The 212,676-nt window shown below is 40.9% G+C and overlaps 4 protein-coding genes, 1 long non-coding RNA gene and 1 other non-coding gene across 11 annotated transcripts; 5 read left to right on the top strand and 1 right to left on the bottom strand.

Moving 5' to 3' along the window:
- Window positions 1-10,212: 10,212 nt before the first annotated feature.
- On the top strand, window positions 10,213-10,318 carry LOC124510543 (U6 spliceosomal RNA). Its single transcript, XR_006961741.1, has one exon. It is a non-coding gene; the product is annotated as a U6 spliceosomal RNA (small nuclear RNA).
- Window positions 10,319-13,824: 3,506 nt separating this feature from the next.
- APOBEC4 (apolipoprotein B mRNA editing enzyme catalytic polypeptide like 4) lies at window positions 13,825-14,931 on the top strand. The gene has a single exon (XM_047076697.1). It carries the CDS (start codon window positions 13,825-13,827, stop codon window positions 14,929-14,931), a length of 1,107 nt encoding a protein of 368 aa, XP_046932653.1.
- A 12,017-nt stretch (window positions 14,932-26,948) lies between these two features.
- Window positions 26,949-36,063, top strand: ARPC5 (actin related protein 2/3 complex subunit 5). The gene is made up of 4 exons (XM_047076889.1): window positions 26,949-27,274; window positions 29,581-29,653; window positions 31,884-32,060; window positions 34,683-36,063. Exons 1-4 carry the CDS (start codon window positions 27,132-27,134, stop codon window positions 34,743-34,745), a joined length of 456 nt encoding a protein of 151 aa, XP_046932845.1. The 5' UTR covers window positions 26,949-27,131; the 3' UTR covers window positions 34,746-36,063.
- A 31,492-nt stretch (window positions 36,064-67,555) lies between these two features.
- NCF2 (neutrophil cytosolic factor 2) lies at window positions 67,556-100,099 on the top strand. Its single transcript, XM_047076887.1, has 15 exons — window positions 67,556-67,885; window positions 69,851-69,933; window positions 77,783-77,891; window positions 82,475-82,609; window positions 83,495-83,602; window positions 85,145-85,204; window positions 86,629-86,672; window positions 88,412-88,553; window positions 88,776-88,844; window positions 89,852-89,927; window positions 91,841-91,866; window positions 92,260-92,411; window positions 92,522-92,633; window positions 97,139-97,316; window positions 99,593-100,099. The coding sequence occupies exons 1-15, from the start codon at window positions 67,712-67,714 to the stop codon at window positions 99,703-99,705; spliced, it is 1,581 nt and encodes a 526-aa protein (XP_046932843.1). The 5' UTR covers window positions 67,556-67,711; the 3' UTR covers window positions 99,706-100,099.
- On the top strand, window positions 74,413-76,456 carry LOC124510151 (uncharacterized). The gene is made up of 2 exons (XR_006961630.1): window positions 74,413-75,088; window positions 75,354-76,456. It is a non-coding gene; the product is annotated as an uncharacterized LOC124510151 (long non-coding RNA).
- An 848-nt stretch (window positions 100,100-100,947) lies between the features above and the next one.
- Window positions 100,948-192,596, bottom strand: SMG7 (SMG7 nonsense mediated mRNA decay factor). Of its 6 annotated transcripts, XM_047076886.1 has the most exons (24): window positions 192,076-192,596; window positions 155,222-155,358; window positions 140,073-140,104; window positions 137,423-137,540; window positions 135,558-135,690; window positions 127,663-127,834; window positions 126,386-126,457; window positions 125,407-125,557; window positions 124,890-125,025; window positions 120,509-120,671; window positions 119,396-119,552; window positions 118,244-118,314; window positions 117,111-117,171; window positions 114,071-114,190; window positions 112,801-113,227; window positions 110,853-110,997; window positions 109,984-110,363; window positions 108,931-109,302; window positions 108,015-108,164; window positions 105,984-106,064; window positions 105,098-105,257; window positions 104,252-104,422; window positions 103,990-104,135; window positions 100,948-103,359 (listed from the first exon to the last, which is right to left on the bottom strand). In XM_047076886.1, exons 2-24 carry the CDS (start codon window positions 155,323-155,325, stop codon window positions 103,246-103,248), a joined length of 3,636 nt encoding a protein of 1,211 aa, XP_046932842.1. In that variant the 5' UTR covers window positions 155,326-155,358; window positions 192,076-192,596; the 3' UTR covers window positions 100,948-103,245. The 6 variants fall into 6 exon arrangements, with proteins under 6 accessions (XP_046932842.1, XP_046932837.1, XP_046932839.1 ...); XM_047076881.1 differs by lacking the exon at window positions 108,015-108,164 and having other exon boundaries at window positions 192,076-192,595; XM_047076883.1 differs by lacking the exon at window positions 108,015-108,164 and having other exon boundaries at window positions 112,939-113,227; window positions 192,076-192,594.
- Between the last annotated feature and the right edge of the window lie 20,080 nt (window positions 192,597-212,676).

Here is a 212,676-nt window from a genome sequence, read left to right as displayed (position 1 = left end):
GAATTCATACTTTATGATTTCATGTATGTGAAACTTGGGAAAAAAACATATCCAATCTGGGGCACCTTGGTGGCTCAGTCAGTTAAGCGTCCACCTTCAACTCAGGTCATGATCTCATGGCTTGTGGGTTCAAGACCTGTGTCAGGCTCTGTGTTGACAGCTCAGAGCCTGGAGCTGCTTCAGATTCTGTGTCTCCCTCTCTGCCTCTCCCCCACTCACACTCTGTCTCTGTCTCTCAAAAATAAATAAACATTAAAAAATTTATAAAAAATAAATTAAAAATATATTAAGTTAAAAATAATAAATCTATATTAACAGCAAAATGATAATACTTCCTTTGAGCCATTAGGAAGGGTGATTGATGGGGAAGAAAGGGACCCAAGGAAAATTGGGGCTTGATGGAACTGTTTTTTATTTTTATTGTAATGCTGGTAACATGAATATATACATATGTCAAAACTCATAGAACTGCACACTTAGAATGGGTGTAAATTATGCCTCAATGAACTTGGTTTAAAAAAGAATGTTCTTGGGGCGCCTGGGTGGCTTGGTCGGTTAAGCCTCCGACTTCAGCTCAGGTCATGATCTCGAGCCCCGCTCGAGTTCGAGCCCCGTGTCGGGCTCTGTGCTGACAGCTCAGAGCCTGGAGCCTGTTTCAGATTCTGTGTCTCCCTCTCTCTCTCTGCCCCTCCCCCCATTCATGCTCTGTCTCAAAAATAAATAAAAACGTTAAAAAAAATTTATAAAAAAAATAAAAAATAAAAAAAATGTTCTTTTCTCCTGACAGAAACATTTTTCAGTTGTTTTTATCATCTCATCATGACACACTTTTACTATGTTTGCTTCTCTTTCTTGACTTTATCATTGTCTCACTTTTGAAATTTGATTTTTCCCATTTATCTTAAAGCTAGAACATAAATTCAACTTTTTTTTTTTTTTTTGGCTCAAAAAGTAGGACATGATCGAGGGGTTATGGAAAAAAGAAGAGTTTTAGAGTGCTCTGGGTTCAAATCCCAGCTCTACCAATTATTAGCTATGTCATATTGAGCAACACTTTGAACCTCAGTTTCCTTACCTGTAAAATGGAAATTGTAATAATATGCACCTCTCAGGGATGTAAGGCATGTAAAATTTTTGGCACAAAGTAGGCATTCAGTAAATGTTAATCTCTACTTAACAAATAATATTTTCATTTAAATTATTTATCATTTATTTATTTTCAATGTCTACTTATTCATTTTGAGAGAGAGAGAGAGAGAGAGAGAGAGAGAGAGATCCCAAGCAGGCTCGGTGCTGCCAGCCCAGAGCCCAACGCAGGGATCTATCCCCGGAACCATGAGACCATGGCCTGAGCTGAAATCAAGAGCGAAACGCTTAACCAACTGAGCCAACCAATCACCCCTTAAATTCTTTATCATTTATATTATAAGATAGCCAGAGGAATTAACTTAAATAAAATTTAGCAAACTTAGTTAAGTAGAGTCACTACTTAATAGTGACAAATCAAATGGAAGAAGTACATGAGAGCAATGTCACTCAAAGCTGAGTCTGTGACCTGTGTGCATTTATAAACTGTTACCAGGGTGAACGATGTAAGTACAGAAATTGAGAGTAAATATTTAGAAACTTTTAGAGATGACCCTGGATGATTTATATCAGAAAAGTGATTTAGAGTTTAAATCATGGGAGAAAGTTCTAGAATAATTGCTCAGATTAAGAAACTTGAGCCAGAATACAAAGCAACACATTATTTCCTTCATCAAGAAAATCGTACTATGAAAAAAAAAAAGTCAAAAAAGTTGAAATAATCAATGTGTTTTTACACAGTAAAAACTATGAATTACATAAAGGTTAATGTATTACATTTGAAATCATTCTGTTTATGTGATAATATGGAAGCCGATCACCAACAACTGCTTCCCATGCTAGGGACAATGGTTATCCAGGGGGGAAGTTGTGTAGAGAATGTTTGAATTATTGAATAAACTCTCAGAGCTACTTCGGGCAAGAAACCAGTTTGGGCCCAACTTTTTAAAGATAAAGTATATTAGACAGTCAGTTGCCTATTTGTCTGAAATCACATGTTAACAATCTCAATATTTTCAAACAAGGAAGAAATCCAACATGTTTTTCAATAGCAGATGACTGAAAGTCAAAATAAGTATTACAAGTGTGGAATGACAGAGTTTCCAGAGATTGTTATATCATGTCTCATAATTTTCACGACTATCATCAATGCAACACATAATAATTTTGATAGAGTATCTATGCATAGGAAATTCATGGGACCATCAACTAGTCCTTTCATTGAAAGATAACTGAAATTTAATATAACCTTATAGGATAAATTGTTGGAACTGGCTACTGATGAATTTTGAAAATACAGTACCACTCGCTTTGTTTTTTAAAACTGCTAAAAATGAATACCCTGAGCTTGTGAAATTGTTTTAAAATCTCTTCCTCTACTCCTACCAACATACCTCTTGAAACTGGCTGTCCCTATTATAATGCTACCAAAACAAACACAGAATCAGTTTGGATATATGTTGTATCCTGCAAATAGTGTTATCATCGACTGGGCCTAGATTCAATAAAGTAACAAGCAAAAAGCCAGTTGGTTGGTCACAATAAAAATTTTATAAGTGGATCTATACGATTCTCATAAAATGTGTATATATAGGACACTGAAAACGTATATGTATTATATCCCTCAAAATTTTTTTGTTTAATATAACTAGAGTATAATAACAGCAATAGTGATTCTCTATATTAGTCATCTGTACATATACTTTCAAGAAACAACATGTACAGTTTTGGTATTTTTTTCTTTTTTCCTATGTTATATTTGTTCTGTTTATATTTACATAAAGATAAACATATGGACAAATGGGACGAAATAAAGAGCCCAGAAATAAACCCACACCCATACAGTCAAATGATCTTTGATGTGGGTGCCAAGACTACACAATGGGAAAAGGATGGTCTCTTCAACGAAAGGTGTTAGGAAAACTGAACACCCGTATGCACAAGAATGAGATTGGACCCTTATCCTATACCATGCACACACACACACACACACAACCCAAAATGTATTAAAGATTTAAACATAAGATCTGAAACCATAAAACTCCTAGAGGAAAATAGACAGGAAAAGCTTCAGAACATTGGTCTTAGCAATGATTTCTTGGATACGACATCAAAAGCACAAGCAACACAAGCAAAATTAGACAAGCGTTCCATTTCCATTTACTGAAATGTGATTTAAAACTTTTAGATCTTTTGATCTATTTATTAACGACTTCTTTTTAAAATGAGCTTATGATTTCTACATCTTTCTTGTTCATTTTTCTATATAATCACTTTCATTGAATTTCACAAAATGATTAGTATATGATGGTGTGTCAACTTAAATTGGGCCTTCCCCACAGATAGTTTGAAAGCTTTTCTAGAGCATCTGTTCAGATTCTGGGAGTAAAGATGGTGCCTTTACCCTGCACTTTTCCTCAGCCTGAGATTTTAAGGATTACCTTTGATTCTAAACATTTGTTGGTGTTAGCTAGGATAAAGGGGGAAACCAAGATGGAAGAATTCTGCAAGTATGTGGTTTTAGCAAATTAAGGGTTGTCCAAGAGACAGTTTCCCACTGTTAAGACTGTGCTGCCACCTTGTGGCCTTTCTGCTTCTAATCACAAGCTAGGACATTCATCCTTTGCTTTTTTTGTCTTTTCCTCTCAACTCTGACACTTGTCTTATCCCATTTTTCCTACCTAATTCCTTAGTGGGCCCCATGAAATCTACTGAATTCTCTGTTCTTCTTTATTTCATGCTTGCTTTCTTCCTTCAGTTTAGAGAATTTCTTACTGCTACATAAATGTGGGAATTATTATTCAGTGTCAACCAAACCGCTATGAAAGCAGTGAATTATAGAATTAATTGGGCACAGTACACTCAAATTAAAGAAAACAGGCAATAAAACAAATTATTAAAATCACTTTACAGACAGCAACTAACAACATATAAGCCATCTTAGTTAGATGTATCCCAAGTTGGGATGCCAGAACATAGATTAGAAACAACTTTGGGATGTTAAACTGAGTAAAGCTCTTTTAAAAAATATATGTCCATGTAAGAGAGTTTTACCTTTGTAAAGCTTTTTCATTATAATGGCATATTACTTTGATATAGATAATATACATCATAACTCATCTGAATGAAGATGAAAAATGGCAAAGTAACAAAGGAAGACAGAAGAAAGGAGTCTGTTTGGGGGAATAGATGTTTCTTCAAAGTTTTCCTTTCTTGTGCATGTCAACTTAGCAATAAGAATTGTGAGAAAGAACCCCGTGTTCAAGGTCCTTCATTTCCTTGTGGTTAAATTCCGTTTTCAAAATCATTCTGTGCAATCCAACTGGAGTTTTGCAAACTCCAACTGGATCTTCCTTTGGAATTTTCCTATACCCAACAGATGTAGTAAAAATGGTGGCTCATGCATAAGAGTAAAACTGGACTCTTATATCACACCATATACAAAAACCAACACAAAATGGATTAAAGACAAACAAAAGCTGAAACTGTAAAACTACTAAAAAAGAAAACATAGGAAAAAGGTTCTCGACATTGGTCTTGGTGATAAATTTTTGAATATGACACCAAAAGTGAAAGCATCAAAAGCAAAAATAGACAAGTGGGACAACATGATGCTTAAAAGCTTCGGCAAGGCTAAAGAAACTTAATCAGCAAAGTGAAAAGGCAACCTACAGAATGGCAGAAAGCATTTGCAAACAAGGTATGACCTACAGAATGGCAGAAAGCATTTGCAAACAACAAATGACCTACAGAATGGCAGAAAGCACTTGCAAACAACGTATGACCAACAGAATGGCAGAAAACATTTGCAAACAACATATGTGATAAGGGGCTAATAGCCAAAATATATAAGGAACATATATAATAGCAAAAAGAAACCAAATAATCTAATCAGTAAGGAAATGTAAATCCAATCCACAACGAAATATCACCTCACACCTGTTCAGATGGCTATTATCAAAAACACAAAAGAGAGGCGCCTGGGTGGTTCAGTTGGTTGAGCGTCTGACTTCAGCTCAGGTCATGATCTCACGGTCTGTGGGTTCGAGCCCCACGTCGGGCTCTGTGCTGACAGCTCAGAGCCTGGAACCTGGAGCCTGCTTCGGATTCTGTGTCTCCCTCTCTCTCTGCCCCTCCCCCACTCATGCTCTGTCTCTCTCTCTCTGTCAAAAATAAATAAACATTAAAAACGTTAAAAAAAAAAGACAAAAGATAACAAAGTGTTGGTGATGACATGGAAAAGGGAACCCTTCTATACTGTGAGAATGTAAGTTGGTAGAGCCATTATGGAAAACAATATGGCAGTTTTTCAAGAAATTAAAAATAAACTACCATGTGATCTGGCAACCCCACTTCTGGGTATTTATCCAAAAGAACGAATCAGTATCCCAAGGAAATATCTGCACTCCCATATTCATTGCAGTGTTATTCACAACAGTCAAAATATGGAAACAACCTAAATGTCCATAGACAGATGAATGAAAAAAGAAGATGTGGTATATACATACAATGGAATATTCAGCCTTTAAAAAAAAATCCTGGCATTTGCCACAACGTGGATGAACCTAATGGATGTTATGTTTCATGAAATAAGCCAGAAACAGAAAGACGCACACTGTATAATGTCATTTATATGTGGAATCTAAAATACACTCATAGGAGCGCCTGGGTGGCCGATCGGTTGAGCGGCCAACTTCAGCTCATGTCATGATCTCGCAGTCTGTGAGTTCAAGCCCATGTCAGTCTCTGTGCTGACAGCTCAGAGACTGGAGCCTACTTTGGATTCTGTGTCTCCCTCTCTCTCTGCCCCTCCCCCACTCACACTCTGTCTCTCTCTTTCTCTCTCAGCAAATGAATAAACATTAAAAAAAATTTTTTTTCACAATCCCAGACTTCAAGCTATACTACAAAACTGTAGTCATCAAGACAGTATGGTACTGGCACAAGAACAGACACTCAGATCAACGGAACAGAATAGAGAACCCAGAAATGGACCCACAAATGTACGGCCAACTAATCTTTGACAAAGCAGGAAAGAATATCCAGTGGAATAAAGACAGTCTCTTCAGCAAGTGGTTCTGGGAAAACTGGACAGCAACATGCAGAAGAATGAACCTGGACCACTTTCTTACACCAGACACAAAAATAAACTCAAAATGGATGAAAGACCTAAATGTAAGACAGGAAGCCATCAAAATCCTTGAGGAGAAAGCAGGCAAAAACCTCTTTGATCTTGGCCACAGCAACTTCTTACTCAACACGTCTCCGGAGGAAAGGGAAACAAAAGCAAAAATGAACTACTGGGACCTCATGAAAATAATAAGCTTCTGCACAGTGAAGGAAACAATCAGCAAAACTAAAAGGCAACCGACAGAATGGGAGAAGATATTTGCAAGTGACATATCAGATAAAGGGTTAGTATCCAAAATCTATAAAGAACTTATCAAACTCAACACCCAAAAAACAAATAATCCAGTGAAGAAATGGGCAAAAGACATGAATAGACACTCCTCCAAAGAAGAATCCAGATGGCCAACCAACACATGAAAAAATGCTCACCATCACTCATCATCAGGGAACTACAAATCAAAACCACAATAAGATACCACCTCACACCTGTCAGAATGGCTACCATTAACAACTCAGGCAACAACAGATGTTGGTGAGGATGTGGAGAAAGAGGATCTCTTTGGCATTGTTGGTGGGAATGCAAGCTGGTGCAGTCACTCTGGAAAACAGTATGGAGGTTCCCCAAAAAACTAAAAATAGAACTACCCTACGACCCAGCAATTACACTACTAGGCATTTATCCATGGGATACAGGTGTGCTGTTTCAAAGGGACACATGCACCCCCATGTTTATAGCAGCACTATCAACAATAGCCAAAGTATGGAAAGAGCCCAAATGTCCATTGTTGGATGAATGGATAAAGAAGATGTGGTATACATATACAATGGAGTATTACTCGGCAATTAAAAAGAATGAAGTCTTGCCATTTGCAACTACGTGGATGGAACTGAAGGGTATTATGCTAAGTGAAATTAGTCAGTCAGAGAAAGACAAAAATCATATGACTTCACTCAGATGAGGACTTTAAGAGACAAAACAGATGAATATAAGGGAAGGGAAACAAAAATAATATAAAAACAGGGAGGGGGACAAAACAGAAGAGACTCACAAATATGGAGAACAAACTGAGGGTTATGGGAGGGGTTGTGGGAGGGGGGATGGGCTAAATGGGTAAGGGGCACTAAGGAATCTACTCCTGAAATCATTGTTGCACTATATGCCAACTAATTTGGATGTAAATTTTTAAAAATAAAAAATAAAATTAAAAAAAAATTTTTTAATAAAATAAAATAAAATACACTCAGAAGCTTAGAGTAAAGTGTTAATTGCCAGGGGCTGGGGGAAAGAGGATATGGAGTAATGTTGGTCAAAGGGTACAAAGTTTCAGTTATGCAAGATGACTCAGTTCTAGAGATCTAATGAACAGCATGGTGACTACAGTTAATAATACAATATTGCATACTTGAATTTGCTAAGAGGGTAGCTCTTAAATGCTATCATACAGCACCCCCCACCAAAAGATAACTATATGATATGTTATTAGCTAGATTGTTATAATCATTTCACAATGTAGAAATACATCAAAAGATCAAGATGGGGCACCTGGGTGGCTCAGTCTGTTAAACGCAGTCAGTGGGTTCGAGCCCTGCATTGGGCTCTGTGCTGACAGCTCAGAGCCTGGAGCCTGTTTCAGATTCTGTGTCTCCCTCTTTCTCTGACCCTCCCCTGTTCATACTCTCTCTCTGTCTCAAAAATAAATAAATGTTAAAAAAAAATTTTTTTTTAAAAGATCAAGTTGTACACCCTAAATTTAATACATAATTTTTATTTTTCAATTATCCCTCAATAGAGCTGTTTTTAAAAATGGTGGCTACGTAGGGATTACCCATCCCTAAAATTACCTAAAATGCAATTGGTAAATATACTAGTGGATAGAGGTTCATTTTTAAGGTACTATATTTAAATGGGATGTCATTTATTAATGTTAAATAAAAGATGAAATTTTGGTTTTATATTTACAAGTTTGCTGAGTTGTAAACTCAGGAGATACTATGAAAATGGAGGCAGGAGGTGAGAATGACAAAGGCATGATCAGCGGCCAGTCATGGGGAAGGAATGGGATACAACAGTGAGCACACACCAAAGAAAAAGCATGGAAGACAATGTAACTGACAAATAACTAGCTGAGGAGTTAAGTGAATACACGTGAGACCCTTAAAAGGCAGAGATCAACATGAAACATCTAAACTAGAAGGAACCCCCTAGAGGAGAAAGGACACTTGCTGTTGTGGAGACTGGGAGTTTGATGGAGGAACCAATTAAGAGTGGTGACACTGCTGCAGGAAGCCTTCTAGGTGCTTCCATTATCCCTGATGGGCTATCTTCAGCATAGTATATATTTAAGAACTTTTTGGTGGTAGGTAATGGAAATACACAATAGTGATCACCACTGGTTGCTTCAAGTGGCCTGAGGAAGAGGAAAGAGGGAGTAATTGGGAGAGGCCATAGACAATGAATCATGACTACCAACAAGTTCAATGTCCTAGGAGATGGTGTGGAGTTGAAGGGAGGCAAGGGAACAGAGGGGAAAAGGCTGAGTGGCTCTTCCATTAACTATGGAGAAAGGGCCACAACTGATCCGGAGGCAAAGTTTGCCTTAAGCTGGAAGGACCCACCTACATACCAATAGGAAGGATCTCCCAGAGAATGTGTAAGAGGAGAGAGACTACTAGCACATAATGACGCAGGTTTGGACAAACTGAAGAGCTTTCTCTTCAGGGATTGTGGACCTAGTAGTAAAAAGCGCCTCTTTTGGGGGAGATCAAGTCTCTGCTCCCTTTCATAGGTGCCTCCTCCCAGAAGGGCAAGCCTCCTAAGAAAAGGCCCTTGTGCCTCCACAGGCAACACAACCAACAAACCGTATCCACACATGAGGCCTGGCACTTATTCTGGATCAGGACAAAGACTGAGAGGCATGACTTCAGAGCTTGATTCTTACAGCCAGAGGGAGGAAAAAAAAAAAAAAAAAAACAAGACGTTCACTTAAATAGTCAGATAGTATGCTTTTATCCAGACTGGAATATGCATTCATGTATATTTTCATCTTTGGAACAGGTGGTTTGAAATGCAAATAAAGTAATAAGTGTCAGAGCCGTATCCTAGCAGTAGCTGCTTTGCAAACGTTACCATGGCACCAATTCAACAGTGTTCTTAGAGGCAGCCATACCTCAGAAAGGTCTTTCTAACTTGGGACAGCAAAGTTCAAAGGAACTACTAGGCACAAACTACGAAAGAGTCCTGAACCAATACAGGAGGTGAAGATTTACAGCACAATTGCCCTCTGAAGCCGCTTCAAACAGGGCATGGTACTTAAAAGAGAAAAGAAAGGAAACGGACTATCTTCTAGAACACCTGGAATGTGATCCAAGCCTGGAGACAAAATGATGGTAATTATAACTGCTAACATTTGTTTTTAGCTGCTAACAGATTGTGCACAGATTGGGAAGGGCAAACTCCATTCTCCAATTACTCCAGTGCAAACTGTGCTTTACCAGCACTCACTAAACCCTAGCTGGATGAAGAGAGAGCAGATTGTCCTCATGTATGTCTCATTTATGTTAAGTTAAGGAAGGCTGTCGTCCCAGGGCCGCAGTCCAGGGGCTACGCAAAACCGGAAGCGAGGATCTGGGTTCTGTAGATCTCTGCTTCTTACTGCCCGTAGATCTGCTCTAAGAGGGTAGCACGCCTTTCCCAAGCACAGCCAACGTGGGGGGAAATGGACCAGCTAGTGGGGACACAGGATGCTGGGGAGACAAGTCTTAGCCAACCTGGCCTGTGAACCAACTAAGATTCCTAAGGAAGGCCCTGGGCTGAACAGGGCCCCTGCCTGGGTAGGGGGAGAATGAAAGGGCAGATACCAAAAGATAATAATACAAGACAGTCTGTGATCAGTGGCAAACTGATGATATACACCACAAAGTCTCTTAAGAGTTCAAAGGGGGCAGGTGTTCTTTCCCATTTCCCTTCAGATGAAGGTGATCAAAGAACAGTCTCTGGTGCTCACTTTGGCAGCACATATACTAAAATGGGAATGACACAGAGAAGATTAGCATGGCCCCTGTGCAAGGATGACACCAAATTCGTGAAGCATTCCGTTAAAAGAAAGAAAGAAAGAAAGAAAGAAAGAAAGAAAGAAAGAAAGAAAGAAAGACCCTCTGAAAAATTGAAGACTTCACCAATAGAGAACCACAGTTGGTCAACACTAAAAAGCCATTTAGCAAGAATGAAACTCCAGAGCTCCCTCCATTACATATAAAGGCCACTAGTCCTCAAGATCTCCTTACAGTAATAATGCACCATTCCTGGCTAAAATGGGAGAGGGAGCAAAAAGAAAGGAGTACTTAGAAAAGCAATCAGGACTTTCCATACTGCCTTTACTTTGAAACATGTACAGACTTATGCTTCCCATAAGGGTAATTCTGGGACCATTACATATAGTTAACTCCACCCATCCCACCCACCCCCAAAACACAAAGGCAGAAAAGGACCTCTTGATACTGCTTCTATAACATCTTACCCAAATCATGCATGACTTGAAATTGTCATTTGAGTAGTAACTTGAATATCAGGTGTGCCACTGAACAGCAGACCACATCCAGGGCACCAGGAGCAAGTGAGACTTTGGGTTGGGTTTCAGCAAGGTTTAATATTCAGAGAGATATAGTCTGATGAGTAAGGCTGAAAGAGGAGGAGATCCAGGGAGAAAACAATGCTCAGGATCAAGCAGGAGATGATGTCAGGCTCCAGGTAATGGATTCATTGCCAAGGACAAAACAGGAAGAATGCAGGGCCCTGGGGAAAAGTTATGAGGTCTAGGAAGCCTCAGGGCAGGGATTCAGTTGCATCAGGAAAATATAGCACTGAGGAGGAAACTGAGGCAGATACCTGCTCTTATGGATTAAATTGACATGACAGATTAGGAGAAACCTGGAATTTGATGGGTGTGTGGTGTCCAGAATTACTGCCGATACACGCCGTTAGGATAATGGTGACATGAGTGAAGTCACATTCCATCCACAGCAGGCCTGGGGCTCCTAAAATATTTTCTGCCCGGAACAGGGTTAGCAAAGGAACTCTGTAGGCTTCAGCTGTACTAAAAGAACAGGAACGGAGGTGATATGGGTTGAAAAAGAAAGAAGTTGATCAAAGTGCTTCCATACGAAAGGCTATAATAAGTACTTCTAAAATGACAAAATGTGTCATTTTGTTTGTTTTATAATGGTCAGTTTATCTCATTTAAATTTTCTACTTTTTCCATTTTGTTGCCTGGACAGAGAGTTAAATGTAAAAGATATATATTCTAGAAAAATACATGGGGATTTAACTCCTCTTTGATAGGGAAGACTTTTCTAAGTACAATAGTAAAAACTAAATCTTAAGGCTAAAGATTAGACCTTATAAAAATGTAAAATTTGATATAATTAAAAATGCCACCAGCATAATTAAATGGCTCTATAAGCCAAGTGAAATACTTGCAAAAGTTATAACAGCTAATATTCTTAATACATAAAGAGTTCTTACAAATCAGTCAGGAACACCTCAAAAAAGGGGGGTTAGGAATCAAATGTATTTCACAGAAGAATAAATACTACAGAGACCAATAAGTGTGTGAAAAAGTGTTCAGCCTCACAACGAACTGAAAAGGTACAAATTATAACCACAAAGGGATACCGATGCTCACTTCTCAAATCGGCAAAGGAAGCGATAAATGATAAACATCACAGGGAGGGAATGAAATAAAATTGGAACACCTTCCCAAGAATCAATCTGACAAAGCTTGAGCCAATACAACTTTTAGTAATCTACACTAGAGAAAAGAAAAATACAATTTATCTACAGAAATGTTCATCAAATCATTATTTATAATCATAAAAGAGGCAAACACCTGAATATTTGATTACATATTAGCTGTGTAATAAAATACTAACTAGCCATGAATACCGTTTTTCGAAGAATTTTTAATAACACAGGGAAATGCTAATGACGTAATACTAAGTGAAAAAGCAAAGTATAAACATGATTTCATTTATGTTGTGCATAACGAACACATGTAGCAAAAAGATCAGAGGGAAGAGACACGTAAACAGTTATGGGAATGTAAACTGAGACACAACAGCATGAGTTTTTATTTTTCCCTTCAAGTATCAGTATTTTAAAAAATATTCTACAAGAAATATGTAATACTTGTATAACAAAAAGGTGGGTTTTTTTAATGTTCTTAAAACTTGGTGTGCCTGGGTGGCTCAGTCGGTTCAGCATCCAACTTCAGCCCAGGTCATGATCTCATGGCTCGTGAGTTCAAGCCTCGCGTCAGGCTGTGTGCTGACAACTCAGAGTCTGAAGCCTGCTTCAGATTCTGTGTCTCCTTCTCTCTCTGCCCCTCTCCTGCTCACACTCTGTCTCTTTTCTCTCAAAAATAAGTAAATGTTAAAAAAAATTTTTTTAATGTTCTTAAAACTATACTATAATGCCCTAGGTTGCTCTTTGGGAATAAAGGTAACAGAAATTTTTGTTTAAAGGAAAAACAAAACAAAACTTAAAAGAGCTTAAGTTTTGTGGTTTAACATCCCAGAAACTATTTATTTGAAATATCCTAAAGGACCATATGTGCTTTCCAGAATGGTAAAGTTTCCAAAATGTTCTAAAAAGACCCACCCACTGGAAATACAACTCTCAGATGGCAATGAGTAAGTGTCCACGACCCAAAGAATAATCATTCCTACAAGAAGTCTCTACCATTAAGCAAAATAGACCCCATGATCCCATTCCCAAAATGATAATTATCTCCCATTTACTGCCAATGATCTGAAGAAATAGCTGATTTTAAATGCAGGCACACTCAAAACCCATGCAGATAATTAGATAATATCATTCAGAAAAGAGATAAGAACATTATGAACAAATTGCAAAACCCTTGCTTGTTTCTTTAGACTTTCATAAATAAGAATCATCTAGATAATCCTGGGATTTGTACTACCACTACTCACAGCTCATATTTATTGAGTCCTTCATATAATAATATGATACATATGCACATAATAAAGCATTTTATATTGATTACATCATTCGGTCCTCGAGAAAACCTTAGGAGGTAGATACTACCCTTGCCCTCATTTTACAGACAAGGAAGCTGTGACTCCCAACTGTAAACAACTTGCAGAAAGTCACTAAGCTGGTAGGCGACAGAGCCCAGATTTGAAATAAGGCAGTCTGTCTCCAGAACTTGCGCTGTTAACCCATTTGCTCTATTGCCTCAGTCAGGTCTATGAAACAGATAAAGGTATAATTTTGCCTTTCTTTTTTGTTTCCTCCCCACTCCTCAAGATTCTCAATGAAGAGAGACGTATCCCGAGCTTTCTAATCTATGGATATACATCAGTACGTTCTAGAATCAAAGATTCTGTAGCTATTGCACTCTACCTCCTTTAGAGAAAAATAAGTTAATGGCTCAAAATAATAAATGGCTCAATAAGTTAATGCATTTAATGCATTAAAAATAATAATGGATCAATAAGTTAATGCATTTTCTTTTGTTTTTCCTGCACTGCTTTTATATATAATTTCTCTTCCTTGTTTAGGGTTGCAGCTAGAAGACGACAAAACTAGCAATGGAGCCCTTATATGAAGAATACCTAGCAAATCATGGAACAATTGTAAAACCTTATTACTGGCTAAGCTTCTCTCTAGATTGCTCTAACTGTCCCTACCATATTCGGACAGGAGAAGAAGCAAGGGTTCCCTATTCAGAATTTTATCAGATTTTTGGATTCCCTTATGGGCCAGCATATCCTCAAACAAAGCACCTCACGTTTTATGAACTAAAAACTTCCTCTGGAAGCCTGGTGCAAAAGGGCCACGCTAGCAGTTGCACCGGGAATAACACCCATCCAGAATCAATGTTATTTGAGATGAATGGTTATCTCGACTCAGCCATACGCAATAATAACGCCATCAGGCATATCATTCTGTACTCCAGCAACTCCCCTTGTAATGAAGCTGACCACTGCTGCATCAGCAAAATGTACAATTTCTTAATAATGTATCCAGATGTTACTCTTAGCATTTACTTTTCTCAGCTCTATCACACTGAGCCTGAATTTCCTGCCTCGGCCTGGAACCGCGAAGCTCTCCGGAGCCTGGCCAGTTTATGGCCACAGGTCATTCTGAGCCCAATAAGTGGTAGCATTTGGCATTCTCTCCTCAACAACTTTGTCAGTGGTGTCTCAGGATCAACTGTTTTCCAGCCCATTTTAACTGGGAGAGCACAGGCTGACAGGCACAACGCATATGAAATCAATGCCATAACAGGAGTGAGGCCGTATTTCACTGATGTTCTTCCCCAGACAAAAGAGAATCAGATCATAAAAGCTCAGGCAGCTTTAGACAGCTATCTCTTAAACAGTGTCTTTCCTGGACAGTCTTTTCAAGTGGCTAATGGACAACCTCAACCCAATCTGACCCCAGACCTCAGGGTTCCTGTCGTTTTTGTGCTGGTGCCTTTCAGAGACCTACCACCGATCCACGTGGGTCAAAACCCACATAAACCCAGGAATGTCGTAAGGCACTTGAATATGCCTCAAATGTCATTCCAGGAAACCAAGGACCTCAGAAGCCCTCCCCTTGGAATGCCAGTAGAGAGAGTGGAAATCATGGAGAAGTTAGCAAGTACCAAAGAGGCAGATGAAAAGAAGAAGAAGAAGAAAGGAAAAAAATAAAATCTGTATTTCTACCACATGAGACCAACTACCAGAGGCCTTATTAGATAGCAAACAAAAATCTGGAGACTTTCTCTCTTAGGTCTGATCCAAGATCGGAGATAAACTGATACTCTAAAAGCAAAACCTGCATTATTTACCAGCTCAACTATTATAAAGCTACACTACTTTTAACATAATCCAAAATGTTTCCATAAGCAACTTGATCTATTTTGAAAGTGACGGTATCAAAATGGAGCCATTAGTACCTTGCTGATATTCTGGTGTGGAAAAGGAAATGTCATCATTCTAGTCTACCCACATCATCTTTCCCCCAAAAAGAAAAGCCCATGGACTAAATAGCTTCCTAAACTGGTTTCGGTATAAAAATTTACTGTAAAATTGGAAAACAGCCTGAAGCTACTGACATTAAGTACTGTCTGCATAAGTAAACCAGTGATTTTCCATTAACTGTTAATCATGGATAGAAGACTTTAGGCAGCCCTTTTTTGTTTTTTTTCCTAAAATGGTTCTAAAGAGTTTTGCGTCGGGGGGGAAAGTTCTTTTGCTAATTGATTATATATGGCGACAAAAATTGATTTTTGAAACCTAGTCACCTGCTCAATGTGATATTTCCCAGCTCAGACCTCTTCCTCCAGAGCAGATGACAGAGGCAGGATGATACATGAGAATCAGCAAAGGCTCCTTCCATCATACACCATATAAAATCCATGCTGCCCTTCCCGGCTATCAAGGCTCCTTCTCTGCCTTCAGTTGCCTTGTCTCATCAGCAAGAATGTAAGTTCTGACAGGTTAAGCACTGTCTCTCTCGGCTCTTTGGTTTTCCCTTAGAATCTAGCCAAGTATTCATGCAAAATGTGGGTAGCAAGATTGTGAATCTACATCTCAGTAACATTACCAATCATTCCTTCCCAACATTCCTTATCCATTCCAGTTAAGAGCTTGCTTAACCATCCTGCAATGGACATCTTGTTTTTATTAGTATCCATTCTCCCTTCTTCTGATATAGCTCCCCAATGCATAATTTGTTTCTTTTACTTCCCTTCTTTCTGAACCTTTCTTTTTCACCGGCGTATATCTATATATAAGATTCTCTTAAAATCTTGTTCAAAACACACTTCTAGGAAGTGCTCCTTGACTAACCATCTGAGCATGTACATTAAAGCATTTTGTGTTTAATTAATTCACATTTTCTGCCTCACTTTCCTCTTAGAAATACGTAAAGATGCATTATGAGAAAAAATGTATATCCATTTGTAAATTGCTACTCAATTTTTTCTTAATGTATGTAAAAAGTAATGTTAAGCTATAAGATAGTTTTGCCATTAACAGGGAGGGGGACAAAAGATAAGAGACTCTTAAATATGGAGAACAAACAGAGGGTTACTGGGGGGGTTGTGGGAGGGGGGATGGGCTAAATGGGTAAGGGGCTCCTGAAATCATTGTTGCACTATATGCTAACTAATTTGGATGTAAATTAAAAAAATAAAATTTTAAAAAATGTGAAAAAACAGAGATAGTTTTGCCATTAGAAAAAGCTTAAAGGACACGTAGGAGGAGGAGGAGAAGGAGGCAAAGAAAGAAAAATATTTAGAATAGAGATTTCTATTGTGATTAAAATAAACATGACTAAATTTTTTAAAAAGAATATCCTAATGTTAATGTGAAAATTTTTATATTATAATTGGAATATAATAGTGTAATTATTATTTTAAAAGGTACTATTGAAGTTTATTATTAGATCATGAAATCACGTGTCTACAATTTGGGATGTAGAGTTAAAAAAAAAAAAAAGACCCAACATGACAAATTCAGCATCTCTATCCACACGGGCAACTGAGGGGTGTGGGCACCAGCTCTGAAGCCTCTTGCCAGGCTGGCTGATGAGGCCCTACAGCAGTTGGGAAGGACCTGCCCACCCTATAGGCTTCTTAAACACATACATACATACATACATACATACATACATACATACATACATCCAAGTAGTTGCCATGAAATCTACCTACAAAGTGGTCAAAAAGACACAATCAGGCTACAAAGGATTCACTTAAAGGCATAGCCTAAAATCTGTGATGAATTTGTATTACAAATGCAAACCTGGATTTCAATGGTATATAACAAGGGGAGAAATGTTGCCTGAACTATAGGAAATAAAAGTGCCTTTTGGCAGTTAAATTTTTGTACTAGTTAGAGAAGTCTGGTGCTAGGAAGAATGTTACTGACAGGTCACAAGTCTCGGCCAATATAGTCAAGCCTTTGACACGAGACTGTTAAGAGAGCACAAAGACACATGGCCCTTGGCAAGTAGTCTCTATTTCCCCAGTAATAAAACAAGAGATATAGACTAGCTCATATTTAAGGCTCCTTTCAGCCCTATCTGCCCTTAGATGGCTTGTCCTAAAACAATAGTTCCATGGAGTACACTTCTTGCTCACCACACAATGGGTTCTTGATCATGCCAGACTGGCCCAGGGATTTAGGGAAGAGTAAAAATTGGAATGTTCCACCTCTCTTCAGCGAACTGGCAATAAGGATAGTGAAGAATTGCCACTTCTGCCACATATATGGAAATTCCAATAAAGAAAATGCAAGCCAGGGGTGCCTGGGTGGCTCAGTCAGTTGAGCGGTTAAGCATCCAATTTCGGCTCAGGTCATGATCTCACAGCTTGTGAGTATGAGCCCCACATCGGGCTCTGTGCTGACAGCTCAGAGCCTAGAGCATGCTTCAGATTCTCTCTCTCCCTCTCTCTCTCTCTCTCTCTCTCTCTGCACCTCCCCTGGCTGTGCTCTCTCTCTCTCTCTCTCTCAAAAATAAATTGTAAAAAAATTTTTTTAATTAAAAAAAAATTTCAAGTCAACAAATTAAAGCAGCTAGTGATGTGATGATCTAAAAGAGGCAGGGGGTATATCCCAAGAAACTGATGAGGGGAACATTATCTTTATGAATCTATCATGATGCAGGATTTGACTCTCAGTTTTGTAGGCTCAGCTACCCACTTAGTCAAGACAGAGAATGGATCTATTAACCAGGGCAGACCTGGATTAATAAAGCTCCCAAGATTGACACGTAAAAACAGAAAGCTAATTTCCAGTGAGACTTACAACTGGATATGCAACCAGATAATTCAAGTTGTCTAGCCTATACAGCCTCTCCATTCAGAGAAGCTCCTGGGAAGCCAAATTATAATCGGAAGGTTGCTTTGTGGATTAGAGGACATCAGTATTCAAATCAAATGTTTAATGCTATCATACTCTGCTTACCAGGGAGACCATCCCTGAAATGGTGGGATCTGCACAATAGCCCCTGACCCCTGGACAGTGTTTAAGGGGGCCAAGACTGTAAGAGACAACATAAACTTCTATAACCAACTCCTGTCATGACTAGTATCGATTCTCTATAGATGTTCATGTTTTATCAAGCTACAACCTAATCCTGCTGACCTGGGAGCAAATCCCTTCTCTTTGAACTGCTGTTACATATCTTTTTTGATTCATAGTGCAGGAAATCCAAAAAGTTTAGCTCAAAGAATATCATGCTATTCATCTTATTTCCAAAGGTTTTAAGGAAAGCTACATGGTAACTTATACTAATTAAAAATAATATTAGTAGTACCTAACATTTAGTGAGAACTATATGTCAAGCACTTTTCTAAACAGTTACACATATTAACTCATTTAATCCTCCCAATAATCCTATGAGGTAGGAATTATTACAACATCTATTCTCAAATAAGGAAATTGTGGCACAGAGAGCTCACATAGTAAAGGCTGAGCTGATATGAAACCCAGGAGCTCTAGCTCTAGAATCCCCTGTTCTTAATCACTATGCTCTAATGGCTCTCAAAATAGTAACAATATGGACTCACTACAACGCCTGGGAAAATCAATATCCATTTTTACCAGCACTGCAGTCTTTCTATAGTTCTGCTCAGACTATTGTTATCAATAGGCATCCTTTAGACTATGGGCGCTAGGGAGGCTGGGTGGGCTAGGCTGAAGAACTTAAGTAACCCTGGATCCCAGAGGTTTGGCTTTAAACTCTCCCCAACCCCCACTCCTTGTTACCCATGACCTGATACCAAACAGAAGGCCTGGATCACCTTACCTTGATGTCCTTGACTCTAAGGGATGTGCCAAATCATAGACCTGAGGCAATGGAACACTGCTTCCTTAGTCTATCTAGTTAATTAAGTGGAATTGGTGCCTTAAAACATTAAAAGAGAATTAGATGATCCAGCAACTCCACTTCTGAGAATATAACCAAAAGAATTAAAAATGGGGTCTCAAGGGGCACCTGGGTGGCTCGGTCGGTTAAGTGTCCGACTTCGGCTGAGGTCGTCATCTCACAGTTCATGAGTTCAAGCCCTGCATAGGGCTCTGTGCTGACAGCTCGGAGCCTGGAGCCTGCTTCACATTCTGTGTCTCCTCTCTCTGCTCCTCCCCCATTCACACACTCTCTCTCTCTCTCTTGAAAATAAATAAGATGTTAAAAAAAACTTTTTTTAAACGGGGTCTCAAATAGATGTTTGTATACCCACATTCATAGCACATTATTCATAAGAGCTATAAGTAATTCAAGTGTCTGTCAATAGATGAATGGGTAAAGAAAATGTGGAATATACATATAATGGAATGCTATTCCACGACATTCTGACATGTTACAATTGCAAACTGAGGAAATCAAACTAAGTGAAATAAGCCAGTCACAAAAAAACAAATACTGCATGATTCCACTAATATGAGGTACCTAGAGCTGTCAAATTTAGACAGAGAGAATATAAAATGGACCTCATCAGGGGCTGGGGGTGGTGGAGAATAGGGAGTTATTGTTTAATGGGTACAGAGTCTTAGCTCTTTTCTGTAAGATAAAAAAAAAGAAAAAAGAAAAAAGGTCTGGATATGGATAGTAGTGATGGTTGTACAATAATAGGAATGTAATTAACAGTGCTTAAAGGTACACTTAAAATAGTTAAGATAGTAAATATTATGTTATGTATATTTTGCTACAATTTTTTAAAAATTAAGTGGAATTATTAATCGACACCTACTGATCTCTTCATTTACTAAAAAAAAGAAGTGACATCTTTTGTGATAGACTAAATATTAGGTAACAGGCTCTATGTCTAGCCTCAAAATACTGACATTAGGTGGGGGTAGCTCACAGAAATATGTGAAAAACAAATATCTTTTTTAAAAAATCATTACAATAACAAGATTTTTTAAGTTCACGGTTTACACTTCATTTCAGGCTATTGAAAAGTTATGTGTGGGTTTATTTGGACCCTCATAGTTATATCCTTATTTTTAGCACAAAGGTAAGCAGTATAGTTGGGAATAATGAGAAAGACTTACTGAAAGCAGAGAGTGGTGCTTAAAAGCACAAGCTTTGGAATGTGACACACCTAATTACCATTACCAGTCTGCTACTTGCTAGTTGAGTATCATTGGCTGAGTTATATAACCTCTCTTAGCCTTAGTTTCCTCATCCATAAAATGGAAACACTAATTCCTAGGCCCTAAAGCTACTCTGAGGATTAAATGATGTAAATAAAGAGACTGTTTACCAAGTCTAACACAAAATAAACACTCATCAAGCAGTTGTTATTATTAATAAAATTTTAATAGAATAAAAGTAGACAGTAGAAAAAATAGGAATTGTGGGATCTTTCAAATACTATCAAAACTATAAATTTTATGGGGTGCCTGGGTGGCTCAGTTGGTTAAGCATCCAACCTTGGCTTGGGTCATGATCTCACTGTTTGTGGGTTCCAGCCCCACGTTGGGCTCTCTGCTGTCAGCACAAAGCCCACTTCCGATCCTCAGTACCCCCTCTCTCTGCCCCTCCCGCACTCACACGCTCTCTCAAAAATAAACATTTAAAAAAGAAAAACTATAGTTTCTATTTTCTATAAGAAATAAAGATATGGGGCACCTGGGTGGCTCAGTCAGTTAAGCCTCCAACTTCGGCTCAGGTCATTATCAGGTCATTATTATCGTGGGTTCAAGCCCCGCACTGGGATCGGTGCTGACAGTTCAGAGCCTGGAGTCTGCTTAGGAGTCTGCTTAAGATTCCGTGTCTCCTTCTCTCTCTGTCTTTCCCCTGCTTGTGTTCTCTCTCTCTCAAAAATAAATAAACATTAAAAAAAAAAAAAGAAGTAAAGATATACTACTAGCATTTGTAACGATCAGGTTGGGGAAAGGAAAAAATTCTGATTTTAATATTTTGCTTAAAGCAACAAGAGAAGAAATAAGTCCATGGTCATGGAAGATATGAAAATAATTGTAAGAAAATATTTTATGCAACTTTTTGCCAATAAATTGGTAATCTAGATGAAATGCATGATTATGAAAATATAAATTCTAAAATTGAGTCAAAAAGAAAAAGAAAACCAGTCAATAACCACAGAAGATAGATGATGAAAGATCTAACTCTAAAAATATAACCAAGTCCAGACAATTTTGCAAGCACATATTGTTAACTTTCAATGAAAAAACAGCACAGTAATTTCCTACAGTTGCACTTCTCCAACTTCTCCAGAGCATAAAAAAGAAGGTGAAAATCTTCTCAATTCATCTACAAAGCTAGACTAATCCTAATATCAAAATTGAGGGGGCCCTAAGTGGCTCAGTTGGTTAAGCATCTGACTCTTGATTTCGGCTCAGGTCATGATCTCATGGTCCTGGGATCAAGGCCCCAGGTTGAACTCTGCACTTAAGTACTTAAGGTTCTCTACCTCTCCCACTGTCCCTTCCCTGTTTGCACATGCACGTGCACTTACTCTCTCTCAAAAAAAAAAAAAAAAAAAAAAAATTAAATAGACATAGCACAAAGAAATACTATGGGCCCATATCACTTATACATACTGATTCTGAAATCATGTAAACAAAATATAAACTAATCAAATCTAGCAAGTAATTAAAATAGTAATCAGAATTTATTCTGGAAATGTGGAAATGGTTCAGTGCGAAAAAATATATAAATATAATTAATTACATTTATAAATTAAAAGATATAAAATAATATGCTTTTCTCATTAAACCTCTCAAAAAAAGCATTTGATCATTTCAACAGTCATTCCTAAATATCATAAAACAATAGGAAATAAAACTGGTAAAATACCAACGCCATTTCCAATAAAATTGAAACAAAGAGGAGATGCCTATTATCACCCAATTTTTCAACACTGTTTTTGAGAGTCCAGCTAATGCAAAAGATAAGAAAAATAAATAAGATATAAATATTAGAAAAGAAAATATAAATTATCATTATCTTAAATATTATGATTGTATAGTATGACAAGAAATGTAACCTTAATTAAAACAACTGTTAGCATCAATAAGAGAGCCCATTAGTGGGAAAGAATATAGGATAAATAACTTTTAAAAATCTGCAGTCCACAGCTTCTCTTTATATTACCATAAGCAGATTAAAAAAATGAAATAGATAAAGAGTCCCATTTAAAACAATGTTTAACAAACAAGGTTTATTGTTTCATTTAGCACTAAACATTTTTCCTGAGACAAGAACACAGATTTAAAACTTTTTAAATTTTAGGGGTGCCTGTGTGGCTCGGTCAGTGAAGTGTCCAACTTCAGCTCAGGTCATGAACTCACAGCACATGTGTATGAGCCCCATGTCGTGTCAGGCTGTGTGCTGACAGCTCAGAGCCTGGAGCCTGCTTCCCATTCTGTGTCTCCCTCTCTCTCTGCCCCTCCCCCACTTGCACTCATTCTGTCTCTTAAAAATAAATAAAACATAAAAAAAAGAAATTAAAAAAAATTTTTTTTAATCTTAGGAGTACTAATATATATTAATTAGTACTGGGGCATTGGGTGGCTCAATCAGTTAAGCATGTGACTCTTGATTTCAGCTCAGGTCATTATCTCATGGGTTTGTTGGATCGAGCCCCACATCAGGCTCTGCGCTGACAGTGTGGGGTCTGCTTGGGATTCTCTCTCTCTCCCCCTCTCTCTTTGCCCCTCCCCCACTCATACTCACATGCTCTCTCGCTCTCTCTCTCAAAAATAAATAAATAAACTTTTTAAAAAAGTACTAATATATAAACAAATAAAGGTCCCATTATTAAATAGTTCACCCTATCTACTCTACCTGAGTATGTAATCATAGTTATGTAAAGCTAAAATAAATCACAAAGCAAACATTCCAAGTTTGGGAGGTTGGTGGTTTCAAAACAGCACCACTTCACTTGATTATTATGTACAAGCATTAGACCATACTATAGTGTAGACAACATGCCAAAAAGTCTTTTTATATTGTATTATTTATGTTGCTAGAGAACAGTATTACATCATTACCAAAATTGAAATTTACTTATTTTATATATATATTATATAAATATAAATATATATTTTATATATATATTATATATATATATAATACATGTTTGATATATCTGATTAACACTGACCTCACTTCCATTTCATTGCTATAAGATACAATGTCTTGGTTTGTTAAGTATTTAGTCCCAAGGCTGGGGAAAAGAAGCACATGGTAGGTAGAGTACTCAGCTGAAAATATTCGGGGGAAAAAAAAAGATGTGTTATAAGATAGTTTTATCAAAATCCTTTCTAATTAAAAAGATCCTTCATTCTTTGCATTATCACAGAAAATAAGAAGGAGCTACATAGTATCATGCAGCATTAACCTTGAGAAAATTCAGATTTAATCTTACTTTAGTATTGAACCAAACCAGGTTATTGGCACAATAAATAAGATGTCTTCAAATCTTTATTTCAGGGATCAACACTTATTTGTAAAATTAAAATAGGGAGAATAATATTACCTAAAATGAATTAAATACTATAATTAACTTTAAAAATTATAATTTGCAAGAAAGTTGAATAATATGTATTACATAATTAAAAGATAATTAAGGACAGGTTCCTTCACACATACCCACACACACATTTCCCTAAAGCTTTATAGATTTAATGGTTAGCTAATTGGGGTAGGGAGGAAATGAAAGTGTCCATTAAGAAATACTCAATCTCTTGGGGCACCTGGGTGGCTTAGTCCAACTGCTGATTTCGGCTCAGGTCATGAGCTCTCCTCCTTGGGATTCTCTCTCTCTCTTTCTCTCTCTCTCTGCCCCTCCCCCACTCACATGTACTCCATCTCTCTCTCTCAAAATAAATAAACTTTAGGGGAAAAAAAGGAAATACTCGATCTCTAAATATGATTGCAAAATTGTCAGATTATTCATTCATTAGATAAAAATGTGTTGCATGCCTACTATTTTCTAGGTACTTATCATTGTGAGACAGTAAAAAATACTGCACTGGGAAAGGACTTTTTAGATATTATTACATCTCAAATGTATTATGCAATATGCGGCTGAGAATTAATTATATTTAACACATTCAACGTATAGAACAAGATTCTGAGTAATCAAATCAATTATACCCTTGAGCAACTCAATTCTTTAAATTCCTCTCACTATTCCCTTGAGTTAATTTCTACACCAGGATTCTTTTCCAGTTCTAAAATAAGAGAATAAAGACATTTCCTACAGAAGACCTAATATAAAAGAAGAGAAATGTAAGAGAGGGGATACATTAGCTCTTAAATTCTTGTTTCCATTTGCTCTCAATAGCACTTCTAATGTTTCATTTTCTCTTCAAAGAAAATCTTGATTTAGAAGAACAAAAAGTACAATCATCTTCAACATCAAAACAAGTATATTGTTTAGTTCTTACTAAAGTTAGCAATAGATTGAAACTGAGGAAGAAATATTAAAACAAATCTTTATTCTAAGTTATATAATGCCACTCACCATAGTAATGGTCTGATACTTTGGTATATGACTTTGTAAAATAAATAGTACCAACAGGTAGAAAATTTTCCTTTGCTCTCTTAAGACAGTCCTTAGGGGAGTTTTTATCAGTGTTTGCTCATAACTTGAATGTTAATTTAAAGAAGTGTCACTTCTATCACCTAAATGATATATTTTCTAGAAAGGTGATTTAATTGGGAAGAGAAAAATGCCATATTGCTTCTTCCTCCCAAGAGGAAAGGATGCATTCCATTCCTGTGAACTCTCTTTGTCTCTCTCTGCCTCTGTCTCTGTCTCTTGGGTTCTGTGTCTCCATCTCTCTCTGCCCTTCCCCTGCTCACATCCTCTCTCTCTCCTCTCTCTCTCTCTCTCTCTCTATATATATATATATATACACATATATATATACATATACACACACATATACATACGCATACATGTCGATGGAGATATACATATCCGTATATGCATATGTATGCATATCTGTCCAACAAATGTTTGATTTTGAGATCTCTCTTCCTCTTCTTACTGATTCATTATGCTCAGTGTGATGACTTTAAAACTACTGCCTTTCACATTTCATTCATTCATCAATAAATAATTGAGTACCTGAATGTATTGAGTACCTTCTGCATGCTTAGCATTATATCAAATGTAAAGGAAGATACAAAATAAATATAAGCCAAGACCTTGCCCTCCAGAATCTTTTGATCTCTTCCAGGAGCAAGATAAAACGTGATATATCATTAAGTAATTCTTATGACTAGTGCCAAAATCAAAGGTACAGGTAACATGCATTTTACATTTATGTAGAATTTTAGAGCTTCAAAACACTTTCCTGTATTTAATCCTCAGAACAGTCTTGTGAAGTACACATTATCAGCTCCACTTTAACAACAAGGAACCTGAAATTCATAATTTTAAGTGGCAGCCTTAATCAAATAGATTATGAGTGGAAGTCAAGACTTGAGCCAGGGTTTTCTTATTCTAAGTCCAGTGCTCTTTTCAATACAGCACAGGAAACCAAAGGCTGGGGTATTAACAGGAAAACAGCCAGCTTTCTGCTACAGATGGAATTGAACTAGATCTGATAGGATGTCAGGAAAACATAAAGCTATCTGAGCAGTGTCCAGCTAAATGTCCAGAAGAATTTTATTCTGCAAATATTTGTACTTCAGTATTATACACACACCACAACTACCATTTCCTTAGTTTTAGTGCCTTTACCTCCTCAGTAAGAGATTTGCTCTCAGAAATGAGGATGTCAAATGTAATTAAAAAGCTGGCCTAGCAGGATCATATAAATCTTAAATCACAAATACATATCTTAAAGGTCTGGCTTCTACTAATCCTTACACATTTTGTTTCCCCTCAGCACCGGAGAGTATATCTCGCCCCTATCCTTTTCTAGCATTCTTGCTCCCAACAACCACTTATTTTAAGATGTCAGTAGCTGACCCTACCCCAAATTCCACAGGTTCACCCCAGTTTTGTCACCCCAGCCCCTGCCCACAACATCCCCCTCCCTCGCAATGGATATAATACCTAGTTCCGGCTCTGCAGGTGTGGTCGGGATGCTGTACACAGCACTGACAGATAAGATATGACCTTTCGACTCCGTCCTTGGGGACCTCCCGCTGGCCGCGCAGCGTAATTCCAACCCCGGCAAAGGGGCTCCCGGCTCGGGACCGCAGCCACCGGCAGCGCACGGTCCGAAGTGATGCCTCTGACAACTAGAACGACACTGGGCGCCGGGGCGTGCATCACTCCGCCCCATACTCCTGCCAACTGCAGGGGACTTGGTCCGGTAACCAGTCCATCCCACCCCACAGGCGAGTCCGGGCCAGCCGGACCTCACGCAGGACCCCGACGACGGGTCGCTGGCAGCGGCGGCGGCAGCAAAAGCCACCCGCCCCCAGTGCCCATAGCCGCCAACCTAAGACCCCCTAGGCTGGACCGCAGAGAAGCGTTGCTATGGAAACCCCCTGAGGATCACGTGACATCCTCGGACGACCAATCGCCTCTTAGCTCTGCCCGCGGCACCGCTTTCGGCCGTCCCTTCTGCCCCGCCCCCTCCCGCCCCCGCCTTCTTCGCCCAGCCCCGCCCCTTTCCTGCGGAGAGCCCGCGCCTGCGCACCGCATCGAGCGCGCTCCCTCCCTCGCGCGCGCTCCCCGGGGAAGAGTGGGGGCGGCGTAGGAGGCTAGAGAAGAGCATGAAGCTGAGGAGGAAGGAGCGCCGCCAGCGCGCAGGCCCAGAAGCGCCCGAGCCCCGGCTGCCGGCGACGCCCCAGAGCGGAAGAGGGAAGTGAAGGCGCCAGGCTGCGGGTTCCCGGTGGGTGGGCTACGCTTACCGAGGTAGAGGCAGCACCAACAAGAGGCTTTTGCCACCGGTCCGGATCGGGGATGTCGAAGAACACGGTGTCGTCGGCCCGGTTCCGGAAGGTGGACGTGGATGAGTACGACGAGAACAAGTTCGTGGACGAGGAAGACGGGGGCGACGGGCAGGCCGGGCCCGACGAAGGCGAGGTGGACTCCTGCCTGCGGCAATATCCTTGCGTTTGCCGGCCTCCGTACCCCACCGCGCCCGCCGGCAGGGTCTGCGAAGCTGGGGCCGCTCCCGGGGCACGGGCGCGGAGCTCACCTGTCTCTTTGGGCTCCCCCACTCTGAGAGGGCAGGGGACGCTCCCATTTCTAACCGAGTCGCCCCGGGACCCCAGGGTCCCGCCTGGGAAACTTGCCCTTCCCGGCGCGCCTTTCCCGCCCCCGATTCCTCAGGTTGCGGCCGGAGTTGCTGCCTGCAGGGAACTGGCAGGGCGGCCGCGCCCTCGCGGCGCGGGGGGAGGCATCTGGTGCTGCTCTATGGCCCTCGGAGGGCGCCTAAGTTGTCCGCCGCAGGACGGTGCCTGCCGGGGCCACGGTGGCTCCAGAAATTTCTGATTGGGAGGAGCGGGCTGCTTGTGTTCTGGTGGTTTGGTTTTGGCAGCGTTGGGAGAGTTTATTCCTTGCCGGCAGCAGGGAAGGGGCGATTTGCAGAATTGAGGCCCTCTGTCCTTTTAGCCCATGGGCTTTTTTGCTTTTCTTTCTTTTTTTTTTTTTTTTTTAAGAGAAAGGAATTTGGCAATATATAGGTTGCAAGATAAACAATTTGCTAACCCGGGGAGGGGGTGGGGTGAGTCCAAAGCAACCAACTCGGGCGAAGGAAGCTTGGAGCCTTTTACCTGCTAATAAGCAAGGGACAATAGAAAGACAGAGCTTGCATGTGGAGAATCCCTGAAAATATTTAAAATAATCCCCAGCGAATAAAATAGATGAAGAATGAAATGGACGATGAGTCATTTGTACGAAGCAGAATGGTTTTTGTAATCCTGAAATCGTTTCCATTTCAGTTAAAATGTGGCTGTCAGTTCCTGGTTTTTGTTTTTGCATATTTGAATATTCATAATTTGAACATTTGCATCAGATATTTTTTAGAAAAATGTAAATGTTGCAACAACTAAAGCTGTAGTTTTAGAGATTCTCAATTACTGAACTCATTCATTTCTGATTATTCTCTAATGTATTCATAAGATAAGACTTTTTAAAACCCTTTCCTCATCTATATCCTATTAAAGTATAATGGGGAAATAGGAGTGAAAATATTTGGTTCTAACTATATCTAGTCTTAAAGGCACCTAAAATAACAGCATTAAACATTTATCAACATACAGATGTTTCTTTGATTTCCACAACCTTCATAGTCAGCTGTTGCTATTTTTCATTATTTAAATACTTAAATGTTTTGGGTCTTAAAAATGAGCCAATTTTGCAAAAGGCATGCTTTTTCTAGAAGTTCGTTAAGCCTTGAAAATAACCGCTTACCACCAACCCTAAGGCTTGTGTTTTTGGTTTTGGTTTTTTGTTTTTTTTGTCAGACGATCCCGCCTCCCCCCCCAGAAGCAATGAACATTATTCTGTCTGAAAACATTCTTTGTGATGGATAAATGATGTTTTGTGAAACTAACTGTTGGTTGATGGGTGATAACTCTTAACTGGTACTGCTGTATTCATATAATGGGTCTGCTTTGTATAAAATAAAAAGATATTGTCTCTTCTCTTGTTACAACCGAGAGACAAGCTTTGGTCAGGCACTACAGATGGAGGAACAAGTGAACTCTGGTTTTCCTTTTAGGGGAATGATTGTAGATTCTGACAGTCTGATTGGCCTTCCGTGCCTCGTACTTGCTAACTCACTAGTGCTTCCAAAGACTAAATTTAATAGGTATGACATAAGACAGTTTTAATAACCTTTATGAAATATAAGAGAAAATATCCAAAACAGAAAAATTAAGCTGCTGTCTAAAAAGTCACTGAATTATTAGCTCTTTTGTGATGCCTCTTTTCATCAATATTGAGAGATTGCTAATGTGTATCATTTCGATTGCTAGAATAATGACCAGTATTTTCTACCAGCATTTCAGTTAATGTAGAATATAAGTCTAGCAAAAGTTTGGTCATTTTTCCAGTTAGAATCACATAAAAGACATTTTGGTTGAGGATAGGTGTTTCATGTTGGGACCTATTAATTCTTTTAATATAGCTTTGGATAATGTTTGCATGTGTCTTACTGGAAAATGAAAGGCTATCAAAGTGTTCATTTAGTAATTGGAGCCACGCAAGAGCTGGTGGTTGCTTTATTACCTTCTCTAGTGTTTTCAGTATCATACCTTTGACTGACATCCTTGAAACCAACATGTTGAGTTTTACAATATTGAACGTAGTGACCATGGTAATTTTTCAATGTAAAAGTCAAGGCTTAAGAGCCAGTGCTTTCCTGAGGCCTGCCCTCTCCTGCTATGCCCTTAACCTCCATCACAGGAAACATGACCGCTGCCCTACAGGCAGCTCTGAAAAATCCCCCCATCAACACCAAGAGTCAGGCGGTGAAGGTGAGTCACAGACAACTCAGTGATCTCTGCTGATATCTTAGCATTCTTACCAAAATCCTGGAAGTGTCCTGAAATCAACAAATCTTTTAACTGTTTACTGTCTTTTACATACAAGAGCTCACAATGCAGCTAGAGAGGTAAAAATTTACATACGAAAAGTTAGCACTCTGATATTGAGCTATGATAAGAGAGCATTTTGTATGTTCCATGGAGGCCACTCAGGTTGAAGTTGAGCAAAGGCTTGAAGAATAAACAAAACTTTTACGAAGTAAAGCGATTCTACTTGGTTGCTTTTTAAAAATTTTTCTAAATTATATAAGAATTAAGTGTTTATAGAAAACTAGTAATCATCATCATCCTACTGTCCAGAGATAATTGGTTATTACTTTTTGGTGTTAATATATATTTATAGAGCTTTTCTATTGGTATTTTTTTTTAATAAAAATGGAGTTTTATAACTGACTTTTTTCTTTTTGCAATGTACATGAATATCTTATCTTGGCAATAAGTTTATTTCTATCACATCTTTTTTAATGCCTGTATATAGATACGCTGCGGTTTACATATAACTAATCTCCCTTTGTCATATATTTAAAATATTGACCTTTTTTTTTGAAATGAACAATTTTGCATAAATTCTTATTTGTTTCCTTTGAATAAATTCCTAGAAGTGCATTGCTGAGTTTGAGAATGCACGTTTTTTTTTTTTTTTAATTTTTTTTTTTTTTTAACGTTTATTTATTTTTGGGACAGAGAGAGACAGAGCATGAACGGGGGAGGGGCAGAGAGAGAAGGAGACACAGAATCGGAAACAGGCTCCAGGCTCTGAGCCATCAGCCCAGAGCCTGACGCGGGGCTCGAACTCACAGACCGCGAGATCGTGACCTGGCTGAAGTCGGACGCTTAACCGACTGCGCCACCCAGGCGCCCCGAGAATGCACGTTTTTTAAGACTTTTGGTACAAGTGTTATTGCCAAACTGCCCTTCAGCAAAACCTGACTTACATTCCTGGGCAGCAGTCTTTCAGTGATTCTTAAGAACATTTACTTAGTGTTTAAAATGTGGCCCAGGGCTCTGAACCCATTGTCCATAGGAGCCCTAAGGATCTCTTTATTGAGTATTAGTAACAGTTTGGGCAAATGCATAATAATTATCTAGGCCACAATAAGAGGAAACATTTCTTTGGTTTTTGAAAATGGTGGGGAACATCATTGAAATTTCAATTTTACCACCTTCTACTTTTATGTGGCTGAGTTTTTATCACAGTTTGTGGGTGGAGAATTGTAAGAATATTTTTCTAAATTGGGTAATTGCATAGTCTTTAAACTGAAAACAGCAATAGGAGGTAGAAACATTCTGTAAAACCCTGATCAGTAGGAATGCCGAAGAGATCACTCTTTCTTGAATAGGAGAAGTGAACCGTTGGAAGGGTAAATTAAATGTTCTCTTTGCTTGGCTTCATGGGTGAAAAAATAACTTTGCTGTTGGAGCAGCCTTTTATCAAAGAAAAAAATTATAAATGAAGATCACTGTATCTTATATCTTGACTATAGATATGAAACTTAAAATTTAAGTTTTCCAAGCGTATTGTTTTTGAAGGATGGTTCAAGGTAGAACTGCAGCTCATTTTGTCTTCAGATCTTTTTCTGAGTACAAGAAGTAAAACTGAAATGTGGGTTCAATAACATTGGCAAATTAGCACCTCTATCTGTAAGCAAATCCTCTCAGCGCTCCTTCAGATACATCAAGAATCTGACCCCCTCCACTGCTACCATGCTAGCCAAAACCAGCCTGTGTTATTGCCATAACTTCCAAACTGGTCTCCCTCCTTCTGCCTTGTCCCCTGCCCCCCACCAGTCCCACCTCCGCTTATTCTCAGCATGGTGGCCAAAGTGATCCTGTTGAAATACAAGTCAGGTTATATCGCTGTTGTCCCCATGGTGGCCTGCAGGGCTTACACAGTCTGCCCTCCCACCACCCCTCTGACCCGTCCTACGTCCTACTCTTCCACCGTTATCATTCTGGCCACCGGGGATCTTCTTGCTGTTCCTTGAACACCCGGAATACACACTAACAGCAGTTCTTTCCTCTGACCAACATACTGTTCTCTGATACCCCCAAGGATTCTTCTTTCATGTCCTTCAGGTTTTAAATGTCACCATCTCAGTGTGGCCTTTCTAGAGCAACCACTTGGCACGCATATGTCTAAATGTTCTGTTCTTATCCTCAGGATCGAGCAGGCAGCATCGTCTTGAAGGTGCTCATCTCTTTTAAAGCTAATGATATTGAAAAGGCAGTTCAGTCCCTGGACAAGAACGGTGTGGATCTTCTAATGAAGTATATTTATAAAGGCTTCGAGAGTCCCTCTGACAATAGCAGTGCTGTGTTATTGCAATGGCATGAAAAGGTGAGTTATGAATTATAAATCTCTGTGGCCAGCTCCTTTATAATAGTGACAATGACAACTCCTCATCTGGATAATTACTTTGACTTGTTGGTTATACATCTTTGTCTTTACAAATAAATGTGTGAAAGTGAAAGTTAGATTTTATGCTTACTGCCTTGGTCCTAAGAGATTCTGATTTGCAGCACATTTATTCAGTAATGATTATTGTTCATTTAACATAATCTTGAACTTTGAACTAAATGAAAACCTTGAAAAGAAACAGTAAAAATCAAGAATTCTTGGACTGTGGCCAAAAGGTAGAAACAACCCAAGTGCCCATGGACAGATGAACAGATAATCCATTTTATGCATACACCACATTTTGTTTATTGGACGACCAAATAAAGGAAATTATGACACATGACACAGCACTGATGAACCCCGAAAACATTACTCAAGGTGAAATAAGCCAGGTACGAAAAGACAAATACTGTGAGATTCCACTTCTATCAAATATCTAGACTAGGCAAATTCAGAGAAACAGAAAATAGATTAGAGGTTACCAGGGACTGGGGAGGAGGGAGAATAGAGTTACTGCTTAATGGGAACAGCATTTCTTTTTAGGGTGATGAAAAAGTATTGGAAATAGACAGTGGTGGTGACTGTAGAATCCTGGGAATGTAATGAATGCTACTGAATTTTACACTTACGGATGGTTAACGTAGCAAAGTGTATGTTATATATGTTACACAATTTAAAAAACTCACAGGTGGGATGAAGAATTCCTGTATTTTTTTATGCATTTCATTCTGCAGATAGTACACTGTCCATTAAAAAAATAGTTAAGGGGAATTTTTAGCTTTAGCTTAAAAGTTGGTAAGGTAATTTTTAACACCCAACACTTAGGTAATATTAATATTAATGTAAGCAGTGTAACATTTAAATAGAACCAACCACAGAGAAGGGGTATGTTCTCTAATATCTTACAATTCCCGGAACTCAGGTTTTCAGAAGCTATTGTGTGTGTCTGAGTGAAAGCACATTCGGAAATAAGAATAGGTAGTAAAACTTGTCGATTAGTCTTGGTCAAGTCACTTGGTCTCTCATGCACCGTCAAATAAAGAGAACTAACATTTATGGACACGGTAACCATACCTCCCGTTTGCCCCAGTTTATGCCTGTTTTCCCAACATAATTATGAATAGTTCCCTTTCACTCCCCAGTGTCCCACTTGGAGAATAACGTATATGGTCATCCTCTTCAGGAACACGTTCCATTTGCCAGCCACTGTACCGTTAATGTTTCATTCACTCCTTAAAACAGCACCATAAGGTATAAAACATCTTTATCATCCTCAATTTAGAGGTGAAGAGCCAGCTTAAAAACCTAAGCAACCTAGCTCCTGTCTAGTCTCAGGATCATAGTAGACCTTGATGGAGCACTTACTGTATTCCAAGCACCTTGTAAAGATTAACTCCTTTAACCCTCGTAAAAATACTAGGAGGGAGAGCTTGCTATTATTTGCCTTTTGGTGGGTGGGGAAGCAAACTGAGGCTAATATTAAGTTTTCATTGCTTCCTAACATCACTCACTGGTTTTTGCCAATCTGTCTCCTAAACGCTTCTCCAGCCATCTACTCAGATGCACCTCTAATGCAACTCTTCACAGCGTCTCTCCCAGTCTGTTGCCGTAGCTTCCTAAACAGGCCTCCGGCTACCAATTTCACCTCCCTCAAATCTCTTCTCCACCCAGTTGCCAGAGTGTCCTCTCGAAAACCCAGATCTACCCTGTCAGTCACCTGCAGAATAAAGCCCGAGTTCCCAGGTCCAGCCACTCCTCTTCATGTTCTTCTCCCTGTGCTCCAGCAGTGAGCACAGTAGTATTGCTTCCCAGAACACCCCATGCCGTTTCACACCTGTGTACTTCTGCTCGTGATTTTCTCTACCTCAGTGGCTCCTTACACCCCAGTGCACACTTGTGTGAACAGAATATTATACTATATTATAGTATAGTAATGATCTCTACATGTCTGTCCCTTCCCAATAGACCAGAAGATGCTATATCCCTAGCATCTAGCATAGTACCCAGTACATAAAAGTATTCAGTAAGTAAACCAGAGCTTCAAATTCCTGATGCTTAGTCATGACTTCCAGTTTTTTAAGGTAAAGTCAAAATTAAAGTCCCTAAGTTCTTAGCTATTAAATAATATATTCTTAGCTTGGGAGAATAAAAAGAATCTGACATACTGGCTAATCTAAAGGAACTTAGGACAGTTGCTCTCGGTTTCGATTTCTTCCTGCCCGTGCTAAGAAGAGAATAAAGTGAATATCCTAAATCTATACTTGAGCACCTGTTTTAGGCAAGAACATGCTGTAAACCTTTAAGAACATACTGTTATTTGAAAACAACATACTAGAATGTAAACTAGTATCTCACTAGCGTGTAGGTACGTAAGGGTAGGGACTGTATCCCCAGTGCCAAGAACAGTCCCTGGGACATGACAGGAGTTCAAGAAGTATTTATGAAAATTAAAGAATTCAAAATCGGTAGCTGCACACATTCCTTCTTAAAGAAAAATGTTCTATTTGGTAAGAGGACTGACCCTATGATTCTGTCAACATTTCCGTTTTGGTCTGTTTTTAGGCACTTGCTGCTGGAGGAGTGGGGTCCATTGTTCGAGTGCTGACTGCAAGGAAAACTGTGTAGCCCAGCAGGGTCTGGGTCTCTCCTCTGGGTGTGGGAGTTGCTGGTACAAAGACCAAAACAACCAAATGCCACCGCTGCCCTTGGGGGTAGCATCTGTTTCTCTCAGCTTTGCCTTCTTGCTTCCTTTTTCATATCTGTAAAGAAGGAGATTACATATCAATTTTCCTTTCATGAAAATTGGGATAATATAGAGGAAACGTTTCAACAGGAGTGTTTCACGCTCTCAAAACTATTACAGTGATGTGTATACCTGTCTGTATATAATATAATTTGCCTTCAAGTTTAAGTGTGCAATTTTAACCCCTATTGGCTGGTGGGGGTTTTTTTGTTTTGTTTGCATTTTTGTTTTTTTGAGGTGTTCTGTTTTGTTTTTGACTAATAGTGAAAAATTTGATCTGAATTTGAGGCCAGTTTCCTAACTCATTGCTAGCCAGGAAATGATCTTTACAAAAAATACCTTTGAGAAACTGGCAGCTATTAACATTGCAAAACTGGACCATAATTCCCGTATTTAAGCAAAATGTGTTTCTGGAACAGGTGGTGGGTGAACAGCACGAGCAAGTTCTACCTTTGTTTCTGCTTACCTCCAGATCATGTGAGCTTAAGTATGCCTCTTCCTCTCCGCACCCAGTAATCATGGCCTCTCGATTTCTCTGTGGTCTCCAGGGTCCAGAGCAAGAAGTCTTGCTCTACAAAAATGTATCTATGAAATGCCAGAGCCTGTTTGGCCTGAGCATAAAACTTTGTTCTAATAATATGACCCTATTTGGGGAAACTACTCCAAATCAGAAAAGACATGAAAACTTTGATGAAGTTCAAACTCTGGGCAGCCTGCGAATGAAATGCTGATTTATTTAGAACTCTAATAGCTGCCTTAGACATGATGAGGTATATAACTAGTATTTGATATACCCTATAAATGTCTTCAGTGTTCTTCAGGGTAAATAGGATCTTAAAAGCTTTGGTTCAGATCCAGACATCTACACATTCTGTATTTTAGCTTAGTGGTTCTTCAAAAAGGAAAATGCCGCATAGCAAAAAGTGTTTACTTGTTGGACAAACCAAATGGGTTCTCAAAAAATGACCGGTGCTTATAAAAAGTTATTATTCAGTGGCTCCAAAACAAACCACCCAAATGCACATGACCAAGAGGGAAATCAGCCTGTGTTTCGTATTTACATTGGGCGCCAGTTTCATAATCACTGTCTTATGTGAAAACTGGTGGGGAAATTCTATAACCTCTTTGCTGTTTTTGATACCTGCTTTTTGTTTTGTAAAAATGATAAAGTTCAGAAAATAAAATGTCAGTGTTGAATAATTTATTTTTCTAACTCCTATTTTAACACTTATGTGTGATTAATTACGAGGGAAGATTTCCTGTTTTACCAGAAGGTTGTGCTCTTGACAAGAAGTAATTTGGTACAGGTTTCTAAAACTACTTTATTCAAATACAAAGTAGTGGAGAAAAGGAGACAGTCGTCGATGATCTCAGAGCACCACCAGAGCCTTTGGAATGATTCCTCGCCCTTGGATGCTCGCTGAGCACCTGGAGTATCTGCCCAAAGGCCCAAACCAGAGTGTGCCGCGCTCATTTCTTACCAGCTTCTGAGCCCTTTCTCGTACCGCTGCCCATGACTAGACGCCTGCTTTAAAGGTTGAGAAACTCAACAGGAGGCGCGCCTGCGTGGCTCAGTGGGTTGAGCATCCCACTTCGGCTCAGGTCATGGTCTCACAGCTCCTGTGTTCGAGCCTCCCATCAGGCTCTGTGCTGACGGCTCAGAGCCTGGAGCTGCTTCAGATCCTGGGTCTCCCTCTCTGCCCCTGCCCCACTCACGCTCTGTCTCTCTCTCTTTCAAAAAGAAACATTTTTTTTTAAGGCAATTCATAGGGCTGTGAGTTAAGAGAAGTTAAATAGATAAAGTAGGCACAGCATAACTCTGTACAAACTTCAGATGAAAACAAGTGATACTGCAATACTTTTTTGTAAAATCCTTAACATCATTTTCATGACTATAGTGTTAGAGAAAATTCTGGAGCTCCATATTTTATAGTCACAAAGGTGGGTGTGTTCAAAGACTGCCAGCCTATCAGCTTTGCTCAGAAAGACAGTAAATATATTTAACAATACAGCATAGGGACTAAATCAGAATGGACTCTAGCTGGAAACAACTGTCTCCATGGAGTCCTCTCAGCTGAATGTCAGCCTAGGGCACAGCATGACGCAGGGCCGCCGTGGTGGAAAGGGGATAGTCAGGATGAATTGTAAAAGATACAAATGCTAAGGGGCACTTTGGGCACAAGAGTAGTTCTTTACCTTCCATTCTCTTCTACTTGAATCTCAGTGGTTTTATGGTCTCATTTGAGCCATTTTTCTTTGTTTTGCTTTTGCCATTTTTTAAAGGGGGAAAAATGGCACACACACACCCTTTTTGGGTCATTTGGTAACAGACCATTTAGGTAACAAGTCTTAAGGAAACTCAGTAACATGCAATCAGTCTGTAGATGATACAAATTCACACGTTTATAAGCATTTACTGTGTTCCCAAGGATCATGAAAGACATAATAGAAGAATAATACATAGTAACTAACTTATAAAAAATAGGTATGAATAATTTTACCCTCCCAAGTATTTTTGAACATTTCTTCAAATGCCAGTTGTGTTTAGAGCATTTAAAAGTAGTCTATTAACATGGAAACATAAATAATCCTGCCTAGGTCCATGTGGCCCACTTACATGGGCTTATAAAATACATGAATTCCAACATCAATAGATATAACACAAATAGCAGGAAGCCAATGACACAGCACCCCCAGCATGTGGTAGTACCACGGCTTTTAGTTTCCAACGCAAGATTTGGTTGGAGTGAGAGTAAGTGGACTAAGACACAAAAGCCACCCTTGACTGAGTACTTACTATGTGTCAGTCCCCTTCTATGTTTTATCTTCAGAACCAAAGCTTAGAAATACATATAAGATCACATGGTTTATAAGTGCCAGAACTAGAATTCCAACTCCTATCTGCCTGAGTCCGAGGTTATACCACACTATTTTCTCAAGTCCGACATTTGGCGAATACAGATGTCTCCAGGACAAATGAGGATTGGGGTTTTCTCTAGAAATCTTAAACCTTCGTGTGTGGGGGCTACTGTCGAGAGGTAAAATCCACTCAAGAGCCCTTCAGAGAGGTGAAAGTCAACAGGTGCCCAAGCCGGAAGCGGATTTGGAGAGATGCTACAACAACAAAGGACCTGCTTGGAAGCACACAGAACATAGTTATTTTTTCGCTGTGAATTTTGCTTGCCTTTTGATGATTTTTAAAGTTGTGAGGTTAGAGGTCAACACCCATAACACATAACTCCACTAGAAAAAAGTGGCTGAGGGCTTCTCAAAGCATGTGGGTGCTCTTGTGCCTTGCTCTTTGTGCAATATTTTTAATATGTTCTTGGTTTCCCACGTTTCCACAGATGATGTATTTTAACTAACAAACTTCTAATTCGTTTTGTCATAATTCCATTTAGCAAGAACCAGAACCTCAATCCCTCATTTCATTAGCCAAGCTCACTAGATTATTGGTCATAACTGAACATTATTTGCTTAATTGAATTCGTAAGAATCACTTTGGTCACCTCCACTGTAATTAGCCGGTGCCCCATTTTGGAGGTACCCCAAATTGTCAGCTTATCTCAGACCACGATCCTGGAGTGTGTCATTCTGGGTTCAAAGCCAATTGAGGATTAGAGTTTTTGCAGGAGAAATCCTAGGATGTGGGACATCTCTAAGATAACTCTGGGCTTGAGGAAATCAGAATCAAAAACAAACAAACAAACAAAAACAGGCACGCGGATCAGGAAACGAGGCACCACTCACCAGGCATGACCCTAACAATGGCTGTGTTCTTTGTGCATAGCGCCACCACACATTGGCCAACCTCCAGCAGGATAGGTATGGGCCTGGATACATTCTAACCCGCTGTTGTCTATGCCTGCCTTCCCCCTGTTTACATTTGCCTTGTCTGCTTTCCTTTCCCTAATTATTTCCTTCTGTCTTCAGTCCCTGCGGCCACTGCCTTCCTTCCCTGTCCTCTCTCTACTCCTCCTGCCACATTTCCTCATGCCCAGGCACTCAGAGTCATTTCTACTGATTAAATATGTGGTGCTCAGGCAGATCAGTTCAAGTAACGCCCTCCTACAATTCACCACCTACCCCAAATGTTTAGATCGCTTCTTCCTAAACTGCAGAAATGCCGGGTTTTATTTCCGTAGGTTGCTTTGGACAGCAATTGAGCAAATAACCCACAATCTCACAATTTCAGACCAAGTTTTAAATACACTTTTTCTTTTAGATTTACAAATAACTTCACCTTAGAGCAAAAAAAAAATACAAAGGAGCACCAAAGTGACTGGGAATGGGAAGATGAGCCCAATGAAGAAATCGAATTGGCCCTGAACATTTTAGAAAGGGGTGCTCTACAACATGGCTTCTTCTATCCATAGTCCTTCCATGGGCCTTCCCCCCACCCCATCTCCACCTCGGCCCAGTATCACCGATCGAATATGTGAAAACCTCAGTTTCAAAACGTTCTGTGCACTACCATGCACGTGCCTCTTGGACCCGTCTGGGACACCCAGAGGTACAGCATAGCATCTGCCTCAAGGTGGCGCTGCTTCCCCACGGTGATGAACCAACCACAGGCAACAGGGGACGCCGCTTCCACTCACATTTGTTTTATTTCATCATTTATATTACTTGGATGTTAAAATAATAAGCGTAAATTATCTGTGTTTACATCTTCTTAGGAAGCAATTCCCTAAAGGCTGTACATATGAAAGACAAATTGAAGAGTAGACGACTCACCTGAATCCCACCGCCCAACGTTCTAAGACCCACAGTTTTCAGCCCAACATTTAGCTCAGGCTCTCGAGGACACACCCTCTTGAACTTTCTGCCAGACTGTGCAACCTCTCTGAAGTCATAGCTGAGCCTTAGTCTTCTCAATCCCGCGACATAGTCAATGCTCACCAATTATATCTATTGGTTGTATCATATTGACTGAGTGGAATCGTCTAAGATATCCTGAGGTATATGCACAGGTCCTAGGGTGCCTGGATAGGAGAACATATTAGAAGCACAAACTGAGAACCATGCAAAGAGTTCAGTAATCCTCCTTGGATTCAAGTAGCCTTTGAATTGAATCACAAATTCAATGTGGACATTTAGGCAGAAAATGTATCAGCCTTAAGCAGAAATTAGGCCATGATGCGTAGCTTTTGTGTGGCCTTTTTTGTCTGCGGTTTTGCAAAAGTCACCAGAGACAGTAGCTGAGGGTCAGAATTCCAGCTCAGCATCTGGCTGGCAGTGGCATCTAGGGAATTTACATGCAACAGCTTTCATTATTCTGTGGTATCACCCCTAAGGTCAGAGCTGCGCCCCAATCCTTTTTCTTTTCTTCCTTCAATGTAAAAATCATTAAATAGTATTCATTAACTTACACCACCTCTCTTGACTCTATTTATACTTAGAATTTTCTAATGTCAAGTCTTAGGGTAACGAATGCCATAAATGGACAATATCACTGAATAAAATCGTGCTTCCTTTTGTTTATCCAAAAGTTGAACCAAGATTGCAGAAGTGCCTCTAAGTTAAGATTCTCTTCAATTTTGATGATTGAGTATTCATTGACCTAGGATTTTGTAATTTTATTCATTTTCATTTTTATCCATTTATTTTCAAATAAGTAATTTGTTCATATGGTTCAATATTCGAAAGGCAAAAAAGATGCACTATAGTTATTTTTCCTCCTACCCCAGATCCCCTTTCATAAATCAACCAATATTATGAAATTCTTGGACATCCTTCCAGATATAGCGTATGCAGCTACAAGCAAATACCTGTATACTATTTCCCCCTTTGTTCACATAAATACCAGCATGGTATACATAACGTTCTGTGCCTTGCTTTTTCATTACAATATATTTTGTCAATAATTTCCTATCAGTACATAAAGAACTTCCTCATTTTTTTGTGATTGCATAATAGTCTACTGTATAAATACATGTATCACGAGTTACCTAACCATTTCGCTATTGATTTCGGTGGTTTCTGGTCTTTTGCAGTTACAAATGCTACAGTGAATATCATTGTACACACCAAAAGCCATTTCACATACGGTCAGGCCTATTTACAGATAATCCCTAAAAGTGGCATTTGTAGGTCGAAAGATGTGCATTTATAATTTTGATAGATATTGGAGGCTAGACTGCCTTCCTTACAAGTCCTATCCCTTACACTTTCTCTGGCGATGTAGAAGAATGCCTGTTTTTCTACCTCTTTACCTTGCCTATGTGTTTGTTATCAAACATTTTTGTTTTTGCAAATCTGTAGAATAAAAAAAATGGCATCACATATTTGTATTTCTCTTCATGTAAGTGGGGTTGAGCATCTTTTCATATATTTAAGAGCCAATATTGTTTTCTTTCCTTAAGTTTTATATTTATTTCGTTGCCCATTTGATCATCCTTTTCTAATTGATGTGAAGGAGCTCTTTCTCACAAGGATATCAGCCTTTTATTTGTAATAGGAATGTTTAATATTTTCTCAGTTTGTGTCTTTATGATGCTTTTTGCTGTGAAGAAAAAAGTTATTTCTTTTTATATAACTGAGTTCGTTAATCTTTTCTTTTACAGCTTTTAGAGTTCAAGTCATACTTAAAGGTTTCTCAACTCCAAAATCAAAAGACAAAAATGTTCTAAACTTTCCTTTTTTGTTTCTATGATCTTAAATTTTAGATGTTTTTAGTTGCAAAACATTGATTTTTTTTTTCCATTTTCAACAACTACTGTTCAAAATCGAAGTATCCTAATGATTAGGATCATTTGTCCTCATGCAGAAATCTCACATAGCTCCTAAGTGACTACTTCGGTTGCCTTTCTCAGGACTTGAACCCTCAAGTCCTTTTTCTTAAGATATATAGCTAGGGGTGCCTGAGTAGCTCAATGGGTTAAGCATCCTCTGACTTTGACTCCAGTCACGATCTCAGGATCTGTGAGTTCAAGCCCCGCTCCCACATCAGGGTGTCTGCTCTCAGCACAGAGCCTGCTTTGAATTCTCTGTCCCTCTCTCCCCACCCTCTCAAAAATAAATAAACTTTAAAAAAAAAAAAAAGATATACAGCTAAAACTACCCAGAGTATTTCACTGTCATTCAGTCAAATATCTACAGGCCAGGGGCTACTGAGAGTATATAAGATACAATCCTTATCTTTCAGAAGATAGATTCTAGGGAACAGACACACTAAAGCAACAACTGCAATTCTATAGGAAACAAGCTAGAATAGAGAAAGGCATGAAGTCAGGCAGAATATCCAATGGGGAGCAATTACCTCTCCAAGACTGAACGTTAGGGAAAAGCTGCAAGAATGTAACCATTTCACCGGACTTGCAGGCTATGTAAATGTAAGACTTTGCCAGCTAGACAGGAACAGAAAGGGAACACCAGGCAGAGGGAACAGCATGATGTCAGAAGTCACACAATTAGCATTCTGGAATCTTGTTCATTCTTGGTATTAAATCAAGTTAATTAACTGATACCATTGTACCACTAAGTGTTTGAGTAACGGTTCCAAATTTTCTTGGTCCTTAGATAAGAAGCAAAAGATTTCCTTAACATCTATGTAATCCCAGTGTTGATTCTAGCCAGAGGGAAAACATCTGCCGCTGAGACAAAGCCACTTATGAATGACATGGTACAGCTGTTGGGCCAGGAGGTATATACACAAGGCACATGCTGCTTGATGGTGACCCTGGAGTGCTGTGCTGAGTAGGACATGTCGGGGCCAGCAGGAAGGCAGACCATGATAATTAGTGATGTCTGCAGGGGGTTTGAGAGGGGTCCAATGACAGCACACATGCTATTCAATTATGTTCAATACCTGCCTTATTTGGCCTTGACCTTTATGTACAACCTCATCCCCAACTAGAAGTAGGACTGTATTGGGGCACCTGGGTGGCTCAGTCAGTTGAGCACCTGGCATTGATTTTGGCTCAGGTCATGATCCCAGGGTGGTGGGATCGAGCCCACATTGGGCTCCACCATGGGCATGGAACCCGCTTGAGGCTCTCTCTCCCTCTGTGCCTCTCCCCTACTTGCTCTCTCTTTCTCTCTCTCAAATAAATTAAAAAAAAAAATAAAGATTAAAAGTAGGACTGTCTCATAGCACAACTCCAGGGATTCCCATTCATGCCACACAGTCATGTTCTAAGGGGTGCTGCTCATAGGAAATCTGTGTAAATGGTGTCCCTCGATGCTGTACAATATAATACTGACTAAAGTTCCGCTTAACTTTACATACCAACCACCTAAACTCATATCTACTTTTCTCTGCAGGTCTGCTCCATTCTTCGTTTTATTACCAACCAGATTCCTCTCCTTTACCAGTGACACAATAAAACATGTCCATCAGAAAACCCCTAGGTTTTCCATCTTAAAGTTCAGACATCCAGACAAAAACTGACTTCTCTTTTTCAGTTCCCCTTCCAAAGTCCCAGAGAAGGACTCTGATTGGCCCAGCTTGAGTCAAGAACCAATCAACTGTAAGGAGTGGTGTGGATCACACTTTCCTAATATGGAAACTTTTACTGTAACTCCGTGGACGGACATAAAGGAAGATAAGTTCTTAGAAACAGGAGATTCTTATTTCACAAACTAATAAATGTCAATTTCATATGTAGGTTCTTCTAGGGCAAGGTCCATGGATTATTTCTCTTTGGTCAGTTTATAAAACTTGTACGTAATTGGGTCCCTCATATATTTCATTGAAGGACTGGGCACCTTTTGTTGAATGATGAATGAATGAGTGAATGAATGAATGAATGAATGAATATTGGTATTATTGTCTCCACTTTAATGAGGTTAGCTCAGAGAATTACATTGCCTGGAGAAGTATAAACATTTTAGTGATCAACTAGAATTTAGGTGTCTGGTTATAAACAAGACTTTCTCACTGAGTGAACAACTACAAATGGAGTCTTATAAGAAATGTAGGTGATATATCATAATAAAACAAGCTTTTGCTTTGGAACAAACAGACCCAGCAAGCTTTGTCAAGTCGCTTTACCTTTCTGAGCCTGTACATTCATCTGTAAAGTGAATACAGTGCCATCTACAGCATAAAGTTGTTGTGGGACATAAATCCATAAAGAATGTCCAATGTCTGGCATATTGGATTTTCAAGAAATATTAGTTACATTGCCTTTTTGTACTAACTGACCGATTGAGCTGGGTCTTCGTTGGAGCTGTTTCTCGATTTTCCAGCCAACTTATATGTCTGCATGCCACCCTATTTGACCCTGCTATTGCTGATTTTTCAGCAGGTAGACTCTGAGAGACCAAGAATTGTGTCTATATAACTTACTCTTTTTGAAGTATCCTAAGAAGGCTGACCGTGCTTGGGAACTGCAAACACGCCAGTTGATGGTAACAGTACCGAGATTACTCAAACAGCCCCCAACTGGTGCCACACAGACACCTTCCATTTCATCTCTACACAGCCAGAGTTTTTCAAATCAAAGACTTTACCATCAAAATCCCATTCTATTTCTCTACTTCTTAAAAGGCTTCAAATGCTTCCCCTTGCTGTTAGTATAGAATCCAAACTCCTTAGCATGGCCACAAAACTCTATGCGGATTGGCCTCTGTCTCCTCAGTCTCTGGGCCTTAGCCACGGAGGCCTCCCCTCAGTTCCTCCGCCATGCTCCCTCGGCACAGAGCCTTTGCACACACTGTGTCCTATGCCTGGATGCCCTTCCCCTCTCCCTCCCATTCACCTAACTCCTCATTCAATTTACTTCCTCAGGAAAATCTTTCCAAATCCTATCTGATCTAAATTAGGTCCGCCTCACAGCCATGAGTAGCTATAGTCTTTTTCCTGCGTAAGAGCGCTTGGCACTCTTGTAATTAACATTTATTTGTATGACTATTTGATTATCTGTATCACCACTAAATGACCCACTCCATGAAAACAGGCACCGTGTCGGTTTCTGCTCGCCATATTTCTTTCATAGTTAGCACAGTTACCGGATAACATAGCAGATGTACAGAAACTCTTGGCTGAATCCACGAATGTTGAACGATAAAAATGACCAAAAATGTATTGCTTATTGCTGTATAACAAATTACTCTAAAACATGGTAGCTTCAAACGACAAGAAGCATTTGTTACTCTCATAGTTTCTGTGGGTCAGGAATTTGATGGTGGCTTACTGAGTATCTTTTGCTTTGAGGCTTTCATGAGGTTTGTCGTCAGAGGTCAGCAGGGGCTACCGTCACCTGAAGGCTTGTCAGAGGCCACAGATCTGCTTCCAAAGTGGTTCCCCCACAAGGCTGGAAGTTTCTGCTGGCTCTTGGGAAGGAGCCTCAATTCTTCTCCACGTGGGCCTCCCCATAGGGTTTCTTGAGTGTCCTTATGACACGGCAGCTGGCTTCCACCAGAGAAAACTATTCACGTCTGCAATATATGGCCTAATATTGGAAGTCACAAACGCTCACGTATGCTGTATTCTGTAGGTCACACAGGTCAGCTCTGATTCATTGTAGGACCACAGGAAGGCACGAACAGCAGGAGGCAGGGCACCTGGGTGGCTCAGTCGGTTAAGCAACTGACTCTTGACGTTAGCTGAGCTCATGATCTCACAGTTTGTGAGTTCAAGCCCCATATCAGGCTCCACACTGAGGGTGTGGGATTCTCTCTCTCTCTCTCCATCTGCCCCTCCCCTGTTCTCTCTCTCTCTCTCAAAATAAATAAATAAACTTAAAACAAATGACTAGCAGGAGGCATGGATGACTACAAGCCCTCTCAGAGGCTGGCTACCACAAACACCTCTGTTTAACTCCTGCGTTTTCAGACCCTTGATATATGAAACATTTATACAAAGAAGGCAGGGCATCATTCCCTGAGGTTTCTCTCCCTCTCCTAGAAATACACTTTGTTTCCAAATTCAGAAATTCAAGTGAAAGTCTCAAAAAGTGACCTTCTCTTCAGACAGACTTGATTAACAACTTACTGCTCCCCAAAGCCTCTGCCCCTTTCAGGTCACTAGGAGGTCACATTTGTTTTCCTACCTATCATCACTTATCTACTGCTTCATAACAAATTACCATAAACCTTAAAGGCCTAAAACAACACGCATTTGTCACCTCACAGCTGCTACGGGTCAAGAATCGGGCGCAACTCAGCTGTGCCCTCTGGCCCAGGGTCTCTCTCAGGGCTGTGATCAAGGTATGGGGCTTGGAGCCACCCTCCTCTCAAGGTTCAGGTAAGGCTGGATCACTTCTGCACTGGTGGTTACACTAAGGACCTCATGGTCTCACTGGCTTTTGCCCAGAGGCTGCCCTCTTGGCCACTTGGGCCTCTCCATGGTGTATCTCACAACATGACCGCTGACTCATCGAAGTGAGCAAGGGAGAGAAAGTGAGAGATTGTTAGTAAGACGGAGGTCAGCCTTTTGTTGCCTAATCTTGGAAGTAACATCCCATCACTTTTGAAGTAACATCCCCACTCCCTTTTTCTTTCCTCTTTTTAAGTGTTTTTAGTTTATTTATTCATTTTATTTTTTAATTTTTTATCTTTTTTCTTTTATTTTAGTTTTTTTCTTATTTTATTTGCTGGACTTTCTTCATTAGAAGTGAAGCAGTAGGTCCAGTCACATTCAAGGAGAAGAGATTACAAGGGTATGAATACTAGGAAGCTGGGATCACCCAAGGCCATGGCCAGACTCCTACACCCACTAATCTTCCTGAGGTAGGGAATGTCTCTCTGCTCAGCCAAAAACTTCCACTTTGCCTTCTATCCCAGTTTTACTCTTTCCCTCCCCTTTGGGACCAACTCTATGGATAACTTAACCTAGAGTTTCTAGAAGTGTTCATGGGAAAAATTCTCTGTATTCTCACCAGTCTCAAGAATTTGCCCCTCTTTTTTTTTTTCCAAAGAATAAACAAAAACTCTATAGTTCTTCTGATTTCAAAAGTAATATGGGGGCACCTGGGTGGCTCAGCCGGTTAAGCATCCCACTTCAGCTCAGGTCATAATCTCACAGTTCATGGGTTCAAGTCCCACGTGGGGGCTCTGTGCTGACAGCTCAGAGCCTGGAGCTTTGGATTCTGTGTCTCCTTCTCTCTCTCTCTGTTCCTCCTCTGCTCATGTTGTCTCTCTCTTAAAAATACAATAAACATTAAAAATTTTAAAGAAAAAAGTAATATGTGCTTGGGGTGCCTGGCTGGCTCAGTCTGTAGAGCATGCAACTCTTGATCTTGGGGTTGTGAGTTCAAGCCCCATATGTGTGTGGAGTCTACTTAGAATTAAAAATTAAAAACAATTTTTTTTAGTAATATAAGCTCATTGTAAGATTCCAACAATATCAACATACAAAAACTATAAATAAAATTCCCTAGCATTCCTCCCACATCCCAGAGAAAAACTAATGTTAATACTGTGGTATACACTTCTTTCCCTTTTTCCGATACATGTGCTAATATCATATTTTTAAAGAATTTTTAAAGTTTATTTATTTTGAGAGAGAGAGAGAGAGCATGTGCATGAGCAGGGGAGGGGCAGAGAGAGAGAGAGGGAGAAGAAGAGAGAATACCAAGCTGGTCCCATGCTGTCAGCATGAAGCCAGGTGCAGGGCTTGAACTCACAAACCATGAGATCATGACCTGAGCCGAAATCAAGAGCAGAATGCTCAACCAACTGAGCCACCAACACGCCCTGCTAATATCATATTCTTACTAATTTTCCAAAGAGGTATCAAACTCTTCTTTAGGTTTTTGTTTTGCTTTGTGTTGTTTTACTTAACGAGGTAGCTTGGCCATCTTTTAGTGTCAGCACATATAGATCGACTTCATTCTATTCCTATACACATATAATCTATTTCATCATTTCCTTATTGGCTGTTACTTAGATTTTTTTAAAAAATTCTTGGCTGTTATAAACTACTACATTGTGCATATGTGTGTGTATGGTAAGGAGTGTATTTGCATGTTTGCATATTTCAGCAGAACAGGTCTCTAGAAGCAGAATGCTGAATCAAAGGGTATTACAAGTGTGTTACAAATTGTTCTTCAGAAGGGTTGTGCCAATTCCAACTTTCCCAAAATTGATAGTACTTTTCCGAGTAAAGTCCCTGGAAGAAGTGGTCAATGCCTTTTGAGAGGATCCAAGACCCTGTTAATTGTGAGAAGTGCTGAAAAGCAGTAGAGGGAAAAATTCTTCTGTGAAAGGCCATGGCTGCAATCAAAAGACCTCAGATTCGTCATTCTCAGCTGATTCTGGTTCTGATTCTGCATCATATCTCTGCGCTAGCACTTGACCAAGAAATGAAACTGTGTGGGCCTCACCCACATAGCTGAGCCTACATCACAAGCAAGGTGATCCTGAGATGCCCTCACAAGAGCCAGCTCCTCATCTGGAGCAGACACTCATGTGACGATACATCCACCCACACTCCCATCTGAGACTTTGCACAGGAGAACTGGAAATGGAGGGCAGGCCGCTGGGCCTCTGAGTCTGGAAGATTCCTTGACAGAGCCTTTCTGAGCCAGCAATCCGAGCTGGGGTAGAAGGGGCAGAAGAATTCAAAAGCCAGAAACCCCTATACACAGCCAGCACCTAAAGTCAGACCATTTTGTGTGCAAATTCAGGCTCTATTTGTCCTAGTTATGAGGCTGCACTCCCGATCTCCCATAAAAGGAAGCCCCCTACTGGCGCTGACATGTGTGTATGACACAGGTAACAATTCACTGAGCTCTACACTTGATATGTGTGCATTTTACTGCATGTAAATTATACTTCAAGAGAGAGAAAGGAGGGAAGGGGACATCATAAAAGAGAAAGAAAAAAAGGGAAGAGAAGGGAGCAACAGGGGACAGGGTCCCACAGTGTGTCCTGTCTGCCCGCCCAAGCACACCTCTCAGGATGCTGAGAGAACAAAGGACTTGTGGACCTCTGCCCTGCGTCCCAGCCTGTACCAAGTAAGCTGCCAGTGTTGGCCTCGAGCCCTTTGCCCAACAATGGTGCATCCATTGTTAATAGTCAATAGTATAAGAGATAGAGTAACAGAGAAAAGCGTCTGCACAATAACAACATGTGCTGATGTAATATTGTGAAGCATTAATGGATGATTCCTCTCCTCACCCTCCCTTTTATTTGGTGACCTTTCCCTCATTCCTATGGAGAAACGAGAGGCTGCCATCTGTCTCATAGTGGGCTTATCATGGCAGAGCCAGAGAAGAGAGCACAGATTGTCGGCTTTTAAATCCAAAAGGAATCACCCTTATGGATCGCTGAAAGGTGCATGGAGGGATGGGGGAATGTTGGCCAAGCCAGTCTCCTGGGCTCTCCACCCACTTGTTCCAACAGCCATCTTCCTTGTTGCCCCCTCCCCGCCCCTGAGAAGATATTCAAGGTAGACCGACAGGCTGGATGGGGACTCATGGCAGAGGCTCTAAAGGCCATGGTCTCTCAGAAGCAGTTAACTTCAAAGGGAGAAAATAAATAAGTAACAGGCCCCCCAGAAAAGTTTGGGAATTTCAGAGGAGGAGGCTTGAGTGGGTTTAAATCTCAAGTGTCTGAGTATGCCTGGAACTCAGTAAGTCTGTTTTCTGATACCAGAATAAAAAGAGAACTAAAAATAAAGAGTTTGAAAAAAAAAAATGGAGGCTTTTTTTTTTTTTTTTTTTTTTTTGTGCATCTGTATTAGTGGGAAAATGCACATTTGCCACAAAAGCACAATTGTCTGGAATGGATGTTTTTGCCTGTGTTCTGCACCTCTCTTATCACAAAGATGCATTTTCCAAGCCTAGAAATCACATATGTGTCCTAACTGGGACAGTTGAGAAAAGAAAAAAAGAGAGAGAGAGAGAGAAAGTTATGGGTCAGCTCTTGTCGTCTGGAGATTTTCATCCAGAGTGTCAGCTCAGACAGGGAATGGGAAAATAGAAGGCACTAGATTTCCCCTCTACCCTTGCCAAGAAAGAAAACTGTTTCCCAGGCCCATGTGCCCAGACCTGCCCTAATTTGTTTCCCAAATTAGGAAAAGAAAACCACATGATGAGGCTCATTTCACAGCCCTTTGTACTTCCTCACCCCTGAATGTGACTCAGCAGACACCCAGGGACTGGATGAGGGAGAGAAGGTCCAGTTGGTTTAACCAGTACCACCTGATGGCCTGCCATGGACGGGGCAAGAAAGAGATTCTATGAATAAAGTCTTCCTCAAGATAGGACCCACTACCTGGACCCCTGGACCCCATCTTTCCCTCCCCTCCCCACTCCCAGCCTAACTATGGCCTCCCCCAGAAGGGGAAAAAAAGTTCCCCTTGTTCCCCCTAGACATACACGGTTCAGTTCTAACAGCTGAACTCTGGGATCAGTTGGCCAAAGGCAGTGAGTGGGTTGTTTGGTTGTTGTTGTTGTTGTTGTTTTTCAAGTTCACAGACAGCAAATGAATCTAAGATTCTATGGTTTTAGCTTCCCACATGGGTGCTTGGGGAACGGAAGCATGGAGTAATCAGCTAAAGTGCAGAAACCCCAACTTGGGTGCTTAAATGGTTGGGAAATAGTTTCTAAAGCAAGAGCAATGATAACCAATCAAATTCTGGCTCCAGATTTAGCAAAGTGGGCCCAGAAGAGTGGTTTGAGGTCTAGACAGGTGTTGGAATTTCACTCACTACAAGAGGCACTGAAAATCTTATTGAAAACCAGGTGGCTGAAAGACAGCCAAAAAAGAAAAAGGAATCCCTTTGCTTCACTGAAGGTGGCAGATCGGAAGAGCCAATCTGCTGGAACACTTTAATTTGGAAAGAAGGTAGAATTAATTTGAATACATGTGTTCAAAGTCCTAAGAATTTATGCAGAAGCCTTTTTCATCTTCTGGAAATGTTGTCTGGCCCACACAATGTAGAGCTTACATTCCTATGGCCCGGGATTGGCCCTGATTGTCTTATCCTCGCTCTTCTTATTATCTCCAACCACATGTAATTTTCTTCACAGCAAAGATCTTGACCTGGCCTTTGTTTACGAGGCCACCAGAGTATGCAGACCGGAGCTTTGCAATTATGCGAGGACTTAACTAAGTTTGACACCAACCCTTCCTTTTCTCAGTTAAAACACCAGGCATGAAGACTGATAAGAAAATGATGATAATGTAGTTTAGAACACAAGGAGCTCTAAGATACAGCATTGTGACCTTTTGCCCTAACAAAATGAAAGGGAATTGCTGGACCCTGAATTGCCAGATTGAAAATACGAACATTTCACAATATCAAATGACAATAACAAGGAGCCAATTTATTCCAATCATTTTCCTAGAATTGAGCAGAAAGCCTCTGATTTTTAAAGCTACTTCATGGTCAACTAAACACATTTTTTTATTCCTCAGAACTCTGTTTTGGGCGAGGGGGAACCCCTCGACAAAATGACACTTCCTGTTTGTGGACTGTTTGTTGGGTGCTGTGCCTCAGGCCTGAGAAGCGGGGCCCTGCTGAGTTTCTGGATCTTCTGACTGGCACCCAGGTTGCTATAGAGATCTTAGAGCAGAATCCAGAGTGAGCAGGTGTCTGACAAGTCTCTGCTTCACACTGGAAAACAGCTCACTGGAGCATCAGAAGATAACATGGATTTTTCCAGAATTAAAATGAAAGCCCCCGGGAGCAAGAATTCACCTGCTTCTTCCCTGGGCATAGACGCTCCTTTGTTCTCCAAGTGACATTGGCTAATGACTTCAGTTGTCCTGTATTTGCAGTTTTGCAAATCGCCTCAGGAAAGCTAGGAAAGCTCACCAAATCCTGATCCCACCGGCAGGGGCTGTCTGCTTCCCTGCCCACCTTCTGCCAAGGTGCCCCAGCCTGAGCCAGAGAGGAATTCTGGGACTTCTTGGGGTGGCCCTGTGGCATTTGAGAAGTTACCTGGGCCCAGGGCAATGATGAAGGGGATGAATGGAGCTGCAGCCAACATATGCTCCAGGCTGAGCTCGTGGGGAGACACCAGCTCCACAGCTGACAAAAAAAACAACACAGGACTATGCCAGGGGTTCCAAATTCCAAATACCTCAGACATTTTTTTTAAGTTTATTTATTTATTTTGAGAGAGAGTGAGAAGGGGAGGCAGAGAGAGAGAGGAAGAGAGAGAATCCCAAGGAGGCTCCATGCTGTCAGCACAGAGCCCGACTTGGGGTTCAAACTCATGAACTGTGAGATCAGGACCTGAGCCAAAATCAAGACTGGACGCTTAACCAACTGAGCCACCCAGGCACCCCTCAGACATTTTTTTTAAGGTTCTGCCTATTTTTACATTTATTTACATGTTTATTTACTTTTATAGGAACTTGTTTGAGGTCACAGGATGAGGAAACATTTCCAGTTTATTTAAGCTTTTACAAAGTTAGAAGGGCAAGGCTGTGAGGCAGAAGGCCCTGGCCTACCCATGTGCTGATGGGAGCCCCCATCTCTCCAGCCCAGCCTCCTCTTCCCCCGCTGCTGGGGTCAGGCCTTACTCCCCTCTGCCCTCAGTCCCTTCCGGACGAGCTGTCTCTTACAGAGCTTGCTTCTCCCATAATGATGAGTTTCATACCAGGGAGACTCCATTTTGGATGGCCTAACAGGTGATTTTAAAGCAGGAAGTGACAGCTTTTATACCTATGTCAGTGAAGGGCTTGAGTCTATCAGATCATGGGCCAGGATTTTAGGAGACCTCTAAAGGTCAAATCATTCCCTGTCTCAAAGGAGGATAGCACTGCTCCTAAAATCAAAGGGCCCTGCTTTTGTTTGTTTCCTAAAAAAAAAAAAAAGTTTACAGCTGAAATACCTTTGATGCCTTTTGGATTCTGGGAAAGAAAAAAAAAAAAATATTTGCCAAAGTGTCACCAGAATAGGTGAAATGCTTCCAAGCTGGCAATTTCCCCTTCCCTCTTCTTTATGAAGCATACATCGGCTTTGGAGTCAGCAGACACTGGGTTTAATCCTGATCATCTATGTGCTCTGTAACCTTGAACATGTCACCTAAGCTAAAACCCAGCTTCTTTTACTATCAGTGGGTATTTGTAAGGAGTAAATGAAATGATGTGCACCAAGTGCTTAAAGCTTTCTTGGTGCACAGAAAGAGCTCCGCAGAGAGGAGCTGATGTTACAGTTAGCGGCCAGCGCTCCTCCTATTCCCTCAAGGATCCCCAGTCTCTGCAACTACAGCAGTGAGACACATAATTGTCCTCAGGATGAAGCTTGCAAAATGCGGACTTGAGCTCATCTTGGGAGAGCCACGGTGGCAAATAGACAGCAACACTGGGAAGGAGAGTTGGTAGGAGAAGGGGCTGGGTGGGTCCTGCTACTTTTTGATGAAGGTCTGAGAACTCAGTACTCCCAGTTGGTCATGGGTTTCAGCCCTCTGTTCCTGGACCTTCTCTAAGATACAGTGGGAACCCAGGTGGATCCCTTGTACTTCTCACTTAGGTACACTTACTAGGGGAGGACTTTCGCTGGTTTGTTGCAGTCATTACTTCTCTTCCACATCCTTTGGGACCTGTCCACCATCCAAACTTTGTGTTCAGAGGAGAGGAATTGCATGTGGAAAATGTCTGGAAACCATTTGCCTCAGCCCTCAACCCCTGGCAACCCCTAGAGAAGATCTGAGTCCCTGCTCCCTGACACTGACCCCTTCTCTGGGACCCCAGCCATTTTGTGGCTTATTTGGTGAACATTGTGGAAATGAGTTGGGGGTTAGCCTAATTTAGCTGCCAGTTTTGTTCAGGAAGAAGGCAGCTAGAGCTTACACAGGAAGGAGAAGAAAAAGCATTTCATCAGTGGAAAGGTGTTACTACAGACTGGCCAAGGTTTCGGAAAGACTACTGAACCTGCATGGGGTTCCAGACCAGTGCAAGGAAGACACAGAGGGGAAGGGAGGAGAGCTGCAGTCCAGGGACTCTCTCCCCTCTCCCTGTAACACCCCTACCTCTTCAGAACACTATGCCCACTACATGTGGCGCTCCGCTTCTTCCTTTTCTCTTCTTTTTTTTTTTTTTTCAATTTGAGAAAGAGAGAGAACAGGGGCAGAAAGAAAGAATCCTAAGCAGACTATGCACTCAGCACAGAGCCCCATGTGGAGCTCGATCCCACAAACAATGAGATCATGACCTGAGCTAAAATCAAGAGTCACCCAGTCACTGAGCCACCCAGGCACCCTCCCTTCTTCCTTTTCAAAGTGCCTGCCCTTTACTTCCTCATCTCTCACTGTGTCCTCAGCTCCTCACGACCTGATTTCTGCCTCCCCCGTGCCCTGCCCGGCTCTGCTGATACCCTAAGCTTGGCCTTCAGCCTCCATTGCCCCTCGGCAGCATCCACCCCGCTCACCTCCCCCCTTGAGGAGTTCCATCCCCTGACATGTGTGTGGACATCACCCTGCTCTTCTCTCTGAACGCTTTCTTACTGGCCTTCCTCAGTTCCACCTGCCTTAACTAGGAATTCCCTAGAGTTCAGTCCTTGTTTTCTTACAGCCATAATAGCCCATCTCAGATTTACGCTCTGGAGAGACAATATGGTCAGAAGCATGATTTGACTTATTTGTACAAAGCAGTGGGGGTGCGTGAGATTGCCACTCCGTTTCCTCCATTTCCTGTGGTGGCCACGGGCGTTGCAGCCACCCAGCTTCTCCGGCTGGAGACACCAGGGACTTGTTTATCTGTGATCCCTCCTCAACTTGATCTCCATGTGCACGGCCACATCATCTTTGGCATTTCTTCACACCCTTCCTCTCTTCCTGCAGCTGCCTTAACGTGATTATTTCTGCCTGAAACATGGCAGTAACTTCTTAATACGTTTCCCTGCGCTGCTAGGAACCACGTCTCCAACCTACAAAACACCTTATTTCCCCATCTTCCTTCCAGAATTCTGTGCCCTAATGGATAGGGATGGAAGGATAGGGCAAGCCAGTCCGGAAGACCCATGGCTGTAAGGAACAGATGTCTCACCTACAGCTTGTAAACAGACAATCCAAAGAGGGAGATAAGGAAGTATGAAAAACTCCGTTTCGTGGAAAATCGCAATAGATTCTAGAGCAGGAAGTTCTTTTACACAAAAGTGTAAAAGGGAACTGCCATAGCAATAACCCTGGACAGAGGGTCATGAATGCTATGGCTTTAATTGCATCTCAGCGTAATAAACCATTCTGCAGAGGTTTTACGCGCTAGCAGTTCTAAGAGGGAGGTGGCTACAGAGCCGAGAGCAGGCAGATCAGAAGCTGAGAGAAAACGGCTCAGAGCTTGGGCAGAGGTGGAATTGAGTATCCAAGGGTCCGGCGGGGGAGGTGGTGCCCAGCACGCTAGGAGACTTTTGCTCAGATCAGCCTGGAGTAGGAGGGTGGGAATGCCAGCACAGAGAGGAGCAGCACCCCACAAAGCAAACAAAGACTGTTCAGTCTTCTGTCATAAATTTGGAAATCCGAAAGCACCCACTGCATGCTGGCAGCTGCTTGGCACTTTCATAGGGCATTCCATTTCAGTCTTGGGACAAATACGCAAGTTAGACACTGTTCTTATAACCATTGTGCAGAGGAGGAAGCAGAGACTTTTGAGAACTGGAGTGATCGGTGAAAGTTTGCTTAGGTGGTACCCGACAGACCCAGGATTTGAATCCAGGACTTCTGACTCCATAACGTCTTCTTGGTTAAAACATAGGGTGAGAGAGGGCCTCAGGTGGTTAAGTGCTTCCACGGAACTCAGGGGCACTTAAGCCCCTCCAAAGTCACTGAGCCACCTCCAAACCCTGACACTGACCAATCAAGGCTTCTTGGAAAACCGGGGAGAACTTGGAACGAGGCTCCCAAAGTCTCTCCCCCAGACTGATGCTAGGAATGTCCTCAGTCCAAGGAAGTCCGTGATAGATATAGGACTGGGGCCTCAGAGGGGCCCCAGGCCATAACAGGTGGCCCAGTTAGCCTCCTAGATGGTACCAATGGAGTGGGTCTTCAGGAGCAATAGAAGACAGTCTGTCAGGGTAACGGTAGGAGTGAGCAGACCATGCATGCCTGGCATTATATACAGGACTGGTTGTAGAATTTGCAGAGCCCTGTGCAAAATGAAAATGAGGGCTCTTTTTCAGTATTATTAAGAATTTCAAAATGGTAAGGGCACCTGGGTGGCTCAGTTGGTTGAGCGTCAGACTTTGGCTCAGATCATGGTCTCATGACTTGTAGGTTTGAGCCCCACATCGACCTCTCTGCTGTCAGCACGGAGCCTGCTTCAGATCCTCTGTCCCCCTCTCTCCCTGCCCCTCCCCAGATTGTACTCTCTCTCCCAAAAATAAATAAACATTAAAAAAAGAAGAAGAAGAAAAAAGAATTTCAAAATGGTGACAGAGGGGAATGAAAATAAAAAACGCTCCATCCCGCCTATTCCACCACGGCTATCAATTTATCTTATGAATATGTTCACAGAAGTGTGAAAGGACATATATATAAGAACATTCATTGTGACACGATTATGATAGCATATAATTGCAAACAAGCTTCAACAGAAAATTGGTTATATGGAGAAAAAGTACACAGCCATAAACAAAGAAGGAGGAAGCTCTCCATGCCCTGATAAGGAACTGCTGTTAAGAGAAAGACCAAAGTGCAGGATTGCATATCACAGGGCATGTGCATAAAAGGGGAGGCGATCTACATCTGCATATGCCTAAAATCTCTTCTGAGTAAAAGAATGCCAGTAAACTAATACAAGTGGCTCCTGTTGGGTAGGAAGAATTTGGCCATGATGGGAAGAAAATTTTCCGCATTTATTCATTCTGAACATGCGAATGTCTTATTTATCCTAAAAGTAAAATGAATTAAAATAATACAACAATTACTATGATAGAAATGTCCATCGACACACTGCCTAAAATCATCGTGTGAGCCATCGGTAGTATGTGTCCTTACTTGGCGAAACACCGTTCTGATGGGCTCCACTCTGCACCCGAGTGCTCACAGGCCTGGGTGTGCACTGTCAGACAGGTGAAAGTCCTGGACAAGGTAGGCCAACCCGAGTGCTAAGAAGGAAGTCGAAGAACCTTATCATTAAGAAAGGCTCTTTACGGGGCGCCTGGGTGGCGCAGTCGGTTAAGCGTCCGACCTCAGCCAGGTCACGATCTCGCGGTCCGGGAGTTCGAGCCCCGCATCAGGCTCTGGGCTGATGGCTCAGAGCCTGGAGCCTGTTTCCGATTCTGTGTCTCCCTCTCTCTCTGTCCCTCCCCCGTTCATGCTCTGTCTCTCTCTGTCCCAAAAATAAATAAACGTTGAAAAAAAAAATTAAAAAAAAAAAAAAAAAAAAAAAGAAAGGCTCTTTAGACTTATGATCTGTTAGTGAAGTCCGTGTTGCTACTGCCCTGAAGCCCAGAAGAGATTCTGAGGCCCAGAGAAAAGGGACTGTGTCCCTTTGTGAAGAATGAGCTATGTCTGCTTTGGTAGTTGAGTTGTGACCAGATGAGAAAAGGGACCGAAGTAAGGACCTTTCAGACAATCTTTCATTTCAGCCAAGGGTTCTGGGGAAAGAGATGCGAACACTAGCCAGATCAGGATGGGAGACCTGGATGACAGACAATGGGAACTGTGGACAGAAGAAGATGTACGCAAGTATGTTCTAAGTTAGAAGGTGGGTGCGAGTATCCTGTGATGGTCAACAGAGAGATTACTCAGTGTGAGTGGGTAAGAGCCATCGGACTGCACATGTGCATCTAGTTGCACTTCTGTTAATGCAGCCTACAATTGCACGTGATTCTGTTGACTGCTATCAAACTTAAAGTCAACCCAAATAGTTAGGCTTCTTCTAAGATATTGGTTTTTTTTTAATTTTTTAAATGTTTATTTATTTTTGAGAGAAAGAGAGAAACAGAGCATGAGCAGGGGAGGGGCAAAGAGAGAGGGAGACACGGAACTCAAAATGGGCTTCAGCACAGAGCCTGATGCAGGGCTCGAACTCACAAACTGTGAGATCAGGACCTGAGCCGAAGTCAGATGCTTAGCCAACTGAGCCACCCAGGCACCCCTCCAAGATATTGTGCTGAAGTGTTGTCTTCTTCCTATCTTAGGATGGTTAAGCTCTTAAAGTCAGGAGTAAATCTTTACATTGATCTCTATCAAATTTCAACTTGGAGTTTTTGTGAACCAGTGTGAGTCAGGCAATATTTTAGTTCTGATTCTGTTATTGTACATGTTGACTCTCTCTCTCCAAGGTTTGAGTCGTTTGCAAATCTGATCCAAGTTTATTAAAATCTTAAAGGCAAAAGTTGACACTGATGCTTCAAGAAGGGTCTATGGACATAACATTTAGCCAATTAAATCATGTAAATTGTTTGATCTTGGGAATATCTAGGCCAAATGTGTTTCTGATATTTATATATGGCCCTTTCCCACCAATCAGGAAAGTCTTCTCAAAAAAGGAAGAGTTTGCTTTCACCTGACTTGTTCTTAGTAAACTCAAGCTAGCTCCTAAAGGTCTCAGCTCCCTTTTTGTTTTTAAGTGCCTCTGTTTAATAATCTATATTTTAGAATTCTTCCTAGAAATCCACTGATAAATCTCTGATGTTATTTTTAGAATTAATGTCTTTTGGAAATCTAGAATCACACTTACCCATTCATCCTGACTTTGTAGCGTCTATCCCAGTCTTCACCGTGCTTCAGTTAGTGACAAGACTTTAGGGATCATACTTGCAAAATCTTTCCGTTCCTGGGATTCAGTGAATCTGGGCTTGATTACAGGAGTTTCTTTAAAGCAGTTATCAGCTTTCTCACTATCCTCTGTCCGGGTCTTCATTCTCTGTGTAACTCAGGAACGAAGTAGGAGCTGAGGAGTTCTGCTTTCTCTTTGACATCTGTTAACGTGACGCCATCTGCACCAAGCAGTGATCCTGCCTGCTCTTCCTCAGACACGAAGGAGCCGTTTGTGTTGTCCCTAGTATTTTTTTGCAGCCTCAGCTCACCCTGGGTTTCGACTTCCCCTGTACTCTGCCTTTGATTTGTCTGCCCAGCATCAGGTTCTTCCTTGGCCGAGAGCCATGTCCTCCATCACCTGTGCATGTCTGGCCTCTGAGAGTTCCCAGGGGAGTCCCAGTGCCTCTCCATTTCTCTCCTCACGGGGATCCCTGATTACTATGTGGTTATGTTTGTTGCTGAGAATCTTCCATCTCTCATTAGCAATTGATTGTTTTAGAGTCTTGGGCCAGTGGCGCACGTCTATTTTTCATTTTTTATTCACCAAATCTCCCCCCCGCCCCAGCTTTTTTTCCAGCATACCACAAAACTAGAGCAAACTTAAGCAAACACTGAAGTTTATTATAAGGGTGTATAAATGTCTTCTAGAGGCTAAGTGCAGGAATCTGCGTGGGGCTCAGGAAATCCTGGAATCAGGGGCTAGAAAGTCACTGGGTTTCACTATCTCTGCCTTTTGTCTCTGACACTCACTGGGCATCTGCTTCATTCTGTTTCTGTGTAGACTGGCTTTCTTTGCTTTCCTGGACCTCATGCCAGAACATCATAGAACCACAGCTCCTAAGTTTACAAGTCATGTTTCCAGCTCCCCAAAGAGATGAGCCTGTTGTCTCTCGGTCATGAATACCAATTCACAGGAGACAAAACCTAAGGGGTCTAGCCTGTCAGATGCCCACCACAATCCAACCAGCCAGTAATCATGCTATTCAGGGGTGCCTGGGTGGCTCAGTTTGTTGAGCGTCTGACTCTTGATTTCAGCTCAGGTCATGATCTCCGGGTCGTGAGATCAAGCCCTGCATTGGGCTCCAAGCTGGGGGCTCTGTGCTGGGGCCTCTGCACTGAGTGCTCTGAGCTGGGCTTGGAACCTGCTTGGGATTCTGTCTTTCCTTCCTTCCCTCTGCCCCACCCCCACCCACACTCTCTCAAAAGGAAGAAAGAAAGAAAGAAAGAAAGAAAGAAAGAAAGAAAGAAAGAAAGAAAGAAAGAAAGAAAGAAATCATGCTGTTCAAACGTGGCCACAGGACCTACTCTCTGCTATGGATTAGGTGGGCAATTCTTAGAGAAGTAGAGGGAGGAACACAACCTAATAAGTATCTACTCTTTACTCATGCACTCATTCATTCAGCAAACATTTATCATATGTCTAGATACTGTTTTAGCTGTTAGGGACACTACAGGGAAAGCAAAAGAGAATCTTTAGAAATTCTATCCCACTAAATGTGAGGTCCATTTCTAACTCTCTGCACACCCCCCTTTTTTGTATTATGAATGGTCCATTTCTACTCCTTCTATATCAGTAACTGTCTTGTTTGGAGCAGCATTTTCCCTTAGGTACCCGCTGACTTAGAATCTGCATACTTGAAGGAAATATGCTAAAGAAACACATGAATGAATTATGCGGATACCTGACCCTTCTAAAGAGAAAGACCCATGGAGTTGAGCCTGTCCAAGGAGGATGCAAACTAGATCCCTGACTTTGTGGTTAGACCACACTTAGTGGATGGGTGCTATAGGGAGAAGACACAGGATTGAAAAGGCCAATTGCATTCAAAAAGAGAAAGTTACAAGATGTACAGAACCAGAATCAAACCAGATCAGCCATAATTAAAAAAAATATTTAGATCAACACTTACTAAGCTTTTAATGTAAGACATTAGGTTCTAGGTTCTGTAGGAAATGTAATGAAATAGAAAGCAAACTTCATGACTCAAAGAACTTAGAGTTGGTTGAATAGGTAAGGTAGAAAATAGATAATGTAGGGGCACCTGGGTGGCTCAGTCGGTTGAGTGTCTGACTTAGGCTCAGGTCATGATCTCACGATTCGTGAGTTGGAACTCTATGTCAGGCTCTGTGCTGACAGCTCAGAGCCTGGATCCTGCTTCTGATTCTATGTCTCCCTCTCGCTCTGCCCCTCCTTTGTTCATGCTCTTTCTCTATCAAAAAATAAACATTAAAAACATTTTTTAAAAAAGAAAATAGATAATGTAATAAGGAATGCTTATATTTTGGAATTTGATTATATATACTATAGGAATTCAGAAAAAAAAAAAAAAATGAAAACTGCCAGGACTAACTTAGGTCAGGGAAAGCTTCATGTAGGACAAGAATCTAAGCTGGGCCTTTAAGAATGGCAGGATTCATATGTGCAGAAAAAAGTCAAAGAACAATTTTATAGTGAGGATCCAATGTATTTACTTGTTCAACTCAGGGTTCAGAGTTTCAATTAGTATGTGTTCATTCACTAATTCATTCATCAAACTTTTACTCATTGCCTACTTAAGGAGGTGCTGAATATTATGTGTAAAAGGGTACAAAGATGAAAATCATTCTTATCTCTAGTGTGCTTAATGTGAAGTTTCTTTAAAAGAGTAGGCAGGGGCGCCTGAGTGGCTCAGTCAGTTAAGTGTCTGACTTCGGCTCAGGTCATGATCTCACGGTTTGTGGGTTCAAGCCCTGCATCGGGCTCTGTGCTGACAGTTCAGAGACTGGAGCCTGCTTCGGATTCGTGTCTCCCTCTCTCTCTGACCCTCCCCTGCTCGCACTCTGTCTCTCTCTCTCTCTCTCAGAAATAAATAAACATTAAAAAAATTAAAATAAATAAATAAAGAGTAGGCATTATACATGCCCTTATTTTGATGATAGGATGGATATATGTAACCAACCAAACTAAATTATTACAGTGACTTTAAAAGCACCTTCCACAGCATGGTATTTAGCATATATTTTAAGAATCTACCATGTGATAGTTACAAAAGATAGAGTGAAAAAAATCAGACGTAGGTCCTGTGCTCCTAGAGCTTACAATCTGGTTGGAAGGCAGCCATTTAAACAAGAAATTACAATCATGCATGGTTTAATAAAGACAGAAGAGGTAGAGAATAACTAACCTAGCTGGTGAGTCAGGTAAGAAGACTGGCACTCTAAGATGATCCTCAGTGACCCCTTCTCTTGTGTAACTCCCTCCCCTTGAGTGGGCAGGATCTGTGACTTGCTTCTAACTCAAAGAATATGTCAGAGGTGAAGGGATTTTGAAGAGCTAATTAATATTCCCAAATAGCTGACTTTAAATTGATCAAAAGAGATAGCAAGAAAGAAAAAGACCCACGGACTACTGAGCCTGTCCAAGGAAGATGGAAACTGCATCCCTGGCTTTGTGGCTAGATTATACTTAGTGGATAAGTGCTATGGGGAGAAGACACAGGATGGAAAAGGCCAATTACATTCAGTTGGGCCTGTCCTAATCAGACAGGGAGGTCTAGTGGTCAGAGACTCAACGAAGTAGAGATTCTCTTTCCATTTCTACCTTGAAGAAGTAAGTGTCATGTGTTCCATAGCTGCAATCCTGCTAATAACATGAGGGAGTTTAGAAGAAGACCCTTCTCCAGTCAAGTCTTCAGATGATAATGCAGCCCAGCCCACACCCCAATCTCAGCTTTGTAAGGCCCTATACAGAGGACCCAGCTAAGTCATGGTCACATTCCACATCCATGAAAACTCCACACCCCCATGGGGAAAACACACAGGGTAAATGTGTGTTATTTTAAGCTGCTAAATTTGTGATACTTTATTATGCAACAATAGAAAACTCATATGATGGTAGATTAGATAGGACAACTTATGATGTGTTCCTGGAGAAAGAAAACTTTTCACACTGAGGCTTTCAACTAGCATTTCTAAACAATGGGACCCATGCTGGGTTTTCTGTATGCTCCCTGTGAAATCCAGGCCAAGTTTATATATAATAGATGAGGTCTCCCTGCCCACTACCTGAGGGTTTCCTTTGTGGAACTCAATGTAAATATTCACTTGCTGTTAGAGTTGAGGTCATAGAAAGAATATGTTTTTCCCTACTGTTATGATTGTACCTCACTTTATACAAGTAAGATGACACTGACAAACTCTATAAAATTATATTTTTCAAATAGGATTCAATTTTTTTAGTTTTTGATTCATTTGCCCAATTAGCCAAAGTCTATATAGCACCTGCCACTGGCCTAGATCTATACTAAATGTGAACAGAGATGAAGGAAAATCGAGACATGGTTCTACCCTTTGAAGAGCTTGAGAGAGTCTGATGTAGTTTTTAAAAAGTTAAAGAACAATTAAACACTAAATGCTAAAAGTGGGGATCAGGAGGTAACTGCTGAGTGACAAGGAATAATGGAAATAATAAGTTCGATTTCCCAGGATTCTCCCTCAGAGAGAAAGGAAAACACTGGGAATGTTCTTACCTTCCAGCTGAATGCAAGCATGCAACATGAGTTTTGTGACCTGTTAGCCACTGAGACGTAAACGCTGCTTATTCAGAATGTTGGAGTAATTTCAAAGGTACTGAGCTGCAACTTTGTTACCCAAACTATGTCTCAGCAAAATTTATTCAAGAAATAATGTTTGCTGAACACTTACTATATCGAGTAGGTATATCCTATATGCTAGGAATGCGAATACAGTGCTATATCTGTCAGAATGTGTTGTTGTTGTTGTTGTTGTTTTTAAAGTTTTTACTTAAGTAATCTATACACCCAACGTAGGGCTTAAACTCACAACCCTGAGATCACAAGCCACTCGCTCCTCTGACTAAGCCAGCCAGGCTCCCCTCTGTCAAAATATTTTAAACTAACAGAAAACCCCATTAAAATGGCTCACACAACAAATATATTTATTATCTCGCCAAACAAGAAGTCCTGAGGTGGGTCAGCTCTAGGATGGATTAATTTAGGAACTCACTAACATCATTAAAAATCCAGTTTTTTATTTTAGTTTTCCATCCTCCTTTCCTTAAGACTTTGGCTTGAACCATCTTAGCTGGCTCTCCTCATGGTGACAAGAAAGCTGCCACTGTTCTAGGGACATCTTCACAACACTGTCTAGGGAAGAAACAGCTACTGTTTCTTCCCATGCGTCTTTCACTAATGGGGAAAAAAATCTCTCTCCCAGAAATCCTTAGCCGACTTCCCCTGATGTCTTATTAACCAGAATTAAATCTCAGGCCTGTGTCTAAACCAGTCAGAACCCACTCCCTGGGGCAGCACCGGGGGTTTATCTTCCCTGGAGCACATGGCCTCAGGAGAGTGGAGACTTGAACAAAAGTGGGGTTCTACCAAATAGAGGAAGGGGAATGAAGAGTGGCTGAGAAGGCCATCTCCTAACAGTATCAATAACTTGTAATTAAGGACAGTAGTAATGACAGTCTCTGCAAGGGCCACAGAATCAGTCTCACAGACAATATGCAGTTACAAACTGGGACAAACACTGACGAGGGGCACCTGGCTGGCTCAGTTGGTAGAGCGGGCGACTCTTGATCTCAGGGTCGTGAGTTCAGGCCCCGTGTTGGGTGTAGAGCTTCCTTAAGAAACAAATAAACAGGGGCACCTGGGTGGTTCAGTTGGTTAAGCGTCTGACGGCTCAGGTCATGATCTCATGGTTTGCGGGGTTGAGCCTCACATCGGGCTCTGTGCTGACAGCTCAGAGCCTGGAGCCTGCTTTGGATTCTGTGCCTCCCTCTCTCTCTGCCCCTCCCCAGATCATGCTTGCTCTCTCTCTCTCTTCCTCTCTCTCAAAAATAAATACAAATATTTAAAAAATGTAACAAAAAACAAAAACAAAAACAAAAAAGTACCATGATCAGAGAGAACCGATGGCTGGGAGACACAGTAGGGTGACCACAGAGAGGTCACAGTCAAGAAGGGCCATTCAGAGGACATGAAAGATGAGTAGAAACGAGCAGGTAGAGAGCTGGGGGAAGAACATTGCAGGCAGACGGAACAGGTCTGTCTCTTTCGAGAACACGGGAAGGAGATGGGACTGGGAGAGGGGACTGGCAGGGGAAAATGGCACAGAAAGAGCATGGGGCAGCAGGCAGGGGGTCCTCTCTGCAGCAGGAAGAGTATGGATTGTGTTCTAAGAGCGATGTAAAGGCACTTGAAGGTTTCAACACAGGGGCACGATGTGATCTGACTTGTCTTTTATAACACCAATCTGGCTGCAGTGTGGAGAATGGATGGAGGGGATGAGGAGAGGTGAGGAGTGACAGAGGCTCTGCAACAGGAGGGATGGCGAGAATGTGGACAGAGTTGAGTATGAACAGTATTTCTGGTGCTCTGGGTATACAAGGATGGGGCTGTCCCGGGACTGCCCCCTGGAGGTGTACGGTCTGTGTGAGGGGCCAAGATGCAGGTGCACACACATAACTCTTCTCTGGGGGGAGAGTGATTAAGTGTCACATGGGAGAAGGTGAGATCACAGTTTGCGGGCTTCGGGGGAGCCTGATTATTTCCAGGTGGCTTCTGAAGGCAAGTGATCTTTGAGCAGGCGCTATGCAAGGTGGGTCTGAAGGTGCAGACATGAGATGAAGCGGCTTGGGCCAAAGCAAAGAGGCAGGAAATGCAGACCTAGAGGGACAGAAACAAGTGGGAGAGTTTGTAGGGCTTTGTGAAGGCACAGTCCGGAAAATAAGGCTAGAAAAGTCATGGGGGTCAGCTTAAGGGGAATTCTGTGTGGCAGGTGAGGATAATAAAATAAAAAAATAAGGAACAACAAAAAAAAGTTTAAATAAAATCTAGCTTAGCTACAAAACCACTTGGTTTTCAGGGCTCCTGAGTGACTCGGTCGGTTGAGTGTCCAGTTTTGGCTCAGGTCACGATCTCACACTTCATGAGTTTGAGCCCCAGGTTGGGTTCTGTGCTGACAGCTCAGAGTCTGGAGCCTGCTTCCGATTCTGTCTTCCCCTCTCTGCCTCTCTCTCTCTCTCTCTCTCTCTCTCTGTCTCAACCCCTCCCTCAACCCCTCTCTCAAAAATAAATAAACATTAAAAAAATTTTTTTAACGACTTGGTTTTCCTAGTAATAATCAACATACATGCTAATCAAGTTTTGATTATTCACTGGTTGGAGTCACAGTATCTCCTTCCAGTATCACTGCCACCTGCCAGTCATTTGCCAATGATTTCTAACTTCCTTTTAAGATATCCCTTCATCATTTAATTGAGCATTGGTTCTGGGGGTCCTGGCATGAGAAGCCATGGCCCAGCTCGCAGGCGTTGAGCAGATGCAGAAATAAATTGCAACAAATACAGCCTAAGTGTTAGGGACGAGGTGGTACAAAGGAGGGGAGGGGCGCCTGGGCGGTTCAGTCGGCAAAGCGTCCAACTTTGGCTCAGGTCATGATCTGCAGCCCCGAGTAGGCTCTGTGCTGACAGTTCGGAGCCTGGAGCCTGCTTTGGATTCTGTGTCTCTCTGGCTCTCTGGCTCTCCCTGCTCACACTCTATCTCTGTCTCTCTTAAAAATAAATAAACATTAAAAGAAATTCAAAGTAAGGGAAAATTCTCTCTACTACCTGAATTGTGCGGCGAGATCTCAGAGAAGTGGGACGTTTAACTGGGCTTTTCCAGGCAAAGGAGTGAGGTGGGAAGGGCTTCCAAACACAGGGGATGCTCCATACAGACACACGCACACCTTCTAGATTCTCAGTCGGTCCTGCAAGCCCTATGGAAGGTACATTTTTAAAGTTTGTTTTCGGGCTGTTTGGGGAAGGTTACTGATAACCTGTGAGTTCTTTTGGTTACTACAGAACAATAGTTGATCCTCGTAAACATGCATTTGAACCAATGTTAACAAGAAGTCAGGATTGAGCAAGTAAAATTAGTTATACTCTCTGCTCCCAATTACTCTCCAGGGAGGTTTCATTGATCCTTCCTTTTCCAGGACAGCAAGGAAAGGAATCTTAAACCCGTTTTTGTGGAGACTAGGAACGCATTAGTTATCAACGAGACTCCTCCTGTCTTCAGTTTTTCACAGAGGGATGAAAGAATTCATAATTCACTGTCATATCTGGCTCCTAATTTTGGGGGAGGGACAGAGAGAGAGAGAGAGAGAGAGAGACAGAGAGACAGAGGATCCTGATCAGGCTCCTCACTTGTCAACACACAGCCCAATGTGGGGCTTGAACTCACAAACCAGGAGATCATGACCTTCATGACCGGAGCCGAAGTCGGACACTTAACTGACTGATCCGGCTCCTTGTTGTTTCTTGTTTTTTTATTTTATTATCCTCACCTGCCACACAGAATTCCTCCTTTGTGGGAGATTGATCCCCTCTGAGCTTCCTACGAGTTCATAACAGTTATCTCGGATCCGGGTGGACACCCAAGACCGTGCTGTCTCGGTAATTTGTTAATTGCTTGTTTTCGCTCAAGATCAAAAACAAATCTATCCAGACAGTCTATGAGGTTATGAGAAAGTGAGCAAGGAATTCATTTAGGACTGAAGAGAACTATCCTATCATCCAACACCCTCAATTTTTTAAGTTTTTAAAAATATATTATTGATTTTGAGAGAGAGAGAGAGAGAGAACCAGTTGGGGAGGGGCAGAGAGAGGCAGGGACAAAGAATCTGAAGCGGGCTCTGTGCTGACAGCAGAGAGCCCGACAAGGGGCTTTAACCCGTGAACTGTGAGATTATGACCTGAGCTGAAATCAAAGACTTAAAAGACTGAGCCATCCAGGCACCCCCAACACCCTCATTTAACAACAATATGGAAATGGAGGCCCAAGCAGGTGCATCCACCTGTCGAGGTTGCCCTGAGCCTGGGGACAGAGACCTGACCAGAAGCTGCCCCGAAGCAAGGGGTGGAAGAGAGAAGCCAGCTGGGAGACAGAGCAGAAGCATTTTGGGGAAGTGACCCATGGCAGGCAGTATCTGATGTACTTCCTCTCCTCCACACTCCGCCCCCACTTGCCCTCCCTCTCTCTTTCCTTTTCTCTCACGTTAGGATTGTGCGTCAGTTGCCAAAAGGTGGGGACATTTCCTGAACCTTTGCAACACTGAGAGGTTGTCTTCAGGGAGCACATTCTGAGCACCGCAACAGGGAAGCGAGGGTCTGGGAGCGGACCCGCTGAGGGAAACACCAGCTTGCCCTCTCCCTGTCCCCTGGCAGCCCCCCCAAGCCCCCTGGCCTGCGCCTGACCATGTCCCTGGCTGAGGCCATCAGCCTCTGGAATGAAGGGGTGCTGGCAGCTGACAAGAAGGATTGGAAGGGAGCCCTGGACGCCTTCACTGCAGTCCAGGACCCCCACTCCAGGATTTGCTTCAACATCGGCTGCATACACACAATCCTGGAAAACATGCCCGAGGCAGAGAAGGTGAGTGGAGGCCCCTCTCCCCTCTCGCCGGGGCCTCCTCTGTGCCCTGTAATTAGTGGTTCTCAATCCCGGCTGCGCTTTAGAGCTTTAGAAACCTCTCGGGAGCTTTGAAAGAGCAAGAGCTGCACAGGCCCCACCCCCGGGGATCTTGATTGAATTGGCCTGGGGAGGGGCCTGCGCAGCGTTAGTTTTTAAAAGCTCCCCAGGTGGTTCTATTGGGCTCTGGGCTGGGGACCACTCGCTGTGGGTTTTGCTCTCCTTTCTTGTCCGTCTATTAAATTCAAATCGCTCTGGAGTCATTCTTTAACACCTTTATGAAGGCTCCCCTGGTTTTGTTTCCTTCTCTGAACTCCTGCTGGCCACAAGATCTCCACCTCACTGCTTCACACCCGGTTAGAAAGCCCCTTCGTGCGCCTGAGCTTTGCCAGCCTTGCGGTCAAGAGGAGGGACTTAAGAAACATAGATTTCCTCTCAAGTGACAATTTTCATTAACTTTCCACTTTTTGGGGGGCTTCTGAGGCTGCCAGAAGGAAATCATACTGTGATTGATGAATGATGTCTGCCGAGGGCATGCTTGTGGGTGTCCTGGCATCTTTTTCAAATGTTTTTTTCTCTTTCATATTCCCTAGTGTAGGGTTGAGCATTCTCAGTGATCACTCTTTGGGTTCGTCAGGGTAAGCTGGAGAGGGTCTGGAATTTGGAAGCAGAAGATCCAGGTTCGATCGCCGGCTCTGCCTCTCTCTAGACCTTGGTCTCTGGCAAGTCACGTAGACTCCTGACTCTCAGTTTCCTGAGAGGGACAAAGATGAGGATTAGGTGAGGCAGCAACTATTCAATTCTGTGTCACTTCACGCCACCGTGTAAATGCCGTTTTCCCCGTTTATGGCCAGTCTTGGCAAGGGCGTATGGACAGACTCCCCAGCACCCTTAGAGCCAGAGCTCCTCCCACAGCCATCCTGGCCGTGACTGTGACCAGCCAGTGGGCAAAGGGAGAGGCGTGAAGACACTTGGAATACCCACACAGCCTGACAAGTTCATGTCAGGCCTAAGGGGGGCAGATGGGAGCAGAGGCGAGGACCTCACATCTGGCCAGGGGAGGACCTCAGTCCCCACCTCCTCTCAGAGGCTGAGTGAACAGCACCCCAGATTCCGGGGGCTGCTGGAGACAAAAGAGCACATTGTCGGGGGAGAGGCTGGCTGAGCACAGCAGCCAGTCTGGGCACAGCTATGCCAGTGGGGGCTGTTTGCTCCCGCCTCGGCGGAGGGGCTCCTTGGTGAGGCTGTGCAGGGGTCGCCGGTCACCTCCCTACTGGCTCACTGCCAGGCCTTCCTCTCGCTGCATAGATGCGTCCTCCAGTTCTTCAGCTTCTGGGCCCCTCATTCTCCGTGCCTTTACTTGGTTTCCTGCTTCCGTCCTTAATACTGGCATTTTACATGCATTCTTGTTATTCTTTTGATTTCATAATTTTTATTTACTAAATAAGTATAATACTTTATATAAAAGCATTTTAATTGTTTTCGTATCTAATTGTCAGTAATCTTGAAATTCAGTCAGTAATCTTGAAATTCAGATACTAACATCTCCTTTAAAAAAATTTTTTTGACGTTTTTTAATTTTATTTTTGAGAGACAGAGATTGATAGAGCATGAGCCGGGGAGGGGCAGAGGGAGAGAGGGAGACACAGAATCCGAAGCAGGCTCCAGGCTCTGAGCTGTCAGCACAGAGCCTGACACGGGGCTCAAACTCACGACCGCAAGATCACGACCTGACCCGAAGTGGGAGGCTTAACCGACTGAGCCACCCAGGCGCCCCTAACATCTCCATTTTACAGAGGTATCTGACCTCTTGTCACCTTCAAGCTCCGGACCATTCTCATGACCCTTCTTGCCTCTCCCTTTGGGCTCATCTCACATTCCTCACCGCCTGAGTCCTTGGCCACCTACAGATCCTTTCTCTCTCCACAGGCCTTCACCAGAAGCATTAACCGAGACAAGCACTTGGCAGTGGCCTACTTCCAAAGAGGGATGCTCTATTACCAGATAGAGAAGTAAGTGGTTTGTGTTGCACAAGCTGGGGAAGTTTGCAGAGAAGCCCAGGCAGGGTCTTGGTGCTGCTGGGCTTGGTGTTTGTGAAGTATCTTTCCAGCTTCCGTTGGGAAGTGTGACTGGAACTTCTCTGGCAGTTATGCAAAAGTCAGCATGAGGCAGAAGCCCTCCCCAGGGAAAGAGGGAGGGAACAGAAGCCTGCCTCCCAGTTATAAATCTGCTGTGTCTTAGCGCACAACGAGCCTACGTAACGTAGGCCTTCCATTCAGCGGGTGTGATGCCGCACCAGCATCCCTGATGGGTCATAGCTTGGGCAGTGCTGGTGGCAAATATTTTGGCCATCAAGGGAACACCCGTGATGGTCTACTACTAGGAGGAGGTATTGAGTTATCACACAATGAGGATTATCATGAGACCACATCAAGGCCCTCCTGCATTTCCACAGAATGTGTTTACAAAAGCCTGGTTTAATCCATTCAATGAAATACAGTTTGGCCCCCAAAATGACAATGCAAACTATTAACATATGTATAAGGATATACTAATACAGATAAATAAGTAGCTTATATATTAATATGGGGAAAAGTTCACAGTAGACGTTAAATTTTAAAACACAGAGTTCAATATGTATAACACAATTCCATTTCTGTTTCACAGAATGGTCTGGAAGGCCATAGTCCAAAACATTGGCAGTAGTTCTTTCTGGGTTGGTGACATTTTAGGGATTTCTATTGTCTTCTATCAGCCTATCTGTATTTCTCCTGTTTACAGTCAACACAAAATCATTAGTAAAACACTACATAAATGCAAAATGAAAGCTAATCTCAATTCCCACTCCTCACCTCCCAATACCCCCCAAACAGACATACAAATAGCAAAGGAAAAATATCCTAAGCATCAATTTAAAATGTCTTAGGGGATGGCAAACCTCCCTTTGTAGACATTGTTCTATTAATGGGCACAAGTTCTAGGGAAGGAGAGTTTGGCTCAGCCTAAGGAAGAACTTTCAAACAGTGAAAATGGTGAGGTCATGGTGTGGGTGGTGTGGTGTGGGTGTGTGTGTGTGTGTGTGTGTGTGTGTGTGTGTGTGAGAGAGAGAGAGAGAGAGAGAGAGAGGATCCTCAGCAGGTGAGGCAGGGCAAAGGGGAAATAGCAGAGAACATCCAGGTATTGGGGAAGGGCTGGGCTCTCATCCTGGGCAATCTTGAAAGGCTTGGATCGTAGGATCTATCAGAAACAGAGCCTAGAAAGCTGCTGTGCTCAGCTGTTGCTAGGGGCAACCATTAGAGGCTCAGAGGACTTCCAAGATGTAGATACAATTACCTGAATGAGGAAGGGCTGGAGTGAAGTCTTCCCAGAAGAAAAACCACAGACACAGAGGCTATCTAGGGAGAGAAAGCCTGGGATTGAAGGAAGATATATACAAGAATTTACCTTTTGGTGGCGTCCTGCCTGTCTCCCTTCTTATTTTCTCTCCTTATTCTCCTTGTCCCCCCCCACTCCCTCATCCCTATGTTCCCCAGATGGATGGAATGAGCAGGGAGGCTTGAGCACAAATCCTCCAGTTAGTCTGAAATCTCAAAAGACGAACTCTAAGGCCATCCTTTAATTAGCTCTAACAGCCTATAATGAGGGGAGACAACTGGCAATGAGGGAAGGCTCCCAGAAGAAATTTCTACGCAAAAATGCCCAGAAGTCCCAGAAAGGCTTGGATTTTGAGTGAAGCAGAGATCTTAGAAAGATATAGGAATGAGACCTAGGATTCAATTAGTCTATGATTGATAATAGTTAAGTCTGAGAGAAAAAAAAAATCTACCAAACTTTATCATCAATTCAGCGACTAACTACTGAGGAAATAATATAAATAAGCCACTATTCTGGACTTCTGAGCTATCTCTTCTGCTCGATCCATAGGCATTAGTGTCCCCACCTCCCAAGGCTCTGCCCTTGACACTTTCCCTTCTTATCACAATAGCAATGGTTGCTAAATGGCAAAATTTATGGGCTATCTTTCCAGAAAAGCACGTACAAGCACATACATACTTCTACATAAAATTTCAGGGGGTTCTGTGTCCCCTAAAAATCCGTACATGAACCGTTAGGAATCTCACCCTTTCCCACAGCATTGACCTCCACCTGTAGCCAGCCAGCTGCTAAATCTCTACCTGGGATCAACCCAGCATGTCTCTTTTCCCAAACCTTGTCAAGTTGACCTCTCAAATGTCTCTTAAACCCACCCATTTTTCTCCATCAGGTTTAGACCCTCATTTTCACCAGGACTGTTGCAATCACTTCCAAACTGGTTTCTCATCCCTTAGTTTTGTCTTACTTATTCCAGAGTGATCTTTAAAAAATAAATGTGATCTGCTTAAGAACTTCCAGCGGGGGGCAACTAGGTGGCTCAGTTAGTTGAGTGTCTACGACTCTTGGTTTGGGCTCACGTCATGATCCCAGGGTCAGGGTCATGAGATCAAGTGCTGTGTCAGGTTCCACGCAGAGCATGGTCTGCTTAAGATTCTTTCTCTCTCCCTCTGCCCCTCGCCTGTGTGCACACGTGCTCGCTTTCTATCAATAATTTAAAAAAGAACTTCCAGTGGATTCTAGTACTAAAGGATAAAGTTCCTTGGCCTGCTTCCGTGTGGTCCCGCAGCTGCCCACCCACTCACTCACCCTGCAAGCATTCTTCCGAGTCTGCTCGACCACTACGGCAGTAACCACTCTCTTCTGTGCCTTTTTCTTTTTTTTCTTTCTTTCTTTTCTTTTGTTTTTTTTTTTTTTACCTTTTTTAAAGTTTATTTATTTTTTGAGAGAGAGAGAGAGAGAGCACATGGGGGAGGGACAGAGAGAGAGAGAGTAGGGTGGGAGAGAGAATCCCAGGCAGGCTCCCCACTGTCAACATAGAGCCTGATGCAGAGCTCAGACCCACAAACTGTAAGATCATGACCTGAGCTGAAACCAAGAGCTGGATGCTTAAACTACTGAGCCACCCAGGTGCCCCTCTTCTGTGTCTTTTAAAATAACATCTGTGGGGGTACTGACTCTTGGTTTTGGCTCATGTCACGATCCTGAGGTTTGTGGGTTCGAGCCCCACGTTGGCCTCTGTGCTGAGAGTGCAGAGCCTGCTTGGGATTCTCTCTCTCTCCCTCTGTCTGCCCCTCCCCTGCTCACTCTCCCTCTCTCTCTCTGAAAATAAATAATTTTTTTTAAAAAAGAAGAAGAAAATAACATCGGTGACAGATATTGGCTTATATATTTATCTCCTTCACTACTCTTTGAGTTTCTCAAGAGAAATCTTTAGTTATTCACACTTGTATTCCTGTGTCTAATATAGTAGTTAATAAATGTTTATGGAATTAATTAAAAGCAAGCAAAATATACCCTCTGCTTTAAGGAACTTAAAAATTAAAAGGGAGAAAGAGGTCACAAACACTAATACCTATAACACAAGGCAGAAAGGGGAAAGTGCTAGAAGAGATTATTTTGAAATGAGTGCCATGGCAGATGGAAAAGATGCTCAACGTCGCTCCTCATCAGGGAAATACAAATCAAAACCACACTCACATATCACCTCACGCCAGTCAGAGTGGCCAAAATGAACAAATCAGGAGACTATAGATGCTGGAGAGGATGTGGAGAAACGGGAACCCTCTTGCACTGTTGGCGGGAATGCAAACTGGTGCAGCTGCTCTGGAAAACAGTGTGGAGGTTTCTCAAAAAATTAAAAATAGACCTACCCTATGACCCAGCAGTAGCACTGCTAGGAATTTACCCAAGGGATACAGGAGTACTGATGCATAGGGGCACTTGTACCCCAATGTTTATAGCAGCACTCTCAACAATAGCCAAATTGTGGAAAGAGCCTAAATGTCCATCAACTGATGAATGGATAAAGAAATTGTGGTTTATTTTTTTTTATTTTTAAAAAATTTTTTTTAATTTTTTTTAACGTTTATTTTTGAGACAGAGAGAGACAGAGTATGAATGGGGGAGGGTCAGAGAGAGGGATACACAGAATCTGAAATAGGCTCCAGGCTCTGAGCTGTCAGCACAGAGCCCGATGCGGGGCTCGAACTCACAGACCGTGAGATCATGACCTGGGCTGAAGTCGGCGGCTTAACCGACTGAGCCACCCAGGCACCCCAAGCAATTGTGGTTTATATACACAATGGAGTACTACTATGTGGCAATGAGAAAGAATGAAATACGGCCCTTTGTAGCAACATGGATGGAACTGGAGAGTGTTATGCTAAGTGAAATAAGCCATACAGAGAAAGATACCATATGTTTTCACTCCTATGTGGATCCTGAGAAACTTAACAGAAACCCATGGGGGAGGGGAAGGAAAAACAAAAGAAGAGGTTAGAGGGGGAGAGAGCCAAAACATAAGAGACTCTTAAAAACTGAGAACAAACTGAGGGTTGATGGGGGGTGGGAGGAAGGGGAGGGTGGGTGATGGGTATTGAGGAGGGCACCTGTTGGGGTGAGCACTGGGTGTTGTACGGAAACCAATTTGACAATAAATTTCATATATTAAAAAAAAAATGAAATGAGTGCCATGGGGTCCAGGAAAATGACTTCTTAATGAGTAGGTTAGGAATTCTTCTAGATTACAATGGGACTTGTGTAGGGTGACAGTGTTATGCGTGCTTCTTTCTCTCCGTTTCCCCCACTTTTACCTGTTGTTGCATGGCTCTCCCATCATTATGAAATTGCAGAGAACGAAGTTTGAGTGTGTGTCCGAGAAGGCAGGCGGTGCCTCAGTGCTGACCAGGACCTTGTCCGACCCAGCCTTCTCCTTTGGAAGGGGAAGGAGCTCTAAGTTGCAGTTCGGACCCTGAGCCTTATGAATCTTAGGGCTGTGATAGGAACCGGCGAACACTTTAGACGGAGCTGGCCCACAGACGCAGCACAACAGAGCCTCCCCCTGCATCGAGGTGTCTCACATTTTGACTTCAGCTTGCTAGAATTCTCCAGCATTCTGGATACAAGTGCCGGAGCTGCAGGATCCTGGGCTGCCTGGGCACTGGTGGTGTGGGAACAATCAGGAACGTCAGTGGTCCCTGAGAAACCTGTACAGGGAGTACTGCAAAAATGAGGATTGTAAACCCTCTCGGGCTCAGAGCTGGTGAAAAGCCACTCGAGGTTGCTGCTGTGCTGGTGAGCCCTCCCTGGGGGGGGGGGGGGGGTGGGGGCTCTGGGTCAAGGGCAGCCCTCTCTGGGTGGGTGTGGAGAAAGCCTTCCCGCCTGGCCCAGCAGAACCCGCAGGAAGCTGCCAGCACCTTGGCCTCCTAGGGGACACTGTGGGTGCAGCAGGCAGTTAGGGCGATGCTTTGAAACCAGACATTTTTAGCACAAAGTGAGCACTTTGAGTAATCTGTCAGCTCTTTCTCTCTTTCCCTCCCACCGGGACCCGGATCTTTAGAATCTGTCGGACTGGACGGGAGAATTCTGAGGGTCGTGTGGAGCTCGTTCACTACCAGGTAGACACAGGCAGTGTTACGTCACAGCTGAAACCCACCTGCGTGGCCAGCTGGCCAGGGAGGAAGGCACAGGTGCAGGTGAACGCTGGCAGCGCTCCAAGCATGCCTTCTGGGGCCCTTCCGCTACCTCACACACAGGCGCCTGGCACGGTGGAAAGTGCCTGTGCCCAAGGACCAGGACACCTGCGTTTCCGCCTGCCCTTCTTCTGGGCTCCGTGAATCCGAGCCAGTCACCCAGTCTCCCAGCTTAGAAAGAAGAAACAGGGATGCCCGTTCCCTCCCCCTTCTCCGCAACGTCTCCAAGAACATAGAAACGACCTGACCTGGCGTGCTTCCTGCTTCTGAAGGAGTGGCTGTGCGCTTTTAACGGGTTTTACCATCATCTGTGTGAACACAGCAAGGACGTGAGAGAGAAAGCCATTCTCCTGGCTCAGATGCAGCCTTTCTTCCATTACTCCTATAGACACTGCCGCTGTGGGAGTTACTTCAAAGCAAGGGTGACAGAATGTCTAGCTTCTGCCCCAGCCACCTGGGGCTCACGCAGCTTAGGCCTGTCAGGCCAGCCCGTCCTCCCGGTCAGCCCTGAAGCCCGCTGAGGTCACGGTTCCAGCTGCTACAGCCGTGGGGTTTTACCTCCGGATAATACCTCATTCGCCGTACCGTGTTCAGCACATAATAATGGATGGGTGTATGAATTTAATTGCCAGAATTTTAGAGCTAAAATAATTAATAATAATAGCAGTAAACCTGCTGTGTGTGCCAAGCATGATCCTGAGCACATCTCACTTCGTTCCCACAACAACCCTGGGAGGCACATGCTACAATTATTCTCTGTGAAGAGGAGCAAACAGACTCAGACAAATTCAACAACTTTCTCTCCATCACCAGATCATAAGCGGCAGAGCTAGGACTCAGGTCCAAGTGGTTTTGACTCCAGAAATTAGATCTTGGACCACATCCTGGGAACTTCCTCCTATTATATGCTCCTCGAATACAATATGCTCCTATACATAATACACTCATGTTATTTTTAAGTATTTAAAAATTTTTTAAGTTCATTCATTCATTTTGAGAGAGAGAGAAAGCACAAGAGGGGGAGGGGCAGAGAGAGAGGGGGAGACAGAAAATGCCAAGCAGGTTCTGAGTATGGAGCCTGATGTGGGGCTCAAACCCATAAACCGTGAGATCTTGACCTGAGCTGAAGTCAGAGGCTTAACAGACTGAGCCACCCAGGTGCCCCTGTGCTCGTATTATTGGTGCAGAACCTGAGACCAGGGAAGTACTTTGCCAAGGTCTCCCGGTTAATAGCAGAACTGATGGGCCTGGTCCTGCGCTCGTGGCCCCTGTCCTGGGGTGCCTGCCCTACACCACACGACCAGACTGTGACCTGATTCCAGGCTTGCCTCCAAGGGCAGCTGCTTACGGCAGCTCCAGGTCAGACAGTGGCCTCAGCACTGTTGTTTCTGTTGCCCACAACCAGCCAGGGAAATTTGTTCCTGCCGGGCCAGGGCGCTAGGGAGGTGGGGACGGCTTGATTTTCGTGCCTCCCACCCCCTGCCGCCCAGCAAGGGCTGCCTCTCACTGGGGCCTCTGCGGAGGTCAGGGGCAGGCCAAGGAGACCTGGTCTGGGTCCTGCTCACATTGAGGAAGGCACTGTTGATGTGGTCAGCCCCGTTCTCTGTCGCAAATCCAGCGACAGCAGCCCGTACACCTTGAGCCAGTGAGCACGGAGCCAATGCAACAAAGCCAAAGGGCAGTGCCAGGAGCAGCATTAGAAAAACCATCTGGCTTAATTGGTGGTTTCTTTCTTCTGTTTTCCAAAGTGTGTGGGGAGGGCAGCGGCCGGGGGAGACTAAGAAGGCCGCAAAACCAAGAGCTAAGTTGGACTCCAAAGAAGCTGAAGGAGAAAGTTCCGGGAAGGAGGATGATGTCCTGGGCCGTGGAAGGGGGTCCCCGGGAGATGTGCCTGGCCTGACGGTGGGGAGCGGGAGGGAGCAGTGCTCCAAATCAGCTCCGGAGACTCAGGGGCTGCGAGGGTGAGGGCTCAGCTGGGAAGTGACAAGCTGCTTGTCAGAAAGGTGGGAGTTGAATGCAGTTAACAGAGAAGAAAATCCCTGTGGCTTCCTGAGACTGTGGATTGGGGGAGGGGACAGGGGTGCTGGCATGCACACGCCACGGGGCGCCACTCACACTGAGCACTAGGAGATACTGGGGCTTGGGCTTGGCAAAGAACTAGAGCAAGCCAAAAGGGACCAGCAAGCCTTTTTGTCCCAGTGAGATGGGTCAGGAAAGGGAGGAGGCAGACACCCATCCTGTCCCACATTTGCTCCTCTGTGCCCTGGACTGTGTTTCCTCTCTCTCTGTCCTGCAGATATGATTCAGCTATCAAAGACCTTAAAGAGGCCTTGACTCAGCTTCGAGGGAATCAGCTGATAGACTACAAGATTCTGGGGCTGCAGTTCAAGCTGTTTGCCTGTGAGGTAAGGAGGAAGGGCCCAGCCTGGGCAGCAGTGCACGGTGGCTGAGGGACAGCAGACAGTTCTGATCCACAGCGATCTGCTGAAACCCCTGGGGGCTTGGAAAAGCCTCCTGTGCCTCGGGACTCCGATTTCCCCTTAAGAAAAGACCCGGATTGGGGCATCTAGGGTGCTCAGTGGGTTAAGTGTCTGACTTCAGCTCAGGTCATGATCTCATGGTTTGCAGGTTTGAGCCCCTGAGTCGGGCTCTGTGCTGACAGCTCAGAGCCCGGAGCCTGCTTCGGATTGTGTGTCTCCCTCTCTCTCTGCCCCTCCCCACTCACACTCTGGTCTCTCTCTCAAAGACAAAATAAACATTAAAAAAAAAAAACAAGTAGAAGAAGAAAGAAAGAAAAGCCTCGGATTGATACCTTCAGGCTCATCCTGGAGTCTCTGGTTATTGAAGCATGCATTTTCTTAACGAGGCTCAAAGGACCGTGCAGAAATGAGCCTGCTGGGCTCTCTGAAGGGAGGCTGGACCCGAGTGTGCTGGCCTGTGAAAGCATTCATAATAATTTTCATAATTCAGGTTGACAAGCTATTTGCTTAGCATTATACTAACAAATCCAAAATCATGGGTTTGCTATCCACGCAGGACCTGCCGTAACCTCGCTCTGTTCCCAAGTTACAGACCACGCTCTTTGCTATTAATGGTTCAGGCCTCATGTACTTGGTCGATACCCAGAGAAAGAGTGAGGATAATTTGGCACAGATCTGTCCTCCCTAGTTCAAAGAACAGCTCAAAGCACAAATTGAGGGAAGGTTTCCATAGAAGGAGAACTTATTTTCTGTGTTACCAGAAGGGAGAAACATCACTGGCTCTGACTTCACAGCCTCATGTGCTTTCTCCAACCAACCCTCCCCACCCCCCTCCTAAACTCCAAATACACAGCACCAGCTTTAAAACCTAAAATCCCTGCACTTATCAGATCTTTATTTAGAAGAATTGCTGATAAAAAAAAATCCCCTTGCTTTAGTCTCTTAGGAGAAGCCAAGCGTTCTCAGGGTTGCTCGGGGCTAATAATAGAGGCCACAGCTGCCCAGGCCCCTGGGGACATGTGCCCCCATCCTGCCCTGCAGCAGGCTAACAGCTTCTCATAGTCTCGGAAAACGAGGCTTTGGAAATTTCAGAGAACTGGTTCGCATTCAGCCAGCTTCTAGAGTCAGGTTTCTGAACCAGGCCACTACTGATGCCTTGGGGCAGGTACTGCTTTGTTGTAGGGGACTGTCCTGGGCACTGGGGTTGGTTTAGCAGTACACTAGCCTCTAGCCATCAGATCCCAGTAGCCCCACCCCTCCCGGCCACAGGACAACCTAAAATATCTCTAGACATTTCTAATCACCACCCCCCCCAAACCCCTGCCCAGGGAGAACCACTTGTACAGATTAAACGGTTGGAAGACCAAGTGGCTCTAGAAAAAGGGATCATAAAACATTGGCATCAAAGCAGAATTCTATGGGAGGAATGTTCCCCTGTAATTGGAGCTGAAATGACCAAGGGGCAGGAAATACTGGCTGTGGGGGCTTCTTTGCAGGTGAAGCTGGAGTTTTCAGGGTCTAAGGCCCTTATTTATGCCACAGGGGACCGTCCTGTCATTTTCTTACCTATAAGGCCACCCCTTCTCTTCCCACCAGGGTAGAATCCTGGCTTCTGCAAAATCACACCATTCTTTTTGAAGAGTCTCAGGTTTTTCCAGTCATGGAGTGACAAAAACCTGTTGTGGGAAAAGGTCTTAAGAAGAAGGTCGCAGAGAGCCAAATAGGAATTTTTAAGCAGACTTGAGTTCTCCTTTCTTCCTGAGCACATGGCCAGCACTGGGCTGGGCCAATCGAGCGTGCATGAAGGCAACAGTTCATGGAGGCTGAGAAATAGCCTGGGAAGGGAATCTAAATCTTTGCTTCTGGGCTTACTCCTGGTCCCATCACCCCGCACCAGCCACTAACTCCATGGAAACACAATCCTGCCACCCGTCTGTACTTGCCTTGATAAACCGTTCTTTTTATCTGGATGAGGCCCTGCACCAAATTGGGGATGTGGGTGGCAGACTGTTACAGAGAGGAAGTACATTGGTTATCCATTGATGAATACCAAATTGCTCTGAAATGCAGTGGCTTGAAACAATACCATTTATTATCTCTCAATTTCTGGGGTTAGGAATCCAAGAGTGGTGTAGCTGGATGGTTCTGGCTCAGAGGCTCTCAAGAGGTTGCAGTCAAGATGTTGGCCAACACTGCCATCATCTGAAAGCTTGACTGGGGCCCAAGGGTCTACCTTCTAAGCTGATTTATGTGTCTAGCAAGTTAGTGTTACTTGTCGGTAGGAGGCCTCAGGTCTTTGCTCATGAAACTCTCCATCACACTGTCTGAGTCTTGTCAGAACATGGCAGTTAGCTTCCCCCAGAGAAAGAAGTGATCCGAGAGAAATTAATATGGAGGGTCAATGTCTTTTATAACATAGCTTCAAATGCCACACCCCCTCGTTCCATAATATCCTATTGGCTATACACGTCAGCTACATTGGTTGTGGGAGGAAACAAGAGGGTGAGGGCCAAGAAGTGAGAATCACTGGGGGCCATCTTGGAAGCTGGCTACCATTAAAAGCAAAGACTTTGGAATCAGGTAGATAGGGATCAAATCCCAGCCCAACACTTACTCATTGTACAATTTTAGGTTAAGTTATATGTCATTTCTGAGCCTCAGGCTCCTTATCATCTGTAAAGAAGGACTGAGTACTTACCTCATCCACATTCATTAATAAACCCATGTATTTTTGTACACATTTCTAGTGCCTGCTAGTGTTGGGCATAGAGGTCCAGTGGTCCACAAGACAAGGTGTTAGCACCGGGGAGCTCATGGTCATGTGTAATCTGAGGTGGTGAGGTGGGGACAAGAGAATTACAGTGGAAAAACTATAGACGCACAGAAGTGAGGCCACAGCTCATATGGTGGTTTGTGTGGCTTAGAGATAATGTAGACAAAAAGGCCCACAATGGGTGGTCAGTAGGTGGCATCAGTGATGATGATGATGATGATGGCAAGGAGAATGACAGTGACACTGCCTCCAACAGGCAGCACCGATTTCCAGGAGCACAAAGTCCTTCCTAGTTTTAGCCTCTGATTATAAACACAAAGAATCCCCGGATGGCATCAGTCTGCAAAACTCAGCCCTGTGGTCTTCCCCTAAAGCATGCAGGCATTGTTACTTTCCCTGAGAAGGCAGGCAGGACTTGGGGGGATGAAAGCCCTCCTTTGCTCAGCCTTCCATCAAGCCCCAACATAGCACAGCAAACAGTAGTCATAGTAGGAGTAAATGTTTGTCGAATACCCACCATGCGCCAAGCAATTGCAGCAGCGCTTTCTATGAATTATTCATTTATTTCTTACAACAGTCTGGAAGCAGCCACAGTCACTGTCACCAATTTACAGTGAAGCTGAGGCCACATACCAGAAACAGCCCTGGGGTACCTGTGCCCTTAACCCCTGCACCTCACTGCCTCTACATGTTAGAGAAGGCCAGCCAACGCCTCTCTACTGGGCCTCAGTTGACCAACCGTACCTCTGCTCTGAGGCTCTGGCAAACCACCTCCACCCCACCCGGGGCATCAGGCTGTGACTCTTATAACTGACATCCTAACAAAGCTCCTGCCTGCTCAGCTCATTCTCCACACCTGGTGTCGGGTACCGTAAGACCTTGCTGCACCTCCCTGAAAATGAAGGAAAGTTAACCCGCTTTATTAGTTGCCATCTTGATCTTCTTCCGCTCCCTGTTGCTTTTCCAACTTTGCTTGAGGGTCTTTTCCCTTCATTCGTCAAGTGGTTGTGTTATCTTGCTGATGCATCCAAAAAAGATTTGATCGTGTGCGTAAGTTGAAGGCATAATAATAAAACAAACACTCTTGAACTTACCACCCAACTCAAGACCTGGGAAATCATGATTATTGGTGAATGTGTTGTTCCCGCTTGTCCCCAGTAAAGCGCTGCCTGGGGTTTGTGCTGAGTCTCTTTCCAGCTCTACTGCACTTTTGTCCATGGAGTTTCCTCCTGCCCCGATGACTATACCACAGTCTTGTTCTGTTTCAGGCAGGGTTCTGCTGGTGCCGGTGCAGGATGATGCACCTGGAACCTTCTCTCTCCCCACCCTGCACCTGTTCAGCCTTTTAGCCGAGGCTCAGAGGCAGGAGGAGCTGGACTGGGAGGCCACAGGCATGGATTTTATTCCCCACTCTTCAAAGGGCCTTGAGCACATCGCTCTTCTCGCTACTAAAGCAACACCATAGTTTTTGTTCCCTCCTGACCTATTTGATTGTTGAAAGAACAATGCACATGATGTTGGATTTATGCATTAAGTGATGTTTTCTTAATACCGTCCTTGGACCGGGCATGACTTGGTAACAAGATTGATCGCGTTATACTTTAGATATTCCCAGGAAAGCTGAGAAAGGGAGGCATGCCTCCAGGCAACATTCCAGAAGCTACAGGCAAGCTCTTCCCTGGTGCCTAGATTTGGAGCAGCCTCAAGTTTTGTGTTATGGTCTGTGCTTTTCTAGGTGTTATATAATGTTGCTTTCATGTATGCCAAGAAGGAGGAGTGGAAAAAGGCTGAGGAACATTTAGCTTTGGCCATGAGCATGAAGTCTGAGCCGAGACATTCTAAAATTGACAAAGCCATGGAATGTGTTTGGGTAAGTATATGGATGATGCGGGATGGCAAGAGGATTTTCACTGGACTTGTATTTGTTTCAGTGGACACGTGGATTGAGGAACCATAGAAGTGGCGCTTTTACCTTCTCTGAGCTCTGGGTTACACTGATCTTGGGGTACAATTCCATGTAGGATCTTGAACCTGGCAGTGAGCGCTGAGAAGCTGAGGCTTGAAGCTGGGGATGGCAGAGCCCTGCCTCCAGCCACCCTCTGGGGGCGTGGGGGCTCTGGGGTGGCACCAGGGGGACTGGGGACTGGAGGCTGGACCCGAGCACAGGAGGCCAGAGGCTGTGCTCACCTCTGAGTCCTCACAGCCAGGCACATGATGGCCCTCAAAAAAACACATTGATTCTGTGAACAAATAGTGAAAATGATCCATGGTTTGTCAGAGCACATTGGGATAAAACAAGTCTTAAATCAGATTTTTAAAAAACATCAAGGAGAAGGGGGCTCGAGTCAGTCTTTCTATGCCTGTCCAGGTCAGCAGCCACCAGTCCCAAGGGAGGCCTGTCATGGGCCTTTCTTGGGCCCTGGGCCACCTTGTGGTTGTGGCGTCCCCTGTGCTCAGTGACAGCCCCACCCGAGCCACAGAGAGTGGGAGAGGGGCAGCCCCCTAGGGAAAAAGCGTGCTGAGCAGATAACACAGCCAGATGTCCACACAGCCTCTCGGGGTAAGGCAATATAGAAACCAACTGTTCCTACCTTAGATACTCTGAAATAATAACAAGTTCAGTCTTAACACATTAAAAAAAAAAATACTTTTGTGAGGTTATCTCAGTGAATCTTTGCGTCTGTTCAGTGAGGGAGGCAGGACAAGCATCATTATCCCCGTTTCCCAGATAAGGAAATACCATGCTGTGTTCTAGAAACAGAAGCTGTATGAGCCTGTGGTGATCCCTGTGGGCAGGCTGTTTCGACCAAACGAGAGGCAAGTGGCTCAGCTGGTCAAGAAGGATTACCTCGGCAAGGCGACAGTAAGTAGGCTCACTCAGCTTCCCCTGGGTCTTCTATGGGATGGGCCATGCACGGACCAGGGTGGGACAGACTCCTGGGACGAGGGCACCCCCCTGGTGCTCTCCGTGGCCAGCAGGCAGCTAGAGACTGCTTCCGGTGTGGAGGTCTTGCAGAAAGGCGGGCAAACGCTTCTAGCTTCTTGTCTGCAAGTTCCTCTCATCCTGCCCTTCCAGCCTGACCCTGGGTGGGAGCCACAGGCTGAATCACAGTGTGTGCGGCTTGGGGGCTGAGCCAGTGGAAAGAAAACACAGCTATGAGGCCCTCAGTCGATGTGGAGGGAACATGTTAGTAAAACGGACCAGCATGGCATCCTCTTGGCTTGGTGCTCTTGATATCTCCACTTCTACAGCTCTATGGTTATGCTCCTTTGTAAACTGGGCTCCTTTAAATCCAGGTCTTAAATCCTCTCAGAAATGAGCCCGAGTGAGCCAGCAGTCGCCTTCCAGACCTGTACTTGGCTTTGACTTATCTGTAGGGCTAACGCTGCCCGACTGGGTAGCTGGTTCTGGCAGAGCAGCAGAGCTCAGGGGCGCCTGGGTCAGTGGAACCACCCCTCAGCCCATCGGTGGATGAATGCATAGGCAACATGTGATATAGACATATAATGGAATAGCCATAGAAAGGAATGAAGTACAGATATAACTCATAGCATGGGTGAAACGTGAAAACATCACGCTATGTGAAAGAAGCCAGACACAAAAGCCACATGTTGCATAATTACCTGTATATGAACCATCTAGAATGGACAAACATACACAAATAGAAAGCAATTTGGTGATTGCCAGGTGCTAGCTAGAGAAGGACGTGCACTAACCACTTTGTGGGTGTGGCATTTTTTGGGGGGTGAGGAAAATGGGAACTAGGTAGAGGTGGTGGCTGTATAGGATTGTGAGTGTCCTAAATGCTACTGCATTGTCCACTTTAAGATGGTTCATTTTAGGGGCACCCAGGTGGCTCAGTTAGTTGAGTGTCCGACTTTGGCTCAGGTCATGATCTCACAGTTCACGAGTTCAAGCCCCGCATTGGGCTCTGTGCTGACAGCTCAGAGCCTGGAGCCTGCTTCAGATTCTGTCTGTCTGTCTGTCTGTCTGTATCTCTCTCTGCCCCCTCCCCCGCCTTGCTTGTGCTCTGTCTCTCTCTCTCTCTCTCTCTCTCTCTGTCTCTCTGTCAAAAATAAATCAACATTAACAAAATGATAAATAAATAAATAATAAAATAAATGGTCAATTTTATATTATGTGAATTTCACCTCGATTAAAAAAAAAGAGAGCTAGAGTGAGAGCCTGTTGGGTTAGCAGGGCTGGGAAGGCGCTAGTTACTTCAGTTTCTGGAACTTCTCACTCAGAGGGTCAACAATCCAACCCTTGGCCATTATCCACTCTGGGACCAGGCTCCGGTGAGAATGGATCCAGGGTGCGAGAAAGGAGGGATCTCGGGGAAAACCATGAGGCATGGGGAGACAGTGCTGGCAGGGCCCTTACACCTTCCTCCCTCGATTGCAGGTGGTGGCATCTGTGGTGGATCAAGACAGTTTCTCGGGGTTTGCCCCTCTGCAGCCACAGGTGAGGCAGCCCTGTCCTTCTCCCTGGATCCGGGTCTCCAGGACTCTCTGGAAACATCCAGCTGGGGAGAGTATTTGTGCTGAACTGCCTCATGTTAAGGGCTCCTTCAACTGACCTTTCATTGCTGCTGACGGTGTCTGCCTGGCCATTCTCGGTCACGGGTTCCGTGACTGTGAGGAGAATGAGGCAGTTTTAGGCTTAACCTCAAGTTCCCAGAAACCACCCCTCCTGCTTCCCCCCAGTCCCAGTCTTCACTTCTCTGTGTTCTACGAGAGCCTCTGTTGACAGTCTCTCCTGAAGCCTGGACTATTCTCTCAGGAAATTGAAAGGCAGGCTATAGAAGGCTTTTTGACGATGCCTCTTCTCAGACGCAGGGCCTAGTAGGAGACTCCGTGGGGCCTGGGGTCTGAGGCTGTGGGCTGGTCCCGCTCCATGCATCTGCCTATGTGCAGGGGATTCCCTCAGGAATGTGATGGGTGCCGGGAAGGAGCCGTTTTTCTGACCAATCTGGGTTCAGAGAGATGGCTCTGAGCGGACTGGATGACGTAAGGAGTCTAGAAATGTGAAGGCATTTCCATCCTTGTGAAGCGAAGAAGGGAAGACAGGCTGAGGAACACCTGAGCTGTTGCACTAGAGCCTGCTGGGCAGCACTAGCACAGGGAAGGGTTTCTGAGTGTGACAGCCACACTCCAGGCTTCACACACCTGGTCACTCAGACGGCAGCACTGACAGCCTACCGGGATCAGAATGACGGCCGCTAGCCCAGGATGTGACCAACGCTGGGGCTCTGGAGGGTGAGATGAGCAAAGGAGGCTAGAGAGATTCAGGATCCTTTGATTTGTTCCTTCACAACGAAATTTGTTCCTTCACAAAGAAAGCCCCTGTGGAGGCCCCCTGGGCGTCAGAGCAGCAGAGACACCACAAGGAGGAAGAAGCCAGATCGGTGGGCTCCATGGTATTCAGTGTAGAACAGGGAACACGTTGAAAGGAGATTCCTGCCTGGTCAGTGGGTTCTGAGTTGATTTTAAATACCCACAAGTGTCACGTGATATAGCAGACATTAATTATAGAACAGAACTTTTGGAAACTTTCCTAGGAAAGGGACCGAGCTCAAGGTCAAAAGCACCCCTCGTGACGCCATGTTGCTCTGGGACAGCTAAAATTCTCCAGAAACCAGGACTGGCTCAAGAGAAATTGCTGTGCTAGTGAAACTGTACCCAGGGGCTGGGGGGAGGGGTGATTTTCCAGTGTTTAGTCAAAGTACACTGTGCCCGTTCCCTAGACAGTGTTCTGAGCCAGCTAGAAATGCATTCTTTGATTTTCTGGTGTGGAAGAAGGCTCAAATTACCATTAACGGTCTGTTCTCGCCCCCACTCCTTCCCTTACTATCCTTCCTTTCTTCATTTCTCCTGAATGTTCCACAGGCAGCTGAACCTCCACCCAGACCCAAAACCCCAGAGATCTTCAGGTAAGTTAGATTTAGATCAGTGTGCAGACTATCTGAGCTCAAAGCCTGAACTGATGGCAATGAAAAGAGTGAAGAAGATGAAGCCGGGGTCAGGGTCTAAATCCTGCAGAACTTAGCCTAATACGTGGACTCTTTCTGTTTTCCGGGTTAGAACAGAGTGATGTAGGGGGAATGGGAGTCTTGGGCTGTGATAGGGTTGACCACAGGGGTCTGGCTATAGCTACATGGTGTCCCTGTGCCCCCAGGTCAACGTGCACAGCCACCCACATAGCGAGGGTCATTGCTGAAGGGTGGCAGTCTGTGGAACATGTCCCTCTGGGGCCAGAACACTGACCAAAGGTTGGGGAGCCATTTTGCACCGACAGCAGCCTCCTCAGAAGAGGCGGAAGCCATGGGGCGCCTGGGTGGCTCAGTCGGTTAAGCGTCCGACTTCAGCTCAGGTCACGATCTCACGGTCCTTGAGTTCGAGCCCCGCGTCGGGCTCTGGGCTGATGGCCCAGAGCCTGGAGCCTGCTTCCGATTCTGTGTCTCCCTCTCTCTCTGCCCCTCCCCCGCTCATACTCTGTCTCTCTCTCTGTCTCAAAAATAAATAAACGTTAAAAAAAATTTTTTTTTTTTAAAAAAAGAAGAGGCGGAGGCCAGAGCTTTCAAGAGTCAGGCGAGCAGAGCGGGAAGCTAGGTAGTGTGTCCTTTCCCGAGTGGGCGTTTTTCACTCCCTATGGGCACGTGGTCTCTGGAGAAGAGGAATGACTCAAGAAAAAGGAGCCATTCTTCTATAAGATGAGAAGCCAAGAATGACACAACTTACAGCTTTCTGAGGAATTTCCTCTAAGTAAGGAAGCAAGCCCGGCTCCCCTCCGCAATAAAGAAGGTGTTTTTGTGTGTTTTTTTTTAAATGAAAAAAAGTACAACAGCAACTATAAAAATGAGGGGGCTGATGAACTCATTGCTAACTCTGCCTGCTGGAGGAGCCTGTCTCCCCTACATAGATAGCCCACTGTTTGGAAGCAGGAAACAGGGCTGAGGGGAAGGGGACAGAGGGGGAGCGAGAGGGAGCCACCAGCCAGAGCAGGTACATCACACAGCCCTGAAGCCAGTCCCGATGTCACACATTCCGAAGTGGCACAGATGGCACTCCCAGGGCCTCCGAGAGCAAAGTAGGTCTTGAAGAGATGGTAAAGGGACAGTGACATTGCCTAGCACACCACTGGGTGGTCTCGGGACACCTTTACACGTTCCCCACCCCCCGGAGCTGGTTTCCTGCTCTTCATTTCCTTCCGGCTGTGTGCCTGGTCTGCTGGCTGTGGCTCCGGGGGACTTGGCCTCCCTCCTCCCCACCCCCCTTTCTCACCCAGCTAGCCCTCACCTGCCCTCTGACTTGTGTGCTCCCCTTGTCACACTAGCCCTGTCTACCCCAGCCCAGACCAGAGGGCTGGCCAAGCACACCCGGGAAGCTTCCTTCTTGGAAGGGAAGGGAGGGCAAGGAGAGCAATGCCTGGCTGTCTTGCGTTGTCTTTTGTCTTTCATTGCTGTCCCACTGCCTCTAGGGTTATGGAGCGGGTTCACATGCAGTTTCCTGCCTGGTCCTGCTCAGGGTCCCAGAGGCAATAGATGTGGAGCTCGAGGGTGCCTGGAGCATGTCTCCCGGCCTCATGTCCATTGTTGCTTGTCCCATAGAGCCGTGGGCGGGATGCAGTCCAGGCTGGATAGAGGACAGCATCTCACGTCTACCCCTGCAGGGCTCTGGAAGGGGAAGCCCACCGTGTGCTGTTTGGGTTTGTGCCTGAGACCGCAGAAGAGCTGCAGGTCATGCCAGGGAACATCGTTTTTGTCTTGAAGAAGGGCAATGATAACTGGGCTACGGTCATGTTCAACGGACAGGTATTCAGAGGACCCGGGGTGGTTCCTTTGGCCATGGGATCCTGGCAGCCAATGGCGGAGATTTCTGAGGTGTCTGCTACCTCATTTGCCGACCAGCTACCTTCTTTTGCCCGTATACCCATCCCTCCCCCGCATCTCTGGGCCCTGTGGCGGTATGGGTGCTATGGGTGCCGATGAGCACACCCTTTTCCCCCTTTCTGATTTTGTGATGTTGCACCACAGAAGGGGCTCGTTCCCTGCAACTACCTTGAACCACTTGAGCTGCGGATCCATGCTCAGCAGCAGCCCCAGGTAACGTAGTGCCAAGGCCGGATCTGTTTTCCACCCCCCACCCCCCACCCCCACCCCCGACCTCTGCCCCACGACTGACAGGCCTCTCTGTGGAGGGGGGGAGGGGCGGTGTGACAAAAGCGCTGTCCTTATTCACTCACTAGCACCGAGTCCACCTTGGGTTGGTGCCAGCGGCCCAGAGCTGGACCCTGGGGTGAAGGAAGGAAAACACCCAGATGTGCTAAGTGGAGACATCTGAGGGACCCGTTGTGCCCACCCACCTTTCTCCTCCTGGTCACGGGTGACTTGGGACCCAAAGCCTGTAGTATATGAAGGTTAGGTCTTCCCGGAAAAGTTCTCTTCACCTGGAGGAACAGTCAATGCGTTGGCTGGGGAAATCCCATTAAACAAGAGAAATCTGTTTTAGAGCATGAACTCATGGCATCAGAGGTTGGGCCTTGCCAGCTTTCCCCTTCACTCCTCAAAGGCCTGCCCTTCTGCCAGGCCTGGTGAGTGGTCTTTGTTGGGTCTACTGTGCAGATGTCTGACAGCGGGAAACCTGTCTCTCTCTAGACTGTGCAACTGATTGTCCTCTGTGGGCTTGGCCCTCCCTGGTCAGAGTTACTATACCCAGATGGCTTTATGTTTTAAGCCATTAAAACATTTAAAATGTTTTAAATGCCACACAAATGAGAAATGGACCTTCTCCTTTGAAGGAGCAAGATGTGGAGGGCGAGGGGGAGCTAACACAAGACTCGGGGGCCTCCCTCATCTCCAGCGGATTTCCAATGTGGTTGGGCAGTGAGGGCCTCTTAGGAGGGGGTCAGGGTTCTCCTTTCTACTGTTTCCACCAGGCCAACCCTGCCTCCCCTTTAACCAGCACTTTCCTTAGTCTCCCTGACTGTTACCACCCCTCCAACTTTTAGGAAGCCATTTACATCTGGCTCCTTTCCATCTGGCCTCCCCCTGTCCCACTCCTAACTAAGAATGAGAGACCAGAGAGCTCTCACCCTCTCTGTCACCTCCAGGAGGAAGCCTCCCCAGATTCTGATATCCCAGCTCCTCCCAGTTCTGATGCTCCCGGAAGACCCCAGTTGCCACCAGGTTAGTGTCCTTGGAACAACATCCTTGGCCCGGGTGCAGGAATGCTCCAGACTACTTCCTGACAGAGTTGCTCTCCCAGGCTTCTGGGAGATTCTGGTTTCTTCTCCTCCCAACATGCCACTCAGCTTATGAACACATAGCCCCAGGGGCCCTCTCTCCTGCACCACCCACCCACCCAAAACATAGCAAACAGATGTCCTAGAACACCCATGGGGCTTGGGCAAATGTAGCTGGTTTCTGGGGGGCAGTGGAGTGTCCAACTCAAATAGTCACCGGACTCCTCAGTCATTAGGTACTGAAACCATGTCCCAAGAGAGAAGGTTGGAGTTATTACATGCATTTCCTTGGAAGGGGATGGAGAGGTTTTTTTCAAATGTCCAAGGAGGTCTATCTGGAAAAGAAACTGCTTTGCAGAGCCCTGAGGCATAGACAAAGAGCTAAGGGCAGATACGAAAGGGCCTTCTCCGGATGTATAGAGAGTGGTGCCTGGGGAAGGAGCTTTTGGTCACTAATAGAGTTTAAGCATTAAGCATTCTGGAGAAGGGTTTGGTAGAGATGCATTGAATAGATGGTTTGTCCAGATCCTGGATGGATGGGTGTTATGCCTGCCAGATCACCAGGACCCTTTCGGGTGCTCCCCACACTTCCAACTTTATTTTGAAAAACGTCAAAGCTACAGATCAAAAGTTGAAAAGTGTAGCACGATAAACACCAGAATACCTTTCACCTAAATTCACCAATTGTTAACGTTTTGTACCGTGTACTTGCTTCGCTCCCCACCCCCCCCACCCCGCCCTGAGACGCTTGAAAGGAAGTTACAGACTCATGGCATTTCACCCTACACTGGAGCATTAGCTGTACTCTTCTGCATAAGCGCAGCACAATCATTATGTCAAGGACATTGAACATTAACATAATATTATAGTGTATATTTTGTATTAAAATTTCTCTAATTACCCCTCAGATCACCCTCAGTTTTTTTGTTTTTATCTTTTCTGTCTAGGGGCCCAACAAGGATCACATATTAAGTTTTTTTTCATGTTTATTTTTGAGAGAGAGAGAGCACGCGAGCGAGCGTGAGTGGGGGAGGGGCAGCGAGTGAGGGAGACCAAGAATCCAAAATAGCTCCAGGCTCTGAGCTGTCAGCACAGAGCCCCACGTGGGACTCGAACTCACAAACCATGAAATCATGACCTAAGCCGAAGTTGGACGCTTAGCCAACTGAGCCACCCAGGCGCCCCAAGGATCACATATTAACCTAGAAAGATTTTATGAATATAGATTCCTAGGCCTTGGATTCTGATTTTTTAGGCCTAGAATTGGACCTGAGAATCTGTATTTCCAGAAAAAAAACAAAAAACCTCCCAAGGAATTCTAGTGGTTAGCTGGGTTTGAGATCAGTGGTTTTGATCATGTGCTCTTTCTAGTGAGTATCTTCATGCAGATTTCTCTTATATAAATTATGTGCATATTGCTTCATTAATATATTATGCACCTTAGGAAACATACACAAAAATAAAGGACAAGGTAAAAATAAGTGGTTCTAACGTTCCTTCTCGTGGCCCCTGGCTCATCTTGCACTCCCTGCTTTCATGAGTCCAGGGCCCACTGGTTTAACTGGACTTTGGGTCCCTGCTAACCCCATGCATTGCTGGGGACGTGCTGGTCCTCCAACACTTGCCTGTATGCTCCCCGCGGGCAGGGACTGGGTTCATTTGTGTGTTTGGGCTTCGTCTTGCCCATTTCCCTGCAGCGGGATTCCCCCACCGTTTATTAGGGTGAAGCATCACCCCGGAGTTCAAGGTAAGAAGCTGGTGTCCTGTTCTAAGAGGGTTCCCTTCTGTGTAAGTCAGGGGCTGGCCCAGAGTGTTCATTCACCACCTTCTTTTGTTTTACTTACCTTCTCCATTTAGGTCAAAAAGGAAAAGAAGAGTCCAAGGTAACCGTTTCTCCTTGCACTATTTCAAATGCTAGAGAAAGAAAAAGCTTAAGCTATCCACCATAAGCCTGTCTCCCTGGATTATAGAAAGAGTCCCAAAGGAAGAGTGGGTGAGCTAACACCACACGCCATCCTTGGGCTAGGCACCCCTCGACAACCTTCCCCGCCCAGTGCACGCATTTCCTACTGGCCTTCAGCCCATGGGCCAGATCTTCTGGCCCGGAGGAATTCCCATCCAGGCCGGAGGGGTCTAGGGACTCTCTGAAAGTCCTCCCGCGGCTGTCGAGCCGGTGAGCTATTGGCCTCTCCCCACCACACCGAGTACTCCCCCGTGAGCACACTCAGGACAGGCCTCGGACGCTCAGGAGTTCTCATTGCTTCCTCTCCCCTCAGGAAGTAAAGCTCAGCATTCCCATGCCCTACACGCTCAAGGTGCACTTCAAGTACACGGTGGTCATAGAGACGCAGCCCGGGCTCCCCTACAGCCAGGTCCGGGACATGGTGTCTAAGAAACTGGAGCTCCTGCCGGAGCACACTCGGCTGAGGTGGGTCCACCCGCAGAGAGGGTGCAGCTGGGGGCCTGGCATGGGCCTGGAGGAGAGAAGAGAATTTGCACTGCTGTTATCCGACGTGGTTCTCACTCCTGTCTCCCCAGCTACCGGCCTCGGGACAGCAATGAGCTGGTGCCCCTCTCGGAAGAGAACATGCAGGCTGCCTGGGCCCAGGTGAAAAACTACAGCCTGACTGTGTGGTGTGAGAACACAGTGGTGAGTGCGGCGAGCCCAAGGGCACCTGAGGTCGTGTCTGTACTGGGCCACTTCCTCAAGGACAGTCCACATTCCGACACTTACCGAGTGCTTCGGTGAGCCGGGCACTGTGCCTGGTGTTGAGGTTAGGGTGGCTAACACCTCTGCCTCCCTTTCACCTGGGGCTAGGGGCCCCGGATGCAGCCAGGAGAGGGGTCCCTACGGGAGAAGAGCAGGCCCAAGAATGCCCAGGAAGCCTCTCAGTCCTCTCTGCCAGCACCTGTAAATGAGCCAATGTTTAGGCCCATCACTCTCAAGCAAGGTGGGAATAAAATCCTAACTGAGGCTGAGCTCCTAGCCATTCTTCACTTCAAGTTTCCACGGGAAGAGCACTTGAGGCTGGAAGGTAATAGAGAGCATTTAGTTCACAAAGAGAGGACTTGGATAAATGTCCTACTAATAGGAAGCTTCTATTAGGAACTAACCACGTGCCATATGGTGTGCTAAGTGTACGCTGCGTATCCATTCTTACAGTCCCCGAGAAACTCTCGGAGGAACCGTCATCCCATCTTATAATGTAGGAGACTAGACAAAGAGAGGTAACCTTGACCAAGAGTACCGCCCATCAGTAGAGGAGCAAGGGCTCGGTGGGTGGTTTGACTCCAGGGCCTGCCTACATTCGTGGACACCTTTCTAGACCTCAGGGCCTAGAAAAGACTTAGCTGGAGTTAGGAGCAAAGTTAGAGGCTAGAAGTAGTGGCTACAAGTTAACACTCTTGACCGTCCCTTTGTCTCCGGGAGGGAAAAGTTGCCATTTCTTCTTGTTGTTGATGTTAATTCCGTCCCACAACCATGGCCCCTGAAAAACATCCATCAACATACCTGTCAATATACCAACACACTTTTTTTTTGGTCTTTTATGTCATTTCATGTAAGTGGATGGTACAGTATGTATATATTCCTATGAATATATATACTGTATGTATAAATTTTTGTTTTATCACCCATTTCAGTATATACTCTTCCATTTTTATATATACTTTTTTGTTGTAATAGTCCATTTTTTAAATGTTTGTTTTTGACAGAAAGAGTGTGTGTGTGTGTGAGTGCGTGCGCATGCACACAAGTAGGGTAGAGGCAGAGGAAGATGGGGGAAAGAGGATCCAAAGCGAACCTCAGTGCTGACAGCAGACAATCTGATGCAGGACTCGAACCCACAAACCATGAAATCATGACCCGAGCCGAAATCAGATGCGTAACCCACTGAGCCACCCAGACACCCCATAATAGTCCCTTTCTTTTGATTGCTGATGGTATTGCTAAAAGGTATTCCATAGTATGAATACTACAATTTGTTTATTGATTCACCTCTTCGTGGATATTTGGATTGTTTCCAGCATTTGTCTATTTATTCTTCAACAAACATTTGCTGAACACTTCTGCTCTCCCTAGGCACTGGAGATATAAAAACTATTAAGGCATGGGATGCTTGGGTGGCTCAGCCGGTTAAGCATCTTACTCCTTGATTTCTGCTCATGTCGTGATTTCACGATTCATGAGTTACAGCCCTGGGTCGGGCTCTGGGCTGACAGCATGGAGCCTGCTTGGGATTCTCTCTCTCCCTCTCTCTGCCCCTCCCCTGCTTGCTCATGCACGTACACACACACACACACACACACACACACACACACACACTCTCTCTCTCTCTCTCTCTCTCTCTCAAAATAAATAGACTTAAAAAGAAAACTAGTAAGACATAGGCTCTTCTTGGGGGAAAACGCAGGGCATGTGTTAAGTAAACTGATGGAAACGCACGAATGGCGTACCGTTTTATAAGCACATGGGAGGCGCTCTCACCCAAACATGTTGAAGGAAGGTGGGACAAGTCAGTAGTCTTCCTAGAGGAAATGATGCTGCAATCATCTGGAGGCTTAGCCTTAAAGTGGTAAATAGCAATTAGCAAGGTGGAGGAAGTTAGGGCGCCTTATACAGATGGAAGGGCAGAGGGAAGACCCTAAGAGTCGGCAGTGGGTGAAGGGGGGGTCGGTGTTACTGGACATGACAGGGCGAGTGCCGGGAGACAGGTTGGCAAGGCAACAGGGCCACATGACAGAAAGCCTTGCACGCTGCTGCACTAGGATGAGGTTGTGAGCAGGGGAGAAAGTAGGATGAATGACTGCTTGGGATGGAGGATTCTGGGGCATATGAGCAAAGCAGGGGGCTCTGTGAGGCTGGCCGGCCAGCGGACTTCCTCTGAGTACTCAGCTCCCCATGCATAGCCCTGACACTGGGGAGTCCTAACATAGTCAAGGAGACTCCCGTCTCCACTGACCAAAGCCATGGTCCTTCTGACACCTTCAGTTCTCCCCCCGCCCGCCGCCCCCACTAGCCCCGACTCCCCTGTTTCCTGCTTTAGCATTTTTTTTAAAGTTTATTTACTTTTTGATAGAGACAGAGAGCGCACAAGCGGGGCGGGTCAGAGAGTGAGGGAGAGAGAACCCCAAGCAGGCTCCACGCTGCCAGGGCGCAGAGCCCGAGGTGGGGCTTGAACCCACTAAACCGTGAGATCACGACCTGAGCCAAAATCAAGAGTCGGAAGCTTAACTGCCTGAGCCACCCAGGAGCTCCTGCTTTAGCATTTTTAGATGGCGGCATCTGCAGTTACAGCAGTAGGCAGTACAAAATTCAACAGGTCATGTGTGAACCCTTCGGAGAGCTACTGTTTTTCACCTACCATTGGATTTTGAGACTATGGAAATGACCACACTGGCCAAGCTATTCCAGACCCCCCAGGCCTTGGGGCCCTGTGAGGGGAGTCCCTCCTCCACACCCTCATCCCCACAGCTGGGCAGGGGTTTCTGCTTAGTCATGGAAGGGTCTCTTTGGTAGGTTCTCACTGAAATCAAAGACGCATGTTTGCTGAGAAAGAAAAATGAGTAGGAGAGGAGGAGGCAAAGAAGGTGTGCCTGGAGGAAAGCCCCGTAGCTCTAGCCCCAGGTTGGTGGTATCTAAGAGCTCAGAAAATTGCCTTCAGGAAGTAGGGCCACTGGAGTAGCCTGGCTGGTGCCTCTGGCTGAGAGGCCGGGAGCCGGGACCCTGGGCAGGGGTGGGCGAGTACTGGTGCAAGGGGTTCCCTTGGAAGTTTGAAAGGTCATCCTAGGTTTTCAATTGTCCGTCTTGGGACTAATCCCTTCGGTATCGTCTTGAAAGGATTCTGCCTAGGAGCTGTGCCCTAAATGTGGCTTACTCCACTTCAAAGGTTTGTTTTTAATTATTGTCGATTTTTGTCCTTTGAAGAGAGCTCCAGTCTCATTAGTGGCTGTCCGGGGCTAACCCTCCCCAAATTCCCAGCACAGAGTCTTGCTGGCCCTCAGTCCAGCTTCAGAGGTCATTGCTGAATGTTCTTCATCACTGCCCCTTACTCTTGTTGGTGGCAAGTCAGGATGTTCTCATTCACTTACTAGAAGAGCAGGAAAATGAACTATCATTTAAAAATCTACTCTGTGCAGGAACACTTACCATTAACCAAGCTTAAATACTGAGGGGTGTGTGTGTGTGTACACACACACACACACACACACACACACACACTAATCCTCTCCCAGAGTGTTTAGTAACTGCCAGCTATTTCTATTCTACATCCTGTTGCTTCAGTCCTCTACCCTCAATTTCAGGTAAGGAAACTGAAGTTCAGAGAGGTTACACTGCCTGCTCAGGGACACACAGCGGGAAAGCAGTGGAGCCAGGATACAAACCCAGGCCTTGGGACTCCGTAGGGCCATTTCTACCTTACTATACTGCCTTTCTGTAAAAGGGATCTGCCAAGGCTGGAACAGGCAACGTTAGGAAGTGAGATCTTTGAAGGGTCGGCACAGCATTTACCCTAGCAGGGTTTCTAATGTGGATTTGTTTGATTCTGATTCATTTCTTTAGAAACTACACCCCTCTTTTTTTCAACATTTGTGGCTCAAAAATGACCACAATGGTGACTAGGATGTGTAGCTACATAGACCAGAAAGCAAAGCCTTTTTCATGGCTTTGGGAAGAAGCTCTGCAGGGATTCTCAAACTTTATCAAGTGTGAGAATTACCTACAGGGCTTGTTTAAATGCAGATTGCTGGGCCCCACAATTCCAGGAGTTTCTGATTTAATGATAGGTTTGGGACAGGACCAGAAATATACATTTCTAACAAAGTCCCTAGTGTTGTGGGTGCTGGGGAGAGGGTATTGGATTCAGAGTCAGACACCCAGGTTTGACTTTTGGTTCTGTCACTTGTGACTCAATCTCTGTTTTTCCCTCTGCAAAGTAGTACCCTACTCTTTTCCAGAATTACTGTGAGGTTTCTGAAGATTTTAAGATTGTATAGGTTCCTGCAGACCATCCAATGTTCATAAAGTGCATGTTAGGTCTATGCTAGGGACTGATCACAAATTTGCCTTTATAAGTTTATATCCCAGGTGCTACACTGACATTTCACCGATTTCTTTAGCGATGGTCAATGTTCACTGGCCTTTTATTATTTCAGGGTGACCAAGGCTTTCCTGACGAACCCAAGGAAAGTGAAAAATCTGAAGCTAATAACCAGACTACAGAACCTCAGCTTAAGGAAGGAGGCCAAGTGGTAGCACTCTTCAGTTACGAGGCTACCCAGCCAGAAGACCTGGAGTTTCAGGAAGGGGACATAATCCAGGTTATATCAATGGGTAAGTAGTACTCCTGGTTGACAGAAACTAATTTCTGTGTTGGCAGAAATAAATTCAAGGGAAGAGGGAAGTATTAACCATCTACAAACCAAACTGTAGCCAGTGCTTCCAATATCCTTCCTAGTTTTCAGCTGGAGGGAGCAAAATGGAATGTTCCACCTTTCTATCTATTGCTCCATTGGGCAGGGAAGCAACAAATGGCAGACTTGGCTAACATTCTTCTTATTAAAGATGGCTATGTTTTGGGAGACATGTATTCTCATTCCCAGAGTTAACAAATTGGAAGGTGGCTCGGATCATTTTGCCTTTGCAACAAGCCCTAAGGATACTTTTCTGCAAACCATAGTTCTTTGAATTGATGTATTTTTTGAAGGAGGAGGAGGAAAGAAGGGGGTAAATCTTGCCTCAAAAGAAGCTATTTGGCATTGCTTTGTGTCTGGTGATTTTCCTGATTCTGTTAGCAATCAAACGCACTACAAATTGAAACAGTGTAAGTGGAGAGTTCTAACTTAGTGCTTCACAAACTTCAGTATGCCAAAACACCCTTGAAAGTTTGTTAAATACAATTCCTTGGCCCAGCAACTAGAGATTCTGATTCAGGTCTGGGCTGGGGCCCACAATTTTGAATTTCTAAGAAGCTTCCAGTGTGATGCTGGTCTACTGACCATGAGAAGCCCTTTTCTAACTCATGGTTTGACATAATCTTATTTCTCTACCTTGAAAGGTGTAAGAGTCCCATCAAAAGCTTTGTTCAAAAACCAGAAATCTGCATTAGCAATGCAGAGTAGTGAAACCAAATACTATTACCAATTATAATGGAAAAATCCAAAAGATTTAAGAAATGAGATTTTAAAGTTAATGGGTAGTGAATATACAATTGTATGGCAACTAGCTCAAAATAGGAGTAATAAAATTACTCAAAATAGGAGTAATAAAATTAGAATTACCTGGGGGGAACTTTAGAAAAAAACTGATGCTCAGCCACACCCCACATTAATTAGAGTTTCTGGGGACAGGATCCACACAGCATCTGATCTAGATGTCTTACATCCAAAGATGAACTTCTGAACTAGTTTCATGTTCTAGTAGATGGGCTTTGGAGTAGGTCAAACCTAAGATGCCTGGTATTTATTGGCAGAATTAACCCCGAACAAGCTATTAATCTCTCCAGGTCTCCTTTCCTGGATAGTATCTACAATGGAGTTATTATGAAGTCTGAGTGTGTGTGCGTGTGTATCTAGAACAGTGCCTGTATCTTACTAAAGGCTCAAAACTGGAGCCATTAAGATCCATATGTTTTATAAACATGGACTAAACTCATGACTGGCTCTAACTCAATTCTTTGATCATTCGCTAGTGGACTTTCATTATTAATAAACATTTGACCCTTGAACAACGCAGGGTTAGAGGTGCCAACACGCACCCCCCCAGGCACAATCAAAAATCTGAGTAGAACTTTTGACTCTCCAAAAGGTTAATTGCCAATAGTCTGCTGTTGACCAGAAGCCTTAACGATAGCATAAACAGTTGGTAAACATACATTTTATATATGTAGTATAGACTGTATTCTTACAATAAAGCTAGAAAAAATGTTAAGAAAATCATAAGGAAAATACATTTACAGCAGTGTACTTATCTATCAAAATATCTGTGTATAAGTGGACTCTCATAGTTCAAACTTGTTATTGTTCAAAGGTCAACTATTTAATTTATGGGACGTCCCTTTCTGTGGACAGGGACATAAAGATTCCCAACAGGGATTGGACAAAACTCTTCCCTTGTTTAAAGAAAAATTGCATCTCAAGATTATTCAACTTTTTTCATCTAATTTTTCTGACAACTTTTTGAAAAATCTAATGGATTCTTCTGCATTTGACTGCTCAATTATCCTATCTAAGGCAGAAACCAATAAGATGGTGAAGTCCTATGTTCACGCCTCCCTTAAATCACTAATACAGACTTCTTGATCTGGGTAGCATATCCAGAGAAGGTAATTTTCCTGTACTGGTTTCAGAAATCGATGCATATGGGGGTGACTAGGTGGCTCAGTTGGTTGAGGGACCGACTTTGGCTCAGGTCATGATCTTGCGGTCTGTGAGTTCGAGCCCCGCGTCCAGCTCTGTGCTGACAGCTCAGAGCCTGAAGCCTGCTTCGGATTCTGTCTCTGTCTGTCTCTGCCCCTCCCCTGCTCATGCTCTGTCTCTCTCAATAATAAACGTTAAAAAAATTTTGTTTTAAAAAAGAAAGAAATCGATGTATACGTTTCCTTTTATCAGTGAATGAAGACTGGCTGGAAGGGGAGTGCAAAGGGAAGATTGGCATTTTCCCCAAAGCTTTTGTTGAAGAACACGCAACTACGGACATGGAAAGCTCTCCTAGAGGAGTCTAGGATGTTCTATAACCTACAAAGTTGGAGAAAAGGAACTACAGTTTGCAAAGTTTAGCATGCCTCTGTAGAACACTGAACTGAGACATTACTGTTTGGAAGTGTTAACTAATCTACTTTTCCCACTGAAAATTTAACCTATTAGACAATGATGTGAGAACTTATCGTGATGATAACCCAGGGGTGGGGGGTGGGCTGGGGTAGAGTGGGTAGAAACGTCTGGAAGGGTATGAGGTGTGTGTGTGTGTGGGGGGGGTCTTCTAGGGTGTTCGTAATGTTTCTTGCTTGGAGTGCTGACTACCCAGATGTGTTCACTTTGTAAAAGTTCACTGAATTGTAGACTTGCTGTTGGTGTACTTCTGTATGTGATACCTCAATAAAAAACTTGCAAACACAAGACTCAGAGTGCAGGCCCAAGGCCTACGTACAACTACCCCTATTCCTATACCACTGTAGTCACAGACTCCTAGAGCCCGAGGTAAGTTTACAGGTAATTTAGATGGTACACATTTTCTTTTTTTTTTTTTTTTTACACATTTTCTTTATTACAAGTCTCACTGCTTCCCAAGGAATACAATTTTCAATTCCACAGAGAATTACAATACTAGAGTTATATCCCTTCATGCCTTCTCAGAGAGCGACACTTATTAAGAGTTCACTACTGAATATGTGCCACTAACATTTAAGCGATATAAAGAAGCCAGATTCAGGAAGCCAGCTGGTTAGGACTATCCTGTTAGTTAACATTTCGTATGTACTGTACTAATTTATATGATAAAATTCTATGTATGGTTTTATTTTGGTTATCATTTAACCAAAAGGCTTGATTTTTCAGGGTTAAGTTAGATGAATGATTCCACAAATACATAGAACTCCTCTCTCTCCAGGAGACCTGGAGTTCTCCACAAGAATTCTCCTTCTTTGTACAGCATGTGTGGCTTTGTAAACAGTGTTACTGTGGCTTTATTAACAGTAAAAATAGGGATAAAAATGGAGGGTTGTTAACTTCTTTGCATAAGCCAATCTTTATCAGAGAAAAGAACTGTGACCATCAGTTTCTTTCTACCCGCCCCTTTCCATAATAATGCACTTTGGTTTGGAATGCTACTAAAAGCAAAAATAACCCTGAAACATATTCAATCTTTGGCCATCTCCGCTCTGCCCTAGGTGACTTGTGCGTAGTTTAAATACTTATTTTTTAAGTAGGATATTTTTAGGTTAGAAAAGAAACCATGTACACACAGATCTGGTTGGAGAGAACATGGTTTAATTAAAGGCAAAGCTGATTTCAGCAGCTGCAGGTCTTGCACAGACAGACCAAAACAAAAAACAAAACAAAAAAAACAAAAAAACAAAAACAGAAGAGAAGGTTTACTACACAAAACCAGTTTCTGATGAAGATTCTCCTCTCCCTCCTCATTACTCCACATTGAGGATGATTAGGCGAGAAACCCCGCCCCAAGAATCAGAAAACATTCCAAACACCAAATTCTCATGCAGAAACGGGGCTGCAGATGGGACCCGGGCAGGACTGGGAGCGAGAGAGTGAACCTGGCTAGCTCGTCTGGGGTGTGAGACTCAGGGACAGCTCGAACACTGGAATGTTACAGCTGCCTGAATGCAGAGCTCAAACACACAGAGTGGGTCAAGGTAGTGGGCAAGGAGGGACTGGGAGAGAGGCGGACCCAGGGAAGGAGCTGGGGAGAAGCACAAAGGGTTTCATATTGCCATTGGGTGGGGGGCTTCACCCTTTCAGACCTTTCCAAAAACAACAAAAAACAGAAACAAAAATCCCCAAACACCACGTCAAACTTAAGGAGCAATACTGTGAGCCTACGGGGCTCCAACCACTCTCTGAAGAGCAACGAGCATTCACCTCACCCCTTTCATCACTGGGGCTGCCCAGACTCTAGCGACACCCGGGGCTCCTGGATGTGCTTTGCTCTGCAGCTGTTTTCCAGTTCGTGAGTCCCACGCTGACTCCATACACTCACACACACTCCCCTTCCCCCCAGGAGAGCAGATGGGCAGATGGGTGCGCGCGCGCGCGCACACACACACACACACACACACACACACACACGAGAGACCTCCCAGAAACAGACCCTACCACTAGCACAGCAATTGGACATTTAGATTGTTTCCATAATTTCCCCTTAAAATATTACTCTTCCAGGAACTAACAGAAATGCTGTCCTTCTGTTTCTACACAAGAAAATGTTCAGTCCTCTTTCCTTCTAATAAATACCAAATAAAAGTTTATTTTCCTTTCTTTTGCCTTTTCCAGAATGGACTCCGTTGTGTTTTCTTCTGTGCATGGTGCACATGTGTCCATGTTGCCTTGAATTTCACTCTGACAGTGGAGGTCGGGGGACGCAGCTGGGCCGGGGCCTGGCTTGCGGTGCACGCACGCAGACGCCGCTGCTTCCTTCCTCCTTGGACTGTCTTTTGGGCCCCAACTGCTGGACCCCATGCTGTTGCTTCTCGGCGAGATGTCGTACACATCAGGAACAGAAACAATTACTAGCATACAGCACAGGGCAGAAAAGGGATGGAGGTAGGGACAGGAGGAGGTGGGTGGTAAGCAGGATGGGGTCACAAAAACCAATCGAACAAAAAATAACCACACTGAAAGCTTCTACCTATTAAAATGTGTCAGGCCACGAATGGACCAGCCTGCCTTCCGTGAGACTGCTCGCTACGCTACGGTAAAATGTACAGGAATCAAAAACATTAATTTAAAATCTTCCAGCAGTCATCTGCCAGTCCAGCCCAGCACCACCACCCATACTGCATCCTCGATCGGGGCTCGAGCACCTACAGAGTGAAGGGCATTTCCTGCCGGAGTCTCCAGGCCAGAGGAGGGCCGCCAGAACCTTCTGAGTGAAAGTTGAGGCCTTGGACTCTCCCTCGTGGAGCACTGCCACTGGCCGAAGAGGTCCGTTTCCCTCATCCTGTCACCACCAACCTCTCGCAGGAGCAGCGAGCGGGGCTTTTCCTTGCTACACACTGACTAGAAGAAGCACGTTGTGTATGGAAGAATTCAGTGTGACATTATACTACCGAGAGTAATAACAATAATAAAAGATGTTCAGGAATAATCTCAACTACATTCTCAGTCAGCAAAGCAATCATTAATGGATTCCTATTTTATTCCCCAGAGAGGAAAACAGGACCGAGAAGTTCCCGCCGGCTTCTCCCACCTGCCTCCCCTTCTCAGCTTTCACTTCCCTTGTGGCTGGGGGCATGCACGACGGGGAAGGTGAGAGGCGGTGACATCAGGTAACTGAGTGAAGACAAACAGCAGTTCCTCTCTCCCTCCGGAAGGCCCTGGGGGGACAGAGAGTTCCTGATGGTTTTTTCTTTTTGTTGCACTGCGGACATTTCGTGCACACTCAGCGCGCTGGTGGAACGCTTACACCCTCTCGACAGCAAGAGACAGAAGAGAGGGCTGCCACCTGCAGGGGACTGTACGGGCCAGTCCTGCAAACCCAACATGCCATGGTTTATGGAGCCTTCGTTCCCAGGGTTGCCACTCTGGCCTCAGTGTGGAGGGTTCATGGCGCCTTGTCCCCGCTGCTGTTTCTGTTTCTGCTGCATTAACAGCTGCTCCAGAGCGGAAGGTCCAGGATGCATCATGGAACTGGACCAGATAGACTGAAAAACAGCCCAGAGCTTGTCAGCAGAGGTCAAATGCCTGGATATCTGAAAGGGATTTGTTTTTCAATCCTCGCCAAATATAAAGGCATATAAGTCCCAAGATCCCCACCCCCTAAAAAGATCCAGCCATTAGAAGAAGTTGTTCTAAGACTGTCTTTAAGACCAGTCAGTTCCTGTTATTTTTATAACCAGATGATTTTAAACCAGAAAAGGTGAAAGTAGTTTTCACTAAAACTCAGTGCCACGTGAGACCACAGAGTATTTACTATAAAGATTTTAGGCAAACAAAACATTTCCAAAATTAGACACCCTTCTTTTACTTGTTCACAAAAGGCTTCAATCAAACATTCCAAAATGAATCACAATTTTGACCTTAGAATGCAACTAAAACCTTTGTTTCTGTCCCCGCCCCTGTCCCCAGGATAATTGCTTTATCAGCAGAGAATTCACAAATTAAAAACAACTTCCTATTCAAGAATCTTCTAAGGCAGATCATGTTTCTAGGACTTAGCTAGATATGTGCTATAGATCAATCAGTTCTAAGGGCCTTAGGAATGAGCCTAGCTATTTACGTGAACAAAAGCAGAAACAGCTCCCGTGGCTCTTGTTTTCCTAAAACTCACTCACCTTTAGGCTTTCCATGAGGACAGCAGAGGAATCCTCCATGGAGGGGCCGTGGCCTGTCCAGGTGCCACTTGGAGTGCTGGCCTGATGCCAACTGCTCTCAGAGGCTGATGTTGCTGAGAGATAATCAATGCCGAACCCACCCATGGCTGAGAGATGCAAAGAGATAAGAATTCAAGATGTTCTATCATTGCCAAACACCAAACACCAGAGAAGGGCAGAGTAAGTGACTTCACTTTCACTAGGCAAGAAGTCTGGACCTCACCTGGCTTATCAGTTTTCCACCGATCTGCAGTTCTCCTATCCCTGTTATCTGGAGTCCCGATAGGTCCAAAGTTGGAGAATGGAACAGAATTATGGTTATGTGTTGGAGGGGAGCTCGGCAGGCTGCTTGGGTTTGAGGAATGGGGAGACTGGCTGGCTGGTGTTGAATGATCTAGTAAATACCAACAATAAAACAACATAAAACATTAAATAGATGTTCCACAAACATACCAAGAACTTGAGTTTTCTGTAGATCTGATCACTTAAATTCTACTAAAAATAACCACAGGGCTTTGGGACAAAGGTAAAAATAAGGGCCCCCAAAGGGATTCTGCCAGATGCACTAATCCGTCTTAAGGCATACTCCTTGCTTTAGAAAAACAAAAAAAGCAAAACCAAGCAGACAATTTTGTGCATGCACTATTTTGGCATGTCTGTTTCAGATAAATTATCTACTGGTATTCTCTAATTGCCTAACCTTAAGAATTACTATTAAATCAAACTCCAAGTATAAACTTGGGATTAAAAAACCCCTCTATTTTAAAAAGTTCAACTTTTCCTACAAAGAATGAGTATCTACAAACCAAACTAAAAAACAGCTGGAAACCTTAAGCTAAAACCCATATTTTTCTCCCTTACAACTCTGCTCATTATGGATGTAAGAAAAAGCTTTTTTTAGTGGCATTTATTTCATGAACTGGCTCATCAGGCTTTTTTCCTATTTTCGTTCAGAAATTACTTAAAAAACAGAACAGCTAATATATTTATAATGTAAAATCATACTGATTCACTATCAGTTTGAGGGTATTAGAAATGCAAGGTCTGTAATTTAAAGACTAGCCAATACCTGAACTGGCAGGAAGTGATGGAGACCACGGGGTCCCTTCAAAGAGGGAGTACAGTGATGTCTCCTGGGGGGCCAGCGAAGGATTAAGTTCTGTTTTGGAGCTGGTTGTCAGGTTTTTCCCATATACCTCATTGAACATACTGTTATTTGGGTATCTTTCCTGAAAGACAATGACAACCAAATTATAAACTCACTGCAAGGAAAGAGATTTCAGCAAATGCAATGTTCATGTTCATGAATGACTGATACACTTTAAGCTTTTCTTTTTTTAAAAAGTTTACTTGTTTATTTTGAGAGAGGGAGAAAGTGTGCATGTGCACCTGTGTGCGCGCGTGCGTGCACACACACAAGTGGGGGAGGGGCAGAGAGAGAGGGAAGGAGAACCCCAAGCAGGCTCCGTGCTGTCGGCCTGCAGCCTGAAGTGGGACTCAAACTCAGGTACCATGAGATCATGACCTGAGCCACAATCGAGTCAGACACTTAACTGACTGAGCCACCCAGGTGCCCCACTTTAAGCTTTTCTTAGTAAGACAAACTTTTGAAGACTTTTGTTTCTTTTGGTTTCCCTGTTAAATTCATTTTCCCTCACCCTTTATTTTCTCTATCTATGTAAACAACCCAGATTAAAAAGTACAAGTAATTCACTTGGCTGAACAACAGAGCCCTAAGGATTTCCATATTAATGAGAAGTTAAAGGGTTCAAATTTATAACAAACAAGTATCTCATATACCCAAATCAGAGAGAGAGACAGAGGATAAAATATCTGGAAGGCAGCAATATATGGGAGAGAAAGCAAGAGAAAAATAGGGGTACTGAAATAGAACGGGAAAGGAAGTTCCAGCCTACAATAAAAGCACAATGCAGGATTCTTCACTGTTGACCCACCTGATTGAGAGAGAATCCGGTGAGGGACAAGAAAGAGGATGAGTGTGACATGAGCTCCGAGGGCTTCTCCAACAAGGATTTCTTCACAGTGCCAGAAAGAAAAAAAAGTAGTTACATTATGGCCTCCATTTTCTTAGTATCAATCTTAAGTTCCTACACAACCAGAGTAGAGGACCACCAGTTAAGCATACTTGTACTTACCTGTCATGTACAATGTCGGGCTCAGAAGATGTGAATTACATATTCCTACCATGACACCAGCTACATGCCAGTTGCCACAGGTGAGTCAGAACCCTCCCGGATCAATACCTCTAATCTAGCACAGAGATCCTGGCAGGGACCAGGGACGCTGGAAAATGGCAGTTCTGAGTGTTTACTAGCAGGAACTTTCCCAAATCCCCTTGTTAAGAGGTGCATTTAAAATACTCTCAAAACAAGACACTGAACTGATCTGGCAGTCTTTTTCCCCCAATTTTTAAAACACTCACATTAATGACTTAAAGGCTTTCAAATCTATTTGACAACTGGTTTTGTCAACATGGTTCCTAAACAGCTATTTGTGGTATATGTTAAAATAGTTGCTGAAGTTGAGCTTACAGGTACTGGCTCTAAGAAAACTACCAGGAGAAAAAAAAAGCTGAATCTCTTATGCTCACTGTCCTTGAACGGTAGGTCAGCAAAGCATTTATTAAATGTCTGCCACATGCAAGGCACTGTCACACACATTGTATCATTAACAACGTTAAATATAGAAAGTATTATATATATGTTTTGTAAACATGGGGAAAACAACCCTAAAACACTACCCTCCACGTCCACTTGCACCACCACCAGTTTCGTTGTGAATGGAGGGGGGGGGTGGGGGGGGTGGGGAGCATGGCGGGAGCCAGGAAGCCGTTAATGAGTTGTCCGAGAGGCAACCCCCTGGCCTTCAAGCCGCACGAGCAGAGAAGCAGCAAGAAAGGCAAACACACGGAGCCAACAGCTTAGCAGTTAGGTTTCCCACAAACCCCTAGGTGCCATCACTGAGCTCTCCTTCAGTTTCTAGGGGATCTCTTATTTCTCTCACTTGGGGGAAGAGTGGCGGTCTCTTTGCCCACTCACGAAATTCAAGCGCCAGGGATGGCAGCTTCTATCACGAGAGACGTGAAGCTTTTATTTCTCCTAATCCTAAAGTCAATGCATTTTAACCTTATGAACGTTTTCTGGCCTCATGTTTATGGGAAAGAAATAGCAAAAAAGTAGAACTCTGAATTGTTTTTCTGTTTTGCTAAGATGGAGTAGAGAAAGGGAAAAACTTTCTAGCATACGTCTTCCCAATTTTTTTACATGCTCCCCCACCTTCTCAGAATGCTACGTAACCATCAATGAGCATATACAAGGCCATCCTTTGAAATGCTAGAGGATTGTTTTAAAAAAATACCACTAATCAAAAAAAAAAAAAAAAAAGATACCACTAATCAATACATAAGGCTTTATTTTATGTCATCCTAGTTATTTCTCTCTGTATTCACTCATTTATGGCACGCCAACGTTTCTAAATAGAATTCTCTTCATTTTTACTCATTCTGTTTATGAATCTCACTCTGAATTGAAGTCAGGGCTCTTAGTTAACCAAACAGAAAAGAGCTACATACTCTTCAATAATGTCACTAAAAAATCTAGAACATTTATATGAAGAAAAATCTCACTGCTTCTAAGCAAGATTAAACGATCCTTGAAACTGCTGGGTTTAGATGGAAGTACCACCTGCAAAGTAAGTTAATTTGCCAGCATCACATCCTATGACCAGCCCTGAATAACACTTACAACAAAGCTAGGACTCGGAGATATAGAACCATGGAGTCAGAAAGGTTTTGCCATATTCTACTACCGTTTGAAGGTTAGCTTTGGCAGTGAAGAAATAAATTGTACAATTCTGTAAAGAAAGAAAGCTCAAAGCTCCAGAAAAAAAGAAACCATCTATTCCAAGGACTACAAAATCTCAGGAAAGAAGCTGGGGTTAGAGCAAGAATTACGTCAAATACATACAAAGAGGCTCCGTCCAGGAAGAGAGGCGAGAGGGCCCAGCAGAGCTGGGTAAAGATCAGGAGGGTTAGAAAAAATCAGCTCTTCCTCTTCCTCCAAGGCAGCCAGACTCTTTAACAGGTCCGGAGGAAGCAGAGGGGAGCCCTTGGGGTCCTAGTGACAGAAAGGATCACAGTGAGATGTAGTAAGGGATGACAAAAGCACAAAGGAGTAGCAGCACAGTTAGGGGGACAGAGGTAAGTACAGTCAAGCAGAAAAATCCCAGGGAGACGGTACTACGCAAAGAAAAAGCTCTGAAACAAGCAAGGTGACACAGGACAGTGGTAGTGAAAGAGCAAGACGGTAGAAAGGAGCAAAAACCACTGACAAACAAGGAGCAGCACATCAAAGGTTAACGAGGCCAGTGAGGAAAACAATGCGTAGCAGGGTGATCAGCGTGATCTTGGGCTAACAGAGAAACAGCTCTTTTTAAAAGTTACACATGCACACCCATTTCTTGTGAATAAAGAGAGAAAGGAAGGAGAGCTCCACTATCGAAGATAACTGGCTGACTTCGTTCCTCTCAGAAAGCAATTTGTTTAAATACGCAGTAAACCTATTTTTAAACTCAGATGATTCAGCCCAACTGAGAGGAGCTTTGTTTCACGATTCCCCAATATGCCGCGTGCAAGATTTCTGCACATGATTTCTCTGCCAGACCACCACAGTCCGCATCGGTGACAGAGCCCCTCGCTCCTCCGAATCCAACAGACTGTGCCAGTGTGTGGAGGAGACCAGGAGCCACACCAGGTGCCGGGCAGCGTGCCGCAGCGCTAACGAATCGGAGAGTGGCCTTTACAAGCATCTGCTTTAGAAATTCGGAAGATATGCAGCCCCACACCTATGTCCGCTGTGTCTGGTGATGGGAAAGGACACACACCTCAAATGGCATCCTGGGCACAGGATCCTGCTCTGGACGGAAGACTCCTGGTGACCGTTTGCCTCTGCGGTCCACACTTGCTTGCTGGGCCATGACAGCTCTGTTATCAGCCATGCTGTAGGAAGAATCCCAGTAGAACTCTGGGACCTTGACTTCTGAGGGATTATGGTTATATGGCTCCATGGGAAAAGGCTTCATTTTTTTCTCTAGAGGCTGCTGCTGCATTACAGGAGGTTGCAATGACGGCTCAAACAGTTTTATGGGGTCTTGGGGCTGAAGGTAGTAGGACTGTTTCACAGGCATGATTTTCCCTAATGGGCCTTGAACCTGAGGGGGATTCCACAGCTGTTTGGAGGCATCTGCCTGTTGATACTAAAAAAGAGATGCTTGTCATCAAGATGAGGATAAAATGCAATGTTACATTCAATACTCAGGAAATCACAAAATGAACTTGAGAAACTTAACTGACAAAACTCAGTTTCCTTTACCCTTTATGTTTTTCAATACGCAGAGCTTTCTCGGATGATGGGCACTGAACTCACCTTCTCTTTCAATTCAATTATTTATGAGGTTTAATGAACAAATGAAAGCGTGTGTGCTATGTGTGTGTGTTCCCCCTTCCCAGCCCAAGTACTGTGGGGTTGATGATATTTAAGAATGGTGTCATAGCTTTCTTAACACCTCGTCAAGATTATGATTCTATTTCCCTCCTGTAGTTTATTTTCAAATAGGAGAATTATTTATACAAAGTTCTTTTCTACAAAGTTGACAAGCAGCAGCAGCAGCAGCAAAGAACAGTAGTTAAGATCCATTATCCTTTACAAAGGAGAAAGGGAAACATCTGAACTTCCCTAAACAGCAGAGAGAGTGTATTCTTCTCCATAATCCTTCCATAGCAGAAGCATCTGGAAAGCTTAAGTAGTAAGCTTTGGTAATTTTGGTATTTTTAATTAACCAAAGTAAGTTTGGTATTTCTAATTAACCAACCACTGGACCATTCCAGTCTCCCCTCCTCCTGATCTTGGCTGGACGGTACGCACAACTGTGACTCACCTGCTGGAACCCAGAGTGGTGAGGAGGGCTTTTCCCCAAAGCCGGCACGGCTTTTGTGGGGGATTGCTGCTGAGCTAGAGCTTGAACCTGCAACTGGCTTGTGGACTGTGCTGTCGGCTGAGCTGGTAAAGATGTAAGGGGTTGCTGGGAAGGTGGCTGTGGCTGTTGAGGTCCCTGGTTCATTGGCCCTGGTCCAGAGGGCCGTTGCTGGCTGTAAGGAATGTGGGACTGTTTCCCAGCTTGCACCTGGTTTCCTGCTGGAGAGTGAGCTGTAGGCTGAAGAAAGGTTCCTGGGACAGAAACACCAGCTGGGAAGGTGTAACCTGAGCCCATAGAAAATGCCACAGGAGGGGGAATAACATATGTTGGGGGCGGGAACCCTTCAAAATAGAAGAACATAGCAGCTTTAGTTCTAAAGACACTTAGCAAAAGAAAGGCAAAAATAAGTCATTTGGGGGTAAGGTGGGGTAGGGTAGGAGAAGAGGTCTTCTAATATAATAAATTATAAACGGCAGGAATCAGACATCAAGTAAGACTGATCAAGCATCAATCTTTAACTTGATTTCAAGAATTAAATACAGAGTATTGGCTGCTATTTCTATCCACTGAATCAAGTGGAACATTCTAAAGGTGGTTTCTTAAATGCTATGTTTAGTGATAGGAATTCCTTCATGATAACAAACATGCATTTGTATATATACTACAGAGAAATGGTTCAAAAAGAACTTAGTAAGCATCAGAGAAAAGAGAACTTCCTTCTACCTTTTAACATTATGGTTTAGTAATGTAACTCTGACAGAGTATAAATTATTCAATGAGGGAGCAGAAACTCCTATACAGATGAGATTAAGTAGAAAATGTGTATTTACCTGGCCGGCTAGGAAGAGGAGGGAAGGCTCCAGGGTGATGAATGGGGATGAACTGGGAGTTACTTGCTTGACTTGGGGTTTGAGTTACAGGTGTTTTCCTGGCTTCAGACACTGGAGTCTTTCTTAGTTCTGTCTGGGATTTCACCTATGACCAACAAAAGCAAAACCATCTATAATAATCTGAAACTCAAATGTATCACAAAGAAGCACCTCTAAGAAAGAATTTAAAACCCCATTACGTCAAAAAAAAAAAAAAAAAAAGCATATGAAGGTATCTAATACCTAAATAAAAAGTGGGGAAAAAAAATCAAAACAAATTATTTGTCAATTAAAGATAGAAGGGTTTCGTTTAATTGGTGTGATGATTTTGCTTACACAAAATCATGAACATACTAAATACAGAAAGGACCTGAGAGCTCATTTGTTTGACAAATGAGACATCTGATACCAACAGGTTAAAAAACTTGCTTATAATCTTAAGCCACCTATTATGGGCTCCAGGGCCCTTTATACTCAAATTCATTAGACAACAAACATGGATAATGAATTAATAATGATGAGTAACTCACAGGAGAGACACTTTGGCCCTCAGTTTAATTTCATCTGGGCAGCCTCAAGCATACCAGTCAGGCATCCACCGTCCACCCCCAATGCTACCACCCCTTTAGAATAAGGATACTGTCAGCAGTAAGAACAGGGCCCAACATTCTACACAATGAGCTACAGAGAGTAAGATGTCACATGCATTGCTCAAATTGAGTAAAATGAAGGAAAACAGGTACATTTACAGAGAACTTAGGATGAGGTAAAGAGAGGTGATACACTGACTCCTGTCAAGCTTTCTTTAATCGTCTGGAGGCAGATTTAAGAGGGATGAGAGACCAGAAAGGGGATGCTCAGACTGGCCCTTGCTGGGAGGCAGCTGCAGAGAACGGAGGCAGAGCAGGCAGGACATACTAGACTCACCCCTCGAACACTGGTCCTCCAGCTTTCTACAGTTCATCTGGCTTATTCTCGGTCTTTCCCCAGCACCTCCCTCTCCCCATGCCTTTTCTCAATTTCTGCCCTGTTTTTCTCTGTTTCTCTATTAATCTTAAAATGCAACTATTATGTGCTTATTTCTCTCCTTCTCAAAAAAACTCTGTAGATTAAACAGGCTGAAGGCACTGTTTATATCTGCAAGCAGCCTTCAATAATGTAATGTTCCTTGTGCCTACTGCAAACAAATACATTTGCCAAAATATGCTAACAAATCACATGGCTATTTAGGTATTTGTTCAGACGTGAACGATATCAATGAAACCAGCACAGAACAAAGATCATCTTTGTTTACATGAAATCATCTCTATCTCCTCTTTGGAAAGGTTTAAGAAAAAGTCACAAATAACTGAGTAGTGTTTACCTTTTCCCAGCAAGAGACTTAAACTCTTGCTTTACAAACTCCCATGAGCCAGGATAACACTAAAGTGATACAATGCCACTGGCTGGGACAGGTATCAATGTCAAGAAAAAGTCTCATCTTTTTCCAAGAATATATTTTATCTTTTTTAGTGAATCTGAAAAAAAACCCTATAAGCCTTAATATACTCTTGGTCCTACTTACTGGCTCTGTACAAGACCCTACATTTCCCAATAGAACACTAACAAATGGCAGTTACACCTTCTAAAGCAAACAGAATTCTTTGCGGAACTGACAGCTCTGGTCATTTCAAACTACCTAACTGAAAGGATTGACAGAAATCTCAAGACAGGTTGAGATTTTTTTCACTCACATTACAATTTCTACAGGTTGATGGAGTAGCCACCTACTACAGCTCTTTACATGACCTTACTGTGCCGCATTCAAGCTTCCAGAAGAGCCAACTCTCAAGCTTTAGGAACAAAATGAAAAATCTTGCCTTTTGTGTGAGCCTTCCTCTACCTGCGTTATAGTTCAAATACAGCTTACCTGCACTGCCACATTCTGCTTTCCTGTTTCCTGTAACTTTTCTAAGGTGCATTTCTTGGTTTCTGTTTTCCTCTTGTTGTTGTCCTTCTTTCCATCATTCTTAGTTACAGTTATTCCTTTGCTATAGTCCCTTCTCACCTCTTTGGGAGGAAAACTTCTTCCTTGGTCTCTGTTCACTTCGCGCGGCTTAATGTTCTCTTTGAAGGTGACCATTGGTTTCTCTCCTGTGTCACAGTTGTTGCTTAGATTACGGCCCGTGGACAGCACTGATTTCAGTCCTGGGTTCCCGTCCGCAGCCAGTGACTCTATCATGGATGTTTCTTGCAGAATGAGGTTCTCTTTGGCTTCACTGGGGTCTTCCAGTATTAACTCAGGAATTTCTGTGATAAACAACAATTTCCCTACCTCATTTTCACACTGAATCAGCCTAAAAAAGTAAAAATAAATCCACATATGAAAACCATAAACCTAAAAAACAGTAACAATGGGACTGTGCATGGACCCAACAGTCAAGTAAGTACATTCCCAGCCCTAAAGACTTAAGAGACAGCAAGATATTACAGTGTAATATTTTTATATAGCATAAAAAGCAGTTACAGAAAAACTCAAATCCTCATTATCCCTTAGCATCACCACACATTCCCACGCCCCTTTAATGCTTTCTAGTAATGACAGCTATATTTACTGAGCATATCTTAAGTACAAGGCCCTAGACCAGACCCTTGAAGTAGTGATCTGTAATTCCTGTTTTATAGGTGTGAAAACTAGAGCTCAGAGGGATTAAATTCATTCAAGCATGCAACCAGTTAAGTGCTTACAGTAGGACAGGAGCCTGCATATAAAAATTAATCTGAAATAGTTACTGACTTTGGAAAGGTTAGAATCACCTGGGGAGATCCTAAAGACACACACCTCGGGGAGTGGCAGAACTAGAAACCTATCTGACTCTAGTCTATCCTGACTGAAATGGACCGCCACGACCCTGTCAACACAAATCACCATCCCTGTGAACATACAATTTTGTTAGATTTACACAGGTATTTACAAATGAGAGCAGAAGTTCATGATTAACAAGGGAGACAATGCTTATTTCTCTACACTAGGCAGTGTAATGGGGAGCACAGAGATTAAATAGAGTATACTTATGATCACCAGGGTCATAATTTGATGATGTGTTACCAGCATCCTGGCTTACGAGTTTATAATCAAGAGCATCGTACCAGAGCCTAAAACACATGTGGGGTGTGTAAGTGTATCTGATAAGAAATACCTTGGCTGATTATCAGCAATCCATTTGCCTATAGAGATCAAGCGCTGCTGTCGTATTTGTCGTTGCTGACCTTCTTTGTCTCCTGTAATACCCTGGTGGCCTTTGGAGAAATCCAAGTTCCTAAAATCGAGATAAGCACAAATTACACAAAATTAAACTTCTAAAGGTATTTCCCAGGCAACCACGTTTACCTAATTTAAATGCAATGGTTTCAGATTTTTCCACACAGGCTAGCTACTAAATTCAATCGACTGCATTTTGAATGTATGTTGCCGAAGATTTTAAATACAGTGAAACAAAACAAAAAAGACAATATGCATTTGCATATTTTTACTCAGATTTTACTTTCTAATTGAGCTAAAATAAGTCACAACTTTTATTTAAAAAGATACTTTTACTGTAAGAACGAAAGTTTTCATCAACACTTACCTTGCATTCTATATAATTTGCTTGAAATGACCACTGTAATGCTAAGGGTCTCCGAGTATGCCTATTCTAATAAACAGTATTAATCTATCTACTTTAGGTGGCCCTAAATCAGAAAAATGTATTTATATCAAAAAATATATACAGCAAAAAGCTCATTGACATTAGAAAGGTAAATCAACCTGAAAAAAATAAGGATTTTCAGATTTTTCCTCATTAAACTCAGTATTATTTTTAAGTATCTAAGAATTGCCAGGCTGCAGGATAGATGCTGAAGACACAAAGATAAATGAGATAGAGAAACAGTATCTCCCTAAGGAAGAAATAATTATAAATCAATCTGATAAGTACTGTAAGAAAAACTACGCAAATAAGCATAGTTAACAGGAAGGCCAGTTCCTTCTGCTAAGCTCTGAAAAGACTTCACAGATTAAGTTATTACCTGAGCTGGACCTTGGCAGGTGTGTTAAGTGTTTACAGGCTAGTAAGAGAAGGGCAGAAGAGGAAATGGGGCTGCTCTAGGCATGGCATGAACAATGTGTCAGAGGAATAAAAACAAAGTTACTCAAGAAAAGGACCTAGCCAATGTATACTACGTTAAGGATTAGGGGGCAGGTGGCAGAAAATACCACTGAGAAACTAAGCACTTGGACATGAAGCTAAAAAAGATATTGGAACAATTGGGGATGAGCGAACTGAAGTCTTTGCGTTATTAATGGGACTTCAACAGGTCTGTATTTTTAAAAATATAATCGTGAAAGCAGGGCAGAAATGAGCTACAGGAGAGGGAATCTAAGTAGGGAGGTTGATTAGGAAGCTTTTTATACTGCAGGTTAATGGTGATAAAAGCCTGAACTATATAGGGAAATAAATGGGAGGAGGTGGGTCTAAAAGGCATTTTAGACACAGAATTACAAAGACTTGGTGAGAAAGATTAATGGAAATAAGGATATTTTTTTAGAGTTCATGTAGGTGGATAATGGCACACAGATAAATATAGAAGGATTATTTTTTTGCTGACCTAATAGGAAAATACAAGCTCATTTTGGGTCATGTTAAAGTTTGAAATGCACAGGGAGATCAGATTGTTAAACTATGAGTCAGAAAAAAAGTCAGACACTGAAACTTTTGGGCTTAGTTACTATCCAAGAGATGAATGCTTCAGACGAAAGGATGGATTTGATCACCAGGGAGAATATAGAAAATGGGAAGGAGGGCGCCTGGGTGGCGCAGTCGGTTAAGCGTCCGACTTCAGCCAGGTCACGATCTCGCGGTCCGTGAGTTCGAGCCCCGCGTCGGGCTCTGGGCTGATGGCTCAGAGCCTGGAGCCTGTTTCCGATTCTGTGTCTCCCTCTCTCTCTGCCCCTCCCCTGTTCATGCTCTGTCTCTCTCTGTCCCAAAAATAAATAAACGTTGACAAAAATTAAAAAAAAAAAAAAAAAAAAAAGAAAATGGGAAGGAAAGGGCAGGGAAGAACCCTGGAGGATAATATTCTGAGTGATGTGGTACAAGGGACTGAACTAAGAAAAACAGCTAAGAAAAAAGGAGGCTTCATATAGGAGTGGGATTAATAAACTCAATGCTAGAGAAAATTACACAGGATGAAAATTATAAAGAAGTCAATGGAGTTTGGTAACCAGAAACACACTGACAGTTTAAGTTGAATGAGGCTGAGAAATGACTGGGAGTGAAGTGGGGTCAGTAAAGTTCTCACACACTATGCTTTTAAGAAGTTTGATGATGGGGGTGCCTGAGTGGCTCAGGTGGTTAAGTGACCGAGTCTTGATTTCGGCTCAGGTCATGATCTCATGGTTTGTGGGTTTGAGCCCTGTGTTGGACTGTGCACTGACAGTGCAGGGCCTACCTGGAATTCTCCCTCTCTCCTTATCTTTCTGTCTTGCCCCTGCTTGTGCTCTCTCTCAAGAATAAAAAATAAACATTAAAAAAAAAAAAGTTTGATGACGAAGAGAAAGATAGAGCAACATCAGAGGAAGAAAGCGTTGTCAATTTTACTTTTTAAAAAGAACAGGGTACACCTGAATGTTAACAGGCCAAAAGGAAGTAACCAGCTGTTAAATAAATAAAAAGATACTGAACTACAACACAGAGAGAGGGTAACAGGTGGGGAGGCAGGAAGAGATAGGATCAAGGACACAGACCAAAGAGTTCAACCTGAAAAGGAGTAAGAAGTTCTTCCTCTAAGAAGAGACAAAAATGACTAGAAAAACAAATTGCTTTGTCATTATTAATGATACGAAAAATGTCAAGCAATATCCTTTGGTTTGCATTTGGTTCCCATTTTTGAGATTTCCCCTCTAATTTCAACAAAGTATAAAAAAATCCAGTGAATAAATACCACTTGGGAGAAGCAATTTTCTTCTTTTCCTTTCCTTCCCCCCAAGTCTGTAAAAGCACTCAGTATTGGCATTACAGAGCAATTAAAGGCATGACATACACAAATCTACTTCATATTAAAAACACTTTTGCTTTTAGTTGTTAAGAAAATAAGACAAAGCTGGGATAGATCAAAGGTTCTTCTACACCCAAGCCTGATTCCTAATTTTAATACTATAACCACTGATAATAAAATAAAGCTCCTTCAGCTGCCACCCACCTGAAAGAAGGTCTCAAAGCCAAGAATCCTTGTAACTCAAACTCCTCTGGAAGTGGTGTAGCTACAGAGGGGTAGAAATCAAGATTTGTAAAACATTTTAATTTAAAAACAGGTTACCTCTGCGCACTAGACATTGTCCCCTAATACTTGTCTACTACTCAGTGCCGAGGGGGATGGATACAATGGACTATTTTTTTCCTGGCAGCCTTAAAAATTCATAGCCCCACATCGGTAATCCCACTGTTTAGATTATCTCCTTGTTACTCAAAGTATTGAAAAACAACACCGACATCATCCAGGAGCTTGCAAGAAATGCAGAATCTTAGGCATTGTCCCAAGCCTACTGAATCATAACTGCATTTTAACAAGACCCCAGGTGATTCATTTGCAAATTGCTTGAGAAGCACTGATCTGATGGAAGTAAGATCATCAAAAAGGAGTTAACTACAGATTGTTCAGTGCAGAATTATTTACAATGTGGAAAATTGTACAGCAAATGGACAGTGATTAAATACATTATGGCATATCCACAGGATGGAATACTATGCGGCCAGTAAAAAAAAATCACACTTCAAATGTTTAAATGGCAAAGGGAAATGCTAACAATATAACATTAACTTTAAAAAGCAGGCACAAAGCTGTATCTGATATCAGTCACAGGTAGGTATGTATATGTACACTTAAGAAAAAGGTCCCAAGAAAATACACTATAATATGAACAATACAACGTATCTTTGTAAGAGAGAACCATGGGTGACTTATGTACTTAATGTTTTTATGTCCCAGATGTTCTATAATAAGCAGGTATTACTTTAACAGAGTAACGCTGTTCAAATTAATTCTCTAAAAAAAAAAAAAAAAACAGTAAAAATGAGGAGGGAGGGAAGAAGCTGGAAAGAATTTAAAGGTATTGTACTCTCTGGATTCCTATTCAAACAGGAGCATATGCTGCTGAAAGAACTGGAAGAACATTACCTCTGCTTCTATCCACTTATTCATGATAACTGCAGCATTGAAAGTCCCTTCTGAGTTACTGAACTTAAACGAAAACAAAACATGTTTTTCTCTCGCCTTAAGCCTACTATCAGTGATGGGGAACGATGTTAACAACATCAAGTTAAGTTAGCCCTTACCATTAGTACTTGAAAGATCCTCTTCATGGGGATGGAAACTATTTAGAAGAGAAATTAGCCAGGGCCAAATGCTGTAAATTAAAAAGACAATTCAGACTTTGTCTAAAATGGAGATACTAGAACACTAACAAGCCAGGACAATGTTATCTACAGGGCCTAGACTTTATGTACTTTCCCCTCTCGCTTCAGCATTTTCAGTGCTGTATGATTTCCTAAAACCTATTTTCAAAGATGTCTGTCTAGGTAAAAGATACACCAGAAGGGTCATATTTGCACAACAGAGACCTACTACTGCAGGCCATTTCCCAGACTCCTAATTTAACAATTAGTGAAAATCGTTTGTCAGTTTTAAACACTGATAATTGGTACTTACTGGGAACACACTGACCAGAGAAACAACATATTATGTTTTGATAGAGCTGTCACACACATTATCAGTTGTGGAATCCACTGTTAGCTCTTAATCTGTGACGGGGTTGGGGTACACCATAGTCAAATCACATCCTTTGTTCAAAGTAATGACTACACCTTTTTCTTTATCATGTGAGAAAGTCCACACATTGTTAAAATACCAAGGTAAACTGAAAGTTTTCATTTGTTACCATAAAATCAAAATCTCCTAAGAACCATCAGAATTATTCTGAGTAGAGATTAGAGAGAAAACGGTGAGAGCCAAAATAACTCCCAATCCTCTATGCTCAAAACAAGCAAATGTAACTCAAACGCAGTGTTACTGTAAGGCAGGACCAAACAGCTTATGTATAGGAAATAATGGAAAAAGTAAAAAATCACTTCTCTTCAACTTCTAAACAGAAAATTGGAGCATACTGTAATGGGTAAGAAACAAACTGGTTTTTACTTCAATTTCATTTTGAAATGTGAAAAATGCTTTTTCCCTATGATTGCAGCCAGGAATTGGGGGGGGGGGACACACAGGGAGTCAGAAATCCTTAAGATTTTGCCTCACACAAGAAATTCAAACAAATAAATGAAAAACATACAAAGAGGTCTTCAGTTCAATTTCCAGAGAGTGGGTGGAAAACACAAAGTCTTCCATTGTTCAGATGTTGTGTTTTAGAGGCGGTTTCTACATATCCATGAATATCAAATAAACAAAGCACACAAACTAACATGAAATTCTAAGACACTTACTACTGTCTTTCATCTACCACTGCCTCCTGAAAGACCCTGGGTCTCAGTCTCAGCCAGTCCATGGAGACCTTGACTGCAGGAAGGGGATAGGCATTGTAGGACTCCTCCTGAGACTTGTTCTGGAGAGGACACTTGCACAGGATGCCAAGAAAAGACACTTAAAGAAAAAAAATGTATTCAGAAAACATAAGATATTTGAAACAATGTACCAGTCCAAATTAGACTAGCATTATGAGACTTCTGCTGTATCCCCCTTAATGCTTGAATACTTCACAGTTTTGTTTTGTTTTGTTTTTTTTTTTTTTTTTTTTTTAATTTTTTTTTTTAATTTTTTTTCAACGTTTATTTATTTTTGGGACAGAGAGAGACAGAGCATGAACGGGGGAGGAGCAGAGAGAGAGGGAGACACAGAATCGGAAACAGGCTCCAGGCTCTGAGCCATCAGCCCAGAGCCTGACGCGGGGCTCGAACTCACGGACTGCGAGATCGTGACCTGGCTGAAGTCGGACGCTTAACCGACTGCGCCACCCAGGCGCCCCAGTTTTGTTTTTTTTTAACATTTATTTTTGAGAGAGAGAGAGAGAGAGACAGAGCAGGAGCAGGGGAGGGGCAGAGAGGGAGACACAGAATTGGAAGCAGGCTCCAGGCTCTGAGCCATGAGCACAGAGCCTGACATGGGGCTCGAACCCACAAACCGTGAGATCATGACCTGAGCTGAAGTTGGTGGTTTAACCGACTGAACCACCCAGGGGCCCCATCACAGCTTTTTACTAAAAAGGCTTTTATCCCCCATGTTAAAAACTGTTACAGGGGTGTCTGGCTGGCTCAGTCGGGGGAGTGTGCAGCTTTTGATCTCAGGGTTGTGAGTTCGAGCCCCATGTTAGGTGTAGAGATTACTTAAAAATGAAATCTTTAAAAAAATGTTACAGGTATATTTGATGAGGGGAGGGTATCAGGAGATAAAAGGACAGAACTTAGGGCTTAGGCCTATATAGGAGGCATTTTTGTTGTCGCTAACACTCTGACGATGAAAATGCCTAAGATTATGCTTTCCAAAGAAGACAGCACAGAAAATTAAATGATTTGAATTAAAATTAAAAATTTAATACTCACTAAAGAGGGCCAGCAACTGTGTCCAACACAGCTGCTCATCTTGGCTATAACTATGCTGCTCTGTTTCATTGCTAAAGTCACGAAGGTGATGAAGTTGAAACAGGTTGATGACAGTGACGTGAACTAACTGCTGAGAGTTGAAAGCTTTTTGGAACAGCAGCCTCTGTAAAGTAAGACAGAAATACCGCAGATTATCGAGAATAGGAGCCACCTTCAACACAAGAACTAAACTGGGAGTCTGCATTTAGAACCAGATGGGTAACAGAGTCACAGATGAGTCAATGACTTCATTCATTCATTCATTTAAATTCAGTTAGTTAACATACAGTGTAGTTACTGGTTTCAGGAGTAGAACCTAGTGATTGATTCATTACTTACATATAATACCCAGTGCTCATATCCCAGCAAATGCCCTCCTTAATGCCCACCACCCATTTAGCCCATCCCCCCACCCACCTCCCCTCCAGCAACCCTCAGTTTGTTCTCTGTATTTGTCTCTTATGATGTGCCTCCCTGTTTTTATCTTATTTTTCCTTCTATTCCTCTAGGTTCATCTGTTGTGTTTCTTACATTCCACATAGGAGTGAAATCATGTGATATTTGTCTTTCTCTAATTTATTTCGCCTAGCGTAATATACTCTAGTTCCATCCATGTTGTTGCAAACATCAAGATTTCATTCTTTTTGATCACTGAGTAATATTCCATTGTGTGCGTGTACACACACACACACACCACATCTTCTTTATCCATTCACCAGTCAATGGACATTTGGGTTCTTTCCATAATTTGGCTATTATTGATAACTCTGCTGTAAATACTGGGTGCATGTGCCCCTTTGAATCAGCTCTTAATTGTAGGATTTTAATCAAGTCCAATGTGGTCTGATATCTCTCATGCTGACTCTTTGCCTTGAAAGGAATGAGCCCCAACACCACAGAGTTCTTTCAGCTGTTTTTCACGATACTTTTTTTTTTTTTTTTTTTTTCCTGAGAAACCGTGTATTTTTTAATATGATGCAAAAAAAAGTTTTGGGCATCAGTCAGTAAAAGTATACATCTTAATCCATTAGAAGTGGTTTTATATGAGATGCACATATAGTAAAATATTAAATTAGAATCAATGACTAGAAAGTAGATGTACACAGTAAAAAAGAAAAATTTCAAACCAGAAGACTAAACAATGTTTTTGAACTTTTGGTACACAAAGTATGACTTCCAAAATTTGTCATAAAATTTACTCAAAGGCTTGACGCATTTAAAGACACTTATTTATAAATGAGGTACAGAGCAACAATATTGGAACACAGGGTAAATGATATACTAAAACAATTAATAATGTGGTACAGGCCTTCTACAAATTATAACACTGACATGTTTCCCTATTAGAAAAGTACATGTATGATCTTCATCATCAAATTCCTTTACCTTAGTAACTAGTGTTTATAGCAACCTGCTAAACCAGGTTATTACAAGAAGAATTCACTACATGCTCTCAGCCAGTGGCCTCACCCTTCTACCTTAATATCTGCAGTAATTTTAGATTACTCCCATAGAAAATATTTTTCAAACACAAGTTCCTAACAAAGCTGACAGCTACAAGTGATGATATCTTGGCTTCACCCTACACTTTAGCTACAGCCAACCTCCCTCCTTCTCACTGTCACTAGCCTTATAGTGGGAAACAGACAATCTTACTGATGATTCTACAAGCAGTGACAAGAGATCCTACCATCTCAGAAATTTAGAACTGCCTTTGTCCAGCAACTTCTGAGTTTTTTTTCTATTTACATAAAGAACCTGAAACATCCAGAGTAAGTTTTAGGATCCTATTAGCAAGATCTCTCCCATTATCACGGCAGGAAAATACCATTCAATTCCACTTCAGCTACTCTCTCAGCTTCCTTGCCACCTACCATGCCAGTATATACATGGAGAATGCTCATTCCTTTTTCAAAGGCATCAAGCATTTTTCCTTTCTTTAAAATGTCCCCAAATCCTATCTCTTCTTCTGAATTCTCCCATAAAACTTCTCCTTCAGTCTCTATATCTAACCTTTTAGATAAACTGACCATTTATATAAACATATAATATTGGCAAAAAATGAGAATATTAATTTGTATTTTTCAAAAAGCATTTTTTCTTATGAGTAAAACAGAACAACGTATCTATTAATCCACTGGCATTTTATTTTAGGCAGCAATGTCCTATAGAAGACAATCACAGCCCTTTAAAGGATTTTCTAGTGTATGCACAGAAGAATTAATGCATGTGAGTCCATCCTAAGTACTAGCAAATGAGAATGTAAAATTTCACGAAGGCACAGACTGTGTCTTGCTCTCCCCTCCACCTCTAAAAGCCTAGAGAAGTATATGGTTCACAGTAGGTACTCAGTAAGTACTTGGTGAAGGAATAATTCACATCTTTAGAAGTAAAAGTGTAATTATGTAGTTATATTTTCATAAAATTTAGATTGTATTGTAGGAAGCAGAGGGCCTCACTAGGAACAAAATCAGATTGGAACGGACACACTGTTACTCAAAGGCACCTTCAACAGCAGTTGTGGGGTTTACTGAACTCAGTACCATGAAAAAAACAGCATGTATTTAACATATATAAAAAGGCTTGGATCTCATTTCCTAAATCACAGGCCTTAAATCTTTTAATACACCTCAATTTGGTAAACATTTCTGCTTAGTAGCTAAAGATTACTAGTTAGATATGCTGAAGTTTACATGTAGATGACACTAATTATCTACATATGCTTTAGAAACACTTTTGAATATTTACTCAACTGTGCTAGAATTTCACTCCAACAATGTTCTTCTGGTATTTCAGTAATGAGTAAAGTTAAAAATAGATCTGCCTCATACTATGTTTAACTTTAGAGTGTTGGAATGATACTTCAAAGCATCTTTTAGGAATTGTCCACATAACCCCCCAAACTTTATATATGGAAATATATACTTCAATATTAATGTTTGAACTTGAATCAAATGCAAAACTGACTAGACTCTAGACCAGAGTAACTTCCATATAGAGAGGACCTAATTAAGGTAGGTTCCCCCCAATCCCTATTTCACAGAAACAGAGCCAGGAGCAATCTCAACAGGTCATTGGATCCAATCCCCTGCTAGTTTACAGAACTGTATCTAAACCATCCAAGGAAGACGACTGTCAACCTGACTTTTAAGCTCTCAAAAGACAGAATCCTTAGCAACCCCCTACAGATATCTTTTTAGGATTAATGATTTTAGTTCTGACCTCAGAAAAGACAAAGAGAAGTTATTTTAAAATAATCCTTCATATATCTGACCATTTATAATGAAACTATTCAGACTTGTTTGTTCTGTACAGGCAGAATAGCTTAGTTAGGGCATAAAAATTAGTTGTTCCTTGCTTGTACTTGATTCTGTAAATCATGGGCTAAAAGTTGAAATAGGCCCCTAAAAGAAGCAGAAAGCAGGAGACTCTAAAAGATTATTCAAAAACAAACTATTTCTATTATAGTTATTTAGTACAATCTCTTGTACATAAAAAGTGTTAACTGCAAAATGATTATCTGTAAAACTACTTCACATTGACTATACTTGGCTAATTTATGTCTCTTAACTAAGTTTTACAATCTCTGGAACATGTTACTTTTATACTACTTATAAAACTGTAAGGCAGTTATAGACAACATCCCAAGTGCTTAGATACCCAGAAGCAACCAAGAAATATAAAATGTTCTTTAAGACTGTCTTGTTCACTGTTGATCCCAGTGACTAAAACAGTGACTGACATTAACAGGCAGTCAAATATTTGTTGAATACATGAATTAAAGACAGAATTAATACTGCTAATTCAATATTCTAATAAAAGATCATTTTCATATTTATAAATATAACAAAGGTTAATTTATTTCCTTACACAAATTAATAAAAGAATGAAATTCTCATTCCTTTCCTTCAAACTACCACAAATCCTGATGGATCAAAGCACAATGAGAATAATGAGCCCAGGTTGCAAAATGGAAATATTATAAAGTAGGTACCAGAATTATATCTAAGAATATAAAAACCATCAAAAGTAGTACTTTCAAAACTGAGAGAGAAAGGTGCTTGATCTGAGAAGAAGGAGGAGTTGGTTTTTTCTCCCCACTTTGGTAACTTTCTGCCAAACAGCAGCTATTTAGTGAAAACACCACTGCTATATTTCTTTATAGATGGTATCTCTGTTTAAATTGAGGGGATGCTGTATGCAAAAACTCCATATGCTTCAAATTTACTTTTAACCAAGAGTTCACAGCTAAGTAATGACATAAAAACTAGGAGTCAACTTCACCATCTTATGCTTCTTGATTTAGACAAGACAAAAAAATTCTCTATTTTTGAAATCTAACCTTAAACTGTTCTTCCAATTTCTCTCGAAGTGGGCTCAACTTTTCCAAGCTCTTACTCAGGTACACATGACCGTGGAATTTAATAAAGGCCTTGATGAAGTCAGAAACACTCCATTTGGTTTTCACCTCATCCCGGCTGAAATGGAAGAAAAATTTCCATGAATCTTAAGCAGCAAAATGGCTAACACCTCTTAAAAGAGGTTTCAGTCTGCAAAAACACATTATTTGAGCACCTGATACACAAGGAGAAGATTCTGCATGAAACTTTTTATCTGCAACACACTCAGAGGAGTTGTGAGAATTCAGCAGCCTGTACTCCTCTACTGGAAACAAATCAGAGGCTGACTGCTTGAAATTCAGCAATGACTACATGCAAAACTATTAAAACATATCTACATGTTGAGAAATTAGGCAAATGGAAGAGAAGCACAGGTAACTATCAGTTCTTGTACGCTATCAGGCTGACAGGTGAAGACTACCAGGTTACACAAAGTCCTCTTGGAAAAGTCAGCCCTACCTTTCCAGTGCTTTAGAAAGTGCTTTTTGTAGATTAGTGGAGGCAGCTGGGAACGGGAACTTCACAGCGATGCTTCTGCAGTAGTAGAAAATTGTGGTCAGATGGTCTCCTTTGGAAGAAGCTAAGATAGCCAACTGATTGTAAGGCTGACCTAGAGGAGAAAGTTAAGATGCTAAAGTAACCCAAGATGCACAGTCTTGCTATCAGAATACAGGTGATCAGTTTTCAAACCTTTAAATTAATAATGGGGAGTATTTTATAAAGTAAATCTCATGAGTAACTCATTACAAATGGGCATAATTCAAAACAGCACACTCCCACAACAGAACATAGCATGTACAGATTAAAAAGCACGTCATTAGGGTAGAGAGCACTAGAAGCATAGGTAAGACTTCACGTGGGCCTAGGAGACTCCATCACAACTACCACGTCTGCCACCGCTGTGGGAAAGCAGCCAGAGACAAAATGAAACGAACAGTGTGCCCAACTGCCACCCCTGCTCGAAAGGAGCTCCTTTCAGAATCTAAAAGAATTTCAATTTGGCTTAACAAGAATGATGTATTTCACCAAACAAGAATCACTGCTAATGTCGATTCTGAGGCCATCAAAAGACATAAGCACTATCTCTTAGATAAATAAAAATTTTTCTAGTAAGGAAATGGTGGTATTAAGAGATAATTAAGGAAGCCAGAGTTATTGAAACAATTTTAGATCACATTAGGGGATATTCTTTTTATACTGGTTTACTGACAACAACAGTTTTATTTAAAAAATCCACTTCTGCTTATATAGAATATACAATGAAAAGAAAAAATATGACCAAAACTCCAAGTCAATCAATACCAAATCTCCAAAACTTAATACCAAAACTCCAAAATCTTTTGCTTTCAAAAACCTGAAGATGAGCCCTATTTTCCATACTGCTATAGAGAATCAAGTACCCTAGTCAACCACGACTTGCTGTGAGAGGCCCACTCACCATTAGAGGGGACAAGCTGAGCTGCATGCCTATAGTAGGACTCTGCCTGGCTGGTCTGGTTTCTGTATCGAGCTGAGAAGAGGAAAAAGAAACTTTAGTTTAAAAACAAACAATGAATAAAAAAACTAGTAGGGTACTATTTTCAAAACAACTACAGATTTCAATTCTAAAGATAATAAACACATTAAAATTAATTTAAGATAATTAAAGACAGAAAATACTTTAAAACAAATTAACTATAGGATTATGTGTGAAGTGTCCATCTGGCTTTCCCTATTTGGGACATTCAGCATGGAACCAATTGTAAAGCTTACCTAGCCCCCATTTTCAGGTCCTCCAGTGTCATGCATCACCAGCTCCCCCTATGGACTATGCTGGTGACCTGGAGCCGGCCCACCAAGAAGGGGTGAGTTATATGGCACTTAAAAACAAAACAAAACAAAAAACACTATACAATATGATCTGAAAATTATGTATTTCTTCAATATCTTATAAAGTGACTTTGAAAAATGTCTCATACCTACTGCGATATTAAGTATGTGTGTGCACAGGATACACTAAAAGCAAAAACAACCTAAATGCACTATTCACTGAGTCTCCATGCAGAACTTGGTGCTTACTTTGACATGACCCCACATGGAGTCAATGATTTATATGACATCTAGATATCTAAAATCTTCGAACTCAAAGGAATGTTCTCCATTCCTTGTTATTTGAGGACAGTTGAAACATAATCCTATAGTTAATTTATTTTACAACCCTTTTAGGTCACCTTAAAGGGACGAACAAGAATAAGTTACATAACACTCTCAGACAAACTACATTAAATAGGAAAACAAATTTAACTGCAAAAAGGAAACAATTAAAAATGAGGTTTTAATATACTGACGATAGGAAGAAAAGAAGACAATCTAGCTTCAGAAGGAGTAACTTATAAACCCTGCAATTCCAAGAGTACAGACTTTTAATTTAAAAGACATTACGGCACCACTTTGAAAACTTTAGCTTTGATTACATTTTTGCTATTCATTTGCCTACATCTGCATGAAGTCCGAATAAAATTTACATCTTCATATGAAAGTTACTACCTTGAAAATCCTTTGCCAATCCCAAAATACTGAGACAATGTAAATTCTTTAATATACAATTTATAATTTCCTCTTATGGCAAACGAAATTGTGTGTACATACTCAGTTTGAGGGAAAAGAGCTTCTTTCTATGACTACTCCAAAGAAAAGGACGAATATATTAGCAATTCCTTCACACCAAAGGCTCACCAATGTCTCCAAGGTGGACGAGGCAGTGCTGGCAGATATAGGAACAGGAGCTAGACTGTGGCTTCACTATGGCGCTGGTATGCGTCTGTTTATTGCTGATAATTCCCAATTGGGAAGACTTCACACGGCATGGTAAATCTACATTAAACACCGTACACAGTTCTTGTAATAACTAAAAGGAAAACATGAGCAAGATTTAGTGGTAAGTCAGAACTGGTAAGTCAGCAGTGCTCTAACAGTAAAGTTTGTATACTTTAACATGTATACCTAATATCATATACTACTGAGACCGGAGCAAAGACTCTAAGAAAACAGGATAGGATAACTAGTAACATTTATTATAAATCATATCTTTTAAATTCTTAAGTATTAGAGCAATCTAAGATGTGCATCTAAAAGGAACAGAAACATTATTTAAAAAGACTTTTTTACCTGAATAGGGTATTCAGTCCCATTCAGCAAGCAACTCCAAGAAATTATCTATCTACTATTTCTCTTAGAGAGACACAAAAACCATTAAAGACTGAGTGGTTACAAATAGGACTTAAATGCAAGCCAACATATTTGTTCGATTTTAGGAGTTCCCTGAGATTTATTTTAAGTCCTATGTCAGTTCTTATCTTTGCATACACAATGGATCTGATACAGACCTGCAAGGGACTTTTGACATTTATGGAGACTACCCACTTCTTCCTCCTTTATCTCCTCTAGTCTTACTATTAGAGGTACCTACCTCCTTCTCGTCAGAACTAACTCCTCTGTCTGAGCATGCTTATTTCATTCTTGTCTGCCTCCTGCCTACCATCCCCTCACTCTTAGATCTACTGTCAACTTCTCATGCTTCTTTGCTATGGCCTGCAAATATCAAGTGTCGCCCACAGAAAATATAATAATCCAAAACCAAAACACTCCCCTCCTTGATCCTAGATTCCTCCTCCAGTAACCTTTTAATGTCTCTTCCTCTTCTTAACCAAACTGCTTCAAAGGAATCCACACGTGTCCTATTTGCTTTCTCAATTCCTATTCATTTCTTAATCCATTATGATCTGCCTTCCACACAAACCCCTCTTCCCATCCTACCATCCACCACCACTCTACTGAAACTGTTGTCCATATGAGACCCAGTTATCTAATAGGCAAATACAATGGACACTTTTCAGTCATTATCCTATTGGACCTCTTTGCTGCATTTAAAACAGCTAACCTTAAGGCTGATCACTGAGCTTTGCTTTTTTGTTGTTGTTGTTGTCTTACCAATCATTCCTTTTCAGCCTCCTTTATTCAAAAGCATTTCTCCCCCGACCTTGTTTCCCAAGGGTTTCATTATTGGCCCCACACAGTTCTTTCCGTTCTATTCCATCCATTCAAATATTTACTTAAATATATTCATTCAAATATTTGGTTACTATATCAGACACCATGGTAAGCAACAGGGATAACAGAGATGAATAAGAAAATCTATGTTCTTAAAGAGCTCACAGTCAAATGAGCAAGATAGATAAATAACATGAGGGTGGGGAGGGGAAGGGGAAGGGAGCAAGGAAAACATGATAGCTAGCATAAGCCAAGAGAATAATCTATATCTGTAGCAAACTGCATTCCCTAGCTTACTTGATACATTTGTCTCACTTATCCTGGAGATAAACTAGCAGCAATATAGTATATATAGTGATGAAGCTCTATTTTTTCAGATGAGGATATGAAAGCAACAGAAATATCAAGTGATTTGACTAACGTTACAAAATTAGAAATACATTGATTCTATCACCACACTTTTTAATGTGCAGAATTCACAATATAAAATAAGACACCCTGAGGACCCAACTCATGATTTAAAATGTCCTACTTTTTTCTAAGATAAAAACCACTTCCATAACTGAATACAAATTCTGTGTACCCTTGTGTACCCTTTACTACTAAGCACAGGAATTATCTATTTCAGCTTTACTTATACCTGTACATTTGTAATGGGCAAGAATTTGCTGAGATAAAATTAGGTAAACAAGTAAATGCTCAGAATGGCTAGAGTCAGCAAATAGAAAAGGCAAGAAATACAGGAAAGGAACGAAAAATGGGGGGAGAGGGAGACACCAAAAACAGACGAATGTAGAAGATAGCAAGAAGAAACATGGTGGATGGTAGAGAACGGAGTTTGGTAGGTACTGAAAGAACAGACTGGAACACAAGGCAAGGGTAAACATCTATCAAGAAGAAAAAAGAATGTTCACACAAAAAAGTAAATCAAACGTGGCTGGAGCATCATATAGAATGTCTTGTAATAAAATTTTGCCTGAACCCAGGAGTTGTAGGTGAAGATATCAGAAAAGTTCCTGCTGATTCAAAGATTCTGGGTAAGAGAGCTCTGGTTGATTTAGATGCAGAAACAAGGTGGCACTAAAGAAGAAAAACAGATGTTTCATAAGTTGAACAAAACTATATTTGGCAATTATTCTGTGAAAACTCAGTATTACGTTATTCCACTGCTCCTTGGCTCTTCTATGCTAAAAATGGAGAACTAACTATGAAGGTATAGAACATCACCCCTCAAAAAAACTACAGAAAATAATACTTTTTTTGGCTCCCAGTTTCTTAGAGTAACAACTACTTGTTCAGTTCTTTGATGTTTTAAAAAAACCTACAATAGAATGTTGTTATATCTTTACTTTGGGAATTCGGTTCTGGCTTGAATTTGGTACCATGCTTTAAATGGCTCACAAAATGACAACTAAGAAGTGAAAACATCTTCACAGAAATATAAATGAGGATAACCATGTATTAATCTCTTCTCAATCCACTCCAATCAGATTTCTATTCCCACTTTACCAAAGTCACATTTCATTAAATCCAAGATACCATAAATTGTATGATGAACTATTATTTATTGTAACATTGAGAGAAAAAAATACTGCCAATTAAATAGTGCCTTATCATCTCTTGTGAACTTCTAATCAAGAGACGTTAAAATATGAAAAACATTTTTAAATTATTTTTTAAAGTTTATTTATTTATTTTGAGACAGAGCACGCACATGCACAGGAGGGGCAGACAGAGAAAAAAAAATCCCAAGCTGACAGCACAGAGACATGGGGCTTGATTTCATGAATGGTGAGATCATGACCTGAGCTGAAATCAAGAGTTGGAAGACTAACTGACTGAGCCACCCCAGGGGCCCCCAAAATATTTTAGACATGAAGAAATACAGTATTTGTTAATGTCACCAGTGACTTCTATGCTGTCAAATCTAATCGGTCACTTTTTAATCATCTTATTTGACTTCTTAGCACCACTCAACAGGGATGACCACTCCTTCTTCTTACTGAAATGTTTTCTCTTGGCTTCCAAGTCACCGCTCTGATTTTCTACTACTGCAGTGGTGGCTCCTCTTGTGCTGACCTGTTCTCACCTAGCTCTATGGTTTTAAATACCAAACACTAATGTCTGACTAAGGCAGGGTTCTTCATTGTAATCATAAAATTTACTATGGCCCTGACCTTTTTACTGGGCTCCAAGCTTATTTATCCAATTACCTATATGACATTTGCACTCAGATGTCAAATAGGCTATCTAATTTAACACGGACAGAGATGTTTTCTCTTCAGTATTCTCCATCTCGGTAAATGGTACAACTAGTCAACTAGCTGCTCAATCTGATAACTGAAGTCATCTTTGACTCCTCCCCTATCTTGATTCCACATATCCAGTCCAATCCATGATCAAGTCTATTGGTTAATCTTCAAAAATCCATCACTTTTTTTCTATTACCACAGTAGCATCCTAATTAGCTTCCATTCCTAACCCCCATACAACATTCTCCATACAACAGCCAGGATAATCTTTTTTTTTTTTATTACTTTTTTTTAATGTATGTTTATTTTTGACAGAAAGAGAGAGAGCAAGAGCGAGAGAGAGCGAGCCTGAGCGGGGAAGGGGTAGACAGAGAGGGAGACACACAATCTGAAGCAGGCTCCAGGCTCTGAGCTGTCAGCACAGAGCCCAACACAGGGCTCGAACTCACTAGCCACAAGATCACGACCTAAGCTAGACTCAGACACTCAACCAATTGAGTCACCCAGGAGCCCCCTGCCAGGATAATCTTTTAAAAATGCGAACTTTATCATGTTACGTCCCTGCCTCCTCTCCAAAGGCTCGCAACTACACTTAAAAGATTAAAATTCAAAACTCATCATGGCCTAGAAGATTGTATGATGACGTGGATTTGGTCTACACCCTCAGTCTCATAGCTTAATCTGTACTATGTGTAATCAAGAAAGATGTATAAAACATTATTGTTAGCAACACTATTAACTGTTTCAATTATCAAACGAAGACAACATAAAAATGCAAGTAAAATATCCTATTAATGTTAATATATGAAAAAGTTTATTAACGCTCACTCTACAATTGTTTTAACTGTTCAACCACTGCCTAAGGAATGCTGGTGGAGAAAATCAATGCTTATTATAAAAATCGAAAAAATGTTTTTCAAAATTAGATTAGCCATATATTTTTCATTATAAAATAATTTGATTTATCTGCCTATAAAATTTTGTTTACAATTACCATACTCCCTCAATAAAAATGATTCTTGTTTTCCTTCCTTGCAGATTTATCAAGGTGCAATTAAAACTTTGGAAATGTGTTACATTGCATCATAAAAAAGGTTAAAAATCATGATTCTAGGTGATTAACCAATCTGTATAATAACTATAATAAAAATGTATTGTAGCATATGGACTCCTTCCCTCTCTTCCACCATGCCCAGCTGCTCGGGGTCCCTACTGCTCCCCCTACTTCAGCTGTGTTCATTCAAAATTCCACTTTCTACTACATAGGGAGAGGAAGGAATACAGATTTGAATCAGACTAGAGTTTTAAAACTAGACTATATTTCAAAAATCTAAAAGCAACCAGAATGTTATGAAATCTTTCTAAGAAGTTATGGTAGAAATCTGGAATTCAACAAAGCATACATGAAAATAGTGATGGCGGGGTAGGGGATAACACTTTTGTTAATACTCTGAGCTGAGATTCCTCGATTAACATATCCAGTCAAACTGTAATTCAATAACACGATCTTTTCATCATCTTAAAAGATCTTCATAAACATCAACTTATAATAGTTTCATAAATTTGCATTTTACAGATGTCATAATTTAATCATTATTATAAGATATTGGTGCTAATTTTCAAATATTGAGATATGAATTATAATATCTATTTGTTCCTTTAAATATAAATATTATTGTCCTTACTAAATATCCACTGATCTGGGTGGCTTAGATGGTTAAGTGTCTGACTCTTGATTTTGGCCGAGGTCATGATCTCACAATTTTGAGTTCAAGCCCTGCGTTGAGCCTGCCTGGGATTTTCTCTCCCCCACCCTCTCAGCCCCTCCCCTGCTCACACTCCTTCCACTGACCTATGGACAAAAACAAAACAAAACAAAACAAAAAAAACCATATTCAAAAAAAAAAAAAAAAAGAACCTGGTAACATTAGGAAACTCTGAATTAAATGAAAGAACAAAAGAAGAAACTTGAGAAAAAGATATCTGCCAAAAATAATGGAAAAAATTAGTATCTTTCAGTATAAATCAGACAAATCACCACGAAAACAATAGGATCCAAATGATGAGTAGGAAAAGTAAACAATGACTTATACAAAATACAAATATCTAATAAAATAGGAATGCAGTTCAATACTAATAACCCAAACATTAAATTTTAAAAGAAAAATTATTTTCCATCTAATAAGTGTAAGTTACTCATTTAATCATGCATTCACTTTTACTGAAAACACTTAACGCTGGCAAGCATGCATCAAGATAGATACTTTTGCAGGGGCGCCTGTGTGGCTCAGCCAGTTAAGTGTCCGACTTCAGCTCAGGTCATGATCTTGCAGCTTGTGAGTTCAAGCCCCGTGTTAGGCTTTGTGCGGACAGCGTGGAGCCTGGAGCCTGCTTCAGATTCTGTGTCTCCCTTTCTCTCTGCCCCTCCCCCACTTGCGCTCTGTCTCTCTCTCTCAAAAATAAATAAAAATTAAAAAAAAAAAAATGGACACTTACATACACTGCTGATGGAAATATAAAAATATAAGTGATAATCTCCTGGGAAATAACAATGTATGTTAATAGTTTTATAACTTGATTATCCAATGATTTTATTCATCATCCAGTGAAGAATTGTCATCATCAAATAATCCAATATTAGAGAAAATGCTTATCAAACTGCATGACAATACAAGGGAAAACTTACATGTTTATAAAGTAGATATAATACTGGATATGTACAACTATGTACAAAATTATTAAAGCATCAGAAGAATATATATTAAAGTAGTAATTTATCCTGAACAGAATTAAATCTTTTTCTGTGTAATTTCCAAATTTCTTAAAACTAGTATGCATTATTTTTATAATTAGAAAGCAAAAAGGAATATCTATTAATGTATCCATCTCTTCATTTAGACTAGATATTCCCTTAAAAAAAGGAAAAGACTATCTCTTTTCCCTTCATATCCTCAGTATCTGTAGTGTGCCTTAGAACAGTAGGCTTTTAAAAGCCACCTTGTGGAATGAATTAATCTTTAACATCTGCCTTAAGGACTAGTTAGTGGCACACTGCAATCCCTCTCTCCAGAAGTACCAACTTCTACTGCTAGAAGTTGGCATCCATTTAAAAATTAATTTTGAAAAGAAGAACCATACTTTAGTTCTTTCAATGATCAACTGTGAAGAATGTTTTAGTCTAAGTAAAACAAATAATCTCTTGTAAGATGATAGCTAACTATGTGACAACTTCCAACACAGCCTTTCCTTTTCCTTCATTCCGAGACATGGTAAAACCAAAATGGAGCCGAAATACAGGTAGCAACGGTCAAGCAGCAAGCACAGAGAGAATGGCCAAAGATTTCTTTTAGTCTAAGATCTTCAAAACTGTGTCTCGCCATTCTGAGAGTTTATACACATTCTATTAATTATGAATGCTACTACAAATGGATGAGATGAAGTTTTCTAAAATATTCTGTTTAAAGAAAATTCATTGTTCGGAAAGAAGATTTATGTACTGTTTAACCCGCCCGGTTTAGAAGTTTTATCAGCATGTAACCAAGCACAAGATAAGTCTCTGAGGATGATAAATCATTAAAATAATAAAGTAATCATTTTATTATTAAAATGGAGGAAAATTTACTTCATTTCTTAGGTAGCTTAACAGCATTTAAAGCTTCAGATAAATTCTACTTTATAAACACATTAATACTATGAAAACTCACTTGATATCACAAATTTTGACTATTTCTTACCTGGCACAACACAGCTGTTACTTTCACAATGAACTATACCCATACCCATAAATTCACATTTGCTCTAATACCACTTATAACAGACTACTTTTGCTGTTTCACTAAGATATGGCTCTCATGACCCTTTTTCTACTCACACAATTATATCTCCAAACGTTAAGCCAAAACATAAACTTAAAAAAAAAAATTTTTTTTAATGTTTATTTATTTTTGAGAGAAAGAGAAACAGAGCATGAACAGACGAGGAGCAGAGAAATAGGGAGACAAAGAACCAGAAGCAGGCTCCAGGCTCCGAGCTGTCAGCGCAGAGCCTGACGCGGCGCTCGAGCTCACAAACCGCGAGATCATGACCTGAGCCGAAGTAGGACACTTAACCGACTGAGCCACCCAGGAGCCCCATAAACCTTTTTTGATTGAATCTTTTTTGTTTTAAAGGTCTTATGGTCAACAATCTGGGATATTTTTATTCACTTGAGGGATTATAGGTGATCAACTCCTGGATGCCCCCATAATCATAACAAAAAGTACTTATTAAACAAGATGTGTATAAAGAACATTCATGACTAGGAGAACTGATATACAATGCAGAACTCACCTGAGTATAGAAGCCACTAGCTGCCTCTAGGAACAGAGATAGGTTTGCCTGAACTTCACTCCGATTCGGGTTTGCTCGATTCTTTGCCTGGCCTTGTAGTGTTGTGATCTGATTCTTAAAGGCATGATTCCAGCTGAAAACAAAATGTAATTCTATTTGGTATAGCAGTGACTCACTGGGCAGACACTGGTCCCCCTGAGAACAAGAAAGAACTGTTTGTTATAATTATAACACACTAGACAGTAAACCTGCATTAAAGTTACTCATTTAAATAACTTTATGCTCCTCTTTGAGCAAGACCAGACATGCAATAGAATCCAACCGACCTTAGTAAACACTTACCAAATGTTCGAATAATCAGACTGTGGCTTCAGTTATTAATCTTTTAGAACTACTATAGTTAAAGCCTATTTAGGAATCCCAGTACAAAACAAGAACTACAGTCACAAGACCAAAGTAAAAGTAAGCTATCAACAAACTGCCATATACACTGTGCCAAGAAATGACTGAGTATATCCTTATTGACAGGTATAAGGGGAAAATTTCTTTTTCAATATTAAGCCATATCTCTTATTTCCATAAAATCTATTTCCCACAGCACTCTGTTCTAATTCTTTTTAATGCTTTCTTTATTTCTCTTGGGGTTAATGTTTTCTTCACAGCTTGAAAGATAAGTTCATTTTTTGATATTTCAATTTTGGCTATTTAAAATAGGAAAAAACACAGTGCTGAAATATGGCATATCAAAATTCTATTATAAAATGTTTTTCTTGAATCAAGCTGTGTAAAGAATCATTTTAGATTCAGTTAGGGTGAAATACAGTCATTCCTTAACTTGGAAACCACAGTGGGGAGTGGGGAAAACAGAAATAGGATGGAGGGAGATTATTACTGGCTTGACTAAAGGAAGCAAACACAGATGAAAGGTCTACAACCTACCTGGAAAGTACCTAATTCTTTATCAATGTCAACTTTTGAGACACTAGAGCACTTGCGTTTTTAATGCTTCATGAGGACAATTGCTCCCTCAGTATTTTTGATGACATTTTATCCTTGCCTCTAATATCATAGATACGGATTCTGAGTGGCTGTGATTAAGCTCTTTTACTACTAGAACTCCTAAAAATATAAAGTATCTAAGAAAGGTGAACAATATAGGAAAAACTAATCTTCACCACAACTTAGGGTACTAGGCATTACTAAATAGAATATTCTTAACTGATTCTTAATATTTCATCAGGCTAATATCCTTGATCCAATTTATAAGGCAAGGCCCTCCACAAAAGGCATTTATTTACTCACTTGGGAATCTGGTCATCTGTCATTTCACCTCTCATAGAAAGAACAAGTGGAATAGCCTAAATATACAAAATCTTTCTTTAGTTTTATTGGGGGGGGGGAGGAAATACCTACTTATTTTATAAAAGGAAGAAGTTCCCTTACAATGCAAACACATTTTCCTTTGGGAGAAATTTATAGAATCACATTCACCAAAGATTTATCTAAAGTTTACTGTTGAATTTCTTTTTTAGTCATGGTTTAAATGCAGGACTGAACACATACAGAGAATCCAAACACTGTCTCTTAGTACTTGAAATATACATAGATTTGTTTTTATGATATAACCCAAAGACCTGAATAAGACTCAACTTCAAGCATTCTCCTCTTGCTGCCTAAGACTATCTGAAGTAATAACAATGGTCAAATATTCTGTTCAAAAAAAATCACAAGTACTAGAATTTTTTGTTTTCATTGAAAGACCTTACTCTGAGACAGGTTAAGAAGAAACAACCAAATTGTTTTTTATTCTAAAGTCTTGGTGAGACTCTTGATCTTACAGGGACATCCCAAATGATAGTACTTACAGATCCTGTTCTACTTTCTTGTCTAAAGCGTATTCCAAATCAGTAACTAGCATTTTCTGGTACAGGTCCTGCAGAGCCTGCCTGGATGTCCAGACCTCAGCTGGACCCAGCTTAGAATCTGAGTAACAAAACAAACAAACAAACAAACAAAAAACAGCAGATATATAGAAAAACAGAGTTAAAACCATTATACTACACCAATGACTCCTTCCCTCTCCACTCCCCAAAGCAAAAACCTGCTTCATACCATAGATTGCTGCAGAAGTTTTATACTACTACATTTTAAAACGACTCTCACCTTCAGGCTAATGACTGAATCTGGTTCAAAATGCTTGTGTATTTGTCTTTTAGCTTTGAAATAACACCATGAAAAAGGCTAAAAAACAAAAAAAACCCGAATGGTGCACCCTTTGCTTTAGTTTGGATTTCTACGTATTCATATCACAGGAAGCCATATGCCACAAAAGTCCCCCCATTTGAAATGATGAACTGCCAAGATGGTCTGTTTACTCTCATAAGTGTATCTCTGTCCAGAGCAGCTTTTTTCTTTTTATTCTGAATCATTCTCAACTGTCCTTACAGAATCTTCACGTCTGTTCACAATCCAGCAGCTGTTTGCGCATTCTGCTGTTATTCCTACTCTATATAATGTCAACCCGATAAAGCCATAACAGTAAGGGTTATTTTAATGATTGATAAATTGCTTGCCAAGAAACTTTTGTGAGCAATCCATACTTGCCATTTAACATAAATGAGAATTTGCAGCACATGATGATTAAGCTGCTCAAGAGGCCAAATGAGAGATTGGGTGAAAGATGAAATCAGGAAGTCAGGCTATGACAAAATGTAATACTCAGTTGGGGCCGTACTGTCTGCCAGAGTCCTGAAAGACACATTAGCCTTTCTGATTACTAGGCTTATGAGTGCAATAACTGACAGTGATCTGCCCCAATAGAAGAATTTAATAAAAGACTTTTCAATTAGGCTTCTGATTACATTTGATATTTTACTGGGACACAATGGCATAATCTTTACTCTTCTCTAGGTCTGCAAATAAAATCTCCTGAGTTAATCCTCACAAGAGTTTGTGACTAAAAACAAAACAAAACAAAACAAAACAGGATGTAGTGTCAGCTTCTTGGTCCCTTATTAGGTTTTAGGGCTAAACAGATTTATAGATTTATTCAGTCTTGTTTCAATTCATCGATGGCAAGGTAAGGATTATAAGGGATCACTAACTCTGTTTTATCAGACAGACTACCATTTAAATTACTTCATATCTTAATGTTTCTAGGCAGCCAAATGTCCCCTATAAAAGCCAAACCCTAACCCTACTTCCTGAGGGTATTCAATACTTAAGAAAAAGTAAAAGGTATAGTCAGCCTAACATCACTCCATGCACAATTTTGGTCACATAATGGAGATTATGCCTACCATGACAAAAGCATAATATAGTGCCTCAGAGCTGACACCAATATCCGTAGTAAGGAAGATGACGACAGTTATGTTAATAATGGGGAAGAACTGAGGTGCTATACTAAGTATACCTGTAAAAAGTGTTTTTAGCATTTTTATTTTTATCTTAAGAAGATGACGATGATATTACCACATTCTTAAAACATTAGCATCAACATTAACACTGGCCTGCAATGTTGAGAAAAAGACATCTAAAGAGTCTTAATTTCCTCTTGATTGTAAAGTCTGGCCAGAATGCTGGTTGTAACAGTTTAACTCTTTGTGGATTTCACTGCAGAACTAAAGTCCTCAAAAATCAGAATGAGATTCATTATCACATTATCTCTTTTTATACTTTAGAACAGCATATGCTGCTATAGAGAGCATACTGATCACTACATAGTGCCATATATTTCCTAATTTTGGAGTTAAAATCATCTGCTCCTTCTAGGGACTTTCAGTTCTTCTTTCAAAAATACCCTGGCTATTCAAAACAAAAAAAGGGAGAAAAGAAAGGTGGCAAGGCAGTTCGGTCAATTTCAAGGACTTTTAGTACAGTTTTCCTACAAATATTTTTTCTCAAGGTTTACTTACTATTCAAGTTTGGAGAATTATCAACAGGAAGACATGAACTTAATACCATAAGGTATTTTTATTTATATGGTATATGAATTCTTTCTTCTATGTCTTAAATTGATGACAAATAGTTCATAAAAATTAAATGGTTATATGCATTAAATTAGGTAATATTCAATACAATGTAGCACAGATTATATAAAATTCTTAACCATCTAAGTAAGAATTCAAAGTTCAGGGGTGCCTGGATGGCTCAGTTGGTCAAGTGTCTTGATTTCAGCTCAGGTCATGATCTCATGGTTCATGGGTTCAAGCCCCACACTGGGGGAGCTGTCAGCACAGAGCCTGCTTAAGATTCTCTCTCTTCTTCTCTCACTGCCCCTTTCCTGCTGGCTCACACGTGCGTGTTCTCTCCTTCTCTCAAAATAAATACATAAACATAAAAAAAAAAAAGAATTCAAAGTTCAAAACAGTAATTATTTAAAGCAAATTTTAAGTCATCATCCCTTTTGGCAACTAGGACAGTGCAACAAGTAACATAGGAAAGATGAGACCCTTCCCTTAATTCCGTTAATGGTATATAAAATAAGCTGTGAAAACCAAATGAGCCAGCCAGTACCTGTCATGTCAGCCTTCAGGACTTCTGCCTGCCTAAAAAAAAGGGAAAAAAGAACATCAGTTAGAAACAAACTAGGCCTACTCAACGTAAGTAACACTAAAACCTAAAAGTTAGGTGAAATCATATACTACATCAAGATGTATAGCACCTCTATTTGTGACATTGCAAATAGTGTCCCTACTTTAATATCCAGGGTAGCACTAGGTTTTGGCAAACTGATGCCATAACTTAAAAGTATACAGGGTCACCATGAATTCTATGAGCTCACATTCTTGTGGTTTTCCAAATGTATTTAAGATAATATTAAATGATACTCATTAAACAAAAAATTTTCCCTCAATGCAGCCAGGAAATCCTATGTTTCTCAATTCACTAACCACTATAACTATCTCAAAATTCCCACTTTCCTCAGACATGGATTTTGCCTCCTTCCTGAGGCCGACCCCTTTCAGTAAAGGCCAGCAGCCCCATCTCAGGAAAAACAATGCCCAGTTACTAAACATTACGTTCACACAAACCTCTTCTTTCTCTCTCCTGTTAAAACACAAGAGGCGCTGCATCTCTTATTTAAGACCAGTAATTCCACTTGAGTAGGCTCTTTCTAGACTTTAATAAGAACTTCTCCTCCCTTAATTACCCCCTTCCTCCTTCAATAATTTTGAAACTTCTCTCTATATTGGATCCTTCCTTTTCTTCAGTATTTTAAACACGCTCAAGTCTGTCACAGTTCTAAAATCTTCTGTCCTGCATTCTCCTCCTCTGGCTGTGGCTTCTTTCCTCTCTCAAATTTTTCAAGAGTTGCCTGTAATCAAGAGGTCCAAAACTGAACTCATGACCCATTCCTGGTTCTCTTTCTAGTGTTTTTTGCCCTACCAAATGTATCACTGCTTTCCAATTGTGAAAGGCAGTTACCTCAAAGTCACCTGTGACAACTTTCTCCCAAATCCCTGGTAATCTATCAACTCCAGAGAATTCTACCAACTAAATGTATCTTGAATGTGTGGATTTCCCTTTACTTCCTCTTCATCCACTCACATTCAAGTTATGAACCATCCCTTGCTGGGACTAATGCAAAGCCACCAAACTGTTTTCTCCATTTCACTCTTGCCCTATTTCATTCTGTTCTCCCACTGCTGTCTGGTGGATCTTGTCAAAATGCAAATTCTGACCATACCAACAGTCCCATGCTTTAATGATTTCCCCACTGCTCTTAGAGTAAAAACTAAAATCTGTACTAAAGTGTCCCACAAAGTTCTCTGCACTCCAAAAATTAGAGTCTGCACACTGCTTCTACCATTATTCTCTCTTTTCCTTGATCTCTGTGCTCTAGTTACCGGATTTCTGGTTTCTCCAATGTGCTCCGCTCCCTTCATACACAGCACCTTTGTAAAGAAGAGTCCCTTTGCTAGGAATACCTCTTCCCCTTTTGTCTGGTTAACTATTACTCATACTTTGTCTCAGAAACATAACTTTCTCAAGAAATCTTACTTAGATGAAGGATATTCCCATTTTATACTCTCAAAGCACTTATTTTTTTCTACACAGCAGATATCACAGATTTTAAGAATGCTCACCGTCACAACCCCTATGCCTATTAGCACAGCACCTAGCAATCAGTAGGCATTCAATAAAGATCTTTTAAGTGAAGAAAGGAAAAAGGATAAATCATGTTCATATATTCTAAAAAGTTATGTATATAAACTAATGAGATTTCCATTTCTAAAAACAAACTTGAACATAAAAGCTAGAGAATACACAGAGGTTCTAAAATTTTTACTGTAAATATTAGGTATTTAATATCAGCTGTGAGTTTTAGTTTCATCAAAACATAATGTGAACCTTTTCATTTTCTTAGCTTTTAAAAAATATTTATTTTTTCTAAATTAAGTTTTCAGACAGAATCATAACCGGGTGTTATACAGGTAACCACAAGCCATATAGGAACTATCAGTATAAATGAATAATAAAAATAAATAGCTAAACTTCATCCTCAACTGTAACATCACATCAAATCCCATTATTCATATTACCTAGCTCCACTGTTTACTTTGGGTATTAAACTTTTGCAACTAAAAAAACAAACTACGTTCACAAGGCTTGTTGGCTTATACCATTAAAACCTAAGATTATAAAATGTAATAAAAAATACCAAATATCCTACAAACAATGTTATATACAAACCTAATGTCAACCACAAATCAAAAACCAGTAATAGATATGCAAGTAACAAAGAGAAAGGAATCTGAGTATATCACTAAAGAAAGCCAGCAAATCACAAAAGAGAACAAGAGAAGAAACGATCAGAGAACTACAAAACCACCACAAAACAACTAACAAAATGGCAATAAATACTTATATAACAATAATTACTTTGAATGTAAACAAACTAAATGCTCCCATCAAAAGTCACAGGGTAACAGGGTGGATAAAAAGAGCAAGGCCCATCTATATACTGCATTTAAGAGACTAATTTCAGACCGAAAGACACCTGCAGACTGAAAGCACAGGGATGGAGAAACGTCATGCAAATGGCTGTCAAAAGAATGCCAGAGTAGCAATACTTAAAGCAGACAAAACAGACTTTAAAACAAAGACTGTAACAGAGAATGACACTATATAATAATAAAGGAGACAATCTAACAAGGTAACACAATTGTAAATATTTATGCACCCAACATGTAAGCACTCAAATACATAAAACAGTTAATACAATAATAGTAGGGGGCTTTAACACTTAACATCAGTGGACAGATCATCCAACCAAAAAATCAGCAAGGTAATAGTGGCTTTGAATGATACAGTGGACCAGATGGATTTAACAGATATATTCAGAATATTCCAGCCTAATATAGCAGAATACACATTTTTTTCACGGGCACATGGAACATTCTCCAGAGGAGATCACATATTAGGCCACATAACAAATCTTAACAAATTCAAAAAGATCAAAGTCATACCATGCATCTTTTCTGATCATAACACTATGAAACTAGAAATCAACCACAAGAAAAAATCTGGAAAGAGCACAAATACATGGAAATTAAAAAAACATGCTACTAAACAATAAATGGGTCAACCAAGAAAACAAAGAAATTAAAAATTTTCATGGAAACAAATGAAAATACAATGATCCAAAAATCTTTGGGATGCAGCCAAAGCAGTCCTAAGAGGGAAATTTATAGCAATACAGGCCTACCTCAAGCAACAAGAAAAGTCTCAAATAAGCAATCTAACTGTAAACCGAAAGGAACCAGAAAAAGTACAACAAAACCCAAAAGCATTAGAAGGAAGGAAATAATAAAGAGTAGATCAGAAATGATACGTAGAAACTAAAATAAACAACCTAGCCTTAAAGCTAAAGGAAGTAGAAAAAGAACAACAAAACCAGGAGAAGGAAAGAAATAATAAAGAGTAGAACAGAAATGATATAAACTAAAAAAACAGAACAGACCAATGAAACCAGGAGATGGTTCTTTGAAAAGATCAACAAAATTGATAAACCTCTAGCTAGACTCATGAAAGAAAGAAAGAAAGAAAGAGAAAGAAAGAAAGAAAGAAAGCAAAATCACTAGTGAAAGAAGAGAATTAACCAATACCACAGAAATACAATTATATGCCAACAATACTGGACAACTGAGAAGAAACAGATATAATTCCTGGAAACATATAACCTACCAAAACTGAAGCAGGAAGAAATAGAAAATTTGAACAGACTGAGATTACCAGCAAAGAAACTGAATCAGTAATCAAAAAACTCCCAAAAAACAAAAGTCCAGGACCTTAAGACTTCACAGGGGAATTCTACCAAACATTTAAAGAAGATCTAACACCTATTCTTCTCAAACCATTCCAAAAAGTACAAGAAGGAAAACTTCCAAAATCCACTCATTCTCTTCATTCCTGATACCAAAACCAGATAAAGACACCATAAAAAAAAAAAAAAAAAAAAGAGAGAGAACTACAGGCCAGTATCTCTGATGAATATGATGCAAGAATCCTCAACAAAATACTAGCAAACCAACAATACATTAAAAAAATACATCCAACAATACATTAAAAAAAATCATTCATCATGATCAAGTAGGATTTATTCCCAGGATGCAAGGGTGGTTTGATATTTGCAAATCAATCTGATACATCACATCAATAAGAGAAAGGATACATACCATATGATCATTTCAACAGATAAAGAAAATGCATCTGACGAAGTACAATATCCATTCATGATAAAAACCCTCAACAAAAAAACAGGTTTTGAGGGAACATACCTCAACAAAGGCCATAATAAAGGCTGAACATCATACTTAATGGGGAAAAAAACGAGAGTGTTCCCCCTAAGGTCAGGAACAAGACAAGGATGTCCACTCTCACCACTTCTATTCAACATAGTACTACTGGAAGACCTAGCCACAGCAATCAGACAATAAAAAGAAATAAAAGGCATCCAAATCGGTAAGGAAGAAGTAAAACTTGCACTATTACAGATGACATGATACTGTGTATAGAAACCTTAAAGGCTCCACCAAAAACTACTAGAACTGATAAATGAATTCAGTAAAGTCACAGGATACAAAGTCACTAATACAGAAATCTGTTTTATTTCTGTACACTAATAATGAAGCAGCAGAAAGAGAAATTAAGAAAACAATCCATTTACAACTGCACCGAAAGCAACAAAATACCTACAAATAAACTTAACCACAGAGGTAAAAAACCTATACTCTGAATACTATAAAACATTAATGAAAGAAATTGAAGATGACACAAAGAAATGGAAAGACACATGCTCATGGATTGGAAGAACAAATATGTTAAAACATCTAAACTACCCAAAGCAATCTACAGATTTAATGCGGTCCCCACCAAAATACTAACAGTATTTTTCACAGAACTAGAACAATCCTAAAATGTATATGGAACCACAAAAGACCCCAAATAGCCAAAGCAATCTTGAAAAAGAAAAGTAAAATTCCAGATTTCAAGATATACTACAGAAAGTTGCAGTAATCAAAAAAGTATGGCACTGACACATAAACAGACACAGATCAATGGAGTAGAATAGAAAACCCAGAAATAAACCCACAATTATATGGTCAATTAATCTTCAACAAAGGAGGAAAAACTATACAATGGGGAAAAAAAATGGTGTTGGGAAACACCAGCTCCAAAAAAATGGAGCTGGATCACTTTCTTACACCATACACAAAATAAGGTCAAAATTAGACTAAAGACCTAAATGTTGAGACCTGAAACCATAAAAATCCTAGAAGACAGCACAAGTAGTCATTTCTCCAACATCGCCCATAGCAACATTTTCTAGATATAGCTCCTAAGGAAAGGGAAATAAAAGCAAAAATAAACTATTGGGACACATCAAAACAAAAAGCTTCTGCACAGCGGAGGAAACAATACAAAAAAAAAAAAAAAAAAACCTAAACTAAAAGACAAACTACCGATTGGGAGGAGATATTTCCAAATGTCATGTCTGATAAAGGGTTAGTATCCAAAATATAAAAAGAACATAAACAACTCAACACCAGAAACACAAATCATCCAATTTAAAAATGGACAGAAGGCATGAACAGACATTTCTCCAAAGAAGACATAGAGATGGACAAAAGACACATGAAAAGATGTCAACACTGGTGCATCTAGGTGGCTCAGATGGTTAAGCGTCTAACTCTTGATTTTGGCTCAGGTCATGATCTCATGGTTCATGATTTCAAGTTCTGCACTGGGCTCTGTGCTGACAGTGCACAGCCTGCTTGGGATTCTCTCTTTCCCTTTCTCTGTTCCTCCCCAACTTGTATGCTCTCTCTCTTTCTCTGTCTCTCCCAAAATAAATAAACTCAAAAACAAAACAAAAAAAGATGTTCAACATTGATGCAAACCAAAACTACAATGAGGTTATTACCTCACACCTTTCAGAATGGCTAAAATAAGAGGGCACTTGTTGGGATGAGCACTGGGTGTTGTATGGAAGCCAATTTGACAAGAAATTACATCAAATAAATAAATAAATAAATAAATAAATAAATTTCTTAAAAAAAAAAAAAAAAGAATGGCTAAAATGAAAAACACAAACTGGTGCACCTGGGTGGCTCAGTCAGTTAAGCATCCGACTCTTGGTTTCAGCTCAGGTCAAGAACTTGAAGTTTCGTGAGTTTGGGCCCTGTGTTGGGGTCTGTGCTAGCAGCATGGAGCTTGCTTGGGATTCTCTCTCTCCCTCTCCCTCACTCGTGTCTGTTTCTCTCAAAATAAATAAACTTTAAAAAAAAAAACCACAAGAGGGGTGCCTGGGTGGCTCAGTCGGTTGAGCATCTGACTTCGGCTCAGGTCATGATCTCATGGTTCGTGAGTTTGAGCCCCGTGTCGGGCTCTGTGCTGACAGCTCAGAGCCTGGAGCCTGCTTCAGATTCTGCATACCTCCCCCACTCTCCGCCCCACCCGCTTGTGCTCTGTCTCTGTCTTTCAAAAATGAATAAACATAAAAAAATAAAAATAAAAAAAAAACCCACAAGAAATAACAAGTGTTGGTGAGGATGTGGAGAAAAAGGAATCCTCTTGCACTGTTGGTGGGAATACAAACTGGTGCAGCCACTGTGGAAAACAGTTTGTTGGTTCCTCCAAAAGTTAAAAAAAGAACTACCCTATGATCCAGTAATCACATTATTGGGTATTTACCCCCAAAATACAAAAACACAAATTCAAAGGGATACAATGCACCCCTCTGTTTACTGCAGCATTATTTACAATAGCCAAATTATGGAAGAAGTCCAAATGTCCACTGATAGATGAATGGAGAAAGAAAATGTGGTATAATATAATGTATAATGGAATAGTATTCAGCCATAAAAAGAATGAAATCATGCCATTTGCAAAAACATGGATGGAGCCAGAGAGTATAATGCTAAGAAAAGTAAGAAAGACAAATACCATATGAGTTCACTTATATGTAGAATTTAAAAAACAAAAACAAATGAGCAAAGAAAAAAGAGACAGACAAACCAAGAAACAGACTGGTAACTATAGAAAACAAACAGATGGTTACCAGAGGGAAGGTGGGTGGGGGGAAGGGTAAAATAGGTGATTAAGAGAACACTTATCATGATGAGCACTGAGTAACGTATAGAATTACTGAATCACTATATGGTACACCTGAAACTAATATAACAATCTATAGATTGTTAACTATAGAATTAAAAACTTAAAAAAGAAGAATGCCATATATCCTATTCTACCCATGTCAAAAGAACACACTCTTCCAAAACACACACACACACACACACACACACACACACACACACACACACACAAACAAAAAATACAACATCCTACCGGAGCACTAATTTATGAAACTTATACCGAGAAAGCCAGTGCTAATTATATGCATCTTTACTAGACTCAACAGTGTTTTCATTCTGTCCCTGCAAAGTTACAAATACATTTTACTATGCTTCCAGACATTAGCTTAAAAAGTTTACACTCAAGTATACACAAGATATCTTATACTTAGAATCATGTGTCTAAAGGTTATTTTCTCATTTCAAGCAAGATCTGCTTGTAAGTATCATTTCAGTATGCTACCATCTGCCTAATGAGGACACCAACTTTCTTTCAAAGATTTTATTGAGCATATTACAGGAACTATTTACAAACAGCCTGTTTCTCTTAGAGGCTGTAAAATAAGATAATTAAGTCTAATAATGTCTAATGTAAAATCTAGCTATTCCGGTAGCAGGCTTCCACTGATAAACAAAGATCAAAATTTTAATTTATATTTTTATATACTACAATCTGTCCAAGAGAAACTGTAAAACTAAAAATTCAAGCACTAACAAAAGTGCAAAAACGTGATAAAAATTGTCTGACAAAAATGTTAAAGCATCTTGAAATCCCAGGAGTTTTGGTTCCTCAGTATGACAAGAGTAAAGAGGTGCTCATTCTGTGCACAGTTCTCTATTAGTTGTGAAAGAGATACATTAATGACTAAAATAATCTTGCTAAATTGAATGGATGAAAAGATAGCTAAATGGAAAATCTAATAACCTGAAGATGTCGAGTATTACTCCTCTTCTATAAACAAGGAAACTGAAGTTCTGAAATGTGAAACAATTTGCCCAGTCACAAAGCAATTAGGTAGAATTAAGTACAAACTTAGTTCTGACTCTGAAGTCCAGTAATTTCTACTTCTTTCAAGTTAGAATTTAAAAATTCTGTGACATAAAAAGCTAACATAGACTCTGTCAACTAAACACTAACATGTAAGTCACCTCGCCTAAATTAAAAGATTTGTTAAAATAGAAAACAAAATTCTACCTGAGATTTTTAATAAAAAAGACCACAAGAAGTAAAATTTATATTCCAGTACAGCAGTCAGACTATGGGTGAAATTCCTTCCTTTACTCTGAATCTCTTTTTGTAAATAAACTTTACTGGGACACAGTCATGCCCATTCATTTATGTACTGTCTATGGCTGCTTTCTGCTACAAGGGCAGAGCTGTGTAGTTGAGACAATGACCACATGGCCCACCAAGCCTCAAATATTTATTACCTGGCCTCTTTACAGTAAACTTTGCATCTCCTGCTCTGGGGAGTACCTGATCAAAAAATAAGAAGTAAAATATCTATTAAGTTCTCAAGCCAAATAGTTTTTCCCTATGAGGAATCATCAATAGTTTCCTTAAAGATCTATTTTTATTAATGTTGTAATCTTGCCACAAAGAGAACTACATTAAAAAATACAGTCTCATGTAACAAACAGTAAAGTTACTATGTGGAGACCATGCTATATTTTTGATGGCCTTAATCTGCAAACTGTTTAAAAACCCTGTTAGGTTTATATACTATTATCTACTAACTCTTCTTCTTTCCTGTGTACCAAAAGTACCCATTTAGACAGGAGAGAGGGTTAAACTGAGAATTATCTCACAAGAGGAATCCCTATCCTCTCCTTACACAATTTTATTTTTTTCATATAGTATATAAGAAACCAAATCAATAGATGTGATCTTATACCAACTGCTTTCATAAAGACTGGTAACATAATTGGCCATTTGATTATTTTACTTCACTAGGGAAAGCTACCACACCTCAACTGACCTACTGGTTTTGCTGAAGACTAACAATGTTAAACATTAATATAGTTTATGGCCAATGCTTATACAAAGTGAGAGAGTGTTTAAATGTTTTCTCTTGGTAGAAGGCTCTGGCAACATGAGTTGCTTTTTTTTTTTTTTTTTTTGGAGTTTATTTTATTTATTTATTTATTTATTTATTTTTAGTATATGAAATTTATTGTCAAATTGGTTTCCGAGTTGCTTTTTATTCTTACTTTAAGCAGAAGGAATTAATGAAAACAATGAATGAACCAAAAATTCAAACATTAAAAATCATCACTCCTTCAATAATAAAATAACACCACTAAATACTTACAAAATACAAAGCTTTCAAAATACTGAATACATTGTGTCCGTTCTACTAAGAGAAAGTAAGCACTTCTACCAAGCAATAAGAAAAAGTCATTAAAAGGCTGAATAAAATCTGAAACATTCAGTGATAAACAAATGCACTGAAAGCTAACAACCTGAAACAATATTCCTGGAGACTACATGATCATCAAGATCTATAAATACATTCAATGTATTCCAATGCACTAGGTACTGAAACAGCCAACGCTATATATAGCACTTATTATTGTCAGACAATGTTCTAAGGGCTTTATATAAATTATTTAATCCGTATTATGTACTATTACTGCCCCCACTTTATAGATGAAGAAGCCCACAGAAATAGAGGTTAAGTAACACGTCCAAGGTTAAGTCAGCATCTGAACTCAATCACTTTGGTTCCACAGGATAACTCCTAACCATTACATCATAGTTCCTCCTATACAAGATTTCACAGAAAAAAAAAAAAGTAATATTTAATAGAAATAGCCCACAAAACTGGGGCTTTCAATACTTAAACATCTTACAATGTTTTTTATAATGTTGTTAGAGAAGAAAACTCTAAAAGTAATGGCCATCTTCTTTAACAAACACCTTGATTATACATAGTACTTACAATAACAATGCAAGATAACATATATAATAAGATAATCTTTGTTAAGAACCGATATTAAAATTTGTGATTGAAAATATAAGATATCTCAAAATCAGGGGCAGACACAATGGAAGAGTCCTTCGACCTGAATTTCCAACCCTGTTTCTCTTATGAGCAGAACACAGGAAAATAAGCCAACATCTTCTAAAACTCATCTTCAAATAAGCCAACATCTTCAAACTCAGTTGCTAAGGAAAAGTGAATCAGCTTCTTTTGTTTTGGGAGGGAAGGCTAAAATATTTTTTTTTGAAATTTAAACAAAAGCCATGGTAGGTTTTATTTCAAGTTAATATATTTGCTTATCTTCAGAGAGTACTAAGGAGTATTTGGAATAATAACAGTATTCATCAATTATAACCATCTACATAATTACATATCATAATTATTTGTACAAAATAGGCCAGATACTGTAAGGTGAGTGTGAGCCTACACATGCAAGCACACAAATACACAATCTACAGATCTCTAAGACATCACCAAGTCTCATAGGATTAATAAAAACTAAATCATATTGCTCTACTTTTGAATTTCACATAGAAAAGGGTATCTAGGGAAGATGCTGCTCCTAAAGGGGCTTGTCTCAGTAAGGAACAAAAACACTAATTTGCTTTCTCTCTGTGGCACTTTACAGTTTGTCATGAATTTTCAAGCCTCCTGACATTATTCCAATGCTCTACATTACAACATTTATCCTAAAATTCTATTATTTGAAACTGTGTATCTAGTTTGATTAAGGGCCAGTCCTCTCTGGAAACATCAAAGGATAAGAAGTTCTTCCAGGCAGAGAAAATAACACAGTAAAGATAGCTAAGTCAGTGAAGGTGGGAGACTGGAACATAGAACATAAAATACACGGTAAGAAAATACAGGAGATGACTGGTGAACCAAGGCAGACAGCAGACTGTGAGACTTTACATGACACGTTAAGGAGCTCAGACCTCTGTCTTTTAAACAACAGGACACCAGTGCCAAGTTTTAAGCAGGAGCACACCACTGTCAGAACTTCATTTTTAAAAGATTACACAACATTCATGAAGATGGATTTTATTTTTTTTTAATTTTTTTTCAACGTTTATTTATTTTGGGGACAGAGAGAGACAGAGCATGAACGGGCGAGGGGCAGAGAGAGAGGGAGACACAGAATTGGAAACAGGCTCCAGGCTCTGAACCATCAGCCCAGAGCCCGACGCGGGGCTCGAACTCAAGGACCACGAGATCGTGACCTGGCTGAAGTCGGACGCTTAACCGACTGTGCCACCCAGGCACCCCATGAAGATGGATTTTAAAAGGGCAAGTCTGGAAGGGAGGAAGTGACCATACAGATGGAACAGAAAAACCTAGACTCAAGAAATACCTGTTAATAAAGTCAGTAGAAGGAAAGACAAAGCTGAGAAAACAGTCCAAATCATTCCCAGATTATTAGCTTGGACAGCTGGATATATGAGAAAGTAAGGGGTATAAGCAGGAACTTAGAGATTAAGTGTCAAGCACAGAGGAGCCATTAAGACTAGGGATACACTGCGGGAGTGACCAGCACACTGATGGTAGTTAAACCTATAAGAAAAATGTAATTGCCCAGAATGGCAGAAGGGAGAATCTAGCTCTCAATCTTCATTTTTTAATTTGAGTATAGTTGACACACAAGGTTACATTAGTTTCAGGTTGTACAACGCAGTGATTCAACAACTCTATTTGTTACACTATACTCAGCACAACTGTAGCTACCATCTATCACTGTACAATGCTATTACAAAACCACTGACCATATTCCCTATGCTATACCTTTTATTCCTGTGACTTACTCTTTCCCTAACTGGAAGCCTATATCTCCTTCTCCCCTTCACCCATTTATTTTGCCTGGCCCTCCATCCCCTTTTTTTCTGGCAACCAGTTTGTTTTCTGTATTGATAGGTCTGATTCTGCTTTTCGTTCATTTATTTGCTTGTTTTGTTTTTGTGGATTCCACATGTAAGTGAAATCATATGGATCCTCAAAAAATTAAAAATAGAAATACCATATAATCCAATAATGCCTACTGGGTATTTACACAAAGAAAATTAAAACACTAAACTAAAAAGATGTATGTATCCTTATGTTTATTGAAACATTATTTACAATAGCCAAGATAAAGGAAGCAACCCAAGTGTCTATCAATAGATGGATAAAGAAGATGTAGCATGTATACACAATGGAGTATCATACAGCCACAAAAAAAGGATGAGATCTTGCCATCTGAGACAACATGGATAGACCTAGAGGTTATTATGCTAAGTGAAGTCAGAGAGAGAATGAGCTACACTCCTTTTCAAGGGGCAGATTTACTGTAAGGACTAGAAAGTGGGTTGGATTTGGTGAAATAAAGGTCAATAATAGCCCTGTCAGAGAAGAGACTATGTCAAATTGCAGGGGGCTGAGGAAAAAATAAGTAGTAGTAGTTTAGGTCAGTTCTTAAAATGCTAAGCTGTGAAGAAAAAGGGAAGAGAGCCATGGTAAAGACAAGTTTCTTTTTTATAATAGTAGGGCCTTAAACATGTTTAAAATGAAAAAATGAAGCTAGGAGAATGGAATAGGTTGAAGACTTAAGAAAATGAGAACAAAACTGATAGAGGATAATTCTGGAAGAGATGGAAGGAAATGGTAATGTGAATAGTAAGACAGGAGGCCGACTGTCTTTGAAAAGGAGGCAGGATGAAACTGGAGGAATGTAAGGTTAGATAGAAATGTGCCAGAACAATAAGGGAGTAGTGTGGGATGAGGCGATGTCAAGAGAATTCACAGCTACACACACTGCATCACTTTCAGAGATAAAGTAGGAGATGAGATCAGTGTCTGAACGTAAGTGGGAGATAAACTAAGGAGAATGGTGAATCTTTAGGATAATTACAAAATGAATAGGAAAGGGAGGCTTACCAAAGGCAAAGAAAAGAGTTGAGAAAAAGTAATGAGAGATGTATGGATTAGACACAATGAAAAAAATTAATATGAAAACATATACAACTAGTAAACGCAAATTAAAACAGGTAAATATTTTTACTCTAGTCAAAATGACAATAGCCTTAATGATGGCAGGTACTACTTCTAAGCAACTCAGTATAAAGTGGAAGATATGAGGACATATACAGATGATTTCAATACACTATGGTTGAGTACAGGGATAAAGATATATGCCTACAGTTCAACTACAGAAAGAGCCAGTGGGAGTGAGGAAGAAGATAAGTGTTCAGGGCTGTTATCTCTAACACCTAAAATAATGCCTGTTATACGGTAGCTGTTCAGTAAAATTTTGTTAAATTAATGAATGGTAAAATGTGCATCATACAGGAAACAATTTTATGCAATGGAAAATGATACAGAATAAAAAGGACTTAGGTCTGGAGCTTCTTTCCAAGAAACTTCAATTTCTTCATCTGTAAAACAGGGAAACAAACTCCCTTTCAGAAATGAGAAGTAAATAAGACAACCAGTAAGTTACATAAAAGAACCTAAGTGAAAACTCTAAAGGGAGGACTGCACTCTGATTATAACACCAATACTTCAGGGCACCTGGGTGGCTCAGTCGGTTGAGCGTCCAACTTCGGCTCAGGTCATGAGTTCGAGCCCCGCGCCGGGCTCTGTGCTGACCGCTCAGAGCCTGGAGCCTGTTTCAGATTCTGTGTCTCCCTCTCTCTCTGACCCTCCCCCGTTCATGCTCTGTCTCTCTCTGTCTCAAAAATAAATAAACGTTAAAAAAAAAATTAAAAAAAAAAATAACACCAATACTTCAATGACCAAGTTAGTTTTGCTAATCTGGTTTCTGACATAGGATCCTTTCTGAAGCAGCACACAGGATTGAAGAAGACAACATTCCAAGATGGGCGTCAAAAATCCTATGTTATCTACTACCATACAATGCTAAATGACAAAAGAAAGAGAAACTTTACATGTCATGAGGACCATATTCTTAGTATGTACAGAAAATGAAACCAGAGGTAGATACGTCAAAGCTGCAAAATAGTTTGTTATTTTCTTTTTTGCTTCTCTCCAAACATTAGTTTTGATATAACTTAAATACATTTTAAATACTGGACCTAATAACACATCAAGCAACCTACAAAATACAGTAATATCATGGTAATTGATGATAGACTCTAAACTCATCTGTTAAGAATTAACAGCCTAATAATTCATAGTACTTTGATCATTTAATATTTGCTAGGTCCTGTTTACATGCTTTCATATATTATTAAATCTTTAATTCACAAAACAAATCTATCAGGTTAAGTAGTAAGATTATCCTCATTTTGCTAATGAGGAAACAAGGACACAGAGTGGTTAAATAACTTGCTGAAAGTGACATAAACAGAAAGTGGCAGAGCTTAGTCTGGTTCCAGCAGGTCTTCTGGAATGGATTGGCTATAGGTGTCACCGTCAGGGTATCAACTTTTAGAGGCAACTATCACTTCTCATTTAAAAGTCCCATCTCTGAGATCAGATACCTTCACATGTTCTGTCACTATAACTGTCATTACAAGCTGCAGTGACAGTTTCTAATTCACCATGTGGTTAGATAGGTCTTTCCTAGCATGCAATCATTTACCTATTTCTATACACATTGGGAGGCTGGACTGCAGACACAGAGAACTAAAAAGAGCTGATGATCCCTGCACTCAAATGAACTGCTATACATGTAACTCAAAACACAGGAAGTTTCATACTAAAGGAGAATCTAGAAAACGGATCACATGTACCTACACTTATCATAAATATTCAAAGACCTCATACATAAACATAAAAATGTCTTATATTTACGTTAGTAAATGTTTTAAAAATTTCCTTCAACTACAAGATATAAGTGCTCATGACAAAGTAAACATATGCCAAAGTTCTCGTGAAGCCACATAAGTTAAAAAAAAAAATTAGCACTCCCCACTCCCATCCTGGCCAATATCAAATGCTTCACAAAGTCTCTAACTCTTCTATTAGTGCTCACAGAATATGCATACTTTAACATACATCTCTAAAAGGAATATAAACATGAAGAAATCCCTTGTAATTTTTATCCTACCTAATATTACTTGATTTCAGATGCTCCTCTGATTTCAAGTTTCCGGTCCTCATCTGGGACTTAAATGAAACGTTTTCTCCCACAATGACTATCTGCAAGAACATCCAATTTCTTAAGGTAGAATGGTTTAAGACATTCTAGACAGAGGAGAGGAGGAAAATATGAGTTAACCCACAATAACAGAGAACTCCTTTGAAAAAAAATTATTTTCTCTTTATTTGAAATGATTTAATGTAAAGGCAAATGAAAAATACCAAAGCTTTTATCTTTCTATATTAAGTTTCTTAGAATACACATTTTAAAATTGTTTTGCATATTTCTAAAATTTTAGTTTTAGATCTAAATGTTATTTAATCTCCCTCTCTCTATGAAACCTGAGTGATCTCTATTAGGACAAACAAATACCAGTTACCCAGCAGGGTTTTTGTAGTTCCAAGGTGAGAGTGCCCTGTAGAACACAAGAGCAGATGGTTGGTCCAAACCAGACTGCTTACCAAAGGAAAAACATGTAAAGCAATTAAACCACAATTACAGGTGGTATGAACGTTTAGATTCTAAGATCAGCTAAAAATGGCAGGTTTTTAGATCTTTATTAACTCACTGAACAAAGATTTAGTCATGTTCATGTACTACATACAGTGTGAATAACTGGGTATACAATGATGAACAAAACAGATATGGTCCCTGCCATGGATTTAAAATTTAATGTGGAGACAGACCCACAAGGAAAGAGGAGGCAACAAAGGGTAGTGGTTAATAGCATGGGTGTGTCACATTGTCTGCACTTAACTGCAGGCTGGGAGTAAGTCAAGCCACAGGAAAAACAGCAAAATTCCTTAAGGACATCAATTTAACTCAAAGATTTGAACAAAGCAATTTAAGTAAATATTACTGGCTACTGATAATTGCTTACATTTACAATTACTGTGTGGCAGATTCTGTGCTCAATGTTCCATAGGCATGATCTCAAAGAATGGGAGTATAATGGAATAGTCAGGTGTCCTGTATTCACAACTGTGTTCAAAGCAAGCTCTGCCACCAACTAGCTGTGTAACCTTAGGAAATTCACTTCTCTATGCCCCAGTTTTGTTAGAAGTAAGGAGATAATAAATGTACCTACCTTACTGAGATGTTTTGAGGATTAAATGAGATAACAGAAATAAAGCAGTTAGGCCTGCTATTTCGTAAGCCCTCAAAAAATATTAGCTATTATGGTCATTATTATTATCATTATAGTTATTATTAGCCCTCCCAACAATCCTAAGATAGAAGTGCCATTATTCTCATTCTATAAATTAGGAATTTGAAGCTAAGAACTCACAAACTAATCAATTCTAGAATACAAGACAAAGTTATTAATAATATTTTAACAATAAAACACCAGTCTTAAGAGAAATTTCAAACATGCAGGAAGTCTATGTGGACCTTGTCTCCTTACTTCCAAAGCATGTATTTAATTTCTGATGACTTTAGTGGTACTTTAGTGGAAAACCCTGAGAAAATACCCCATGCTAAAACCCAAGCTCCTTAGCATAGCATGTGAGGTCCCAGAGCTCTCCATTTTATACTTTATGACCTAATAAAACTAAAATTACTTTTAGTTCATAGCTATTGTGCTCCTCAGTATCTTTATTCATGCTCTTTCACTCAACCTGGAATGCCCTCCATCTTCCCTCCTTGTCTGGTTAACCCCTTATTTTTTTTTTAATTTTTTAAAATGTTTTTATTTATTTTTCAGAGAGAGAGAGAGAGAGAACGAGCAGGGGAGGGACACACACACACATACACACACACACACACACACACACACACACACTCTCCAAAGCAGGCTCTAGGGTCTGAGTTGTCAGCACAGAGCCCCACACAGGCTTGAACTCATGAACCACAATATCATGACCTGAGCCAAAGTCGGATGCTTAACCGACTGAGCCACCCAGTTGTCCCCACTCCTCTCATTTAAGACTCAGCAACTTCTATAGGAGGGCTTTGGCTTGGCCATGCACCCCCAGTACATCTTAATGCCCACTTCTTTCTCAGCATTCGTAGCACTGTGATGAAGTATTTCTTCAACTACAGACTGTTCTGTGCAACTCTGTATATCCGGTGCCTAACAATGCCTGCCAAACTAAAGTGTATCAAATAAATTTATGTTAATTTGGGCTAAAATAGTCTCTCGAAAAGGCCAAGACTCTAAAAATTCAAAGTTTCTGAAAACTAACAGTAGTCTCAAAAGTCTCCCAGGAAAAGAGTTTGAAAGATTTTTTATCTGATAACCAGGAATAACATACTTCCAAGTTCAGAAAAATCTACCATTTTATATAGTCAATTAGAGAAGTTCATGGTCATTTACTTGGCTGTCTGAAATTCAGATTGTTTTCCATGCACTGGGATCTATAAAGTACATACAATACACTAATATTTCTACAGAAATACAAAATCCGAAACCTCAATAGAACATGGATAAATCCAACAACCCAAATGAGTTAAATTTAGATTAAGCCATTAACAACTGGAAGACTATTTCCCCTCATCTCAACTTTTACATCAGATGAAGTATGCCAAAACAATGGTTTTCAACTCTACTGGACAATGCGTTTGGAGGGATAAAAAAAAAAATGCATTCTATGTAACAACTCTGTACCTTCTGGAAATAAAATACAAGATAATATTAAACTATATAATACATTAGAAATGAAAACTAAATGCCTTTTAAGTAAAAAAAAAAAAAAAGGAAAAAACAATTTTTAATAAAATTAGCACCTGAATATGTAAATGAGCAGGTAAGACTATCTTTGAAGTTATTATGAAGTAAATGCTTGCACAGCATTTACTTTTGATGGTAAGAGAAGGTTAAGAGAATTCCAAACAAAGGCAGAACAATGAAAGCCAAAATATGATTAGACACTAGAATTAAAACAAGTATCAATGTAATAATAGAGTAGATTTACTGGAAATGGCAATAAGAGAAAAAAATGACATGGGGCAACATAACAAGACAAAATACAAAGAGGTGATTTGAAGAAAACAAGTATGTAACTATACCCTTTGATAGGTGACATGGAACAAAAACTAGATTTGAAAAAAAGAGCAAACAGCCTTTATATAATGTAAAACACCATATAAATTAAGGTTAAACAAAAATAAAGTACTATTTCCCAATGTGGAGTAGGGAAATAAAATGTGAAATGGACAACAGACAAGTTAATTAACTCAAATAGCTAGCAAAAAGATACGGTCTGATTTAATTAAAGAATCTATAAATAATTTTTTTTCACTTTTTATGTTTTTTATTTTTATTTATTTTTCAATATATGAAATTTATTGTCAAATTGGTTTCCATACAGCACCCAGTGCTCATCCCAAAAGGTGCCCTCCTCAGTACCCATCACCCACCCTCCCCTCCCTCCCATCCCCCATCAGCCCTCAGTTTGTTCTCAGTTTTTAAGAGTCTCTTATGCTTTGGCTCTCTCACACTCTAACCTCTTTTTTTTTTTTTTTTTTTAAAGAATCTATAAATGATTACAGTACATATAGTATTCTCTACTTCTTGGTGGTCTCTGAAATTAAAAATATAAAATATACAAAAATCAAATCTGATTTTTCTACCAAAAAGCCATTATTTACTTCATATCTCCAGACATCAGTTTCACCTAGTCAGGTTCCTTCTTTATTATTTTCCTATCTGACTGAAGAAAGGGGTGGTATATTAAAATCAAATAATTTAACAAATAATAATTTAATAAATTAACAGGCCACAGAGCGCCTATGGATGATTGTTATGTTAATATTAATGGCTTCCAATGAATCACACACCACTTGGCAACTGCACCTTATTAATTCCCTTCACACACTGATCCTGGACTGGCCATGTGACTTACTTTGGCCCATTGTATTTTACCAAATATGATACAAACAGGCTTGATAAACAACTGTGTGTTTGAGCCTGCCCTTTTGCTACTACCACCACTATGTTATGAAGTTAATTAAGGATGACAGACCACTTGGAAAAAAGAAACCCAGTTTTCCTACCTATCACAGCCATCGCAGTTGAGGGTCCAGACATATGAGTGAGGTTGTCTTGGACCATTCAGGTCAGGCTGAGCCACAGCTGACTGAGTCATCCAACTTCATCTAGATGGTCTGAGACATGGGAAACCTTTGGAGATTTTGAGCAAAGAGGTGAAATGATCTAATCTAGATTTTAACAGGTTCCACCTGGCTGCTATATTGAGAATTAACTGACTTGAAGTAGTTGGCAGTAGTGAAGATGGTTGTGATCAGACTCTGACCAGCAACAGCATTTGCTGAATGAAAAACACAAGAGAAAGAATTAAGAGAAATAATTCATGGTTTTCAGCCTAAGTAGCTTGAATTATGGATCTGCCATTTGCTAACAAGAGGAAGATGATACAAGTAGGTATAGGAGGAAAGAAGAGTCCATTTTGGGACAACAGTGCCTCCCACATGGTATTATATAGATAAGCTCTTGCTACTGTTTTTGATAACAATGGTAACTCTGAGATGATTATTATACATCCAAGACAATGAACTGGTAGGCAGGTAGAGTCTGGGGTTTAAAGAAAAGGTTTGGACTACAGATATTCATTTGGGAGTCACCAGCATATAGGCATACTTCCATTTTATTGTGTTTTGCTTTACTGTACTTCACAGGTACTGTGTTTTTTACAAATAGAAGGTTTGTGACAACCCAGCATCAACCAAGTCTACTGACACCATTTTTCCAACAGCATTTGCTCTCTTTGGGTCTCTGTGTCACATTTTGGTAATTCTCACAGTATTTCAAAACTTTTTCAATATTATTGTACTTGTTATGATGATCTGTGATTAGTGATCTTAGATGTTATTATTGTAATTGTTTTGGGGTACCACAAACCATACCCATATAAGACAATGAACTTAATAAATGTTGTGTTCTGACGGCTTCATCAACTGGCCATTCCCCCATTTCTCTCTCTCTCTTTTGGTTTTCCTATTCTCTGAGACACAATACTGAAACTAGGCCAATTAATACCCTACAATGTCATCTAAGTGTTCAAATGAAAAGGAAGAGTTGCACATCTCTCAGTTTAAATCAAAAGCTAAAAATGATTAAGCTGAGTGAGGATGGCATGCTGAAAGCCAAGACAGGCCAAAAGCTTGTACACACACACACACACACACACACACACACACACACACAGTTCTTGCAGGAAATTACAAGTGCTACTCCATTTGTAACACACAAATGATAAAGCAAAAGAGCCTTATTGTTGATGTGAGAAAGTCTGAGTGGTCTAAATATATCAAAGCAGCCACAACCTTCCCTTAGGCCAAAGCCTAAACCAGAGCAAGGCCCTAACTCTCTTCAATTCTGTGCAAGCTGAGAGGTGAGGAAGCTGCAGAAGCAAAGTTGAAAACTTAGCAGAGTTTGGTTCATGAGGTTTAAGGAAAGAAGCCATCTCCGTAACATAAAAGTGCAAAGTGAAGCAGCAGGTGCTGATACAGAAGCTGCAGCAAGTTATCCAGAAGATCTAGCTAAGATAATTCATGAAGATGACTACACTAAGGAAGACTTTCTATGTAGACAAAAGAGCCTTATATTGGAAAAAGATGCCATCTAGGACTTTCATAGCTAGAGAGGAGAAGTCAATGCCAGGTTTCAAAACTTCAGAAGACAGGCTGACTCTCTTGTTAGGGGCTAATGCAGCTGGTGCCTTGAAGTTGAAACCAATGCTCATTGACCATTCCAAAAATCCTAGGGCCCTTAAGAACTATGCCAAATCTACTCTGCCTGTGTGCTCTATAAATGGAACAACAAAGCCTGGATGACAGCATATCTGTTTATAACATGATTTACTGAATACTGAATTAAGTTTATTTTTTTTTTGAGAGAATTAATTAATTAATTAATTAATTAATATTTCAAGCAGGCTCCACAATGTCAGCACAGTGCCCAACACGGGGCTTGGTCTCACGAACCATGAGATCATGACGTAAGCCAAAAAGTAAGGGTCAGACATTTAACTGACTGAGCCACCCCGGCATCCCTACTGAGTATTTTAAACCCACTGTTGAGACCTATTGCTCAGAAAGAAAGAAGCCACTCAGAAAGAAAGATTCCTTTCAAAATATTACTGCTCACTGGCAACACACCTGGTCACTGAAGAACTCTGGTGGAGATGGACAACAAGATTAATGTTACTTTCATGCCTACTAACACAACATCTGTTCTGTAGCCCATGGATCAAAAAGTAATTTGGATTTAAGACTTTTTACTTGAAAAATGTATTTCATAAAACTATAGCTACCATTTATGGACTCCTCTGACGATCTGGGCAAAGTCAACTGAAAATGTTTTGGAAAAGATTCCCCATCCTAGATGCCATTAAGAGCATTCAAGAGTCACATGAGGAGGTCAAAATATCAACGTTAAAAGGAGTCTGGAAGACGCTGATTACAACCCTCATAGATGACTTTGAGGGGTTCAAGACTTTAGTTGAATAAATAACTGCAGATGTGGTGGGAAGAGCTAGAACACGAGATTTAAAAGTGGAGCCTGAAAATGGGACTGAATTGCTGCAAATCTCATGACAAAACTTGAATGGATGAGGAGCTGATTCTTACGGATGAGTGAAGAAAGTGATTTCTTGAGATGGAATCTACTCCTGGTGAAGATGCTGGGAAAACTGTTGAAATGACAACAAGGGATTTAGAATATTATACAAACATAGTTGCTAAAGCAGCAGCAAGGTTTGAAAGGACAGACTCTGATTTTGAAAGAAGTTCTACTGTGGGTAAAATGCCATCAAACAGCATCACATGATACAGAGAAATCATTTGTGAAAGGAAGGGTTAATCAACGTGGCAAATTTCATTGTCTTATTTTAAAAAACTGCCAACCCCAACCTTCAGCAACCACCACCATGTCAGCCAGCAGCCGCCAATATCAAGGCAAGATACTCTACAAGATATTCTACCAGCAAAAAAATTACAACTCACTTGAAGTTCAGATGATGGTTAGCATTTTTTAGCAATAAAATATTTTTCAACTAAAGTGTGTACATTGGCTTTTTAGACAAAATGCTATTGTACACTTAATAAACTATAGTATAGTGTATATATAACTTTTATATGCCTGGAAAACCAAAAAAAATTCATTTGACTTACTTTACTGCAATATTCAATCTACTGTGGTGGTCTGGAACTGAACCTACAATATCTCCAAGGTATGATATTGTATGAGAAGGGAACAGAGCAGTAAATAGACTGAGAACTAATAGCCAGAGAGTTAGGAGGAAAATTTGTTTAAGATTTTATTTCTAAGTAATTTCTATACCCCATGTGGAGCTCAAACTTACAACCCTAACATCAAGAGGTGCATGCTCTACTGAGTCAGCCAGGTGCCCCAGGAGGAAAATTTGTTGAACATGGTGTCCTAGAAGCCAAATGAAGAAAGAGCTTCAAGAAGGGGCACAGAATCAATAAGTGTTGCTGATGCATCAAGTACAACGAGGCCTGAGAGCTGACTACTGGACTTAGCAATGTGGAAGCCACTGAGGGTCTTGTTAAGAATGATTTTGGTGGAGGGGCGCCTGGGTGGCGCAGTCGGTTAAGCGTCCGACTTCAGCCAGGTCACAATCTCGCGGTCCGTGAGTTCGAGCCCCGCGTCGGGCTCTGGGCTGATGGCTCAGAGCCTGGAGCCTGTTTCCGATTCTGTGTCTCCCTCTCTCTCTGCCCCTCGCCCGTTCATGCTCTGTCTCTCTCTGTCCCAAAAATAAACGTTGAAAAAAAAAATTTTTTTAAAAAAAATGATTTTGGTGGAGAAGTAGAGGCATAAGCCTATGGTTTGACTTCAATAGAAAATAGGAAAGGAACTGAGACTAAAACTGAGTTTAGACATCTTTATAAAGGGAATACAGGCAGAACTGGAGGGAGACATGAGGGTCAAAAGAGTTCTGAAGATGGGATACATAACCGGCTTTTAATGGGACAGAATGGGATAAACAACATGGGAAGGACTCAAGGGAGAAAATAAAAGGATGAAAACAGTTTCATAAATGTCACAGGGGTCTGTTTAAATACTGCACATGTTTAAAAGGGGAAAAAAAAGTCCTTGAATAAAAAAAGAATAAAACATAAAGTGAATATATAAAGAAGGAAAGTCAACTAATAATTATTGAGGACCTACAAAATGGCAAGTAAATCACATAAACCATTCCCACTTTTTCATAGCAACCTAAAATAACTACTATTTTTCCCAACGTATAAATAAGGCTCAGAGTTAGGAAACTTGCCCAAGATCACAAAGATAAGTATGTGCTATGACTAGGATTCAAATCCAGGTATATCAGAATTCCAGAGTCTAAACTTCTTCTATTCGTTATTCCATGATTCATGACAGATTTCAATTTTCAACAATTCACAAATTCAAAGCTAAATTGTGAATATTTTATTGTTTATGATTTATTCTGAGTTTCCCTTTTTAACAACATAATTCCCATCCATATCTTTTTTCCCTTAAACCTAAAAGACTTATCCAGGAAATGTTCCCGGTTTTATCCTCTAGTATAGTTTCTATAGATGTTCTGTCTACTCTCTCTTTTTCATCATAGAAAAATAAAAACCTCAATTTTTAGAGAATTCTGATTAGTAAGACAACTTTCAGATAAACAGGTTTACTATATTTTCTTGCATGAATTATACACGAGAAATGAATGCACACAGACTTCAGTGGCAACCGGAGAATGTTCCTGGGAGTGAGCCTAAGTCATCACTGCTAACAATATTCCTTATGCTTAGGGCCAAAGTTACTCATAGAACAAGTTTCTGAATATATGATTGAAAAAGAAGGGGAGGGGACAACTTCATGGACAAATCTTCGGTCCATACAATTTAGATAATATCAAACATAAAGTAAGATCAAACAAATTTTATTATACCCTCCTATCCTGCTCCTCTAAAATATAAAAATCAAGGATATGTCCTGGCCTCTCTATTATTCCTACATTACTCAAAATCTAGTTTTTAAGTTCTTTGCTAAACAAGTTGCTAAATGTACAGTAACATTTACAACTTGATAATATATATATATATATTTTTTTAATATTTATTTATTTTTGAGACAGAGAGAGACAGAGCATGAACGGGGGAGGGTCAGAGAGAGAGAGGGAGACACAGAATCTGAAACAGCCTTTGGGCTCTGAGCTGTCAGCACAGAGCCCGACGCGGGGCTTGAACTCACGGACTACGAGATCATGACCTGAGCCGAAGTCGGTCGCCCAACCGCCTGAGCCACCCAGGCGCCCCTTCAACTTGATAATAATATTAACAAAATCAGTTCACTGGACAACAGACCCCAAGAAATTAAGAGTTTATATCAAATCCAGCTCATATAAATTATATAAAAAATATTTGAAGAAATGACAGAATATTTTTCAAATTTGAAGTTATAAACCCACAGATCTAAGAAGCTCAACAAACCGTAAGCATTTAAACACAAAAGAAGACCATACAAAAGCACTGTAATCAAATGGCTGAAATTCAATGATAAAGAGAAAATTTTCAGAGCAGGCAGAGAAAAAAATACATCATTTAAGGAGGAATAAGGGTAAGATAATGCCCAAATTCTTACCAGAAAAAAATTTAAGCCAGAAGATAATAGAATAATATCTTCAAAATATTGGGGAGGGGGGGGTGGAGAAGGCCTGTCAAACCTGTAACTATCCATCTAGCACAAATATCCTTTGAAACTAAAGGTGAAATGATGTCACATTTTCACAAACACAAAAGCCGAGGAAACTTGATGTCAGCAAATCAATTCTGTAAGGAATATTAAAAAGGAAGTTCTTGAAGCTGGAAAAAAAAGACAAAGGTAATACACAGAAACCTGGAACTACACAAAGAGATGAGGAATGCCAGAAAAAAAAAATTTAAGTAAATACAAAATAAATTTTTTCTCCTTGTTTTTAAATTTCCTTAAAGGTTGACTAACCTTTAAACAAAAATAACATGTGGTCTAGGGTTTAAAACAACTAAAGGGGAGAAAAAGGAGGGGGATGGCACTTAACTGGTTCAGAACATGCAACTCTTGATCTTGGGGTCATGAGTTTGAGTCCCACATCGGGTGTAGAGATTACTAAAAAAGTAAACTTCACAACAAAATAAAACACAGAAAGTGTTTGACATTAACAGTATAAACAAAAGGAAAGGAAAATGAAATTATACTGCTTAAAATTTTACATTAAATATAAAGTAGTACAATATAAAAAAGCATAACGTAAATCCCAATGCAACACAAAAGGGGGAGGATACCTAATAAACCAACAAAATAGATAAAATAGAAACAGAAATAAAGAAAAATAGATAAATCTACAATTATTTGGAGCTTTCAAAACTTCTCTCAGTAACTGATAGAATAGGCAGAAAACTAGTAAAATTAAACCAATACTATCAACTAAACAGATCTAATTGGCATTTATGAAACATTCTACCCAACAGAAGAATACATGTTCTTTCAAGTGCACATGGAACATTCACCAAGAGGGACCATATGCAAACCACAAAATAAGTCTTCAAAAATTAGAATCACATAACTATAAGTCAATATAGAAAGAGAGCTGGAAAAATCCTCAAGTTTGGAAATGAAATAATACATTCAAAAAAAATGTTTTAATGTTTATTTACTTTTGAGAGACACAGAGACAGAGTACGAGTGGGGGGAGAGCAGAGAGAGAGACACACACAGAATTAGAAGCAGGTTCCAGACTCCGAGCTGTCAGCACAGAGCCCTATGTGGGGCTCGAACTCATGAACCGTGAGATCATGACCTGAGCCGAAGTTGGACGCTCAACCGACTGAGCCACCCAGGCACCCCAATATTACGTTTTTTGTTTTGTTTTGTTTTGTTTTTTTTAAATTTTTTTTTTCAACGTTTATTTATTTTTGGGACAGAGAGAGACAGAGCATGAACGGGGGAGGGGCAGAGAGAGAGGGAGACACAGAATCAGAAACAGGCTCCAGGCTCTGAGCCATCAGCCCAGAGCCTGACGCGGGGCTCGAACTCACGGACCGTGAGATCGTGACCTGGCTGAAGTCGGATGCTTAACCAACTGCGCCACCCAGGCGCCCCCCCAATATTACGTTTCTTAATAATCATGGGGCAAAGAAGAAATCACAAAGGAAATTGGAAAATACTTAAAACTGAACGAAAATGGAAACACATGATGTATAGGATGGAATGAAGGCAGTGCTCAGAAAGCTTTTTATGGCTTTAGATGCTTACATTAAAATAAAAAAAAGGTCTAAAAGCATTAATCTAAGGTCTATCTTAAACTGTAAAAGAGTATATTAAACCAAAATTAAGTAGAAGAAAATAATGAAAAGTAAAAACAAAAACAGAAAACAAGTAAAAGCTAACTTTAAAAAGATCAATATAATTCTCCCCAAACTTATCTACAGTTACAAACAATTCCAGTCAAAACCCTAGCAGGCCGTTTTGGTAGAAACTGACAGACTGGCTTTAAAATTTATCTGGAAATGAAGAATCTAGAATAACCCAAACAATGTATTCAAAAAGAATAAAGTTGGGAGAACTTACACCACCCAATTTCAAAATTTACTTTAGAGCTGTGATAATATAAACAGTATAGTAATGGTGTAAGAAGAGATATATAAATCAATGGAACAGAACAGAGTACAGAAACAAACTCATGTACTCATGTATGTAGGTACATGCATATGAATGTATCTGTGTGGATAGCCAAATGATTTTTAACAAAAGTGTCAAGGCAATGAAATGGGGGAAAAATGATGTTTTCAATGACAGTGCTGGAATAACTGGGTAAAAATTTAAAAACTGGAAAAAATTAACCTTAAAAAATACATCACAAGATACACAAAAATAACTCAAAATCATAGACCTAAGTCTATAAATTTCTAGGAGAAAATCTTCACTGCCCCAGAGCAAAAAAAGAGTTCAATAAAGGCAAGATTCAATAAACAAAAAGTAAACTGATAAATTAAATTCATTAAAATTTAAAATTTCTGTTCCTCAAAATCATTAAGTGAAAAGGCAAGCCAGACTCGGGTGTGTGAGTGTGTGAGTGTGTGTGTGTCTGTATGTGTGTACAAAGGATTTACATTCAAGAAATATAAAGAGAACTCAATAATAAAGCAATCCAATTTTTTAAATGGGCTAATGATCTAGACACTATACAAGGAGATACATAAATGGCCCGTAAGCACAGGAAAAGCAGCTCAACATCTTCAGTCATCTGGGAAATGTGTATCTACAATAAAGTACCAATTCGTACTCAGCGGAATGATAAAAACCAAAGGACTACCAAAACCAAGTGTTGTAGTTGAGGATGTGGAAGAATTCGAACTTGTCTACAGTGCTAGTGGACGTATAAAACGTTAACTGCATTGGGAAAAAGTTTGGTAATTTCTTGTAAAATTACATGTGTCCTTACTATATGACACAATGATTCCACTCCTAAGTATTTACCAAAAGAAATGAAAAATGTCCACAAAAAGACTTTCACAAAATGTTTCTAGAAGCTTTAGTCACAGTAGCAAAAAAACCAAAAAACCCAAAGGTTCATCAAAAGGTGAAGGGATAAAAAACTGTAGTATAACCACACAATGGAATATTACTCAGCAGCAACCAGAACACAACTAGTGATGCATGCAACAAAGTGGACTGATTTAAAAAATATTATGTCAAGCAAAAGATTTCAGACACAAATAGTACATACTGTATTATTCCACTTATGAAGTCCTAGAACAAGCAAAATTAATTTATAGTGATACAAATCAGAACAAGGATTGCCTGAGGCACAGAGGGACAAAAAGGGTAAGGACAGACTGCAAAGGAGTCTGAGAGAATTTTGGGGGGATTTGGAAATGTTCTATATCTTGATTAGAGCAGTGGTTAGAGGATATATGCTCATAAAACTTCATTAACTGTACACTTAAAATGAGTGCATTTTATTTCGATTACCTCCAGTAATGTGATTTAAAACAGTATACACCCTATGATCATAATCTGATTAAAATACATTATCTACACATTACACAAAATGCACATTCTGTATCCATAAAAATGACTAAATAGCGTGAACAGTATTGGTGGCAATTTAATAATACAAACTTTCTCACGAGTTAACAGTAAGCGCCCCAATTAAGAGCTTTTTCTAAGTCCTCATACTTCCTTGAATAGTATTCAATACTATAGTGTATCTGCATTTTTTTTCAAACTTCAGCCTACATCAGAATCTCTGAATGCTTTTGAAAATAATACCTAAACTTAAGCCCCACAGTTTCTGATTCAGCAGGTCTGAGATGGGACACAGAATTTGTATTTCTAACAAGTTTCCTGGTGATGCTGATGCTGTTGGTCTGAGGACGACACTTTGAGAACTACTGCATTAGAACAACCCCTTGTCATTTCTTGCTTCTTTTTTCTGCTTCCACCTATATAGAGTGGCAAAGTCATTAAGAATGAAACACCTAATCATCAGGGAAATGCAAATCAAAAGCACGAGATATCACCTCACACGGTCAGAATGGCTAAAATCAAAAACACAAGAAACAGTAAGTATTGATGAGGATGTGGAGAAAAAGGAACTCTCATGCACTGTTGGTGGGAATGTAGACTGGTGCAGCTGCTAGAAGACAGTATGGATGTTCCTCAAAAAATTAAAAATAGAATTACCATAAAATATTTACCCAAAAAATATTTAAACACTAAATCAAAAAGATATATACACCCCTATGTTTACTGAAGCTTTATTTACAATAGGCAAATTATGGAAACAGCCCAAGTAGCCATGATAGATGAATGGAGAAGGAAGATGTAACATATATATTACATATACATACAAACTATATGATGGAATACTCAGCCATAAAAAAGAATGAAACATGGATGGATCTAGAGAATATACTGCTAAATGAAATACGTCAGTCAGAGAAAAACAAGTATCAAGTGATTCCATTCTTATGTGGAATTTAAGAAAAACAAAAGGTGGTGTGATCTTACAGTTCATGGGTTGAAGTCCAGCATCAGGCTCTGCACTGATAGTGCAGAACCTGCTTGGGATTCTCTTTCCCTCTCTCTCTGCCCCTACGCTGTTTGCAGGCTCTCTCTCTCTCTCAAAATAAATAACAAGAAGAAGGAGGAAGAGGAGAAACAAAACAAATGAAAAAACGAGACAAACCAAAGGAAAAAAAAGGGAGGCGCCTGGGTGGCTCAGTTGATTAACAGTCCGACTCTTGATCTCAACTCAGGTCTTTTTTTTTTTTCTAAGGTTTATTTATTTATTTTGAGAAAGAGAGGGAGGGGGAGGGAGAGAAAGAGGTGGGGGAGGGACAGAAAAAGGGAGAGAGAATCCCAAGCAAGCTCCAAGCCATTGGCACAGAGCCCAACGCAGGGCTCGAACCCACAAACCATGATGAGATCATGACCAGAGCTGAGATCAAGAGCCACATGCTTAACCAACTGAGACACCCAGGCACCCCTCACAGGTCAGGTCTTCATCTCACGGTCATTCAAGACCTGCGTTGGGCTCTGCCCTGGGTGTGAACCCTACTTAAAAGAGAGAGAGAGGAGAGAGACCAAAAAACAGACTCTTTTCTATAGAGAACAAACTGATGGTTACCAGAGGGGAGGTGGGTGGAAGGATGGGGAAGAAAAAAAAAAAAAAAAAAAAGAATGGAACTTGACCTTGTTACCATCTGGGACCTCTTCCCTAAGGATCTCACCCTGATACCCATACAGCTCTATCATTCCTTCCCAGCTTGTGGATTCAAGTGTCACCTTATTGAAGACAACTACAAAATCAATTATTTCCAACTCAGCTCATGGTATGTCTACATTCCAATTGCCTATTTGGCATCTCTGTATGGATATTCATTAAATACTCCCACCCTTCAACACCCATACTTCTATCACCTATTTCCATGAAAAGTGCTACCATTTCGCCACAACCAACTTCAATATCATCAATGACCATCCCTCTCTCCCTTCATATGTAATCAGTTACTAATGCCCCATTGGTTACAACCATGTATTCTCTCCTAAGTATTTCTCAGTATCCTGATTCAAACTTTCATTATCTCCTACATGAATTTTGGCAGTTTCCTCAAATGGTTTCCATGACTTTACTTGCATAGAGTTCCCAAATATATGATACTAAACAATTTCAAACACATCAATTTCCAGACTGAAAACACTAAATCAATTTCCATTTAACCACAAAGCTCAAACTAAGTACACTGCCAGTCAGTATGCCCCTATTTAGTTTCTGACCTTGTCTCCTACCCCTTCATGAACTATGCTCCCAATGCTTCTGACTCTTCTTGTGTTTGTTTATTTATTTATTTATTTATTTTAGTAATAAACACTGTATTTTCTCTACCTGGAATATCCTTCTTCAGTTCCTAACAAAAGTCTTCCTATTTTCGGGAGATGATATACCCTTCATAAAATGTTCTAAGACATTTTTGTGAAGTCAGCCCTCTGATTTGTACCTCTTAATCATGCATACTACATCCTAACTTGTTATTTCTTCAATTAATCTCTGAAAGTGCTACTCATACTATAACCCCAAACCTGCCTGCAAGAGTGCTTTATTATCTAGTCTTCCCTGAATAAATATGTTGAATGAATGTAGTTAACTAAGATATTATTTGTGTATTTTTTTTTTTAATTATTATTTTTGAGAGAGCTCAAGTGGGGGAGAGTGCTTAAGTTGCATTGAGAGGGGGACAGAGGATTGGGAGCAGGCTTCACGCTGACAGCAGAGAGCTCAGTGCAGGGCTTGAACTCACGAACCACAAGATCATGGCCTGAGCAGAGGTTGGATGTTCAACCGAATGAGCCACCCAGGTGCCCCTATTTGTGTATTTTTAAAGTACATATTAAGTAAAAACCTCAAGGTTACAAACATGATTTCACACATGAAATTTTTTAACAGTAAAAATCCTTTGATGGAAGCTCCTTATGGTCTATACTACTACTGGCCAATAGAAGGAAATATAATGTGAGTCACATATTTACCATATGTAACCTACTTCTTTTTACTTAAAAAAAAAAAGTAAAAAGAAGAAAATAATTTAATGTATTTTGTTTAACCTAACATACCCAAAACATTAGCATTTCAACATGTAGTCAATATAAAAATTATTAAAGATTTCAAATTCTTTTCATGCTAAGTTGTCAAAATGTTGTAGATATTTTACAATTAAAGCATCTGTCAACTAAGTAGCTAATTCTTTATCAGAAATATTTGATCAGTATTTAAATTCATAAAATTTATTGTTGAAAGGTAGATTTACATACTCAAATTGTTCTGACAACTCAATCAAGTATAAATTCTTAAAACTTAAATTAATTAAATAAACTTAATTACAATATAGTTCCTCAGTCACACCAGCCACATTTCAAATGCTCAATAACCATAGGTGGCCAGTAGTTACTATACTGGGCCATGCAGGTACAAACCACTCATGAAAGGATCAATTATTTTAGCAATATGAAAGAGAAATTACAAAAGACTTTTAACTCCTGAAACTATTAAGATTTTAGCTAGGAAAATAATCCTCCAGATGGACCACTTTGCTTACTCATAGAAGCAGCTGTAGAACAGAATTCATACTATTAATTTCTTAATATTTCAGACCTACTTAGACACTGTTCTAGGACCTGGGATATAGCAATGAAGTACACAAGGTTCCTGCTATCAAGGAATTTATGGATTAGGGATTGTGGGAGGAGACAAAAAGCAAACCCGTGTATAATCTAGCGGCATTACATCCTGAAACTGACTGGGGATCAGTCTCGGGAAGACTCCCTGGGAAAAGCTAGATCCATTCCTAGGAGTGTGAGGCCCCTTTTCCACATTGTTCCATTTGCCCTCCCTTGCCCAGCCCAAGTTGAGAAATTCAACAAGAACCAGAGAATAAGGCCCAAACCAGGGCAGAACAGCTAGCCTTTTTAGTATCCTACTCAGCACCTGAGGCACTTTAAATTGCATTGAGTAGAATTAAGTAATACAAGCCCCTTCTAATTCTGCTGCTTGACCTTTTGGTCTCTCTTGGCTTCAATTTCCTATATGAAACTACAGAGTTTCTAACTATAGTTAGAGTTAATTATGCATATTTTGCAAAGTTTGCTTTATCAGTGAACATATAATACATGTGAATGAATGGATGCTATGAACTCAGATAAAGCATTATATGAAAAGGAAAACCATATCAGGGGTATTTTAAAAAAAAGAGCTTATTAAACATTTCATTTTTCCTGACTGACTCTCAAAACAATAAACATGCAACACCACCGGGATAGACGTGGGCTGTCTAATTCAGTAGCCACTAGCTACATGAACACTTGACATGTGGTTACTATGACTCATTTAAATAAAATTAATTTAAACAGCTACATTTTCCTAGTGGCTACCATTCTGGACAGCACAGGCATTTATCAATACATTATTGATTAACCTACTGGAGTGAAAGAGGAAAACCTCAAAACCTGCCTACCTTCCTCCATGTCACCATTCAAAAGGCAAAGGTACATCTGACAGCAATTTTTGATAAGCAGGTGAGAGAATGAAATGGAAATGAAAATGAAAAGTTTTCACAAAACAGAGTTGGCTTCCTATCAGTTAAGATCTGAGAGAAATCAGCACGGATTTATGTTACAGCACTGGCACGTACATGCACGTGGCTTTCCTTTCCTGCTCTGGCTGGCACTAGAACAGAAACAGACCTGTCTCACTCATTTGTACATCTCTGGCACAAAGTTTATCAAATGAACAGAATCCCATTACCAATGACTCCCCACTGTACTTACATGCTCTCTCTAGTTGGCATTCTTCTTTGGAGTCCCACATCTGAATTTCCCCTCCTGTTCTTAAGAAATCCCCCAACTTACAAGACAGAAGCCACCTTCCACTCTAGATTTACCAGTTTCCCTTGCAGCTAGGGTACAGGCACATGAATGAGGCTTCTCAATGAGCACACCAACCCGACATGTAAATGGCAGCTAGTGAGAGAAGAGGGACTGTGACAACTACAGCCACTACATCCAATTCCCAGTATGAGTGGTCCAGCATATCAGGCATGGGTCAGGGATAGAAGTTATGGAGACGAAGTCCTGCACAGGAGTGTCTTCACAGGCTGAATTTAAGGCTGTATACTCCAGGCTATACAACAACTGTGGCCTCTCCAAAATGCCCATATCCTAATCCCCACAACCTGTGAATATGTTCCCTTACATTATTGTACAAGGGACTTATGTAAGTCAGAGGTGATTAAGGGTTTTGAGAAGAGATTATTCTGGATTAACTGGTTATGTCCAGTATAATCACAAGGATTCTTACAAGTAAAAGAAGCAGCAGGAGGGTCAGAAGTGATGCGATAAAGGAAGCAAAGGGTACAGTGATAGGATTACTGGTTTTGAAGATGGAAGGGAGCCATGAGCCAAAGAATGTGAGCAGCCTCAAAACCTAGAAAAGGCAAGGAAATGGATTTTCCTCTATAACCTCCAGAAGGAAAGACACCTAGATTTTAGCCTAGTGGAGCCCATTTCAAACTTCTGATCTCTAGAACTGTAAGATAATAATTTGTGTTGTTTTAAATCACCAAGTTCGTGGTAACGTGTCACAGTAGCTGTTGAACCTACGTCTCTAACTCTTTCATGCTTAAATGAGCCAGTTGTTTCTCTTGCTCACATAACTGATATATTCCCCTAAGTCTCCCATCTTTAAACCTATATAATCTATTAGCATTTCTTAAAAAGACAATGACAAAGTTTTTGCTTCTTTTCATTGTCTAAGTATGCTTAGTTTTGTTTATATCACAATGGAGAATGATACTAATGATTCAGACTTGAGCATCTCTTGAAAACAAATATCAGCCATTCTGAGAAATTAATACATTTCAAAATGTTTGCAGTATGAACTCATACATTACTGGTCAACATTTACTGATTGTCAGTATTGCTCTAAGTTGTACCAAGATAATCGAGAAAGGCCTCCCTTCCAAGGCTAACATGGAACAAAACAGTGAACAGACACAAAGTGATGTAACCAATGAAAGAGTACCGAGAATAAAGAGAAACATCTGCTCATTCACCTGACAAAATCTAAGATGATTCAAAGAAAGACTTTCTGGAAGAAGGAACTTTTCAAGGACTATGTGAAGTCACATGAAAAAAGTTAAGCCTGTGAGATAAGTAGAGGAAGGTTGTCCCTTTTCTAGAGTTAAAAACACAGTCTTACTCTTTCAGTCTCAGCTGACTACGTGTTTAAGCAGGAAAATGGTAAATTCAAAGATGTCAGGCCACATATGAAAGCTTTAGTAATTTGTTACTTTTAAAAAGTCACACTGAATTTTCCTTTTGAAGCAACTTATTATTTAAAATTTGAATTTCATACATGTAAAATCATGTTCCTTAGTGTCAGAAGCTGACACCTGAACACTTCTGTGTAATAAATCAACCAAGACAATAAGGAAAAGGCAATCCCAATCTTCTGTACTTACGTTACAACACTGGCAAGTCACTGGGGTGCCTGGGTGGCTCAGCTGGTTGAGCGTCCGACTTTGGCTCAGGTCATGATCTCACGGTTCGTGAGTTCGAGCCCCATGTTGGGCTCTGTGCTGACAGCTTGGAGCTTGGAGCCTGCTTTGGATTCTGTGCCTCCTTCTCTCTGCCCCCACCCTGCTCACACTCTGTCTCTCTCAAAAAAGTGAATAAACGTTAAAAAACAAAAACAAAAACACTGGAAAGTCATTCTGCACTTGTCCTATTAGCCCAGGTGGGTCAGGAGTGTTTTTACCCACAGTCTCTGGTTCTCAATATTCCCAAAGGTCCTGGGAAATACACTGCATTTAAGTAAACACTGAAGGCAGAGACTGTAAGAAGAACAGCTATGAGAAAACAGCAGGCCAACTAGTCAGTAAGAGTTCAAAGCAGTCTAAATTCATCTATTACAAATATAAAAGGTCTCCCCGTTCTGCTTCCCTTCTGGCAGAACTACCCTGCCCTCTCCCTTATTACTCTACAAAAAATAAACGCACTAGGAAGGTTGAGATTGAGAAGTCTGTTCATATTGTATATACTACATATACAATATACTTGTGCATATTAAATGTTTTATACAAACGCAGTAAAACCTTGGATTACGAGTAGCTTGTTCTGTGTTTTGCAAGACGAGCAACCATTTCTAATAAATTTTAACTTGATAAACGATAAACGAGCTATGTCTTGCAATACAAGTAGTACGTGATGCCAAATGTCACATGATCACAATGAGCCAATGGTTCCTCTCTCTCTCTCGTTCGCTCACTGTGGGATTGTGGGTGATCGTCTCTCATGTTCAGATGCTTAGTCTCAGGCTGTGGTGTTTGGCAGAAATCAGTGATTTCTCAGAACGTTGGAAGATGCCCACCACTGGCACGAGCGTACTTTTTGTCACTTTGAAGCGTCTCTGGACAGTCCTTTGCTTTTCCAGACAAGAGTAAGCTTAGGAATGCTTTGCTTCTTCCCAGGTCAGGCTGCCTGCAGATAGAGACCCTTTCCTCTGCTGCCTTATTGCCAGTTACATTCAATACAGTAAATGACAAGAGTTTATTAATACTGCACTGTAGTCAACATCCATGAGCGTATACAATGCCCCCCCCCGCCCCGCAGAAAAAGTTGAAAAGAAGGGGGGGTAAGAAGATATTACGAGGGAAGGAGCAAATCATCAAGAAGTATGAATGAGGTATACGAGTGGCCAAAATTACAAGATTTTATAAGAAGTCTACGTCTGCATCTCGTCTGCAGAAGATTAGAAGCAAAAGGCAGAGGAATCCCTCACTTCAAATGAGATTGGGGAGATGTGTAAAATATGGGAAACAGTGCAAAATTTTGTAGAAGAGCACCACCTGAATAAGGCTGTAGCAGTGCGAGTGATGAATCTGTTTAACAACAATGCAATGTCACATTTCTGCAAAATCCTCAAAAGGAGGCAAAAGTGTCACTGGATAGGTTCCTTGTTAAAGTTGCATGAAAAGAAAAAGATTACACTGAGCCAACAAATAGTAGCAATTCCGTTAGTGATAGTGAAAGTCATTACACAATGACCCTCCTCTCTCTTGTCTCCCTCACACCAGCCATGAAGGTTTTCAAAGGTTACGTCCAGGTTAATTTATTTTTCTTTATATTTTGTATTTGCTTTATTATCTTGTATTATATTACAGTATTGTAATGATTTTTATATGAATATTTTTGGGTTGTGGAACAAATCATCTCAGTTTCCATTATTTCTTATGAGGAAATTAGCTTTGATATAAAAGTGCTTTGGATTACAAGCATGTTTCCAGAACAAATTATGCTTGCAAACCAAGGTTTTACCATATATTACCTAATAATAAATATATAAATAAAACAAAAATAAAATAAAAACAAAATCCTACAATCCTAAGCAAGTAACAACATAAAACTATAGAGGTACAGTCCATATGATGCATGGTTAAAGCACTGATTCCGGAGCCTGACTCCTGGCTCAGCTACTTTATACATGACCTTGGGCTAACTATTCTGCTTCTCTGCTCTTCTATAAAATGAAGTCAGTAGTATACCTCTCATAGGGTACTGTGAAGGTCCAGTTAATACACAATGTTTAGAATAGTGTCTGGCACAAAATAAAATTGTTGGCTTAGTCTTATTAATCATGTCAAATGCACAAACCAGCGGCCTTTCTCCATAAGTTACCACACCTCATGGCTACTCTACGCAAGCTTCCATGTCAGAACTGAAAAAAGCCAAAAAGTTATGTTAGCACTGCCAAGTTACAGGTGACTGAAAGCTCATCAAGGACCCATGTGGCAGAGGGTCGAGAGCATAAATATTAAGAAGCCATTCAAACAATAAACATTCTTAATAATGTTTATGATTCCTAAAAACATTCTTAATAAAATCATAAAATAACATACCAAAACAATTTAAAATAAAGGATATTAACTCAAGACTCCCTATCAAAGTTTCACAAAGATTTATATTAAAGGGTATACATGTATGGCCACAAAAATCAGAACATCTCCCAAATACAACACAAAAACAAGTAAATCCTCACACAAAAGAAAGCAATTCCCTGTTAGCATTAAAAATGAGAGAAAATTACTCATGGTTTTGAGTGCTGTCATCACTTGTAGCTTCATACCAGTTGCCAGAAATAGTGGAAAGACTGTCATTTCACATGTGAAGAAACAGTGGAGGTAACAACTAGAAGAGCAGAAAACTTGAAAGGTATTTTATTAGTTCGGTATCACACCGTCTCCCTTTCAAGCACACTTTACAGGGCTTGGCCCGGCTGCAACTCCTAGCTTCTAAACTGTTCTCTCATTTTCATCTTACCTCACTTGGGAAAGTGGGGATGTAAACTAATTAACATAAAGAAAGAAATTACGTCCACATCTGGGTCTAAACCCAAAGAAAAGTAACTCCCCTCTTATCAAAAAAAGCACCTATTTTTTTTTTAAAGTTTTTATTTATTTTTGACAGAGAGACTGAGCATGGGTGGGGAAGGGGCAGAGAGAGGAAGACACAGAATCTGAAGCAGGCTCCAGGATCTGAGCTGTCAGCAGAGCCCGATGCAGGGCTCGAACTCACAGACCGCAAGATCATGACCTAAGCCGAAATCAGACACTTAACCAACAGAGCCACCCTGGCGCCCCTCACAGTGCTACTTTTAAAAGGAAAGTAACGCTTCAATAAAGTAAATCCCATGAGATAACCATTTTCCATATAAAGAACCCAGTGTAACCCAATATTTCTAAATTTATTTTGCCTTGGAAATATTGAGAATCCTAATACCTATGAAGTTCCCAGAGAATTCATGTTCAGTGGAATACACTCTGGAAACAATAGAGGATTGGACAGATTTGCCCTTGTGTAATACAAATAAATACATCAAAGAGTCTGTTTCAAAAAAAAAAAAAAAAGTGAGATGCATGAGACCTTCAGTACTGGTGAGGATGTACTATGTATTACGAATTCCCTTTTGTTGCTGTAACAGATTACCACAAATGTGGTGGATTTAAAATGACACAAAACATCTTACAGGTCTGAAAGTCAGAAGCCTAAGTGGGTCCAAGTAAGCTAAAAACCAAGGTGTCAAGCACAGCTGTGTTGCTTTCTGGAGGCTCCATGATTCTGCCTTTACCTGGTTCTCAAGCTGCCTGTATTCCTTGGCTTGTGACCCCTTCCATTCCAGCAGAATGCTATCTCTATCTTCTATCTCCTTCTTCCATACTTAAAAAGATCCTTGTGGGGGCGCCTGGGTGGCGCAGTCAGTTAAGCGTCCGACTTCAGCCAGGTCACAATCTCGCGGTCCGTGAGTTCGAGCCCCGCGTCAGGCTCTGGGCTGATGGCTCAGAGCCTGGAGCCTGTTTCTGATTCTGTGTCTCCCTCTCTCTCTGCCCCTCCCCCATTCATGCTCTGTCTCTCTCTGTCCCAAAAATAAATAAACGTTGAGAAAAAAAAAAAAAAAATCCTTGTGATTACATTGGTCCTACCAAATAAACCATGATAATCTCTTCATTTTAAACTTAGCTGATTAGCAACTTAATTCCCCCTTGCCAAGTAACAGAATATATTTACAGGTTCCGGGGATAAGGATGTAGACATATTGTAGGGAGTTGGGGGTGCTATTCTGCCCACTACACCTAATAAAGTATTTTTAAATGGGCACTCCCTGTCACTCAGGATGGCATAAGTGTACACAAGGATATGGGTGTACAAGGATGTTCACTGTAGCACTTTTTAAAATAATAAAATACTGGAAATAACACAAATCTTCAGTTAGGAAATCAGTTTAGAAAACTATGGTATTTCCATACAAAACAGTATGCTGATGTTTCCAATGATGCTGTAGATATATAAACATGTCTTTAATAAAATGTTAAGTGAAAAAAAGCCAGATTACAAACCCAGATGATATAGCCCAATCCCAGTTATTAAAGAATATGCATGTGTACAAATATACAAGTATGTGAATATGTTACTTTACACATAAAAAAATAACTGGAAAGTGACACAACCCCGGATGGTAGAGAAACCATAAATTTCTGTGTGCCTGGAACAGTCCAGATTTATGCCTATTGTCCCAGATTTGATTTGCACTCTCTTGCATGATCATGATGATCACTCTTACAATTTTCTGGGGTTTGTTATGTTCTATTTCAAACAAGTATGTATTACTTTTCTGGATGCCAAAAGTGGCAAAAATCACATCTATATTAGCACTTGAAATTTTAAAAAATTAAAGTAACTTAAGAAATATGCTTTTTAATATATGAATTTGCAACTCAGTAGTTGTGAGCCATCTAAATTACATACAACATTTGACAGCATTAATGGCAAACACAGATACCAAAAGGGAAACTTTTCATTTTTAAGAGCACTGCCCAAGTATGTGCAGTGGACAAAGAGGAAGCAGACTAGGCCAACTGCAACTCTGCCACTAATTAGGTAACATAAGTCTTGTTTTCCTTCTCTACAATATGCCAATTGAATTATACAAAGCTACTGTACACAAAGGCTTAAGAAGATAATTATATAAAAGTATTTTGAGAAGTATAAAGCACTAATAAAATGTAAGACAGTACCCTTGAGGAATAAAGTAGCCCACTTCACAGTAAAAGATCACTCAACCCACTCTATAGCCATTTAAGGCACAAAGAGCCTAAATGGCTCTTTACTATGTCGTTTTATATACACATCTTCTCATGTAATTCTCCCAAGAATTCTATCATTGTCATTTTATAGAAAGGAAAATACAAAATGGAAAACTAAAACTAGAGAGGTTCAAGGTTACACTGCCATGCACAGCAGAGCTGGCATCTGAACTCAGGACAATCTAAACACAAATTGGGCCAGTCTTAATCCAAAGGCCTTGCTCATTCAACTTCCTACACCACCCCACTATCTTAGGAAACCAAAAGACCCTTGACTAGGAGTTACAAACAACCTAAGCAATAAATTTTTTTAATTAATCTATTCACATTTTTTTTCCCTTTCCTATTATAAACCAGAATTTATGACCAGTATGCCTTAACATTTGAGTTATGCTTCCTTCTTAAAATGTTCTGACCCTTTTCCATTAAAACAAATCAAAGCAGAGGTGCCTGGGTGGCTCAGTCACTTGAGCGTCTGACTCTTGGTATTGGCTAAGGTCATGAGATTGAGACCCCGCATCTCTCTCCCTCTCTCTCAAAATAAATAATATTAAACAAAAAAACAAAAGTATTTCAGGCAAATAGTATTATTTTAATTATTTAAAATAAGCAGAGTTTGAGAAAAACGTATTTTACAGAAGTTAGATATTAAAATACAAAAATTTTGCTTTAAAATATCTCACACAAACTAGGGGTGCCTGAGTGGCACAGGTGATTAAGCGTCCACTCTTGATCTCGCCTCAGGTCATGATCTCACAGTTTCCGGAGTTTGAGCCCTACATCAGGCTCTGTGCTGAGAGCACAGAACCTGCTTGGGATTCTCTCTCTCCTCTCTCTCTCTCTCTCTGTCCCTCTCCCACTTGTGCTTTCTCGTGCTCTCAAAATAAATAAACATTAAAAAATAAAATAAATATCTTACACAAACTATAAGTATGCACATGCACAAAATTTTGTAGATGCCCTTTTTATATTCAAATTCATCCTATAGTGGTTCTCTGAACACGATGCTTTTTATTTTTTCCCACCAGCAATAAAAAAAATTGTCAAGTAAGGGGTACCTGGGTGTCTGAGTCTCAGTTGAGTGTCCGACTTCGGCTCAAGTCACGATCTCATGATTCATGAGTTTAAGCCCCATGATGGGCTTGCTGCTGTCGGCACAAAGTCTGCTTTAGATCTTCTGTCTCCCTCTCTCTCTCTTCCCCTCTCCCCTCTCAAAAATAAACATTAAAAATATTTTTTTCAAGGAAGCAAACCTTTTTTTTTTTTTAATTAAATATTTTTGAGAGAGTGAGTGAGTGTGAGCAGGGAAGGGGCAAAGAGAGAGAGAGACACAGAACCCAAAGTAGGCTCCAGGCTCCAAGCTATCAGCACAGAGCCCGACGCAGAGCCCCACGTGAGGCTCAAACTCACTAACTGCGAGATCATGACCTGAGAGCCAAAGCCGGATGCTTAACCGACTTGACCCACCCAGTTGCCCCAAGTAAGCAAATACTTTAACTCATTTCTTCTTTGAATATCATCTTCCAATTGCATTTTACTTTGATTATCTTTCTACCTATATCTCATCAATGCACAGAATCTCACCTAATAAAAAACTAGGCAATAATTCATGACCTTTCTAAGAGACAGTACTAATAAAACACATTCTAATTCGCTCTATCCCAACTAACAGCACTGAAATACTAGGCTTCTGGGAAAAGAAGGGAATGAAAAAGCATTCAACTTATGTGTTCAGTAAACCCATGGAGTTTTAGGAAATAAACTGAGGATATTAACACATTAAATATAGCAGCTTTTTAAATATAATAGATTTTAGAATCCTGCTTCTCACTTAAGACACTACAGAAAGAAAAATGCCAGCCTAAACCGTGAGAATAAAATGTTAATCATCAAAAAATGGTCTCTAATGTTTTGTTTTCCCCCCTAACATTCTTTCTTCCCTCACCTCCACCTCTATTCCATGTCTAGATTCAAGACGTGAAGATTCTAGAAAGCAAGTCCTAGCAACCCAGTTATTTTCAGAATTACATATATTCACTAAAACTCTCATCTCTTACAAAACTCCAAAAACCTAATTTTTGTGAATAACTCCAAATAACTAATTTTTAACTAATTATTCCCATAAGATTAATGACCAGATTTGTTGAAAAAAGAACCTTAGACTCCCAAACAAAAAGCTGAATGAGACAGGGTTAATAAAAATCTCTTTAACTTCTACACCATACCCTGAGTGGCAGTCTAATCTGATCACGATGTGTACATCAACCAAACTCTCAAACATTCCTAACACCAAACTTTTTAGAGTTCCTCAAACATACTGCTCCCAGGCATTTATTTACTCATTTTGTTCCTCTGCCCGCTACATCCTTCCCTTCTCTCTTCACCTCATTAATCCTACTCATCCTTTAAGACTGAGCTCAGAGATTCAACTCTGGAAGCTTTCTCTTAACTCCCCAGGCAATAAAAGTTCCTCAGTGTACTCTAGCACCCTTGAAAACATTTAACATAGAATTTACCACACTATATTGAAGTATCTGTGTAACACCCATCTCCTCCAGGAAACAATTATCCTAAGGAACAAAAACCAGTTCATTCGTTCTTCATTCTCAGAGCCTAGCACTGGCATTTGTAAGTACTCCATAAATGTTTGGCAAAAACAAAAAAGCATGAAAACCTTACTGAACACCCATTATGGTACACTGTGTACTTAAAAATGTTGAGACATGGGGCTCCTGGGTGGCTCAGTCAGTTAAGCGTCCGACTTCAGCTCAGGTCATGATCTCACATGTCGTGGGTTTGAGCCCCATGTCAGGCTCTGTGCTGACAACTCAGAGCCTGAAGCCTGCTTCAGATTCTGTGTTTCCCTCTCTCTTTCTGCCCCTTTCCCATTCACGCTCTCTTTCTCTCAAAAATAAATAATTGAAAAAAAAATTTTTTTAAATGCTGAGACATGGTCTCTGTCATAGTCTAGCTGCAAAGATAATTCATTTCTATTAAAAAAGAGATAATTAGAAATTTAAGAAATTACACATACCAAATGACTAAGAGACAGGAAATACTACAAAGTTCAAGAATGCAGAAATCACCAGAACACAGAAGTCTTCAGAGAAGGTGAAGCTTAAGTTAAGATAGTACAGGACGGTACTTTCTACCGGGAAAATGGCCTAGGAAAAGAGATTAAAGCAGGGATGGATAAACCATCTTTAGAAGCCAATGAGGAGATTACTCTGGCTAGCATAGTTGGTTCTTAGGAAAACATAACAAGATATCATTTGGCAGAGGTAGATGAGGGCCATTTTATGGAAGACCCAGAATGCCAGACTAAGGAGCTTAAGCAAGGAAAAGCAACATACAAATGCTTTGCAGGAAGCCTAATATAAAAGCAGTGCAACAGATTAACTGGCAGGGGGACAGGTGAGGAATGTGAAAGAGAACCAGAATCTGCCAAACATGTATAAACTTTCATTATTTTAACACTGACAGCAATTTTATGAGATCAGTATTCCATTTTAATGAGAAAGAAATCAAGACTCAGAGATGTTAGTGGACAATGTTTAAAAACCCAAAGTCAGTGCTTTCTTTTTGCTACCTGTGAGAATTGTAGGCAAGGTATCAGTTGGAAGACTATTTCAACAGTACGTGCATAAAGTCGACAGTGCCAGACATAAAAAGAAGAGACAGCAGGAAGACAACATTTCCCAGAGCAGTTTATGTGTGGAACAGTCTGAAGACACTGGAGAACTGAAACATGACTGCAAGACTTTAAACCTGATGGGAGGATGCAAAGTGGCAGCACTAATGCCGAAAATGAGGAAACACGCAGGACATGGTGAGAAGAGAAGGGTAAGGGTTACGAGTTTACCTTTAAGAGAGTGGAGTTCGCTATGACAGAAAGACTTCTAAAATGAGGAATGTCCAGAAGGCAGAGATGCAAAATTATCAGATGAAGTTTTCAGGCATTGTTATCCACAGCTAAAGCTTACATAGTGTTTACTATGCGCCTGAACCATACCAAGTACTTTGCCAGTTAACTCACTTGATCTTTATAACTTTATGAGATAAACACTATTACTATCACCATTTTTCAGATCTGGAACCCAAGGCACAGAAAGCTTAAGGATCTTGTCCAAGGTAACGCAGTCTGTAAGTGGTAGAGCTGTTGATCTGAATCCAAACAGTTCTGCCCCAGAGACCATGCTCCAAACTACTATACTCAACTGTACTTTGTTATTATTGTATTATTGTATTATTTTATGCTTATGCTTATTTCATTAAATAGCTTATAAACTCTCTGAATGGTAGACATGATATCTTATACCAGTGTGCCTCCCTAGGATCTAACACAATTATTTATACTAGACAGATTTTAAATAATGATGATGTAGTGACAGGAGTGGATGTGGTTATCTGCAGAAAAGAAACGCTGAAAGAAGAGAAAAAAAGAGGAATAGGGCTATGCCATTTCTTTTTGCCAGATTGGGCAAGGCTGACCAGGAAAACAAAATAAAATAAAAGGCAAGATATTCAGAATCATAGAATCCCAGTGCTAACAACAGACTTCAAGAACTTTCCATAAGGCCCCTGTGTATATATCATAGCATCTATGAACTATGTGATAGTTGTGGGCCTGGTAAAATTACTTGACAACAGATTCTCTTTTTATCTCCCAGGACCTGGGGTATCTACCTTGGCCAAAAACTAGATGTTTACTTGTGGGAGGGATGGATGGATGTGTATGAGAGGGACACAGAGAGACAGAGAAAAACGGCAACAAAATTGTCAGTATTAAGTGAGAAAGAAAGGGAGCCTGGGTGGCTCAGTCGGTTAAGCGTCTGACTCCTGATTTTGGCTCAGGTCATGAACTCAAGGCTCTTGAGATCAAGCCCTGCATCAGGCTCAAGCCTGCTTGGAATTCTCCCTCTGCCCCTCCCCTGCTTGTGCATGTGTGCTCTCTCTCAAAATAAATAAATACACTTTAAAAATAATTTGGGGGGGGGCACCTGGGTGGCTCAGTCGGTTAAGCATCTGACTTCGGCTCAGGTCACGATCTCATGATTCATGAGATCAAGCCTCATGTCAGGCTCTGCGTTGACCCTGCAGAGCCTGCTTGAGATTTTCTATCCATCTCTCTCTGCCCCTCCTTTACTCATGCTCACCCTCTCTCTCAAAATAAATAAATAAACTATTAAAAATTATTTGGAGTAAAGAAGCTATGAGATGTTCCTCCTGCCTGAAATGTCAATTTTCCTAATATCAACTTTTAAAAGTCTCGTCCATCTTTCAAAACCTAGATCAAATCTCATCTCCAAGATACCTTCCTGACCCCACCTCCACCTCTGCTGGAATAAAGTTCTCCCCTATACTTAATTACACAGTACCTCTTTCTCCATCCTAGCACTTTGCAGTTTATCTGCTATTATAGTTACTTAAATGCCTTTTTCCAGTATCTTTGAGTTCCCACAGGCAAAGCTCCTATAATTGTGCTCTGCCAATAAAATAAAATACTTTTAAAATACATTTAAAGTAAGTACAAGTGTTTTTATTTTGAGAGAGAGAAAGAATGAGTCGGAGAGGGGCAGAGAGAGGGAGGCAGGAGAGGGGCAGAGAGAAACCCAAGCAGGCTCTGCACTGTCAGCATGAGCCCAATGCAGGGCCAGAACCCACAAACCATGAGATCAAGACGTGAGCAAAGTCGGATGCTTAACCAACTGAGCCACCCAGGCACCCAATATGTACAAGTTTTTAAAAGTATGGTCTAAACATGGTAACTGGCCTATTACACCTAAAAGAAAAAAGTTCAGGGAAGCCTAAGAAGTAACCTATGGCTTGAAGAAGGAGAAAACAAGAAAATGAACTGATGCTGTACATATTTGATATATCCCTCCTATGTGTATTTTCTAAATCAGTGGTTCTCAGCTGGGAGAGGATATGCACTCAGAGGGAACATCTGACAACGTGTGGGAACATTTCCGGTTGTCACAAATGGGGGTGAATGATACTGGGATCCAGTGGGTAAAGGCCAAGTACGCTACGAAACATCCTATGATGCAGAGGACTAATCCCCACAACAAAGAACTGTCTGACCCAAAATGTCTGTGAAGTGCCATGGTTAGGAAACCTGTTCCAAATGAAGCAAGGAAGAAAACAACTAAAACAAAATTGTTACTAGTCTACTAGTAGTCTAGTCTACTTGAGCCTGGTCTACTTGAGACTCCTAAAATTTTCTTAAACAATTTCTTAAACATCTACTCTTCCCACTGACTACAAAATGGGTCTAAGGGACAGTGAAAACAACCCTCCTAAGGAGCTCCACTTACGTGTTAACAAGAAAGGAGTTGGTTACAAGTTCTCACTTACCATGGGACATGTTTGCCAAAGCTCCATCCCTGCATATTCCTGTACCTGCTGATTAGCCCCCCTTAGTTACAATCTCCTAGACCATTGATAAATCTATCCACAACAATTCAACAACTAAAATGCAGCTTGATTACAAAACTTAAATGACAACGTATGACCATCTGCCAAAATACCCACATACAGATATATGACTAATCGACTATCCAAAACACATATGCTTAATAATCTATTCTCTGAACAAGATCAATCAGGAAAACAAACCCACTTGAATTTTCAGGTGCTCATTCGCATCACTCATCTCTAATCCATGCTAGCCAGGGTTAGACACGTAGTTGGAGGCTGCAAACAATATTTCTCCACTGTAAAACAAACTAGCCCTTTTAAAGTCTGAACCACCCTCCACCCCAAAACTGCCTCAAGAGAAACTTGCTACACTAGTGAACAGCATCTTAAAAGACAAACAAAACAAAAACTCAGCAACTGCTTCGTCTTCCATGAAGGTAGAACATAGCAGCTGTTAGAAAACCATGAAACATAGTCTAGGACAGGAAGTATACATTTTGAATCCAACTGAAACCGCAAGGGAAGCAGAAATTAACTGTCAAAACAATTTAGCCACTCAACATTCAAGCAGGTAAAATGCCATTAACACCATTGTAATAAAAAAGACAGTTATAAGCCTCAAGAGAGAGCAATTTTTTTCCAACAATTTTACCATGTTTGGTAAATCAGCCATGTTTTGGCTGGTAAATCTGGCTGATTTTCTGGGACCAGAGCTATTTTATTTTAAGTCACATGCAGGGAAAACATGAATGGGTCTGGGACAGGGGAAGACTTGTTGACCATGTGAATTAGGATCAGCATGTGCTAACGGATTTCTTGAAGCTTCCAGAGACAGTGAATACCCAGCCCGGAATTACCAGAATCTTCCAGAACCTACTTAGTACACATATTCCTCCCAAACTGCTCCCACTAACTTCCCTGCTCTTCTCCCCAGGCTAGGATAAGGCTCTGCTTGCTCCTTTATCTCCACCTTTTTTATCTCCCTATGTCCCAAGATTTACTGTGACACATTTTATCTTAACATATTGGATTATTTTAATTAGTACTTAAAAATTTTTAACTTATTTTATTTATTTATTTTGAGAGAGAGGCGGAGAGAAAATCCCAAGCAGGCTCCACACTGTCAGCCCACTCCCAAAACATGAGATCATGACCTGAGCTGAAATCAGGAGTCGAAGGTCAATCAACTGAGCCACGCAGGTGCCCCTGAATTTTAATTAGTACTTAAATGACAACCCTTTTTCTGTTGTCTCAGAAAACCACCTTGTGTCTGTTACATTATTTCTACCTCTGGCAACAAAGTTTCTGGCAAAGTGTGCCCGGGGAATGCAGCCTCTTTGCTAATAGAAGGACCATGCAAAAAAAAAAAAAAATTCTAACAAAGTAGACAATTTGTAGATGTTTCTTGTAAAGTGGTCTAACACCAGGGATCAACTTTAAGTGGATCTCCCTGGCAAACCTACAGCATAGAAAGAAAAAAAAAAAAAAAAGACAAAAATAGGCAAGGAAGGAAAGGAAGGCAAGGAAGGCAAGGAAGGAAAGGAAGGAAAGGAAGAGGTGGAGGGAGTACAGTGACAGAAGCAGATGTTGTTCAGTATCACCTATGCCACCTTTTATAATAGGATTTGACCTGTTTGGCTGGTATTCCCTCTGGCTATGATTATTCTACTTTCTCGACTTCCCAAACAACTTTGATGATGTCTTCCCTGTCTGGTACTTCAATACTTTCCCTATCTCTGCATTTCCAATTTTGATATGTTAATTTCCGTATTTCTATCCTTTAAAATACTATTCTTTTAAAGCATGATCTCCATCACCTACTATCTCATCCATGGATTATCTTTACCCTTCTTCCACCCTTATTAGATGGACAATATTCAAAATTCCATTTTCTTTCACTCAACAGAGGTGTCAAAGTCTTTAAGATCTTTCTATTTTGCCATAAATCAAGAGAAAAGACTGAATTTTTCTTCGAGAAATAAATTTCCAATCATATTCTTTGTAGAACCTTATTTTAAGACCAGTTCTTATTTTTATAAAATGCAGAAAAGTACTCTTAATTTATTCACTTAGGAATCTTGTCAATCTGCTATTTCAAAAAAAAAAAAATGACACTGCTTTAAAAAAAAAATTTCTCTTCCAACAACAAAAAATTTCCTCACAACATCACCTTCTTTCCCCAACAGAAGATAGGTTTTCTTTCCTATCATCTCTGCTCTATTTCTGCAACTCAAGACTAATTCAGCCCCCTTGATTTTGAACTATCTTTGTCTTACTGATGCTTCTTAGCCTCATATCCTCCTATCTCACTCTTCTGAAACTGCCATCTTACTCCCTGGTTTGCCACCAACAATGCACCATTTCAATGCCAGACACCCCAGCTCATTTACTCCAGCAAATGAATCTAGCTGATACAAAGCTAATTTTCATCTCCATGAGGAAAGATCTATAGCTATGCAGTTTAAAAATTGCCCAGTCATGGTCTTATACCACTGAGAAAGGTAGGCAACAAAATTCTCCCTAAAGTCAAGGGTCACAAAGAATAACTGTCATACCCCCAACCACACTTGTTCAGCAGTATCTAACATCCTCCCCAAGTTGTCTAAAAACCAAAAGGTTTGGTTTCCAGCAAAGAAAAGAAAGTGAACATGATGTTTCCCTGAAGACAGTCTCTAGCCGCCTCACAGCAGACTTTAAATGGAATGATTATCCAAAGAAGAAAAAGAGGGAAATTTGGGCTGGTGCAAGTCTTTATTACCCTATCCCCTCTAAGTCCCAGACAACCGTTAGCCCTAAGATTTGCTTTATTTACTTAGAACAGACGTGCAAGACTGAGAAAACACTGGTGCCTGTTCAGTTTTGCTTATTCAACTTTAGCGGTAAAATATAAGTTATTCAAACAGCGTTCCTTCTTATTCTTTTCTCCCTTCTTCAAGGAACTAAACTCATCTCAAGTTGTCTACCACTGATTTCACAACCTAAAGATAAGTCTTCCCTACCATGATAATTTACAAAATATAAAACACATTAACAGAGAAGCCTCTCAAAACCATCTGATCTTCCCATTAAAATGATCACCTCTCTTCCAGTCTGCTTTTACCTTTCTACTCTACCGCCTTATTTCTGGTCCTAACTGCCCATTATTACACTACACAGATTCATCTTCCTAATCCTATCTATGAGCATGTGAATGCTCTTCTCAACAAATCATCTCAGATTCTCCATGATCCATCCATTTTAACTATTAACTACAGATCACAATTCAAGACCCTCTCAAATACAGGCACCTTATTAAATAAGCTATCCTTGATCACCCTGTCTATATAAAAAAAGATATCCGTATCTTGCTTTTTCCTTCTAGTTCTTGTCACCACCTGACATAGTTATCTGTTCATGTTTACCGATTGCCTAATTCTACCAGAATATACCTTCCTATGTTTACTCTTTCATTCACCGTTGTATCCTCAGTGCCTAGAGGAGTGACTGGCATACAGTAAGCTCTCAATACATATTTGTGGTAAGAATGGATAAACCCAGACATGTCACACAGTATGGCTGATAGAGTCAGAAGACCTACATGTGAGTTACAGAGCCTCCACGTTCCAGCTATATGGTCCTCAACAATTTTGACTTCATTATGCTATCTATACTTTCTTCATTTGTGAAAGGAAGGGATCAAACTTAATCTATAAAAAAAGTCTGTTAAAAGTTTTTCCAGCTGCATCACCCTATATTCTTGTTTAACTAGTCTGAATACCTTCCCCAGCTCCCATACTCCCTTATCTGAGTATTCTGCTCAGTTTCCTTCCGTTTGGATTCTGTTCTCAGTCCACACCTGTCAGAATACTGCTTATACTTAAGGTCCATTTCCATTTTCTCCTTGAAACCTAACAAACTGTAAACTCTGTAAGAAGAGGGTGGAGTTCTTTTCTCAGCAGTTGGTACAATACCTCCCATATAGGTGATCAACAAAATGACTGATGAATCATGAGTGTATGAATGAGCAAATGAACAAAGGAAGCTTTTCCTGGTTCCCCCCAATTGCTTAAATAATCTCGTGTCTTTGAACTCTTAATGCACTGGCATCTTTTATGATACTTGTCTTATTTTACTCCATGCTATTATTAATAATAACTGCAAATTCCTTAAAATTAAGTACTGTCCTGATGGTTTCCATATCCGTCTACAACATCTACCATAGATCTTTCTCACAGTTATATTTATTAAGTTTATCTGACATGTTAAACAATACAAGGATAATAGTGGAGAAAAAGGACTGTAATATCACAGATATCGTTCCAACTACCCAAAGTCAGTCATTGGGCACACATGTTGTGCGCACCCTGTCTGTTAAACTCAGGCATTCAACCACAATTCAAAGATCTCATCATTCTCTCCTTTCCACACTCTGCTCAAAGAAACTATTACTACTTTCATAAGTACAACAGCCACCTTCCTGTATCACTACCTACCTTCTCTTGTAATATGTGTTTAGGAAGCCAATCACACAACAATATTTTCACTAAACAGCTAAAGCGATTTTTCTGCTCATTTCAGACTTCTACCCCAACCAAGTCCCTCTTCTACAAGGTATGAAACCATTTTTTTAAACATCTTCCCATTAGCCTGCCTTTCTTAGTTCTGCTCCCAAAGGACAAAAAGGATCCGTTTTAAGGTCTTCCTTCCCCTTTTCTAAGAAGTAGCAACTCTCCAATTATTTTCAGACTCTAACCACCTTGTTTTTCTCTGTCATCAAAATTTTGATCCTCTTTTACCTCTATGTCCATGGAACCTTCCTGGCTGCTGGTGTCTTTCCATTCAATATGCTCTCACTAGCGTGTACTTGGTTGCAATGTATCTATCTTCCCCTTCCTAAAATGTTTATCAATCGCTCCCTTCACACCACCCCAGACACCCATCACATACTCTCACACACTCTGTACCCATGCGTCAGTCTACCTCCGACATACAAGTTCCTTACAACACTCTTAATGAACGCACACAACTCTCAGTATGGTATCATCTGACTACACTAATTCTAACTCAGTTTCTTCTGGGGAACCCAACCCCGTCCATAGTACCACCCTCTTTCCTCACTTCCTCATCCATTCCCCCTCTTTATGCTCCCACCCCCACCCCGCCAACTAACTACAGATGACATTATTCTTCAGTACTTCCAACCCGAGTATAAAGAACAAACTCGGGTTTCCAGAGGTCTCTCTCCCTCTCCGCACTCCCTCCACCACCACCCCAGGTGTGCGGACTTCCACCTCGTCCTCTCCCAAAGCAACGCTCCAGCCAATCTCACACCACACAACGTTACCCCCGCCACCAGGATCAGACTCCACACCCACCTCCACTCGGGGTCGCCGCTGCCCCCCCCCGCCCCCGCCTCGCCTGCGAGCCCGCGACCCCGAGGGCGCGCGCGCACACACATTCTCACGCTTTCCTAACCTCCTTCCCGGCACCGGGACGAGCTGGCTACGCTGGAACTCAGCCCGGCCCGCGGGGGCTAGGCACTCGTGAGTGTGCCCGCCCCGCCCCCTCCCGCGGATCCCCGAGGATCCCCTCGCAACCCCCGCCTCCCCGCCGGGGAAGGAGAGGACACAGCAACTCCCCCGCCGCGCCGACACACCACCTCTGTGTCTGTTGCTCCCTGCCCAAACCTTCAACCCGCTCCCCCCACGTACGGGGCCGACCTCTGCACTCACCGGAGATACTGCGCGCTCTGCAGGCTCATCCTCCGCCGCCGCGTCTTCCCGCGAAGCCTCTGTGGGTCTCTCAGGCTCCTCGAAGCGGCCCCGCGGCCCCGCGGGTGCTGGCGGCCGCCGCCATCTTCCTCTCCTCCGGCTCCTCCTCGTTCCGCGGGCGGGGGGGGGGGGGAGTTGAGTGAGGCGAGGGGGAGGGAGCGGGGAAAGCTGCTCTCGCTGCTGCTCCGGCCCGTGGGGCGCAGGGACACTCCGACCCGGGAGGGGGGAAGGGGAGGGAGAAGGGAAGGGGGCGGGGAAAGAGGAAGAAGCAGAGGAAGGAAGTGGGGGGGTGTCCTTCTCGCGAGATTTCAGTGGCGCCCGTCCCTCCGGGTGACTTCTCCCTCCCGGTAGCGCTCCTTCTTGGGATCCGCTAGCTGTGAGGTCCCTGTGCGGCTGCTGAGCGGGCGGCTGGAGGCGCTTGGCGGCTTCCGGCCAACCCACTCCTCTCCCGCGCGAGGGGGTAACCCCGGCCTCACCAGGAACATCGAGCCCAAATCAACCAGGAGTTACACTCAAAGTCTTCCCCCGTCTTTCCACTCCACCCGATTTCTTTTCCTTTTTCCACTCCTCCACTCTTTCCTACCGGAAACGCTACCCTTTCCTCCTACAGTTCCGCCCGCCAGTCCCTCAACTCTAGTCTTCCCTCGCGCCCCAGAGTGTGACGCTAAGAACCCCCTCCCCCTGTCTGCGGCCCCTCCCCCTGCACCCCAGGAGGCTGTTGGAGGGGATGGGGTGGAGCCCAGGGAGGAAGAGAAAGGAAACCAATCGGATTGGATAAGCAGCTGCCATGGCAACTGGAGGCTGTGGTTGTATTGTCATAGTAACCAATGTGTGCGGACTGGGTGACCCTCCCTTGGCGAATGGATTCCCGGGAAAGTGCCCAGGGTTCCCCCTTGGCTTCCCTTCCGTCTAAAGGCCTCCCCCAGGTTGGGAATCCGGGTGATCTACTGGGCGGTGAGGTTCATTTCCTCTTCCCTTTCCCCTTCCCGCAACAATGAGGGGGCCCCAAGGCATTCACCGTGGGCTTTTCCGCCCGCCTGCGGGCTGGAACCACCTCCAGTTTCCTCTCAGTGCCGGGCGTGGAGAGGGCCGGGCCTGCGAGGAAGACGCCGGGCCTGAAGGCTAGCGAGCTGCGGACTGGAACGAGGAGGGCGAGGCGGCGGCGCAAAGCTTCGGGCGGGCGAGGGGTTTCCCCAGGACTGCCTCCGGCTCAGAGAGGCGGGATCCCGCCAGGACGGGGTCCCTAAGGGAGGAGAACGGCACACGACGACCCAGATTCCTCTCCTGCCGGGCAGGGACCTCCTTAGACTTTTCCTGGTGGGTCGACCCCTTACGGAAATCCCCCAAAGCTCACCCGATACACACCCTCGGCAACCGAGCCACCTCCTGCCGCGGGGAAGCCAGAGTAAAAGTAGGAACATCCTAGAAGACTAATAAGTGGTTTTCTAGCGTTTAGAGCCAGGGACGTGGTGAGACGCCCTCCCTCCCGGAGGCATCCCCCCAGTGGGGGTCCCACTTGATTATCGAAGACTTTCCTGTGAGGTCCTCCCTCTGCAGACTTCTCTGATGGGTCCGCTCAGTTTTAGAACTTGTCACTGTATCTTTTGGGTCGGAGAGGGAAACGTTGGGTAAAAATATCGAGAACTTAGATACTGGCGCGGTGAAATAGTACAATGAAGAACCTAGATACTGGCGCGAAGTTCCGAGGAAAGGCATTTAGGAAGAGGATTTTCATTCTTAAAACAAATTTTTCTGAAAGTCTATTATGTGTATTTTATGTCAGGTTTGGGGTTAAAAACCTGAAATAAGGAAATGGGGTCAATAATAACATGGAGTGTGAGAAGCAACTGGAGAAATGGTAATTCTAATGGCTTGAAGGACTTATTTGACATTTTACAAATCATTTCGATTCGTCTTCTACGCAGCTGTTTCAAAGTACTTTAGACAGTGCAACTGTATAACCTCCCCCCACCCTCCACCCAACCAGGACTGTAGCCCTTACTAGCGAGTTTAAATCAGGATTTTAATGGGCTGTTTTAGTTTAGCTCGGTTTGAGTAACTGATTCCTGCTGTCTTCCATGCTAGGTGAGGAGGAACTTTCAAGATCCTTCCCTGAGACCACACCCTATTAAAAGACTAGACCAATGTTTTTTTGGAACATCATGTATGCGTTTAGAGAAAATGAAAGTACAGGCCACGCTGAAACAAATCGGAAGAATAGATTATCTTTAACGAAATAGAAACTAACCTATGCCCCTCCTGCCGTCAGCGCCTACTGTGCTGCCGTGTGAGGCATGGTGATTGCAGCTGTACAATGCCTCCTGTGATGCCTCACTGCACCAACGCGCCACCCACTCACGGAAAAGAGAGCCACCTAGTGAAATACTGTTCTCATCTCTGGTGTAGGTACTTCCTTTCCGTCAACTCTAGAGCCCAAGGATGGAGATTACTACCACATATTACCTAAAATACCCTACATGTCTTTCCTGAAATGCACTGCTAATCATCACAGTTAACACCTTTTAAGTCTGTGGCTCATAATATCCAGTAAACAGTGTTCGAGCATATGTCATGACACTTCTGATAAGCAATCTAGGAGATTATTACTATCTTCTCATTTTGGAAATAAGAAAACTGGGATCAGTAAGATGAATCCTTTTGTTGTGTTTTCTACAAACATTTACTGAGCATCTATTACTTTTCAGGCTCTGTCTAGGTTACTGTGGATATCATGGTAAAAGAGGCATTGTCCCTATCTTGGAGAAACCCACCTTCTGGTAGAGATACCAGAGAATGGAGAAGTGATAAGAATGCAAGATGATGGGTGCAGTAATTAAGGTCAGAACAAAGTATCCCAGGTACACAGATGAGGATCAGAAAAACAATCTTTGGGGGCGCCTGGGTGGCGCAGTCGGTTAAGCGTCCGACTTCAGCCAGGTCACGATCTCGCGGTCCGTGAGTTCGAGCCCCGCGTCAGGCTCTGGGCTGATGGCTCGGAGCCTGGAGCCTATTTCCGATTCTGTGTCTCCCTCTCTCTCTGCCCCTCCCCCGTTCATGCTCTGTCTCTCTCTGTCCCAAAAATAAATAAACGTTGAAAAAAAAATACGATCTTTGTATTTTATATCAGCTTTCCTAAGAATTTTGTAAGATTCTTCAATAGCTTTACAATGCCCCTACAATCTAGGTAGAATTGTAGCGTTTACGTCTTATAGGTTGTAAGACACCAGTGCCCATCTTGAAAATAACTTTTGAAAATCAATAAAACTCAGAAAAATTATGGCCCAGATATTATACATTGCTTAATGTACATTTTCCAATCTCGTCTCTTTCTACTGCTCTCCATCAAAAGATATGTAGAATATAAGCTTCTGTAATAATAGCTTTTATTCATTTCATTCCCCTGCAGATACAGATTACATCTAAACCAAAAGAAATTAAAGAGAAACTCTTAATCCTACCTGATTTAAGTTTTTCGTTTGTACCCAAGTGATTTTTTTGGAAAGATCAAAAGCTAGCAGACCTGAGTGTGCCTTTCAACTCTTCCCTCTCAGTCTCTAACCTTCGGTTTCTTCCTTGACCAAAATGGAAATAGGCTTCCTGTGAACTTTAATGATGATATATGTGACTGAGTATAACTGACATATAACATGGGCACTTGATAAATGTTAATTTTCTTTTTGCTCTCATATTCCTTTATATCAAGCTAAAAAGGAATAATTTAGAACTATTGCAGCATAAAGTCATTTTTTTAAATGGTAGCTTCTCTAGTCTTTGTGATACTCATAGGTCTGACCACACACCCAAATCTTTTCTCATTCAGTGCTAAAAGATAGATTTCTTTACCCATGATTCTGATCACAAAGAGAATACAGTATCAGGACATTGTGAGTCAGATTCTAGAGGGTTGAAACTTTTAAATAGCCTTTTGTTGCTAAAAATAGCTTGATATGACTGCATTTTGGCCCAAGTAAACAGTGTCCAGTTTTCAACCACACAGCAAGTACTTCCTGAGAAGCTACTCTTAACATTCCTGCCACATTTAACCAGAGCTTCAGTAACCTGATAATTAATACACAGCAAGCCTCCTCCCTTTTTTATAATAATAGACAATCTCACCTGATCCATGAAACCATAACAAGCACTAATTTATTTTCATCTTTAGCCTACATATTCTGCATGTTTCCAAATCATGTGCATAATTAGGTACTTAATAAATGTGTTTCTATTTTGATGAGTAGAATGACTTAACTACAGCAGTCAAGTACACAATGTATGTAAAGCAGGTCCATGCTGTCTTCAGTACCACACCTCAGACCATGGAACCAAGTGATTCAATCAAAAGAGTGATTCATTCTCTTCAAATAGTGAGTCAGATAAAAATGACATTTCAACTCAGGTCTGTTGCTCAAGATTTCATAGACCAAAGGTTAGCAGCCTTTCTCAAACAGTTTGCCAAGTATTTATTTATTCATTCACTCCTTCCAGGGAGTCACGGAGCCTGAAAAACAATCAGGAAGACTTGCAGTCCAAGACCCTAGAGAAAAAACTTGTGGTTTTGGAGGCACTGAGGTACCAGAGAATGGTAGTCAGAGTGCATTCTCCTTCTCCATTCTCCTAATATTGACTTAGGGGAAACTTATTAATCTTCAAGAATTTCTCCCAATTCCCAATTAGAAAATACCTCTGGGAAAGAACCACACCTTAAAATCTTATCTGCTAATTTAATGGACACCAACCATCTGGAGAAGACAAGAAGAAATTCTCCTAGGGAAAATTGAAGAGTATTAAAAAAGAAAACTGAAGTTAGCCTCTTTAGTCTCTTATACTCTATATTGTCCAAAAGCTATAGTGTTCATGGATGTCTTTACTACTACAAGCACAGTACTTCAGAAGCCATCCTGGTATCCCTAGTTTGACATCAATGTGTTTCATGTCAAAATCTGTTATGTTACCCGGAAGCTGCCATTTTTTTCCTAAAACACTCAACTAAAAGAAAAAAAAATCTCTTACTATTTTATAGTCTGTACCTCCTTAATTTCTGTAGGGCAGACTACTATTTTTGAGAACAGAGAATGTGATACAGATATTCTTTGCCATAAATCTGCTCTTCTTCAAAACCATGGGAAACCACATGTGGCCACACATGTGCATGTACACATGCACACCTTCTTTTCCCTGTCTTTATTATTTTACCACCTCTATTTGCAATTCGAGTTAAGATATGATATAGATGGAAAGTAAAGAAACTCAGGATGTCATTTCAAGTCATGCTAAGGATACATGCCCAAGGATTGTTCTGCTTTGCTTAATTACTCTAGGGTCTTTGCCATCTCAGAAAAATTCTACATGTCAGAATCTAGAGAGTTTGCCCCATATTAATAAAAATGCCTACTCTCATTGGATTGCTAGATGTAAGAGCACATTCCAGAACAAATTGAATAGTAAATTAATATATTTTTGTATTCTACATATTTGCCATATTAAGCCTTAAAATTTTTTTTTATCTTCTGGCTTAAGTTCTCCATTCGTTTTCCATTACCCTTACAATAAAGTCCTCCATCATTAGGATGACCTACGTGGTCTGGCCCTTGCCTGCCTCTTCTCTGACACTTCCTGGTGTCACCACTCTAGCCACACTGACCTCTCAGGTCTCTCAGTGGGCAGCAGTCTTTTCTACTCAGAGACTTTACACAAGCTGTTCCCTTCTTTCTCTTGGACCACTCTTCTTCCTTCTCATGCTTTAAGCCTAAACCTGAACGTCTTTGGAAAAACCATCTCTACCCACCCAATCACAATGGATTAGCTACATCTCTTACATAGTCCCTCAGCACCTTTCCCTTCCTTCTTCATGGCATTTTTCAGGATCGTAATTCTTTTTGTTCAATGTCTGTTCCTCCAGTTGACTCTGTAAGTTCTGTGAGGGCAGACACCATGACTGTTTTGCTCACTCCCCTAACAGGATGCCTGATACAAAGGTGCTCAATAAATTGTTGTTAAATCAATTAATCTTGGGGGAAAAAATAGAAATTTAGACCATGACTTTCATATAAATGCTTAAAATTCCTGACCACCTAACTACAGAACATAGAAGCAATCCCTAAGCAATAAAAAAAAGAACTTCCCTGGGCCTTCAACCCACCTGGGGCACTGAAATCTGCTATATTTAACAAAATGAAAGTTTTAATTAAATGAAATTTACTTAGGCAATGAATAAAGAACACATTTACAATTATCTTGCAGCTCATCAATTATCTTGATGTAACTCATCAATTATCTTGCAGCAAAGTCCCATACTTCAGTGTAGAGAAAGAAGTCTTCAATATCCAAATCATTTTTATTTAACTTTTATGCTCTCAGATTTGGGAATAGGGAAAGCAGTCAACCCTTTTATTGTGTGACAAAATAAAAACACTCCTAGGGGAGGCTGGCAAGACAAAAAAGAGGATATCAGCTAATTGGTAAATAGGATAGAAAAATTAGATTTAAAAATTCAGAAAGAAAAGTGATTCAGAGAATAGAATGGAAAACTCAGTGATCTTTGTATCTCTCACCAGACAGAGAGAGACAGAGCATGAGCAGGGAAGGGGCAGAGAACGAGGGAGACACAGAATCTGAAGCAGGCTCCAGACTGGGAGCTATCAGCGCAGAGCCCGTTGTGGGCCTTGAACTCACTGACCATGAGATCATGACCTGAGCTGAGGTCGGACGCTCAACTGACTGAGCCACCCAGGTGCCCCATTATTGTTTTGTTTTGTTTTTTTCTTGTGTGTTGGGATAAGGCTAAATAAATTGAATAAGTTTGCTAAGGAAGGGGCCACATGCAGTTTCACTGTAAGTGATATATTGAAATTGTTTCTGGTGGCAGACTGTCCAATTTCAGTTAGATATTGTCTGTACCATACCTAGCAGTACAAGGCGCTTCGTAGGCACTCAACAAGCAGTGCTGCTGTTATTACGCATATGGGGTGAATCAGAGCTTCACTCACTCAACTTCACACTCTAATTAACGTAGGTTAAACTTATTTTTAAAAAACAAACACGAAATGTAGATTTGCTTTTGTAGAGAGAGAGGTACTAGCAAAATCATATGACCAGCTGTATTACATGACCAAGTATAAATTGCCAAGAGGGACAACAGCTTTCATCTCCTTACAGAGGATGTCTCAGTTCATTAGCAGTTTTTTGTTGGAATGAGATGAGATCCAAGGTCCCTCAAAGCTGAAGAGGGTAAGGAGGCTCCTAGGGAGCAAAACCAGCTGCTTTTGCTTTCCCTGCCCTCTTACAAACTAACATCCCTGGAATGGCTCTCAGGCTCAGTCTCTCAACCAATGGCTGTAAGCTTTCTGTTATACTGCTCCCACCAAGTGATCCAGTCCTTTGTCCAAAAGGACATGCATGGTTTTAGCTCTTTAACAATGTCCCTGTGGTGGAACCAAGCCTATAGTACATGCCAAATGTTGGAATGCCAATATTTCCAAAATGTAGGCAGCAGTGGCCTAGATGTTACAGGAGGTTATTAGCTGTAGAAAGAACTTGAAATTAATTTTCTATAAGTATTCATGGGACAGCCTGATTTTAGCATTAAAGCACAGTAGGAGTCTTAGGTTGAGTTATAAGTTTAAGGTCTATGAGGAACATTCAACCGATGATCAATTCTTAATCTTTCACTGTTATTTCAAGATAAATCTGAACTAGGGGCCCTTGTGTGGTTCAATTGGTTGAGCGTCCGACTCTTGATTTTGGCTTAGGTCATAATCTCATGGTTCATGAGTTCGAGTCCCATGTCAGACCCTGCGCTGACAGCATGGGGCCTGCTTCTGATTCTCTCTCTACCCCTCCCCCACTCACATTTGGTCTCTCTCAAATAAACTTAAAAAAATATAAAAAAAAAAAAGACAAATCTGAACTAAATTTACTTCTGAGAACCTTAATCTGGATATATCCTGATACTAAGGAGAAAACTTGTGGAGTTGTGGATCCTCTAGAATTTTAGTATTTAGTTATTTGTTCATTCATTTAATCTTCAAAAATATATAGAGAATTTTCTGTGTTGGGTCATGCGCTCATCACTGGGGTAGAGATGGTGAACAGTACAGTCTTGCTCTCAGATTTTAAAGTTTAGAGCACAACTAAGTAAAGGGGTAGTTATATTACAGAGTAATAATCTGTGGTAGAGGTCTTTGGAATCATTCCACCTTGAGATCAGGTGCAGGCATGAAATCAGATAACCCACTTACATGTCCCAGTCCACTACAAAGTCCTTGAGAATGAGATTTTGCAGAGTTAACTTTTCCAAATTCTATTACTTAGCAGGAAAAGGAATATATACAGTTTAACTGTCCAGAAAAGTGATGGAAAACTGTAGCCAAAAGTATTTTAGACTACAATATACCTGAGAGATACAAAAACACATATATGAAGTATGACTACAAAACAGAAACAGAATTGCATAGAAAACAGTCAGAAATACAATAAAATATTAATAGCAGTTATTTCTGTGAGGCAAACTATTTATGGGTGGCTTTTATTTCTCACATGTGCCAGTATCTCCCATCAACCAAAGAGTAATAAAGTAGATTAGATGGTTGTTGTTGCTATTATTGTCAGGAGTTTCATTTTTTGTCATTGTTTTTTAAAGAATGCCTGAGCTATCCACAACATTACAGGAGTTTAAAAGGAACATTAGAAATTGAAAAAAAGACAGATGAAAGATAAATGTAGTAGGTTCTCACATCCTGGTGATTGAAACAAAGATCATATTATAAGCAATTCCTAAGGCATTTCCTAAGGCTTACCCCAATGCACTATCAGGTACTGATACTTTCATACAAACAAAAACTGATGGGGGTGTTCGTGTTTGAAATGCATCATGACTGACCCTCTTTGGTAATTTTGAGTCCAGTGGGAACCATAACAGCCTGAGAAAGATGGAATTCCCTAGATGGGATTTACAAAAGAAACATTTTAAGTAAAAAATATCCAAAATTAAACCTTGGCTTAACCTTTCTGCCTTTTTACCTTTATATTACTCTTCTCTTCCATTAACTTTAGGTCACACCTCTGACCCCTCTAGTTATGTATAACCTGCATTTCCACATTTCTCTGGAATGTGACCAGTCAGGAATCTCAGCACTGTGCTTTTTTTTTTTTTTTTTCTTTTCTATTTATGGGTGAGAAAGCAAAAGAGGCAAAAGAAGATCATCAAGTCTGGAGGAAGAGGAAGAATTGATGGATGAGCAAAGAAGTACACCCCCTGGTGGTAGTAATAGTTCTTAGATACCTACCTATTAGAATCTACTTTCCATGAGAGACATTAAGAAGAGATTAGATCCCCAATCTGATTAAAAACAAGAAAGGTGACCTCTAAAATATACTTTGAGGGGCACCTGGGTGGCACATTTGGTAAACGTCCAACTCTTGATTTCAGCTCAGGTCATGATCTCATGGTTCGTGAAATTGAGCCCTATCTTGAGCTCCATGCTGACAGGGCAGAGTCTGCTTGAGATTCATTCATTCTCTCTCTCTCTCAAAATAAATAAACTTAAAATATATATAGACTTCCAAACTCAATAATCTCTGTCTTCTGCATGAGACATCTCTGGTCTTGCTGCCTATAATCTGTGACAGTTAGAGATGATTCCATATAATGATACAGATGAAGGAGGCTGGTATACACCAAAAGAAATTGTGTATTGCCATTTTAAATTGATATTCTCTAAAACAAAAGGTATCATCTGAATTTAGCCTATCACTACAAAGTGGAAATGTCACCCTACAACAAACAAACAGGGACACCTGGATGGCTCAGTCGGTTAAGCATACTACCTTGGCCCAGGTCATGATCTCGCGGTTAGTGGGTTTGAGCCCCATGTCGGGCTCAGTGCTGACAGCTCAGAGCCTGGAGGCTGCTCCGGATTCTGTGTCTCCCTTTCTCTCTGCCCCTACCCTGCTGGCTCACTGGCTCGCTTGCTCGCTCTCTCTCTCTCCCTCTCTCCCTCCCTCTTTCAAAAATAAATATTAATCAAATTTAATACTTTTTTGTAATTTTAAAACAAAAAAATACAAAACATTACAATCCAGGCGTTGCTAAACTGCTATCTACTCCACAGAAAGTCCTTTTTTACCTCTCAGGTAACTGAAATCATAGAGAACCAAATCTAAAAATCTCTTGTTTTTATTTTTTTCAAACTTTATGTTCCACTGGGCAATATGAATCCTATTTTCTTTACTGCAACTATTTTTACCTTGAATCTAGTGACATTTCAATTTAAAAAAAAATTTACCACCTAATCCTATCTTTAATACGTTATCGCTATGGCTCTAGTGATACCTAATAAATAACTGTAAAAATTCCTTAAATTAAAGTAGAATGACAAGACTTAGCCACTTATTGGATGTGAGGGAAGGAGAGGAAGAAATCAAGGAGACTCCCAGGTTTCTGCTTGGGAAACTAAATGAAAATAGAAAACATAAGAAATCAGTTGGAGAGATGTATGGCTATGAAGATAAAAATTTGTTTTAGACATATTGAACTGCAGTTGTCTGGGGTTGAGAAAGTCTTGTGGATCTGGAGCATCTGAGAGAAATCTGAGCCAAAGTTGTAGATTTTGAGTCATTAGCATGAAGATGGTAAGAAAAGATACTTGAGGGATTTCAGAAAGCTTGCCTATGAAATGAGAGAGCTAGGAGAGGCTTTGTCTTATAAAGAGGGGAGAGACTTCAGCAAGAAAGGATCCAGAACAGAAAATAATAGATAAGAGATGCTAAGTAGACAGGAGCATGGCTTCTGAGGAAACAGAAGATAGATTCAGCACACAAGGGCAGAAAGGGGAAATCTCTTTTCTAGTAAAATAATAACGAGATTGTAATTGTGGGGTTTTCCTCTCCATACTCTCACTCCTATTTCTTTTATCTCATGTCCTTATGGATTTTAAAACTTAAGGTTACAAGATCTCATAGACTAAAGAATCCAGGACAAAGACTGATGATATAAGGCTAAAGCTTTCAGCACTGGAATATATAAACAATTCCTCTAATTGCCTGCAGAAAATCAGAGATGAGAGCAAAACACAAGGAGACATTGTATTCTGCCTCCCACCTGAAACCAGAAGCCCTGAGGAGATTTATAGATATTCTAAATAGGTTTATGGCATTTGAGAATAGAACAAAAACCTCAATCCCCATAACTACACAAAGCCGAAGAAGGTAGCAAGACCACAGAGTTCCTCGCATCCACACTGGCACAGGAAAATAGTTAAAACAGTATTGTGAGCTCATGCTTTGAATTTCTACATCTTCAAGAACTGCAATCATAAAAACATTTTTTTTAATTAAAAGGCATCTCTGGGTTCATTAGCAAGATTATTATCTCTGGACATCAGGATTGAATGAGCAACACAACTGGGTTAATGAGGATAGAGCTGTGGCCCTGATATTCCGGGTCTGAAAGCAGGTAGATGTAGGCTAGGAGTCTGAATCCTCAGAGTAATGGAGAGCAATGGCACCCCATACAGAATATGGCCCCTTTAGTCACACTCACTGTGAAACTGGGATTTGGGAAAAGCTATGACTTGTACCCTGAGCTGGAGTTTAAAAAACAAAATGAACAAATGAACGAACCAAACATTACTTGTGTCTGGTAGTGGAAGGAAGGAGAGAAATTTCAAGATTTGTGCCAGAATGCTTTCCAGTCCTCTTTGCCAATATCCCTGATGAGGAACAGGAGCCCTGAGACACGTACTTCTGGACTGGGGGCTGGGACAGGGTCTTAGGATCTACATGGGGGTTGCATGGTGTAGGTAGAAAGATAAAGCTACCACTTAAGATGAGCTGCAAATTACAATTTGCACACAAGGCAAATTAACACTAAAAACATAGCCAACCCCTTAACTTAATTTTTGTTTCAATTCATCTGTTAGTTTCTAGTAAAGATACATTAAAAATTCCCAATACACTTGTTGATCTACTTATTTTTTTCCTGCAATTTTGTTACTTTTTAAAAATTTCATAGTTATAGGGTTAACTGGATAGAACTTCTTGGTGATTTTTTTCATTTTTTAATATAATGTAATTTTTATCAGTATGTAATGTCTCTATTAATAACCTACTTGCTTTAAACTATTTTGTCTGATACTGATATTCTATTCCAACTTTCTTTTGGTTAGCATTTGCTTATTATAACTTTTCCTTTTCTTTATATTCAAACTTGCTGTTATTTTATTAGTGACAGATCTTTTATAAACAGCATACACCCAGGTTTTTGTTTTTTAATCTTGACTGTCTCCTTATTAATTGGGAAGTTCAATTAATGATGTAAGTATGATCTAGTTGAAATTCTCTGGGTCATTGCTGGCATGTACTTTTGATTTTCTGTTTATAGTGCTTTCTCCTGTTTTGTTTGTTTTTGGGGTTTTTTTTTTGTTTGTTTGTTTGTTTGTTTGTTTGTTTTGGTTGGTTGGTTGGTTGGTTGGTTTGCCTTTCCTGCCTTTCTTAGATTGAAAACCTCTTTTTATTCCTTTTCTTTTACTTCCACTGATTTGGAAACTACAGATTATATTTTGTCTGTGCTACAAGCAGCTACTTTTAAATTTATAAATGAATACATAACCATTAATTTTCCTATTTATAATTTTTAATTTTTTAAGTTATTTATTTATTTTGAGAGAGAGACAGAGACAGAGAGACCACAGGTGGAGGAGGGGCAGAGAGACAGAGAGACAGAATCCCAAGCAGGCTCCACACTTTCAGAGCAGAGCCTGATGTGGGGTTCGAACTTACAAACTGTGAGATCATGACCTGAGCTGAGATCAAGAGTCAGATGGATGCTTAATCAACTGAGTTACCCAGGCACCCCAATTTCTAATTTTTTAAATACAACTGTCCTACTGTTCCAGTAAGACTGTGTTTTAGCTATCAAACATATTGGGCAGTTTTTGGTATCTAAAATTTTAGTTCCATATTTATTACAACATAACATAAAACAGGTACTATACAATCAATGTATAATTAATCAGTCTAATTTCTCAGTTTTTGCATTTAACATATTTTTTAACACCACACTTTCATTGTTAATTCACTTTTCTTTTTGCTGAAATACATGCTTTATTAATTCATTCCATAAAAATTTGTGGTTGATAAACCCAACTTTAAAAGAAAAATTCTCTATTTCATCATTCTTAAATTATAACTTAGCTAGGTATAGAAATCTGTGTTGTCAGTTATTTCCCCCTTAATGCTTTGGAGATATTAAACATTGGCCTCTGGTATTTGTTGTTATTGATGAGAATTCTGGCATCTAATTGTCATCCTTTTATGAGTAATCTATGTTTTCTTGATGGTGGTTTTTGAAATTTTCTCTTTGTTGTCAGTGTTAGGCATCTTCACTACAGCACATCTACGTATGAATTTATTTTCATTGTTCTGTACCTAATATACGCTTTCATTTCAAGAACTTCAGAAAATTCTCGGTATCAGCTCTCCAAATATTACTTCCACCATGTCTTTTATTCTCAGACACTGCTAATTAGTTGCATCCTTCATGTGTTCTAGGTATTGCTGTGTAACAAATCATCCCAAAACATAGTAGCATGAAACATGAACCATTTTATTATACTTACAGATTCTGTATGATAGGATTTCAGGGATAGCTTGACTCAGCTTCATGATGTTCAGAGTGTCAGATGAAAAGACTTGAACAGCTGGTAGTCACTTGAATGACTGTGTTCTTTTTCACTCCTGTGTCTAGGCTAGAGTGACAAAGGCTGGCCTCTACTGGAACTGGAGATTGGAGTACTTACACATGACTTCTCTATGTGGCTTTGGTTTTCTCACATCATAGTAGCCATCTTTCATCGGTATGAAAAATGAAAATATGTATATGTTTGTAAACACATAGAATATCATGGAAGGATATTTCAGAAATTAGTAATAAGAGAGGTGCCTGAGTGGCTCAGTCAGTTGTGTGTCTAACTTCAGCTGATCCTGCAGTCTGTGAGTTCAAGCCCCACGTTGGGTCCTGTGCTGACAGCACAGAGCCTGGAGCCTGCTTCGGGTTCTGTGTCTCCATCTCTCTCTCTTCCTCCCCCACTCACACTTTGTCTCTGTTTAAGATAAAAATAAACGTTAAGAAATATTTTTAATTAAAAAAATAAATTAGTGGGGCGCCTGGGTGGCTTAGTTGGTTGAGCGTCCGACTTCGGCTTAGGTCATGATCTCACGGTCTGTGATTTCAAGTCCCGCGTCAGGCTCTGTGCTGACCGCTCAGAGCCTGGAGCCTGCTTTGGATTCTGTGTCTCCTTCTCTCTCTCTCTGCCTCTCCCCTGCTCATGCTCTGTCTCTCTCTGTCTCAAAAATAAATAAAAACATTACAAAAATTTTTTATAAAAAAAATAAAAGAAAGAAATTAGTAATAATTGCCTTGGGGAAGAAAATGGAATCACAGAGGGAAAGAAAAAGGACAGAAATACACTTTAATGATATATTCTTTTGTGCCCTTTGCATGTTATGTGAGTGCATTATCTAATAAAAAATAAAAATTAAAAACAAAAAATCCCCAGCCGTGCAGATAGCCATTTATTTATTCTTTAAACGTAAATAGACACTGCCCTACACTTGATGTTACATATGAAACACTGCACCAGCAATTCGAGGACTACTGAAAAGAAATATACCGTAACACAGTCAAGCATGGCTCCTTCAAATAGAACATCGTACTACAGATTGAGTCCCCTTCATGTAAAGACACGAAGTGACTCTCAAGTGGTACAATCTACAGATCATTAAAGATCCATCTTACCCAAAACATTTCCTCTTGTTAACCTGCTTCAGTTCTGAAAACCCCAATCTTGAACTTTCTTTGTTAGGGTAAAGGCATATTTTCAGCAAGCCCCTATTATGCTGCAAATACATAACCTGGCTAACCTGGTAGCAAGATGGGGTTATTCATAGGTTCTCTCTAGTAGAAAGTTAACTGAGAAATGAGGTTGGTTTTGGTGGGAAGGAGTTAAAAGCCTCTGATGCATGCAACCCTGCAAAGGATTGCACCCTCGAGATTTGCCAAATGAGAATTCCTGCATAGTTAAGAGGATAATGAAGCTACTGAGCATTTAGGAGAAATGGAGAGAAGTATGCATCTTACAAACCTCACCTAGTTTTTATGAAGCAGTGTCTGAGTGTATAGTAGAGTGAAGCCCTACACTGAAATTACAGGAAAGTCAAAAGTCACAATAATTGACTATAGGTTGACAATAGACTTATGTCCCTCAGTACTTTTTTTTAAGTCATTAGAGTAACATAACCTGTTATAGGGGCTCCTGGGTGGTTCAGTCAGTTGAGCATCTGGCTCTTGGTTTTTGCTCGGGTCACAATCTCACAGTTTGTGGGTTTGAGCCGTGTTTCAGGCTCTGTGCTGACAGCATGGAGCCTGCTTGGGATTCTCTCTCTCCCTCTCTCTCTGCCCACCCCTGCTCATTCCCTCTCTCAAAATAAATAAAACTTTTTTAAAAATTCTTAATTAAAAAATAAATAAATAAAAAAGAGTAATATAACCTATTATAAAATGGTTTCATACACATCATCTATCCTAATATTAATCAATGTATGTTCTGGATAATACTAGCCTCTTTGGATGTTAATAGATATTGCTAACATAATGTATTTCATGATCAAATACATTTGAGCAACAGTAGTTTAAGAAGGATTTTTTTTTCTTGGCGAGACTTCTTAGAGCTTATAACATGCAAGTGTATATTTCCCCAAACGAAAAATAAAAATGCAATGTGCACAAAATTATCTTCCCTCAGAACCCTTTTTTAAATCATAGCGCTTCTTATGGACTAATGTTATATAGGACACTTGGGAATAACTGATCCTTTCTACTCTTCTCCTGAGTAGAAATTTCTACTGATGGTCACCTTTGTCTTGTCTTATCTTACCCTCCCCTGAATCATTCCATATCCTTCATTATGATGTTCATACTTGGAAAATGTTGATGACATCAAAAGTAACGATGAACTTCATGCAAGGTCTTCCTTACCCCTTGTTACCATATGCCTAGGCATGAGTACCAGCAGGAGGCTCTGCATTTTCTGAAGTAACTACCATCTGCAGCAAGACTCAGATCAGTGGCAGATAGGAGCAGACCTGAATGTAGTATCTCCTTGTCAGTGAGGCCTGTCCTTCAGGTGTCATGATGCTCTCTGTAATCTGGTCTTGCCTTCTCTTAGGCCTCAAAAACTGGGTCTAGGGCTTGGCCTTAGCCCTCCTTGAAGCAATAATAGTGACTTTTCTACCCTTACAACTAAATTCCAAATCCTTTAAAGCTAAAATTAAGTTTCCTTTGAGTTAGAAAGTCCAGGCCATAGAATGCCGCCCATCTCTGGCCAATGTATTCTCCAAAGGCAGGAGATAGCCATAGATGGTTGCACCACTGACTATGTTCCTCAAGAGAGTCTAGTAAAATATAGATGTATTAGTAAAACCGAACTAGGGCTTACTCTAGCCTTAATGTCCATCTGAATACTTCATCTCTTTCAAAAGAACCACAAATCCATTTTTAGAGAGCTTTGCAAGATAATTTATCTTCACTGAAGTCTTGAAGATGTAGCAAAGCAGTGATCACACCATATACCTAGAATTTAGTTAACATCCTCCTTATTTATTTCCCCAAAGCCCCACGCCACAGAGCAGCTGCTGTCTAAATACCCTTTCTTTGCTTTTCAGTCACTCCCTCATCCCTCACTACTCTACTTTCTCTGTCCCTTTCCACTTACAGCTTCTCCATGGTGGGTAATCTCTTATCTTTTTAAAAATTAATGTAAATCACTTTAGCTTCTCCAGTTCTATCTCTTATCACCCTTTCTTCCCATTACCTTCCCCAACTTACCTCATCAACTCAACAAGGAAGCTGGGGGAGAACAGAAATGGAGAAAATATAGTCTGTTGTTATATGTTACACTTTTCCTTTGTTTTACACATATGTAATATGTAACATATATGTATATCGTGTATATAATGTTATGTAATATGTACAGCAAATCTTCAATATAACAATCCTTGCCTGTTAGTCTGTCCTGTAAAATTGCTAGATTAATGAGCCAATTAGGTATTTGTTTCTGAAATCCAATAACTAGTTTAACTAGTTCTCTCTTTTTTTTTTTAATGTTTATTTATTTTTGAGAGAGAGAGACAGAGAGACAGAGCATGAGCAGGGGAGGGGCAGAGAGAGAGGGAGACACAGAATCTGAAGCAGGCTCCAGGCTCTAAGCTGTCAGCACAGAGCCCGACATGGGGCTCAAACTCATGAAGCACAAGATCATGACCTGAGCTGAGGTTGGACATTTAACCAACTGAGCCACCCAGCCCCCCCCCCCCAATAACTAGTTCTCTTAAAAGTTCATACCCATGGGGCGCCTGGGTGGCTTGGTCGGTTAAGCGTCCGACTTCGGCTCAGGTCATGATCTCACGGTCTGTGAGTTCGAGCCCCGCGTCGGGCTCTGTGCTGACAGCTCAGAGCCTGGAGCCTGTTTCGGATTCTGTGTCTCCCTCTCTCTCTGCTCCTCCCCTGTTCATGCCTGTCTCTCTCTGTCTCAAAAATAAATAAACGTTAAAAAAAAAATTAAAAAAAAAAAAAAAAAAAGTTCATACCCTTTAGTCAGTTCTACACATAGCCAATGGTGTTCTAAGTTCTCCAAAGGTTGTATAACTGGGCTGTGTGAGATGAAAACAAATGGGCAAAATATCCAGGTACTGGTCATTCGCATGAATAAAGCTGCCTATCTATCACCCTCTGATCAGACAGTCTGAGCTCACATGGGAAGACCCTTTTATGTCTACTTGTGCTAAGCGAGATAAGGAAACCATTGAGTAGGAACGAGGTCAGCTGCCTCCCACTGCTTATCACAAGTCATCAAAACAAATTTCTTAGCTTAGAAGTTTCATGCCTTTTAAATGGATTCCCTGTTCTCGTTTCTTCTCTACAAACCAGGACTTTGCTAAGCACCCCGCCTTCAGACAAGTTTATACATCATTGGGTGTATAGGCTTGTCTGATATTTCTCAACTTATTATTTTTTGGCCTGCATGCCTAATCATTTACTGGACAAATGCTTCATACATAAACTGCAAAAACACACATTCAGGCTGAATTTAAGGTTTTAGAATCAGAAGTAAGAACTTCAGAGAAACTAGACTTGAAAAAGAATAGAAAATGTCAGCGTATACTCCCCAGTCTCCCTGCTGCTTGATGTTGGTCAGAGTGAAATCAGGATTCAGTGGTGAAGACCACATCCTGTTACCATGGAAATTATTGTACTGTCACAAATTTAGTACTATGACTTCATGGTGAAGAGGAACAGATGGTCTGGAAAAGAATGGAGGCCTAGGGTTAACAAAATTGTTTGGTGAATAAGCCATCGTACATCCTTTCTGGAAGTGGGTAAGAACATAAATAATAAGCAAAAACGACTTTATCGGAGCCTTACAAAAGCCACTGAGGAAGGAGTTTAGCCAGGGTAAAACTACAAAGCTCTTTTCCAATGAGAGAAAAACAAGCATTTTACTGTAGGGTGAAGCACAGGGGGGAATACAATACAGCTTACAATACAGCTTAAGTCCATGTTCCACAGCTGCCCCTTCACTCCTTACCAGCCTCTCACTTAACCACCATTGAAGTAATATCTAGAGCCCTTAGGGCCAGCAATCAGGCCCACACTTGCCACGCTTTCACACTGTCCCATTTTTAGGTATTTCTGACTCTAAGGTTTGATTCCTGCATCCTGGGTCACATGCTTCCAAACAGCCTGAAGAACACAGGCCAGTAGGGGTGGGCAGTAGGGTTACAGCCTGGCATGGGGGTGGAGGTAGCTAGCTCATCTTGTCTGAGTGGTCACAGTCCAGACTGAGTTCTTGTCCAGCCAAGTTGGCACTCTGGAAACCAGTCCCACAGATTGGGCAATAAAACCAAGGTATTGCCAGCAACTCAAAAATTGACCCAAAGCACTGATGTTTAGAACTGTCTGCCTAGCAACTTTCCATCGTGATACTGTTCATTTAAAGGGCAGTGAAGTTTCCCAAGCTTATAAATGCCACTAAAATCAGTCATCCTTAGAAACACACTTTATTTGGAGTAGAGGCAATGAGAAATCCCAGCATCATCATCCTCCGGGGATGATTGTCAAGTAAATTAACTAAAAGAAGCTAACATTAGCTAACAACTAGTGTGTGCTAACCTAAATGCTTAAAAACATTTTTTTGTTTTTTTAAATAACTTTAGATTTTATTCACAGGAGAGTTGCAAATACAGTACAGAGAGCTCATGGGTATCCTTCATCCAGCTTCCCCTATGTTAACATGTTATGTAACCACAGTACAAGACTGACACTGTGAAGTTAGTGTTGGTACAATACTGTTGACTAAACTACAGACTTCATTCCGGTTTCACCAGTTTTTCCATTAATGACCTTTTTTTGGTTCTGAGATCCAGTCCGTGTTAACATTTAGTCATCGTATCTAAGTCCCCTTCAATCTGTGATAGTTTCCTGGGCTTTTTTTCATGGTCTTGACAATGTTGAAGATTATTCGTCAGGTATTTTGTAGAGCCTCCCCAAATTGAGGTTTCCCTGATGTTTTCTCATTACTAGACTGAGCTTATGGATTTTTGGAAATGACATCACAGAGGAGAAGTGTCCTTTTCATCACATCATGTCAGGGGTACATGATATCAATATGACTTATTACTGATGATGTTAACTTTGGTCATTTGGTTAACATGGTGTATGCCAGGTTTCTAGTAGAGAAATTACTTTTTCCCTTTCCATACTCTGTTAGAACAAATCAATATGTCCAATACACATTCAAGAAGGCAATTAGGCTCTACCTCCTAGAAAGGTGATTATCAAAGAATTTGTGGTCATATAAACATTTCACCCATCCCAATAACTAATAAATATTTTTGGTGTAATAGTTTGAGGCTATGTAAATATTCTGTTTCTAATTTTAGGGGATCTTGACTGCAGCAATTATTATCATGGTACGTCAATGGTTATTTTAAATGTCCCTGAGGGTGCCTGGGTGGCTCAGTTGGTTAAGCCTCTGACTCTTGGTTTCAGCTCAGGTCATGATCTCACAGTCTCATGAGTTTGAGCCCCATATCAGGGTCTGTGCTGACAGTGTGGAGCCTGCTTGGGATTCTCTATCTCTCCCTTTCTCTGCCCTTCCTCCACTCATGCTGTCTCTGTCTCTCTCAAAATAAATAAATAAACTTAAAAAAAAGGTTTTTTTAAATCCCTGATTCCTACTACATGTATTATTTGAAGTCCTTCTGTAAGAAAGATTTGGCTTCCCTCACACACACCCTGCCACTACTAATGTATTTGTTTTCTTATTTATATCAGTATAGACTCATGGATACTTATTTTATTCTTTGAATTATAATCCAAAACTGTGACTCTTTATGTTGTTTTTTGGATTGTTCCAATTTTGGCTTTGGGGGCAGTTTTGGGTTGGCTCCCCTGTCTTCTTGATATGCCTTATACAGGAAAGAGCTAACATAGGTCAGAGGCTGCTA

Source organism: Lynx rufus, unplaced genomic scaffold (genome assembly GCF_022079265.1).
Source record: "Lynx rufus isolate CCGP_SWC_20201006 ecotype Redwood Valley unplaced genomic scaffold, mLynRuf1.p SCAF_15, whole genome shotgun sequence".
NCBI classification, from domain to species: domain Eukaryota; kingdom Metazoa; phylum Chordata; class Mammalia; order Carnivora; family Felidae; genus Lynx; species Lynx rufus.
This window is presented reverse-complemented; position numbering and strand designations above follow the sequence as displayed.

Coding starts and splice junctions, on each gene's coding strand:
- APOBEC4 (XM_047076697.1), top strand. CDS start 13,825: ATGGAGCCCTTATATGAAGAATACCTAGCAAATCATGGAACAATTGTA.
- ARPC5 (XM_047076889.1), top strand. CDS start 27,132: ATGTCGAAGAACACGGTGTCGTCGGCCCGGTTCCGGAAGGTGGACGTG. Junction 27,275..29,580: donor GTGGACTCCTGCCTGCGGCA/ATATCCTTGCGT, acceptor AACCTCCATCAC/AGGAAACATGACCGCTGCCC. Junction 32,061..34,682: donor TATTGCAATGGCATGAAAAG/GTGAGTTATGAA, acceptor GTCTGTTTTTAG/GCACTTGCTGCTGGAGGAGT.
- NCF2 (XM_047076887.1), top strand. CDS start 67,712: ATGTCCCTGGCTGAGGCCATCAGCCTCTGGAATGAAGGGGTGCTGGCA. Junction 82,610..83,494: donor AAGCCATGGAATGTGTTTGG/GTAAGTATATGG, acceptor GCTGTGTTCTAG/AAACAGAAGCTGTATGAGCC. Junction 92,634..97,138: donor TGTGGTGTGAGAACACAGTG/GTGAGTGCGGCG, acceptor TTATTATTTCAG/GGTGACCAAGGCTTTCCTGA.
- SMG7 (XM_047076886.1), bottom strand. CDS start 155,325: ATGTTCTTGCAGATAGTCATTGTGGGAGAAAACGTTTCATTTAAGTCC. Junction 126,458..127,662: donor CGTCCACCTTGGAGACATTG/GTGAGCCTTTGG, acceptor TCCTCTTCTCAG/CTCGATACAGAAACCAGACC. Junction 106,065..108,014: donor TTCCTGGACGGAGCCTCTTT/GTATGTATTTGA, acceptor GGCACTGTGAAG/AAATCCTTGTTGGAGAAGCC.